The 288,358-nt window shown below is 46.4% G+C and overlaps 1 protein-coding gene across 1 annotated transcript; it reads right to left on the minus strand.

The window, feature by feature from the left end:
• Positions 1 to 44,477: 44,477 nt before the first annotated feature.
• Positions 44,478 to 208,483, minus strand: LOC146797305 (uncharacterized). Its single transcript, XM_085624295.1, has 7 exons — positions 208,402 to 208,483; positions 184,882 to 184,932; positions 142,093 to 143,298; positions 92,495 to 92,703; positions 86,686 to 87,053; positions 57,614 to 57,870; positions 44,478 to 44,927 (listed from the first exon to the last, which is right to left on the minus strand). The coding sequence occupies exons 1-7, from the start codon at positions 208,463 to 208,465 to the stop codon at positions 44,752 to 44,754; spliced, it is 2,331 nt and encodes a 776-aa protein (XP_085480421.1). The 5' UTR covers positions 208,466 to 208,483; the 3' UTR covers positions 44,478 to 44,751.
• Between the last annotated feature and the right edge of the window lie 79,875 nt (positions 208,484 to 288,358).

A 288,358-nucleotide genomic window follows, 5' to 3' on the forward strand; every position in this document is an offset into this window, starting at 1 on the left:
TCCGCAGGTGAGTTGTCTTCTCCACCTTTTCCCAAGGGGAGCTCTCCAAATCGTTACCTAGGAGACAATCAACAGGCATGGCCTCTCTCACAGCCACTTGCAGAGTACCAGAGACCCCCCCCCACTCAAAGGGAACCTGAGCCATTGGACACTGACTCTCTGTGTTGTCAGCGTTGACAACACGGCAGAATGCGTGTGGGACAACTTGCTCTTGAGACACCAGGTGTTGCTTGACAGCAGTCACACTGGCTCCAGTATCTCTAAGAGCCCCCACCCTCTTGCCATTTATGGTCACCCACTGCCCATACTTTTGAGTATTGGGGGGCAGCTGGGCCTCAGCGACCATCTCACTGTCTCCTAATGAGACTAGGGTCATCTGTACGGGATCCCCCGCCCCTTGGACGTCTATCTCCCTCCCCAAGGCTACACTATTCACCTGCTTGGGGGGGGGAGCACCAGAGGGTGCTGTTTTACCATACAGTGGGCACTTGGGATCCACGGAAATGTGCCCCAGGTTGTTACACTTGTAACATCTGAGGGGCCCTCTTTGAACAGGGTTACCTGTCGGGGCCCCGGTCTGCTTCGGGGGTGGGGGTGGCTGAGAACCTTTCCCTTGGTTCCCTTGGGAATTACGTTGGGGCCCTTGGTAGAACTCCCTCTGTTTACCCCTGTCCCCCCCACTCTTCTGCTGGGGACCCTGAACACCTTTGGCGGGGCCTCCCACGGGACCCTTGTGGACCCTGGTGCTGATCCAGCGGTCCGCCTCCTCAGCAAGCTTCCTCGGGTTGGACAGCTTGCTATCGATCAGGTGTTGGCGTAGCTCAGGAAAACAATTATCCGACAAGTGCTCCCATGCGATTAAATCAAACAGCCCTTGGTAATCATCCACCTTGCTACCCTTCACCCAACCATCCAGCGCTCTGCAAAAAAAGGTCACATATTCTACATAAGTGGTACCAGGTTTCTTGGTGCAATCCCTAAATCTCTGCCTGTACAATTCAGGAGTCAACCCATACCTTGTCATAAGAGCCTCCTTCATGTGTGGATAGGATGTGTGGACATCAGAGGGGAGGTCTAGCAGTGTGTCCCGCCCCTCACTCAGGAACCTTCCCCACAACCCCGCTCCCCAATCCTTCTCAGGGACCCGGTGGGAGGACATGGCTACTTCATAGGCCCTAAACCACTGCCCAATATCATCCTGCTTATAATATTCTTTGACTACATCTTTAGGAATGTGCACCCTTGACTCTGTTAAATTGCTGCCACCAGAGGGTGAGTTGTCTAAACTCCTGGCCTTGAGATCCAACTCCCTCATTTTTACCTCATGCTCCATGGCCAGTTTCTGCCTTTCTCTCTCCATTTGCAGTTTTGCCATCTCCACCTCATGTGCTCGGGCGGCACTCCTGTCGGCCAACTCCTCTGGCGACAGGCCTCTGCTAGGCTCAGAAACACCTTCTGGGGGTATCACCTCCCGGGCATTCTCTGGGAACTTTGATTCGTGCCAGGCTCTCAGCGCCTTTACGTACTGATCCTTAGTGGTTAGTCCGCTTTGTTTAATTCGGTACTTGGAGAGATATCCTTTCAAGATATCATTGTTGCACTTCCGCAGTGCGCCTTCCTCCCAATCGATGTCATCAACTCCAGAGAATACGGAGGACGCTCTGCTCCCACTGACTGAGCTAGGCATGGTTTCTTAAGGTGGAGATTCTTCTTTAGCAACAACTGTCAATCAATCTGTGGCTGCGTTATAGGTCTGCTCTACGTGGTGATCAATAATTCACTGTATGTAAATCATAAATGCAAATTCGAAATCCCACCGCTGCCACCAATGTTAGAATGGGGAACCCCTGGTTGGCACAGGTAGGTACTTGTGACAAGCAGTGGTCCCTTCTTCTATTCAGGGCGAGAGAGTTACCCCTTCAGAACAACCCCTGCTCACCCTATAGGTAGTGTGGCGCGAGCAGTCAGGGCTAAACTTCAGGGCGCTAGTCAGTTAAGCATTTATGATCACACACAGTAAACCACAATGATCCCCCACAAACGGACACCAGGCGTAAGTTGTATCAAAAATACGGATGCTTTATATAAAAGATTCTTTGTTACGCAGGCATGTACAAGACCATCAATAACGGTTGCGAAATGGAAGCCACAAGATGATAATTAGGCACTGTTCTTGTCTTTGGTAACTTATTCGATCACGAGCGCTTCACAGGGCTCGGTTGAGTCGGTCCAGTCACGATGATGCGCAGGGCACCCAGGGTACAGTGATACGGGGAAATCAGAACGTTGCGGACCCCGAGTCCGATAGAGAGTTCACTGTACCTGGGAACGTGCGATGTGCTTGGACGAGACTTCAGGAGAGATGCAGGTTCTGCACCTCGTGGGTCTTCCGGATCAAGAATTCAGCGGGCGGCTCTCGGTAGACAGGTGCGGCCCAGGGCCTCCGACACGGACTGTGCGGGAGGTCACTGCGGAGGGCGGCACGGTCAGACTCAGGCTGGGAGGTGAAGCGGGGCGGCCGGATACGTTACGACGTACGGGCGGCCGTCCGAGGCTGGATTTCACTTCCCCACTAGAAATCCGGCGGGAGGGCGAAAGGGCACCAAGCGCGCTCCAGTAGCAGGCAGGTGACAGGGAAGCGGGACGGCCAGACTCGATGGGTCCAGAGCGACTCAGGTAGAGCGGGGCTCTCGGCGAGTGGAGGCGGCCAGGCTTCTGGGTGTCACGGCCCTAGGAGGGATGCGAAGGTGCGCAGGGCACTCCGGCGGGAGAAAGCACACGGCTCGAATTCTCAGACGAGCGGAGACACGGTGAACCCACTGGTCCTGGGGTTCAGTTCAGGGGGCAAGCTCTTCTTCCAAGCCCTTGGAGATAGTTGAAGAACAAAGTGCAAAAGTCTCTTTCAGTCTTTTTCCTCTCCTTCCTTAGCAAGGCACCTACTGCAGGCCAGTCCCTCAGGTCAGGGAAAGTTACTCCTCCTTCAGCTTCTTCCAGGTCCTTCTAGTCGGGCAGAGTTCCTTCGTGGTTCAATCTGGATCTGATTTCTTAGGAGCCAGGCTCCTACCTTTATACAGGGATTCTTTTGTTCTTTAGCGCCAGGGGGCCTGGGCCTGGCTCAGTCCAGGTTTGGAGCACTCTGTTGTGGTGACTCAGCTTGTTCCTTTCAGCAGCAGGGCAGAGACATCAGCCGCTCCACAGGGGGCGGCGCCGGCTTTGTGGTGGCAGAGCACAGGTCTATTCAAGAGTCAGGGTGCACTCCTCCCACCCATCCTGGGGTAATCGCTCTACCCACCACCTGGCAGCCAACCTGTCTCCTGGAATCCCCCAGCCCTGCTCCTGTACTGTTGCTAGGCAGAACACACACACACAGCAGAGGCGGACTGAGATGGTTAGGCACGCAAAGGCTAACTTTCTAAAAGTAGCATTTGCAAACCCAGGATATTAAAATAACCTTTACTAAAAGACGTATTTTATTATCCTGAGTTCAGGCATACTAAACATGACTTTCTACCATGCTCTCTGAGTCCACTGGGGTCACAGCGTGTAGCGATTCCAGCAGCCCATTCTGGCCTATGGAGAGCAGGTAGCCTTCAATAGTGAAAAACGAAAATGGCTGTAATTCACTACTAAGACATGCCACACACATCAGGGCATGTCCTACCTTATACCTACAAGGCACCCTGCGCTTAGGCCTACCAGAGGGGTGACTAACATGTAGTTAAGGGAAGGTTTAGGGACTGGTAAGTGGGGACACTTGCTCAGTCAGCGCGACGGTACCAGACCGCGCGCAGGGTCTGCAGTGGCAGACCCTAGACACATTTTACCCCGCTGCTTCGGTGGGTGGCACAACCAGTGCTGCAAGCCCACTAGCAGCATTTGGATATACAAGCCATTGGCACCCCTGGTGCACTCTACTAGGGACTGATAGTAAACCAAATAAACCAAACGTGGAAGTCAATTCACATAATACATTTTACCATAGGGAGCACTTGCACTGTGGCACTGGATGGCAGTGGCACAGCGCCCTGAGCAGCTAACACCAACACAAAAACACATTGAGGCACAGACAAAAATGGAAGGGTGACCCACGCCAATGGTGCCAGGTCTAACAGAGGGGACACGTGTTAGACCTGGCACCTTGGCGTGAGTCTCCCTTCCACTTTTTTGTCGCTGTGCCTCATGTGTTTTGCTGGTGTTAGCTGCTCAGAGCACTGTGCCACTGCCAACCAGTGCCACAGTGCAAGTGCTCCCTGTTTAAAATGTATATGTTGGTTGGATTCCATGATTGGCTTATTTGGTTTAATGTCAGACCCCAGTAAAGTGCACCAGGAGTGCCAGGGCTTGTAAATACAAATGCTGCTGGTGGGCTTGCAGCACTGGTTGTGCCACCCACAGAAGCGGCCTGGTAAAATGTTTCTAGGGTCTGCCATTGCAGAACATGCGTGCAGTCTGGTACTGTCATGCTGACTGGGCAAGTGCACACACTTGCCAGTCCCTAAACCTTCTCTTAACTTCATATTAGTCACCCCTATGGTAGGCCCAAGGGCAGGGTGCATTGTAAGCATAAGGTAGAGATTGACAGCCAGATGGGTGGGAGGAGTACCCCTGGACTCTGAATAGGGTTGTGCTCTGCCACCGCAATGCTGGCTCCACCTCCTGTGGAGCAGCTGATGTCTCTGCCCTGCATCCTGAATAGAAAGGCAGAGTCATGTCAACAGAGTGCTCAAGAACTGGTTTGGACTGGGCAAAGGCCCCTCAACCCCAGAGGAACAAAGGAATTAGGGGTATAAGTATTGGGACCCTGCTCCCAAGAAATTAGATCCTGCTGAAACAAGAAGAACCTCTGCCAGAGGAGAAGGAACTGGAAAAGCTGTAGGAGGAGTACTGTCCCTGACCTGGGGGATTGGCCTGCAGTGGTTGCCTTGCTGCTGAAGGAGAGGAGAAAGACTGCTAAAGACTGCTAAAGACTTTGCTTCAACTTGTGCTTTGAAAAGATCTCCAAGGACTTGAACTGAGCTTGCCCCCTGAACGAAGTCCCAGGACCAGTGGACTTCGCCCTCCAGCTCCCCAAAGTCTTTTGGAAGTGCCTGCTGCTGTTGTTGGGCCTTCTGAGGGACTGCGTGTCGCAAGGAGCTGGAAGCGCGACTCAAGGGAGAGAAGCGTGCTGCCGTCAGAGCCGCTGTCGTCGCATCTCGCAGAGAGTGTCGCCGCTGCAGCATCGCATCGAGCGGAAGCGTCTCGCATCATTCCGGAAGTGTCTCGCAACGCCGAAGAAGCGGGTCGCCATCGCAGCCTTCGTAGCTGTCGCATTGCACCGCATCGAGAGAAGAGTCTCGCATCGAGGCGAAAGCGTGTCGCCATCGCAGCCATCGTAGTTGTCGCATTGCACCGCATCCAGAAAAGCGCCTCGCATCCACGGAGAAGCGTGCCGCCGTCGGAGCCGCTGTCGTCGCCTCTCGCAGAAGGGGTGTCGCCGCTGCAGCATCACATCGAGCGGAAGCGTCTCGCAAAGTCGGAGAAGAGTGCCGCTGCCAAGGCCGCTGTCATCGCATCTCGTCAAAGGTGACGCCGCTGTAGCTGACGCATCGAGTCGAGCCTTCTCGCAACATCGGAGAAGCGTAACGCATCTGGAAGATCCCGTCATTATTTCTTTTGCACTTCAACGCATCTGCATCGCTGCAACACTTTCGTTGCCCTGCGTGTCGCATCTAAGGTACATTGACTTACAGTGTCGCATTTAAGAACTTAAGAGAAACTAAGCAATCTTCTACCAACTAAGCAACCGTATTGTGTATTTTTAACCGTTTAATGGTCTTGTGATGATCCTATATAAAGAGTCCTTATTTTTCATATAAACCTGTGTGGTGTCCATTTGTAGTGTTGTCACTTGGTTACTGTATGTGTTCACAAATGCTTAACCTATAACGCCCTGAGATAAGCCTTGTCTGCTCGCGCCAATACCTAGAGGGTGAGCAGGGGTTATTGTAGTAGTGTGACCCCTTACCGTCACTAGAGGAAAGGTTCCCTGCTTGTCACAAGTACCTACCTGTGCCAACCAAAGAACCCGGATTCTAACATTGGTGGTCAGCGGTGAGGATTCTGGACTTGCATTTGTGACTCATGTGCAGTGATTGGTGAACACTACTTATTGAGTGCAGACCTTAAACGCAACCAATACTTGTTGGTAGATTTCTTTTTGGACTGTCTATTTTTTAGCACTGCCAAGCTTAACCATGGTGGAGAAATCAGCATCCATAGTCTCTGTGAATACTGAATTAGAATGGGAAGAAGAGAAATTGGATAGTTACACTGGAAAGCAGCTGAAAGCATTTTGCAGAAGGTTTAAGGTTTCTACAACTGGATGTAAAAACAAGGCAGAGTTCTACAAGGCGCTGAGGGCCTGGGTAGAGGCAAGGAATGCCACTGGTAATGCTAATGCAGATGAGCAGCTGGATGGGCCAGTGGGCTCAAGAGGAGGGAGAAGCCCTTCCCCTGCAGGTAGCAGTGTCTCTAGTAAAAGCTTATCCCCAGAGGAGTTGGCAGACAGGAAGGAAACCAGAGATCATGAAGTAGAGATGGCCAAACGTAATGGACAACTGGCAATGGAACAAAAAAGGCTTGAAATGGAACAAAAAAGGCTTGAAATGGAAGAGAGAAAAATCCAAATGGATCATGAGATGAAAATGAGGGAGCTGGAGTTGAAAGCCCAGGGCTTGGGAAGCACTCCCTCTGGTGGCAGCACACCCCCAGTGCAGGTAGAGTCCAGAGTGTACATACCCAAAGATGTAGTGAAGGAATTCTTTAAAAATGATGACATAGGGCAGTGGTTAAGAGCCTACGAAGTAGCCATGTCCTTCCACCGGGTCCCTGAGAAGGATTGGGGAGCGGGGTTGTGGGGGCGGTTCTTGAGTGAATGGCGGGACACCCTGCTAGATTTGCCATCAGATGTGTATAACTCTTACCCCCATATGAAGGATGCTTTAATGGTTAGGTATGGGTTGACTCCTGAAATGTATAGACAGAGGTTCAGGGGTTGCACTAAGATTCCCAATAGTACGTATGTGGAGTATGTGACTTTTTTTTGCAGAGCACTGGATGATTGGGTGAAGGGTAGCAAAGTTGATCATTTTCAAGGGCTTCTTGATTTTATGGCATGGGAGCACTTGTCTAGTAATTGTTTTCCTGAGCTACGCCAGCTCCTGATTGATAGTAAGCTGACTAACCCTAGGAAGCTTGCTGAGGAGGCGGACCGCTGGGTCAGTACCAGGGTCCACAAGGGTCAAATGGGAGATTCCGCCAAAGGTGGGCAGGGTCCCCAGCAGAAGAGTGGGGGGGACAAGGATAAACAGAGGGAGTTCCAGAAGAGGCCCCAAAGTAATCCCCAAGGGAACCAAGGGAAAGGTTCTCAGCCTCCCCCACCCCAGAAACCGACCGGGGCCCCGACAGGTACTCTTGTTCAGAAGGGGCCCATCCGATGTTACAAGTGTGGTAACCTAGGGCATTTTGCACCTGATGTGAAGTGTCCTTCCTTTGGTAAACCAGCACCCCCTGGTGCTCCATCCCGGCAGGTGACTAGTGTAGCCCTGGGGGAGGAGATGGGTGTCCAAGGTGGGTGTGGTTCCACAGAGATGTCCCTTGTCTCATTAGAAGACTGTGAAGTGGTCCCCCAAACCCAGCTGCCTGAGAACACTAAAAAATACAGGCAGTGGGTGACCATAAATGGCCATAGGGTTGAAGCTCTCAGAGACACAGGAGCCAGTGTGACGGCTGTCAAGCGCCACCTGGTGTCTCAGGAGCAGGTTGTCCCAGGAGCATTCTATCCGGTTGTTGCCGCCGACAACACCGAGAGTCACTGCCCAGTGGCTCAGGTTCCCTTTCAGTGGGGGGGTGTCTGGTACTCTTCAGGTAGCTGTGAGGCCCGCCATGCCTGTAGACTGTCTGCTAGGGAACGATCTGGAGAGCTCACCTTGGGCTAAGGTGGAGCGGAGTGCTCACCTGGAGATGTTGGGTATGCCGGATTGGGCGTGTGTCACCACACGGTCCATGGCAGCCAGTAGAGGTGCTCAAGAGGTCCTGGAGCCTGAGAGGGAGGCCCAGGGACCAGCCTTGAAGAGAAGAGGCAGGGGGCGCGGGAAACTGGCCCCTGAAGTTCCCACGGTCCAGGAGGAAGCAGACCTTGAGGGGGATGCCCTGGAACCTATAGGGGAACAAATAGCTAAACTGGGGGACCTGCCTGAGCTGACCCATTGGCAGCAAGAAGGAGGACCCTCCAGGGAAGAGTTCTGCAGGGAGCAGAAAGAATGCCCTTCTCTTGTGGGTATGCGGCAGCAGGCTGCAGACCAGGCCAACAGTGATCAGTCTGGAACACATTTCATTTACTGGGAGCCAGGCACGTTGCATCTTTCTAATTTGATGTTTTATCGCTTTTATCTCTATTTCACCAAGGTGCTTGTTTTCTTTTGTACTGTTGTGTGGTTTTTAGTGGTATCAGGATTTCAAAAGCTTCCTGTAGCCACTCAAATAGTTTTTTGTCAGAATTTATTGTGTCTAGATCTGCACTGGATGTTAGTTGTATTCCTAAGTGTTCCAAATTGAGTTTGTTTCATGGTCGATAGATGGATGCACGTACGGTGGGTTTAGGTGCATCGCTTAGTGTTGTTTTATGTTTGAAAGCAAGAAAATGGTGGTCTGACCATGTGACCTGACTCATTGTTTGAAAGGTAACTAGTTCTGCATTTGCAGAAATGACATCTAGGATGTATCCAGCGATGTGTGTGGGTTTGTGGGTGATCTGATGCAGGTTCAGTGCGTCTAGGCCAGCGATGATTGTTTTCACATGAGGGATATTGGATTTGTCAAACCAAAGGTTGAGGTCACCCAGAATGCATAGGCTGAAGTGTAGTGTTATCAGGTTTGAAACCGTGTCTAGAAGTGTATCTGGGAATGTTGCATTGCTAGGTAGAGGTCTGTAAAGTAGCAGGAAGTTACTACAGGAAGATGGTGTAGGATTGCATCTGGTGAAAAGGGCCTCACAATATTTTATGGACGTTGTCAGCTTTAGTAATATGCAATGTTTGTCTGAACACAGCAGCTAGGTCACCTCCTCTTATGCCTATACGATTTTGGGTGATAGCCTAGAAGAACGGCTTCATGCAGGACTAGAGCCATATTATCTCCAACCAATCCCGCACACCAAGTGCTGGAGGGACTTTCTATTTGCTATTTAAATACACGCTCAAATGGTGAAACACCAGCTCGTGATCTTTCACCTTCTAGATGCTGACAATCCTGACATCCTCCTCCTCTCAGAAACGTGGCTGACAACGGAATCTGCTCCTGACATTCTTGCAGCAATTCCAGACAATTACTATATCCTCCAGGCTAATAGAGCTGCGGGTAAAATAATTCAACAGAAGCACAAATTTATATCATCAGTATCTGTAGGTATCCCCTTAGTCGACAGTCATCTGTTAAAATGTGAATCTCGCCATTCTCCTTTCATGTGTGTACTTTGTTATAGACCCCACTCCACCTCCCTACATTCCCTCAGTTGTTAGGTGATATGATCGCCAAATTGGTGGTTAACCTTTCCCGAATTCTGATTTTTGGCAATTTTAACTTCTGGCCCTACGACGCATGAGAAAGTCCCTGCTCTATCGAATTCACGGAACTCTTAGTGGACCTGAATTACACTCAGCATGTAAAGGTAGCCACCCATATCAAGGGGCACATTTTGGACCAGGTCTGGACCGCCAACCTAGAAATTTCTCACCTGCAGGTTTCCCCTTGTATATGGTCGGATCATCACTTTATTACCTTTGTCATCCCCAATGTCCGCCCTAGCAATACTCCTTCGCCAGGTAATTTTATGGCCAGAAACAGGGGTCGGTGGACATCAAATAATTTTGTTCCTTGTTAACAGCCTCAGCGCCCACCGACTTAGATGAGTCTATTCACACTCAAGCGGAAAACATTAATACTTGGCTGTACTCGACTAGAGATAGCATAGCCCCCTTGAGGAAAATTAAAACTAGGAGGCCCCATGATGCACAACGTTGGTTTTCCGCCGATCTAAAATTAAAGAAACTTGCACTGAGACAAGCTGCACGCCCGTGGTGCTGCGACTACTGCCCCACCAAAAAGGCTGTTTTTGTGTCTCTTCTGAGAGACTATAAAACCGCTATCCTTAAGACTAAAGCTGAATACTTCCCTTTTAAAATGTTAAAGTCGGCAAATAAAGCTCAGGACATTTTCTCTATTGTGGATGAACTTGCTTCATTGGATCGGGTCATGGCAAAACCTGTTCCATCACAAACCCTATGTGAGTCTCTCAACTCTTTCTTCATTGAGACAATTGCCACCATTAAGGCCAGTATTCCTAAACCTTCCTCACCCCTGGTCCTTTGATGCTCTTATACAAACCCCGCTCATCAAGATCAAATCCCTTGTATTACTCAAGACATTTTTTTGTCTTACTTAAAAAGGTCTGCTCCGGCTCCCCCATGGACAGTTGCCCCCCTCTCATCCTTCGGGAAGCATTCCTACGCTGCCTGGACCCTCCCTTTCTGCTTCTTAACAACTCCCTTGCTCAAGGGACTGTTCCAGATCTATTAAAAAAAGCAGAAGTTGTCCCCACCCTTAAGAAACCTAGTTTAGATCCTTTGGTTGCTGGTAATTACCGCCCCATTTCTTTGTTGCCGTACTTAAGTAAGATTTTGGAAGTCCACGTTGCCAATTGTCTCAGTTCTCTTGTAGAGCAATCTTATTATCTGGACTCTCATCAAGCAGGGATTAGACCTGAACATTCAACTGAGTCTGTAATCTTGGCAGTCCTGGATGAACTGAGGGGGGGGGGGGGGCTGATCAGGGCACTACTCAGGCCCTGGTGCTCCTGCATTTGTCGGCTGCTTTTGACACAGTCGACCACCATCTTTTGATCGACCGTGTCGGCTGCGCCGGGATCCAGGGTCTGTCGTTGAAGTGGATCACTTCCTTTCACGAGAACCTCTCCCAATCAGTCCACCTCGCTAATTTTTGTGCAGAACAAAGAAAACTGACCTGCGGGGTCCCACAGGGCTCTTCCCTCTCACCCCTTCTTTTTAATTTGTACATTTTACCTTTGATCCTGGCTTTGCGTCAAAGAAAGGTTATAGTTTTTAATTATGCCGACGATCTTCAGTTGGTGTTCAACATTGATTCATCTGCATCATCTGTTGAGAGCTTCCAACCCACAATGAATTTCATTAGTGATTGCATGAATATAAATCAGCTCAAATTGAACCCTGACAAAACCAAGCTGATCCTCACCGGTGGGTCGGCCAACCCTTGGAATTCCAACTTCTGGCCTCCGTTACTGGGAGCCCCCACTCCCAGCTAGTTTTGTTAAAAGTCTAGGAATTGTGATCAGTAATGATCTAACAATGAAGGCTCAGATCTGCTCAGTGGACTCCGGATGTTTTTTTCACCTGCGACGAATTCGAAAAATCAGTAGGGGTGGGCGACAATTTCCGTTCTGCTCCCGGAAATTGCGACAATTCGACATTTCCGCGTTCCGACCGGAATGCGGAAATGCCGAATTGTCGCAATTTCCGGGAGGGAACGGAAATTGTTGCCTGGCCAACCACAACAGGAAGCACTTACAGATATAAATAAAGCAGGGGCCCGAGTGGAAGCTCAAATTCAGTAACGCTTTAATCAGCACAAAACATTCGGGAGCTAGGTCGAGGCTGGGCAGGTGTGCTTTTCCCCCAGGTCGTCGTCACTTACCCGATCCGTGATGGAGCTCTGTGCATCCATGACTCTCGACTCGAGCGCAATCCCCGCGTAGTCTCCAGCAGGTTCAGTCTCCTCATCTGCTGCTATGCTCGGTCTCTGGCCAATAAACAGAAGGCATGTGAACTGCATGGAAGCCCCGCCCCACACACCAGCGGTGGGCAACGTCTTCCGCCCTTTCCCCCACTGATGGACAGCTGACTCGAGGGACCCCAGGAACGTCGGCGCCGTGTCAACGTTACAGACAGACATGGTCACTGTAACGGCAGCGGCAGGCCGGAAGCACCAATTTCCGCGATCACGGAAATATCGCGTGATCACGGAAATTGCGTGCATTCTCGCGAGAATTGGCGGAAGTGCCTTCCGCCAATTCCGCGCACCCCTAAAAATCAGTACATTCTTGTCCACAGAGGCCCTGACTCAAGTCGTCCTTGCCCTTGTAATCTTGCGCATTGACTACGCAAAATCTCTGTGTGCCGGTATACCAACATACCAATTGTCTCGCCTCCTTGTCAACATTGTGAGGGAGTTTTGGCACTTCTGCCTCTCCCAGAAGATCAGAGTAGTGGCAGAATACATTCCGGGCAAGAGCAATCTTGTGGCGGATTCGAACTCCACGTTCCTCAGGGAATTCAGCGATTGGAGGTTGCATCCTTCAGATTTCTTGCAGATAATGACTATTAAAGGCCTGTATCAGATAGACCTCTTTGCCTCTCACCTCAGCACTCAGCTTCCCCTGTTTTACAGCTGTAGGCCAGACCCGATGGCGATGGGCATGGATGCCTTCTTACATCATTGGGGTCCTCTGCGGAATTATATGTTTCCTCCATTTGCAATGATCCCCAGAGTAGCTGCTCAGATCAGGCGCCAGGGAGCCTAGGTGATTCTAGTCACGCCAGTGTGGAAGACGCAGTCTTGGTTTCCAACGCTTCTGGAACTATCAGTGGATCTTCAGTTTCAGTTGCCCTCATTGTCGATGATTCTCCAGGACCCAGTGGACTCTCCACATCCGCTGGTCCTTCTGCAGCGGTTCACTCTCATGGTCTGGACGCTCTCCGGCGACATGACCGCGTTGAAGGCCTTTCATCGGCGGCTGCTGATTTTATCCAGCAGGCTTGGGCTCCATCCACCCGCAAACGATATTCTGCATAATGGAAGTGATGGGTGGATCCTGTGGGATCAGATTTAAAAGATATTCTTAATTTCTTGTCAGAGTGTGCAGGTCAGGGTTTGTCCTATTGGACGGTGAATAACTTCAGATCCGCACTCTCAGCGGGCATGATCATATTAATGGGAAACCTGTTGGTGTTCGTCCTTTAGTGTGCAAACTATTCAATCAATCAATCATAGTATTTGTAAAGCGCGCTACTCACCCGTGAGGGTCTCAAGGCGCTGAGAGGGGTGGGGAGTTTCGCTAGTATTGAAAGGTATTAGGGTGTCTCGACCTCCGAAGCCCAGATACACTTCTTAATGGAAGGTTTCCAAGGTTCTGAGCTTATTGGAGGCATGGGCTGACAATAAAGATTTGTCACTGAAACAGTTATTAGTCAAGCTTACTATGTTGTTATGCCTCATTTCATGTCGCAGAGTCTCAGATGTTCATGCTCTTGATTTGGGTGGCAGGATTTTTTCTCCCCATGGTGTTTCTTTTGTCATTTCCAGGAGGACGAAAACTATATCACATTCAGTTGAGTATCCTGCTTTTCCTCATAATAAAAAGTTATGTGTTTTGAGATGTTTAAAGATGTATGAAGAACGTACTTTGAGTCACAGGGCCGATCCATTAGGGCCCTTGCTTTTAGCTATTCCGAAACCATTCAAACCTGTTTCGTCAGCCACGTTGGCCCGATGGGTTATGGCAGAAGCCGGTACTGATGTTGCTGTGTTTGGCGCTCATTCAGCCAGAGGTGGTATGGCGTCTAAAGCTTTTATCATGGGTTCTCGCCTAGAAGACATTCTAAAAACTACGGATTGGTCTTCCGACTCAGTATTTAAAGTGTTTTATTATAAACCGATACCTCATGTTTCTTCTGTTGTTGTTGGTCAGCTTTGAACCAGCATAATCTGAGCCTCCGGTCCTGCCATAGAATACAACATTTTCCAGCATTCGTGACAAGAACTTTTGATTCTATTAAGGACACGGACGCGAGGATTATCCCACCCATTGGGACAGGTAAGATTACAACTGTAAAGTTGGTTATTATGCATTATCTGTATGTTTTCCCTCCCTTTTATTCTAGGGTTTGGTGTACACTGTGCTCAAACTTGTTTCTAATTTCAGGTGCTGATTCTAAGCAGATTTAATTCTGTGCTGCGGCAGGACTAGGAGGTCTTCGCCTTGGCTGTTGGTTTCCTGTTGGAACCTTGTTGGAGATACTCTCCGTTGAGAGGTGGACTGTTATTTACCCATTTAACTTTGGACTTTTCAGCTGCGTTTCGCAAAGAAAGAGGCAGTCAAGTTGGAGCCTTGTTAATTTGTATACTATGGACGATGTTCATTGGTTGATAATGGAGGCGTGGTTCAAAGCCTCATGGGATATGTAGTGTGTTTACATGTTTTTTCGCTTTTACTGTGTTTTCATTAGCTGCTGTTTGGGGTAGTAAAGAAAAGAGAAGCATAATCCTCGCCTCCATGTCCTTAATAGAATCAAAAATTCTTGGCGCGAATGCTGGAAAATGTTGTATTCCCAATATTATCAACTCTCCTTTCGCAGTCATTTTTTATCAAGCACCTATCTTAAGATTCTTTTCTATTCCTCCCTATTATTAAGTCCATAAATATATGTCTTAAATTTACTCAAGAAGAATTATTCTCTGCACTTTTGTTTTTTATCAAGGTCGCCTCCTCTAGCGGTTCCTGTAATTTTTTCCAATATACACCACTTGATGTCTCCCACTTTATGGTTACAGGCAGCCCAATGTTCTGTTAAGGGCGCTTTCATTTTGCCTGAACGCAATGCAGACCTGTGCTCGTTAGTCCTTATCCGTACTTCTCTGGAGGTTTCACTCACGTATTCTTTATTACAGGGGCATAAGATTAGATACATTAAATTTGTTGTCCTACAATTAGGCATGCAATTGAAGGTATGTTTAATACCATCCAATATAATTTCCTTGCCTTTTATGATGAAGCTACAATTCGTACAGTTGCAACAGGGAAAAGTTCCCACCACTTTTTTGTTTACATCTATACTTCTCTGTTGGGCCTGTTTATGTTCTCTATATGTCTGCACTACAATGTTTCTTATGGTTTTATTCCTGCAATAGGAAAAACGTGGTTTTTCTAGTTCTTCTTGATCTTTTTCTGACAGTAGTCACCAGTTTCTATTAATTGCATTTTTTATTTTGTTACTAATATTAGAACAATTTATTACACACACTATTTTGTGACTATTTCCATTCTCTGTCAGTAGTAAAAAGGAGTTCCCTATTAAAATATTTCTCTCTTTTATAAGTCTGTTTAATTTTTTTTGGGGGGGTAGCCTCGATCACTTAATTTATCTTTCAGCATTTTAGCGTGGACCTCGAAGTCACCTCTATTGGTACAGTTCCTCCTCAAACAGAGAATCTGGCCATAGGGTATATATAGTCTTTTTGGCATCTTGGATAATGATTACTTTCATAGTGAAGGATCGTATTTCTGTCCGTGGGTATGGTATACAGTTCTACCTCCAAACCGCTATAATTTTAATATCCAAGAAGTCACAGAACTCCTGACTCATGGTGGATGTATATTTTAAATTTGGATCTCCACAATTCAACCAACTTATGAAGCTATCTAGACTGTCTTTGTCGTCTTCCTAAATGAATAACACGTCATCTATGAAGCACAACCAGTTTTATATATTCTCATAGAAGGGTTCTACTTAAAAATATGTTTCTCTTCGAACGCTCTTACATATAGACATGCCAGACTGGGAGCGCATGTGGCTCCCATGCTAGTCCCCTTAATTTGACAAAATAAATCCTGGGTAAAAAAAAATATTATGTTTTAAAATCAATTCAGTAAATTCAATGATTAGAAGGGCTCTGTCAGTTAGATCCCCATTCTCATCATGAAATAAATCCTTGATTGTTTCCACAGTGGCAGTGTGCAGAATATTTTCGTATAGTGCCTCTGATGTCTCATGACACCAGCCACAGGCAGTTAGGATCAAACCTAATTCCTTCCACTTTTCTAATCATGTCTGTAGTGTCTTTTATATAAGACTTTTGCTGGGATACCATAGGTCTTAAAAAGCTATATACGTATTTACTGAGTGGCTCTCTGAGTGGATTAATACTAGATATTATGGGACGCATCAGAGGGTCATATATATTCTTGTTCACTTTTGGTAGCCCTTACAGAGCTGGTAACACTGGGTGTTGGTTATATAGGGATTCATACTCCTCTTGGCAGATTATTTCATCCATTTTAGCTGGGCACAAACATTGTTTTATTATAGATTGTAACTCCCTCCAATCATTCTGGCGGGATGGTCTCTAATGTTCCCTTACTGGCAAAAGGGCCATCATCCTCTTGGTATAATCACACTTGTCCATTATAACAATGCTACCTACCGCCTTTGTCACCCGGTTTTATCCTGATACTATCACATCTTTCTAAGTTCTTTAAGGTGGTGCGCAGATCCTGTGATAGATTGTTACTGTGATGAAGCCCTTTCTTAATGAGTAAATCTTCTAGGCCCTTCTCTACAACTCTTTCAAAAATCTCAACCCCTTTATCTACCATATGACGGGAGGGAGTCCAGGTTGAGGTTGGTTTTAGACCTGAACAGTTTTCTTTTTGGTTAGGGTCTTTATTAGAAAAAAATGCTTCCTCAATCCATTTTCCTAAACAGACTTTTTACCTCCTTTTTTATTTCAAAACTATTTGGAGGGGCTGTAGGGGCAAAACCTAACCTTTTTTCCAGCACTAAAGTTTCTTCCTTAGATAAAATTCTAGTGGACAAATTTATTATAGGCGCTTTTTTACTCATTGTTCCCACATTTTTTACTCCTGGTTCTCATATATTGATTTCTGCATGGTGCTTGTCGTTGGGAGTTCCTATGACCTATGTCATCTAAATGGAAAAAGCTCTTTAAAAATGGGCTTGAAGCCCGCCCATTACTTATCATTGCTGGCATCCTTATCACTCTTCTGTGCCGCCTTCTGATTCTGCAGCACTTACATAACTTCCTTATGTTTGAATAGAGCATGGACGACGTACAAATTGATTTAATTTAATCAGTGTCTGCCCACTGCTTCCGCTACAAATTGAGGTACTATTTTCTTTTTTTGCATTTTTATATACTGCGATTTGACCAGAAGGTTTTGGGTGCTTTATACAACCACCAGTTATGTAACACAAGCTCACAATCATTTCCTTACTTTATTTCTTTATTTCGGCCTATTAGGCCATAAAAGATACAATAAAATAATGTAATTCAACATAAAAACATCCACTTGTATTAAGACCACTTGTATTAAGATTAAGCCATCAAGACCTGGCTCTTCTGCCAGTAATTTGCTCCAGCCTCTCCTCTAAGTTTCTAGTTCTCCTAAGTGGTCAATATCTCTTAGCGCCGGGAAACCCTTTTGGGTAGCTGTCGCGCTTTAAAAACCTAATAAATAATAAATAAAATAAATAAATTCCATAAAAATCGTAAAAATCCATTTGCATGAGGGTTCTAATCACGGGAGGGAATTACAGTTCATATCATCAATATTCAGTCTTTTAGTAATTTTCTCCTTATCTGCCACATGGCCATTATGAATTTGGCAACTGCAAAAACTATATGGGGGAGGGTACTTGTTTTCAATATTCTGTACGAGTACAAGTGGCTCCTTATACCCAGGTTTCTGCATAGTGGCGCTAGCCAATATTTCCTTGGTCTGTTCTAAGCTGGGCAGAAGAACAGTACATGGATTTCCTCCTCATCATGATTACTACACCCTGGACAGATTTTATCATCCCTCTTTGTCCATTTGCAGGTAAAAGTTTTAATAGGGAAAGTGCCTAACCTCCATTGAATGAACAATTTTCTTGCTAAAATGGGGAAAATAATGTCCATAAAACCTTCAAAATGATAGGAGTTTTTGGAATCCAGGAATCGATCAGTTAAAATACCATTGTTGGATGCAGAGACCAGAGAAGCTAAACTTTTCTCCTTGTATATCTCCACAAGTCTTTTTCGAGGGAGCCTTTGGCAGCCTTGTTCAGGAAGCTCCCATAGCTCAGGGAGTCTCAACCGATACAGTTCTTTCTTTATAAAGGCCAACCACGGGATTCTATCACGCTGGTTCAAGTTCATTACATGGATGAGCTCTTGCCTATAGTGTACAAGCTCGCCAGTGGACCAGAGCCTGTGCCAAAATCTTAATGGCATTAGTTCCAAATCCTCTCCTATAGAGGGAAGACCCATATCCAATCTTAAGGGGAACAGGGGTGTGCCACGAGGAAGGACCAGGAGACGTCTGAGGAAATTGTTTTCTACAGTGACAACTTCTGCCCCTGCTTTATACCCCCATAGCTCACCACCATAAGATGCAGCCGCTTTAGCTTGGGTTTTGTACACTTCTACTGCTGGACTGATAGGTTTAAAAGTAGAAGTGTTTACAACCTTCAAAATTGCCCCAGACAATTGGGACAACTTAAGCCGACATCTTGCTATTTGGGGTTCCCAAGATAGGTTCTCATGTAGGGTTACCCCCAAGTACTGGAAAGTTTTTACCCTCTCCAGTCTTACCGAACTCAGTGATGGGTTAGGTCTGGTTTTGGGTGAGGGGTTAAATATCATGAACTTGGTCTTCTCTGTATTGATCTCTAGACCATATTGTCTACAGAAAAGACCAAATCCATCTAGAATCCGTTGAATCCCCATCGGGGATTTTGAGAGCAGGAGGGTATCGTCCGCAAACATGATGGCCGGCACCCTCCTGCCCGCCAAAAAGGGAGCGCCATTGTCCCGAACATTGTCAAGATGAGATATGACACTGTTAACATAGAGGCAAAACAGGGTTGGCGCCAAAACGCAACCCTGTCTTACCCCTCTAAGGACTGGAAACCTAGATGACAGCGCTCCATCCCTCCCACACCTAACCTGAGCAAAGTTGTTGTCATGAAGCCTAATTATGGCGTGTAATAGATGGGTAGGAAGACCCAGCTCCTTTAGGACCTCCCATAATTTCTTGCGGGGGACCAGGTCAAAGGCTGACCTCAGGTCCACGAACACCAGGTACAGCCTCCCCCCCTCGATCCTCACAGTTTTCCAGTAGAGGAGAACGAGGCGGAAAATCTGATCCATGGTGGACGTGTTTTTCCTGAAGCCAGCCTGGAGGGGGCTAAGGATTTCATTTTCCTCCATCCAATCTAAGAGGTGGTCCAGGAGGAGGCGAGAGAATAGTTTTTGGGGAACGTCTATGAGGTTGATCGGCCTGTAGTTGGCTGGGAGAAGAGGAGAGCCTTTTTAAAAATAGGTACTATCTCCGCCCCCAGCCAAGTACAGGGGATCTCCATACCTCCCGCGATGGAATTAAAAAGAATGAGGAGGTAAGGGCCCCAGATCTCTGAGTGATGTCGAAAGAGGTCACCGGGCAATCTATCGAGTCCCAGGGCCTTCCCCATCGCCAGACCCTCTATTGCACTGACCACCTCGCCGAGGGTAAATTCCAATCCAGCTACAGGATTGAATAAAGCATCGGAAGCCACATCATTAGCAAATTCAGAGGTTTCTTGGTACAATTTGCCAATGTGGGCCTCCCAAACAAAAGCTGCAATGTTTGGCTCCACTGCAGCTTTAGGTTCTCCTGTGCCAGTATTTACCAAAGACCAGAATCTTCTCGAATCCCTCGCTTCTAATGCTAGGGAGAGGTCCTGCCATCTATTCCAATCCCATTCCGATCTTGCTAATGCCATGGCTTTCCCGTATTTCCGCCTGAGCTCAATGACCTTGCCCTTGTCAGAACCTATTTTTATTGTGTTTATTATATCTGTCTTGATCTTTTTACAGGAGGAGTTGTACCAAGTTGGAGTTCGAGTCTTTTTCTTCCGTGGCGGTACCACTGGGTAGAAAACTTCACCTAAGGCTCCCACTAAGTCTTCGTGGATTTGGGCTAGCTTCTCCTTAAATTCTAAGGGTCTGGGCTGGTTAATTAATACATCCAATTCTTTTAGCTTAGGGAGTGCTAGCTGATAAATTTTGCTTATACTCTCCTCTGAATTTACCTATTTCCCCCATTTTACCCTGCGTCTGTTGGAACTAAGAACCAAATTCCCTGGGTCCTCACTGGACTCAGCGGGGAGTGATCCAACAGCACATGCGGGGTGCACCATATCCAGTAGGAGTGCGTTGTGGTCACTGTCCGTTCTTACAATTACTCTAAAATCCTGGACCTTGGACCACAGACCAATGTCTACAAAAATGTAGTCCAGCCGCGATTCATGATCCTTCCTATTGAAGGTACATAATGAAGGAATGTCAGAAGGAGTGCGTCCATTACAGGCCCTTAGCGCAAAGTTTAGTGTCAGGGACATAATTTGTACTGCGAGAGGGGACCAAGATTTGGGGTGGGGGGATTGACATGGCGGAACACCCCAAAAGTCATCTTCAGCAGTAAGGGCACCTTCCTTTAGACCTTCCAGGGGTTCGAAGTGACAATTAAAATCACCGCCCATCACTATCTTACAATCGTTTGGAAGTTGGCCCAGAAAAGACGAGAGATCCTCTAGTGTGGGTGATTCCATAGCCGCACTGACTGGGCGAAAGTACACATTAATGATTGCCAGATTTAAGGCATTGGGCCACTTGAGTAGAACACACTGTATGTCCTGCGAGAGCGTAAGTACATTCTCCGCATTACACCCAATGTGACTAGCTACCCAAACCGCCAAACCACCTGAAGGCCTCCCTTTACCAGTCCAACTGGCTTTAATTTCGAAAACTGCATATCCTACTCTACACAGCGGTTCCCAGGCCCAGGTCTCTTGAAAAAGGCAGATGTCACTGTTGCCTACTAGGGAGTCCCAGTCATTTGTATATAATTTATTGGCAATACCCGCCACATTCCAAGAGAGAACCTTCAGGATTTCAACTGGAGGTTTTAATCCCAATCCCCCAGTTTTCTCAGGTGCGATGTCCAGTGATGAGACTAAGGGCCCTTGCAGTGATATTTCCAAAATGGATGGGGCAGTAGATGTTGCATTGGGACCAGGCGGGACTATCGATGTTAAGTTGTGACCAGGTGGACTCTGAAGTAAATTGGTTACTTGGCCCCGGGAGCTAATAAGAGTAAAGCTCTCCCGACGGGGTGCATCAAATTCTCGGGTGATAGTATCTATATCACCTCTCACGGTCCCCTGTCCTACAGGTTTACTAGTGATACCTTGGGTATGCCGTGAGGATGCACCCTTATATAGTCAATCAACCTGGTCAAGACAACTATACCTATTAGGGTGTATATAGTTGCCGTGAGCAGTGATAACATTACGGGTGGGCCTGTATCTAGACCCATCAACAGCAGATCCCACCCTTGTCCAGCCATCGTCCCTCATCGTAGTCAAGTCACGTGCGTTGGGGTAAAAATATGACAGATGGACCAATTCGATGGATGTGGCTCCTACACTCCCAAGCCAATTACAAATATAAGGCGCAACCTGCGGACTCTTAAAGCTTACAATTATACAATCCCCCACACTTTTCTTGACGGTGTCCCCGACCCATGGAACCATTCTAACCATAAGAATTTCTCCTCTTAGATTAGGTGGTAGAGGCCTTTGGATGTTTAACCAGCTAGTAACCTTATTACGTAGGGAATCATAGGATTCCACCACGTTGCCGGAGAGCTCTGGTACCCCCTTCAAAATCACAGTGTAGGCTGCCGCCTCTGGGAGCAAGTTAACTGTTTTTCGCCAGTTATGAGGGCTAACTGCCCGGAATGGGCAGTTAACTGTGTCATTTGCTGGTCTCTCCTGGCCTGGTGTAGAGGCCGGAGCAGACGGCGTCGACCTCCTGGCAGTTGGTGCCGGAGGCAGTTGCCTAGGGAGAGGTACAGGGGCAAGTTGTGGCAAGGGGACTATAGTGGTGTTTTCCCGGGAGGTAGCTGTTGGTAAAATAGGAGCCACAGTGATTGAATCAGTTGAGGTGTGAGGAGTCCCAGCATTTGTCCCATGGGCTCCGTGTGTACTTGCTCTTGGCCCTAGCTGATCACTACCCCCACTACCCCCACTACCTAATCTTTCTATAGCTAGAAGTCTGGCCTCTATAGAGTCTAATTTGAGGGAGAGAGACTCCAGCAGGCTTTTGAGGATACCAGTAAATGAGCGGATAATGTGCTCTGAGATGTTGGGGGCAGCACCACCAAAAATAAATGGGCCGGTGTGCATGGGTATGGAGGTGGGGGTCCTCACCGTTTCCGTGTCATTCCCCATGGTGGATGTTACGGGGGTATCCGGGCTATCTACAGTAACATTCATTATGGGATCAACTTTAGCCCTTTTGGCGCCTTTGGACTTCCTAGATCTCTTCCTTTTCGGGGAAGCGTCTTCTCTATGTCCCATACATTCCACTGGTGTGGCACCGAACCCCAGAGCCCTAGATGGCACTAACTCAGCAATGGGGGGGGGGGGGTTCCACCTCATCAATAATACGTACTGAGTCTCTGTCCCTGTGAGAATTAGATGGTGACCTTATTTGGTGTAGGACCGACTCTATGGTTTGATCAATGCTGTCCATGAGCGATAAGTGCGTGGCATCAAGTAGTAGCGATGATCCAACAGTCGACGGTGTCCCTGATAAAGCCAGATGCGAGTTTTCCAAACCCTCCGCAATTTGCTTTCCCAACACAGGGAGTCTCTTATTGACCACTGTATTAGCCTTAACCAGAAAATTATCCAAAGTACCTGAAACCATGGAAACAGTCTTACTTCTAGTTTCTCTAGTGGCCATTTTATTGAATCCAAACTTCTTGACAACCAAGCGGAACTGTAGAGGCAACCTTGAAGGTAGGGCTTTTAGGAAAGTGACCCAATCCGACCCAGCCTCCAACGGCCTTTGCCCGGGCTTGGTCCTGCGCGCGTCCCGCGTGAGCGGCTGATGGATTAAATAGGAGATGTGGGCGGGAAGAGGGCGTGTAGCAGGCCAGATGCGTCAATGTTCCTCGCACTGGCCTGTGGTCCTCGCAGTCCCTATGCCCACCGGAACTCCTTCGGCGTTTCCCTCAGCGGTAAAATAAATAAGAGATGTGGGCGGGAAGAGGGCGTGTAGCAGGCCAGATGCGTCAGGAGCTCCTCGCACTGGCCTGTGGTCCTCGCAGTCCCTATATCCTCTGGAACTCCTTCGGTGCTTGCCTCAGCGGTAAAATAATCCTTCCTTTGGCCCCCCCCTCAAGTTACTCAGGCTGCGTGGGTGCGTGGGTATCAACGCACCGTGCTGCCCCCTCTCGGCACCGATGGCGCCCCCAGCACGGCTTTGTTACCCCGGTTCCCCCTCAGCTGGCAGGTCTGGTGTGTGGGGAGGAGTTTGTCTGCCTGACTCAGTGTGCACAGAAGTCCGATTTTACAAAGAGGGGGTCCATAGGTCGGGCTAGGGAGCAGGGAGCAGCGCATAGGCCACAACACAGCCGGGGACTCACTTGATACCGTCCCCGGGGCTCAATCCCTCACAGGCCAGTCCAACAGGGCACCAACAGGGCACCCGGAGCACCGCTGACAATTCCACAGGTCCAGCAAAACCACTCTCGGGGGCCGGCGACACCACAAGCCGTTCCCCAGTGGCCAATACAGGGCTCCTCAGGATACAGGAAGCGGGCGGACCCTCCAATACGTAGAGTGAAAGATGTACTGAGGGACCTTGTGTAACCACCAGTTATGTAACACAAGCTCACAATCATTTGTCTATGCCGGGAGATTACGTGATTTCCTCAGAATCACAGATTGTAGAGGCGACACCGCTTGTTCTTTCCAGCCGAAGCCCTTCAATGTTGCAATTGTTGATCCATTAATGCACCACTGTGGGTGGGATTCAGGGGGGGCTTTTTACAGCCAGCATCAGTAAACAAGCTACCTGTGTACTTTCACTGTTCCTTTTACCAGGTTCGAATTGGGACAAAAAATAGGCCCAGCCACAAAAATAAAAGTGTCCCTGATTAGGGATCCAGGTAGCAAAAAAAGTGGCCCATGTTTGCAATTTAGGCCAGTTTTGAACATGTAAAGACACCCTGTATGGGTATATTGCAAGGTACGAAAGACTGCATGCATTTGTGTTTGTTGCAGGCAATGCTGTGGTAATATCAGGGAAGTCAACACAAAAACCCGGCCCACCAGGCCCTAAAACAGGCCCATAATTAGCCAAAAAGCATCCCCTCACTCACCTATAACACCACTATCGGGCATGCCTGACTGCCCTGCAGGTCAGTCCGACCATTCCCATTTCAAAACCCATCATAGAGATTGCGTTGCACTGGCTGGAAACAACAATGCTGTTGGAAAGCGCCCTGTTGTAGGACCAACTGCATCTATGGGACATGGACATTTCATGTGGTTCAAACTATAATCAAGAATGCTGTCACAGTGCATGTTCTGGGGGGGGCGTTGCTGCTTAGTAATCTACCCTGATCCAATCAACCCCACTCCCCTACTGTCATATGGTTACAGGGGCCCTGTTGCCATCTTTAGGTCAGCATGAGCCCAGGTGCCATGATGCTGCTTTTGAGCACGTTACTAGGTGCGTACTCTTATGCAAGACTGTTTTCGCTGTGCCCATGAGAACTGCTCGCCGCGTTCATTCTCTGCTTATTCCTGGAGTTTAGCCTGAACATTGTAAGCAAGGTCGATCAACAATGCCCCTTGTTATTCTGCTCCGGTCAGGTCCTAGCACATAGACGAAATATAGTCTGCAGCGGCTGTTTGTGGAACACGCACATCTGTGATATTATGAGAATGCATGTTACACACAAACACACTTGGAGAGTGACCTTTTGAGAGAGAGGAGCAACACGAAGCTGTGATGTACAAATGGTATCTATGTCCTAAAGGTATGGGGTCTGTTGATAAAACTCAGAGACCTTCTATAATTTAATCATCATATTTCAGTCCGCGGGGAGAGAGGATCGGTGTTATAATCCTGCCTCCAATGTCTTTATTAAATGACTTCTCCTTTTATAATGTATGAACTTGCTGCAATCCTGACGATATTTGTATTATGCATTATTAGTTCAGTAGGGGCTCGTGTACTGCATGTTAGATCACGTTAGTTGAAATAAATATTTTAAACTAACTCAGTGACTCTGTCAATATCTTGCTGTGGACAGGAACGAGAATGTGAGCGAAAAGGTGCGGTCTTGTTACCCTGATTCCTGTGAGATCAGGGGAGTGTTGTGTTCTGGGTTGTCTTATCACTTGTTTCTCCATTTGTGTGTAGGAGAGCAAGTGGGTCACTATAGCTTGCCGGACTTGGGCTCGTGGGTACTAAGGCTGTAGGAAGGCATAGCCCCTGTATACCGAGGTCCCACATTCCTGTGCATAGTTCTGTGTATGTGCAGAATTCCTACAACACTACAATCTACCTCAATCCACTCCAGTCTACCCTAATCTACCCCACCCCACTCTACCCCAATGAATCCCACTCCAATGCAATCTACCCAACTTTAGTTCAATCCAACCCACTCTAATCTACACCACTCCATCCTACCCCAATCTACCACACCTCAATCTATCCCACTCTCTCCCACTCCACCCTACCAGAATCTACCCCACTCCAACCCAATCTTCCCCGCTCCAATACACCCCGTCTTCAGCATCCTGTATCCTCAGCATCAAGGCTTTAGCACTCTGCACTACTCCTCTGTTAACCAATATGCTCCCCCTTTAACCATGTTTCAACGTGCCTAGAAGTCGCTGGTGTATGGTGCAGAAAGTTGCACCCAGAGCCTGGAAGTTAAATGTAATATGTGAACAGCAGCACCCATCGTACCATCCACCAAAGTAGCAGTGCAAACATAGTTACAGGCCCATCCCCAGCCTCAGGGCCCAGGTTTAGGGAGCCTGAGGCCTTTGGCATGTCAAAAATGCCTTGACACATTACATTTTGGTCCTGTTTACAGTGAGGCAAACAGGAAATATTGAAAAAGGGGGTGGGAATGGTGCGGGAAACATATCAAGACAAAGATTTTAGTTTCCTTGTTCTTTGTTTAATGCAAATCTCAATAACACCCCAACAGTGTACTATGTTTCAGTACCAGAGCAAACGTGGTCATGCAAGTGTAGAACATTCTTCATTCATCTCTACTTACCCTCACATTAAGAGTAACAAAGTAGTTTCACACTAGTGAAAACAAAGTAATAATAATGTCATTTATAGATCTCAATCTGGTATGGTAATATTGGACAAGATACAAAATAAACTTTGTAGGAGGCTGGCTTAGTATATGGTACACATTTATCTAAGTGAAGCACCTTGCTCTAATCCAGACAACCCTTATGGTGATTTTAGGGGTCTGAGACTACCATAGAAAGCACTCTAAGTGGTAGCTGTGGAGAGAAGCCTTCAGGCTTAGTCCAGAAGGAGTGTAAGCAGCTTGTTTTAACAGAACTAATCATGTAGCGTAGGTTAAACGAAAAAGAATGGCACAGTGTAGTTATAGAAATTGGTATTCATTATAAACACTCACTAACACATTGGTATATCTCCTACCCGCAGATATGAACACAATACACACAATATTTAAATAATAGAACAGGTAAGTAGCACAAATACACAGTGGTCTCCAGGGGGAGACCAAATCATATACTAAGAAAGTGGAATGCGAACCGCGACCGAAGTCGAGACTGGACCCAAAAAACTTAGAAGAGTTGGGGACCCAAGGACCCACCTCAAGTAAGTACCCAGGAAACACGACCGCGTACTCAATGCAAGTCAATGGTAAAGTCGCAGTTGCGAAGCAGAAGGAGCCTTCCCAGAGGACCCTGAAGAAACCCCTTGGAAGATAGAAGTTTGGAGAGTCACCCCCTTCCGTGGATACCCCAGGAACCAGTATACCTATACCCGGGAAGCCGGGTGCATAGGTGTGAATTGACGTCAGAAACCGCCGTAGACCACAATTGAGGGCTTCAGTGAAGACGCCGCTGGTGAAGAAGGCGAAAGAGTCCCGTGGAATCCAAGGTTGGATTCCTTAAGAGGAGTACCTGCAAGCAGAGGGGACAGAGCCTATGTCACGCTGGAGTGCCAGGAAGGACAGAAGAGCAATGACCACCGATGCATGAAGAGGCAGGAGAGTTGATGGTGACGTTGTCGCTGCAGCTGTGAGGACCAGGCATCACTGTGGAAGACCAGGAGCCCTTCACGAGCTGTCCCACATCGGAAGTTGAGAACCAGGGGGTCAGTGTCCAGCAGGAGCACCAAGAAGCCTTGGCAGCAGCAACAGATGAGGAAAGCGAAGAAGGTGCAGTGTCGGGACTAGCAAGGTCCACGGGCCTCATCAATTGCAGGAGAGTCAGAGCAGGCCCTGAGCAAGCATCAGGCCTTGAGCAAGCAGGGGAGCCCACTGGAGTCAAAAAAGACCCTCTAGAGGACACACAGGCCAAAGGCACAGGAGTCATAAGAGGACCTCGAGCAGCTCACCAAGAAGGCAAGCCCACGGTGCAGAGAATGTGGTGAGGATGAAGGTCTTGGTGGCAGGCGATGCTGGAGGCTGGAGATTCTTGGAGCCCCAAGATCTCTGGAGATGAGAGTCAACAAGTCTTGGCAAATGCAACACAATGTGTTGCACACGGGTATTGCTCCAGCGGTTCTGACGGAGGATACTGGCTTCTAACTTGCTGAGAAGACAGTGTAGGCCTCAAGGGAGTTGCAGAACCGCTCCTGTGTTGCTAAACCTTTCAGAGTCCGTGGAAGCTCAGGAGCAGCAGACCGGTCAGCTTTGTTGCGGTGCCTGCAGATGCAGAGGAGTGACTGCTTCACTCCAAGGAAGAGTCCTTCTGGTGTCTTTGATGCGCAGAGGCCTGGAGAAGAACCAAAAAGAAGAAGCACAGGCACAGATGATGCAGAAGACAGGCAGGATGGCAAGACCAGGAGCAGCAGGCGTCTTCCAGATGCAGTCTCGGTTCCCAAGGCAAAGTCAAACGAAGGCCAAAGTGCCCAGACGGTTGAAGGTGAAGTGGTTTCGAATCTGAATCTTGTCCCATGATCAATCTGAAGAGCCACCCACAGGTGAGCCCTTACATACCCCAAGGAAAGGGTGGGGATGATCCAGGGATCCCTCCCAGGGGAGGGGCTAGACAGAGGGGAGGATACTCCCATGTCCTTTGTCCAGTTTCGCACCAGAGCGGGACCCAACGGCTGCCTGAGCTGGTTTCAACTGGAGTAAGTAAGTAAGTAGTTTATTTTGTATAAGTTAATACAAACCTTTACAATATTCGCTAAATTGGCATGATAGATCAGAAATCCTTGTTTACAAGTTTAAAAGCATAACTTGAAAAAAAACATCTGATTCTTAGTCAATGTCATACTTAAATAGTTTTTAAAAAACAAGTTTCGCTGTTGCACGTTAAAGACAGAAATAATGCAAAATCCATAATTGCAGGATCGAAATACATAGCTTAAAACAACTGATTCCTGGTTAATGCCAGGCAATTTAAAAAAAAAATGGAAAAAGCCGGGGCATCAATATTACAATCAAGCGTAAAAAATTCCACTCGAGCTGAACAATCTCAAAATTTCTGTCGAATGGCAGTTGTAAACATATTACTTAGTTTCGAAGACTTGAATCCTGAGTGCTTTCTTGGTTTAAGTTAACAGGCAGAGTTGTTGAACTTGAACGACTTTTGACAAGTCAGCATATTACGGTCTCATTAAGTGCCTGGTACATTGTGCATGAAGATAGATGCATTAGGGCTCTTGAATTTTTAAACGGCTGTACCGATTAATTTAAAAATATAACGTTGTATATGTGCCTTGTCATTATTAAGCTTAAACAGGTTTTCGGCAAGTTTGCGTGTTGCAGACTCATAAAGTGCCTGTTGCCATGTACTTGGCAATGAGTGCCTTTAAGGGGCATATGTATCAAACGATTTTGTATTCGCAAACGCTGCGATTTGCAAAAAAAACAGCGTTTGCGAATACAAAATCGCAAAACGCGGTGTATGAGCCATTTTCGCATCGCATTATTAAGGAATCGCTAATTTTGCGATTCCTTAATTTTGCGTAAGCATTTAAGGAATCACAAATTGCGATTCCTTAAATGCTATGTAACAAGCACCCAAGTTGTGCGATTTCTCTTTAAGAAATCGCAAATTACCACCAACTTCAAGTTGGTGGTAATTTGCGATTACTTTGAAAAATTCACTTTTTGGCATTTTTCAAAGTGCTATGTGGCGCACATACATGCCCATAGGGCATGTATTTGCGCCATATGCGCACACATGCTCATTTCAGGGGTGCATCAGGGTGTCCTTATGACACCCTTGCACCCTTGAAATTATTCATAATATGCGATTCTCTATCTGCGACTCGCAAATTGAGAATTACTTCCCATTCATTCCTATGGGCCTCCTGGCCCATAGGAATGAATGGGAAGGTATTCCTTAATGGCGATTTCGCAATTTGCTAATTGCAATTAAGGAATAACAAGAAATCGCAAAATATTTGCGAATTTTTAAATACATCCCGTTTTGCGATTCTCAATAACGGATTTTGGTACATATGTCCCCAAGTCTCTCATTTTGGTAAACAGTCATGCTGCTGAAATCTAAGCTGTTTCAAAGTGTGGTTACTGTAAAGGAGTATAAATGCAATATTGGAGTAAAAACAATATTGTTGGCGGGGGCGGTCACGGGAAGTGACAAAACCAGGTTTAGCACTCTGGTAATTGTATGCCATATCTCTGAATTTGTTCCCCTGCCACCGCCATGAATCGTATGAAGCGACACGCCAGATGTTCATCTCCATCCCCAAGGCACGCCTTCACTGCTTGTCTATGGGATCTTATCCTCTTATTTTTAAAATGGGTTTCAGAGACATCCTTCCAGCTCTCCGCAAATACATAATAGATGTAGAAGACTGTCTTCTGCTATCCCACATAGGTCGCACTTGGACGCTGTCGATAGACGCTTCCAAGGAGGAAGAGGAGGCAGGATTGGTAAAATGCCCATTCGGGAGCGTAAGTATTTTTCCTTCATTATCCTGTTGAAGCCAGCCCCTAAATAGGATTGAGGATGAGGCCTTGTATAGCTCTGCAGCACAAACCAAACATGGGCCCTTTCTTTGAGCGCTGCCTTGTCCTCAACTATTGAAAACTGCTTCACTGTCTTGTTCACAAGTTGTTTAAAGCTATTATGTGTTCCTGAGGCCGCCCAGTGGTCCTCCAGGCCTAGACGATTAATTGATGCTGTCAGGTAGACCATGGCCGCGCAGGCCTTGTTTGAGTTTATTTCCTTCCATAGGTGGGTGTGTTCCTGGTTCAGACTTCTTCTACTGCTTCTAGGGCTGCACCTGCTAAAGGCCAACAGTAACTTGATGTTTTCTTCTTCAGGTTTAATCGCATTACCTTCGATTTATCTTGATTAATCGTTAAACCATTGGCAGCTCCATGTCTGCTGGTTGTGTCGAGCAGGTGTTGGAGACCAATGGGGGTTCAGCTGATCAACACGACATTGTCTGCACACAACAGGTTGGAGAGTGGTATTTCGCCCATCCTGGAAGCGTGTGATGCGCGTATGTTTAATTCCGACTAAAAGTTTGCCATATACAGATTGAAAAGCGTCAGAGCCAGTGTGCACCCCTGTTTCAGACCCTTCATTGTTGGTATTTTTCTGGACAGGAAGTTACTAGTTCCTAACTTAACTTGGACCCACGTGTTGAATTGAAAAGAATTATCTGGTTTAAAAGAGCAGATGATATTTTCAATTTCTCAAGTTTGGCCCAAAGTTTATTCCTGTCGATGTTGTCAAAAGCAGCGGAGCAGTCGATAAAACACAGAAAGAGGGGGAATTTTGCTGCTTTAGCGCCATCTATTAGTAACGAAAGTGCAAGTATGTTTGTCATGGTTCCCATGCCCCTTTCAATAGCCCGTCTGATTAATAGGGATGGTCGATTTTTCATTTGCCCAAACTGTATGGTCGTCCAGGAGGAAACCAGCCTAGTATTTGGCCACAATATCGATTAATGCTACAAGCCGGTAGCTGGTTGCTTTGTTCTTATCGCCTTTCTTGAATATTGGGGATATTATGGAGCCTTTCCAGGAATTGGGTATGATATCTCCTCCTATTTGTGTGAACAGTGATCCGTGTCAGTTTTGAATAAGATTGGTGGGATCCCGTTGGGGCCTGGTGCACCCTCCCGCTGCCTTTAGCTATCCGGATCTTAATCTGGTGGGTCGAGAATAGAAGATGATCATTTTGTGCTGCGATGGTTTTGACACAGGGAGTTGTCTCAACAGTTTGACAAGGCCCACACCTCCGCATCATAAACCTTTCCTCGTCTGAGTTAAAATGATCCAAGAGATGAGATGCCCGGTTGCCTCCGTTAAGTGCCAGTTAATTCTTTGTACATTTGGGTTTTCTAAGCTGTTTAGTGTGAGCCTGAATCTTGCTCTGCTGTTTGTCTTTCATCGTGTAACGGTTTGGCCCACAGGTTGTCTTCCAATTTCCTTTCTGCTTGCCAAATTACTTTTTTCTTTTTTTGTTTTAACAACACTTTTTATTGATCAAGAAGGCAAGGGCTGCAGGCCCCTGTAAACCCAGGGGATCTGCCACATAGTAAATAGCAACAACTCTTGACATTTTTGCCATATAGAGGAACAATGGAGAGCTATTCATACATCATCTTTCAAGAAACCCCCACCCCCCAACACCCACCCCCCTCCCCTGGACCACACCACCGCCAGACACCACCCGAACCATCTTTATACAATTAGAGCTCAGCACCACGCTTGACATTCAAATAGGCCCCAAGTCTCCATCCGCAGGAACCGGTGCAAGGAAAATGCCCCTATATTCAGCCCACCGCTTCCAGATCTTGAAGTGTTTCGAGGACACCCACGCGCCCTAAAGATCAGCAACTCCAGGCCCATATTGAAATCTAAACCTCGTTTCCAAACATTGAAAGAGGGAGCCGCCGGGGCCTTCCACGCCCGTGCCAGATCCCGCTTGGCTGTCGTTAGGCCCAGAAGCAGCAACTTTTTTCTTTTTTGCTTTTCGCTGTGCTAGTTCATTCTGAATTGTTGGGTCGAATCCCGTTTGTCTCAGCCTATGTAATGTTTTGCTTTCTTAAGCACCTGAAGGTTTAGTATCTTAGGCCTGGAGAGATGGTTAGTCTGGTTATCTAACAGGCGACGTGCAATCTGTGTATGAGACGTTTCCCTAGGTGTAAAGCCACCACCTGCTCTGATGGTTTGTGGGTCTCCTAATTTTTGGATGAGACATTCCCAGCGAGTTATCATGTTTGTGAGTCCCTCATCCTGGTTGTCCCAGATTGTCTTTAGTAGCACTTGCAGTTTTTCCAGGTGGCTGGCTTTACATTTGCACCTCCTCGGTGTAGATGGAATCTGGATCCTCCAATGGCTGGTCCGGAGGTAAACTGGCTATTGTCATGGCGATTTCCTGTGGCAAATGATCGCTTTGATCTTGTGTCCCAATCTGGAAACCTGCAATCTTACTAAAGAGTGGTAAGGAGACAAAGGTGTAATCTATTAATGTACTGGCCGCAGCATTATGAAATGTTGCCACAGATGGTTGGTCCCCCGTGAAATGTCCGTTTAATGCCACGAGACTTAAGTGTTCCATATCTTGTATGAAGTTCCTGGTGAGTGCTGATGGATGTAATGTTTTGCTCTGTTCCTGGCTAAGAATGTTATTAGGCCATGAATTGTTCCTCCAGTATCTCATCCCTTTTTTGCGGCGCTAGTAGATACATGTTAAAGTCCCCTGTCAGGAGTAGGTTGGACGTTGATTCTTCTGAGAGTAATCGAGTTATTTCTGAGCCCACCAGTTTGACTCCTTTAATTTTGTCACATGGATGAATGTATACGTTTAACACTATTATTTGTTGTTTTGTGTTGCCATCCCGTGTATTCACTCTAAGAGCCTTGATTCCATGTGTGGGGTTGTGGTGGTATCTACGTCTTTGGTCCCCATTATGGTCCTGATTGATGAATATGTTATTAGTCCGCCCTTTAGGTGCCCAAATGTGGCTCCTTTTGCTGCTGGTGTGTGGTGAGTTTTGAAGCAGAGTAAGTGCATAGGTTCTACAAGCCATGCCTCCTGCAGTAAGATAAGGTTGAAGCCTTGGAGATAGCCAAGAAATTCTCTGTCGGATGCCTTATTTCCTAAACCATTTATGTTCGAAGAGCAGATTTGGAGTTGTTGGCCGCCTACGGGAAGTAGTGTAGGGGCATATCAGCAAGCTAGCAATAAAAAATTATCGCCGCTTTAGCGTCCGTTTTTGGATGAAAAGCGGCGATAATTTTATCGCTTAATCAGCAAGGTCACGCTAACGCATGATTCCTTGCTTTAGCTCCCTTTCCCATAACGCCCACCTTTGCATCTCTAATGAGATGCAAAGTGGGCGTTCCGTCCCATAATAACTGGAGACATGTCGCTAAGCGACATTTCTCCAATTATCAAGGGAATCGCTAACAGGCATAGCGATAAGAAAAGTAGCGCTAACCACAGTTAACGCTACTTTCCTTACACCTGCTGTCACCCTGACTTAGCCATTATATCCAATGTAAGGTGGATATAATGGCTAAGTATGTCCTGCCTTATCAGCAAGCTAACGCCAAAATGTGTGAGATTATCACTGGATTTCCAGCGATACTCTCACTTTTGGCTGTTAGCGCGAGGAATTTTATCGCTTTTGAGATAAGCGTTGCTGATGGCTCCGGGGCTGATGGCTCCGGGGACGCCCCCGCCAATAATTCTACCGCCGCATACCGCTTGCTGCTTACTGCCCCGCTGTCCTACTTCGCTGCACTTCATGGCTCCCGCGGCTTTCCGCGGCTTCCCAGCAGCAGCAGCAGGGGTTGCTCCAGTGCTCCGTGGCACATCCTAGTTCCCGCAGCTCCCACAGCTTCCGCAGCTTCCACGGCTTCCTAGCAGCAGCAGTGGGTGCTCCGGTGGCACATTGGATCAGGATCGCAGGGTCACGGAGCATCAGACTCGAGCAATCATCAATCGCCTTGTTGGCTTCAACTGGAGTATGCAAGGAGGGCACCAAATGTGCCCTTCAAAGCAGTCTGGGGGCACTGGCAAGCACCCCCACCCCAGCCTAATACACGATGTCCTGTCTGGGAGGACATTACAATGACAGGAAACCTATTGTTCTGCCTTCCCCTGCTCGAGCCTGACTCAGCAGCAAAAGGGCACATTCGTGTCTGTGGTCGGCATCAGCACTAGCTTGCTATTAGACCATGAAATGCAGGTACCCGGGAATACAGGACAAGGCTCCCTATGAGAGCCCCCAGTACATGAGATCCTTCATCCAACACTGGAATCAGTGTTGGGGTAGGATTCCAACATGTTTGATACCAGACATGACCATTTTTGGTGCAGGCAGTATATAGTTAGACATCTCATAATTGACTTGTTGTCCACTATATGTATAAAATGGTTGACCATCTTTACAAAGCCAGGAGAATACACTCCTGAGTCTGTAGGGGGTGTCCTCCACCTGCAGGGCCCCTCACACTTACAACCAAGCACCCTGCCTTCAGCATTGAAAGGGCTGCTCTAGGGGTGACTTATAGGTCTTAAGACCAGTGACCTCAGATGTAAGGAAACATATCTGTGGTGAGTGGTGCTAACACCAGTTCGCACAGGCTGCAATGGCAGGCCTGTAGTCACAGTTTGAGGGGTCTCTCATGGGCGGCATAATACATGCTGCTGCCCATGGGAGACCCCTTGTGTACCAATGCCCTGGGTACCTTAGTACCAGATACTAGGGACTTAGAATGGTACACCAATAGCCAATTAGGAAGGCGCCAGAGTTCTTACCATAGTCCAGTTGAGGGAGAGAGCACAGTGACTGGGGTCCGTATTAGCAGGATCCCAGTCAGACTAGTCACACCACCGAGAACACGTGGGGCTACGGTTTTTACCGATTCTAATTCATAATTGTAACCTCACATTTGTGCCCCCTTTTGCCCCCATGCTCCCTGCAACCCTTCCCCGCCCTAATCCTCTATATTTTTCTCCGCTTGAGACTTTTCTGCTTTTCTATTGTTTTCCTCTGTTAACCATGTAAAGCGCTCTGAGACCCTCACGGGTCAAGTTCGCGCTCTATAAAACATTAAAATAAATAAATACAGAATGACACCTGCAAAAGCAGGGTAACCATAAGAGCAGAGCCTACTTTCCTACAAAGATAATGGCATGCACCATGGTTGACAACCTATAGTGGTGATAAACATAACCTACAGGTGGATTTTCCATTTCAAATCCTGTGGATTGACTCACAGGTACCACAGGGAATAACCTGTAACACTAGCCCTCTTTATAGGCCAAGCTTTCAGGCAGGGCACGCGCACGGTCGCTTGGCAATAACCTATTTTAGGTCAAACCTGCGCGCATGCGCTGGTGCTTGGCAGTGACTTATTGTATCTAGAAAATGGACTTACATTCATTGTCATCCTTCTCACTCTTCTTTGCTGCCTTCTAATTCGCAACTCTTGTGAGGCGTCTCTTACTGCTTGACTTCCTTGTGTTTGTGTGGATCATGGTCGAACTACGAATTGAATTAGTGTCCGTCCGCTGCTCCCATTGTACATTGAGGTACTACTTTTTATTTATTTTTTAACTTTTATATAGCGCAACCTGACCAGAAAATATTGGGCGCTTTACATGAGCAATACTTACATTAAAAAACTTCACATTAATTTTTTGATGCTAGGAAATGTAAGTGATTTGCCTAAAATCAGAGGATGGTCAGGCGACGGCGCGTGTTTTTTCAAGCCTAAACCCTTGAATGTTGCAACTGTTTTGCCACTGTGAGTGGGCTTCAGGCTACTCGTGTACTTTCACTGTTCTCATTACTACGGTCGAACTGGGACCAAAAATAGGTCTGGTAACAAAAATAAAAGTGGCCCTAATTACTGATCCAGGTAGCTAAGAAGTTGGCCCACATTTGCAATGTAGGGCAGTTTAGATCTGGTAAAGACAGCCTGTAATGGTATTTTGCAAGGTAAGGGAGACTGCATGCATTTGTGGTTGTGCAGTGGCGGCTGGTGACATTTTAAAGTGGTGAGCATAAAATGATTTTCATTCTATACCGTAGCGAGCGCGCGTAGCGAGCATGCCTGAACAAGTGCAAGTGCAACAAAGTATGAGAATGACTTGACAAGCTGGAGACTTGACAAGAACAAGTTCTTTCCTACCCACCGCATGTGTCATTGCTGTCATGCTGATCGCTTGCCCTATTGCTTGTTCAAATCTTTAAAATAACAATAGTGCCAGAACATATTAAATGCTGAGCATCAAAAATCTATCACAGTAAATAGGATGGTTTAGAATATTAAAACCAGGATACAACTGTGATTAAAAATAACCAACGACTGCTCAAAGCTTAGACTGCGGAGCATTAGAGTCTGTCCCAGAATTTTTTATCAAGTTATATGTTAGATCCAAGAATTTAGTAAGCTTAGATGCAAAAGTACCACAATGTAGGGAAAAACATGTTCTATTTATTGGGTTATCCCTGATTATTAGCACTGTGTAAGTCAAGTGAATAAGCTATACAGATTTCCATCCACCATACTTTACAAAAAAATAGTTTGTTTAGCCTTCCAAATCTTCATTTTAGTTCTGTCTATGACTGTGGCATATAGGAATACATATTTCTGTGGTTTATCGTAAGAAGATTATTTTAGACTCCGGGATATGTCATTATTCAACATTTCAATTAGCCTCTTAAAAATATCTCAGCAATAATCTGGCAGTGGACTGGTGGAAATACTTGTGCATTCTCTCTGTGAGTATTGTAGAAGTCATACAGAGTACGGTGTTGGTGCGGCATGTACTTATCTAAGTTGGTCTGTTAAGGTATGGGTTATGCCATCACCAAATAGGAAAATATCCGAGCAACTGGCACATTTATCTCCCCATGATTGCAGACTGACCCCTTTCTCTTGTAGAAAATAACCATAGAATCTAGGCATGGATGGGAGCTCGAAACTGAACATCTTGTAAAGGGTACTGCGTGGAATGCACATCATGGAGGTATTGGAAAAGGAATCCTGGAAAGATTAAACTAGTTTTATCTGTTACATTGTCAATGACTACTAACGAATCATGTAGGTTTGGAGCACAACTAACAACGTTGTTGCATTTGAGTTACTGGACATGCTGGGCGGTTCACACCTTCCTCCCCCACATGAGTCTTAAGGACTTGCTCCATGAGAATTCCTTGCATTGACGGGGAGAGTAGACATCCCTGCTTGTTCCATATTTGAGTGACATTCTATTTAGGCGGCTGCTTTTAAAAGAGATGACAGCTTCCGGTCAATGACATACTGCCTCCACCAATTGAATGAAAAACTAATCAATATTCATAGATTTTATTCCCTCCCTCATAAGCCACCATCAAACCTGCTAAAAGTGTTTTCTATGCCTAATAGCACATCGAAGATAGGCTGATTAAGAGCTTGAGTGTAGCTGCTCGGGTTCTTAGCTAAGTATAAAGCAACACATACTTGACATATGAACAAAAAATGTGTTTAGTAAATGCTCTACATAAGATGTTGTGCTATTTAGAAAAATAAATTCCAAAGAAATGTCACATAAAAAACAGAACACCTCGAAAAAATCTTTTGCATTCTTTTCTTGTCGAGTTCGTTACTTCTTTGTTCCCAAGGTGGATTGGTTGGTTTGTTTTCATTGTGAGTTTGCTCCTCACAAAGACTGCATGTGCCATTGTGGTCTTTCTTCTATGTCACTGGAGGTATACGCCACAGTAGTCCTTCTTCTATGTTGCGGGTTTATGTACTATTGTGTTCCTTCTTAACAGTGGCACTTTTATAGAAACAGATAATCCAGTCTCACTAATGTCAGCTTTTTTGCTTGGCCATTGTAATTAATTATAGCTGCTCTTTTCTTATTTCTGGCCATCTACTAGCAGCCTGTGTCACTGTAGTTTAGTGTGTGCTGCTCACTACTCCACACCTACAAGAAGCCTGTGGTAGAGCAGACTTGTGCTGCTTGCTGCCAGGTGAGTACCAGATTATTTCTAATACAATATCGCCCTAGCATCAATATTGCACCCTAAATATCTTCTATTAATATATCACTCCATTAGAGTTATTAATAAAGTTAATAATCGAAAATCTGCACCCAATGGGAGGATATTTATTTTAACGCGATACATGAAATACATTACTTATGTCAAACAATATTTTTGTATCTGATATTCTGACATACAACGGCTCTCTTGACTCCTCGTAACAGCCTGTGGTCCTGCCGGCTTGTGCTGGCCACTCTCAGTACATATAATATTAGCCTGCATTACTGTAATCTTGTGCTGGTCACTCTTAAGTTTGACTTTAATTGTGCTGATGCATGCAAATAACCTATGTGCATTGTAGAGTTGTGAGGTGGTCTAGTGGTTGGAGGGTGGAGCATCGTGAGGGCCGGAGGAGGAGGACGGCCAAGGGGAAGAGGCGTGGCGAGACAGGGGAACGGCAGTGAGAGTAGGGACGAGGTAGTGACCGGTTGTCAATAAAGAGCACTTGAATGAACCCACAGAGTCTGTCGTCATTGGTCTCAACGAAGACACGACAGCTGGCGACGAGAGTGGGATCGAGCTGAATGCTCTCCCAAACACTCCCAAACACTGAAGTGCAACAGAAATCGCCGGAGGGCAAGACGCGGGAGAAGACGGCGAGAAGACCGCCAAATGCAGAGCGCGCCCCCGAGCGTGAAGAGAGCCCAGCAGTGTGAGGAGATTAAATGAGCGGTGCGCGGACCGGGGGTGAGTGAAGCCTCGCAGCGACAGCAGCACGTGTGAAGCCCTGTGCATGCTACCGGCCCGGCGGCCATCTTGAGGTCAGGCGAAGTGCAGGACGTCCCATTCAAGTGTATCCGGCGGCCATTTTGAAGTCAGGCGCCGTGAAGAATAAACAAGCACGAGCAAAGCAAAGCCTCAAACGAGTGGAAAAGGACAGTTAAATTCGAAAAAAAAGCGGGAAGGCTGGAAATAACAACAAGACAAGCAACAAATAAACAAACCAAGGCAAAGGCAAGTGGACAGAGTAGACATAGCATCACGTGAAACGCGATGTCGACACAGGGATCCCCAGTCCGCCAAGAAGTGAAGCCAATTGTCATGGGGCTATCGCACCTGCGACCTCCGGAACCCCTAGCGCTCGTGGTCGGAAGTAGTATGGGCCCTCGCTGGGAAGAATGGATCGAAGATTTCGACGACTACATCAAAGGTTCCAAGGTACTGGGGGATGAGGACCAACTGATCGCACTTCGAAATCTCGTGGGGAAGGACATCAGCAAGATGATAAAAGAGATCCCCGCCGCAGATGCAGGGACATATGCCAAGGTGCGAGAGGCCCTGGATAAGAAGTTCTTGCACAAGAAGAATGTGGACTACGAACGGTATGTGTTTCAGCGAGCGCGCCAGGAGAAAGATGAGGTAATGGGCTCGTACATAACGCGACTACGGCGATTGGCGCGCCACTGCAACTTTGAAGCATTCTCGACAGATGATGCAATACGGCTGCGCGTGATTGACGGCTGTCAGTCAGAGTCTCTTCGCAGGAAATTACTGAAGAAAAGCCACACCTTAGATGAAATCGAGGAACTCACGAGACTACACGACCAAACAGAGGAACAGGCCAAGACCATGGAGGCAGGGCGTACGGAGCGCAAGGAGCTAGTTTGTCAAGTACACACCGAACGCTCCCACCGGGGATCGAGAGAACGAGAGCGGCACGCCTGACCGCCGTCGAGACACCGCCGCCCTGGACATCGGCGGCCAGACTCGGGAAGGAGGAGCAGACGCCAGGATCACGGGAAGAAGGCGCCAGCGCTAAGGTGCTATAGATGTGGGTATGGCTTCCCACACAGCGGAGCATGCCCCGCCTTAGGGCAGCAGTGCCACAAGTGTGGCCGGAGTAATCATTTTGAGGCCATGTGCGGGGAGTACCGCCGTGAGAAAGACAAAAATACAACAAGGATGCCAAGAGGCGAAACGCGCCGACACCATGCGCGAGCAGTACATGACCGTCGGAAGTCATCGTCCAAATCCTCCCAGTCTAGCAGGGAGTCACGATCCTCAAGGTGGTCGAGAAGGTCACCGTCTAGAGACTCTGGTTCACCGTCAAGCGAACGAGAGTATTCCGTGGAATATGCAAACATGATTGCTGATCCAGACCAGCTGAAGAAATACCCTCGACTGGACATCAGTGTGGGCACACATCACACAAAGTTTGTAATGGACAGTGGGGCATCACTCAATTATATCCCGGTGACAGAGTATAAGAAAATGAACCCTCGGCCCCGACTAAGCCCTGCACATGTCCGTGTCTACACCTGGGTGTCCAGGAAACCGCTCCAATGTCTTGGGAAGTTCTCGACGACGCTGAGGCACCAAACAACATCTGTCCCAGCTGTGGTACACGTCATTGAGGGGCCAGAAGCAGACTGTCTCCTCAGCCTGCCGACAGCTGAACGGTTAAGACTGGTAGAAATACTTTACCGTGTCAGCAGTGACAACGATACCATTCACAAGTTCCCGAAGTTATTCTCCGGGCTCGGCAAAATGAACAGAGGCCAAATTCGCCTCCACATAAATGAACAAATCCGCCCAGTTGCCCAGCATCCACGGAAAGTACCTTTCCACCTCCAGCAAGCTGTGGAAGACGAGCTGCAAGATCTGCTAAAGGCTGACATCATCGAGCGGACAGAAGGCGCCACGCCGTGGGTATCTCCAGTAGTGGTCGTACCAAAGAAAGGAACACCAGGGAAGGTCCGACTATGTGTGGACATGCGGGTGCCCAACACCGCCATCGAGAGGGAGCGCCATCCAGGGCCCCACTTAAGTAACATGATAGCTTCACTAAACGGGGCACGGGTGTTTTCCAAATTAGACCTTAACAAAGGTTACCACCAGTTGGAACTCCACGAAAGCTCCCGATATATTACGACATTTGCAACGCACCTGGGGCTGTTCAGATATAAGAGACTGAATTTTGGCATCTCATCAGCCGCAGAGATATTTCAAGAAGCTATCAGACAAACAATCCATCACATCCCTAACACGCTGAATTACAGCGATGACATCTTAGTCTACGGGGCGAACATCCAGGACCACGACACAGCCTTGGACAGAGTCTGCCATGCCCTCCTAGAAGCCAACCTCACGCTCAACAGAGAGAAGTGTGAGTTCCACCAGTCGAAGCTAAAATTCTTTGGCCACATCTTCTCTGGAGCCGGGATGAAGCCAGACCCTGACAAAGTGAGCACTCTGAACAACACCAGGAGTCCACAAGACGTCAGCGATGTACGGTCCTTCCTGGGCATGGCGAGCTACTGCTCAAGGTACATTAAGGACTACGCCACACTCAGCCACCCCCTTCGAATGCTGACCAAACAGGGACAAGTGTTTGAGTGGACATCGGAGTGCGAGCGAGCGTTTCAAGAAATCAAACAGGCTGTGGGCACGGTGGAGAGCCTGGCATATTTCAGCCCAGACCGCAAGACTGAAATCACCGTGGACGCGAGCCCCGTCGGGCTAGGTGCCATCCTGGCCCAATACGATAAAGACACGGACCAACGCCACATAGTGGCCCACGCCAGCCGAAGCCTCTCCGACACAGAGAAGGCCTACTCTCAACCCGAAAAGGAAAGCCTTGCGGTGGTGTGGGCGTGCGAACACTTCCACGTGTTTATCTATGGTAAACATTTCACAATGGTGACGGACCACCAAGCACTCATCACCATCTACGGAAACCCGCGGTCCAAAATGCCTCCCCGCATCGAGCGCTGGGGACTCCGTTTGCAGGAATACACGTTCACCATTGTGCACAAACCGGGGAAGGCAGCCAACCCAGCTGATTATATGTCGCGACACCCCAAAGCTTCCCAGCGCCCCACACCATCTGTTGCTGACGAATACACCCACTTTGTTGTGGATCAGGCGCGGCCACCAGCGGTCCCCCTAGAAGTCATCCAAGACGCCACCTCGCAGTATACAATGCTGCAACGGGTGATTCGCAGAGTTCAAACAAACCGATGGCGGCATGAAGACACCGAGGATGAAAGCGGCGACCCAACAATGCATCAGGAGTGGCAAGCGTTCCGGAACGTGTGCGAGGAACTATCCGTCACAACAGACGGCCTGCTGCTGAGGGATCACCGAATCGTCATCCCCCAGCAATTGCGGCAAGGAGTCGTCAACCTGGCGCACGAAAGCCATCGAGGGGTGGTCGCAACGAAAAGGGCCCTTCGTGAGCGCATCTGGTTCCCCTTCCTGGACAAAATGGTAGAACACACTCTGAAGGACTGTCTGCAGTGCCAAGTGGTAAGGCAAGGAGATCCGCCAGCCCCACTCCAGATGACGCCCCTACCGCCAGGAGTGTGGCAAGAACTGGCGATGGATTTCTATGGCCCCATGCCGTCGGGCAAATATGTGTTAGTAATAATAGATGAATACTCGAGATTCCCTATCGCCCGGTTTGTGACATCCACTAACGCAGCTGCCACATTTACTATCTTGGGTGAAGTCTTTGCAGCCTGGGGAATACCCAAAGAGGTGAAAACAGACAATGGTCCTCCTTTCAATGGCCGGGAGTTCAGTGACTTCATGAAACTAATGAATGTTCGACACAGACGGATAACACCACTATGGCCACAGGCCAACGGCACAGCTGAGAGGTTCATGGCCACCCTCAAGAAGACATTCCAGCAGGCCGCTCTTGACAAGAGAGACCCACAGGCGGCACTCAACGACGTGCTCCGAGCGTACCGGACGACGCCGCACGCCACCACAGGCAAATGTCAAGCAACGCTCATGCTGGGGCGCCCGGTTAGGACGCGGATACCCACCTGGGAGGGAGCTCTACGACCGATATCCCCCAGCCGCGTCCATCAGGAGGTGGAAGTTACCGACAAAGCTCGCAAAGAAAGCATGAAGACGTATGCGGATGGCAGAAGACGAGCTCGCTCTCTCTCGTTCCACGAAGGAGACTGCGTGGTAGTCAAGCAGGAGCAATGCAAGAAGACAGATAGCAAGTTCAGAGCGGAACCTCTGACAGTCACTCGACAGAAAGGCACCATGCTGACAGCGGAGTCGGACAACAGGCGCGTCACCCGAAACGTGTCTCACTTTCAAAAGTGTAGTCCAGCTCTGCAGGAGGCGCTCGATTCGCGGACGACGCCACCAAGAGTTCAACAGACTGAAATGCAAGGTGAGAATGGCACCCACACGGACCAGGAACCCGGAGACAACGCCACCGTGGTACCCGAAGGTCGGTCACTCAGACCCCGACAGACAATCCGCCAGCCTAAGCGGCTAATTGAAGAGATGTAAACTTTCAGTGACTCAGTTGGTTGCTAACAAAGGGGGAGATGTAGAGTTGTGAGGTGGTCTAGTGGTTGGAGGGTGGAGCATCGTGAGGGCCGGAGGAGGAGGACGGCCAAGGGGAAGAGGCGTGGCGAGACAGGGGAACGGCAGTGAGAGTAGGGACGAGGTAGTGACCGGTTGTCAATAAAGAGCACTTGAATGAACCCACAGAGTCTGTCGTCATTGGTCTCAACGAAGACACGACATGCATGACCGTGCTCGCATGTATTAACACATTTCAGCAAGATTTAAGCTTGCTAAGAAAAATAAGAACTTTGCCTTGTTTCTGGTATCCTGCAGCCGTGAGTGATTTTTCTAACAATTTCCAGATAAAAGGCAGTTCTGAAGAAAATATTTTGTTATATTTATGCCAGGAGCGAATTGGTCCATTTTCTTTCGCATCAGCAAGCTTCTCCATAATCTCAGCTGTTTTTCTGTCTGTCGCCTCATTTTGTCCCTGGTCAAAGTGGTGTTGAATTCTGTGCTTCATTCCTGTTAAATCTGATCCATCCTCCTCTGATTGCAATTTGATGGAACAGTGGCCTGGATGCTATCAATGGGTTTGTTTGAACCTGTCTTGTGGTGTTTCTTATAGCTTTAATAAAGAGTCTTGTGCCATGGCCTTTAGAGCAGTCATTTGCTTGATTTTCATCCTAAGTATTTTAATCATGTGGATAAGGACTTGTTTGGCTATTTTAGCAGATTTAATAGTCTTAAGGTGGAAAGGATATCGAATTGACAGGGAGTTTTTCTTCACATTATTCTAGCATATGATGGTTTTTATTTGTGGAGTTTCTTATGAAGCAAATCTTCTTGCACTGACTCTTCCCTACGAATTCTTACTGCAAATAAGTGTTTTAAATGCTATATGTAAGAAATGTGACACCCTGACAGATGACATTTATGAAGTCCTGGGTGGATTAGTGGATAAAGAAAATTCTCAATAGCAAACACATTCCTCCCTCACACCTGTTTCTGAGCTAGGCAGAGTCATCTTAACAGAGTGTGCAAATGGAAAATGGAATGTGAGCAAACAACTGGATCAGATATTTAGGTACAATTAATACTGTCAACCTACAGGTCTTTTTAGATGAATTTCAATTAAATTATCAGACGTTAGTCTATCCAATTAAATAATCAAAGCAGGTTAAAACATGATCATAGCCATACTCTACAAGTCTATTATATATTTCAAACAAACAGACAGTACATTTGTGGAAATTAAATATTCCAATGGTATTAAATCTTCATTAGTCGCGAGATGCATTAAATCATGCGAAACTGATGCTTTGTTGAATTAAAATATGCATTCAAGTTTTAATATATACCCCCGCATATGATTGATACATCTAGGCTGTGATTTGAGGACTCTGCTCCCTTAAGTCTCGTCAGCTCTGTTTCTTCCTAAAATACATCTTACAGTCGGATCCTTGGAGATTTCAGGAGTCACTCCTCTTCTCCCTGTAGGATCCTGTACCCCTGGCTTTGTGTTCTATAATATCTTCTCTGTATAATCAATGCCATAGCGGCCAGAAGGCAAATGCCACAGATCCCGCCAATGAGGGCTGAGTTGGTAGAAAGCTTCTGTTCTTCTTGAGATCTTGCCTGCTTGAGGATCATTCCTGAAACATGGAACGTAATATCATATTAATAAGCAAATCTGTAGAAACAACCAAATACAGGTGGTCACTGAGTTTAAGAATTATGTTTGCAAAGGAAGCTTCTATGATATCAAATTTGGAATATGGGTTTGATTTGTTATTTTTTCTAAATATTTTTAGTTAAAAGCCCCACAGGACATAGGGAAGGAGGGAATCGATGATTTTGCTTTAGAAAAATTTGCCCATGCACTTGAAACATACCAAGTGTCCGTTTATTAGAGACTAAAATATTCATGATTGTAGAATGAGAGTGAGAAAGCAAAAGCTAATTGTTGGACCTGGCCTTTTTGCAGGGTCATCCCTAAACTTTTTGCCTTTCTCCTAGCCTTTTTTCTGACATGGTGTTGGTGGTTTTAGGACTCTGGGCACTTTAGCACTGCTGTCCAGTGTAAAGTGCATGTGCTCTCTGTGGTAAACATGGTAAGATTGGTCTACACCTGCTTGGCATATTTAATGTACCTGTCAGTCCCTTAACAACCAAATACAGGTGGTCACTGAGTTTACGAAATATGTTTGCAAAGGAATCCTTCATGATATCAAATTGGAATGAGGGCTTTGATTTGTTCTGTTTTCTCAATATTTTTCGTTAAAAGCCCCAAGGGACTTAGGGAAGGAGGGAATCGATGATTTCGCTTTAGAAAAATTCACCCATGCACCTGAAACATACCAAGTCTCCATTTATTAGAGACTAAAATATTCATGATTGTAGAATGAGAGTGAGAAAGCATAAGAGAATGGATTTGATTAAAGATGATTTACAGGAATTTATGAAAAATCAATGGAAGCAGTGAGATAATAAGACATCACCACCCCCACCCACACACACAAGTGGTACTCAGACTGGAAGGTGCCTTTGCAAGAGACGCAATAACTAGAGTGGGTGAAGTTATGTTTGTCTGGAAATATTTGTGTGTGGTTTGAAACTGAATAACACCCAAGCATGACTATTCTTGACAAATAGTTAGAGAAAAATATTTTTTTTGTAAAAATTGTCTTTGCATAAGACTTCTTAATTCAGAAGTATTTTTGTAGGATTTATCCACTTTTTAATTTAAGCTTAGACCTTCTTAAAGGTTGGAAAATTGAAAGATTTTGCAAAAACCTTAATTATGTGTGTGGATTAAAATCAAAAGTAAAAATAACATTATAGTTAGATGAATATGCGTTTTGAACTAAAAAAAACACAGAAATTCACCAGTTATATTTAGCAGACCTAATTATAACTTGCGTCTCCACCATGCATTGCTTGTGACCTCACATATCGCATCACTTATGACATGTTCTATGACTTCATTTATGACATCACTGATGTCATATAAAATGACATCATTGTTTACAACACTGCTGACATCATCCATCATCCAAGCTTCTTTTGTGCACATTACTCTATACACCAGTATGGCATTAGAGGCCTGAAAGTAAGTATAAAATAGCTCCGAATAATATGTAGCATCGTTAATGCCATCACAGATACAGTTCCCTTAGGTGTAGCAAGCATGCGTTATGTGCAACATTGACCCTATACCATGCATTTCACGGGTAACCTAGTTCATGTTGACTAACAACCACAGATAAAAGGGTAACCTCTACTGCACACAGTGTCCAAACTGTATACAACTGTTCAGAGAAAACCAATATTCTCCAGATACTCAATGACTGTAACATAAGTAATGACCTACTGGCGACAGTCTATACCTGTATCAAACCGCTCACAGTCACCAAACCTACAGTGAGAAGTGAAGTGGATATCAATGGAAAAGTGAGTACTCTAAACAGTATTTAGCTATGGAGACAGTTTACTCTGCACCCCACTGTTTGCAGACAGCAAAACTTCATGAGAAATACACCATAAAGTATTAAAAAGTATCTACTGTGCACTTAAAATATCCAAGGCCTCAAGGTGCTAAAGATCATACTCCCTGTAGCCTTCATACTGCGATACAAACTTTACAGATAGGCCATCTTCTGAAGCAAAACAAGCACATGTACACAGGTTAATACCTGGCAGTGGTGGCTGGTCGGGAATTGTTGTGGGGGGGATGCGGCGTTGGGGGTGTTCGAAAGTAAAAAAGAAAGAAAACTTACCTGCTTGTCGTGTCTCCAGTCGCCGCTCCTTGTCGCAGGAAGCACCCGGGCTCCCAGGCTCCCTAAGCTAATGACAACGCTGCAATGCAGCATTGTGATTGGTTCCCCTAAGTTCCACATAGCCAATCACAACGCTGCATGCAGCATTGTGATTAGTCTGAGCACTGTGGTTCGGTGCTCAGATGTGGACAGTGAGCCTGTGCATGTTCCCCACCAGGTTGTGTAATGCAGACTGGTGGGGAACATGCATAGTGCACATGAATGTTTGGCCGGCCCAAGACGGCCAATCAAACATTCATGCGGACTTTGAGTGTGCTCATCACTCCTCCTCTGGCCCCTGCTCTGGCCAGATCCACCCCTTCCCGCACCTTGGAACAGAAAAATAAAATGAGAATAATTATTTTGTTATTATAATTTTATTTTTCCTCTGCACTACTCTGAAAGCAGCGGGGCGACGCTCGTACACCGTAGCGGAGGAGCCGCCCCTGATACCTGGTCCACACAGTCTTGTATATTATGTAGAGATTGTCATGCTAAGATGATTCTGTCCAATGTCTCTTGGCTGCTTACATACTTGGGGGTATCTTATTGGATCTCTCAGCCGCGTTTGACACGGTGGACCATGCGCAGCTGCTGGCCCGTGTCCAACTGCTGGGAGTCACCGGGACGGTTCTTCAGTGGATTACCTCCTTCCTGAAAAATCGGTCTCAAAAAGTCCAACGAGGGGAATGTAGGTCCAGGCAGGGTGTCCTACTTTGGGGGTCACACAAGGCTCCGCGCTGTCCCCCTTACTGTTCAATATTTACCTCCAGCCGCTAGTTGAAGCACTGGCAAATTAGACTGCCAGGTGTTCAACTTCGCCGATGACACTCAGCTAATTGTCCGAGTCAAAAACTGTCCCCAAGCACAGCTCAACGTACAGAACCTCCTCCGGCTCACCATGAACTGGATGACATCTAATTCACTGAAAGTGAACCCGGATAAGACAGAGGTGCTGGCTCTAACCACAGAGGCCTCACCCTGGTCAAAGCTTTTCTGGCCCCAAGAACTCAGCACCACCCCTACACCAGTACCAGTCGTAAAGAGCCTTGGCATTGAACTGGACACCAAAGTAACTTTAACCAATCAGGTGTCAGCGGTAGTGGGGAGCTGCACAGGTCTGTTGCGGCAACTCTGAAAGCTCGGTACCCTGCTGTCATTCTCTACCATGCACACCGTCGTGACGGCCTTAATACTGTCACGATTGGACTACGGCAATGCTGTATACACAGGGCTCCCTGACAAACTCCTGGGGAAACTCCAGGTGGTTTTAAATGATGCAGCAAGGCTGATTTTTAAATTACCAAGAAGAGCACATGCTACCCCCTGCTAAAACAGCTACACTGGCTCCCTATCAAGTAGAGGGTCAGGTTCAAGGGTCTCTGCATCGCGAATAAAGCTAAACATGGAGTGGGGCCCAAATACATCAAAGATCGCCTGACGCCCTATGTGCCTAGACGCCACCTCCGGTCATCTGAGGCCAGCCTGCTGGCCTGCCCGTGCTTTAACAGAACTACGCTGGGGGGACGGGCTTTCTCACTCGTGATCCCCCAGATCTGGAACAAGCTTTCCGGACAATATGCGTAGGGAGCCCATGCTACTTCTGTTTAGGAAAAGACTCAAAACCATCCTATTTACTGAGGCATTCAGGTAAAATCACCTACAGTGCGCTGACTACACTTGGGACCAGGGGGCTCCGGTCCACGCTACTAGCGCCTAGAGACCTTTGGTGATTGGCGCTCTATAAATATAATCTAACATTAACAAGGAATTGGCATAGGGCAGCATCTCAAATCATTTTGCTGTGCTGCCCTACGCCAATTTGAAAGGGCAGATATCCACCACATTTACAAGATACGGTGCATTCCTGTCCTTTGAGCCAGTGCCGGCGCACATTTTGCAGCCGTGCGCCAATGCAGGCACCCTTCCACCATGAGGCCAGGTGACTGTATTATTGGCGTGATCGTTTTTGTGCAGGAAGGGGCACATTCCTCCAAAAACAATCACAAGAGGTGTTTTCCTCTTTCTATGTGTGCTGCCAGATGCATCACACATGGAAAGAGGAAAGAACGAGGAGAAATGTAAACATTTCTCCTCGTTATGCCTGCTCTAGGGAGGAGCAAGGGTTTGGCACTGCCCCAGGTTTACCTGATGTTGTGACTCTGGGGCAGCGTCAAATTTCATGGGTGTTGAGTGGGAACACCCACAGCAACACCCATGGAATGTCTCTTTCACTCAGAGTAAGGCAAGGCAGCGACTTGCGCTGCCTCGCCTTACCCCATATGTAAAAGGCCATGAAACGCCGCTCAGGGTGCTTTTACGTGGCTTTGTAGGTATGGTCAAGCTCTGTACGTCACTGGAACATCACAAAAAGTGACGTTCCAGCGTCACACAGGTCTTGTAAGTATGCCCCTTAGTATGAAGTCCTTAGAATCTTTGCCCTGTTGAAAACTTTTTCTGCAGTACCAAACAACTTGTGTGGAAAATGATATTACATGCACATAGAGGTACTCGTCAATACAAAGATTGAAAACGTGTTCAATACCTCTACTCGTCTATGATGCATTAGGAGCACCTGCGTTTTGCAAACACTTACAGTAATTATCTGGACACAGGTTGTACAAAATTAGGTAGAAATGTAAAATGGTAGTTACCCGCCACTATATAAACTATAAACACACTCTTTTGATGATGTCATCAATGATATGTTTTGAGATGTCATCAGTGATGCCATAAATGATGTCATAGAACATGTCATTAGTGACTAAATATGTGAGGTCATAAGCAGTCAATTACTGAGGCGAACTCTAACTTGTGAATTTCTGTGGTTGTTTCTGTTCCAAACGTTAATGTTGTCACTGACATATTCACCTAACAATAAGGCTACTTTAACCTTTGAGTTTTTTCAGTGAATTTCTAAGGTTTTATTTTAACCAAAAATATCTTTTTATCCCACTTAACTTGAATGTTACTTTAGTCTTTGGTTTTTTTTCAGTGAATTTCTAGGTTTTTTTTTTAAACGTACAGTAATATTTTATTACCATATTTAAAGCCAACCCCCTGCCACGTTCTGCCTTTGACCATGTGTGGTGGGTGGTTGGCTGCAGGGTCTGGCCTGCCGTCGGGTCCTGCACCAAATCCCCTACAGGCAGCCAACCCCCCGCTGCGTACGGCCATGGCAATGCACAGCAGGCAGTTGCCAACCCCCTTACAGTCAGCCAACCCAACGCTGCGCACAGTTTTTTTTATCACACACAGTGTGGGGTTGACCGCAGGGCCTGACTTGCAGCCAGGCCCTGCATCCAGCTACCGCAAGCAGCCACCTGAAGGTAGCCAGCCATACGCAGCACACGGTCCCAGGTAGAGTTGGCATTTGGGGCCCAGGGACCCCACCCCCTGGGGCCAAATCACATGTGTTTTAAGGAAAGTGGGGCATGCAGACCCTCCCCGACCATTAATTGGACCCAAGGACCCCATCCCATGGGGTCAGTTCCAATAAAAAGGAGAGATGAGCCGTGTGGCCTTCCTTGCCAAGCCTTAAAATGCCAGAGGACCCTATCCCCTGTGGTCAATTATAATTAAACAGGGGAGCAGGGCATGAAGTCCCCTCTACAAGCCTTTGTGGGCCCCAGGGGAGCCCATCCCACACGCGGGGCCAATTATAATGAAAAAGAGAAAGGGCAGAGTGGCCCCTCCCCCACCCTTTTCACGCCCTGGGGATAAACCAATAAAGAAGGGGAGTGGGAGCTTGTGAACCCCTTCCCCAGCCATCTTATGCCCGGGCACCCCATTCTCCGGGTTCATTTTATGGCACAGCTCCTCTCCCCTTAGAATTTAGCCCCTGGAGATGAGGTCCCAGGGCCAAAGAAGGCTCTGGGAGGACGGTTGCATGCTCCATCCCCATTCAAAAAACACACACCACTGGGTAATGGGATCACCGGGGCCTAATAAGTTACGGGAGGGGGGCCATGCGGACCTCTCCCCTTTTTTATTGTTTTTTGACCCTGGGGATGTGGCTCTGAGATATTTTAAGGCTCCAGAAGGGGGGCTGCATGCCTTCCATCCCAATTTAATTGTATAAAAAAGGGGAGAGGTCGTGCAGCCACCCTCCCCAAACCTTATTTGGACCCAGGGACAACATCCCATCCCCCAGGGCTGAGTAATTAATTAAAGTGTTGTGCCCCCCTCCCGAGCCTTAATAGGCTCCGGGGACTCCATCGCCCAGGGCCAAAAACCCTGCGTCTTATTAGGTCACGGGGACCCCACTCTCGGTGCTGTGCCCTGGGCAAACTTAATTTTAGAAAGAGTGAATGGGGCATGCAGCCCCCTTCCCCAAGCCTTATTCGGCCCCACAGTCCCCCTCACCTCACGGGGATGGGGTCTCAAGTGCCTTTTAAGGATTGGCAAGGGGGCACACAGAAATAAAGAAGTGGGTTCCGACAAGGAGAGGGTTGATTTAATCTATGAGATTGTGGGATAATACTCAGGAGGAGATGAAAGTGTTACCAAAGTGTGCAACAATGCTCCATGCGGCTTCTGTGAAGTGTCAGTAGTGTGGACCAGGGATGCTCATTTGGGCATCAGATACTATGTCTAAGTGGGGGCGAAATAACACCTCTGAAATCAGTGGGTTCCTGACTCCCCTGTGGCCTCCTACGCGGATGACACCCAACTCATCCTCTCCCTGATGGACAAGACAAACACCACCAGAACCGACTTCACCAAACATATGACCATGGTAACAGACTGGATGTGAAGCTGAACTCCGACAAGACAGAAGTACTGGTCATTGGCATCAAGACCTCCCTATGGGATTCCATCTAGTGGCCGTCGAAGCTAGGACCAACACCCACAGACCACGCAAGAAATCTGGGATTCTAGATGACAAGCTCAACATGAAGCTCACTGCAACGCAGTGTGCACCTTCTGCTTCCACATCCTGTGCATGCTGCAAAAGATCTTCAAATGGCTACTTCAGAACACCAGACGGACCATCACACAAGCTAGACTATGGCAACTCTCTCTGCACTGGAATCTCCACTTAACTCCTACACAGACTACAGACCATCCAGAACGCAGCCGCAAGACTAATACTTGACCTCCCATGCCACATTCACATAACACCACCACAGGAAGCTTCACTGGCTCCCCATTCACAAGGGCAGCCACTTCAAACTTCTCACGCACACATACAAAGCTCTACACATCACAGGACCAGAATATCTGAGCAGCCATGTACACTTTCACCAAGCCACCTCTCTGTCTCACTCTCACTCGCACACATGCCCTGCATTGGCAAAACCAAAACTGAACGTCGCTCATTCTTCTACATCGCACCCAAGACATGGAACGACCTCCCTCAGCACATCACAGCCTCCTGCTCACTTATTGAGTTCTGAAGAGGCTGAAGACCTGGCTCTTCATTAAAGCACTTTGTGACCACACGCCTACATACCTTGCAAAGTGCCTGTATACCCTCTAGGGCAGGGGTATTCAAACTGGCTGGGCAGGCTTCCCTAAGGGGGCCTCAAGTGGTCCAGGTGGAGGGGGAGGGGGTCAGGCTCTGGCCAAAAGAAGCATTATGCTGATAAAGGTGCTTTGTTTTAAGCTGCAAAAACTGAGCGGCAGTAAGCCACTCTATAATGGGCAATCACTAACATGCTTTATATCCTAGCTGAGAAGAAGTGACAAAAGGAAGGGACTCCAAACGTTATTCAAATCCCCCACTCCCACTTCTAATAATAACACTGTGGATACTTGTCCGCATTAGTAAGGCCTGTATGACCGCAATAGTATGTTTGGCAATCATGTATTCAATTGCATTTTTTAAATGGTGTCAGAACTTAAATGCAATGTTTAAATACGTCTAGACATATTTAAATATTGCCAATTTAATAGAATAATTGTGAAAATTCTAAGGGGGCGATGATTTCTTTTTCACTGGGGGCGCGGCATTAAAAAGTTTGAAGATCACTGCTCTAAGTTAATTAGTGCGCTATACAAATCAACATATAACATGATATAACATTAAAAAACTGGAGAACCTCACGAGAAGTAAAATTACACTGATTTGCAATGAACCATATTGGACAAAGAGTGATCCTGGGGCCCATACAGCTTTCAACAAGTGAACAGAACCACAGACATAAGGGGCCCAGTGGCACTAGGCTCCACAGGCAGACGCAGGAGTGTGCCTTTGATGAATCTGCAGGAACAAAACAATTAAGGGTGGAATGCATGGAATGCTTGAAATAATCTCAGCCACTGGTAATTACCCCGGCCACAACTGAGCTCACTGTTTTCTACCCATCATGCCACCTTAGATTAGACCCAGCCTTACACAAATCAGTCTTGACCCTGCTACAGTAGGAACAGTCCAGCCCAACCTGCCAGGGCAGGTCCTCCCTGAACGGGAACCAAGCGATGCAAAACCGATTCCATTCTAGCTGGGGCTCTTCAATCAGGTGCAACTTGGTTCCAGTGGCACAGTGCAAAAAAGGCTGCTTGGTAGAGCTGGAAACTTTTCAGTTTAAAGTATCGGAGTCAATAATAGACCTGAGTAAGAAGGTGTACAGCCCAAAGAAGAAGGTACCAACAACTGTAGAAATCTTAGAAAAATAATGCGACCAGATGCTTGACAGGGTAGAGAAATGGAAATATTATCTTCCTGTCAAACTGGGCAATAAAGACAACTGAGATAATGGGGCTGATTATGATATTGGTTGGAAAGCCTCTGACCGCTAATCGGAAGCCTTCCGACTGCGGTCGGAGGCTTTCCGACCGACACAGTCGGTTTGCGGTCCGACTACCGAATTACGATGTCAGTGGTCAGAGCGTAAACCGGCCGGTCATTCTGACCCGGTTCCGACCGGCTCTCGGAGTCTTCTGGCCGGTCGGAACCGCACCTCCCCTATGGGCAGCGTTTCCGTTGTCGGAATTACAATGTCAGTTTCCCAAAGCCTTTCTGTGCCGGCCTTTCTGACATGAAAAGGCTGTCAGAACGCGACTTTGGGGGCTCCTAACAGAGCCCCTTTGCCCCGGCGGTCTGCGGTTGATGGCCGAGGGGGTACCGAGGATGCCCCGGAAAGGCAATAACGTGAAAGACCATGTGGAGAAATCATTACTTCCTACCAAAACCAGGGACAACCAACTGTAGCTTTGGAAGATCCCACCCGTAAAAGGGCATTTCAAATGTGGACAGTGCAAGGCCTGTCCAATGACAAAGGAGATTAACCATTTTACACATAATAATTACACTCACACATTACAGAGCCACACAAATTGCAATTCTATGGGTGTAATATATGCAATAACCTGCCCAAGGGATTTCCTATATATTGGGCAGACCGTACAGAAAGTAAAAGCCCATATCCTGCAACATTGCAGCAGAATACGCTGTAAGGTCCAGGGTGCACCCCTTGTTGAGCATTCCACCACATTCGGGCACTCAGCTGAGAGTCTTAAGTGGTGGGTTATTGAGAAAGTGAAGATCAACCCGAGGGGGGGCAACTTCGCCAACACCATGAGTGTAAGTGTTGTGTAAATGGATACACATCTTTGATACTGTTCTGAAAGGATTGAATGAATATGAGGAAATTGCCATGGCGGCATTAAACAATGTCTGAGAGTTTGCTAATTATGTTACATCTGCCACATGCATTTCCCAACTGTATGTCTCCTCTCCGTGATGTATATGTTGTTATTTGTTTTTTCTACCACTTCAGTTAACCGGATTCCATCAAATTTGTAAATAATGTTTATATTTTAACTCATGCGGCATTTCATATCTACTTTGTTCATTGTATCATACACTGTATTTGTCTGTGTATTATGAACGATGGGAATGTATATTTACTGTGCCCTTTATTGCATTGTGTCTTGGCATATGTACTGGAATGTACTGCATTCTGTGTCTGTCATTAGCTGTTATATTTTATGCCCTATATGTATTGTATTGTATTTCAAATTACTCCCCAGTCTGTCTTTCAATACCTTCCCCCGGGCTTTTCTTGACGCGTAAGCCCGGAGGTCAGGCAGACGCTCTTCGTCTATCACGGCACTCTTCGCGTCGGACATTCTTGTGCCGTATTTTGATGAGTGAAGTACTAGAATCCCCCGGGCTGATAGAATCAAGGGGCATATTATCAAGACAGGCGATAAAATTATCGCCGCTTTAGCGGCAGAAAACTGCCACTAAAACGGCGATAATGGGCTTGATAATATGCTCTATGGAATTCCAATTGAAGCCCATGTTAGATGTGAAGGACGTCTAACCTGGGCTTCAATTGGAATTCCATAGAGCATATTATCAAGCCCATCATCGCCGCTTTAGCAGCAGTTTTCTGCCGCTAAAGCGGCGATAATTTTATCGCCTGTCTTGATAATATGCTCCCAAGTTCTTTAAGGTATTGATTTTGCACATCTCCACGAGGCGGTGAACTCTCTCAGTGCTTTCTTTCACAATACTGTGCTCGGATTCCTTTTGGCCTCTTTGATTGCAGATAAATTAGGGTGATCGGTTCCCCCTGCTTATGGACTTAGTTTCCTAACTATACAGCACTACGGCTGTTTTCTTAACTGGGCTTTGGATGCGCCCACATTGGATTATCTCAAATACACGGCAATTGTGACGCGGGTGAGTGAGCAATGGGTTTTCTTACTCTCATTGATTGATCCCATTATGGAATGGGTAATCTAATATGCACCTTCATCCCCTTTACAGACTACGCACCCCCGGGAGCTGTGATCAGAGCCAACTACAGTCACCTACAATAGGTCAGTAACCCAGGCACGTTAAGGTCCCATTTATTATCAGTCTAATCCTTTTAGGGTATTTAATTCCCATTTCACGCTTATCCCCATAGGTTGCCTCCCACTCTTCCCCTGTCCTGAGGAAGACCCGCAGCGGAGGGTTAAAATACCCTCAACGCATTAAGTCGAGTCGAAACGTCGACATTCATCCCCATTGAGGCCTGTACCATATGTCACTATTATCCCGTCCAACCAACAGATTATACCTCTCTGCAATATTTGAAAATTGTTTAAATTAATGACGAAAATGATAAATGATGGACAGGCCACAACTGACTGGTGCTGATGTTACTTACAACCAGTTCAAATTAAAATAATTGTAGTAACTACTTTCTTTTGAACTTTCCTCACTCTGCGACCTTTTTTACTTTTCCACACACGAGCACTACTCCTTCACATCCCTTGTTTTGGAGCAACCTCTTGATTACTATGTAACTTGGTAATGTGTTTACCAGAAAAAACTGTTCTGTGAATAAAACAGATACTCTCTTTAAGAATCAGTGGGTGCCTTCTCCTTTCTAAAGGTGCATATTTGAAAGTCTTACATATATTAATTAACATGTGCTGATCTTATGCATGCAGAAAACTGTATTTGAATTATAAATGTCTTTGACTTGATGCATGACAAAAGAGTCTAGGACCATCTGTTTTCTATACTACATGATACCCAGGTCCGCGGACAGTGATTGGGTTACCCCATTGGTTTATAATGGTTCCCCTGTTAATCCATGCACTGTATGACAGGCACCATGGGGTGCCGGCCACAGTGTGCAGGGTTTACATGCACCCCCATTTCTTCATGGCAACCTGTATTATAGCCGGTTTACTGCTGTAGCACAAGCTCCCATCAAGAAATGTGAGTATCCGACTGAACAGTGTTCGGTCGCATCGTAATCAGGAGGTCGGAACCTCCCACCGGAGGTCGGTCGGTCCTGAGACAGTGACTGTGTCGTAACAAGTCCGAAAGTGTTTCCCAAAGTGTTTGGGATGCCAAAAGAAGGAGAGACCCACAAACACATTGAGAGAGTGACCAAGCACAAAGCTAAATGGCCACTGATGATGGGTAGCACACTGGCCTCACTGTAGTTCATGGGGGTGCCAGCGTGTATCCAACCAGGAGAGGTTCATTTAGATTTTGGTAGGATGGGCGCACCTCCATAAACTGGCAGTGCTGCTACATTACCCTCTCAAGCTTCCTCTACCACATTTAGAGGCGGGGCAAAACAGAACCTCAGCTGGCTGCACCACTGGAAACCATTGCCCTGGCGGCATGTTGGCCACAAGGCTACCAGGCTGCTGTGTCACTCGGCCAACCCTATGTGGGCCCTGACATGACCGAGATTATTTGATTATTCACAGCGTTTTAGGGTCATTGTTTTTTTCTTTTATCAAACAAACTCCCTGACATGACCGTTGTGCTCCAGCATCCTCAGTCTGAAGTGATGGGGGTATGGGGATTTCACTAGTCTTTTGTAACAAGTTATTAGCAAATAAATGAATCATTTTCTTGTTACGTCTGTCTGATGTCAGAACATGCCTGTAATAAGAAATATGGAGCAAGACATTGTATAGAGTCACCCACTTACCATAAAACATTATCACCCCCTCCGTTGATATGAATACCTCATGTCACCCATACGTACTTGAGTACCTTTTCTTACTTGTCACCAGTTCTGACATGTAATGCGACCATACTGTGGTGCTGGACTTACCATGGTTAAAAATGATGGGTCCCTGGGAAAGTCTTGCTGACTGGGGATGGCTCCCTGACCCACTGCTGTCCCTCTTATGCCTCTGTCCAGAGCATCCTTGAGTGCAGTGATTTGGGGAAGAGTCATTGTGGCAGACGATGACATCGCAATGGAGGTAGACCTCTGGAGAATCTCCAAATTTGAACACATGGAATTCAAATTGCTGAGCTCTCGGATTGGAAGATTCATAACTGTGCATAGTTGAGTCCATAAAGCATCTGTAAGAAGGGTAAAGAAGGAGACAGACGGACATAACTTCTTTACTAAGCAAAAAAGATGTGGGCCAGCTGTACAAAATGGAGCATCATCAGTAAAACCTACAAACTATTCCTTGAAGTGTTTCACTCATCACAGTAGAAAGAATCGGCCTAAGAAATTGGTTGATATTCTACACAATGTTTGCATCATTACTATGACGCGTGCTCTATTCACCCTGAGACGTTCAAGCAATGCATGTAACGCAATATCAATTTGTAAAGTGCTCTAATACTGAGACAGTGTGGGGGCACTGACACGGTAGCAAACAGAAGATAGCCCAGTTGGGAAACAGACAGGTCTTCAAAGCTCTTAGAAAGGCAGACTGGTAGTCATGCATCCTAAGGTAGCTAAGAGGACACAGAGAGGGCAAGGAGTTCCATAACTTTGCCACAGTAACAGACAAAGCTTGTCCTTCATGCAGATCCAGCAAACCTTGGGAACAAGCACAAGGAGAGCTTCAACGGCTCTCAAGCAATGGTTGAGGATATAATCAAAGAGCAGATATTGAGTGCCCATCCAATGAAATGCCACAAACGCAATGCACTTTGCTTTAAACACAATCCACCTTGGTTCTGGAAACTAATACAATCCTAGAATAGTAGAGGAAAGTTCTGTTTATGTTCCACAGAAATGCTAGTTTTCCATAAGCAAAGGATTCTGCATTTGACATTTTTAACAAGTGCAAAATTACCACTAGTTTCCAAATTTTGGGAGTTGTAACCTCCACTAGGGATGCACTGCAAATCTCAATAAGCCCCTGGTGGCGGAGTCTAAGGGAAAAATTGGGAAGTTCAGAACACCTGAGCATTTACCGGATGGTAGAGGCAGCCTAACTTGAGGGCAATTCAACTTCAAGAAGGATTTAAAAGAACTGCTAGGAGAAAGCAGCAACAACCTAGCAACACATGGTAGTTTTGAGGCATCCGTTTCCTCCTGTTGTCCCTTCTTACTCTGCTCTGGAGATGCTCACCCTTTGCCTTTCTGATGGCCTATCTTCAACCTCTTTAGTATTGTGTGTCTTTTGCAATGATCCAAACATCCCTTCTCCTCGTCAGCTGCCCCAGTCTCCAGGGACCGGTCCTCTAATGTCTCTACCTAACCGGTTTCTGTCTGATTTTTTTCTCATTTTGAGTTGTAGAACTGGTGAGTAGTTCCTGAGCCTATTAATTACCTGAGTCGCGGTTCCTGCCTTGTACAACCTACCCTTGAGTGCAACCTACCCTTGAGTGCAACCTACCCTTGAGTGCAACCTACCCTTAAGTGTAAGCTACCCTTGAGTGGAACCTACCTTTGAGTGCAACCTACCCTTGAGTGCAACCTACTGATCATATCCAGACAAGGAGGAAGTCTGCAGAGTTGGAGATCCAAAATAAATGACAAGATATTAAGAAACTCACTAGAATTAGATGACAGCTGAAGCGTCAATGATTGATCAGGGGGTAATTAATGTTACTTAGACTCAGATAAACAGTTTACTAAAAAGGAAATAAGGCAGGGAAGAATCTTATTAACAGGCTCAAGATAAAACATGGTAAAGGCCATCGCAGGTAGGACATAATTCCATTCACCGTATTCAAGGTGGACGGTGTAAGGCCTATTTTTTCCTGTCTGTCACTTCGAGAAAAACGTGGCAGTGAGGGACAGGACAAATACAATAATAATTCCAGTTTCGGAAAAGTAAAAATGATATCTCGATAATGGAAATCAGGCATAACATGACAGGTCATACATGAACGAGCTGACCTCTGAGGTTATTTTCCGCAAGGATACTGACGTTTTCATTAGAGGGAAAATCGTTCGAAGATTATATTTTAAGGGTATGGACACACACAAAGACCAGTCCAATGTTCCCCAAGAGATTCTGAGGGCCATAGAGGTATTGTTGAGTTACCCACTCTCATTCAACCCAGAGGTGGTGCTGCTGGATATGTGAGATGAGACCTCCTCGCAAAGGTTGCAGGCAGGACTGTCTCTGGCAGCTCATATGCCGGTAAGAGAACCTGGAACAAGTCTAATGCTCTGTCGCATTGTCAGTGGTGCTGCAAGCTGTAGATAGTTCTGACACTGAAGAAACTGACAGTATGGGGAAAACTCCCAGGGCGTCTGGTCATTAGTGTTTTGTTTTTCAGAAACAAGCTCCCACTTTGGAAGTTTGTTTCTCCCCCCCCCCATGCCCCCCCCCCAAAAAAACAAGTCAAATATTTGGTGGCCGTTCACCAAACTTTTAGTACATTGAAAGGAACGGCTGTGTTGCCGGTTCCCTTTAATGTAGTGTAATGTAAAAGTATTTCTAGAGCGCAAACTGTTACTCCAAGGAGTGTCCCGGCGCTGGTGCAGAAAAGGGCTAGTGAGAGGGAATATGGAATGATGTCAGATTTTGGAGAAAAGCCAAGTTTTTAGCTTTTTCTGAAATAGAAGGGTAGCTTTGATGGGTCTAAGTTCCAGTGGAAGTTTATTCCATAGAGAGGGGCCTAGGAGGGAAAAGGATCGGCCACCGAGCCTTGCCTTATTGATAAGCAGAATTTTGAGTAGACAGAGGTTTGCTGAGCACCAATTTCTAGGGGGAGTGTAGATCCCAATTCTTGCTCGTCCGTAGCCAGGGCCTGTCCCACGTAAAGCTCTATGGACGAGGAGTAGGCTCTTGAATGTGATCCTCTTCCTGATCGGAAGCCAATGCAGGTCACGAAGAAGTCGAGGTACGTGAGTATTATGAGGCAGGCAGAATATTGTTCAAGCGGCTGCGTTCTGAACCAGCTGCAGCTTATCAGTCAGGGAGTCAGGCAGGCCCAGATAGAGTGAATTGTCATTGTCCAGTATTGATGGGATTAGAGCCTGGACCACCTGTTGTCTTGTCGTCAGAGACAGGAGATACAGGAACTTTCTCAGTATACTTAGTAATGCAAAACAGGTTCCCACCACTGCATTGACTTGTGTCAAAACAAGAGTTGTCCATCAAAATTAATACCTACATTTTTGACCGAGGTGGTATGGGTAGGTGGTGGAGGGATATCCTTCACCCAAGAGGTCTGCCATGTTTCCTCCGCTCCTAGTTCATAGAAGAGGAGCTCAGTCTTCCCTGCATTTCATTTCAGTTGATGGGAGGAGAGCCAATGGAAAACTATGGTAATACACAGAACTCCGCACTCCCCCCTGGGGCGGGGGAGACTGACTTGAATTGTTGCCATTTTCTCATGAAAGAAGAGAGCCAATAGTTCACACCATTCCATGGTAGGCAGTTTTTGGCCTGTACAGGCTTCTGGGGGGTGAATCATTTAACAATTTTAAAGACCTCTTTGGATTGATTTCCAGCATTTAAGATTCTGGCCTCAAAATAAAGGTTTTTCGCTATCTTAATTTCCTCGTGGTATTTTCTTAATGCTGCGTTATACTCAGGTTTGGTGATAGGACAGTATGCCACCCTCCATTGTCTCGCCCAGTGCTTCCACTCTAGTTTGCTCTCTATGAGGGAGTGAGCATACCATGGAGTGGATGGTTTAATGCAGCATAATTGTTGCCTCCTTTCCGGGGCTCAAGCTTGAGTGGAGGCCTTAATCCAGTTGTCTATAAGACTGACATCCTGGTCAACATCACTTGTCAGAGAGAGCTTTCTTTTTTTAGCATCCTACAGAAAGCCTCAGATTGGACTTTGTGGACGGCTCTTACCGTTCTGGTAGCCTTTATTGGTCGAGGATTTTGTTACCCTGCCCCATCTGAACCTAATCATGTAGTGGTCTGACCAGACTATGGGGATAGTGGCATCTGCTTCAAGGGGTGGATTAGAGCAAATCTGGTCTAATGCGTGACCAGCTAGGTGTGTGGGTGCGAATATTGTCTGGGTCAAGCCCATGGCCGCCATATTCACCTGAAGGGCAGGTATTTCTTTCTCTTTATCATGATCCATGTGAAGGTTAAAATCCCCCAGAAGAGGCATATCTAAGAGAAAAGGGGGCAAGAGCATTACATAGAGAGGATATAAACCCTCCCGTTCCGCCAGAAGGTCTAAATATTAATGCTCCACATATCGATTGATTGGGTGAGAGGGAGAGGCAAAAACCCATGGCCTCTACTCCCTCCAGATGTATTATGTTTAGAAGGGAAAGGGTAACATTTTCCCTCTAAATGATAGCTACCCCCCCTCCTCCGCCCTTACCCCGATTCTTCCTGCAAATTTTAAATCCTTTGGGGATTGCAGAACAAACGTCTGGGCCAGAGGAGTCTATGAGCTATGTTTTAGTAATGAATAGAGCGTCTAGGTCCTCTTTGTAGAGCAGGTCGTATATGTTATCAGCATGTTTGGGTAGGGGCCGTGCTTTAATCAAAGGTGCCACGAAGTTAGGAACCTACCGAGACTGTTTCAAGATAACTTGGTCCCTTGAATTAGTGTGGAATCCACATAGCGTGCACTTGATCTCAGTACAGGCTGGTGTATCTAGACCGAGAGGTGTGCAAGTTTCTATTTGGACCAGCTCGCATAATTGAGAGGAACTATAGGAATATAGTGGATTACCTTTAGAATTTGAACCAGCATAGTGGCTGGCACTGGACGCTTCTGGGACGTTGACGGGCGCAGACGGACTTGCCTTTGGCACGCCACTGGCGCATCCTTCTTTAAATACATCGCGGGCTCAGGGAAGCTAGAGCGCGCTCTCACCATAAAATGACGGCTCTAGCTATCTCAATCGGAGGAAAAATGGTCGCAGTGCCTTGCCTCACTATGTGCTAGTGAAGCCCTTTAAGTTTTTAGCGGCTCCCTCGTCCCGCTGTGTAGAAAAGTTAAGACTGAATCTACTATGTCAGGTCAGATTCAATTCCAATTTTACACCTAAAAATGTCATTAAAAATCAGCAGTACATTTGTGCATAATACCCTCGGTTTCCTTTACTGCCAGATAACTGCTGGGCCGGCAGGCATCTCTAATTTTGAGAGGTACAAAAACCATCAGGACGGTGGAGGTAATGTCCCTCGCCATCCGTACGAACACTGCACCGTCTGCCAAACTCAGACTCAGGCCGGAGTATGTAATGATGTGCTTGAATACTCTCTCCTGCATTTATTTTGAAACCGGGTGTTTATATATCTATATAACACAGAGGCGATTGCCACCTTGTAGTCTTATGTTATGTCACAGTTTCCATCAGAAGATCGCTTTTTGTTTTGATAATAACTTTGGCACCTTTGACAAATCTTCATAAAACTTTTTGTGGTGATTTATCAAGCTGGGGCTGAGAGAAAGGAGGGGACCAAAAACACGTTTTCCCCATGCAAATTCCCATAGAATATTTTACAAATCAATACAGGAAAATTGGCAGAACAAAATTTCAGCAAATTTGGCAGAATGCTAGATCTTTACTTGGAAAGCGTGCTTTTTTATTAGCTGTAAATCTGTTCAGCTCTATAGAGTAAATATAGTGATGTCGGAACGTTTGTCTCACAGGAGTATTATGGTACTCCTGCGGTGCTGCAAAAATTGGCAGAGAAGTCATTTTTCCCATTGGACCTTTTGGTCTCACAGGGCTGAGCAGTCTGATTGGCTGGCTGCGAAAGCAACCGAAATGTTGCCGACACTATTTAAGGACATGGAGACTCGGTCCCGTGTCCTGAGGTTGTTTTAGAAAAACACACAAGTCCTTGTGGTGTGGTACCAGAGAGACACCCCCAGGATACCCCACATGAGGTCCTGTTGTCTTCTGCAAGAGCATGCGCATCTCCCCCACTTGGTCTTGCGGGGAGAATAGTGGGGTACCACGGAACTATGGCAGTGCCAAAAAACATTAAAAAGTGAAGATTGCACTGTCTCTCAGGACCTTGGAGAGCTGCATCTGAGGCAGTACCGTGGGAGTACCACTGTACCGAAAACAAAAATACAAAAATGGGCAATGTGGAATAAGGGTCAGTGGGGAGCTGGTCATTAATGGAAGGGGAGTTGGCTGCCGGTGGGGGTTTGGCGGGGCCCAGCTGACAACCCCATGAGAGGCACGGCCGAAGGCCATACGAGGTGGAGTTTGGCCTCCCATGAAAGAGATAACCACAGAGACTGACCATATGCCAGGCACTGTGGACAACCCAATGTCAGGCACAAATGCATAGCGGGGGTGGCTGTCCAAGGTGCATGCCAGGCCCTCGGTCCAACCTGCGGGGCTCACTGTCAAAAGCTATACACAATGAAGGAGTTGGCTTAATATGAGAAATAAAAAAAGAAAAAAGAAAATCACTGAAAAATAACGAAAGGTTAAAGTGACGTCATAATTTGGCATGGTAATAAGAACTTACCTTACTTTAAAAAAAACTCTAGAAATTCATGAGAAAAAAGCCCAAAGGTTAAAGTGAAGCTATGGATAAGTCTTGTAATATTATTTTACTTTAAAAAAAGAAAAAAAATGAAATTCACTGAAAAAAAAAACTTAAAGTCTTTGTAATCTGGTCTTGAGATGATAGGAACTTTACAAGTTGTACTTTACTAACCTAGCTCTACTTGTGCCTCCACGGTACACTGCTAATTGTAGGAAGGTGGAATCTGACTGCATGGTTACCCCCATTTTTCTTCCTGATGGTTTGCTGGTTTGACTGGGATCCTGCTAATCAGGACCCCAGTCTATCTGCTTTCTCCCTCAATTGATTGCATGTACTTTAGGTACACTCCAGATTGGATTCTGGGGTACCCTTATCAGTCCCTAGTATATGGTATACTATGTACCCAGGGCATAGGTACCCCAGGGGCCTCTCAGGGGCTGCAGCATGTATTATGCCACCCCTGGGAGACCATTCAAAATGACACAACAGGTCTGCTACAGCAGCCTGTGTAAGGTGGTGTATGAACCCCTTACTTAGATATTGGTTCCCTATATCTATCCATATCACTGCACATATAAACCTATCAGTCACCCCTATGGCAGGCCTTAACAATCCTGAAGGTAGGGTGCTGGGTTTTATGTGAGAGGGTGCCCATGCATGAGCAGAGCGCCTCTGAAGCCTTCGGTACCTTTATTCCGGGGTTGTTTGTGATGCAGCCAACCATATATACTTAAGGGCATTATAACCTCACGGTAAATGCTAACTTTAAAACGGCTGCATGGAAACATGTCGTGTTTGGTGTCAAACACCTTGGAATCATACCTCCACACCAGTAACTGGTGTGGGAGGTATGATTCCACCCTACTAGAGGGAGAAACATGGCACCACCGGTACACCCGGTACCAGCTTCACAGAACACTGGCATCACAAAATGGATGATGCCAGTCAAAGACACGAGTCTGCCCTCCTGCTGCTGGATGAAACTCCGGCAGGGGAGGCTGGACAATAGGTTACCTGTCACAGGGAGGTGTGACCACCTCCCAGACAGGCATTAGTGTATTGGGGCTGGGTGGGTGCACTCTGAGAGTGCTTTGATGTCTGCTTTGGGGGCACATTTGGTGTCCCTTTGCATAGTCCAGCTCAAACCGGTTGCAGGGGCTATCAGCTCCTGCTCTGGCGCGAAACTGGACAAAGGACATGGGTGTAGCCACCCCTCTGTCCTGACCCTCCCATAGGTGGGTCCCCAGAGTTCCCCCCCCCCCCCTTCCTTGGGTATAAAGTAGGAACCCCTGACTACAGGACTTTAGATTTTACCTGGACTAAACTCTGCTACAGAATCCAAGTACTTTGACGATCTGCACGACGCTGGATGACTGAAGAATCTCCCTTGGAGTAAAGGAGTTACTCCCCTGCAAGGCAGGCACCTAAAACGCATCTGTCCGGTTTGCATCTGCACAGCTCCTGAAGGACTCCAAAGACTTTGCAACACAGGAGGTGGGTTCCTAAGCTTCCCCGAGGCCGACCAATGGTCTCAGCAAACCTGAGACCCTCAGCCCTCATTGGGACTGTGCAACCCGAACCCCTGGACACCATGCACATTTGCAGCCGCATATGCTTTTTGCGACCCCTGAGGCTGTGCTTTGGGGTACTTATAGACCCAGCGCAGTGATTCCACTGAAGATTACTGGCCTACACTCCTCGAGTGACCCGTGATTCCTCTCGAGGTCCCTTCGCGATCCCTGGTCCGACGACCTGTGGGTCCCTGAGAAGGGAACTGGAACTTTAATTGGGTTTACCTGGTTGCTCCAGACGTGCCCTGACTCTCCATCGCTTGGGGTGTCCCCAGGACCTTGCTGGTCCACACCGAAGCATCTTTTCTCTGACAGTGTGGGTTGCAGTTGCCAAGGCTTGTTGGTCTCCAATCCGGAAACTGACCCCCCCAGCACTCGACATCCTTTGTGGGACAGCTCGTCTGTAGACTTTGGTCATGGTCGACGTCTCCTGGTCCCCGTGGCTGCATGGTCAAGCTCCACCTCTTCTCACCTGAATCACCCGACATCGGTGGGCATTCGTCTATCATGCCCCTGGTCACTGGCTAGTGACCCAGACTCTGTCCCCTCTGCTTTCAGGTTCTTCTCAGCTCCGATCCAGGTTTGGATCATACCGGATACTTCTCATCTTTCTGGCAGCAGCACTTTGCAGCATCTCGCCATTGAAAACATCAAAGCTTCCCGACACCATTTGACACCTATGCACCCGGCTTCCCTGGGTTAGGTAACATGAGTACTCCGGTGCTCACATGGGTGCTGGCCTTAGAACCTTCTAAGTTTGAAAGGGTTTGCTCAAAGTCCTCTCCTAAGTGTCCTTAATCTTCAAAATTCCAACCGCGGCTTTCCCATAGGATTGTACAGAGCTCGCGGCTGTGTTCTCACACTGCACGCGTCCCCCGTGGGTCCCCTGTGTCACTACCTTGGGTGGTTCCTTGGGGTCCCAGCGATTCTACGTGCTCTCTGCATTGTGTCTAGTTAAGTCGGGGTTGTTATACCACCTTCTAAATATATGGTTTGGTCTCCCCCTGGAGCCCACTGTGTATTGTGATATTTACAGTCGTTCTAGTGCTTTAATATTGTGTATCTTGCTCTCTAATATCATAAAGAGGTTAGTAGAGAGTGTTTAGTAATATATACATATATTTTATATATACCTTGTGTGGTTCTCCTTTCATTTTGTCATTCAGGAGGTTATCATCTGGTAAACCAAGCCGCTTTACATTCCTTCGAGACTTAGCCTGAAAGCTGCGCTCCATAGCTACCACTAGGATAGCTTTCAATAAAGGTTGTCTTTAACCTAATCATCATTAAGGGTTGTTTGGACTGGTATAAGGTGCTCACTATAACTAGTGGACAGCATATACCAGGCCAACTTCTCACACTTATGATCTCACCTATTACATCACTTATGATATGTTAAATGACATCATTAATGACATCACTGATGGCGTTTTAGATGACATCATCAGTGATGGTAGCCCGCTGGGGTCAGTAGACCACCATGGTTGTGCCTGTCTTTCAATTAAGTAAACTTGTTTTAATGTGGCTTGTTTTCCCTAAAAAAAATGGGACTGCGTTTAAAGAAATGTTTTACTTTTTTGGGTTGTTTGAGTTGGCAGTGGTCCTGTGGACTACCACAATAAAAATCTGTTATTCAACGCCAAGATGCCCACGGTGGAGGCGCTAGAGGGCGCATGGCGAGATGGCCGCCTGTTAAGACGGCTCCGCCTGGTCAAGCTGTAAATGCGGTAGTAACAGCGTAAGGCGGACTCAGAACGGCCCGCAAATGGAAGCAACGGTCATCGGAAACGTGGGGCTTGGATCGGACCGTGTTATTCAGCGGATGCACGGCTGCAGCGATCCGTAAGCCGAACTTACTCTCCGGCCTGGAGAAGAGAAACGGCGCGAACAAGATGGCGGCGCCCAGGAACCAACACTAAACGCTGGAGCGACGGCGGAGGCGGGCTACCTGGTTGGCACAGAGGAGCAAACGGAGCGCTGCGTGGCCCCCCTGGGACTTGTTATCGCTGTGCGCGGCGCCTAAAGGTGTGGTCGGGGACCCGCGCCGACAAGGGACCGCCTCGCCTGGGACGGCGCTGCATGTGGCGGAGCAGGTGAGCGCGATCGAGGGACCTGCGAGAGACTGCCAGCGGCATGGAACGGAGGAGTGGTGAACATTGCGGTGGGGGCTGCTGACCGCCTGATCGTTGAGTGTAGGCGCCCGGGACACCTGCGGTGCCACTGCGGGGCAATAGAAGACCGCAATTCCTCCCTCACATCGGAGGGCTGGCGAGGGGAACCCGGCCTGAAGGCTAACGGCGGAAGTGTGCTACGTCTGGCGCCGTCGGTTTGCCCTGGCGGTGTCCCCGATGTGGCTCTGCTGGATCGTGAAGCATCGAGGGACGGGCCGTAGTGCTGTGGGGGCTGCAGCTTAATAACGTACTGCGGACGGTCTGGCTGTCGGTGTCCTGTCCCAGTGAAGCGACTGTGACGGCGATGGAGGGTTGAGCAGTGAGCAACAGCGTGTGGTGCTTGATGACCTGGGTGCCAGCCTCATTGCAGTCCCAGGTGCGAACAGACTAGGGCACGGAGTAACACCCTGGCAATAGTGAAGAATTAAACCTGGTGGTGGTACCCGCGTGGCCAGGCTGTGACCCTTACCATTGGCGTGGCGCCGCCCGGCGCGGACGATCACAGTGCCGGATTGGCATCAGCGGGAAGGCGACATGGGAAAGCCGGACAGGGGACAGGCCAAGCTCCAATTTGAGGCAAAAAAAGCGTCCAAGGAGGCGACGACGACGCAGGCCACCGTACCGGACACTGACCCGAGGTTGTAGGAGGGCATGGAGGGGGTACTGCAAGCCATACAACGAAGCCTACAAGATATAAACGGCAAGCTAGACACGATCACTCTACGTGTGGACAACATGGCGGCTACACTGGACAAACATGGGGAGCGGCTGGTGGAGGCGGAAAATCGTATCTCGGCGGTGGAAGATGAATCCCATAGCACGACCAAGAAATGTACTGAGATGGAGCGGCTACTGGACGTTATTAGAGCCAAGTCGGAGGATTTAGAAGCGAGATCCCGACGTAACAACGTTCGTATTGCGGGGATTCCTGAGTCAACAAACACAGGCCGCATGGAGACATATATTGAGGACCTACTACGTGATGTCTTTGGTGTGGAGAATCTATCCAAAATGTTCGTGGTAGAACGTGCCCACAGATCTCTGGCCCCGCGACCGAAACCAGGAGCCACGCCACGTATTATACTGGTCCGTGTTCTTAACTATAGAGACCGAGATACTATAGTGCGGTTGGCCCGGGAAAAGAAGCAGATCAACTACAAAGGTCATCAACTGGAATTTTACCCGGATTTCACGATGGCAGTGCAGCAGGCGAGGAAAGAATTCGGAGCGGTAAAAGAGAGGCTGCGCAATCTTAAAATCGAGTACGCAATGTTGTATCCTGCGCGCCTTAAAGTGAACCATGAAGGCCGCGTCACCATCTTACAGTCACCAAAAGCAGCCCAGGACTTCCTCAAGCAAGTACTAGCCAGGCGCAAAGAAAAACAGCATACAGTGCAAGAGAGTGACCAGGACTAATTGACCATCGTGGGTATGTTGTCACTTGCTAATGAAGCATCATACACTGGTAAGGTCTACCCATATATATACTCCTCTGGGATATTATAGACTGGACTGGGCGAGCCCCAAACTAATGAACGGCTTGAAGTACATTGGGACACTGGTGGACATGGGCTGCGGGGCGGGAAATCAGGCCGCCATTGTTGCTATTAAACTCTGGGTTGGTGATGAGGAGACCAGTAAACGTGATGTATCATGGGTACACTGGGCGCTAAGAGTCTCAGTGAGTGCTCATGCATGCACGGCAGTGAGCATGGAATTGCGGGCTGGGATAGGTCTGCGAAATATCCGTATGCTTGACCACATCCATTTCGGTGGATGACGATGTGCGCTCTAGGTGGATCCCCTGCATGGGAGCTCCCCAAGCAAAGTTTGAGTTATGTGTTTAACTGCAAAGGGGGTATGGCTTTGGCATGGTTGGGGTGCTGAAGTGGGAGGTGGGGGGGTACAAGGGGGTTGGGGTTTGTTGGTTCACAGACTGGGGCGCTTGAGACACGTTGCTGAATCCACTGTGATTTTTTGGACTTCTATGACTATGTGGCTGCGGGGGTATTGGAGCATGGTTGCAAGTTCTCAATTGTTTCAACTTACAAAGTTCATAGATGCATCTACACAACTATGACAGCAAAACTTAAGCCACTGGATCCTCATATTCATCATACGCTAGGGGTGTAATTATATTGGTAAAGAAAGGGGTACAGTTCGATATTGACACCACGCTCACTGATGACACGGGGAGGTCGGTCCTCATCACGGGCAGTGTGCGGGGGCAACGAATAGCCATACTCAACACGTACGGTCCAAATGTGGACGACCCCGAATTCTACCACAAGATCTGGCACATATTGAGTGAACTACCAGACGTGCCAGTGATATGGGGAGGAGACTTCAACCTTGCACTGAATGACACACTAGATAGGTCGGGCACTGCACAGGAGCCACATAAAAAGGCGGTAAGCAAAGTAACGGAACTCATGATCAACAGGTGTCTGTTAGATATTTGGCGGGTCCGGAACCCGGCCGGCAGAGAGGCGACACATGTTTCGGCTGCTCATGGCAGTTGGTCGCGCATAGACTATTGGCTAGGATCGGAGGAGATAATACACTGGGTGGATACCGTTAAGCACCTCCCCAGGACGCTATCGGACCACAGTCCGGTCCTGCTGGCGCTGATGATCCCGCATTATGCACCGCCACCGTATAGCTGGAAATTCAACGCCAGGGCACTGTTAGACCCGAACTATAAGGAAACGTTAACTCAGGCTATAGAGGAATATTTTGCCATTAATGCCCCCACGACGAAGGACAGGGGCCTGTTATGGGAGGCATTTAAGGCGACTGTTCGAGGCGTTTGCATTGGTACAACTGCGGGCATACTAAAGGATATAAGACGACAGCTTACTATACGTGAAGATAAGCTCAGCGACCTAGAACGTGAATATGAAAGCACACATGATCTGCGCCTGCTTGGTGAAATTCGTGTTCTTCTCACGGAATACCAGACATATGCAGACGATGAATTAAAATATATTGGCAGGCGACAGGAAGCGCGACGTTATGGGGAGAGTGGCCGGCCGAGCAGAAGCCTGGCAGCAAAAATCTGTTCCGGCAGGCGACCGCAGGTGGTAAGGGCGGTAAGAGATGACGGGGGCGAACTGCGGTCGGACATGCCAGGCATAATTGCGGCATTCCAGAAAACGTATGAAGCTCTCTATACATCGCAATCTAAGGCAACGTCGGAAGAGGTAATGGAGTATCTGGCAGATGTTGCGATTGCGTGGCTATCAGACGCACAGAGGGAGTACTTATCTGCGCCTATCACTGAGGAGGAGGTGACGGAGGTCATCAAATCTCTCCCAAACGGCAAAGCGCCGGGCCCAGATGGGTTTACAGGCGAGTTCTACAAAACATTCGCAGAACAATTGGTGCCACACTTGGTGGACATGTACGGTGAGGCTCATGAACGACAGCGGCTGCCGCCGTCCCTGCGGGAGGCCATGATTATAACTCTCTTAAAACCAGATAAAGACCCCGAATGCTGTGACTCGTATAGGCCATTGTCCTTAATAAATGTCGATAATAAAATACTAGCTAAACTCATAGCCACGAGGTTACAACCACTTATGACTAAATTGGTGTTGCCGGACCAGTCGGGATTTATCCCGACTAGGTCCACGGTTCATAACACCAGGACACTCTTTGCATTGTCGCACTATCTGAGACCTGATACCAAGGCCGCGGCAGTGCTCCTTGATGCGGCGAAGGCCTTCGATTCCATCGAATGGCCTTACCTGCAAACGATTCTGCTACGCATGGGCTTCCCACAGATTTTCCTCCAGGGGATACAGTTGCTGTACACGGCGCCCACCGCTCGTATTAAGGTCAATAACTACATCTCTGACCCAATACGCATCGCGCGGGGCACGAGGCAGGGCTGCCCGCTGTCGCCCCTGCTTTTTGCGTTGGCGTTGGAGCCCTTGGCATGTCAAATTCGGCAAAAACACCACTACTCGGCGCTGCAGTTTCCACAGCGGCCGCTACACATCTCGGTATATGCAGACGACATGGTACTCTATGTCCGTGACCCTGAGCTCAACCTGAACCCCTTGCTGAGGGAATATATCCGATTCGGACGACATTCGGGCCTAACAATAAACTGGTCTAAATCCCTAATAGTACCGCTAACGGACACCACAAATCCGTGCGACTTGGACTACCCATTGGAGTGGCAGTCGGACCCGGTGAGATACTTGGGTGTTTGGTACCATCGGGATCCGGAAGTGGTGATTCGTACTAACTACGGTAGAGCAATTGCGGCATTAGAAGAAAAAGTAGAGCGATGGATTCAGTTGCCGTTGTCCCTGGCGGACCGCTTAGCTGTGGTAAAGATGGTCATGCTGCCGAAGTTGTTGTATTTATTTAACAATATTCCGATTCAACCCCCACTCGAGGTGTGCCGTAGGATATCCACCCTAGTTCTTCGCCTGGTATGGGCAGGCAGACACGCTAGAATCGGAATGCGCGCTCTTACGCTACCATATGCCAAAGGGGGCTTTAGGGTTCCTGACTTCTTCTTGTATTATTTATGCGCGCAGGCCCAGCATGCCCACGTGTGGTACCACCCAGTTCCCTATTTGACACATGCAGCGATAGAAGAGGGGGATTCATACCCGATACCTTTAGACGCCATCCTACCCCACCAAAGACCCCCATTGCATAATCGTGATATCAACACTATTGACACAACCGTTAAAGCGTGGAAGATCATGGGCAGAAAGGCGGGCAGACTGCCACTGTATGCACCGGCGATGCCGATACACCATCATCCGGAGCTGTCAGTCACTCAAGAGGGGGTGGGTATGGGACTGCTCAGACAGGTGGGGCTTGTCACAATGGGTGACCTCTATGAGCAGGGGGCTTTTAGACCACTCACAGAACTGACATTTATAAGTAATCAAACGTTACTATTCCAATTCACATATCATCGACTACAGGGTGCACTGAAAGAGCTCTACCCGTCACACCCAGAGGAGCCACCAGCGATGGCTACATTGCAACTGCTGATCACGACCGACACGGCCACACATATGGTTTCGAGACTATACACCTCACTGCAAGAGGACATAGCGGGTAATACAGATGATGCGAAGGGTAAATGGAGTAGTGATTTGGAAGAGCCTTTGACGGAGGAAGAGTGGGCTACAGCCTGCTCCCTCACTGGTATGCTAACACCTAATGGAGGCCTACGTATGATACATTACAAATACTTACATCGCACATATTACACCCCAGCAAAACTTTACAAATATGGGCTGCGGGCGGATTCCAGATGTTGCCGCTGTGGGGAGGACAACGCAGATTTCGCACATTTGGCATGGTACTGCAGTGAGATAGCTGGATACTGGGTGGAGGTCACACAGACGGTGGGGAAAATGGTGGAGGCGACAATAAAATGCGACATTAAAACCTGTCTGCTGGGACTGTTACCGGGGATAAGGGCGAATAAGAGAAAATTCTGTACGGTGGCATTGCTAATGGCCAAAAGAAGGGTGTTGTTGTGCTGGGGCGGAAGAAGTGCGCCTCAGACTAGACAATGGTTACAGGATTTGACGTACTGTAAAGAAACGTTACAAACGTACGAGGAGGAGCTACCAATGGGCTCTCGGCCCAAAGACTACTGGCAATACCTGGTGCAATACTTGCAAGCTTACCCGATTGCCTAAATGTAGATATATGCTGGACTTGTGCTTACGGAGATCCACAGCCGTGGGACACTCTCGTTCAAAAGTGGATGACGAATGTCGTTGCGCCGCAGTTTGTATGTTTCCGAGTTGTTGACATTGTATGTCATTGTATTGGTATTAAAATGTCAATAAAAATTTTTTTTTTAAAAAAGATGCCCACCGTGGATGTGCACTTTACAAATACACGTTATGTTACGTTACCTACTCTTCAACAAACCTTATTGACATTGACAAAGGGGAAGGGGTACCCACTCTCATTCAACTCAGAGGTGGTACTGCTGGATGTGAGAAAATGTTGCAGGCAGCATCCTGGCAGATAATTGTCTGTAAGAGGACCTGGAAAAAGCCTAACCATCTGTTGCATTGTCAGTGGTGTTGCAAACTGTGGGAAGTTCTGAAACTTGAGGAATTGACATTTTATATCCATTTACAGAGACATGCGGCCTCACTACGAGTTTGGCGCAGCGGATCCGGGCCAACGCCATTGGAAAAGCACAACTCGTAATGCGATCAGTGATTCTTTGCTATTCCCATGGCGGTGCCTGAAAAAAAGGGCATCACAATGGGAACAGCAAAAAAATTCCAGTGCAGCATTGATGTGGACGTCCATGCCGTGCTGGAACTTTGTGGGGGTACAGACAGGGGCACATTTTGTGCCCCCCTGAATGTATCCCCATCGAAGGGCGGGCATGGAGTCCCTGTAGGGCCCTCTTTGTTCCTGCTCCACCATGAAAAGGCCGGTGGTCCAGGAACTCGTAATATGCTTAGCAGGACTGTGCCAGTGCCCGTTCAGTATATTGTGTTGTAGCACTCCTGCGCCACCACTAGGGAGCAACTGACTATGACTATGGAAGTAGTAATGCGGTGGACGATAGACCGACACTGCAGTGCCACCAGTGGTTCTTCAAAATATTAGGATGACTTCTGCAACAGTTCACCAAAACCAACATCCACTGATCTCTTTGGAGGCTTATGGCTCTGTATTACGTCTGCTGTGAAACCCAGACAGAAAAGACTAGGGAGTCGATTATGATGCCGCTCGGAAAGCATTCCAGCTGAATTGGTCTCGGAATGCTTTCTGACCGAGTTGTATCTGGGGAATCCGAGCTACCGATTACGATGCATGCGGATGCTTCCGGATGCAATTAGGTCAGAATCACATTGAATTCAATGGGAGCCTGTGTTCCAAACAAATACACAGGCTCCCATTGAGGAATGGGGTAGCTGGGGAAAATCGTGGACCCTGTGGCAGGCACCCCTTGGTGCCTGCCACACTGTGCATGGTTGGAAAGGAGGGATCCATGTGTGCCCCCACAGGCCCGATTCGGAAGGCCACGAGTGAAAGGGGGCCTGCTATGGGCCCCCAAATTCAGCTTCTGACAACCGATCCGAGTTGGAACAACAGATTCGGAAGGGTTGTCTGAATCTGCCATCGTAATCACTTGTTTGGAAAGCTTCCGAGTCGTTCGGAAATGCGGCCTGTAGACACACACGTTTCTGCTCCGAATGAGTCGAACTTTCCGAATGCCGTTTTGGTTTGCCTTTGGAACTGATTCAGAAAGTCCGAACATCGTAATTACTCGTTCGGAACGGTTTCCGATTCGGTCGATTTGGAAAACCCGAATCCGATTCAGAGCCCTTCCAAACGGCATCGTAATCGACCCCTAGGTCAGAATTCCAAAGTGTGTTGTATTTTCTACACTCACTAATTACCGGGTGTGTTACCTACTTAATCCCTCGTTAAATTTCAGCAGGTCAAACCTTACAGAATTTACCTGGGGAAACATCCACAGGTGATGCATTTTAATATAATTTGTTTCTTCATGACAATCAATAAAAAATATTTAACTAAAAAAAGAATCTGGGAAAAAACAAAAATGTTGCAAACGTCCTTTGACATCAGAAGACAAATTTTGACATTGCTCTAAGATGAATTCAGGTGTCAATGCCAGACATACATAATCATCACTGGAATATAGAAATGGAATGGGACAACTGTGGGAATCGACAGAAATCGCTGTTAGCATGAGCTGAAGCCATTTTGGCTGTGGCAGCCATTTTTGCTAGCCACGTGTTAGCCATGTGCTTCTTCCGTCTTTACTGTTGCCTGTTTTTCTATTCTGCTTGAGTCATCAACTATAGTTAACTCCTTCAGCACTGAGCTGGAGCAATGTATGCTCAGAAAGGCCTGTAGCTGCCAGAATGCACCTGCCTTAGAGTGTAACTGTCAGGTTATTCCAACTGATGTAAGCAGTTTTGTTTCTGCTCCCACTCTGCTGGCTGAGTGATTTCTATCTGACCATGTTTGTCAATAACTATTCCTGTGTGTGCCTGGACCTTCTATTTGAGTCTCAATGCTTACTCAGCTACAAAATGGGTATAAAAGACCCATGGTTTCTGTATTCTATGTACTACCTCATACAGTTCCTGAGGGTTCTGTATTGATGTAGTCCCACTCATGAGTGATGAATAAACGTGTTATTTGATATTTCAGCTTCAGTGCCAATTTCGTCTTTGGTGGTTTAAGGACCCGTGGACAGATAAGGGTGAACCCTGCACCGGTGGGCCCCTAAAAAGGCTCATTTCCACACAACACGCTGGAAGAGCTATCTCTGCCTCAGTCTATTCAAACTCACAAACAATAAAACGTGGCAAAACAAGGAGTTCTTTCCTCATTGTCCATATGCACTTGGTAAGGGATGACATCACTTCCTGTTACCATTGCTTTAGGGGGTGGCTTGTACCGCCCTAATGCCTCCAGTTGGATCCCTGTAAGATAAAAGTCGTTTTGGACTGGGCTGCACCTAACAGTGAAAAAGGGGTTTAAAGTTTTTGGGCTGATTGGGTCTTGTAACGTCAGCTGGTAAACCATAATGCCCTCCTGAAGGTGCAAACTCTTACAGAAAGAACTGTCCGGGGTTTGCGGGTCAAGGACATGCCCAGTAGTTTTCCTGCGGCTGGGGGCAGTTTCCACTCTTTGCAAAGATAATTCTTCTCCTCTTTTGATAAGGGTCTTTTCACGTTCCCAGTCTGGATAGGTTCCTCTGCCTTTTACTCTGATAATGAAGATAACTATCTTTGAGCAACAAAGGGAGGACCCTTCGTCTTCTTTCATTCTTCCATTGGAGTTCCTGGGCTACAGTCTGAAGGTGAATTCTACGATAGCTTCCGTAGTGTTGGCTATTTATGACTAGTGGCTAAGCATTTTGGTACTAGTCATACTTTTTGAAGGCTTCATCAGTCCACCCCTCTCTGCCTTTAATTGATCAAATTTAGTCGCACAGAAAGGATTTCACGAGTTCCCTGCTTTAACATGAGCTGACGGCAATGTCTGTTTTCGGAAAAAGATACTGAAGACTTGTCCAAGGAAGTCTTTATTGGGACCTCTCCATCTATCAAAGGTGTGGTCCAGGCAGATGCATCTTAGGACAATTGAGAGAGAATGAACATAACTTTAGCCGGGTCGACCCGGAACAGCTGCGGATGACTGAGAAAATGTAGTTTGCACTGAGTGAGAAAAGTATACATTTTCGAGGTTGGTCTGAAACTTTCCCTGGTAATGCCAAAGCGATAAGGGCTATTAACTGGGGTGGACCGTGCCTGGGATATGAATCAACGGCGCTTCTCCAGCCGCCATGACGGAGCTTTCAACCATCACTGAGGATGGATTTGGTACTAGTAGGTTAATGTTGTTTAACAAATAGTTTCACTCTTCGCGAGCCACCTCCTATTCACTCCAAATCTTACTAATGGCTGGTGCCATGGCCGAGGGGTCTCCAAACATTTCAAGATGAGGACCACATCTTATATTTTACAAATATTTGTGGGCTGAAAAAAATCTATTTTATATGGATAAAAATTAAATGAATGAATACGTTTTACTTGGATCTTTTTTGTAATCTGCATGATATGATTCACAAGAAAAGAGAAATGTGACAATTACAAAAAAAAAAGTTTCTAATCTAAAAAATGCTTTATTCAAAAATGTATGTGGCACTCCCTGTGCATGTGTGAGCCTACTACTATGGGTGCTGGCGAGACTTCCTCACTCAGTGCGGTGCCTGCATGTGCTTTTGTAAGAGTAAAACAAAGCATGCACACTGAGGAGCTAGGCTGAATTGGGATAGAGAAAACGATAATCAGAGACCCAATCATGATCGCCCTGCAAAAACCTGGGTGCAAATTGTGCGTCTGCTAACTGGAAATCTTGTGAGGTTTGCAGCTGAGCAATTTGCAACAACCCCTACATGGCTCCTTAGAGTGGGGGAAAACTGGACAATTGTGCATTCCCTGAGTGTAATTTCTATGTAAGAAGACAAAGGTACACCAAAGGAGTCCGTAGCGGAGCCTGTGGAATCATAGATGTGACTTCGGTGTGATTTTGGGCTTAGTAAAGTTGTCCCAGACCCGGCTCTCCCTGTGCTTCTGCATTGCTCTTACTCCTGTCTTCTCATCGCTTTTTTCCCTGTTTTTTTAAATATCTTCTTCTTGGGGGCGATTCACAGACCTAATCTGAGACAAAATCCTGAACGTACTACTTTTGGTATTCACAGAAGGCATTTAGTAGTGCTAAAGTTAGGACTCCTAACTTTACTACTACTAAATGCCTTTTGTGAATACCAAAAGTAGTACATTTAGGATTTTGTCTCAGATTACTTTTCTGAATTGGGCCCCTTGCTTCTCCCTCGTTCTCACTGCTCTCTCCCTCCTTTTTTGAGTGCCTTCTCCTTGCTTCTCCCTAGTTCTCACTGCTTTCTCCTTGCTTTTTCCCTCCTTTTTTGAGTGCCTTCTCCTTGCTTCTCCCTAGTTCTCACTGCTTTCTCCTTGCTTTTTCCCTCCTTTTTTGAGTGCCTTCTCCTTGCTTCTCCCTAGTTCTCACTGATTTCTCCTTGCTTTTTCCCTCCTTTTTTGAGTGCCTTCTCTTTGATTCTCCCTCGTTCTCACTTCTTTCTCCTTGCTTTTTCCCTCCTTTTTTGAGTGCTTTCTCCTTGCTTCTACCTAGTTCTCACTGCTTTCTCCTTGCTTGTTTCCTCATTTTTTGAGTGCCTTCTCCTTGCTTCTCCCTAGTTCTCACTGCTTTCTCCCTCCTTTTTTGAGTGCCTTCTCCTTGCTTCTCCCTAGTTCTCACTGATTTCTCCTTGCTTTTTCCCTCCTTTTTTGAGTGCCTTCTCCTTGATTCTCCCTCGTTCTCACTTCTTTCTCCTTGCTTTTTCCCTCCTTTTTTGAGTGCCTTCTCCTTGCTTCTACCTAGTTCTCACTACTTTCTCCTTGCTTTTTCCCTCCTTTTTTGAGTGCCTTCTCCTTGCTTCTCCCTAGTTCTCACTGCTTTCTCCTTGCTTTTTCCCTCCTTTTTTGTGTGCCTTCTCCTTGCTTTTGCCTCGCTTTACAAAATCCTATGAATTCCAATGCAGCCGGACCCATGAATACAAGATAGGGCAGCTACTACAGACCTACCATTTAGCTTCTTAATGGATTGCTCCTCCGCTCCCACAGATTTCATTCAGCAAACAAGGCGCTTGCAGCTCTCGAGCTTATGACTGGCGTTCTTCTCCAGGCCACGGTACTTTCCTCTGTTCTTCTTCAGTTTCTGGCTTCCTGCAATAGAAAATAAAAACAGACTCTAGGAGTCCGTTTATTTCCTATTGCAGGTGAAGCTGCTGTCGGAGAGCAGCGGCATATTACAGCGAACTTAACTTTGTGGGCTGGATATAATGTTGTAGGGGGCCTTGGGTTGGAGACCTCAACTGTAGCCTGAATTGGATCAACATCTGAATCCATGCTAATATGTGAGTCTGAAAAACTGTCCGGGATACAACAATTCCAGAGAGGGAATGCCAGGCTGTGGGCTCAGATGGTATCTACCAATCTCTCTTTTAGAACTTCCCAAGAGGCGGAAAGGAATTCCAACCTCCTGGATCAGTCCAGAATGGGAAATCGGGGCATAGGTGTAAGGGAAGGCGAGAGAGAGACACATCACACTAGCAAACTGTGAATCGCACTAGAGTCTATCTGCGTGCCTGGACTTCAGGAGGAGATGATGGGAAAAAGGCTTCTGTGGCACTGGGAAACATTCAGAGGCCTGGAAGCATCTGTGGGCCTTCAGACAAAGCAACGGCCGCAATGGGACTAAAACCACCAAGGGTAAGGATAGTAGGAAAGGAGGTAGGACAACCAAGGAAAAGAGAAACTTGAACCAGAAAAAGAATAACACAGCAAAAGTGGAGGTAATGACATTTGGTGTTGAAATAAGTGAGAACAGGAGCCATACAACAAGTAGAAAGTTGGCAAGCACCATCTTGCCAGTTTGTAGCCTTTTTATTGTGGCCAGGAGCTGCTGTGCTCTCTCTACTGGCCCTGACCTTGAACAGTCTGTTCTTAACCCTCTGTGTGAGCCAGCCACCAAGAGCTGGTAGTCCAGCCTCCAACCCTTCATGGTCTTTTGTGACTCTCTTGGACAGATACGAACAGACTTGCACTCACGTCTCTTTTCCAGCATGTTCCTAGATGAAATCCTGGCAGCTGGATATACATTGAAGAAAAGAGGCCTGAGGAGTCACTCGCCCATGATGCGAATGGTGAAAAGCAGAACTGTGGAAACAGGACAATCCGGGCTCCATGCCGTAAGATTTGATCCAATCGAAGATCCCTGGAATCCTGTCTCGTTTAGTCTTTGGATCAACAGCTGCTGGTCTTCAGTGTCAAAGTCTTATTAAAGGTCCAGTAGGTGTAATATGGACCCTCCCCAGAGTCTCTGCGTCCAGGAGATCATCCCACATGGAAATGAATAGTCATTTAGTACTTTTAACTGGGCTCAATCCAATCTGTCTGCATGAGAGGAGACCTGTGCAAAGGGTCTTTGTCAATGAGTTTTCCTAGGAGCAATCCGGCAGATATTGGTCTGTAATTTGCCTGGCCAGTCTGCTCAAGTCCCTGCTTCTTTAGGACGGGGTTAATGTGCTATGTGTTCATGCAGGTCTTTACCTCTCCAGTTGTAGAGACAAGTGAATAACCTCTTTGGCCAGTATGGCAACAGAGCAGTCTAGCACAATGCTTTTGAATACATATGGAGGACGGTCTGCCGGCTACGCTGCTATCTTTATAAGTTTCTTTTGGTTTGATGTTATTAGTTTATTTTGCTAGTTGAAGGAGCACTGTTAACATGGTTTGCAGTAGAGCGTGTTTCACGCCATCTAAGCTACTGTTTGCCTTTGCGAACTCGGAGGCCGTTTTAAGAAGCTCATGTGTGGGCATGTAGCACGTGAAATGCAATGAGACTATTGAGCTCTCTTGCTTTTGTGATGGATGTTGTGTATATGTTGTAGAGCTGTTATAGCTGGTTGTCTCTCACAGCTTCTGGTTTAGGTTCTAAGTAGATTTACATCTGAGTTGATGAGGTTGTTGCTGAGTTGTTATGACAGGAGCTTTTATGTTGAAAGCATGTCATCGCAATTTATAACATTATTATGCGAACATTGCTGGGTCCAGATGCACACTAGCAGTGAGTTCTTCTTCAAAGGAGTTTTACGTTGACGTTCTTCCTGGTGCAGCGTCATCTCCTAGCCATATGAGGAAGAGAAGATCAGGGTTGTGGTCAGCTAGCTGGTCATGCTCAAACATCTGGCATTGATTAGCTTGAATGATAGTTTATCAATAGTTTGGCCTGCCTCGGATGTATTAACTTATTGGTTACATGATCATGAAAGGAGTTTTTACTGGGGAAGCAGGACACTGTGATGAAATGCCGTTAAATTCAACTCTGCAGCTGGTGTTATTGAAGAAGATGCCGGTGATTCCTCTGCTGATTCTTCGTGCTGGTGTAACAAGTGGAAAGGAGGCTATAGATTCCCTTGGCTCCCTTTGCATCATACATTAAAGACACCCTAGGATCTAGCACGTTAGTTGAGGGAAGGTTAGTAGACCCAGGATGTGTTCTGTTGGCTGCTATGGCTGGAACGGCAGCAGTGGAAGAACTGTTGTTTCCTCATGTCTGGTTGGAAGACTTGAATAAGAAGGTGTCTCCAAATCTATGGCATCGGTGAGCAGGAGTCAGCGGGTTGCTTTAGTGAGTGGACGCGCTGCTGACCACACTGGACCTCATTGTGTGCCGTGGGGCAGAGGCTAAACCTGAACCTCTGTATGCTGTACCATGCCTTGACTCAAACGTATTTATTGGTGGGATAACACACCTCACTTTTTATTTCATCTTTCACCACAAACACTGCAATATTTAAAAATGGATGATTTACGAGGAAAACAATGATATTTCTGTTAGCATCATGATGTATTGCTTAATTCGGGACTACATAAATATATTTTTGTTCTGGTGACTATTTACTACTGATCAGTAAGCTTCAACTATAAAGTTGTATTAACCAGTCCTTGTGCATTATACATGGATATAGTACCCACTGCTGTAGATTATAAGGCTATTACAAGTTATGATGGCGTTCGTAACCATTTAGAGGAAGTTGGCCGTAAGAAAAGGAGAGGATATTTTATTATTTTTACTTCATCGGAACACATCCCCTTCCCAAAAACTGCTTCAATGATTACTGTCTTGCTCTTTTGTATGAGAGAGATAGTATGGTTGTGGACATGAAGAATTAATATTGTGAAATGTACCTATCAAAAACAGTATTTTGTTGCACAAAGATATTAGAATCTGAATAATGTAAGTCAGATTTAAAAAAAACACTATTGCTCAGAACGTATAAAAACATGCTGAGAGATCACATCTTTTCTGCAAAGACTCCAGGGTGCAGAAATAAACATTTTGACATAAATATCTCTTTTCTGCTGATCACTGTTCATTTTAGAAAAACAGATCATAAGATCAACAAGCCAGTTCTTTTCACTGTTTAATCTACACATGCAATGATACTCTGAGATCTGCATTTCACCATAACTGCCAGCTCTGGCAAGAAGTACTATAACATCAAAACTCATCTGTGATAACTTATTACACTTGAGCAGTAACACCATATGCATATTGCAGGTTATCAGAGACATCACAAATTGACTGTAATATAGCCTTATAGCCCACTGTAGCGGGATATACCGGCTATTAAAGGCCTGCTGCAGCGTTAAAGGCCCGAGCTGAAGGCGAGGGACTTTAATAAAGCAGCAGGACTTAATAGCTGGTATAGCCCTGCTACGAAGGGCTATAAGGCTATTAGAATATTCTGCCACTAGAGGGCAGAATTCAAATCCCCTCAGGCTCCCTGAAGCCTTTGTTCACAGCCACAGCTGTGAACAAAGAAACATTGGAATGTTTGAGCTCCGAGCTTATACCAGCCATTATAAGCCCGGAGCACTCCATTGTTTTCAATGGAGCTTCCAACATTCCAATGTTCTAATAAGGGTTTTCTGTTCTTATGTGTGCATGTATGTATACAATGCTACTTCTATAGTGTAAACCAACCTGAAAGGCAGGTGCTGTTCAGGTTGTATATTGAAATTTCATTACTAAAAAAACATCTGACAGAAATATAGTGTCCAAATTTCTTTTACAAACATATTGTCCATGTTGGAAAGTCATCCTGTGCCCTGGGCACCCCCCAACTTTTTTGCTAACTGGTACTGGTGGTAAATGACTCTTACTGACCCTGGGCTCTGCCTAACCAGGCCCAGGGCCAGTGCTATGCTGAAAGACACAGTGAAAACACCTACGATACAATAGGATTCACTAAGGGGTCCAGGGTACACATGTGATTGGCATGACCTACCCTATAAGGCCCAGTACATAATAGGGCAGGGGGGTTGAAATTACCTCTCAGTCCCTAGTCCCTAGGGCATGGCAGTTTAGAGGCCAGCAGCCCTTTCTGCACTTGCATGTATGCACTGCTGGAGCCTGAGGTCAGTTTAAATGTAACTCTGTGTTGCAGAACTGATTTTAAAAAGTATATTGTGCCCAAATTCGACTTTGGTGTTTGGGGTACTTAAAAATGGATAACCTACAATGTTTGGGCATATATAGGGTACCCCCGGGGTCTCGCCTAGGCGTCCCAGGGGCGGGAGGTCAGGTATATATAAGGAGGACCTTTATAAAATGTGTTTCATATGCCTTGGGTTAAGTGAAATTGAACATTTCACTCCCCACATTGTGATAAAGTGCTGCACAAAATCGAGGAGCACTGTGGAGGGAGGATCTGCAATATTTTTACATATTCAGAACCCCTAAAGTCTCCCCTAGGTGTGCCAGGGGTGGGGGGTCTGTAGATATAGGCAGAGTACTTATAAAATATGTTTTTGTAAGCCCTGGTGCTGGAAAAATGGCCCAAGTCATTTTTCCCATTGCAAATATCCTGCTGCATAGGTTAACATGGCAAGAAGTTATTAACTAACTAATAACTCTTGATAGGAGAAGGCTAAATATACCATTCAAAGACTTCGCATGATGGTATTAATAAACTGAACAATATGATATTGTTGAATTTCTCCTACAATGTACAGACAAGAAGTTATAATACTTTCTTGTTTGTAAGCCCAGATTCAGCCTTCCAGTTGTCTGTCCTGATTGGTCAGAGTTAAGTGGATTAGCCAGGCTTCTTTGAAGAGGTGATAAAGAACCCCTGGGGTTGACCAGCTCCACTGGGAGGGCAGTGTTCTGTTACACAGGAATGCCAGAGCAGGGGTGGGGTGGAGTCGCAAACAATTGACTTCAAGGGAAGGGGAAGACACCAGTGTCATTTACAACTGTACTCTTTTGAGCACAGCAAGATGCTAGGCTTAAGGAAGGAATGATCAGATGCAAGGGGGAGAGCCTATGGAGATTAGCCATCCTAGGGGTGCGTTTAACCAGCTCTTCTCTGTCTGCTGGAAAATCAGCCATTACGAATTTGAAAGAATTGGTGCCTCTGGGACAAAATAGTGCCACACTCTACAGGAAGTGGTCATACCTTGGGGTGGTACCCTACATCCCATTGGACAGGAGTGACCTCCTGCTTGACCCAGAGAACTTGGAATAAGTATCTGAGCGTGGCGGAGCCTCTCAGATCTGCTGCTTGAAACTTAAGAAAGCAAGTCGGGCCAACCTGAGAAGTTTGATGTGCATTTCCTAAGGCCTGCACTCTGAAGATTGCACCTTCTGCACCATCTGGAACTACAGCCCTGTGGACTACCTTGCTGTAAAAGGACTAAAGAGTCGACTCCCTGCAAGCTACAGGTTCACAGAGCTCACCTGGAACATCACCACCAAGAATCCTCAACCTGGATCATGACCAGTAGATTTGTAAGGGTTTTGTACAAGTGGATTGTGAGAACTTAAGTCCTCAACTTTCAAGGACCCTCTTGGAGCTTCCAGACCCTTGGAGTGAATTTGAGGCACTTTGGGGAACTTCAGGAAGAAGTTCCAGAAGTTTGGATATCTTTGGGGCAACTTTGGAAAAAAGCTCCATAAGGGAACCGACTCAACCTGGGCAGCCAAGCTGCCTGCCTTCCAAGTTCAACCAGCTGAAAAGCCCCTTAGGTCCTACTTCCAGAGTTTGACCGGGAGTAGGCGAAATCCGAGTCCGGCGAACCCTCACCGAATCCGGCCTGATGAAGAGCATCGAGGGACCCAGCGAGAAAAAGCGCCAGAAATGTTTCTAAGTCTGAAGGTAAAAACTGTGACCGAGACCTACTGCGAGGGGTAGCCGAGCAGGGCTCAATCACGGACGGCCTGAAACTTTTTCTTTGACCCGGTCTATCGCGACCAGATGTCCCGATAAGGCGCTATAGTTTTCTATGTGCTAGATAATGCTAAATCTTTGAAAATTCATATTTCCGGTTCCCTGTATTGGATGTTTGTCGTTTTGGTGTAATTTTAAAGATAAACATATTTTCTATTTTAATAAATCGGTGTTGGATTTTTATTTTGCATTGTGTCTCAATTATTTACTGAATTGGTCTTTATACATTCTTTACATACCTGTCTTTGAAGTTAAGCCTGCTTGCTCGCAGCCAAGCTACCAAGGGTTGAGCATAGGAATAAATTTATAAAACCTATTCTGAGCCCTATACTGTGTTAGTGGCCTTATTGCCAGTGGCAAATATACATTTGCCTCTATTAATAATCCACTTTCCAACTGTCCTATTTTGTGCAGATATTGAATTATTAACACTAATGGGTGATAGCTTTGTAATGTATATTTAGGACACAATATTTCTGCAAGACGAGATTTTGGTTACGATATTCTGAGATCATACAGCTGGTTGTTCTAGCTTTGTAGATGATACAACTGGATTTGAAGATGGTGTTGGCCGGCAATTGGAGGCAGTGGAATTACATCAGAGTGGGGGGTAATATGGTTATATTTATTACGGCCCTATATAAGGCATGCTGTGATGTATAGGTTACAATTACAAATGTACAGTGTGATGTCTGAGAAGATATGGAACAGGGCAATGCCACCACCTAAATGTGAGCGGGTGAAGACTTGAACACCTAGCAGTTTTTAGGTTGCTTTCTGGCAGGAATGGTTTAACTTTCTTCAGTAGATAGAAATGGTGTAAGCCTGTTTTATTTTCTTCGCAATGTGCCTTTTGGGAGAGTAAGGCTGGTGTCCAGCATGAATCTAGGTGAAATGGGTTTTTGAACTTATGTTCTTGCCATTGAGCCAAGTTTGGATCTGGAAAATAGTATTCATTCTGTTTGTGGAGGGGATAAGCTTCAGGTATGAGCTGGATACTGGGTCTGAATGAGGTGCATGCATTGTCAGAGGCATTGGATGTCCAGAGCAAAAGACACTTTCATGTGGACCTGTGTGTCCTTGGCATTTTGGTGAACTGTGGTGCTGTTGCTGGTGAGTGGTTCCATGTAGGGATTGAAGATGCTGGTGACAGCATGAAACAGGGAGATTGGCAGATAAGAGGAAGCTTCTTGGACCCGAAGGTCCCTTTGTGAATGGATACCTGCAGCCACACCAACATCTGCTTCTACATGTAGGAAAATATTACTATGTGTATTTATATCCAAGTTAAGCTACTTAATAATGAAGGGTTTTGTCATTTCACAGTTCTTTGCTGTATTCGCAGAGAAATGCATTTGTCTGATGTCTCACCCGTTCTTCAGGAGACTGTAGGATTCTTCGTCTGGAGACAAGGATGGGGAGGAGTTACAGTTTTCGGTATGTATCTGGAGGTTGTCATCATCAGACTCCACCTTAAATTCAACGTATATCCTCCCATGAAGGTCAATCTCATAAGGAAACGCTGTGATTGGGTCATTGAAGGCGCTGCTCTGGTAGAAACCCATAGAGACGTTGTGATGCCCAAGAGCCACGTTGGAGGTGACCATGGGATGGAACTGAATGATCAAGGTCTCGTTATCCACCATCTCACACCTCAGCGGTATCTCAATCCTGTGCACTGCGGTATTCGGGACGCTGCCGTAGACTGTATTCACATAAGCAGTTTTACCATCTTCAGTCTTAAAGAAGAAAAAAACACAAGCTGTGAACAGAGCCATTCAAACTATTTTCAGTGAGACAATAAAATGGTACAATTTATCCATGGCTGGAACGTGAAGAATAACTTGTCCCTTTGAACTTCAAGAAATGGTGGCGCCGCCAATCAAGAGGTTGGTTCTGGATTTGGTTTGACACACCAGCCCCTAACAGACTACTTTGTCTGAGGACTTGGAAGCAGTCCTGGGAGTGCGAATCACTGAATTAGGTTTGAGACTTTCCTGTAGGGAAAGCAGTGCGTTTTCCAGCATATCAGTCTCTCGCAGGAATTTTAAAGGGGAGGCATTCCCAGCTTTTTAGACCTATGTATGTACCAGGATTAGTGTCCTTCATAAGTCTTTCTTCCAAGACTCAACAGAGGAGAGTCATCTTTATATCTATCCAATGTACAAAGTTATGCTTACTAAAACACACTGCAGGCCACGGAGGTCTTTCAGTAGCGTAAAACATGAGGGGGCCCCCTGCAAGCTATGCTGAAGGGGCCCCTCACACTCACATCAATAGGGGCTGAGGAGGCCCCCTTCTGTATGGGTAACCCTGGGGACTCCCCGCACTGTGTGGGCTGCAGGGCCTTTGTTACACCCCTGTGGTCTTTAGGCCTTCCATGAACCTCAAAATTGCTTCTGCAGAATTCAATCAATGACCTTATAACCTCTAGTGGGTCACTGTTTTTCTTACATTGAGACCCAATTAATTTGTTGTGTTTTTTAGGTCTCGCCAAGGCAGCACTTGCGCTGTCTCTTCGAGACACGCTGTATTCAGGATATAGGCATAAAGCTCCGCCCACATTCCGCCCATCTTTTTATTTGGCTCCTGTCATTGTCCTTTGTAAGTGGTGGCTTTTCATTAGTCAATAGGCTTAGTAGTCCCTCCTTCTACCGCCTATTCTCTTCTACTAACCTCCCATGAGGACACCTCCTTTTATATGTGTTGTTACTCGGTATGTTTTAATTACTGCCACGGAGCACAATTTTCTTAAATGACTTTTGCATAAAATAAATATTTAGAAAAAAAGCATGAGGCCGCCATTCTTTTCAATTGGTTTAATTTTGTTGCAATTGCGGCACCCGAGCTTTAGCTTTAAACATCTTAAGCTAAAGCGCGGGTGCTGCGATTGCTTCAAAAGTAAAGAAATAGAAACAAAATGTTTTTGTCTATTTCTTTTCTTTTGAAGCAATTGCAGCTCCCGCACTTTAGCTTAAGATGTTTAAAGCTAAAGTGCAAGTGCCGCAGTTGCAATTACTGAAAGTTGGAGCTATTGGTGTTGCATTATTATTAGCAACGCCAATATCTCAAACTTTCAGTAATACGAGACCTATTGCATTGCAAATGCTTGTGTATTTTGCTTTTGAGGCTGGGTGGCGTAAATATAATCACCCGCCCCATTGGTTACGCTTAAGCCGTAGAAGCCTGTGGCCACAGTGGAGCAGGCTGATCCACGTGAAGCGCCCTATTGTTTACTTACAACAGCTGAACAATCTGCTTGTTGCCGTCATTTGTGTCCATGATTACGGAACTAGTAGCTGCCCAGCTGCACACTATGATAGCGATGGCCATTTTGGAATGTGTGCCTTTTATCAAAATAGAACCTCTGAGCAAATGTTGTCATCTTTCTACTGCAATTCTGTTGTTAGTATTAGAAAGGGAGTATTTTGTCGTCTTTGTTAAGTAAAAGAATGCTAATAATAATTTATAGAATATTCTATAAAATTTCAAACATAAATAGCAGCGGCACGCCCTTTACTTAGTGACTGGAAAGATATATAATGATGTATTTTTCAGACCTACATGTTCGCTTTACATTTTTGAAACCCTCCACTCTTGTGTAATTCATGATGGCCGCCTCGTTAGGGTACGGCCGCCTAGTTGCCGTATGCTCATACTCATTGCGGGTTGTCTGCCTGTCCTTAGTGATCCTTGCTCTTCCATAGCGAGCAGGGCCAGGAGGGTGGTTCTCTGCTACTGCCAGGAAGTGTACTACGGATGTGACTGGTAAGTCAAGGAACAGAACCTTTAGTACTCTGAACCGAGGACAGCGGAGCAGTTTCAGGTGGGTATCGGGTCCTTAGAGGACAGGGTGATAAGGGGCAATAGAGTCATGTTCACAGAAGTATGCTTGAGACCCAGGGATATGCATAACTCTATAAGATTCATGCCCGGCCTGCCAAAACAAGCCTCTGCCACCAGTGCCAATCAACCTTTGCTCATTTCCCACCAGTCATTGCTCTTTTTTCTTTTAAGTCTATCCTAGTCCTCTCTCTTCACTATTCATTCTCCCGGTTCTCCTGTCTTTCTGTAGGCAACCAAACTCCCTACCTTGATGTCTTTTCAGCTGTCTCTCCTCCCTCAATGCACTGCCTGCTTTCACCCCGCTTTTTACCCCTGCTCTTCTCTCCCTATTTCCCGCTCCCCACTCATTCTACAGTCCCCCATACCAATACCGACCCTCTCCCTCTTCTGTAACCTTTCATCTCTTCCTTTATAAAATATCATCATGGTAGTCAGGTATTCTTTTATTCACAACCAAGCACATTAGCGCCACAAAGTTTGCCAGTGAAGCGCTACTTTTGTTTTCTCTACTTTCTGTGAACAACAGTGTTCGCTTCTCCTGCGCTGCTGCTGCCCCTCCCCCTCTCTCTTTCTTTCTCTTATTCCCTCTCTTTGTCTCTGCCTTGCTCCTCCTCACTTGCTAAAAACCATAAAATTGGAAAACATTTAATATGATCCTTATCAGCAGTTTTCCTTATTTTAGTTTATAAAATGTGTACCGCGGCTCTGTGTCCAGGGATGTGGTCTTTTTAAACCATACTACTTACCTTTTTTAAGGATATAAGCAATGGACAATCAAACAGGTCCCTTCCGGCCCTGTAGACATGTTCTTAACTTTTCAGGCAAAAACACATAAATATTTTTTAATAATAAGTGTAATAGTATTAAAGTAACTATCTTGTTCCTGTTTACATTTCACATGCTTTACTTAATCTTGAATTTGTGGTTACTTTATTTTTCAGCCAGCATATAACTCTTATCTCCTCTCCCTCATAACCTATGTCCCATTTTCTGGTTATCCAGTGGAGCGACGACATACAAGTGGTAATAGTGCTATGTAAATATCGTCACTCCACTGCATACAAAAAAAATAAAAAACATTGTCATTTTCAACGCCAAGAGCTCTAACTTTAACAAATGCAAAACCAATTGCATTTCAAATACTTGTTTATACGTCCCCTCCACTCCACTTCAAACCAAAACACATGGGTAAAAAACGCAATTTACAATGCCAATAGCTCTAACTCTCGCAAATGTGAGACCTATTGCATTGCAAATGCTTGTTTGTACATACTGTGGAGCGGGTGCATAGGTTCCTATCTGAGATTGCAGTACAGAGTCACTGGGTCATATTGCTTATATTTTCACTGCAGGGTTTCTCCGCATTGGTTCCTTTATTAGTTAGGTCTCGACTGAGACAGCACGACAATCTATTGTTTAAAAAAATAAAATGTTATACAGGGGTCATTACTTCATTGTCAACCTTATTTTCTTCCTTTCCACTTGTGAGCGTGTCTATGTATGTTGGTCTTACTTTTTCTCTATGTTTTTTTCTTTCCTCTGGAGCATGGACCAATCAATTTCTAGATTAGTGTTCTTCCACACGGTTTGCACTTTGATTGTGAGCATGTATTGTTTCTTTCTATGTTCGATTTACACGCTCCTATGCTGCTCTTGCGTTTTTTGCTGCTTTTTCTCTCTACGCTTTTGTTTTTTTGTCTTGGGGGCACTACTCCCCTCGCTCGTTGTTTGCTTTCCCGAATTTTCAAAACTTCTCTTTTCCAGTAAACTGTTTTTCTTCGGTCAGTCTTTTCCGAGACGCATAACAAAACAATTTAGTACATATAATAAAGTTACATGTTGCAGTATTCACTAATGTTGTGTCTGTTTATGTCGCCAACTTGTTTTGGTCGTATTCAGTGTATTGCTGCCTTCCTACCCAATTTGGGAAATCTGACGTGTTTTTAAATTATACCAACTGGTGATGTTGGCGCTTGCCTAAAAGTATGTGTATGCCTGCCGGTAGCAGTTCAAAGTTGGTGCATCTTTATAACACAACATACCATCATACACTATACAATAACAGGCCTTGGTGTACCATACCATAAGCATAGCATGCAATGACAGGTTGTACCATACCATACCGTACCATACCATACCATACCATAGCAAAGCATGTAATGACAGGTTGTACCATACCATACCATACCATACCATAGCATGCAATGACAGGATGTACCATACCCTGCCATACATAGCATAGCATAGCATAGCATGCAATGAAAGGTTGCACCTTACCATACCATAACATACTATTCCATGCTATACCACCATACTTACCATACCATTAACATACCGTACAATGACAGGTCATACCATATCATACTATCCAATCCAGTTACCCTCACCTTCATTTTACCTCTGCCCGCCCCTCAAGACACCCTTCCCTCCCTTTACATTTACCCACCCCTGAGCGCTCAAGTCACCCTCACCTCATTTACATTTACCAACCCATGAGCATGGAAGTCACCCTTACCTCCCTTTATCTTTACCCACCCCTAAATCCTACAGTCAGTGTCCTTCCACTACTCACCACTTCCAGAAGTCCATTTGTTCCTTTTTACCTGCAGCCACTTCCCCTCCCCTTCTGCATTCCTGCTTTTCAGGTCTGTCCCTTCCCTATTGGTGCTTGCCCCATCCACCCCACACCCCCCTCACTCTTCGTTGCTGCCCCCATCCCATCATAAAAAAGTCACACCAACGAGTGTCGAGATGCCACAAAGATGCAAACTGCACCTCGCTCGCTGCTCTGCATGGCCTTTTTTGTGCTGTCCTCATGCAGAGCCAAAACGACAAAGTTCAAGTCAGATAATTAAACTTTTTCGGGAAGACACAGAATAATCCCATACTGGAAAAATAGATCACTGCCCCTCGCAGTCAGAGCTGTCAGCGTTATAGCATTTTTTCTTTGATAACTTTCAGACATGCTGCCCAGCTGTACAATATGACTAAAAGAAATTGACATAGCAAATAGCTCTACCACAGGCAAGATCTATTGGCTTTGCCAATGCTTATTTAAATTCCTTCTAAATTTGGATATGCCTCACAATGTCCAATAGGAAGTCTTTGTGCTTGACTATTAACAGTGACATATGAGGTAGATTAGGCCCAATTTAAAAAAATGAATTGGATGTCTGTCACAAAAGTATATATTTTTTGTTTTGCGGAATTGACGGGTGCAATTCACAGGTGTAAAAGTAGAAATTTTTAAGAATTCTAAATTAATGTACTCTGTTATTTAACCACTCAAGCTGCCGATATTCTGCAGACAATATTTAATAACAGAATTACTTACAAGCACTTGGGTGCCACACTTATCGAACGGCATGGTGATGACGGCCCACTGACCCTCCTGTCGAGCTTGGCACTCTGGGCTGTTGAGGTGGACATCGTGAATCGATAGTTCGGCATCTGTGACCATGCGGAGGGGGAGGCGGTATTCGGCGTGGTGGGAGAGGCAGGTCAGTTCCGACTCTTCTTTAGGATCCTCAGGCTCTTCTGGTCCTGGAAGAGAAGAACACAACACCCTGGTGAAATATCTCTATGATAGATGTGTTTGAGATACAAGTGAATAGTGAAAGCAGAATGTATTAAATGTATTTCCTTCTATACCAATGGTATAAGTAGTAGGCAGAGATAGGCAAGTCTTCTCCAACTTTGTCCTCAAAGTTTGAATGACATTACCTTCTCCATCACGGCTGCCGTCTTATAGTCGACTATCGTGGTTGGTCCCTCTTGTTTATTTCATGACTCCTGCACTTACCTCCTTTTACCCTCTTTCCTTTTTATTTTGTCACTTCTCTCATCATCCCTTCCCGCTTCTAACTGCTACAGTTATGTTTCTTCTCTGATATGTTTCATTTTCTCATCATTTTAATTACTACATAATCTTGATCTAGCTCTTTTTCCCCCATTGTTGTCTCTTTGTCTTGTCTCTACAATATTGCAAAATAGTTCTCCTTGCTATCAGTTGTTTTTGTGTCCCTCATCTCTGTTCTATTTACCAGTATTTTCCTGTGCTCACCTCATGTGCACGTTTTTTCTATATTTCTTTTTAAGGAACCTGTCCCTGCACTCCTCTCTCACTTGTTTAGTTTTTCTTTTTATATTGTCATCCGATCATTTTAAGTAAACTATCAAGCAATAAACAAAATGCCCAAAAGCCATCTCTTTGAGGAATATCTACCAAACCAGGTATGAAGACCTGAACATTTAACCTCAACCCAATCATGGAATGAAGACCTGAACATTTAACATCAACACACATGGAATGAAGACCTGAACACTTAACATCAACACACATGGAATGAAGACCTGAACACTTAACATCAACACACATGGAATGAAGACCTGAACACTTAACATCAACACACACGGAATGAAGACCTGAACATTCAACATCAACACACATGGAATGAAGACCTGAACACTTAACATCAACACACATGGAATGAAGACCTGAACACTTAACATCAACACACATGGAATGAAGACCTGAACATTTAACATCAACCCGCATGGAATGAAGACCTGAGCATCTAACATCTACACATATGGAATGAAGACCTGAACACTTAACATCAACACACATGGAATGAAGACCTGAACATTTAACATCAACCCAAACTGCCAGGAATTGGCCTGTAAGTTCATTTTGGGAGTGCTTACCAAGGCACGCTGTTGGAGGTGGGCCAAACTATTAATGAGTAGAGGCAGCAAAGTGGCACATGTGTTTTCTTTCGTAAAAAAGGTCTGACATTCAGATCGCTTATGGTAAAGGTGGAAAGGATAGGTACCCGTCGAGGATACTGGTGGGTTCTCCAACTTTTGGAGAATCTTGAGAGCAGAGGGGACTCAAGTAAGCCAGGAATTAAAAGCCTGGGACTTCATGGATTGGCCGGTGTTTGGCAACATTGTCATCAATTAGGTCAGGCTCGCCAAGTAATCCTCTACCTCTGTCCAAACTCAGTACATTAGATCCAGAGATTCTTCAATTGCTGGTGGAACTCCTAAATTCCTTGTAAATGGAGGGGCAGGTCCCACAGGCACGGGGATCATGCCTTGGTTCGGCCTTTCTTGAAGAAATCAATTATGGACCCCGACAACTTGGGCAACTTTAGACCAGTTTTGAAGCTTCCTATAACGCAAAGGTCATGGAGAAGCATGTTAACAACCAAGTTTCCAGTTTTATTGAAGCCCAGGGTTCTCTACACTCTACCACATTCAGGGATGAGAAAGGGACACGTTACCGAAGCCGCCCTTCTAGGAGACACAGAACATCTAAGATACCTCCTGGATAGGGTGAGACAGCTGAGCTGATTCTTCTTGATCTCAGCGCAGCGTTCAATACTGTGTCTCATGAGATGCCTTTGTTGAGATTGGCAGCTGGCCTGACCCTGACCTGGATGACATCCTTTTTAAAGGAGCGTTCATTCTAGGTGATCCCAGCTAGTGCCTCCTCCGGCTGACACACCCTTACTGCAGTGATTCCCCAAGGCGCATCCCTAAGTCCGGCACTATTTAACATCGATGTGCGGCCATTGGTGGACTTACTGGAAAGCTGAGGACTCACCTTAATTTCATATGCAGATGAACCACAGATCATCTTTTCCTTGTCATCTGCGCAGAGTTATGACTCTGAGGCACTGAATGCATGTTTGGGCACGGTCCCAGGGTGGATGAACAACTATTCACTCAAATTAAATGGAGATAAGACCGAGGTACTGGTGTTGGGAAAGGATCCGTCATTGTGCAGTCCCCAACACTGGCCAGCCATCCTGGGTTCAGTACCGGAACCAGCTGCCTTGTCTGTTGGACAATGAGCTTTCCATGAGACCTCAGGTGATGAAGTGGGAGGCAAACTGTTCGCTGTTTTTAAATGGTTGCAGAATATTCTCTGAAGGTTACCATTCTCCCCCCAAAGGACGGTAATTCAGGTCCTCATCATATCAACACTTGACTATGGTAACATGCTTTATCTAGGGACAGATGAAGCCTCTGTCAGACGGATAACAGTGGTCCAGATCTCAGCAGCCAGAATGTTAAATAGACTTCCAAAAAGTGTTTCAACCTCAAAACTTCTCCTCGAAGTCGATTGACTCAGGGTGGAGAAAAGAATTCATTATAAAACCCTGTGCTTTCTGTATAAGACAAGATCAAAGGCTAGCCCTAGATAGCTTCATGATGTTGCCAGACCTTACTACTCTGCATGTTCCTTACGCTCCAGCGGTTTTACCTAGAGTGAAAAGTACTCTGATCGGAGGCCGATCATTTGTGTATCAAGGCACCAAGTTATGGAATGCCCGTCCAGCAGCATAGCGAGGTTGTTCTTCACAAATGACTTTCCGCAAGCAACTGAAGACCTGGTTCTTTTAAGCCAAAGCGACTCGGTATAGACTCTACCAAGCGTTTAAGCGCTAGGAAATCCCTAGCAGGTAGCTGCACACTATAGGAATGCAATAATAACAATAATGCCACTTCCAACTCTCCCTAAATCATATGACCATCTTCCACCTCAAACACAGGCCTACTTAATTAAACAATATGAACTTTACAGCTAACTTCGCAGACCTTCTCACCTAAGTGACTTTCACCTCCCAGACAACTCAAGAATTAAAAAACACAAAGGACACCCCCCTCAACTTCATCAGCACTCTCCATGCACAGCTGTCCGTCAACCAACACAGTCTCCAACGGTTAAAACCTCACCCCCATTTTTTGATATTACAAACTATTGAATCCACAGCTCCCAAACCACTAGACTAGGCCAACCACCCCGACATCCCCTTCAACCTGCTCATCATCCAACAAACACACTGAGATCAGCCCAGAAGAGAGCAAAAGATCTTTAGATTCTTGAACGATTTCTCCATCCCAAACTAAAGCTCAAAATCATCTCTCACTCTCCCTCCTCTGTATCTGAGGTCAACTCTCTTCTGAATGATTTCATAACTACCTTTCTGGAAAATCACCCACACTTCAACTATACCATGGAAGTTCAAACTGAGCCCTTCATCACCCTGGTAATCCAAAGGCCTTGCCAGAAACAACCTATCCATCCATAGGTAGGAAAGAATCCAGGGACTTCACACAACTGAAGTCCATCCCTGCAACATGTAGACAACTCACTACATTAGCCAAAGCCAAGTGCAATAGTAACAACACCAATGAAGCTACTGACAGAAGCGGAACCAAAAAACTTTGCACGTACCCCTTTGCCTGCCCTCTAATTCCACACTCCACAGACAAGTGCATTGCCATCAACCTCTTCTCCAGTGAAAAAATAGAAGATTCCACCACACATCGATGACACCAATCCTGCTTCTACTCTGACACTCACCCCTTTGAGCTGGATCCTACAATGACCATACTTCAAGCCCCTGTCTCTCCCAGACCTCGCAGACCTCTTGAACTTCCTCAAAGCCACCACCTATGAAGATGATGTCTTAATCTAGTCTTTTATCAAAGCCCTCTCAACCATTCTCACCATTGTCAATGAGTCCCTCACTCAACGCATCTCCCGAGAAGCTTTCACGGCAGTCCTAAGAAAACAAATGCTAGGACTTGATGACTTCACAAACTATCGACATCCTTCCTTCATCAGCAAGCTCATCGAGAAAGAAGTTTATGCACAAATCCAAGATTACATCACCTACAGTAGCCATTGCTTGCAAGAGTACCAATTTTCCTTCAGACCACTCTAAAGGACACAGACGGATATATTTTAAAACCCATGTAATACGCTCCTATGCACCAATAATCATGGCCTCTGCCGCCTAGTACTACTACACCTCTCAGCCACCTTCAACATTGATCATCCCATCCTCATCTGCATGTTGAATTCTCACATGGGGTTCACTGGCAACATCCTTCACTGGTTCTGCTCCTAACTATCCAACCAGACCAGTTTGTTCACATGAGCACCTCCAAATCCCCGGAGTTTCCTAACATCTGTGGAATCTGTCATGGTTCCATCACGTCCTCTGCCCTCTTCAGCCGCAACAAAGCCTGTTGGGACTATTCTCGATGAAACCAGATTCAATATTCACCAACACGCTGACCAAACACAACACTACTTGAAAATCTCCTAATCCAATGCCTCATCCAGGGTTTTATGATATTGATGTCCGAATATTGCGATACACAAATATTGTGGAAAAAAACATGATGCTAAATATAGAGTTTTCATACTCATAATGTAAAGTACAAAAATATTGTCTACAAAATAGTGTCCTACTTAATACTGAGATTATATAGGTACTTAAATGCGTTTCAAAATATAATTTAAAATAAATAATTACCTTAAATAGTAAAAAGGTAATTATTTTATAAAAGATACTACTTACAAATCTATCTGAATAAACAAATATAAATGTTATAATATAACTGATCAAAACTATTTTCTCAAACCTAATGTTAATAAAAGTGTAAAAATATAAGGAAACAGTATACATTTAGAATGAAAAAATATAAAAATAAAAGTAAATATAATTTTGAAATAATTGCAATTATTTTCTAGAAACACGATTAAAATATTTATTACTCAAATAAACTTCCTAAATAAAATGAAAAAAATAAAATACAATAAAAATATAATGCAAAACAAATTACTAAAATATATTAACAACCCAAAAAATAACAAAGCACCAACAATTAAAATAAAAACTAAAGCAACATTTTAAAAATCTCGTACTTAAAACTACAACATTTAATAAAAATAAATACATCCCCAACAAAAACAGAAACAATATGTTAATGCTACATCTATAGTAATAAACATGAACAATGGTAATTAATATCAAACAATTATCTTCAGTTTAAATAAAAATGAAACCAAAAACATAAATGAAACAAAGTTGACATTCCAAGTTCAACATCAAAACGTTTAAACAAAAATAGAATTGTGAAAAATAAAATGTACCACTCCCTCTTGAACCTAAAAAATAGTAGGAAACACATTTTACTGTAGAAAGATACAAATTACTATCCCTACTCCAAACTAAGCCTCAAAAGGGAACGCATGGGACTTTGGAGGGGCCAGATTCCAATTCCTGTATAAACAACAGGAGAAAAAGTGTTGGAGTTTGGGAAGGGGTCAGATTTGCGATTCCCAATGTGAGGTAAGCAACACTGGTGAAATTATTGGACTTTGTAGGGATCTGATTTACTATTTGCACCGCAACCTAAGCAGTAGTAAACAACAAGTTTGACCTTGGTGGGGTCAGATTTAATATTACCACTCTAACCTGAGCAACAGTGGAGAAAGGATTGTACTTTGGAGCAGGATTGCAACTACAAACATAGCAAAGGTAGAGAAATCATTGATATTTGGGTGCTGATCATATTTCCTATTCCCACTCCAACTTAAGTAACATTGGTGAAAATACTGGGCTTTGGAGGGATGAGATTTATTATTTCCATTTGAACTAATCTACAGTAGAGAAAGTGCGGGACGTTGGAGGGGTCAGATTTGCTTAAGCCACAGTAGGGAAAGTGTTGGACTCTTGTGGGGGGCAATTTTTTAAAAACTAATTTCTATAAGCAACCAAAAACACCACTCAATAAATAAAAAATAGACATACCTTTTTTATCAACTTCAATATTATTTCCAAAATAAAAACGCTAAAAGGTTTGCAATAAAACACTCCCCCCCACTCCCCTACTGTTCCAACAACTGACAATAATGAGAAATAATACTCAAATAAATAAATCACAACAAAAAAATTGAAAAGAAAGTTAATGGTAACGAAGCAAAAACATAACACATCAACAAATAAATATCTTGCTCAAGTAAATAATTTACATTATAATTATAAATTATTAATTTACATCTTTCCATCCTTACTTGTAAAAAATACTAATCCACTGCTCCACCAACCACCATCTGCTTCTCTATATTAGTGTAGAGTTGTGTATCTCCTTACCAGTTTACCCTCTACCACACTCTTAGCCATCAATGTTGTCTAAAACAATAATGCAGTTACAAGAATATTGTGGTATAGATAACTTTTTGCATATTATAGGTAGTTTGTTGGGTTTATAGAGAAGTAAGATGGGAAGATGTTTAAATATAAATTTAAATGTGTTTTACACATTTTCTTTTTACAATTTGTAACGTAATTGGCTTATTAAATTGATGATCATCTAAATAATTTGTTAGTTATTTACTTTATATTATTCAAAATTATATATTTTTAATTGGTTAATGATATTACTTGTGTACATTTTTAAATTGTAATTTTTTTTTAATTGTTAATCACTGTTTTAACTTTAATTGTAAATAATTTACATTATAATTATAAATTATTAATTTACATAAGTAATTACATAATTGTACAATCAAAACGTTTCCTCCCTTCTAATGGCCGTCCCTTCAGCCCTCGCCCAGGCATAGATCGAGTGTTTCCACGCCTGTACAGGGGGGGGGTTCCTGCTCTTTCCACCTTTTGATGAGCAACCGTTTGGCAACCGCTATTCCCAGGTCTAAGAACCGGGATGTCACCTTCATGGCCGGCGTTCTACGGAATTGATGCAATAGGTATACCTCCCATTCGAATGGCAAGCTACGGCCAGTACTTATACGTAGCAGCTCGCTTATCCTACTCCAATAAGTATATATCCTCTGGCAGCTCCATAGCATGTGGATCAGCCCCTCCCCAGGGTCCAGACATCTGGGGCACACCTCCTATACGGTGAAAGTACATGTTGATGGCCTCCGGTGTAAGGTATGCCCTGTGTAGTATGAACAACTGGATCTGTTGGAGCCTCATATTGCGTCGGAGTGGTTCTAATGTGACCGCTGCATGCGTGCGTAAAGACCCTGCGAACCAACGTACCAGGTGCCTGCCTCGTCCCATAACATGGAGGTACTGTATAGTGAGATGTTGCTTTGGTTCTGTAGACATGTCCCCCCATATGGCCGTCAGCGTTGCAACTAAAGAGCGGTGCACAAGGAATTGTCCTGATGGCAGCCCCCCTCCTCCACCAACGAGTCATATGGTGCTAACTCGCCTTCCCAATACAGGTCTCCCAGAGTCTGTATATCCGCGTCCCTCCAACTCTCCAATGTCGACGGAGTAAGTGTTCGCACCCCGCTGGGGGAGCCCTCTAAGGGTAATAGAGGCGCGTAGGGTATCAGGGTTCTAGTAATAAATAAACGTCTGCGATAGCATTTATACGCCACTTTTGGGAGGAGTGGTGTCAGTGTCGCGTGTTTGACCGCTGGGTGGAAGAGCACGAGGAGCCATTCCAGAGAGTAGGGGGCCTGCAACGTCGCCGTGTCATCCCGACCTCTGTCTGCAAACCAGCGGGCTAACCACTGCAGTTGTGCTGCCAAGTAGTAATGCTCGAAGCAGGGCACTGCTAGTCCCCCTTGATCCGTGGGTAGGTGTAATTTTGCCAGTGACAGCCTGTGACGGCTACTCCCCCAGATGAAATTGCGGAGCAACTTAGAGAACGCAGCAAAGAAGGCCGCTGGTATGTATATTGGCAGATATAGCCTGGGATATAGCCTGGGAAGGATCACCATTTTGGCCAATGCCACCCTAGCCGTGACTGTCAACGGCAGCGTACCCCAGAAGCGCATCTGCGACTTGAGTGCCGTAACCGCTCGACCCACAATCCCGTCCAATATATCCTGCGGGTGACGGTATATCTGGATACCTAAGTATCTGAAGGTATCCTCTTTCCACACCACTCGTGTTCCGTTGAGAGTGTATCCCGGATCGTGCCTTCCCCCTTCAAACGCATATATGCAGGATTTGCTAGCATTTACCCGAAGCCCCGAGACAGCTGCAAAGTCTCACAATATAAGGGCCATATAAGGGCCAGCTGGGCCGGGATATTCTGTATGTCTCTCACGTACACCAGCAAGTCATCTGCATATAATGACACTTGATGTGTTGTATCTCCCAACGGTACACCCTCCCCCTCCAGTGTGTGGAGTGCCGCCGCCAGAGGCTCAATTGCCAACGCTAATAGTAATGGCGACAGCGGACACCCCTGCCTGGTGCCCCTGCACACCGGCACCGCCTCCGATATGTACGGACCCAGCCTGACCCGTACTGTGGGGTTTCTATATAATAGGCCTATCATTTGCAAAAATTCCTCCTCCAAATCATAGCGCCGCAGCAGCATCGATAAGTACCTCCATTCCAGACAATCGCCTTTTCTAGATGTAGCATTAAGCAGCCCGCATTTGGCCAATCAGTGACACTTTCCGCCGCGACGCTAAATAATCTCCGCAGGTTCAGGGACGTACTCCGCTTAGGCACAAACGCTGTGAATGAGGGCTGAGACCACCGGTGCCAAATGCTCCGCCAGGACTTTGGCAAATATTTTATAATCGGCATTCAAAAGCGCCAGCGGTCTATAAGACCCCAAAGCTGTCGGGTCGCGGTCGGGCTTCAGCAGGGATATCAGGTACGCTTCATGCATTGAAGGGGGAAACGTGCCTTCCTCCAGTGCCTTTGAATAGACGGAGTGTAAGTGCGGCACCAAGGACTCCCAATAGGCTTTATAGAATTCGGCCGGAAGGCCGTCTGGCCCTGGAGTTATCCCGGATGCCAGGGATGCAACTGCCTCACCTATCTCTTCTAAGGTGAGGGGGCTATTAAGCGCCTCCTGGTGCTCAGCCGAAGCCACAGGCAAGTGGACCCTACCCAGGAATCTCCCTATTTCGAGATCAGTACAGCGGACCTGAGACCGGTACAGCTGCGTATAGTGGTCCTCCATTACCTTATGGATCTCTTGTTGCGTGTATACCAGATCTCCCTGCGATGTGCATATCGCAGCTATCGGGGCACGGTTAGTATCTGGCCTCATAAGCCATGCAAGTAAGCGACCCGCCCTGTCTGCTGCGGCATGCGTGCGGGCCGTGTGTGCTGCATAGTTGTGGCAGTGCAGTCGCTCTAACAGCTCCGCTAGTTGCGTCCGGAGGTCCTCCAGGCGACCCGCCTGCCTACCTCCCCCTTCTCCCCTCCTTTCAAACTGCAGCAGCTGGGATTCGATTCGGGAGATAGCCGACGACAGTTGCCTGCGGACATTCCAGGAGGCACCCAAGCAATGGCCTCCGATTGTTGACTTGAAGGCGTCCCATTCCACCAGCACATCCCTAGCCGTGCCTTCGTTAATTTCGAACTATGTCAGGATTGCCGTCCCTAGTGACGAGCGGAACTCAGGATCTTCCAGCGCGTTAGGCTGTAGGTGCCATGTGGGAATAGGGGGCTTGTCAGCTTCCCAGCTGATACAAACCCACAGGGGGGTTATGATCGGATTGTGTCCGACCTAAATATTCCGAGGCTTCCAGCAGCAGCAAGAGAGACCGTGACCACACCACCCTGTCCAGTCGGACGTGCAGGTTGTGCAGGGCGGAGTAGTAGGAGTAAACACGGTCTACTGGGTGGAGGGCCCGCCACATATCTAGTAGCGCCCAGTGTGAGAGCCAGTCTGCCAGTGCCTGTGCATTGGACCTCGCCGACGTGACCCTGAGGGGGGGGAAGGATCTATCCAGGTGAAGATCGAGGACGGAGATGAAGTCCCCGCCCAATAGCCAGGGGAGACCAGCATACGGAGTCAACACTCACGACAGTCGCTCCAGGAATGCCCCTTGTCCTGTATTTGGGGCATAAACAGACGTCAATAATATGTGCTGTCCGTTAAGCACTTCGAGCACTAGTGTATATCTACCTTCCAGATCCACTACCGTATCCATGCTGACGAATGGGACACCTGCTCTCACCCATAGCAGCATGCCCCTAGCATGCGCAGAGTGGTGCCATACACCTGGCCTCTCCAGTGCCTGCGTAGGCGGTCTAGCTCCGGCTGTATTAAGTGTGTCTCCTGCAGTAAGGCTATACCAATTGAATGTCTCTGAAGATAAGCAAATATGGAGTACCTCCGTGTGGGTGTGTGCATGCCACGGATGCTCCATGTGATTACGTTAACACTCGTCATCGCTAAAGTGTGTAAACTGCTGCGAGGTCAGGAATGGGGCGCCATTTCGTAAATACCGGGTATGCCCGGATACATGTAAGCCGGACTATAGTAACCAAAACAACTGGAGAACTTAGAAAAACACAGAACGTACAGGGCGGACATCGCAAAGTTATCCATCCAAACTATGTACCCATGCATGTGGCAAAGTAGGGAACTAGGTCAATGTGTGGCCTTGTGGGGCGTGTGTGCAGTAACCAATCCGCCATACTCAACCCCCGTGTTTCCCCAACATACAGTGCGCCACTCGGGAATCCGACACCTCCTCTCGCCATGGCTGCAGATTCCCATCACCCATGCGAAGTAGTAGCATGCAGGTAAGGGCCACCCCTTAAGGACCCCCCATTCTTATGGCCTAAGCGGAACAATGCCCGAGCCTCTGCCCATCAAGGAACCCACACAGAATCCCTCCAGTCCCCCTCCCACCCCCTCCACATCCCACACAACCCAAACCAGTCCTCAGTATTGTACTTGCGTGAGGCAGACATCTCCAATGTGTATTTCATCAGGCAGCTCAACCAATGATATCGTCCGCCGTCTGCGGCGTCACAACCGGCATACAAAGTTCTTCAGATAGTTCAATTGAGGGCGTCGAAGTTCCACTGGACACCTCCGCACGCTGCGCAGAAGACTCCCAACAAGTCGCTTGCTCGGGGTACCAAGCGTAGTGACCGTCTCCAGTACCTCTTGCCGCTCCTTTCGCATCCTCCCCGGACTTGGGACCCCGGTTCTGGCCACTTCTCCGCAGGGCGCCCTGTGGCGTGGCCGGCGCCTGCGCCTCCTGCCAGCTGCCTCTCCAGACTCCGGTTCTGATGGCCGTTTCCGGGTCCATAACCCGGACTCCTCCAGCCAGTCCCACGTCTCCGCAGGCGTGTCGAAGAAGTGTGTTTTACCCTTTGCTACCACTCGTAGTCGTGCGGGAAACAGCAGGAAATAGGGGAGCTCCAGTTCTCTGAGTTGACGTTTCACCATCATGTAATTGCTTCTGCGACGTTGTACCAGGGCAGTATAATCGGGGAATAGCATAATGCGACTGCCTCCTACGGATAGTTCTTCCATTTTCCGAGTTTTGCGCAGTACCGCTTCCCTGGCCCTGTAATTGAGGAGCTTAAACAGGAACGGACGCGGCAGGGCTCCTGGTTGAGGCTTTTGGGCTGGCACTCGATGGGCCCTCTCCACTGCAAAGTGGTTGGACAGTGTTCCCGTCGGGAGTAGATCCCGCAGCCAGGTCTCTATGTACTGTTCAGGGCGCTTGCCTTCTTCTCCTTCCGGCAGCTCCACCACTCTGATGTTATTGTGGCGCGAGCGCCCCTCCGCATCCTCTGCCCTATCTTCTAAAGCATGTATCCGTTCCATCATATCTTGCAATGTGGCTGCATGACTACGGGTGACCGGTTGGAGATCTTGGAGCACTTGTTCTTGAGCAACCACCTTGTCGGTGAGCTTTCAGTGATCTGCGTGCAGGAGTGTAAAGTCAAAGGGGACCTTGTCAATCTGCGTTTCCAGCGATGTTCTGGTGTGCTCCAGCGCGGTCCCAATTCTCTCCACAGCTGCGAGGACGGAATTCATCTTGGCTGCCAATGTAGCAGATGCGGGCTCCGTGTCAGCGTCTTCCCTCGGATTCGGAGAGTCCAGCGTGCCGGTTCGCGGCTGTCCCTGCTTCATTTTTGCTCTCATGCGCTCCATCACGTGTTGCTGCACCGAGGGCATTTGCGGCGTCCCCTTGGCCAAGTTACACGATGAACCGAGCGCTCGACGGGAGGGCGCGCAGCGGGGGAACCAACCGCTCTGCAAGCGCGCACCTCCGGCACTACTCGCCACATGATTGCCGCGTATCGCAGCCTCTAGCTACGAACTCCCCGCTGCCTCTGCTTCTCGTTCTCCGTGCCCTCCGCCTGCCCAGGCCTCAGCAGTCAAGGTTCTGATTCCGTACAGGGGCGCCCCGCACCGGCGTCGGCCACAAAGAGTAGCGTTCACTAAATGAGATCTGCTTCAGAGGCGTCTCAGGCCGGCACCAGTCTCTCCAGCAGAGCCTTTACAGCTAGCGTTCCTCTGCTTCAGTAGGTCCAGCAATTCGCTGCCGACCGTATCTCTCTGCCAGCTCCCTACACCTCCGCATCTCCTGCCAGATGCGTGTCTCCGGGGTTCTGGCTTCCTGTTCAGCGGGGTCTGGGTGGGCTCCAGGCAGCGGGGGACGGACAGCCCATTAGGTCGTTCCTGCTTCCGACGTATATATGGCCGAGCATACAGTTCCTCCGCGAGGCCCCTTTGAGGGCTTACACGCCACAAACCGGTTCAGGCCTCGTCACCTGTCTTCAGGCGAACTTCCTTCCATCCGCACTGCCGAACAACAGGCCAGTCAATGTCCCTCACCGCGCGCAGGGTCTAGGCACACCAGAGGCACCGTCGTTAGTTGCCAGCTCTCCCTGTCCACCTCATGTAGAGACTCCGATGCTGGCTTCAGTTAGGAGTGCCCCTCCCACACGTGTTCTCCGTCCTTGTGAGTCGCCCCTCGGGGTTCTGTGACCGGCCTCTCCCCCGTGTTCATGAGCAGTGTCCGTGAAGCATGCGGACTCCCAGACTCTTGCAGCCCCTACTCTCCATCCCCCACTGTATCCACTGCAGCCTTTGGTAGTCATGTGTGTCCCTACGCCAAGTTCCTGTGCCCCAGCTTGGGCCGCTCGCCCGTGAAGCGACACTTCCTCAGCAACCCCACCTGGGCACTGGCGCGTGTCACCTGCCACCTGCAGTACCTGGCGCCTCAAGGAGTCTTTATCGCACCTTCTTCCTTAGCCAACTGGACCTCTGCTGCGCCGAGGCCCCGACGGGCTCCCCCTGGATCCAGGCCAGTTCCTGTTGATTATGTCGCTGCTCAGTGGGTCGGGCACCCCTTTCACACAGTGCCTGACTCCCCAGGCCAGATGCCGCACGCTCCCGGGGCCCCATTCTCTTGCCGGACTACCCGCACCTACTGCTGCTCCGTTTCCTGCTCCCGGGCCGCTGGACGCTCCTCCGGGTTTCCGATAGTTCAATCCAATGCTAGAGCCCGCAGGGGGTCGCACCGCTGCTCCTGCCGCGCTCGCTCCGGGTACCCACCCTGCGAGCTGGCCGGCAATGCAATCGTCTGTCGGTCGCTAGGGGCCTCTGCCACGCGGCTCTGCCTCCTGTAGGCCGTAAGCCGCTCCCGTCGGCGACACCTCGCCCAGCCTCCGCTGTGCCGCAACTCAGGGAGAGCACACAGTCCCGGTGAGTCTCACGGCCCTCTGGGGATCGAGCTCTCTGCCTACCGCGACTCAATAACCACTGGGCAGGCCTGTGCAGTACGTCGGGGCCTCCCGCTCTCTTCACTGGCATAGGGGTCGCAGGCCTTCTTTCCTCCAGGGGCAGCGGCTCACGCGCCGCACCCCATCTCCTTCCCGGGTCTCTGCACAACTGGTTGAGGCACTCCTCCAGTCCGGGCAGGCCGCTCCACCAAGTATGCCGCCACTCCCGCTGTCTCGGATCCAGTCACTCCACTGCACTCCGCTCAGCGGCGTGGATCGCCACCTCCTGACTGAGCTCTTCGCCTCTCCTCAGCACCTACCGCAGGTCGCGTTTACTTCCCGCCTGCAGCTGCGACCGTTACTTTCGAGACGGCGCCAGGAGGGGTTCTCCAGGGTACACCACACCTCTGCCGGTAGATTCCCTCGGTGGCGGTCCCAGATGGCGCACTTCAAGGGGAATTATGTCAGATTACTGGGGCCTTCAGTCGGAGCCTTACAAGCTCGCGTCCGCCATGATGGCCAGCTAGCCACGCCCCAAAGGCATAGTGGAACTCTTATTGCAAATATCCAGACTGAGGAGAGAAGGGGATGGGCTGGAGGGAATGTGGAAACGAGAGATCGAACCATTAGGCTCTGAAGGTGGGTGGTAGGGGAAGGGTTCAAAATAGGTGATGATGCCTGTTCATGGTAAAAGGCCACATGTGCACAGCTATGCAAAAGAAATCTCAGGGATTTAGCTGTGGGGGAGGGGGTGCAGGCAGCTGGATTATGCTTGAATATCATCAAAAGTTCCATATCACTATTTTAATTTAGCGGCAGGATTAGGGTAGCATGGAGTGGCTTTGGGTAATTGGCAGGGGCAGTGGGGACCACGGCTTAATTTGAGCCAGTGGTTGAAAGTGGGGTTCACAGGCACTCATTTATGGGGACAAGCACTTATTTCTCCTCAACAAACTTTGATCCACAGCAAGAGAGAGAAAAACACACAACGGGGAAAGAAGGGAGAACAGAAAGACGGAAAACAGTGAAAATGAGAGACAGCAGTGTTAAAAATAAAAGGAAGGAGACAGTGAGTGTCAGGTGGTAAATTAAAGAGGCATGAGGTGGAATTAAGACCACACAGCCTGGGTAGTGGGCATCTCGACCTTCAATAGCGCAGTCCAGGGGCTTCTGAACAAATCTTTAGGCCCTGGCAGTTATTATTATAATTTTCAAATTAAGCACTGGTGTGGCCATCAGATGGGAGGAGCCAAGAAGACTGTGGGACGCCTTAGGTGCACTTTTAGGGTAACCAAATTAATGGACAAGGAGAGTAGGCAAGGGTGAGAAGTTCCTATTAGGGAGGTGCTGATGGTAGGTGCAGTAAAATTGATCTCCCAGCTCTAGCCGATGCATCCTGGTAAAGGGAGAGATATGCAGGGAGCGGGGCAGAGCCTGGACCCACCCTAGAGGTTATCACGGCTGCAGTGGAGTGTGTGATACTTTCAGCAGGTTGTCTGAGGAACATTGTGGATAAATGTGGGGTCTGTGCATTTGCTGCCTCAGAGTCTGTCTTTCGTACCCAGGGATGTTGAGTTGGGGGGGGGGGGGTATTATAAGGCTGGTGGTGTAATTAGGAGAGTTGAGGGGAGATGTCAAGATGAGTTGAAATGTGGAACAGAAAGAACACCCCTGTAGAAGATTTATCTGGAACAGAAAGAAGTCACTGGAGTTGGATTGATGTTTTCAGCTTTTGTTAGTTTAATGAAAGGGGGTAGAAAGACAAAAGTGTACAGGGGAGAGAGCAAGCCCTGGTCAGGGTGCAGGCAGGCTGACCAGGAGATTTATGTCCCGTTTATGGAGGACCAGTAATGTGAATTGGGAGTCAGAAGTCCTAGAACTGGATATGTACACCTCAGGAAAGTAAAAGTTATGATTAAGGAATTCGGAAATTTGGAAGAGGTGAGAGGGCTTTAATTCAAACAGGGTTGATTTGTGCAGAAGAATGCTTTGTTTAGAAGGTGGGGCAGTTCTAATTCTCTGACGTATTAGTCTGATGGCAAGGACATGTTAGTGTGTGGCCAACATGGCAGCGGATGCAAATATTCAGCAATAAAGTGCCCTTTTTTGCAACCTTAACAGTATGTCAATATATCCTTTACCATTTCCCTACTGGGGCCCTGAGTGCTGGGTTGAGGGGAAGGCACATTTTGGATTTTGGGGGCAGTGCAGGAGGGACCACTGGTGCTTGCAGCGATGATGTGATGGATGTAAGTCTGGTGTACCGCTTTGCATGCTAGCCAGACCCACGAAACAGGCGTGCATAGAGCAAAAAAGGGGCTGATTTAAATTTTAGTGGTGAGGATCCTTACCGCCAAGATGATGGTCTGTCTGCCGAATTTATATGCGGTGTAGCCATTGCAGACATTAATCACTATACCCCTTCAATGGCCTGATGGAGTAAGGGCCGTCGAATGCTGACCTCTGTGTCCTCCTTCCGACTTTAGATGGAGAGACATAGAGGTAAATTTTCACTGCTCATCACCATCAAGAAAACCCTGGCGGTAAGGAGCAGTGAAAACTGGCTAATGCCCCACTTAGCATGGGAGAAAACTCTTTTGGCGATAGGGGAATTTTTTTATTTTAAAAAAGAAAATCCTGCTTTTTGAAAATAAAAAAATAAAAATTTGTTTGACGGATGGCTCTGTCATGTTGATGGAGCCGTGCACCAAACTTTGATGGCGGTTCCTGCCAATGCTTCAGAAATGACAGCCGACTTGGCAGTCATTTCTAAATTCGGCAAGTTGAGTAGTCTCGGCCTGGCAGATGTTAATTCCTCCATCAAGCCAGCAGAGGTTAATCCGTCCGTTGAATCTGAACTCAAATGGGGGTAATATTTGCGGATTATGCAAGTTTAATGAAGGTGGCACAAGAAAAAGAGGGTACAGGAAATTTGATCAGTCATGGTCAAGATTAGAGGTTGGCAGAAATTGCAGAGTTTCACTCTGCTGAATTCCATGGAGTTACAGAAAAACTCTGTGAGATTCTGTGGAATTCCGCAAAAGGCGGACAATATGCAGCTTGCGCTGCTTGCGCTACAATTTAACGCCAGTATTACTAGAAGCACTGCAAATCAGAGCGAACTGCACCATGCGTTGTGCAAGAGCGCGCTTCCATTCGAGTTGATTTTGATGTTGCTTGAGTAGATAATCTAATCGAGCTGCAGCAAATCTTCGTGAAAGGCAGCCCTCTGACCTTGAATACTTATGAATGCCGGCCACTGCCCACGCAAGATTATCGCACTAGGGGACGACAAATTATGCTCGTGCTCACCAGCTCACTTATTCTAGAGCATTATGGGAGACAAATTCCCCCACGTGGTGAATGGCGGTATTTGGCCAGAACTCCGTGATAAAGAGTAACGCAAAGGTGCCATAATTGCACCAATTCTGCAGGCAGAACAGAACATTTGGCCCACCCCTAGTCAAGATTGAGGCAAGCTGGATGGATGACCAGTAGTTCCAGGTTATTGAGGACTGGTAGATTGAATTAAAAAATGAGAGGACCCAGCCAATTATCGACCCATCAGCCTAATTGACGCTGGCCGGAAGGTTGCTGGCAGGGTTCTGCTAGAAAGAATCCTGCTGTTGGTCAATGAGAATAATATTCTCTCCCACTATCAAGCGGGATTTAGACCAAACATTAGCACAGTCGACCAGGTCTTCAGACTCCTCCTTTCATACTGGAAGGTCGTTTTGATTGGCAAGGGCAGCCTCCACTTGGCGTTTATCGATTTGAAGCCTTCGATCTGGTTCCTCGAGACCGTCTATGGCAGGTCTTGAGGGATATGGGTCTGCCCTCCCCTGTCCTCGACCTTTTGGTTCGATTACACGAAGGCAATTACGCCCAGGTGAGGTGGGGCTCTCAGTCCCAGAAGACTGCAAAGATCCCTGTAAACAGGAGAGTCCGACAGGGCTGTGTATTGGCCCCCACCCTTTTTTCTTTGTTCGTAAATGGGGTGGTGAAGTTGCTACAAGATACCCCTGCTGATGCCCCGGCATTGGCTGGTGAACGAGTCCCCACACTATTATTTGCCGACAACACCTTGCTAATTTCTAAAACCCCGGTAGGGCTGCAAAAGCTCTTGGACAGATTTCACTTGTTTTGCAACCAGAGAGGCCTGAGTATCAATACCCTAAAAACCAAGCTCCTCTCATTTAACTCACGAAAACCTTCTAAAGCTAATCTCAAGCTTGATGGTGCATCCTTGGAGTTTGTCAAAACATTTGACTACCTAGGTATAAGAATTTCCGATAGATTGAGCTGGAGACCCCACATCGACAAAATGCTGCTAAATCACAAACGGGTGGCAGGATCAATTATTAAAGAACATCGTATCTCGCATAGCAGACCAATCGCTCCCGCGCTGGTGATTTTTCAGCCAAAAGCCGTTGGTTCGGCACTGTATGGTGCCGAACTTTGGGGCTTCGACAATCTCGAGGACATCTCCAAGTCTGAAAACAAATTTTTGAGAGAGTTGGTTTCACTCCCAAGGGGAACCCCACTCAAGCCCCTTTTTAGTGATATGGGTAGACGCACGAGAAAAGACATGGCAAGATTACGACCCCTGCTCTTTTGGGCTCGATTATGGCGCACCCCAGAACTAGTGAAATACACTGAGGGCCTAAGAGAAGTAATGAATTCACCGGGGTCCCATAAAATTACTTGGCAATGCTGCATTAAGAAGTCCCTTCTGTCGTTAGGTCTTAGAGAAGTTTGGGAGCAAGGCGCACCCCTGAGCAAGGCGGGCCTGAAAAAAGCTTACTGGGCATGAATAGACACACAAGAATTAAGTAGCTCCAATTTAGGCTGCCTGACTGAAGCTTTCTATATACATAAACAGGCTGTCAGCCTCGAGCCGTACTTGGACTTTGTCCAGAACCCTAGAGATAGATTGCTGTACATTCAATTTAGACTCGACACACTGCCAACCCGTGAGCGTACTAGCAAATGGAAGCCACCCCACCAAACCCCGCCCACTTGTCTGAGTTGCAGTGGGTTGGTGGAAAACACGGCGCACGTCATGTTCGAATGCCCACCTTACAAAAAACCTAGAAGTCGTTGGTTGGGACCCGTATGTCGATTGCTGGGCACGTCGAACTACCGGGTCGCACTAAGAATATTACGCTCTGACACCAGTCCAGTGCTAGTTTGTGGTGTGGCTAAATTCCTCGGGTGGTCTTGGAATATTAGGGCTAAATGTTTACACTTACAATAATGAATTCTCTTTTAAACATGTTTTTATTGTATAAATGTATTAGTGAAATTGTTCTTTTTACTATGAAATGTAAACATTCCCCACTTTTTAATGGATACATTTTAAATTTATTTTTAACGTACATCTCCCAAATTGCTATAATTTGCACGTCGGTGTCAAGAAGCTATGCCCCTCTTTTCGATATATTGCACTTTATATGCCTGTACACAAATGCTTTTATGATATAATTTTATCGAAATAAAGGTTTTTGACTGACTGACAAAAATGAGAGCAGGTAGGCCTATTACTGGATGATTAGTCCTCTTTCAAACCTTGGAAAAGTAAGTAGGGGTGGGCATTACTCAGGTAATTTGCTGCATCTGAACTGCGCAAATTTACAGCAATTACGCAAGCTTATCCAGGATTGCGTGTAGAGTGTAACCCAGCATTTAGCGCAAAGTTGTTACCGCAAAATGCACCCCTGGTGTCCAAAATGGACCCAAGCATGTATTTTGATCCAAGCAATAGGAAACAAACAGCAGCATCCAGCAGCCACTCGTCCTCGCTAGGGCCCATTACGATGGCGGGTGGACAATGTCCGCCCACCACCGTAACGGTAAACGGGACCGAACGCAAGAGGTACGGCGATCCTGCTGTGCCTATTAGGATGCGACCGCCACCATGGCAGTCGCATCCTGTATATTTAACATTGTGGCGGGCGGTGCTGTATTCAGCACCCGCCACAATGTTAAAAAGGCATGTTGTGCATTTGCATGCACAACGTGACAGGCACCGCGTGGTGCCTGCCACTTTGTGCATGGAAATGTCAGGGGGTACCATGGGTACCCCCCAAATGCAGCCACCGGCCCCCCCCCCCCCCGCCCCCAGGGAGCCTGCAACAGGCCCCCAAAGAAAAGACTGCATGCCTTCCCATGGCGGAGTCTCCGTCATGGAAAGGCATGAGACCGCCATCATCATAATATGGATGGCGGTGCCTGCAAGGCACCGCCACCATATTGCTGGCCTTTTCCGCCCGGTAGGCAATCGGGTGGATTGCCTACCGGCGAAAAAAACTGGCATACGGTCTTTCCGTCCGCCTGGGTCCCCACCTCCATCGTAATATGGTGGGGGGGAATGTTAGGTAGGCAGACGAGAATGGCGGGCGGATCGCCACCACCATACAGGCGGTGGCGATCCGCCCGCCATCTTAATGGGCCCCTAAGTTTGTTCTTCTTGCGCTTCTGTAGAAGGACTTTTGTGTCAAATTCCACATAGTTACCGGGCGTAAGTGCATAATTTTCAGTTTTTTCACATCAAAAGAGGAATGGAAATTACCGAAATTAATATGATTACTCCGGGGTAGTTAATATTTTGCACAGGCCTAAAAGTAAGAAGTAATATTCAATGAAGTTGGAGATTTAGGAAAGAGGAGGAGGTGTTAAGTCAAAGAGGGGATGAGTTGATTTTTTAAGAGGGTGGGGGTAATTTTAGTTCTTTGACATATTCATTTAATGCCAAGGTCTTATTTGTGTATTTGTCCCAATGTGCAGAGGATTCATATAGTACGTTTTGTACTGCCTTCACAATATAGCTACCTTTATAAAGCCTTAAGATCATGGGGGCTTTCTTTGACTACATGTTTGTGAAAAATAGCTTTATGAGACTATGGTCATGAGGGCATAGGCATAATTCTGATTTGGGATCTCACTCTGTCTCCTTCATTCTTCTCCACAGCTAGTCTCAAAGGTTTATTTCCTGTGCCACCCTACAGTCTTTTTATGGAATCACTATCCCCCCTTCCCTCTCAAATAACTAAACACCTCTGACCGGGTTTAAAAAGATGCATGCTCACAAATACAGTATTTTTGTTTTCTACATTTTTAGATTTCTGCATTTTTGGACATTCAGTTCTAGTACACTTCGTTTTTTAAATTTCAACATTTTGACCACCATCTCAGAAAGACAGGAAGGTAGCCACAGCTGCATGGGAAGAGAGCTCTGGACATGCTAAATAGCTTTGTTGATTGGTCAGCGGTGGCTCCTCCGCTAAGACTGACTTCGTCTCGCTCTCCGTTCCACCGCGCCTTTCTCCGTTTGGTGTAAAGAGAGCTGGCAAATCTCCTCACTTCTGGTTTCTGGCTTGGGACCACGGGGGTTAGCAATCTAGCTGAGCTCTCTGGCTCCTATTTAAGGCAGATGTTGGCACTGTTGTGCAGCTGGCGGAGAACGACCTTTACAACGCGGTCATTACACCGCGATACCCTAACAACATGGTCATTACAACGGAAGTTGTTACAACGACTTGCGCTGGATGGCGCTTTACACTAAGGAATAGTATGATTTGCTATTCTAACACCTTCCCTACTGTTCCACACACTGGAGTTGGAATAGTAAATCATACTATTCCTAAGTCCAGCGCCCCTAGTGCAAGTCGTTGTAACAACTTGCGTTGTAATGACCACGTTGTTAGGGTATTGCGGTGTGAGGACCGTGTTGTAACGTCATACATTCACAGTGGGCATGCCAACGTCAAGCCTGTCTGCGCCCATCGGGCCCGACCATCGGCAGGAGCCAGGACCCCTGCTCCTCTCACCCCAAAAACTGGCAGTATTTCTAAAAATCACATATTCGGCAGAGGAACTCATTCATATAGATAACCAAGCTAAGAGCTCTACTACTTATGAACCCTGCCACATATGTAGCTTTCCATCTCTCCCTGAAGGCCCTCTGACTTGTTTAAATTGTCATTTTTAAAGCCTCATGCTGAACTATGGAGGAACACACCTCCTTACCCTAACTAATGAGTCCCTAACCCCTGTATATGACCAATCTCTATTGGCCCCTGCTGACCCTCCCCCTCTGCCATCAGAGGTCTGGAAGGGCTTCCTAAGCAATGTTAGACCCTTACCTAAACACGCAATTGAAATCTGGTACGCTGTTACCTCCACATCACCTGATCTGGGATTTCTTACAGAGACCTGGCTAAAACCCACCACTGTTCCCTCCATGGTGAGCGCACTTCCAAATAATTACCGGATTCTGAGATTGGAGTGGGAAGGCAGAATGGGTGGGAGTTTTGCAATTATTTGTAAAGACTTTAAAAATCTCCTTCATTGAGACCTTCTCTGAGGATTTGGCAGAGATATGTGTCCTTAAGGTAGAATTTTCCCCCAAGGTCAGCTGGAAAGGAGCCATTGTATATCGCCCCCTGGGTCCTACATAAAATTGTTGTCATAAACTCATGGAACTTATTGCTATTTATGAGCTGGCATCAAAAAACTTTATTTTACTAGGAGACTTCAATGTTCGTATGGAAGACCCCTTAAATACAGAGGAAGTGCAACTCCTTGCTGACCTGTCCACATTAGGTCTTACACAAATTGTCAAAGGTCCCACACCTTGGATTTGATTTTTACTAACTCCAGCCTGATGTCCTGTGAGTCCCTCTGCCCCCTCGTATGGACTGATCATTCACTAATTGGTTTTCGATTGCATCAGCTTATTTACCTGAACATCCCAAAAATAAACCTAAGCTAAATGTTAGGGGACAATGGCGTAAAGTCACACCAGATGTTTTCACCAAAGAATTTGCTACTCCCAACATAGAGGAGGCTGTAGATGTGGAAGAGTCACTTGTGGAGTATCATGCATCTTAAAATACAGCTATTATCAATCTAGCCCGATGAAAAACCAAAGTTCGTTTAGATATGGTTCACATGCCCCCTGGTATACTCGAGAATTGTGCATGGAAAAAGCCCAGTGTAAAAAGCTAGAGAGACGATGGCGACAAGCCCAAACCCCTGTGATAGAGAGGCTTATAAAAAAAACCTTAGCACAGTACCATGGCAATATTATCAAAGCATGCAACGCATATACTTCACGGCACCTTGGACAGGCTTGGAACTACTCCAAGGAGTTATATAAAATCCTTAATACTTTCATCAACCCACAGGCCTGCTCAACAGATACCTTACCTTCACAAGGTTTGTTCGATGCCATTGCAGATCACTTGGAAGTCAAAGTAAATCAGATTTATAATAATTTGCAGAACTCGATTAACCTTGTAAGTTCGGAATGCGTATGCTCTCATTCGAAAGCCTCTAACACTTGCACCTTAGAGAAACCGGTTCTTCTCAGGCCTGATTCCATTTGTAAAGCCTTGAAGGCTGCGAAAGCCGGGTCCCCACTAGATATTATTCTAGCTAAGATAATAGCTACTCTGTCTAATCAGCTTGCTCCGGCCATCTGCTCGTTACTAAATCTTTCGATAAGCTCGGGTATGATTCCGGAAGACTGGAAAGCTGCTCAGGTCATTCCTATTCGTAAGAAGACAAATCTTCCAGCATCAGCCCTATGAAATTATCACCTAATTTTGCTTCTCCCTTTGTTGAGTAAACTATTGGAAGGACACATCAATAGACAACTTTGGAGTACCTTGAGTCCAACATGATCCTAGATTCCTCCTAGTACGGGTTTAGACCTATACACAGCACTGAAACTGCACTTATGGCGGTCACAGACTATATTAGATGCTCTCAGGATGAAAAGCAGCCATCAGTGCTAGTGCTGCTTGACTTATCAGCAGCCTTGGATATGGTACCTCAACCCAGACTGATCCAGAGACTGGAGGAGATAGGCATCCGTGGCTCAGCTCTACAATGGTTCACGAGTGTCCTGTCGCAATGAACCCAGACCATCAATCTGGGTCCATTCAGATCGTGCACCGTGGAGATCAACAAGGGAGTGCCTCAGGGCTCTTGTCTCAGCCCTACATTATTTAACATATATGTAGCCTTCCTTGCACAAACTATTCTAGCCTACGGGCTTACACCTCTTTCATATGCGGATGATACACAACTTCTGATCTCTTTTAATAGAGACCTTTCCGCTATGAGAGAACACTTTGATGACGGGATGAAAGCCATCTCGGCTTGGATGGCTGACAATGTTCTTCTGCTAAATGCCAGCAAAACGCAGATCATGCTGTTCAGTAAAGCTCAACTGCTCTGGTCCCCAGACTGGTGGGCACAGGATCTGGGCGCTGCACCTACCCCCAAATCCTCAGCAAAGATCTGGGTGTTCTTTTGGACCAGACTCTTGATATGAAAGACCGGGTAGTGGCTACCACTGGCACCTGCTTTTTTACGATGAGTCTGTTGCTCAGAGTCTTTCCTTTACTCCCTCTTTCGGTGCACAAAATCTTAGTTCAGGCTTTGGTGATCAGTCGCCTGGACTATTGTAATGCTCATTTAGCCGCAGTTAACGAATCTCTACTGGATGAATTCCAAGTGGCTCAAAATACGGAGGCCCGTCTAATCCAAAATGTGCCGGCCAGATCTACCTCAACTCCCCTATTGGGAAAGGCGGCGGCTGGCGACTGGTGCGACACCTTCTCAAAACTCTTCTTATTATCCTAACATCTAGCAACATGTCACCAAACCTACTCACTCAAAAGGCAACAATTTTCACATAGCTAACAAAGTACTCCTGATCACCAAAAAGAATAACCCCTGCCTCCAGATCCTTCATGACCTCTCCACTGTCTTTAACACACTCAGCAACGTACCTCAGTCTGTCTGAACAGGATGTCTTTCCCATACCTAAAAGTGAACCTGACCAACAAAGAATTTCTCCTTGTTATCAACAGGAACCAACCACAGAAAATTCATCCCTGGCTGTCTGAAATCAACCTGCAAAGCTACATCCTCCAGCTAACATCCTTTTTTTCTTTTTTTTTTCTTTTATTAAGTCATTGACAATTGACAAATGGTCATGGCACATGAAAATACAAAGTAATACATAAGTAAACATCAGCAAAATCAAAAACCGCGAATCCCTCGGCTTGCATTACCCCTGATAGGGAAACCTAGATACTATGCGAATATGCAAAGCGCCAGGTTCAAAGATGTTTACCCCATCCAACTAGTGATTGGCGACCAGATTTTCCTCCCCATTTCCCTTCTCCTACGCCCTTTCATTCTGTATACAGCTGATTCCATATTATAAGTGACTAACAACTTAGCCCGCCAAATTATGAATGTAAGAGGATCAGGACTAATCGACTGGGAAGTAATGTACGTTCTAGCAATAGCCATTGCAACAAATACAAATCCACTTTCAAATCTAGACCGGGCCATACTGCCTGGCTCCCTTCTACCCCCAAGATAATCAAATCGGATATTAACAAAACCGGTGTGGCGAGTATCTGGTGCAAGAAGAATTCGATGTCTTGAAGGAATTTGGCAAGATTGGGGCAGGAAAAGAACATGTGAATCGTGTCGGCAGCCCATGCCCCACACCCACTGCATGAATTACCCCGTGGGCCAGCCCATTTAGAGACCTTCCCCGCAGTGTAATACAAGTCAAAAACCAACATAAAATGCTGGGTCCTCAGGCTGCCGGTAATTAGAATCTGCTTGGCAAGTTCCAGAGACAGCTCTTAGTCAATACCTTCTTTACCGAACTTCCTACCCCATCAATCTGGATAGACAAGTCATCAGGGAGACCAGCCAGCAGCGTTTGATATATTGTCCCAATGCAAAATCAATTCCCTATTATGTGAACCAGGGGTATTTTTCCCAAGTTTACGTCTGTTTGTGCCATAGTTTTACCCAGAAAACTCCTGATCTGCAAGAATTTTAAAAATGTCTCATAGAGAGACCAAAGTTCTCTTGTAGATTAGAGAATGAGGTGATTTGTCCCCCACAACAGAAATCCCCCAGGACATTAATTCCTAAGTTTTCCCAGCTAGACATGGCTAGATCTTGGAAGATTGAGGGTAAGAGTCTATATGACGAGAACGGGGTGTAAGCATTAATATTCGAAATGCCAAACTTCTGTTTTATCTTTTTCCAGATAGAATAGGCTGATTGAATGATTTCAAATTTGGTCTTTTTGTAATAACTCGGCTCTAAGATTTTTACTAAACATTGACCAGCAGCCTTTCCAAGTGCTTCTTTACAAATAGTAGGTCTGTCAGCATCGGGAACTACTTCATTAGCCCCGACCAACAATATCCCCATGCGTTGTAATAGTGCAGCCCAGTAATAACGGAGAAGGCTGGGCAACCCCCATCCCCTCCCCCAAGTCTAGATGAAATCATCCATTTAACTGCCCTTCTGGCTCTACGATACCACCCTAGAAATCGAACACATGCCCTTTCGGCCTTAGTGATACAAGATGCCGGAAATTCTAAAGGTATGGTCCGAAATAAGTATAAAATTTTAGGAAGAACCATCATTTTGATGACATTGCATCGACCGTGCATTGATAGATGTAGATGGTTTAGCCTCTCAAGTGTCTTATTAATATTCCTTATTATTGGCAGAATATTTATCTCGGGTATATGCTCCACTGATGCCATAATCTTCACTCTCAGATATGTTGCTATAGATACAATTGGGATATCTTCCGGGAGCGAAGTAGCTGAATGTAAAATCTGTGTTTTGTCGATATTTAATTTATATCCCGAGACGGAACCAAATATCTCTGCTGACTCCTTTAGTGCCGGAAGAGCTGATCTTATATTGGACGTAAAAACAGCGATGTCATCGGCATACGCTAATGTTTTATAAGCGATACCATTGACCATGAAAGCTTTAATCAATGTATTTGCGTCCAGTTTATTCAGAAAAGGATCAATATAAATTGCAAATAATAACGGGGAGCAGGGACATTCCTGCAGGGTTCCTCTGCTTATGGTAAATGATTTAGATACCTGATCAGTTATACGGATGCAGGCCTCAGGAAGTACGTAAAGTGCCTGCACTGCATGAATTAAATACTTAGGTAGACCTTTTGCATGCAGGGCTGACCAAAGAAACCCCCAGGAGACCCTGTCTAACGCTTTTTCTGCGACCAACAAGATGATCCCAAAAGGTGTTTAGCCTGAGCCCAATCAAACAGAGCTATGGCACGCCTAACGTGGTCCGATGTGTCTCGACCCGGGATAAACCTGTGTTGGCGGATGTTAACCAATGGAGTAATAACCTTGCCCAACCATAGAGCAATTATTTTAGAATAGATCAGCACATATCAGAGAGATGGGTCTGTATGATGGTGGGTTGAGCTCAAGTTAACTACTATGGTGTTTTTACACCAGGAGTCGGGAATCTGGCCCTTCTGGGCAAGGTGGAATAAAGATTCAAGATCGCCTCGAAGAGTTTGCCGGAACGTGCGTGAAAACTCTAGCAGTTATGCATCGGGACCGACAGCCTTACCGGCTGCCAACGAAGTTAAAGCAAGCTCAACCTCATCCCCGGTAATTGAGGCAGACAACATCTCGCTTTGTTCAGAAGTGACCTTTGGAGTTTCATGGTCCCGCAGAAATTCCTCTCCAGACATCGCTTCTACATGCCTATCAGCAGTATATAGCTCCTCATAGAAATCCAGAAAAACCTTCAGGACCTCCACCGGTGAGTTCTTAATCTGGCCCAATTGATCCTCAATATGGCAGATTCAATTAAAAACTCCCCTTTGTTGCATACGTTTAGCCAACAATCTGCCTGAATTCTCCCCAAATTCATATATGTCTGCCCGATGCTGTGTGAATTTAATAGCTAATTCATCCCCATAAAATTGGTGTATTCTGGCCTTTACAACTGCTATCTGCTGCAGACATTCATCCGATTTTTGCAGGTCCCTGATTACCCGCATAAGCTCTTCCTCGGCCTTCCGCAGCTGTTCTAACCAGCCATTGATCTTCTCTTTTACCATCCTCTGCCGGTAACGGGAGAAGCTGAGAGTCTCACCCAGTACAGCCGCTTTAAAAGCATCCCAAACTATTATTTCAGATGCAGTGCCCTTATTTAAGTTGAAAAACTCGGTAATCCATTTGGCCATATGTTGACAGTATGCTTGATCTAACAATAACTTCCTTTCAAACGTCCAAGTCATAGGAAGTTGTAAAGAGCAGCTCATTGTAAGCTCGATCACTAACGGATTGTGGTCTGATATTATCTTTGGAAAAGCTCAATATTAGCCTTTTCCACGACTTGATCAGATACGAAGAAATAGTCCAATCGGACACATTTAAAATAAGTGTACCCCGGCTCCGTCTGTCTGTGTCTATGCCAGACATCGTCCAGTCCATGTTCCCTGATAAGTCACTGTAGAGCCCTAAAAGTCTTGCCCTTTCTTCCCTGATAAAGAATATTACTGAAAAGGTTGAAGCTGCCATTCAAATGGATATTAAAATCACCACAAAGGACTACCAGAGCAGGCCATAAAGCCAGTTCTCTACTCAAAAGATTCAGAATTTCAGGATCATCCAGATTTGATCCATACAAAGAGCAAATAGTAAAAGGGATGCCCAGAATTACAGCTTCAGCAATTACCCATCGTCCTAGATTATCCTCCTTGATTCGTTTGCTAATTGAGATACCATGCCTAGCTAAAATAGCTACCCCCGTGTAGTTGTGGCTTGACGAGAGCATGCAAGGAGATCAAAGCCCAGATCCTTTACCACCCACAATTGTTCCAGGGAATATGGGTTTCTTGTAGGCACAGTAAATCTATGAAGAGAAGAGAAAGTGTAGAGGGAGGGAGGGAGGTAGAAGGGAGATGAAAAGAGGCAGAGAGAAATTTCCCCAGTCTCAAGGATCCAATCCCGAAGGGGAGTACTCTATGTAGCCTCTAGTTAGCCCTCACACACCCCGAAGGATGTCTTGCTTCATCATTGGGCTTGTTGTTGCTCCTCGTCGGGCCGGCGCTGCAATGCCCGACGGTCCCCCGAAGGGTCTCTTTATCGGAGGTCTTTTAAAGAGAAAAGCCGTGAGGTGAATGCGGGTATGTGGGCAAAAAAACAATAATGGTGGATCCGAGAGGTAAGTGATTGCGTGCGTGCAGGGTGTGTGAATAAAAATGCCTAGGGGTGTCCAAAAAGTATTAATTTTAATATTATGGGGCCCCTGGAAAAGTAAAAAGACCAAAAGGTCACTGGGTCACTAATAAGCGCAAGGTGCTAATGTGACTTTAGTAAAAGGTCGACATGTTTCACGCCTAATATGCCCGAGCGGGTCAGTGGCGTTTCATCAGGACCAAACTAGAGTGAGAGGTTGTGCACGGTGAAGACGAGGGTTCCAGAGATTGGAAAGGTAACCTACGTCTAGGAAAGGTAAAGAGAGGTACGGGGCTGCGGGGTACAGTGACCTAGTCAGCAGAAATAAAGAGAGCGTACCAAGCTAGTGTTACCTGTAAGGGGAAATAAACGGGGAGGGGGGGAAAAGAGAGGGAGGAAAAAGGGAAAAAAATGGGGTTTGGAAGAAAAGGGGAATAGAGGGAGGAGGGAGGGGTGACAGACACACATGGATGGTTTAGACAGAACTGGTACAAAATTAAGTCACAGTTTATCGAGAGAACACAGCAAGGGACTGTCTGTGCCCCCGAATGCCATTCACATTTAAGTTGTGCAGTCACACCAGTGATCATGTCCAAAGGAACATACAAAGATGTCATGTCAGTCGTACAGCATCGGTGTCAGACACACACTTCTAACCCGATGGTAAATTGTCGCCCATGGGTTGTGGGGCGGTGTAGGAGAGAAACCAGACCTGTTTAAAAGTAAATCGAGATAAATGCCAAAATGAAGGAACACATTGTGAAGGGGCGGTATCAATGCCAGAGTGAACGGCACGTTGTGCGTAAACAGTAAAAGAGCATAGCCAGTGAAAATGTTAAAAATAGGATCATAGCACAGTGGTCAATAAGCGTAGAGAGTCCACAGAACAAGGTTACGGACCCACTTAACTCGAGGGTAACTCATAGTGAAGAAACTGACAGCTCAGAGCAAAAGCGAACAATATGTCCGTATCCAGATGGTGGGTGTAAAGTAAGCATTCAAGACTACACAAATGCATCCGGGACTTGAAAAAACGCATACCAAGATCCTTACCCTCGTGTAAGTGAACGGGGGCTTCCTAGGTATTGCCGTGGCTGCCTGCGCCCTATTTGCTGAAGAAACCAAACAGAGTATAGGTGGATTAAAAACAGGGGTCCCTAAGTAAGGGTGGGCTGCGCATACAGGATCGACAGGCGTCTCCCATGCAGAACCTGCATGAGTGAGTACTTACGGTTGAGTCGGGGGCCGGCTCGGTCAGCACCTACCCTCTGCCAGCGGCTGCCTGGAGATAGTGCCGGTAGCATACAGAGTTCCATATAAGGCGTTGAAAAGGGAGTGAACCACTTCCTGCTTGAGAGGAAAGACAAGGGGGAAGTGCGTGTCTTGGTTCTGACGCATGCGTGGGCGAATGTGTCCCGAAGGGCGCGCATGCTCAGACGAAAGGAACTAGCAGGCGGAGTGCGCATGCGTTCTAAATTAACCGCAGTGCCCTACTCAGAGGTGGTCTGCGCATGTGCTACTGGTAGGGCTCGTGAGTCCTAATGGTGCCCCGGGTCTGGCAAAGGTTAACAGAGTGGCGTGCCCCAGTCAGCTAGACAGGACGTGTCCTAGTGTGTAGTGCACAATAAAATGTGGATACCCCTCTACAGCTGGTCTGTGTTAAAAAAGGGGAAAGAATAAATAATAAAAAATAAAAAATAAATCATAAGGGGAGAGCCAGAGATCATCCTCCCCTTGGAAAGCCCCTTAATAAAGAGCCAGAGAGTCCATGTAGAGACACAGATGGAGAGATATGTGCCCAACGGAGAGAAGGTACGTGTAAGTGGCTGGTTACAGTTCCACCCAAGGTATCTCATCATTGAGTCCTTTCATGTCAGTGCGGAGACGGAACACCCAACGTTCTTGGCGTAAGAGGGCTCGGGCATTCCAGAAAGGTCTGGATTCTAGTATAGTCCATGTTAGTTGTTCACAGTTATGCCCAAGGTCAAGAAAATGGTTAGTCAGTTTGGTGGCTGTTCGTCCCCGTCGGATGGTGCTCTTGTGTTCGCTTATACGTACTTTGATGGGACGTGAGGTCATGCCGACATACCTAAGACTACATGGGCATGTGATAAGGTAGACGCAGTTCTTTGTGTTACAATTGGAGTGTCCTCGTTGTTCCCATATAAAGTTCTCCAGGGTGAGTTGTTTGCTGTGAGTTGTGGTAGAGCAAGCGTGGCCGTTCCCACACGGATAGTGGCCTGTCACAGGGGCTAGGTTCCACAATGTGTTGGTAGGTGGATCCTGTCTACGTTGTAATGGTCGCGTGTTGACCAGTCTGTCACGTAGGTTAGCTGTTCTTTTGAATGCGAATCGTGGTAGTTCCAGATCCAGTGTGTCGGTGTTCAAAATCTTCCAATTCCGTTTTAGGATTTGTTTGATTTTATTGGACTGGGGTGTAAAAGTGGTGACGCATGTGATGGACTCACTGGGTGTCTTGATTCTCGTTTCCAAAAGTGTGTCCCTATGGTTATTACGGGCTCTTTTTCTTGCGTGTCTGACTACCCTCTTGGGGTAGTGTCTGTCCAAGAGGTTTTTTTCAAGGTGATTTGCTTCGGTCTCATAATCCTGACTGGTTGTGCAGTTGCGTCGTATGCGCAGGAATTGGCCGTACAGGAGATTCTCCCGAAGGGCCTTCGGGTGGTGACTGTTAAAGTCAAGGAGACTATTACAGTCCGTCGGTTTCTTGTGTAGTGTGGTCCTCAGGGCGCCATCCTCTAGGATGATCTTAAGATCCAGAAAAGGGATGGAGGTGTCACTCATAGTCCCCGTGAACCGAAGGTGTGGGTTCAGTCCGTTAACCCATTCCAGAAAGGTCTCGCAGGATGATCTGGTACCCTTCCAGAAGATCAAGATGTCATCTATGTACCGCTTCCATGTAATGATGTTGTCCTTGTATGGGTTTGTCTCTGGGAAGACGTGGCTATTCTCAAAAGAAGCCATGTACAGACCCGCCAAGCTCGGCGCGAAGGTACTACCCATGCTGGTACCTTGTACCTGATGGAAGATTGAGGTTTTGTACATAAAGAAATTTTCTTTCAGGGCTAATGTGATTAGATCCATGATAAAGGCCACTGGTGTGTTGGTTGGAGGTTCTGTCCTCTGGAGTAGATCGTTGACAACCTCGATGGTGGCGTCTTGAGGGATGTTGGTATACAGCGCCTCTACGTCCATGGTTAGAAGGAGGTCAATGGGTTCCGTATTCTCTTGGTTGATGATTTCTATGAGGTTGAGGACGTCTCGTGTGTCCTTGAGATACGCAGTGGTGTTCTGAACCAATGGACGGAGGAAATAGTCGCTGAATTGGCTCAGTGGTTCCAGGAGGGAGTTGATGCCCGAGACAATGGACCTTCCAGGAGGCGGGATGATCCCCTTGTGTATCTTGGGGAGGATATAGAAGTATGGTGTTTTGGGGTCATTGTTGATCAGGAATGCTGCTTCCTGGGGGGAGATCCACCCCTCCGTGCTGGCCTCGTTGACCAATATCTTGATCTTTTTGGACAAATCATCTGTAGGGTCTTTATTCAATCTGTGATAATATTTGGTGTTCCTGAGTTGTTTCTCACATTCAGCTTCGTAGTCAGAGATGTCCAGGAGGACAGTGGCACCGCCTTTGTCTGCAGGCTTTATGATGATCGTCTCATCTCTTCTGAGTGACTCCAAAGCCTGGCGTATCTTGTTAGGAAGGTTGTTATACGTTGGCCCTTTGATTAGTTGAGTCGTCTCTTTAAGTACGGCCTTCTCAAAGGTAAGGACCTCTGGTGGAACCATGGAGGTGGTGGGTGTAAACTTGGATGGGGGTCTAAGACCAGAGTCATCTCTGTCTTGGGGTGGTTTCCCCTGAAAGAATGCCTGTAGTCGAATTTTTCTGAATAGTTGGTGTAGTTCCTGATTCATCCTGAAGTCATCCTCCTTGGGGGTAGGAACAAAGCCGAGGCCCAGTTCAAGGGTCGTGGTTTCCTCTGCATTCAGCCGTTTCTTGGAGAGGTTGACGATCAGGGTCTTTGATTTGTCATGCTCCTGGTCTGCCTCTGCTGTTGCTGTTGTTGGAGTTGTCCGGCGTCTTGCCATTGAACCTGCTTCTGACCTCTTCTTCTCCCTCTGCCTCGCCCCCTGCCTCTGTACTGAAAAGGAGGTGGTGGGTTAGGGAAAAATGGTTGAGGGTAGCCGGGCTGTACATAGCCTGGTTGTGGTCCGTTGAATGCAGGGTACCACATTGGGCCTTGTGGAGGATAAGAGGGATGGTGAAAGCCAAATGGGTTAGGTGGCATATGTTGGGGCGGTGGGAGAAGTCCCGGTTGTTTCATAGCTCTTCCCCAGCTCCTATCACTTGAATTACTGTAGGACGACTGTCCCGAGTGATTAGATGAAGTAGAGCCATCTTCCGAGAGGGCATCGTTGTCTGTGGTTTGGTAGTCCTCTTTGATATACGGGTAAACTTTTTCCCTGTCAAATTTTTTGACATCTTTCTGGAGTTTTGTGATCTTTTGTTGTAACAGGTAGTCACGGTGTTCATTCATCTCGCTATTGATCTCTGCGAGACGTGTTTTGAACGATGATATGTTGATTCCTGTTTTCAACCCATCTTCAGAGATTTTGATCTTGATGATCAGGGCTTCTGATAAGCGTTTGGCTGTGCTAATAATCAGTATAAGCCAGTCACGAGTGCACTTCCAAGCAATCTGGCTCCATTCCCTTTTGAATACCGGATCGTCTAAAAAGATGCGAGGGGCTGTCCGTACAATGAGGCCATTGGGGGCCGCATTAGCCCTGAAATATTCGGTCATTATTTGGCCGTGGAGTGTAACCTTGACCAGTGTTTTCTTAAGAGTGGTTAGCGAATTCCAGTCTCCTTGGGAGCTGGAATGGGCCATGTTCCCGTCTGTATCAAGTATAGACGGTGTTCTAAGGATTTCAGAGACGATGTCTTCGCCGAACGCGAGACCCAAGGTGTCCCCCATGTTGGGTGTTGACATGTTCACAGTGGTGTAGTGTCGGGCCTAAAAAGGAGGGTGAGAGAGAGAAACAGGAGATAGAAGATAGAGGGGTCCCTCGGCTGAGCCGCCGTGCTAATACGGAGTCCAAAAAAGGGAGAGGGGGACCAGGAGCTGGTTGTGGTCCAATGTCCGTGCTCCACCAATGACAGTTAAATCAATGAGGACATTGTTCCATGTTGGCGGTGAAACAAAAATAGCGATCACCTGCTCAACACAAGTAGAAAGAGAAGAGAAAGTGTAGAGGGAGGGAGGGAGGTAGAAGGGAGATGAAAAGAGGCAGAGAGAAATTTCCCCAGTCTCAAAGATCCAATCCCGAAGGGGAGGACTCTATGTAGCCTCTAGTTAGCCCTCACACACCCCGAAGGATGTCTTGCTTCATCATTGGGCTTGTTGTTGCTCCTCATCGGGCCGGCGCTGCAATGCCAGACGGTCCCCCGAAGGGTCTCTTTATCGGAGGTCTTTTAAAGAGAAAAGCCGTGAGGTGAATGCGGGTATGTGGGCAAAAAAACAATAATGGTGGATCCGAGAGGTAAGTGATTGCGTGCGTGCAGGGTGTGTGAATAAAAATGCCTAGGGGTGTCCAAAAAGTATTAATTTTAATATTATGGGGCCCCTGGCAAAGTAAAAAGACCAAAAGGTCACTGAGTCACTAATAAGCGCAAGGTGCTAATGTGACTTTAGTAAAAGGTCGACATGTTTCACGCCTAATATGCCCGAGCGGGTCAGTGGCGTTTCATCAGGACCAAACTAGAGTGAGAGGTTGTGCACGGTGAAGACGAGGGTTCCAGAGATTGGAAAGGTAACCTACGTCTAGGAAAGGTAAAGAGAGGTACGGGGCTGCGGGGTACAGTGACCTAGTCAGCAGAAATAAAGAGAGCGTACCAAGCTAGTGTTACCTGTAAGGGGAAATAAACTGGAGAACTTTATATGGGAACAACGAGGACACTCCAATTGTAACACCAAGAACTGCGTCTACCTTATCACATGCCCATGTTGTCTTAGGTATGTCTGCATGACCTCACGTCCCATCAAAGTACGTATAAGCGAACACAAGAGCACCATCCGACGGGGACGAACAGCCACCAAACTGACTAACCATTTTCTTGACCTTGGGCATAACTGTGAACAACTAACATGGACTATACTAGAATCCAGACCTTTCTGGAATGCCCGAGCCCTCTTACGCCAAGAACAACGTTGGGTGTTCCGTCTCCGCACTGACATGAAAGGACTCAATGATGAGATACCTTGGGTGGAACTGTAACCAGCCACTTACACGTACCTTCTCTCCGTTGGGCACATATCTCTCCATCTGTGTCTCTACATGGACTCTCTGGCTCTTTATTAAGGGGCTTTCCAAGGGGAGGATGATCTCTGGCTCTCCCCTTATGATTTATTTTTTATTTTTTATTATTTATTCTTTCCCCTTTTTTAACACAGACCAGCTGTATAGGGGTATCCAGATTTTATTGTGCACTACACACTAGGACACGTCCTGTCCAGCTGACTGGGGCACGCCACTCTGTTAACCTTTGCCAGACCCGGGGCACCATTAGGACTCACGAGCCCTACCAGTAGCACAAGCGCAGACCACCTCTGAGTAGGGCACTGCGGTTAATTTAGAACGCATGCGCACTCCGTCTGCTAGTTCCTTTCGTCTGAGCATGCGCGCCCTTCGGGACACATTCGCCCACGCATGCGTCAGAACCGACACACGCACTTCCCCCTTTACTTTCCTCTCGAGCAGGAAGTGGTTCACTCCCTTTTCAACGCCTTATATGGAACTCTGTATGCTACCGGCACTATCTCCAGGCAGCCGCTGGCAGAGGGTAGGTGCTGACTGAGCCGGCCCCCGACGCAACCGTAAGTACTCACTCATGCAGGTTCTGCATGGGAAACGCCTGTCAATCCTGTATGCGCAGCCCACCCTTACTTAGGGACCCCTGTTTTTAATCCACCTATACTCTGTTTGGTTTCTTCAGCAAATAGGGCGCAGGCAGCCACGGCAATACCTAGGAAGCCCCCGTTCACTTACACGAGGGTAAGGATCTTGGTATGCGTTTTTTCAAGTCCCGGATGCATTTGTGTAGTCTTGAATGCTTACTTTACACCCACCATCTGGATACGGACATATTGTTCGCTTTTGCTCTGAGCTGTCAGTTTCTTCACTATGAGTTACCCTCGAGTTAAGTGGGTCCGTAACCTTGTTCTGTGGACTCTCTACGCTTATTGACCACTGTGCTATGATCCTATTTTTAACATTTTCACTGGCTATGCTCTTTTACTGTTTACGCACAACGTGCCGTTCACTCTGGCATTGATACCGCCCCTTCACAATGTGTTCCTTCATTTTGGCATTTATCTCGATTTACTTTTAAACAGGTCTGGTTTCTCTCCTACACCGCCCCACAACCCATGGGCGACACTTTACCATCGGGTTAGAAGTGTGTGTCTGACACCGATGCTGTACGACTGACATGACATCTTTGTATGTTCCTTTGGACATGATCACTGGTGTGACTGCACAACTTAAATGTGAATGGCATTCGGGGGCACAGACAGTCCCTTGCTGTGTTCTCTCAATAAACTGTGACTTAATTTTGTACCAGTTCTGTCTAAACCATCCATGTGTGTCTGTCACCCCTCCCTCCTCCCTCTATTCCCCTTTTCTTCCAAACCCCATTTTTTTCCCTTTTTCCTCCCTCTCTTTTCCCCCCCTCCCCGTTTATTTCCCCTTACAGGTAACACTAGCTTGGTACGCTCTCTTTATTTCTGCTGACTAGGTCACTGTACCCCGCAGCCCCGTTCCTCTCTTTACCTTTCCTAGACGTAGGTTACCTTTCCAATCTCTGGAACCCTCGTCTTCACCGTGCACAACCTCTCACTCTAGTTTGGTCCTGATGAAACGCCACTGACCCGCTCGGGCATATTAGGCGTGAAACATGTCGACCTTTTACTAAAGTCACATTAGCACCTTGCGGTTATTAGTGACCCAGTGACCTTTTGGTCTTTTTACTTTGCCAGGGGCCCCATAATATTAAAATTAATACTTTTTGGACACCCCTAGGCATTTTTATTCACACACCCTGCACGCACGCAATCACTTACCTCTCGGATCCACCATTATTGTTTTTTTGCCCACATACCCGCATTCACCTCACGGCTTTTCTCTTTAAAAGACCTCCGATAAAGAGACCCTTCGGGGGACCGTCGGGCATTGCAGCGCCGGCCCGACGAGGAGCAACAACAAGCCCAATGATGAAGCAAGACATCCTTCGGGGTGTGTGAGGGCTAACTAGAGGCTACATAGAGTCCCTCCCCTTCGGGATTGGATCCTTGAGACTGTGGAAATTTCTCTCTGCCTCTTTTCATCTCCCTTCTACCTCCCTCCCTCCCTCTACACTTTCTCTTCTCTTTCTACTTGTGTTGAGCAGGTGATCGCTATTTTTGTTTCACCGCCAACATGGAACAATGTCCTCATTGATTTAACTGTCATTGGTGGAGCACGGACATTGGACCACAACCAGCTCCTGGTCCCCCTCTCCCTTTTTTTGACTCAGTATTAGCACGGCGGCTCAGCCGAGGGACCCCTCTATCTTCTATCTCCTGTTTCTCTCTCTCACCCTCCTTTTTAGGCCCGACACTACACCACTGTGAACATGTCAACACCCAACATGGGGGACACCTTGGGTCTCGCGTTCGGCGAAGACATCGTCTCTGAAATCCTTAGAACACCGTCTATACTTGATACAGACGGGAACATGGCCTGTTCCAGCTCCCAAGGAGACTGGAATTCGCTAACCACTCTTAAGAAAACACTGGTCAAGGTTACACTCCACGGCCAAATAATGACCGAATATCTCAGGGCTAATGCGGCCCCCAATGGCCTCATTGTACGGACAGGCCCTCGCATCTTTTTAGACGATCCGGTATTCAAAAGGGAATGGAGCCAGATTGCTTGGAAGTGCACTCGTGACTGGCTTATACTGATTATTAGCACAGCCAAACGCTTATCAGAAGCCCTGATCATCAAGATCAAAATCTCTGAAGATGGGTTGAAAACAGGAATCAACATATCATTGTTCAAAACACGTCTCGCAGAGATCAATAGCGAGATGAATGAACACCGTGACTACCTGTTACAACAAAAGATCACAAAACTCCAGAAAGATGTCAAAAAATTTGACAGGGAAAAAGTTTACCCGTATATCAAAGAGGACTACCAAACCACAGACAACGATGCCCTCTCGGAAGATGGCTCTACTTCATCTAATCACTCGGGACAGTCGTCCTACAGTAATTCAAGTGATAGGAGCTGGGGAAGAGCTATGAAACAACCGGGACTTCTCCCACCGCCCCAACATATGCCACCTAACCCATTTGGCTTTCACCATCCCCCCTATCCACCTCAAGGCCCAATGTGGTACCCTGCATTCAACGGACCACAACCAGGCTATGTACAGCCCGGCTACCCTCAACCATTTTTCCCTAACCCACCACCTCCTTTTCAGTACAGAGGTAGGTGGCGAGGCAGAGGGAGAAGAAGAGGTCAGAAACAGGTTCAATGGCAAGACGCCGGACAACTCCAACAACAGCAACAGCAGAGGCAGACCAGGAGCATGACAAATCAAAGACCCTGATCGTCAACCTCTCCAAGAAACGGCTGAATGCAGAGGAAACCACGACCCTTGAACTGGGCCTCGGCTTTGTTCCTACCCCCAAGGAGGATGACTTCAGGATGAATCAGGAACTACACCAACTATTCAGAAAAATTCGACTACAGGCATTCTTTCAGGGGAAACCACCCCAAGACAGAGATGACTCTGGTCTTAGACCCCCATCCAAGTTTACACCCACCACCTCCATGGTTCCACCAGAGGTCCTTACCTTTGAGAAGGCCGTACTTAAAGAGACGACTCAACTAATCAAAGGGCCAACGTATAACAACCTTCCTAACAAGATATGCCAGGCTTTGGAGTCACTAAGAAGAGATGAGACGATCATCATAAAGCCTGCAGACAAAGGCGGTGCCACTGTCCTCCTGGACATCTCTGACTACGAAGCTGAATGTGAGAAACAACTCAGGAACACCAAATATTATCACAGATTGAATAAAGACCCTACAGATGATTTGTCCAAAAAGATCAAGATATTGGTCAACGAGGCCAGCACGGAGGGGTGGATCTCCCCCCAGGAAGCAGCATTCCTGATCAACAATGACCCCAAAACACCATACTTCTATATCCTCCCCAAGATACACAAGGGGATCATCCCGCCTCCTGGAAGACCCATTGTCTCGGGCATCAACTCCCTCCTGGAACCACTGAGCCAATTCAGCGACTATTTCCTCCGTCCATTGGTTCAGAACACCACTGCGTATCTCAAGGACACACGAGACGTCCTCAACCTCATAGAAATCATCAACCAAGAGAATACGGAACCCATTGACCTCCTTCTAACCATGGACGTAGAAGCGCTGTATACCAACATCCCTCAAGACGCCACCATCGAGGTTGTCAACGATCTACTCCAGAGGACAGAACCTCCAACCAACACACCAGTGGCCTTTATCATGGATCTAATCACATTAGCCCTGAAAGAAAATTTCTTTATGTACAAAACCTCAATCTTCCATCAGGTACAAGGTACCAGCATGGGTAGTACCTTCGCGCCGAGCTTGGCGGGTCTGTACATGGCTTCTTTTGAGAATAGCCACGTCTTCCCAGATTCAAACCCATACAAGGACAACATCATTACATGGAAGCGGTACATAGATGACATCTTGATCTTCTGGAAGGGTACCAGATCATCCTGCGAGACCTTTCTGGAATGGGTTAACGGACTGAACCCACACCTTCGGTTCACGGGGACTATGAGTGACACCTCCATCCCTTTTCTGGATCTTAAGATCATCCTAGAGGACGGCGCCCTGAGGACCACACTACACAAGAAACCGAAGGACTGTAATAGTCTCCTTGACTTTAACAGTCACCACCCGAAGGCCCTTCGGGAGAATCTCCCGTACGGCCAATTCCTGCGCATACGACGCAACTGCACAACCAGTCAGGATTATGAGACCGAAGCAAATCACCTTGAAAAAAACCTCTTGGACAGACACTACCCCAAGAGGGTAGTCAGACACGCAAGAAAAAGAGCCCGTAATAACCATAGGGACACACTTTTGGAAACGAGAATCAAGACACCCAGTGAGTCCATCACATGCGTCACCACTTTTACACCCCAGTCCAATAAAATCAAACAAATCATAAAACGGAATTGGAAGATTTTGAACACCGACACACTGGATCTGGAACTACCACGATTCGCATTCAAAAGAACAGCTAACCTACGTGACAGACTGGTCAACACGCGACCATTACAACGTAGACAGGATCCACCTACCAACACATTGTGGAACCTAGCCCCTGTGACAGGCCACTATCCGTGTGGGAACTGCCACGCTTGCTCTACCACAACTCACAGCAAACAACTCACCCTGGAGAACTTTATATGGGAACAACGAGGACACTCCAATTGTAACACCAAGAACTGCGTCTACCTTATCACATGCCCATGTGGTCTTAGGTATGTCGGCATGACCTCACGTCCCATCAAAGTACGTATAAGCGAACACAAGAGCACCATCCGACGGGGACGAACAGCCACCAAACTGACTAACCATTTTCTTGACCTTGGGCATAACTGTGAACAACTAACATGGACTATACTAGAATCCAGACCTTTCTGGAATGCCCGAGCCCTCTTACGCCAAGAACAACGTTGGGTGTTCCGTCTCCGCACTGACATGAAAGGACTCCATGATGAGATACCTTGGGTGGAACTGTAACCAGCCACTTACACGTACCTTCTCTCCGTTGGGCACATATCTCTCCATCTGTGTCTCTACATGGACTCTCTGGCTCTTTATTAAGGGGCTTTCCAAGGGGAGGATGATCTCTGGCTCTCCCCTTATGATTTATTTTTTATTTTTTATTCTTTCCCCTTTTTTAACACAGACCAGCTGTATAGGGGTATCCAGATTTTATTGTGCACTACACACTAGGACACGTCCTGTCCAGCTGACTGGGGCACGCCACTCTGTTAACCTTTGCCAGACCCGGGGCACCATTAGGACTCACGAGCCCTACCAGTAGCACAAGCGCAGACCACCTCTGAGTAGGGCACTGCGGTTAATTTAGAACGCATGCGCACTCCGCCTGCTAGTTCCTTTCGTCTGAGCATGCGCGCCCTTCGGGACACATTCGCCCACGCATGCGTCAGAACCAACACACGCACTTCCCCCTTGTCTTTCCTCTCGAGCAGGAAGTGGTTCACTCCCTTTTCAACGCCTTATATGGAACTCTGTATGCTACCGGCACTATCTCCAGGCAGCCGCTGGCAGAGGGTAGGTGCTGACTGAGCCGGCCCCCGACGCAACCGTAAGAACTCACTCATGCAGGTTCTGCATGGGAGACGCCTGTCGATCCTGTATGCGCAGCCCACCCTTACTTAGGGACCCCTGTTTTTAATCCACCTATACTCTGTTTGGTTTCTTCAGCAAATAGGGCGCAGGCAGCCACGGCAATACCTAGGAAGCCCCCGTTCACTTACACGAGGGTAAGGATCTTGGTATGCGTTTTTTCAAGTCCCGGATGCATTTGTGTAGTCTTGAATGCTTACTTTACACCCACCATCTGGATACGGACATATTGTTCGCTTTTGCTCTGAGCTGTCAGTTTCTTCACTATGAGTTACCCTCGAGTTAAGTGTGTCCGTAACCTTGTTCTGTGGACTCTCTACGCTTATTGACCACTGTGCTATGATCCTATTTTTAACATTTTCACTGGCTATGCTCTTTTACTGTTTACGCACAACGTGCCGTTCACTCTGGCATTGATACCGCCCCTTCACAATGTGTTCCTTCATTTTGGCATTTATCTCGATTTACTTTTAAACAGGTCTGGTTTCTCTCCTACACCGCCCCACAACCCATGGGCGACACTTTACCATCGGGTTAGAAGTGTGTGTCTGACACCGATGCTGTACGACTGACATGACATATTTGTATGTTCCTTTGGACATGATCACTGGTGTGACTGCACAACTTAAATGTGAATGGCATTCGGGGGCACAGACAGTCCCTTGCTGTGTTCTCTCGATAAACTGTGACTTAATTTTGTACCAGTTCTGTCTAAACCATCCATGTGTGTCTGTCACCCCTCCCTCCTCCCTCTATTCCCCTTTTCTTCCAAACCCCATTTTTTTCCCCTTTTTCCTCCCTCTCTTTTCCCCCCCTCCCCGTTTATTTCCCCTTACAGGTAACACTAGCTTGGTACGCTCTCTTTATTTCTGCTGACTAGGTCACTGTACCCCGCAGCCCCGTACCTCTCTTTACCTTTCCTAGACGTAGGTTACCTTTCCAATCTCTGGAACCCTCGTCTTCACCGTGCACAACCTCTCACTCTAGTTTGGTCCTGATGAAACGCCACTGACCCGCTCGGGCATATTAGGCGTGAAACATGTCGACCTTTTACTAAAGTCACATTAGCACCTTGCGCTTATTAGTGACCCAGTGACCTTTTGGTCTTTTTACTTTGCCAGGGGCCCCATAATATTAAAATTAATACTTTTTGGACACCCCTAGGCATTTTTATTCACACACCCTGCATGCACGCAATCACTTACCTCTCAGATCCACCATTATTGTTTTTTTGCCCACATACCCGCATTCACCTCACGGCTTTTCCCTTTAAAAGACCTCCGATAAAGAGACCCTTCGGGGGACCGTTGGGCATTGCAGCGCCGGCCCGACGAGGAGCAACAACAAGCCCAATGATGAAGCAAGACATCCTTTGGGGTGTGTGAGGGCTAACTAGAGGCTACATAGAGTCCTCCCCTTCGGGATTGGATCCTTGAGACTGGGGAAATTTCTCTCTGCCTCTTTTCATCTCCCTTCTACCTCCCTCCCTCCCTCTACACTTTCTCTTCTCTTTCTACTTGTGTTGAGCAGGTGATCGCTATTTTTGTTTCACCGCCAACATGGAACAATGTCCTCATTGATTTAACTATCATTGGTGGAGCACGGACATTGGACCACAACCAGCTCCTGGTCCCCCTCTCCCTGTTTTTGACACAGTAAATCTATGTTCATATGTTTTATAAGCTATGCAAGCAAACCTCTTTTTTTTCTATCATTAAGGCCACAACTGTTTAAGGAACAAATTCGGATTTTACTTTTTCCAGCCATCGTCCATATAAGATATAGGTATTTCAAAATAATTATAAAATTATTTTTTTAAAGGGAATTCCGCAACATTATATGCTTATGAAAGCTTTACTGTCTCAATACAGTCTGTAGCCATGACTATTCATATAGGATAATGACTGTGCACCCCCCACCTTTCAACCCCCGCCATCCGCTCACATCCCACACTGCTTCTACCAGAAGCCCTCCCCCCCTCCACCCACCCACCATCACACCACATGAGGCATGGGGACCGACGGTCCCTGGTGATGCAAAGCTGACCCACCGCCCCTCCCACTAAGCTAGACCCCCCTTCCAAAAGTGCGTACCATGCTGTGAGTAGAAACAAAAAAGCTAAGGAAAAAACCATACATAGAATATCGTGCAAGAAGGGACGCCCCCAAGGTCAGACAAATACGATACAATACAGAACATATTCAAACCACAAATCCCTGTAATGAAAGCATGAATTCCTTTGGTTGAGTTTCAGACTGGAAATAATGTGTTTGCCCCTGAAAGACCACCTTCAATTTGGCCGGGTTAAAGAAAAAGAAATGCGCCCCCTTTGCCTGGAATAATGGAAATAATTGATGCAAAAACCATCTCTTTTCAACAGTCTGCTGACAGAAGTCGGACCTCACAAAGAAATCGCACCCCTTACCAGCCCTTTTCCGATCTGGCCTGGCTAGATCATACAGGGCCTCCCTGCCCAAAAAATTATTAAGACAGATCAGGATAGCACGTGGTCGGCTATCAACTTGGCCTCCTTTTATCTGCTGATTAAAAGGGAAAAGATCGGCCCTTTGCAGTTGCGTTTTCCAGTCCCAATGTCGGAGTTTGGGGAAAGCCACCTCAAAAAGTTCAATCACGAAGTGGCGGACATCTGCCCCCTCCTTGCCCTCCGGAATGCCCAGAATTTGCAGATTGTTCCTCCTTGATCGATTTTCCAAGTCAGTCAATTTCAGAAGTGTATAATCCTTCATTGCTTGCATGGACTCGGTCAGAATCTTCTGTGCGGCCAGCTCATCTTCCAACTGGGAAATTCTGGTCACTGCCTCTCCAATTCTTGCCGCAAAATCGAAACATATCTTTGCAATCCTGCGTATAGCATTCTGAAGTTTCCGAGAACTCTCAGCTCTTGTTTCCTCACGATGAGCCATGATAGACTGATAAACTGTAGAGAGAGTGATTTCTTCAGGTTCTTTGGGGTTGAAGCTGGCTACTCCAGGTAATGTGGCTCCATCCGGTGCCTCTTTTCCTTCCTCATTTGGTGAGAAAGAGTAATCCCAGGTCATTGAGCCGGTCACAGCCCCGGGCTGCACAGATAAGGCAGATTGATCTTTCAATTTTTTAACTGTTCCAGGATTTATCAGAGATTTGTCACTCTCTTCCTCCCAGTGCAGGCTGCTGGTGTCACTTTCTTCCCCCACCTAGTCTTTACCACAACTGTCATCACCAGAGGAGTAAGAATGGTCTGACAGGGAGTACAATTTATCAGCTAGATCCTCCTCCCTATATGTTGGTAAATTATCAGCCTCCCTGTCTGGGTGAACCCGGTTCAAAGCCCCTTTTGCGTGTCCATTGCTTAAAGAAACTCCATGTACCAGAATGCGCTGGGCTTGTTGTTCAAGCGATGTACCGGCTACTGGCTCAAGAGGGAGCACACCTATCACACCTGTCATGCTGCCAGCTTCCCCGCTCTCACCTGGGAGGCTGTCTGAGCTAGAGTGATCAAGCCCTCAGTCCAATGTCCCCCCATCAGTTTCCCCTTCTGCTGACTCAACCCGAGTCAGCTCTGTCAGAGTTGATGTAGCATCCGGAACCACGAGGGCAGTTTCAGAGACGAGCGGAGGGGTGCTGACTTTTGTATTGGTTTTGGCTCCTGCTGCCGGCTGCTTTTTCGAAGTTTGCGCCTTGAACAGAGCAGGAACCGTCTGCTTTGCACGGGTGCCGGTGCCGTTCTTGCCCTTGAGTTGTACACCAACGCCCGGCAAACCGAATGTCGTTTCCATAACAGAGCGGGGTCTTCCAGCATCAGGACTTCCTCTTTGGTCCAGTGCCGATTTCCCCGGATTACCAGAGCCCAGCGGTGGCCCCCGCGCCTTGAGGCTCCTAGAAGTTGACTTCGCCGGCATGGGTAGAACTGCGCCGGTAACCAAAGCAGGAGAGGCTTTCGGAGCATAGGTTTTGCGAGTCATTAGCCTACAGTGCAGCGGGACCCCCCACAGCCAAAGCCACGAGTGCCAAATAATTAACAGCGGGCATAGGTAAGTTTTCACCACTACGTTACCGCTACATCTGTCTCTTGCCCGAAAATTCAGATCGAAGTCAGGAAGGAGGGGGTCTAGCAGGGAAGGAGTGTGTGGTCAGCTCACTCGGCCGCTAGTGCAGCCGCCATCTTGCCTCGCTACCCCTTTGCTGTAATCCTCCAGCTAACATCCAATGCAAAATGTCTTGGATGCACCCTCCACAACACACTTTATTTGCAAAGAAAACTAAGACAACATCATTGCACCTCCCCCTCCTGATGAATTGAAAGATTTCCACCCTGAACCTGACTTCAGTTCAAGATCAGATCCAGAATTACCTTGACAATACACACCAGAGTACGTCTCATCAAAGGCCTATAGAAGTTCGACCACAGCACCATAATCCTGAAGGTACTACATTGGATCCCAGCCCCCAAAAGCCTTCATAGTCATTAACACCAGGAAATCGATCATCCAAGCCCTCATCAGCAGCACACTAGACTATGGGAACATCCTGTATGCAGGGATAACCACCCAGCTCACAGTGTGGCTGCAGACTGCCTAAAATGCAGCTGCCAGACTAGCCCTCAACCTCCCATGTTGAGCCCACATCACACCTTAGGGAACTCCACTGGCTCCCAGTACACAAGCACACACATTGCAGACTCTTCACCCACACCCACAATGCTCTCCACAACACAGGCCGTGCCTACCTGAATAACTGCTTTCATTTCCACCAACAACCCAGACACCTCTGCTCCACTCATCTCTCACTAGCACACTCCTCATGCATACATCCTAGAAGACATCAGAGCCTCCTCCTCCCTTGACTTTCAAAAGCAGCTAAATGTAGAAAAGTGCCTCTTTTTTCATGGTTACCCCCCACTTGTTGCCTGACCTCTGATGCAGCCATACTTGATGTTCCCTGGGTCCCTGCCGATTAGGTTTCCAGGGCCTGCATTCTTTCCCAAAACTGTACCTTTGTACCCACAATTTGCACAAATGCCTCCTCCCCCAGGATGGGATAGGTCACAAAGGGAGAGCTTCAAAGGCCTGCTGCCTTTGGAAGCTGTCCCTGCCTTTTGCTGCCCCCAGCAACTGGCTCCCACTGGTTCTGCCCCCTACTTTGGGTTGGAGAATCGGTGGGAAAACCAAGCTAGGAAGAGAGGAGTGCCCAACTTTGCCAACCCCACCCCTCATGTGGGGGAGGCGAGGTGAATCACACATCTCAGTCCTCTCCATCTTGAAGATGAGAGACAGCCAACTAGGGAGAAGCTTATGCCCCCTCTCACTGGAGCGTGGCAAAGTGGGGTGTGTACCCACCAGCCGCAGCCCGTGCAGGTAAGAGCAGTGGGGCCGGTTGGGGGGAATTTCGAGAGACGACCACGAGGGAAAATTAAATAATTAATATTCCCTTGTGGTCCTCTCTCGAAATCCCCCACAACCTGGCCCCACAGCCCCAATACTCTTACCTGCACGGGCCGCGGCTGGTACCCACCAAAAGTAAGGGACCCATTGGTCCCGACTTGCACACCCCCTTTAACGCTTCTAAATCTAGTATTTAGGGGCCACCCTGAACCTTGCCTCCTCAGATTTGAGGAAGTAAGAAGAAGCACCGAGGAGTTGTGCTGCCCTGCAACCATCTTACAGACTCTGTCTCCCATGAGCACCGGATTTGATCAAGCCAATACTCACCCACAGAATCCGGATTCCGGTGACTACGCGATTCTGTACCACTCTGCACCTAATGCCCACGGCTCGAGTGGCCAAACACCATGAGAAAGTCTCCCCAGCGAACCTGACCTGGGATCTGGTGATCCCTGACCTCTCTCGAACTTTGAGACGACAAATACAGCCTCAACCTGAAGGGTCACCCTGACCGCGACCAGAGCTGGTAAGAAAACCCGGCGCCAGAAGACACCCCTGCACCCGACGCCCCACTGCCTTGGGTGGCCCAACTCATGGTGTCCAGGCATCCCTCAAGAACCTAACTTACCTCTCCAGCCAGTGGTCACCTTCAGGAAGCCTCCCTGTCCGAACCTGCAGCCATTTTGCTGAACCTTAGGTCTCCATTGAAAGTCACAGGGTCCCCGACGTCTCATTTGCACACTGCACCCGTCTGCCCCTGGTGGTGCAGCTCCTGTGCAGATTGTTGGCCCTTGCAGTGCTGACCTTAACCCCAGGAGCTTTGCTCCCACACCCGAGTGGCCTGCTCGTCAGCAGTCCCTAACCAAAGGCCCCCTTAGCCCCATTGGCTAACATTGGGCCTCTGCACTCTGCACCCGGCTGCCCCAGTGCTGATGGTGATGCAACTCGAGTGCCTATCTAGACCTTGGGGAACTTTGGTCCTAACCCCCAAAACTCCCTCTTGTAAGGCACTTACTTACCTGTGAACCCGATAACCATTTCTTCCCATAGGAACCCATGTTAAGAGATTTTGGGCCTATAATGTTAGACAGTTGTTTTGTACAGGGAAAAAAGTAACTTAAACTAAAACAAGAAAAGTCTTACTTACCTTGTATTGTGAGATCCTCAGCTGTCGTATCTGGACATACCACCCTCAGTACTCAATGTAATCTAAAAGTAATCAAAAAGTACTCTAAAAGTAATTACTGTGTAATTTCAACTGCTTTTTGAAACCATACTAACTTGTAACTGTTCCAAATCCATTCCCAATTGTGTTTCAGGGTAAAGGTTTACAAGTGAAAGTATATTTTACTTGCCTGTACCAAGTCCTGCCTGGTTCTAGTGATAAAATACAAGTATATTTTTTTTATACTTACCCAATTGGTCTGGATTCTGTCTCTGAGTGTGTGTAATCAGTCATTAAGTGAGTGAATACAATACAGGCTTAACACACCCTGTGGATAAGCCTAACTGCTCACCCGCACTCCCACAAAGTGCTTACCTAATTTAGCCTCTGCTATACCTCATGGGTCGCACTGGACTCTGTGCACTCTATGGGCCCAATTCACAGAACTAACTTAAGACAATATCCTAAACTTACTACCATTTTGGTATTCACAGAAGGCACTTACTCATTTCGGTATTCACAGAAGGCACTTACTCATTTCGGTATTCACAGAAGTTAGGAGTCCTAACTTTAGGACTCCTAAATACCTTCTGTGAATACCGAAAGTCTTACAGTTAGGATTTTTCTCAGATTAGGGGTCCTAACTTTACTACTCTTAAACTGAGAAAAATCCTAACTTTAAGACTTTCGGTATTCACAGAAGGCATTTAGGAGTCTTAAAGTTAGGACTCCTAACTTCTGTGAATATCGAAATGAGTAAGTGCCTTCTGTGAATACCAAAATGAGTAAGTGCCTTCTGTGAATACCAAAATGGTAGTAAGTTTAGGATTTTGTCCTAAATTAGTTCTGTGAATCAGGCCCTATATCTTACTTTGGTATAGTACATACAGAGCCAGCTTCCTACACTAAAGACCTTGCTTTTCGAATAAACCCTCTATGGCTGGCCTCACACACCTGCTACGGATCTCCAGGATACCCTTACGGGTAATTAATGTGCTGTAAAAACACTGTTGAAATAAAAAAACATAAGATCAAGACCAGGCAATCCCATAGGAAGTGCTCCTGTTTGCCTGGCTGAAACTTCATCACATCAGGCTGACAGGCAGAAGACAAGACATCATCAGTTAGAATCAAAATACTGTAAAATGAGAAAAACAAATAATTTGCCTTCTCTTCTATGTTCTCAGGATCTGCAATAGCTTATCTGTCAACATCAAAATAGCCCCAACCCTCCTAAATAAAGAACCTGAAGTCATATCTCTTCAAAGAACATTACGTCTTGAAGTGATGGCAACAATTCCCTGCTACATTCTGCTTCTTGTAAAAGATGCTGAATCATATTGTGTGCTCTGACCAAAGTTCAGTACTCTTTTGTTTCCTCAATAGCTCTGTGCTTTACAAATGCAAATACATACATGAATACAAACACAATATTTTCACAGATCAACCTTTAGCAGACATAAAAAAAAACCTGACAATGTAAAAATAAAATAGTTCCGTACCTGAAAAAGAATCCGCTTGGCCAAGAGAATATCCATAAGATATAATACGTTCAACTCCATATACGTAAATTGCAAATGTCTCCGACTGATGAGAAATTTCATGTTGCCCACCGATTTTTCCCAAATTCACTTCCCAACCAGTGAATCCTTCCAGGTGCCGCACGGTCTGTACATAATCACTCAGTGGTCTGTGGTTGAGCAGAAAATCGGATGGCGAGGAGGATGAGTGAGACACGATAAATAGGTAGTTGTAATAAAAGTCTTGGGTAACAAACTTGTAGTATCGTCTGGAGAAGCTGTTGGGTGGAACGGTTGTTATGAAAGGATCGAATATGGATACTAATGGACTGGTGCCCCCCTGGAAGAGATATCCGACCATGATTGGCTCGGTCGCATTCACAAGCATCCCGGTTTGTAAGTCCAGTCGCACCTGAGACCCAGGCTGAAGGAGGTACTGTAGAGTGGTGCCTTCAGTAAGAAGATCCACTGTGGTGTTTGGTCTTGCAGCGATGATAATAACGCGGTCTTTCATATCTTTAGTCATCAGGGGGAACACAGCAAACTGTTGCCCCCAACTTTTCACAGGATATAGCTGTTCGATTACAATGTCACAATTGCTGACCGGTGATGTGTAACATTTGTTACCACTAAAAACAGCCACAGGTGCTGATGAAACAACTCTGGTGCCAGTCAGGTCATTAGGGTCATTGAGCAGAATGACCTCTTGTGGAGCCAGGGTGATGGTGACCATCTGTTTGTCTTGATACCTGATTCCATCCACGACTAAGGAGCCGGAAACTGTAATGTTGACCTGAGTCTCAACATCTTGGCCATTTCCAACAGCAAAATGGTTTCCTTGACCACTTGAGGATGTGAAAACGAAGTACTCCGTGCCAAGCTCTTGTTGGGAGAGGCAGGTGAAAGCATCAGCAGTTTCAAAAGCTGTGTTAAATGCAATGACGGACATATCTGCATCTGAGCTCACCATCACTAGCTTCCTTGATTTTTCACCCGCCCTGAGCATGTAGTCTATAGGTAGGACCACCTCCGTTGTGCTGTCCTTCGTCAAGAGCACAGTCTCATTGTAGTGTGGAGAGGGGACTGTGACCTGAACCATGCACGGCTCATCATAACTGCTCAGCTGTAGTGCAAGGTTGATAGAAGGAGTGTCATAATTTTCGGTGAAGGCTACAATAAAACTTTTACCTGTGAATTCAGAAAGAAAGCAAGAAAATGAAAAACAATTTATAATGTGAGCGCCATGTATAGGAAATATTTGTTTCTTGAGAAAAAGATGCATAATGATAACATGAGCATAACTGCAAGTAGATCATTGGTTTTAGGCACAGTTCGTCTTCTCGCTTTCCGTGTGTCCAGTGGTCCATTATCAGCCCTACTATTGCACAATTGAAGACTATAGGGTATGTTTACTAAAGGCTCAGGCAACACAGCTCAGCAACCAAGAATGCTGCGTTGCACAGCATGGAGAGAGAAGGACAGCGCCATATCTACAGAAATTGGAAACTATCCTGCTCTCTCCCTAGTGCTGCCGCGCACACCTTTTCATCATAGTGCAAGGTGTCTGCCTGAGTCTAGCATAGGTTTTGAACTGAAAGGGTTCCCTTCCAGTATTAAATACTAATCTTAGACTAACTTTAAAACTTTTCCTACTTTGTGTCTGTGTTGTACATTGTAGCACACATGCAAAGTGAGAATTCAAAGGGGAAACAAAAGCATTTTACATTTATAGCGCCAATTTTAAAAAAAAGTGTTAATTGTTGCTGCAAAATCCTGCCTGTTTTTTTTTGGAAGTTTTGCGCTGTATGTCAATTGGAAAAAACATTTTGTTAGTGGTTAAAGAAGGTTCACGCACTATTGACACCACAGAAAGAAGAATGTGAAACCCAGAGGTTGGATGATATAAGTCTAAGTTGTACTGCTCAATGTGCGCACAGAGTAATCAAATAATAACCCTGGCCCAAAAAAGTGATATATGAACAATGGCCCATGTATCAATGTGCATAATGTATGCAGCACTCAAGCACAACAGATGCATTACTTTTAGCACTATAACATGGTGATGTGTCTCAACACCACCACACAACTGTTCTTAAAAGTAGACATCATCCCCAATTCTGAACTTGGAGCTGATGACTGGGATCTAACATGCCTTGGGAGCTGTGCCCTGGCAGCTTGAGCATGACCAGCAGAAACATGTGCTTGAAAGAAGCAGTAGTCATGTGGTATAGTTGTATGAGTGGTGTAGAGCTAAATGTGGTCTGTGTTTTTACTTAGTTAGGCTGGTGACATGCTTAAGGTTCTCCTGTGACATAGAAGTGTTCTGAAAGAGAACTCACTAATGGGACAGCCAGAGAAGTGGTTGGGGACTGATTGTGTCTTCTGGGCTCTTTGTACTTATAACTTGTATTCCTGCTTTGTTTTAATAAACCTTAAATGGTTTTACATCGTAGATGTTGGTGTCTGTCTCACTACATATTTGGCAACGAGTGGTTATGAAGAACCCTGCGTGGCAGCATCTGCATTGTGAAGATCTGTCTGTTAAGGAGATTGAGCCCAGGAGATTCTTTACAGAGGAAGGAGCACGATATTTTATTAGTTTTGGGTGATCTGGCTAATATGCGAGGCCTTCAAGTGTTGATTCCTGTCAAACGGTAATGGTAATTACTCATATGCTTACTGTGTGGCAGTTGGTCCTTACTGGCTTGAGCACATTGTGCTGTGCTCTGTTAGCGAGCCTTGTCTATGCTGGAATCTCATGCACATTTATCCGCTTGTCCCTGCTGCCCTTGCGAACCTAAGCGCCTCTCTCTGCCTGGGCCAGATCGTATCTCTTAGCTCATGTGACCATTGCCTTAGCGAGCCGCTTACACGTGTCACGCCTCCTAGGATCTGGCAAACTACGCCTATGTATTGATTTGAAGAGTGTGAATGATGCCATACGGGTGGAGAATTTTGATATTCCACGGATTGAGGACCTTATCGCAACAGTGGGTCAGGCCAAGTGGTTTACAAAATTGGATTTAAAGGCAACATATCATCAGGTGATCTTGGCTAAGGATTCACGCCATTTGACTGCTTTCATGACTCCAGCTGGTACCTTTCAATTTTGTAGAATGCGGCTTGGTCTGGCCTCCGCTGCACCTGTGGTTCAAAAGATCACAACACAATTCTCCATGGTATATAAAACCTGGTGGTGTTCCACGTAGACATCTTAGTGTTCGCAAATTCCCTGAATGAACATGACATTTTTTCATGGCATCCACTGAATGTTTCCAGCAGTAACCTTGTTACCATGTGATAAGACAAGTGCGTGTTTGCTGTAAATTAAATTTATTATCTGGATCACATGTTCTCGTCAGGGGGTGTCAAACCTAAACCTGTTTTGGTTGATGGCATTATGAAAACTCCACAGCCCAAGGACAGGAATCAACGTAGGTCTTTTTTGGCAATGTGTGAGTTTTATTCTAAATTCATGTGTAATGTTTCCGATATGACGGAATGTTTTAGAAATCTGTTGCAGAAAAATTCTGAATTTGTTTGGTCCACTGAATGTCAGCAAAATTTTGAACTCACCAAAAAGAGTATAGTCTCAACTCCAGCGCTACAATCTTATGGGAAAGGGCTTAGGACAGTGATCACAGTGGATAGCTGTGGACCGTTTTTTAGAGCAGCGCAGGCAAACCGTTAATCTGGGTCCCTTTTGATCTGGTGCCAAATCCCTCACAAAGGGGTTTCCCCAGGGCTCGTGCCCCAGTCCAACTCTATTTAACATATATGTGGCCCCTTTGCAAATATCATCAGAGATCATGGCTTTGTTCCTTTTTCATATGCGGACAATACGCAACTTCTTCTTTCATATGATAATAACACAGTGGCGACAAAACAGCTCATTTGCAGACGGTATGCGAGCTATCTTTGACTGGATGGCGAAGAATTCTCTCCAGTTGAATGCTGGGAGTGTATATGGACCTCTCTTTATCTATGAAACATCAAGTGGCTGCCATTTCAGGCACCTATTTTTACATGCTGAAGCACCTTCGGAGAGTGTTCTACCTACTCCCTCTATCTGTCCGTAAGACCCTGATCCAAGCTCTGGTACTCAGTCCATTTGTCTACTGCAATGCACTTTTGGGAGCTGCAAGCGAGGCTGTGTTCAACAGGTTGCAAGTAGTCCAGAATAAGGCAGTGCAGTTAGTTCTTAATATGCCTCCCAGATCAGTATCTCAGCCGTTATTGAAATGCCTTCACTGGCTCCTCATCCGTGACAGAATTAAGTTTAAAATCTGCTGCTTGGTCCATAAAACAATCAATGATAGGGGGCCCAGATATCTAGCGGAAAAACTCGTTCATTACCCTCGTAGCAAATCTCTGCGCTCTAGAGAAAATGCCCTGCTAGTTGTACCCCGGTTTAATAAACTTCGAACCGGTGGCAAATCTTTTGCCTTTCTTGCCCCGCGTCTTTGGAACTCGCTCCCCATCTCCCTAAAAAGGTGCTCTAATCTTCTTAAATTTAGGAAACTATTGAAAACTGAACTTTTTGATAACTGAGTGTCCCATTATCCTCTGTTGCTTCCAATTTTGTAGAATGCCGCTTGGTCTGGCCTCCGCTGTGTCTGCGGTTCAAAAAAATCACAACACAATTCTCCATGGTATAAAAAACCTGGTGATGTTCCATGAAGACATCTTAGTGCTCACAAATTTCCTGGATGAACATAACATTGTTTTACAGCATGTACTGATTGTCTTCAGAAGTAACGGTGTTACCTTGTGATAGGACAAATTTGTTTGTTGTAAATTAAATTAAGTATCTGGGTCACATGTACTTGTCGGACGGTGTCAAAACTAAGCCTGGTTCAGTTGATGGCATTGTGAAAACTCCACATTCCAAGGAAAGCAATCAACTTAGGTCTTTTTTGGGAATGTGTGAGTTTTATTCTAAGTTCATGTGTAATTTTTCCGATATGACAGATTGTTTTAGAAATCATTTGCAGAAAAATTCTGAATTTGTTTGGTCTACCGAATGTCAGCAAAATTTTGAACTCACCTAAAAGAGTATTGTCTCAACTCCATCACTACAACCTTATGTGAAAGGGCGTAGGATAGTGATCACAGTGGGAGCCAGTGTTCGTGGTCTGGGAGCTGTATTCTCTCAACCTGAAGGTGACAAAGAGTCAACAACTGGATTTGCTTCCAGAAAACTAAGTGATATTGAAACCAGATACTCTTTCATTGAAAACAAATGCTGGCCTGTACGTGGAAAGTAGAAAAGTTTAAACCATATGTTTGTGGTAGACCGTTCTGCTTGCAAACTGACCACAGACCATTAGTGGATATTTTTCAAGGGATCAAGATCAAGAAATCTAGTGCTATTTTAGCACGTCTTGCTGAGAAACTCTTAGAATTCAATTTTGAAGTAATTTATGTACCAGGGTAAAGAATTGTAAGGGTGATTGCTTGTCAAGATTAATGGTTGTTAACAACTCAGATCAGCTTATGGAGGATGATTTGGAAGAATGTTTGATTGCAAAAGTTGAGGATCAAGTGGTGTGTGTGAATCTAGGTGAATGGCACAATGCTTTAGGGTCTGATAACGTGCTTGAGAAGGTCATGGAGTTTGTATTGAATGGTTGGCCTAAAGAGAAGAGTCTGGTATTGAATGTATAACTTTTTCGGAAGATTGCAGATGAATTCTCCCTAGTGAGTGGCAATTTAGTGAGAGGAGACAAGTTAATTCCTCCTAGGTTTTACAGGCACAGGATTTTTGAAACGGCACATTCAGGACATTTGGGCATGACGGCCACTAAAAGAAGAATAAGGGCCATGTAATGGTGCCTTCCATGGATGGTGACAGAGTTGCGCGAATGTGTCTTCAATGTTGTTTGAGTGATAAACATCTCGTGACATCAGTCCCAGAGCCTAGAATGTCTTTTAGTCCTGCTAAAGTATGGAAAAAGTGTCTATTGACTTCTTAGGGCCTATCATGTTTTACCTGTCCACTCGAGATATTTGATTGTGTTAATTGACCACTTCTCCAGATGGGTGGGGGTGAAAGGTGTTGTACAGCCGAAAGTGTGATCAAATGTTTTAAGGATTTTTTTTTTATAAAGAAGGCATTCCAACTGAAGTGGTGTCTGACAACGGAGGGAAGTTCAAGTCTACAGTTATGCAGGAGTTTTTCAAGAAATATGGGATTAAACACACTCCTAATCCACTTTATTGCCTGCAATTTAATGGAAAACTGGATAGGTTCAATAAGGTGCTAGTAGAAAGTATTCTAGGTGCATTGAAGTCTCAGGTTGATTGTGAAGAAGCAGTCAGGGGTACCACATGAGAGTATCGCACCACTTCACATTTCGTTACAGGTCAGATTCCCTTTGAAGTGATGAGGGGAAAAGTGTGAGATCTAGCCTTTTGCCTGGATTGGTTTCAGATGTCCTGGATGTGGATGTTAATGTACAGGAGGTATCTAAAAAAGGTGAAGGTAGCTAGCGATAAAGTAGCAAGGATGAGAGTTGGTGATGGGTTGGCTTGAATGGAAATGCACAAGAATGAGATAAGGGTAAGTGCAGGTGAGTGGAATCACACCTCTTTATTGTTGAGAAAGGGGTTGTCACCCGTACAGGTGAGGAGAGCGTGTATCAATTGTGTTCAAGTTTCCAATGGCCAGTGGTGGAATTTGTCACGTTTGCCAAAGTGAATAAGGGTACAGATGTGCCTTCGGAGTTTAATGTGGTTGATACTGAAGGAGAATCTGTGTTGGATACATAATCCAGTAGCAGTGACGGATTGTTAAGAAGGAGTTCATGTGTAAGGAAATTTACCTAAGAAATGTTTGGACTGTTTTTTTGTTTGTTTAGCTTTTCTTGTTGTGTTTCCATGTGTATTTGTTGCGCTGTTTTTTTTTGGGGGGGGGGGGTGTAGAATAGGTGACAGCGTCACATGGATATATGTGTATTTTTTTGTATGTGCTATAAATAAAAAAGGGGGAGATGTGTGGTGCAGTTGTATGAGTGGTGTAGAGCTAAATGTGGTGTGTGTCTTTACTTTGTTAGGCTTGTGACATACTTACTGTTCCCTTGTGACATGCAAGTGTTCTGAAAGAGAACTCACTAATGAGACAGCCAGAGACGTGGTAGTGGACTGGTTATGTCTTCTGGGCTCATTGCACTTATAACTTGAATTTGTGCTTTGTTTCAATAATCCTTAAATGGTTTTACATTGTGCATGTTGGTGTCTGCCTCACTTCAAGTCACAGAGGACTTAGACGTTCGTGACCTTGGGGAGATCTTTGGGTCTCACATGTCCCTAAATCATTGTCCTTTACTTTTTTCCCACTTTAGTGATGATGGAAACGCTGGTAAGATCGAAGATCATTTGGAGTTATAAATCAGCATCTACACAACCCTACTGTTGTGTCGTGCTAATGACCCATGCTGAGACTGGTAAGCGTTCAGTGTATTCTTTATTCTCTTGGTTCCTCGTGCCCACATGCACGTCTGTTCCCTCTGCCCTCGTCCAGTCAAGTGTCCGCCTCACTCCCTGACCGGAAGTGGTGTCCGGTCTCTGTACCCTCCCCTAGGACGGAGTGCAGGGTCCTAGTGCCCCTGACCCCACCACATCTCCCCCCTTGTCACAAAAGACTGTGAAGAGAGATAGAGATAGAGATAGAGATAGAGATAGAGATAGAGATATGGAAAATGGAAAGAATGGAGAGACATGTGGTCAACCCCATCGCTACGTTTCTTCAATCAGTCTTTTTGTCCTTTTGCTCACTCTTTTCGGACAAGTCTCTTCCTCTTCTTTTTATGAGTCCTCTTCTTGTCCTTCACTCTTGTCCATCCATCTTCCTTCCTTGTCTGTTGCACTGTTTCTCTTCTGTGCTCCTGTGGTCTATACCACAGCGTCCTTGTTGGACTTGGCCCTTCTGGCAGGTTCACCCCCAAAACTTTTTGCATTTGTCCTAGCCTTTCCCTATGTTGTGTAAGTGGTTTTAGACCTCTAGGTGCTTTTACACTGTGTCCCAGTGGAAAGTGCGTGCGCGCTGTGTATGTCTTTAGTGAGACTGACCTGCCCTCCTATAGGAATGCATGGGGAATGTGTGTGTCCATGGTAGTTCCTGATTCGTGGGGAGTGCAGGGTCGAGTTTGGTATGTGCGAACTCGTGAGATTGAATGCTGCGTGATGATGCGTGCGGCGTTACTGTGTCTAGTGAAGAAGTGCCACTTCTAGAAGCTGGCATGTCTGTGTAATAAATGTGAAGTGACTGTCTGGCTTGTGATTGGCTGGTGTGCCTGGCTCCAGGAGTCAGGATGGGTCTGCCCCAGTGGTGAATAGGGAGATTTACATCCAGATGGGTGTGAGGAGTGCACCTGGGACCTGAATAGGGCTGGGCCTTCCCTACACAATGCTGGCTCCGCCCCCTGTGGTGCGACTGATGTCCCTAGCCTGTCCAGTGAATGGGGAGAGGGGCTGAGCACAACAGAGTGCTCCAAAACCAGTTGCATCTGGTTTTTCCTTAACCCTGCAGCCTGAGACAAAGGAAATGTTTATATAAAAAGGGGCCGTGACCCCATATAAAATGTTCTTCTGATCCTAACTGGAGGGGGGCCTGCTGCTGCTGCTGGGCGCCAGGATGTCCGCCACTGGGGACTGCCTCCCTGCCTGGAGGGCCCTGTGAGCTGGCCCCTGGGCACGGCCCTTGCCCCCCTGCCTTCCTAAGGACTTTGTTCCTGAACTTTGCCCTAGCGCTTGGGAGCGCTGGATTGTGATGCTTGTGCCTACTTTGGAAGGGCACTCTGCCAGCAGGAACCGCTGCGGGACCCATCTGCTGCTTCCTGGGGGTCCCTGCGTGCTGGCCTGCCTGACTGCCCTTTGCTGGGGTCTCCCCAGCCCCAAGGACTCTCTTATTTTGGCCTTTTGGAGGACTTTGGCGGCCTAGCGCCTCGTGAGCGCTGTATTGGTGTGCCTAAGGGGAAGGAGCGAGCTCTGCTGCAGCGAAAGGCTGCGAGGGAATCCCAGCGTGTGGGATTCCCCCCCCCCTGAGCTTTTTATCCCTAGCGGGTGCCAACCCCACCTGGGACTTTTCTTTTGAACGGGTGCCTACCCCGTACCGTGCTGCATCACCGCCGCAGCCCGTGGTGACCCGGAAGTGCCTCCGCAAAGACCGGAAGCGGACGGGAGCCCACCCTACGCTCCTATCCCGAGACGTGAGGCCGGAAGCAGCATGTGAGGCCGCAGGGCTCCGGTGCTAGGGGAGAGCCCCACCTGTGGCAGAGTCCGGCCCGCTACTGTGAGGGGCCGGGAGGAAGCCGAGGGGAGAGAGCTTCCCCTACCGCCGCAGAGAGGAGACGCCGCCTCCCAAGCAGACGGTGAGTGCAGGCATCCACGCAGGTCACTCCTCTGCTACGTGCAGTGTTTTCTCTGTTTTAGAGCCTCTGAGATGCTCCAAGGTGATTTGGGGCACATTTTGTTTTAGGGCTCACGAGTCCCCCGAGCGGGACTCCAACGTCTGGGGCATTCCTTTTGCGGTAGAGCGGCCCCGGATGACAGCAGGCCGCCCCCACGTTGTCCAGCAGTCCTTGATGATTTAGAGCCCACGAGGCTCCTGAGAACACAGTTGCTTTATTCTTAGAGCCTACAAGGTTCCCACGTTGTTTTGGGCCTGTCCGCGCCTGGACCGTGCCCAGTGCCAGGACCCCTGGCCCCCACCGATGCAAGACGACCCGACAGACCTACGACGCCGCTGCCCTCAACGCACTCAATGCCGGCCGGAACCCCACCTGCTGCCAGGCCGCCCCGAAACGCATTCACGGACCCTTCACCTGCAGAACCTGCAAGTTCACCTGCCTCCGAACCTGCACCGCGCCCGCCAAGCCAAGCTCCAGCAGCGACCTCAAGTGCATCCTGCTCAACACCCGCTCCGTCCACAGACACGCCGTGGAACTCTGGAACCTCCTCGACACAACATCACCAGACATCGCCTTCCTCACGGAAACATGGATGAACGCCTCCTCAGCCCACGACATCGCCATCCTGGACGGGTACAAGATCATCAGGAGGGACCGCGTCAACCAGACCGGAGGAGGCATCGCCATCGTCCACAAGAACACTATCCGCATCACGACCGACTCCAACGACACCTTCGCCGCCGCCGAGCACCTCAACTTCCAGATTCACACCGACCCAAAGACGACCCTCAGAGGCACCCTCATCTACAGACCCCCGGGACCACGCACAGAATTCAGCGAAGACATCACGGACTTCATCAGCCAACACGCCCTCCCCTCCGCCGACTACATCCTCCTAGGGGACCTCAACTTCCACCTGGAGAACAACAAGGACCGCAACACCGTCACCCTGCTGGACAACCTCGCCAACCTCGGACTCAAGCAACTGGTCAACACCCCCACCCACTACGCCGGCCACACGCTTGATCCCGTCTTCTCATCCAGCAAGCACATCACCTTCAGCCACTCCACCGGACTCCACTGGACCGACCACAGCTGCGTCCACTTCAGCTTCAGAAAAACCACAACCCACCACCACCCGCAACAGGTTCCTCACAGGAGCTGGAGCAAGATCACCGCGACCAGCTCACTACCTCCCTCAGCCAGAACCCACCTGCCAGCACAACGGATCCCAACGAAGCAGCCCGCAACTTCACGCAGTGGCTGACCGCCTGCGCCGACGACCTCGCACCACTGATCAACCCTCCCAGCAGACCCAGAAGCAAGAAGGCCCCCTGGTTCACCGACGAACTCAAGGACTCCAAGAAGACCTGCCGCACCCTCGAGAAAGCCTGGCTCCTCGACCAGACCACTGACAACATGACCGCCCTCAAACACGCCACCCGCAAGCACCACCAGCTCATCCGCACCACCAAGAAGAAATCACTGAAGGAGCGACTGGACAACAACGCCCACGACAGCAAGGAACTCTTCAGCATCGTCAAGGAGTTCTCCAACCCCAGCACCGGCAACAACGACATCACCCCTTCACAAGATCTCTGCGACTCCCTCGCCTCGTTCTTCCACCGCAAGATTGCCGACATCCACAACAGTTTCGGCACACCATCCACGCACCCACCCGTCGAACCAACGCACCCCACCGCCACCCTCCGCACCTGGACCACGGTGACCACCGAAGACACAGCCCGCACGATGAACACCATCCACTCCGGATCTCCAACCGACCCCTGCCCCCACCACGTCTTCAACAAGGCCGACTCCACCATCGCACCCCAACTCCGGGACGTCATCAACACCTCCTTCAACACTGCCACCTTCCCGGAGAGCTGGAAGCATGCTGAGCTCAGCGCCCTACTGAAGAAACCAACAGCGGACCCCACCGATCTCAAGAACTTCCGACCCATCTCGCTCCTCCCTTTTCCTGCCAAAGTCATCGAGAAGATCGGCAACAGACAGCTTGCCGCCTTCCTCGAGACGAACGGATCCCTCGACCCCTCGCAGTCCGGTTTCAGAGCCAACCACAGCACCGAGACCGCCCTCATCGCAGCCACCGACGACATCCGAGCCCTGCTCAACAACGGGGAAACAGCGGCACTCATCCTCCTGGACCTCTCCGCAGCGTTCGACACTGTCTGCCACCGCACCCTAGTCCAACGCCTCAGCAACACCGGCATCCAAGAGAAGGCACTGGAGTGGATCATATCGTTCCTCGCCGGAAGAACACAGAGAGTCCGCCTCCCCCCGTTTCGATCCGAGGCCACCGAAGTCATCTGCGGCGTCCCGCAAGGATCATCACTCAGCCCCACCCTCTTCAACGTCTACATGAGACCTCTTGCTGCCATCGCACGCCAACACAACCTCAACATCATCTCCTACGCCAACGACACCCAGCTGATCCTCTCCCTCACCAGAGACCCCGACACCGCCAGAACCAGCCTACACGAAGGGATGAAAGATGTCGCCGAGTGGATGAAGAACAGCCGCCTGAAACTGAACTCAGACAAGACGGAAGTCCTCATCCTGGGGCCATCACCCTCCGCCTGGGACGACTCCTGGTGGCCCCCAGCCCTGGGCACCGCCCCCAAGCCAACAGACCACGCACGCAACCTGGGCTTCATCCTGGACTCCTCCCTCTCGATGACCAGACAAGTCAACGCCGTCTCCTCATCATGCTTTCACACCCTTCGCATGCTTCGCAAGATCTTCCGATGGATCCCGACCGAAACCAGAGAGATGGTCACCCAGGCCCTCGTCACCAGCCGACTGGACTACGGAAACACCCTCTACGCCGGAACCACAGCCAAGCTACAGAAAAGACTCCAACGCATCCAGAACGCCTCCGCCCGACATCCCCCGACGCAGCCACATCTCCGGCCACCTGAGGGACCTGCACTGGCTCCCCGTCAACAAGAGGATCACGTTCAGACTCCTCAACCACGCACACAAGTCTCTCCGCGACCTGGGCCCCAAGTACCTCAATGACCGCCTGACCTTCTACACACCCACCCGCCAGCTACGGTCTACCAGCCTCGCCCTCGCCGCCGTACCACGCATCCGAAGAGCCACCGCCGGAGGCAGATCCTTCTCCTACCTGGCGGCCAAGACATGGAACTCCCTCCCCATCCACCTTCGGCTGACCCAGGACCACCTCGCCTTCAGGAGACAACTCAAGACCTGGCTGTTCGAGCAGTAGCGGACCCCTTCCCCCAAGCGCCTTGAGACCCTTCCGGGTGAGTAGCGCGCTATACAAGTGATATGATTGATTGATTGATTGATTGTTTATTAAGAGCCCTGAGGAGAGCCAGGAGGCACGCTGGTGCCAGGCTCAGGTTCCCAGCTGCCCAGCACTTAGTGGGCAGCTGCATCAATAGGCCCTCAAAATCCTTGCGCATTCTTCCTTGGCTGCCTGCGCAGCCCAGCCCTGACATTTTGGACAAAGGGCGTTTGAGCCCCTGAGAGGCCAAGTTGGAATGGGGACAGCTTTTCTGTGTTGTGCCCTCACCTAGGGTACATGGTTATTTCTACATGTGTACTTTTGCGTAATGTGCATTGCCTTTATGCTTATTTCTAAATGTGTCTATTTATTTATTTAGAAAGTTTTATAGAGCGCGAACAAGATCCTAAACGGATATCAGAGCGCTATACAATCAGTAACGTTGCAATACAACAAATAGATGTTACACATAGCGCATAAACAGAGCATCTTGTGTAGGCAAAGCAATAATCAACCTGAGGAAAAACACAAAGTCTAGTTGCTAGGGACACGGATGAGATTGGAACCCAGGTGTCTATAATCCATAGTTAAGTGAATTTGGCCATGAGGATCGATTTTACCTCCATTTTGAAAGAAGCAGTGGAGGGGTTAAGTCTGGTATCAGGAGGTAAGGCATTCCAGATTCTGGGAGCCATCCCGGAGAAGGATCTGTTATATGTTTTCTTCTTGTGGAACCTTTTTGGTTTCAGTAGTAGGTTATCCGCACTTCTTGAGGATCTGATCCCGCCAGAGATCGTCAGTTTCTGTGCCAGATAAGAGGGTGCATTGTGGTGAAGGGCTTTGTGTGTCATACACGCTATTTTCAGATGAATTCTGGCTTCAAGGGGTAGCCAGTTCAAGGATTGTAGATCCGGGGTGATGTGGGAGTTTCTTTTGGAGCCGGTGATGAGTCTGGCTGCCGAATTGATGGAGGCTCTTAATGGTGCAGTTGAAACTTTGGGTAGGCCACAAAGAGAGATGATACCGTATTCCAGTCTTGGTATGACTAGTGCTTGTACTGCCTGTTTGAAGTCACTGGGTGGTAGGAAAGGTTTAAGTTTCCTTAGTGTATTTATCTGGAAGTTTGCTCCCTTTGTAACACTGCTGATGTGTTTTTGCATATTGAGGTTACTGTCAAGAATAATTCCGAGTGATTTTGCTGAGTTCACAATGGTCGGTTGAACTTTGAATGCTGTAAGATGTTTAATCCACTCTCGCATTTTAGGGACTTGGGCGGGTGGAGCTATAAGGAGGAATTCTGTTTTTAGGGCATTCAGTTTGAGATGGTTTTCTGCTAGCCAAGTTTGTGTATTCCTAAGCGATAGGTTAAGTGATTTGATGTCATCTAAGGAGTGGATCTTGAGGTATAGTTGTGTGTCGTCAGCGTACATGTGATATTGTACGTTAGATGCTTGTAGAACTTCGGTGAGTGGTTCCATGAAGAGATTAAACAGCGTTGGGGAAGGTGAGGACCCTTGTGGGACACCTAGAGTAACTAGTACTGGTTTGGAGAGGGAGTTATTGACCTTGAATTGTTGTGTCCGATTATGGAGAAATGAGGTAAACCAGTTTAGCACTGCACCTGAGAATCCCATTCTGTGTTCCAGGAGGTCTAATAGATTCTCGTGTTTTATCGTATCAAAAGTAAGGGTGGGCGTAGTTCGCGAAGTAGCACTTCGCGAAGCTACGCAAAGTGAAGTTCGCACTACGCGAGCTACGCGTAGCACTTCGCGAACTGCGTAGTAACATGTTCGCACTGTGCAAGATGTTGTTTTCAATGATTGCACAGTGCGGACAAGCAACCGGCACTGTGCAATCATTGAAAATGGCATCTTGCACAGTGCGAGCTGTAGTTTTCTGCTGCTCGAGTAGATTTTTACTCGAGCGGCAGCTTTCTCAACGCGAACTGGTAGTTTCTCATCGCGAGCGGTCGCGAGCATACGCGACCCCTCGCAATGAGAAACCTGACCTCCTCGCGTTGGAAATCTCGCCGGGAGGTTTATTTTCCATGCTCGCGATCGCCAACTTGATGTTCCTGATCGCGAACAAGGAAAAAGTCTCGCCGGGATGTCATTTTGCTTGCTTGCGGTCGCCAACTTGACGTTGTGGACCGCGAGCAAGCAAAAAATGACCGCAGCACTACGCTACGCGTGTTCGCACTGTGCTACGTGCAGTTCGCGTAGTGCGAAGTAGCGCAAACTTCGCAAACTACGCGAGCGTAGCGTAGTGCTTCGCCCAGGCTTAATCAAAAGCTGAGGATAGGTCTAGTAGAATGAGTAAGCAGGCTCCATTTTGATCCAGGATTTGTAGCGCATCATCAATTATGTGTGTCATGGCTGATTCAGTGCTATGACCTGCTCGGAAGCCTGATTGATGCTTGTTAAGGAGGTCAAAGTGATCAATATGCCTCGTCAGTTGGAGGTGAACACATTTTTCCAATAATTTGGCCAAGGTAGGAATGTTGGTAATAGGGCGGTAGTTGTTTAAGTCCGTAGGGTCGGGCGTGGGCTTCTTTAGGATGGGTGATACCTGCCCAGCTTTTAGGGTGTCTGGGATGCAGCCTTGTTGAAGTGAGCTGTTTATGATCTTGGTCCAGATCGGCAGAAGCAGAGGAGTAAGGTCTTTGACGGCATTAGCAGGGAGGGGATCGGCGAAGTGGTTGGCAGGGTTCAGGGTACTGAGTATTTTGCCTATGTTTTCTTCAGAATAGGTGGTAAAGGAAGACCAGGATGCGTCATTTTTCAGGTCAGGCTTTGAAGGGCTAAGGTATGAAGCAGTTGGTAATGCTGGGGTATTTGTGTGTGGTCTCGCGTGTAGGGTTAGGTCACTTAGGAGGTACTTTTTGATGGTGTCAGTCTTCTGGGTGAAGAAGACGGCAAAATCTTCACAGTTTGGTTGCGGGCGTGATAAGTCTTGTGGACGTTGTGGTGCCTCCTTGGATTGGGTTTTGATTAATTCAAAAAGTTTTTTGGGGCGGTTTCTTGCTTGGTCTAGTTGGAAGCTGAAGAAGTCAGCTTTGATGCGCTTGATTTTTCGGTAATATGCATTTCTCTTTGTCCTAAGGATCTTGAGGTGGTTTGCGGATGGAACAGATCTCCAGGTTCGCTCAGATGTCCGGAGTGACCGTCTGTCTTCATTAAGTGTTCCATTGTACCAGGGCTTTGAGTCTTTTATGGATACTCTCTTTAGTTGAAGAGGTGCGACCTCATCTATTATCGAGGTCATGGCGTAGAGGTAGTGATTGGTGAGATCATGGACTTCGGAGGCTCCTGCGGGGGGGCGAAGTAGGTTGTAGGTGGTGGGTGGCAAAGTGTTAGGCTTGATCTTTTTCAGGTCTCTTTTCCATATTTTAGTTCGTGTGGGTTGCGCCGAGTTAAATTTCACCATTTCCTTGATGTAGAAAGTAATAATATGATGATCTGACCAGTCGCAGGGTTCGATCGACTGGATCTGAATGGAATCGGTTTTAGAGATTATTAAGTCCAGAATAGATCCTTTGTTGTGTGTAGAGCTGTTACATATTTGGGTCAGGTTTAGGTCTTCTAGGAAGATTTTGAGACTATTCACCACAGTGTCATTGTGATCGTTCCAATGTAGATTGAAGTCTCCAAGGAATATTTGGGTGTTTAGTCGCCCCATATTTGTTGTTACCATATCCATGAAATGTTCAGTGAAGGCTAGTTCGTCACCCGGTGGATGATAGATGATGTGTATGGAACATAATGGTTTACCATAGTTGGTGATGTCAAGGCATAAGTATTCGCAAGAGGTGAATACAGGGGATATGGCTCTGTTCACAGAGATATTACTACGATGTATGCACGCGATACCTCCCCCTGTTTTATCAGTTCTGTCTAATCTAATGATATCGTAGTTTGGGGGTACTAATATGTCCATGATTGGTGTGGAGAAATCTTTTAGCCAGGTTTCCGTTAGCAGTAACAGGTCCAGTTCCTGTGTGAGAATGAGGTCAGCTATGTCCGCTGCGTGTCTAGATGCAGATCTACAGTTTAGGAGTATACATTTTAGCCGGGGCGTGATAGTGGATGAGGAAGGTTCCTGAGTGAAGGGGATTCTTCTTAGGTTGTTGCTGGTAATGCCTCTAGTGATGGGTTTAGTAGATCTGTGAGGGTTGGAAGGGATAGTAGGGATCATCATTGAGGCGGGGGTGAGCTTGTTCACGGGAGTGGATGCATATGAGTTTAGCAGGGTGAGTAGGTCAATCTCTGATAGCGGATTAATGGTTCTAAGTGGACGGGTTGAATTGTTACAGGAGGGGACTGAAATCCATCTGGGCGGAATGAGATTCGACAAACCTGTTGAATGGTTCTGATGCCCGCTGAGTTTGGACTGTCTTGAGGGTCTGGTGAACCACGGGTTTCTCGATATCCGATCGTTGAGTTTGTGTAGTTCAGTTTTGATTAGAGTTAGTGGAATCATGATCTCATCAAGTCTAAAGTTAGGTACGGATACGAGTTGGGTCAAAGGTTGTGTGAAGGGTGAGTCTGCCTGCAATGTAGTTTGGTCGGGTTTATGGTCTGGCACTGGTGTGGATGGCGTTGGGAGGGGCATTGCGGGTGTGGGTGGGCGTGTTGTAGATATGGATGACAGGGCTGTGATGGTGGATGGTTGGGTAGTGGGTGTGGGAAGAATACTAGATGAGGGTGAGTGGGCTTTGGGGGTAGAAGGATGGGCTGTGAAAGTATGTAGTGTGAATGTGTGCAGAGTGTTAATGGAGGGTAGCCTGTCTTCTGTGTGGTAGTGGGGTGTCCTATTGTGTTCTAGCCCTTGAGGTGTGGGCGGTGTTCTGGAGAGTTGGATGTGCATGTTAGTGGAGTCGGTGTTCAACAAGGATGAGGTGCCGTGAGTGTTAATGTGGGGAGGGGTGGTATCTGCCGCGGGGGCATCTGTGAATATGGTTAAGGGGTGTACGTTACCTGTTGTATCTGTGTAGGTGATTGCTGTTATCTCGGGAAGAAGGGGTATGTGAGTGTCTGGTGGTCAATGCTTAGGAGATTGTTTTCCTATTATAGGTTATGCTAGTGACTTCATGGTTCCCTGCGGGATATATGCCTAAGGTGTTTAGGATTGCGTAGGGTGTACTTACCTTTTACCCGTGGTTACTGGTTGTGTTCTACAATGATTATTTGGTGCTACAATTATTCTATGTTCTAAAAGTGCTATTTCTACAAAGTGCTAGTTCTACCAAGTGCTTATTTCTGACAGTGGTCCATGTAGCCCTGTCCTGTGTAAATAGTCCACTGTAAATTCTGCCCAGTGCCAGTTGGCACAGTGTACATTGTGTGAATATTATCTAATGTGTTTTGGTATAATACAAAGGCTATTTTTATACATAACCTTGTGTGGAGTTTCTTTTGTGGTGGGCCTTGGGTGTTGTTGCTGGGTGCGCGTGCAAACGCTTTACACCTTGCCTCCGGGATAAGCCTGACTGCTCGTGCCAAGCTACCAAGGGGGTGAGCAGGGGTTATCTTGGCGTGTAACTTCCTTGCCCTAACTAGAGTGGTGGTTTCTGCCTGGCTTTGGCGCAAGCCTTAGCCAACCAGGAATCTCATTTCTAACATTAGTGGCAGCGGTTTGCACCGTACTGCAGCAGCAACTGGCTGCACTACAAAACTCTGCATTTTAGATAATCACGTATTTGGGGATTATTGTTTTGAGTTCCATTATTTCTTCTCCTAAAGGTGTCCTTTGTGAATTGTGTACTCCTGTTTTAGCTCAGACACCTAGGTTCCTTGTGTTGAACTTTTCTCGAGAACGCCCACCAAAATGGAGCCTGCTTTTAATTTCTGTGGTCTGTTTAGATACAGTATGTTAGAGTTGGCCAGATTCTGTGAAGAGAGAGACATAGAGGTGGGTGAGTCAGACACCCAGTCCAAACTGAGGGACAACCTGATCCTATGGCAAAAGGATCAATGGGATCTTGAGCGCAGTGAGGAGGAAAGGGCCCGGGCCGCACGCCAATAGGGTGGTGGGTCTGAGGGGAGCCCTGAGGAACCTGAAGAGGAGGAAGAAGATGACCTGACAGGGACGCCAGTAGATAGTGAAGACCCCATAGATAGGGAGACCCTTGCTGGGTCCAGTGTCAGGAGCAGCACCCCACCCCTTTTCCTGTCCCCAGAGGAGTGGGTAGATAGGAGGGAAGAGAGGGAGCATCAGCTGGTCATGGAGAAGCTCAGGATAGAGCATGCCAAGCTGGAGACCGAGAGGGTCCTAGCGCAGGAGAGGATGGCAGAGGCAGAGAGGGCCTTTGCCAGAGCGAAACTAGCTCTGGAGGGTAGTTTGTCCCCTGAGCGCAGTTGTAGTTGTCTGGATTCCCCAGGGAGGGTAGAGTCCAGTGGTGGCAGCGATATAGACTTCAGTGCAGGAAGTCCCATTCCCAGTTCCCAGAGTATGGTACCTGTTTCCCAAGAAGAGGAGTATAGGTTGAAATTCAGGGGCAGTAGGAAACTGTCTCACCAGTCTTGGGAGGAGTTTGTGGAGGGATGTAATGATGCACTGGTCAATTGGGTAAAGCTTGACCCAGAACATGACTTTGGTGAACTGCTCAATATGATTCTCAAAGAGAAAATGCTCAGTATCGGTTGATGGCTGGAGTAGCGCCAACACCTGTTGAGGTTGGAGACCTGTGATCCTTGGGAGCTTGCAGAAGAAGCAGCCCGTTGGGAAAGTTCCCAAGGTTCTGATGAGGCATGGGAGAGTACTTCCAACAGTAGTGGCTCAGGTATCTTCCCGTCCAGTATTGGGGAAGAGGCTCAGAGTAGCCCAGCTAGGTCCCAGAGTAGTGAGAGGGGTGTAGGGGCTCACAACCTATCTCAGTGGAGTAGGAGTGAGTGTGTGACTTCGAGTCCCCAGATGTCCGAAACCCAGTCTCAGAGCCTGGATGGTTTCTTCAGGGAACACCAGGTTGGGGGCTTAGGCTGTCCTGTTAGTCCATTTGAGGAGGATCACCTAGTGTATGGAGAACCTGGAGCATCCGTAAGTAGAGCTCCAGTGGTTCTGGTGCCTGGCAGTGCCGCTCCAGTAGGGAGAGTACAGAAGTCCAGCGAGAGGGGTGGCATGGGGCTGTGTTCCCCAGTGGAGACGCCAGTGGGTCAGGGACCAGCCGGGAGGGCTGAGTCTCCTAGAGGTGACCATGGTGACCACACGTCTGTCCTGGGGGATCTTCACGCACTGTCAGGTGGACAGGGGACGGGAGATCTGCGCCAGGCAGACTGTCACGCAACATATGAGGCATATGTTACCCTCGGGGGATGGTGTGTAAGTCCCCAGAAGTCCTGGAGTGCCAGGCAAGTACTCAGCCAAAGGGTTTAGACCAATGGTTGGGAGGCCAGGTTCAGGATCAGCCTGACCTGGAGGGAAGGACGTCGGTAAACAGTGTCCTGACCGGTTCATCTTCCAGGGGTACCAATCCAGCTTGGAGGGTGCAGAACTCTGGAAGGGGGTGCGGAGGGAGGGAGTCCGCACCTCTGACCCCGGTGCAACCTGAGGGGTTAAACCCTAGGTTGGGAGACCAGTTCTCAGGGAGAGGTCCTGAGCTGGTGGGTGAATTGTGCTACGAGGTCGCCTCTCAGAGGAAGAAAGGGCAGAACCCTAGAAGAAGAGGTAGGAGGAGAAGATCCTCGCCTGTGATTGTTGATCCGCCTGAGGGTACAGACCCTAGGCTGGAGGATCAGTGGCAGTCTAGAACTGCCCTGAGGAAGAGTAGAGTGGAGAAGGGTCACTATGTGCCTGGGGTTACTACCCCCCACTCTTTGAATGGGCAAGGACCAGTGGCATCTGGATGGCCTAGGGCCTGGTCCTGGTCGCAGACAGCTAGGAACTACCAGTGGGATAGCCCAGCTGGTCCAGAGAGTTATTACAGAGGAAACCACATGGGTTTAGAGTGGCGTAAAACCGGAGAGTGTACCTGCCGTTGCGGGCCTGCGTCCGTGTTTTATCGCCCCAAGCAGGGAAGACCATCACGGTGGTGATTGGTCTGCCCTGTGTTTTGGCTGGAAGGGGGTAGTGTTGGACTTGGCCCTTCTGGCAGGTTCACCCCCAAAAATGTTTTGCATTTGTCCTAGCCTTTCCCTATGTTGTGCAAGTGGTTTTAGGCCTCTAGGCGCTTTTACACTGTGTCCCAGTGGAAAGTGCGTGCGCGCTGTGTATGTCTTTAGTGAGACTGACCTGCCCTCCCATAGGAATGCATGGGGAATGTGAGTGTCCATGGTAGTTCCTGATTCGTGGGGAGTGCAGGGTCGAGTTTGGTATGTGCGAACTCGTGAGATTGAATGCTGCGTGATGATGTGTGCGGCGTTACTGTGTCTAGTGAAGAAGTGCCACTTCTAGAAGCTGGCATGTCTGTGTAATAAATGTGAAGTGACTGTCTGGCTTGTGATTGGCTGGTTTGCCTGGCTCCAGGAGTCAGGATGGGTCTGCCCCAGTGGTGAATAGGGAGATTTACATCCAGATGGGTGGGAGGAGTGCACCTGGGACCTGAATAGGGCTGGGCCTTCCCTACACAATGCTGGCTCCTCCCCCTGTGGTGCGACTGATGTCCCAAGCCTGTCCAGTGAATGGGGAGAGGGGCTGAGCACAACAGTGCTCCAAAACCATTAGCATCTGGTTGTTCCTTAACCCTGCAGCCTGAGACAAAGGAAATGTGTATATAAAAAGGGGCTGTGACCCCATGTAAAATGTTCTTCTGATCCTAACTGGAGGGGGGCCTGCTGCTGCTGCTGGGCGCCAGGAGGACCGCCACTGGGGACTGCCTCCCTGCCTGGAGGGCCCTGTGAGCTGGCCCCTGGGCCCAGCTCTTGCCCCCTGCCTTCCTAAGGACTTTGTTCCTGAACTTTGCCCTAGCGCTTGGGAGCGCTGGATTGTGGTGCTTGTGCTTACTTTGGAAGGGCACTCTGCCCGCAGGAACCGCCGCAGGACCCATCTGCTGCTTCCTGGGGGTCCCTGCGTGCCGGCTTGCCTGACTGCCCTTTGCTGGGGTCTCCCCAGCCCCAAGGACTCTCTTATTTTGGCCTTTTGGAGGACTTTGGCGGCCTAGAGCCTCGTGAGCGCTGTATTGGTGTGCCTAAGGGGAAGGAGCGAGCTCTGCTGCAGCGCGAGGCTGCGAGGGAATCCCAGCGTGTGGAATTCCCCCCCTGAGCTTTTTATCCCTAGCGGGTGCCCACCCGCCTGGGGCTTTTCTTTTGAACGGGTGCCTACCCCGTACCGTGCTGCATCACCGCCGCAGCCCGTGGTGACCCGGAAGTGCCTCCGCGAAGACCGGAAGCGGACGGGAGCCCACACCGCGCTCCTATCCCGAGACGTGAGGCCGGAAGCAGCGTGTGAGGCCGCTGGGCTCCCGTGCTAGGGGAGAGCCCCGCCTGTGGCAGAGTCCGGCCCGCTACTGTGAGGGGCCGGGAGGAAGCAGAGGGGAGAGAGCTTCCCCTACCGCCGCAGAGAGGAGACGCCGCAGAGAGGAGATGCCGCCTCCCAAGCAGACGGTGAGTGCGGGCATCCCCGCGGGTCACTCCTCTGCTACGTGCAGCGTGTTCTCTGTTTTAGAGCCCCTGAGAGGCTCCAACGTGATTTGGGGCACATTTTGTTTCTGGGGCATTCCTTTTGCGGTAGAGCGGCCCCGGATGACAGCGGGCCGTCCCCACGGTGTCCAGCAGTCCTTGAGGATTTAGAACCCTCGAGGCTCCTGAGGACACAGTTGTTTTATTCTTAGAGCCTACAAGGCTCCCACGTTGTTTTGGGCCCTATTGTTTATTAAGAGCCCAGAGGAGAGCCAGGAGGCACGCTGGTGCCAGGCTCAGGTTTCCAGCTGCCCAGCACTTAGTGGGCAGCTGCATCGTTAGGCCCTCAAAATCCTTGCGCATTCTTCCTTGGCTGCCTGCACAGCCCAGCCCTGACATTTTGGACAAAGGGCGTTTGAGCCCTTGAGAGGCCAAGTTGGCCTGGGGACAGTTTTTCTGTGTTGTGCCCTCACCTAGGGTACATGGTTATTTCTACATGTGTACTTTTGCGCAATTTGCATTGACTCTATGCTTATTTCTATTTCTAAATGTGTCTATGCTTAGGAAATTGTTTTCCTAGTATAGGTTATGCTAGTGAGTTCATGGTTCCCTGCGTGATATATGCCTAAGGTGTTTAGGATTGCGTAGGGTGTACTTACCTTTTAACCATGGTTACTGGTTGTGTTCTACAATGATTATTTGGTGCTACAATTATTCTATGTTCTAAAAGTGCTATTTCTACAAAGTGCTAGTTCTACCAAGTGCTTATTTCTGACAGTGGTCCATGTAGCCCTGTCCTGTGTAAATACTAGTCCCCTGTAAATTCTGCCCAGTGCCAGTTGGCACAGTGTAAATTGTGTGAATATTATCTAATGTGTTTTGGTATAATACAAAGGCTATTTTTATACATAACCTTGTGTGGAGTTTCTTTTGTGGTGGGCCTTGTGTGTTGCTGCTGGGTGCGCGCGCATTACACCTTGCCTCCGGGATAAGCCTGACTGCTCGTGCCAAGCTACCAAGGGGGTGAGTGGCGTGTAACTTCCTTGCCCTGACTAGAGTGGTGGTTTCTGCCTGGCTTTGGCGCAAGCCTTAGCCAACCAGGAATCCCATTTCTAACAGTCCGCTCCGTCTTCATTGATGGTCTTCACTCCTTTGAAGTGAGAACTGTGTCTTGTTATTCGGTATGGGCCTGCCTCCGCCGTGATCATAGGCCCCTTGACCTCCATTACTATTAGCTAGTCCTTGGAGAATGGACTGTCAGATTTTCTCCTTTGCCGCTGATGCACTATCACTTGGTCTCCCTGCTTGAGGTGCACTGTAGTGGCATGTCTCCTGGCGTCCGCGTATGTTTTTATTTTCTCCTTTGCCTCCTGGTCCCTGACAGCAATGCTGCTTTGTTCTGATGGCCTCTCTGCTTCTAGCTGTTGTAGCCATGTTCTGCTTGTCCTTCCCAGCACTAATTCAGCTGGACATCTCCCTGTGGAGCTGTGGGGGGTGTTTCTATAGTCTCGTAACACTTGACAGAGCGCCTGTCCTATGGAGATCTGTGCCAGCTTTGCTCATTGGGCAGCTTTCTTTATGTTGCCCATGAACCTCTCCACCATACCATTCGCTTGTGGCCATAGAGGCGTTATCTTAATGTGATGAACGCCTAGGTAGTTCATGAATTTTTTGAACTCCTCCCCTGAGAATGGAGGTGTCTGTCTTTAGTGTCTCTGGTGATCCCCAGGCTGCAAATATGTCATCTAGTATCGGTAAGGTCGCAGTGGCTGGTGTTGAGGAGACGTGACGTACTATGGGAAACCTCAAGTATTCGTCAATGAAAACGAGCAAGTAGTTGCCCGTGTCTAGCTGCCCATAGAAGTCTGCGGCCAACGTTGTCCATACTGCCTTTGGAAGTTCAGACATTTGTAGTGGTTCCGGCTTCGTTGGCTGGCCTGATGTTTGACAGATGTGACAGCTCATGGTGGTGTCTACCACCATCATGTCTAGACCAGGGAACCATACTTTCTCCCGTAGCATCTTCTTTGTCGCTACTATGCCTCTGTGCGCCTCGTGTGCCAAACTGACAGTCCGTCGACGTAGCCCTCTTGGCATTACTATCCTTGTTCCTCGCATTAGTATGCCATTTTCAGTCTCTGATAGTTCGTCGTGTATCTTTTTGAATGCTATAGGTTCCTCCTTGTTGACTCCGTCCCCCATTGCTCAGTTGTTGTTGATGTGTCTCTATCTTTGCTGTCTTGTTGTTGCTTTCACCGCTTGCATCGTGTCATCCTTTTTGTCTCTTGTTCTAGTTCAGCCAGTGTTATCGGCGCCGGCGTGTAATGCCTTAGTATGAAGTTGAGATATTCTTCTGCCATTGAGCTCTTCTCTGGTGCCTGTGGCAAGGGGTGTCGAGACATGTAGTCAGCCGGGTTGTGCTCTTTGCCTGGCTTGTGCACTAACTTGAAATCGTAGTCCATCAGTCTTACGTCCCAGCGCTCAATGCGAAGCGGCATCTTTGCATTCGGATTGCCATATATGGTCACCAGAGCCTGATGGTCAGTGACGATGGTAAATGGTTTTCTGTAAATGACCATGTGCTAGTGTTTGCACATCCAGACCACTCATAAGCTCTCCATTTCAGGTTGGGAGAATGCTCTTTCAACGTCAGACAGACCTTTGCTTGCGTACACAACAATTTTTCCTGGCAGGTGCTGTGCTAAGATTGCCCCTAGTCCTACCGGGCTGGTGTCTACAGTCAGCTCGGTGCATAGCAGCGGATCGAAGTAGGCAACGTAGTCTACGGCCATCACGGCTTGTCTGATGGCTTCAAACACCCAGCCACACTCTTGTGACCAGATGAACTTCTGACCTTGCTTTGTTAGGTCCCGCAGTGGTGTGCTCACCATGGCAAAGTCTTTTATGTAGCGGGCACAGTAACTAGAAAGACCAAGAAATGACCTCACTTCTGCAACATCTATTGGAAGATTCACTTTTTTCAATGTCTCTACCTTGCTGGGGTCTGGCCTCATTCCTTTTTTAGAGAAGATATGCCCAAAGAACACCAGTTCACTTCTTCCCAGCTCGCATTTGTCAGCGTTTAATGTTAATCCTGCTTGTTCCAGCTGCAGGCATAATTCACGTATGGCATTGTCATGTGCTCTATCAGACTGACCAAACACCAAGATGTCGTCGCTGTAGTTTAGACTGTTTTTTACCGGCCTGATCACCTGCCTTATTGTTTCCTGAAATATCTACGCAGCTGATGATATGCTGAAACTCAGTCGCTTGTAGTGGAACAGGCCCATGTGCGTGGAGAACGTGGTGATGTATCTCGATTGTTCGTCGAGCTCCAGTTGATGGTACCCTTTGCACAGGTTCAGCTTCGAGAATCGGCATGCTCCAGTGAGACAGCTTATCATGTCGTTTAGATGTGGTCCTGGGTGTCGTTCTCTTTCAATAGCTGTGTTTGGTATCCTCATGTCCACGCATATGCGGATCTTTGAGGTGTTCTTTTTTGGAACCGCCACTATGGGAGACAACCAGGGAGTTGGCCCTTCCGCAGGCTCAATGATGTCTTGTGACAGCAGACTCTGTATTTCCTCTTCAACCTCAGGTTGTAGGTGTATGGGCACTCGTCAGTGATGCTGCGCCACAGGTTTGACTGCCTTGTTGATATGCAATGTTATTTGTTTCCCTTTTAGCCTCCCTAGGCCTTGTTGTATGGCTGGATGTTCATGTAGAATATTCCGTTTCTCTGACATGTGGTATGTCATAGCGAGGAGGCCCATTACCTGCACCGTAACATTGCTCAGTAGGCATGGTGCTGGGATGTCTACCCATAGCACATGTATTTCTTCTCTGCATGATCGATCCTTGTATGTTAGTGTTTCTATGAACTTTCCCATGTTTTCCACCGGCTTCTTCGAGCCCCAGGTGAAAACATCGGCGGTCGATGGTGATAATGGCGGTCTTATCTTCATCTTCTCGTAGTGCACATGATGTTGCACGTGGCCCCACTATCAAGCATGAAGCGTGTGCTGTGGCATCCTACTTCAATCTCCACTGTTGCTGTTTTCTTTATTTGTTGTTTCTAAGCCTGGGCAAAGCACTACGCTACGCTCGCGTACTTTGCGAAGTTCGCGCTACTTCGCACTACGCGAACTGCACGTAGCACAGTGCGAACACGCGTAGCGTAGTGTTGCGTAGTGCTGCGGTCATTTTCTGCTTGCTCGCGGTCCTCAATGTCAAGTTGGCGACCGAGAGCAAGCAAAATGACATCCCGGCGAGAATTTTTCCTTTACATACACAAAGGTTCAGCACTATATAATGTACATTTGTTTGTCAAAGTTCAAGATTCACACCAAAGAATGAATTATCCCAAGTCTTCATTTCTTGAAAAAATATATTTTCTTCTTTATTTCTCTTTAAAATGTTTTCTTTATTTTCAAGAAGTCAAAAGATCATAGCCAACGCGTTTCGTCTCACATCGAGACTTCTTCAGGGCTATTCAAAATACAATACAAAAAATATATATTACAAAACCAAATTTTAACATCCTTCACATACAAAGACAAATACAACACATTTAGGATCACAAATAATACATATTTCTAGTGCGAGGGTCATAATTTGATAGTTACACTTTGAATCATAAGTTATCTTAAACATCATCTAATGTGTTACCAGAAACAGAAACAGATAAAAAATATGTACATATGGTTAATGGCATACCTTGGCAGTAAAATATTGCGTGATCTCATCAAATCCTAAGTGTTTCAAGTTTTCTAGACTTCTTCAGAATTCCAGAGCCTCTATGTGGTACACAGTGTCTAAAATGATCAATATATATAGTCGAATAAAAAAACTCTTATCTAGTATTTATATACGTATTAGAGACATAAGCAACCATCAACCATTTCTAATATCTATTTAAATATATTGTCATGTCAATAAAACGTTATATATTATCTTGATTTCAAAGAGCATTAATCTCGGAGAGCCTATACCAGAATAATAATCAAGAAGGAAATTGATATTCATTCATTGTCTCTATAGGAAAAGCAGAAAACCCAAGAGACCTTGATCAAAGAAAGGTTCATTAAAATTTTTTTGTAATGAGAATGTTATTACATGGTGAAATAATTTGCCCACTCAGTATATTCGTACTGTACAAGTGCAGGAGATTTTCAAGAATAATAGAAAAATGCTCATTTCATAAGGAGCATAGCCATATATTTAGAAAACGATATGAAATATACACTGAACGCTAATTAGATGCTCGCAAGAATATCTCTATGCATCCATTAATCTTATTGTATGCAAATATTCACCTTCATACTTATGTTTAAGAACATCATGAAATGCCATGAACTGAACATTATTTTTTTCAAAATGAATCGCATTTCAGTCAAGAGCGATTATATTTATAGAAGACTATAATCAATGCATTACAAATTGGCGCATTAACTATATGTAAAGGTGAATCAAAGATGCTCAGATGTGTAATTAAATCGTGGTTACTAAATGAGTAAACAATCTCATAGACAGGCAAAGTTAAGCCCATAATTCAAGTGCGCAAAACAAGCCATGTTTTTTTATATATTTAGAAAAAGAGTAGTACCTACATATCGTGTCAACCATCTTTGACACATCGCTTATTAACTTCCGTACTAGACATTATTATATTATATGACCTCTGATCTTGGTGCTTGAAGACATTAACCCATGAGGGCATTGGTTAATACCATGATGTTCATAGTGAAATATAACACGTCTTCCTCCATAAGAGAGAAGGGGAGGTAACATGTTTATTCATACAATCTACAATTATACCTTGTCTTTGTAAAAATCAAATGTTGAACATGTGTCCCCTTCTTTTACATTCATAAATTGATGTAATGGCTGTATATCCTTTGATCCTTGCATGAGTTCGTACTTTCCACATATAGATTATGTACGGGTTTAATAAATCGCGATTATCTTTAATATAAAATTCTTTCAAAAAACGGCTTTAAAATACTCACATATAAAGGATATTATCATTGATAACAAACTGTACTAGCAAAGACAAATTATAATGTTAAAATTATGTGGCCTCTTTTAGGGAAAACACCATCCACATATATACTCAAAGATGGCCGCCGTTTTGACTCAAATAAACTAAGACATATACGACGCGTTCTCAAATGCGTCCACTCTTGTATTGATAATGCCATAGGAATATTGTTGCCTTTAGATACGTTGAACACTGAAAAGTATATTGACCTATCTATATTGGGCCCTTCTACAAAGTCTTATTACATTTGGTATCGGGCACTTGTCCTGATTTACTACACATTCGATTCTGTGCGCATATGCCTAGAAGATGGCTGCCACTATGTTATAAATCTGGTTCCCTTGATAGTTTGATCGCGGGAATTAACCAAACTAATCAGGCTTTATCTTGATTCTCTAGCAATAGAGAATTATTAACGTTACATGGAGAATGTGTTGCTCTACTTGTAATGTCCTAGTCATATATATAATGAACCATGCACATTAAGACAAGTAATATAAAATTGTCAATCCTTATACACTGGTGTTAAGACACAACTTCGGGAATATGTAAATAATGATATACGCATATAAAATTGCGTTGTATCTATCCATATACATTCGCGTTAAAGATGGCCGCGACACTGGTGTTAGTTTGCGGTGTCTTGATGATTTCAATTTTCCTATTTGTCCGTTTTTTACATACTGGCGATTGACATTTCCGGGCGGGGAGTTTAAAAAGACGCGATTGCAAGCGCGCGTCTTCTCATCCAAAACACGAAGAACGAACATCATAGGCCACCATGCCATTTCGGGTGAGTTTAATCCGTATGCGGTTGCAATCGCGCTATATAATGGACAACAATGTCCATACAATTTGTGTTTTGACTTTTTTGTAACTTTGGTCCATTCAGATATCCTTCGTAATTCTGGTCTATGGAAACATCTTTTGGAGAACCGTATCGAAATATAGAAGATATTGAATACATGTGCGCCACGAGGCTATAATTGTAGTGGGCTTTATATATTTTTAATGGTACTCGTATGTTTAACATTGATGTGTCATAAATTCGCGTTATTTAAAGATGTCCTCCGCAACCACACAGAATCTACATAGAGCGGCGCTTAACCAGTTTATTTCCGTTATGGTCAAGTTTTATGTTTGAGCAACACTGTTTTCCTTGCTTAGCTAAATTGTTACACCACAATGAACTGATTGTCTTGAATAGTGCTTAGACATATAATAATGTCTAGTACGGAAGTTAATAAGCGATGTGTCAAAGATGGTTGACACGATATGTAGGTACTACTCTTTTTCTAAATATATAAAAAAACATGGCTTGTTTTGCGCACTTGAATTATGGGCTTAACTTTGCCTGTCTATGAGATTGTTTACTCATTTAGTAACCACGATTTAATTACACATCTGAGCATCTTTGATTCACCTTTACATATAGTTAATGCGCCAATTTGTAATGCATTGATTATAGTCTTCTATAAATATAATCGCTCTTGACTGAAATGCGATTCATTTTGAAAAAAATAATGTTCAGTTCATGGCATTTCATGATGTTCTTAAACATAAGTATGAAGGTGAATATTTGCATACAATAAGATTAATGGATGCATAGAGATATACTTGCGAGCATCTAATTGGCGTTCAGTGTATATTTCATATCGTTTTCTAAATATATGGCTATGCTCCTTATGAAATGAGCATTTTTCTATTATTCTTGAAAATCTCCTGCACTTGTACAGTACGAATATACTGAGTGGGCAAATTATTTCACCATGTAATAACATTCTCATTACAAAAAAATTTTAATGAACCTTTCTTTGATCAAGGTCTCTTGGGTTTTCTGCTTTTCCTATAGAGACAATGAATGAATATCAATTTCCTTCTTGATTATTATTCTGGTATAGGCTCTCCGAGATTAATGCTCTTTGAAATCAAGATAATATATAACGTTTTATTGACATGACAATATATTTAAATAGATATTAGAAATGGTTGATGGTTGCTTATGTCTCTAATATGTATATAAATACTAGATAAGAGTTTTTTATTCGACTATATATATTGATCATTTTAGACACTGTGTACCACATAGAGGCTCTGGAATTCTGAAGAAGTCTAGAAAACTTGAAACACTTAGGATTTGATGAGATCATGCAATATTTTACTGCCAAGGTATGCCATGAACCATATGTACATATTTTTTATCTGTTTCTGTTTCTGGTAACACATTAGATGATGTTTAAGATAACTTATGATTCAAAGTGTAACTATCAAATTATGACCCTCGCACTAGAAATATGTATTATTTGTGATCCTAAATGTGTTGTATTTGTCTTTGTATGTGAAGGATGTTAAAATTTGGTTTTGTAATATATATTTTTTGTATTGTATTTTGAATAGCCCTGAAGAAGTCTCGATGTGAGACGAAACGCGTTGGCTATGATCTTTTGACTTCTTGAAAATAAAGAAAACATTTTAAAGAGAAATAAAGAAGAAAATATATTTTTTCAAGAAATGAAGACTTGGGATAATTCATTCTTTGGTGTGAATCTTGAACTTTGACAAACAAATGTACATTATATAGTGCTGAACCTTTGTGTATTTGATGTAAAGTAGGACTTGTTCCTAAATAAGGAGTATAGAGGGGAGTACTCCTTGGTTCTTTGCGCTATCGTGTGGACCTAAAGACACTCGTCATCTGTTGGGTGCGGATTCTTATAGCCTCTACCCTCTTTCTTTGGGTTGTCGAGAATTTTTCCTTGTTCGCGATCAGCAACATCAAGTTGGCGATCGCGAGCATGGAAAATAAACCTCCCGGAGAGATTCCCAACGCGAGGAGGTCAGGTTTCTCATTGCGAGTGGTCGCGTATGCTCGCGACAGCTCGCGATGAGAAACTACCAGTTCGCGTTGAGAAAGCTGCCGCTCGAGTAAAAATCTACTCGAGCAGCAGAAAACTACAGCTCGCACTGTGCAAGATGCCATTTTCAATGATTGCACAGTGCCGGTTGCTTGTCCGCACTGTGCAATCATTGAAAACGACATCTGGCACAGTGCGAACAAGGTACTACGCAGTTCGCGAAGTGCTACGCGTAGCTCGCGTAGGGCGAACTGCACTTTGCGTAGCTTTGCGAAGTGCTACTTCGCGAACTACGCCCAGGGTTAGTTGTTTCTCCACAGCATTGATGTGCTCTGGCCTTCATTCTTCCTTGGGTGCATCTGTCATCAAATATAGTCGTTCCGCCCTTTACGACACAACTGTTCCTCCCAATTCACCTGAGGAGCTGCGATTTGCCGTCTCCATGTGCCTGGCATGCCTGCTCGTTGCTGCTCGCGGTCTTGCCAGTTTTCCCCGCTCATTTTGAAACTGTCTACTCATGCAGACACTCCAAAAGTTATTGTTTCTGTTGCACTTTCTGCACTTCTGGCCCATTGCCGGGCATGCACCGACGTGTTTGAAGTCAAGGCCGCACCGGTAGCACGTTCTTTCTTGTCTCTTCGTTGGCGGTGTGCTGTCCTTTTTCTTGCTGCTTCCCATTATGCGATTCGCTTGTTCTGCCCTTCTATCTTTGCCCTGCTCCATCTCTTTGGCGTTTGTTGTTGCTCTTGCTTCTGCTCGGGCCATTGTCAGTATTTTCTCCAGCGTCGTTGGTTCCTTAAGAATGCGTACGCGGAACTTCACGGACTGGCAACCTTCGATGATGTGCAGTCATATCTCTTGTTCATTGTTGAACTTGTCAAATTCACAATACATTACTAGCTTTCGCAGTCTTGTCGCGAAATTGTCTAGGGACTCTGCTCGTTGACACGCAGTATTGAATGTGTATCTCTTGAAGTCGATGTGTCTTTGCGGGTCAAACTTCTCTGTGAGACACTGTATCAGACGTATGAGGCGCGCATGTAGCACTCAAATTGCCGAATCCAGCGTTCCCATCTGATGCCAGTCTGGGGTTCCGATATGCTGAATGGTAGTGGTCTGCGAAATATTGTCTGTGCGCTCGGTTTTTCACTTTTGTTGGACATTGCTCTTCCTTTCCTTTGTCTTCCTTTTGTCCTGCTTTGTCACTTCTTTTCTTTTCTTGCTGCAATTTCTTTTTAGTTCTTTATTTTCACCTTTTTTTCTGCGATTTCTTAATGCCTGACTTCAAAATGGCTGCTTGACCCTCTTCAGCCTCTCATTCGCCGACCAGCCTAACTCTAAGATGGCCGCCGGTACTTCGATGGGCAAGATTTGCTATCTATTGCATTGCCTGACTTCAAAATGGCTGCCGCCCTTCCTCAGCTCTTCATTGGCTGTCCTGCCTGACTTCAAAATAGCTGCCGAGCTCCCACGAGATTTCCAGTTGAATCTCAACGCGGGACGTTCTGGCTCTCGTTTCGTTGGCGGGCGGCTTTTTCACGATCGGACGCTTAATTTGCACTTCCCTCACCTCACTCTCCTTGGTGCGGCTGGGGTGGGCTTCCGTTGTTGCCCTGGAGGCCGTACACCGACCAGGGTGGGCTCCTGGCTCTGATTTCGCGTCTTCTCTTCTTTGGGGCTCGACGCTCCTGGTTTTCGTCTTCTTCTGTGCTCCCGACGTCGTCTTGTCAATCCTTGGACCAGGGTGGGCTCCTGGCTTCACGTGGATGTTTTGTCGAGGTTGTTTCGTGTGGTGGCTCTGGATCCCACCTGCTCATCGCCAGTTGTCGTGTCGTGCTAATGACCCACTCTGAGACTTGTAAGCGTTCAGTGTATTCTTTATTCTCTTGGTTCCTCGTACCCACAGCACGTCTGTTCCCTCTGCCCTCGTCCAGTCAAGTGCTCGCCCCACTCACTGACCAGAAGTGGTGTCCGGTCTCTGTTCCCTCCCCTAGGACGAAGTGCAGGGTCCTAGTTAGGCCTGGGCTAAAATTCCGTTCCGATCGCAGAAATTGCGATAATTTGACATTTTCGCGTTCCGCGGAGAGCGTGAAAATGTCAAAATTTCCGCAATCCGCATTTTACCGGAAAATTTTTGCTTGCTCGTGCTGTAAAATAATACATTCTCGCGATCGCCTTACCTGAATTCCCGCGTTCGCCGACAAGTTTTCCCGATCCGGTCGCGTTCTCCACGAGATGTTGGATTGTTGGTAGCCATTTGCGCTGTCTCGCGCCCGCAGTAACGTCATGCGTCGCGCGATCACGTCTATCTTCTCGCGATCATGCACCGCGAGACAAGTGAAAACAAGATGGCCGCGCCCGCGAGCAACCGCATAGGTAAGTTGGCGAGCCGCGACCACGTAGAAAATACCGCGAACGGGCGGAAAAAAACTTCTGCATCTTCGCGATATTTCCACGTGTTTGCGGAGATTTTTAACATTTTCGCGATAATTTGCTAAAGTGAATTTCGCAAATTCTGCCCACCCCTAGTCCTAGTGCCCCTGACCCCTGTCACTACACCTACTACTCCCAGTAAAACGCATGGGCCTGCATCACAAACATTTTTACGTGCGTTGGTGTGAGTTGAGGACAGGTCACAACTACTGATGGAAACCAGATGCTTGAATCGTTCTCTGGGCATGTGATACCAATACAAGTTCAACTATCATTGGAAAGTTTGAGTCTGTCTGTGCTAGAATTCCCAGCAAGTCCTACCACCACTTCTTACCACTGTGGAGCACTGGCGCCTTATTTAAAGTGTGGTGGATGGGACCATCAGAAGTGTGACCGGTATTTCATCTGCCTTTTCACAAGTGCAATAGGATGCAATGCACTTGTAATAAGGGGACGGGATCAGTCATGTCTGTGAAGGAGTAAGCTGCAACGCTCTACATCAGGCCTGTAATTACTTTTCCAAACAATAATTCAGATGCATTGGGCCCTGAAGGGTTTTTCGCTATTATTGCAGCTTTCTCTGCAACCACCCAAGTGCATCAGTCCCGTGTGAAAAACCAAAAGCGTGCATGTTTGACCTCACTTCTACACACTAACGTGGCAAAGAATCTAGACCAGTAGACAGCTCTCATATAGATGAAGGGCACCACCCCAGATGTTGCAAGAACTTAATATCCAGGAACGACCCTCAACTACTTTGAAATTAGTGGAAGTACAATTAATGATACACCCTAGAGTGAGATAGCACATTGAAGCCTGATGACTTCTCTCCCAGCTGTAACCCTCCCAACCTTAACACCCCTCTTAAAACCATTTGAGAAATCCATCCTTTTTGCTCATAATCATCATTTATTTGCTGGGGACATCTGTTATTTCATCTCTGGAGTATTTGAGGCCTGTTGACTAGATCTAAACTAGATACATGTGCTCTGATTTAAAAAAAAAAAAAAAAAAAAAGAAAGAAAAAAAACAATATCAGTTAAAAAGTTGCTATATTAGATACATTGGTGAAAAAATGTATTTTGTTTGTAAATGTTTTCTGAAATTGCATAGTTTAATTATAGGACATAAGCTTGAAGGGAATATATAATCCATTTGTTACTAGAAAGATAACATACTTAACAAGCATTTGCAATGCAATAGGTCTCGCAGTTACACGAGTTAAAGCTATTGGCATTGTAAATGACAATGCCTTTTATTTATGTTTTTAAAACGAAAACAAAAATAAAAGGCATTGTTATTTGCAATGTCAATAGCTCAAACTCACGTAAATGTGAGACCTATTGCATTGCAAATGCTTGTTTATAGGGTAGTCAAAGAATCTATTTAGTTGCCCATAAATAGTGATTTACAGTTAAGGGCCACCTTATTGACATCCAGAACGTCACCTAATTTGGTCACAAGGTTGTCCCCGTTTGAGATGTTACGGGGTAGGAAGCCAGGGGCTAAACTTATGCAGTGGTGGTTGACTAAATGGTATGATCCAGTGAAGTTGGTTGAAATTTTAAGTAGAGCGGTAAGAGTAGACCGAGGTAGAATATGGAACTTCAGTCCAATTTCTGTGTGTAAGGTGTTTCGGTGAAAGGAAATTGATTGACAGACGTGGTGAATGGCATCACGTGCGTATGACGATTATGGCAAAGTGGTGGATGACAGTAGTACCAGGTAGGGAATATAGGTGGGGTGAGTCTAGGGATGCTGGTGAGCTAGTTGCAGACTCCAGTGGTGTGAGTGATGGTTTAGGACTACAAGTAGTGTTGAACTTGAAGGAGTGCGAGATGCCTAGAACACATGGTACGATTCAAAGTACTAGTGTCGAGGAAACCAGTTGATCACTATACAATCAAGGAAAAACAAGATGTGGAGGTGTGGAAAAGTACCCAAGTAAAGAACAATCCCAAGAAATTGAAGGATTGTGTGCAGTATTAAGGAATCCTTTATATGCATATTAATTTCTTTAGATTTTATTTATAAATAGTCATATTCAGAATTCTTTTTGTTTCTACAGGGGAAGGCGTGTAGTGTTCCTAAAGGAATGTTGGTGGATGGCAGCGGTTTGGGGGTTACGTGAGGCTTCTCGGCAGGGACAGTTATCAGCTGTTGGGAGCTAGCCGGGTGAGCGTCAAACAGAACCTAGTGTGAACGGGGGTCAGCGTGCTCATTTTGAAATTGCACTCTAGCTGTTGAGCTAGGCTATGTGAAGCAGGAGATTTTACGACAAACTACGTGTTTATCCCATCACAACACTTCCATCCCACCTACTGGGGTTGGCTCAGATTGTTAGTCTGTTATATTTAAGGAACTCAGGGGCATATTATCAAGATAGGCGATAAAATTATCGCCGCTTTAGGTTAGATGTCCTTCACATCTAACATGGGCTTCAATTGGAATTCCATAGAGCATATTATCAAGCCCATTATCGCCGTTTTAGCAGCAGTTTTCTGCCGCTAAAGCGGCGATAATTTTATCGCCTGTCTTGATAATATGCCCCTAAATATGTTGCCCCTCTACCTCTAGAATATCCTCTGTCCGTGTTTTCTGTCAACATAACACATACTTGAGATTCCTGCGCACTCTTGGGACTCATCTTAAATACTCACTCACAAGAAGTGTAGTCTTAGGCCAGGCAATCTCAACACGAGCTTGTCTCCATATTGGGACTCAGAAGAGCCAACCTGCCTTGTTGTCACTTCAAATAGAAACCCCATGTGGGGCCGCTGTTAAATTGCTCTATCACACCTTTCTCGCAGCTAAAGATTTTTCTTTGAGCTATTTAACTTAGGAAACCGCAAACCTTGTCTCGCACCGCCTATACTTGGCTTTATCAGTCACCGGGGCCTTCTTGGATTCCTGTTCTTTAGGTTTTAGGGGCTCCCCCCTCATGAGCTGGCCTCGCTCTAAACTGAAGAGTCTGCAGTCACAAAACAAGGAGTCTTTCACTTTACATTCTAGTTAAAGCAGTATCTATTTTGAAAATGTTGTTCAAAACAGGCACACTGAAGACCTATACCCTTCCGCTCCGTTTAAAAGCAACCTATGCGGATTCCTGGAAACACTTAAGGTTGCTATCATATTGCGAATTTGGAGACACTTTAAATATGTCCCCAAATTACCTATCGGTCTCTCGGCACCTATGAAATTCTCAGGTTAACGCACAAGCTGCTGGACAGTTTATTGTCCCCTCGGGAAACAGTTCAAGGCCTCGCAAACGTGCAATTTTCTTGACTGTAAATAATAAACACCACTCGTCACTAGCAGCCGGCTTTCTCTAGTCTCTTAGTTGGAAAGATTAATCCGTATGTGCTGCGTTTAGTATGCCCTCAAAATGGCATGCTTACTGTTTATTAGGCAATTCACCAACGACCCCTTTGAAAAGTTTGACTTGCTCACGAAAGGGACCCCGAAATACTAATCAGCTGATGAAACGGTGATAACCACCGGTTAAGAGAGGTTGAATCACTGCTCAGCCTTTCGTTTTCAAAAGAAGTTTACACTTCGAAAACTGGTTCACAAGCGTAGTATGCATTTGATCTGTTTTTAAAATGTTTCCCTACGTTTGAGAGTATCAGATTTTGAGACTGTCAGATATTAAGTAAAATTAAATTACAAACGCTTGATCTATATTAAAAAAATAATAATAATTAAAACAAGAAATCCTAAATTGAGGCAATAATTCTCCCTAGAAAATAACACACAAATAACTACACACAGCTCCCCTTAAATTCAATAAAGCGAACACCACTAGAACTCAGTTTAGCATTAACTGGAAGTACTAAATATCGTAACAAGACAAAAACATTAAACAGTTCAATTTTCTTGCAAAATTAGGAAAGGCACAGCAGGCTCCTTCATAGGGACACAAAGAATTAACAGTAGGCGTCCATAAAAATATATATTATATATATAATTTTTTTTTTTGTAGCCAAATGCACGATATATCCTCCCAATTCAGTTAGAGGTTCACAAACAAGTGCCTTACCTCCTGCCCGGAGGTCGTAAAACCCGAATTCCTCTGCTTTTCTTTGAACTTCAACCAATTTCAACAAGCGAAGACAAAGAAAACGGAAAATAAACGCGAATTTTATAGTGATTGACAGACTTGGGGACCAAACTAGAAGTTTCTTAGTGTTTGTGCTTCCCCGCGAATCCTGCGATTGGTTACAATAAATGCCCGTCCAGGAAAATAAATCCCACCCGTGCTGAAAGAGACCGCCCCCTCTCCCGGAAATGATTGTTCGGCCTTGCGTGGGCTGTCGCTCTAGGCAGGGGCGTGTTTAAATACTCACTCCCGTGCTGTAAATCTAGATAATTTCCGTCGCCAAGAACCTCTGCTCTATGGGTTGGATAATAAGATTACGAGGCCAACGCAGTCTACAGAGGAGACCTGTGACTGGTTGTCAAATAGAGGTCTCCACGTTTTCTTTCGGGCCTTCGTCGTTTTTAGGTGTCGGACCGTGGGTAAGTGGACAAAAAGGGGGACGTTTCAGTTTGCTTCACGAGGTCCCTTGATTATACGCTGCTCACTGTGCAATGGGAGGCATTACAATTATTTTAATAAAAGTCAAGACCCCCAATGCTTTTTTTATGTTAATGTGTAAACAGTGGGGTTTGCGGATCCATATGGCCTCTGCTGCAACTGATTAGACGCACTGATGCTGCAGGAGTTTTTAATGGTTTTCTCATACATGGGATTTTGCAATCTCTGTATAAAACAAGCGCGTCCACAGGCCCCGATCGCTGCGCGTGCCCCGGTCTGTCTCCCTTGAGAGGCATCACGGCAAAACAAGCGCGTCTCAGAAGCGCGTCCACAGACCCCGATCGCTGCGCGTGCCCCGGTCTGTCTCCCTTGAGAGGCATCACGGCAACAATAGTTCTCGTTGGCGGCAGCGCTTCGCGCTGCAACGCCAGCGAGACCTAAAAAGCCACTTTTAAAAGTGTAACATTAATAAAATACGTCTCACACCTTTTACGAACAAACCACAAACTTCAAACATTTTCAAGCCATGGGCCATCTAGTAGGAGAAAATCATTGGCCACTTGGAGAAAAAAAACACTGGTAAGTTACAACTGCACATTGCTACATCCTGCCTTTGTAAAACTTTAACCCTGTGTCCAGGGAGTGAAGAACACACTTGACAATGAAAGAGAGAGCTGTAGTAAACTATTGTTAGAAATGGCTGTAACTGGATGTTTGTTGTGGACCTCAACTGGAGTGGTAAGGAGTCGACCAGCTATTCCCTGCATATTAGGGACATTTGGACACTCAGGAAACAAGTTACAGAATATTTTCTAAAAGTTGGAACTTAAAAAAATTAATCTATGCTGAACTGGGACACGTTTGCAAGACACTCAGAAAAGGCAACCTCCTTACGGACACAGTATACGGCTATCATAGGACTATGGACAGGACATTGCTGCCCTTGTAGGATCCTATGAATCTTCAGCTTCCAGTCCTGGAATCACGAAGTCAAGAGATTCAAAACAAGGAGTAAGAAAGGAGAGGTTCTCACAAAGATACTGTTACAAAGGCGAAATGGGGCGGAATGAGTGAACTCTAGAGAAGGTGGTAGGGTGTGTTTGTGTCAGGTGGGGCTGGACAGGAGAGACTGCCATGTCAACCTGAGATTAAGAACCAATCAGGGCTGCTCTTCCAGGCCACAGGATAAGGCGGGTGCTTCCGGCTGACTTTAAATAGCGGCAGCAGGAATCAGTTGGTGCCTCGCAACTTGCTTTCTCCGCCGGTTTGTTCATTGTTAGCACTCCCGCACCTTTGTTGTGTTTCCCTTCCCCTACATGTTTTCTATCTCTAGGTTTTGTGTCGTGTCTGACATCCCTTCATCTGGTGATTACCTCTTGCCATCTACCCAGCTGCCTCCTGTGCTCCAGAGCTCAGAGAGGGTCTCCTGGTGCTGTCTGTGGTCTGGAGCACGGGGTAAGCCTCATACTGCATGAGAATACTCTGTTGTGGCTGCCCTAACTTCAGTGACTGAAGTACACCTATTTCCTTAAGACTTCACCCTACTTCTGTGAATTGGGCCACTACTCGCTTCTCCCTTACCCTTTACCCCATACTGAGGTCCTGTTTATGTGCTTTCCAGATCAACATCCACTGACTCCCTCTCAGGGATGTGATTGATCAAATATTGATAGAAGCCTATCTCGAATAAGCTGCCCAATGCTGACTCTCCACATGGCCTCAGAGAAGATTCAAGATCACCCTCTTGACCTGGACACACACAAACTCTTACTGAGTTGCACTTCATAGTTTGGCCATAAATGGTGCCTGGGTTCTAGTCTATCGACCCAAGCGATAGCATTTATTTACCAGGGCTTTCTAAAGGCACAGTTTTGGTTTTACCAATAATATTTGAACCCAATATTTTCTTTTCTTTATTTATGTGTGATTTTAATAACCTGCTTTTCTAATTTTTATATTTATTTTATTTGTTAACTGTATTATAGTTTTTGCACCACATGCCTTTCTCTAAGTAAATTAAAGCTGCTTATTTCAAGCTAACAAGACTTTGACATGTACACGATGTCATATTGCAGATTAGATTGTTCTCTGCATTTGACTCTTCATAGCACTCGAATCCCTAAAAGCAACTAATGCTCATAGTAGTTTTTTGGGTCTTTGGCCTGTGATTTACTAGTTTTTGTAGTAATGTTGGGGCTCCAGAACTCCCTTCCCTGTCTTCATTTGGACTTACTCTTTTATTTCATACACATTAGTGTATTGTTGTTTCAACCTGAGTTTTAGTAAGTGGTTGGTTTTAGTTTATTAGTTTATTTTGGTGTGATTTTCTACTAGGCTGCTCAGCACGTAGGGCATACTGGGCTGTGTTCTTCCTTCTGGGGTTGTCAGTAATCATGACCTGTGTCGCTGACAATTGATTCCACCCACTGAACCGCGCAAAAAACGCTACTTCGAGCTGATGCAAGCGTGACCCGGCAGTGGAAGTACCCTGACCAGGCACTGAGTGAGAAACAGTGCTCCACCTCAACTGTCAACCACCCCCTTTTTTCACCAGTATGCGGCTCTCCGCGCATAGTTAGCTGGTAAAGACTCATGAACATCCTATCCACACTCCTGCGGCTTCAAAAACATGACCTGTACGCTATAACCTGTAATAACATCACATAACTCTCAGCATCAAATATGGATTTTTATTTACTAGGCTGACCCCATGTATTACCAAAATCACACCAGCCCTGCCCCCAATCAACTAAAAGATTTATTCCAAATTATGGACAGCCTCTTCAGTCTGGCAGCAGGATCTAAGTCTATTGAGCTGCTTTCAACATGCAATTAACACCAATCCTCAAATATTCCAGTCCTCAGTCTCCTCGGGTCCCACCTCCTTTTTGCTGCTCCTGATAGTATGTTACTAGCTCGTCTCACTCCCGCTCTTCCTAATCCCCACCATCTTCTCATATTCTTGGGTGCAGCTTCCAAATCTGCTATTTACTGGGATTCTCCTTCTGATCTGGGCCCCATGAGGATAATTAAGACCCTTTGAGACATCATCAGCTCTGACCTCACTGGACTCTGCAGCCAGTCTCTTCTGGAAGGCAAAGACTTGACAGTACAGATAAAGCTTTGCTAAAAATATAAAACACACAGACGCACACACACACTCACATACTCTCTCTCTCTCTCTCTCTATTGCTTTTGACCTTTCACCCTGTCTTGCATTCCTGCATGTTCTCTACAGACTTACAGAGGGTCCTTAGATCCTGATGTTGCTCAGATAGGTTTGAAACCATCTCAGGGTATGGCAGCCGGCCTGGCCCCTGCCTTGAAAGCACCGCCTCACCTCAGATTGGGTGAACATGTTGTACTCGTCTTACAGGACCCGCATGAGGCTCTCAATTCAGTATCTCGGTCCTTCCTCCTGGAGAACCTACCAGCTCCTTCAGTCTCACATTTCTGAAAAGGCTAAAGGATATTCAGCTTAAGGAGTGCCAGGTGTTGCTTTAAAGACTTTCTATCATCCATCGCTAGGCGAGTGGATGACAACTCCTTAAAACTTATCGGCAAGCAAGATGGAAGTTATTGTTCTGGGAACCTTCTCAGATCCTAATGGCCAACATATCTGGGCCCAACCCCATATTGATTCAACTCAGCTCAGAACTTGGTGTTATTTTTGGTATGAGCTTCTCCTTTAATTAGACACAATCTCGAAATGTACATCTACTTGATTTTACTTTTTCAAAGAACTCTTTTTTACAAAGCTACCATCCAGACAATGATCTTATCTTGAAGAACTACTGAGTGTACTGAACACTTTAGTGATGACTACTGCTCAAAAAAAGACTGACAGCACCATCACCTGGAAGGCTGTCTTTAATAAGTGACAGGATTTAGGAACAAGAGCCGGTGCCAAGCACCACCAAACACCGTCACAAATTAAACACAGGGGATCATGCTGGTAGCTGAGTGAGAGCATGGAGACTCCCTGCAGGCAGTGTAGTGGTGAAAAGTAGATGTACATGCTCCGCCCACACATAAGGAAAGTGAACATGTGCACTAGACAGAAAGGAAAAACGAACAGCCATTCCCAAATGTTGGTAAAGCATGGAAAATGAACCCTAAACATACAAAATAGAATAGGACAACAGCAAAATGTATGACATCAAACCACGCGTGTATTCAAGCAATGGGTTTCTGAAGAATTTTAGCAAATTGAATAAGTCACTATTTAAATAGAGAATAAAATGACTTACAGTAAGGAACACAAGTGTGTTTGTGCTGCTGCCCTTCAACAAGATGGCTGTGAAGGGGCTACAGAGTATTAACAAGGAAAATGGCGCCACAGCAGTCACACTTATGGAAAAGCAGAAGAGACACCTACTGGCCAAACTGAGCAAAGCATTTCAGGCTTTAGGCGGATGATTTGAGGTCAAATCAATACTGAAAATTTGATTTTATACGGAATTTTTGCAGAAGAAGAAATGTGCAAATCTCGTTGAGAACTAGACTATTTGTTTTCAGTCCATCTACTTGTTTTCTCTTTCAAAATAAAGTTGGATTTAATTCTTGTGGAAATCAATCTGCACAGAACAAAGACATCACATAGGAAAGGATGGCAAGCGATTCCTTTCTTAGAAGTCACGCGTAATGCAAGTTATGGTTTCATTAGCTCACCCTTCGAGGACGCGGTGCTAGAATTTTCTTTTCTGGTGGTTATTCTGTGTCCTGCAAAACAAGAGGAAAAATGGACTTCTCAATTAAATGTTATTCAACCTTTTCGAGATTTGCATTTTAGGCACGGGAATACACAATTTCAATGCATTCAGAAAAGTATATAAATCAATGTGGAACATACTGAAGGTATTCGGGCATCCTACACACCGCAGCATGTCTGTTCCAGGGTCTGAAGAAATTGACCACATCACCCCCATCCTGATAAAACTCCATTGGTTCTTTACCAGCCCGCACCATCTTCGAAACCAGCAGCATCATTTACAAACTCATCGCGACAAGCATCCTGCGTATCTTCCAGATACGCTCGCCATCGTTGACGGTTCTTGGCACACCCCAGCCAGGAACCCATCAAACTGTGAGCTGAGCAGTGTAAAAAGAAAAAAACAAGGCAGGAGGCCTTTTCCATCCATGTGCCCAGGATCTGGAACAACATCCCAATATCCGTCAGGACCGCCCCAAAGCTTACCCAGTTTAGGAAAGAGTTGATGACAGACATCTTTAAAGAGCACGGCATCACAGTGCATTTAATGTCTACCACCCAGCTCCCTCTACTATTACTTTATGCCTGTCTTTCACCACGTACATCGCTCCTCTGCCTTTTCAATAGGTTTTAGATATAGAAATGGCATAAACATACATACATATATACATACATACATATATACATACATACATACATACATACATACATACATACATACTTGCATACATAGACAGAGTTAGGGACTGATTTAGATGTTTGCGGACGGGTTACTCCGTCAGAACGGTGATGGATATCCCGTCTGCCGAAATATAAATCCCATGGGATATAATTGATTCAATGGCAAATGAGCCCATACTAGGGCTGTGGTTCAAGCATTAACTAATACTAAAAATCCCTACCGCCTACCGCTTACATTTTAGAACCTTTATTCCTTGGTGGAGGAGGAATGGTTAAAAAGCAGATGGACAATAATATCCCTGTTATGGTGCTAATTGTCCGATTATAAGCAAACAGGTCTGTTTAGACAATCAGGTTGAGCCCTAGCATGGGCTTGTTTGCCATTAGAGGATCCTTTGGCGAACTTGAGTAAGGGTGGACGAAGCTGGCGTAGTTCCTCTACGCGGAGCTCCAAGGAGTTTGAAAAAAACTCTGTTCCGCACCCTCCTCCCTCCCAAATTAATTAAAAAAGAAGGCACTAACTTACGTGGCTGCCTCCTCCTCTGCCTGGCCGCTCTCTTTCCTGGTCCTCGTTATCTTTCTTCTATGAAAAAACTCCTATGTTGTACGTCTTGCGCGTGCTCATGTGCACGCTCAAGACCTATAAGGTAGGGTTTGTTCATAGAAGAAGGACGGCGAGGAGCAGGCAGGAGAGCGGCCAGGCAGAGGAGGAGGCAGCCATGCAGGTAAGTGCCTTCTTTTTTAATTTTTAATTAATTTGGGAGGGTGGAGGGAGCGGCTAACTCCACTTTGCCACGGAGGGGAGTTTTGCATAAACTCTGCGTTCACAACGGAGTGCGGAAAAGGCAGAAATACGCAAACTGCTGGCGGAGCGGAGTTACCGGACCGGGGTTAAACGTGAGATGGCCGATGATGAAGCCTGACACCTGGATGGTGTGTGAGGCCATCCTGTACATTTTCTCGCACAATTGTGTGGGTCCATAAATATCGGATATACAGAGTAGCTAGAGTTTTTCCTCGGAGAAGGAACACTTATATCATAAGGTGTGTAAAGGCCCCCGTAAGAGACTGGACTAGAAAACAAGGAAGCGTTCATTTCTGTGGTGGAAGTTATATTGATAGTGAGTACATGAACGATGGCCCCTGGCCTTTAGGCAAATCCTTTCAAATGGAAAAGGGCAATGGTAAAAGCGCTGTTAAAAAAACCCAACCTGGACCTGGCCGACTTGGGCAACTATCGCCCTATTTCGGTCCTTCCTGGAATCAGCAAGATAGTGGAGAAATATGCCAACCACACTCTCTCCATGTTTCTCGAAACCAACGATGTTCTCCACCCCTCCCAAACGGGCTTCTGCCCCTGCCAAGGGACGGAAACTGCCATACTATCAGTGGTGGAAGAAACTAGAGAAATTCTTGATGCAGGAGGGTCATCAGCCATAATCGTCCTCGACCTGAGTGCGGCCTTCGATACGGTGAACCACCGTGTCTTGGTTCACCGCCTCAGGAGCGCAGGAGTGACTGGACCAGCTCTTTTATGGCTACAATCCTTCCTAGAAGAACGATTCTTCCAGGTCTTTGAAGGCGATGCCAGCTCACAGCCCATCCCCTTAGTGTGGAGTCCCTCAGGGCTCTTCCCTGAGCCCCACTCTTTTTAATGTCAATATGGGCCCGCTGGCAGACGTAGTATCCCTCTTTGGGATTCATATGGCAACATACGCCGATGACACACAGCTGGTCGTAGCACTGAACCACCCCAATGAGCAAACCAATGACCTCCTTTCCTACCTCGAGGAAGTCTCCAAGTGGATGAGTCTTTCCCACTTGAAACTTAATGGCGAAAAGACCGAACTTATGATCCTCGGCAACTCTCTAAGGGGCATATCAGCAAGGGCCGGCGATAATTATCGCTCAGCGCTCTTAGCGTGAGGATAATTATTGCCGGCCAACTCTGAATTTTATCGCGGAGAAAGCGTGCTATTATTAACGCTTATCTCCGAAGCGATAAAATTCAGAGCGCAAGCTGCCAAATGTGCGATTATCACTGGAAACCCAGCGATAATCACACAACTTTTGGCGATAGCTTGCTGATAGGGCAGGGCAGACTCAGCCATGATATCCACCTTCCATAGGATATCATGGCTAAGTCAGTTTCAAAGAAGGCGTAAGGAAAGTAGCGATAACAGAGGTTATCGCTACTTTTCTTGTCGTTATCCTGCTTTGCGTGAGGCTTGATAATAGGAGAAATGTCGCTTAGTGACATTTCTCCCGTTATCCTGGGGAGGAACGCCCACTTTGCATCTCATTAGAGATGCAAAGATGGGCGTTAAGGGAAATGGCGATAAGGCAAGGTTTCACGCGATAGCGTGACCTTGCTGATCAGGCGATAAAATTATCGCCGCTTTTCGTCCAAAAACGGACGCAAAAGCGGCGATAATTTTTTATCGCCTGCTTGCTGATATGCCCCTAAGCTCTCTATCAAGCACCATGTGGCCAACCTCTATGAGCCCGGTGCCGGTCCACAAGACAGAGATTAAAAGTCTGGGAATCTGGCGAGACCAAGACCTCACTTTTAAAGTACAGGCGAGGAAGACTGCTGCTTCATGTTATGTCCTGCTTAGAATGACTCGCAAAACCCTCCCCCTCCTACCTTTCCAAGCAAAAGAATTACTGATCCAGGCATTAATTTGTCCAGAATAGACTATGGAAATGCCCTTTACCTAGGGGCCCCAAATTCAGTGGCCGTGAAACTGCAGGTCGTACAAAATTGTGCAGCAAGGCTGCTTACTGAGACCACCAATCGAAGTTCAGCAAGGCCTGCGCTACGCTCTCTCCACTGGCTCCCGGTGCAAGAGAGAATCAGCTTTAAGGCCCTCTGCATTGCCCATAAGTCACTGGATGGGAGTGGTCCTCCCATCAACAAAGCCATGATTCGCCCCTACAGGGATAACAGAAAACTCCACTAGATGAACTTCACCTTGCTGTGGTCCCTAGGATCAGGAAGGCCAGAAGTGGCGGCCGGCTTTTCTCATTCAATGCCTCCAGACTCTGGAATGCCCTTCTGCTTCACCTCCGTAGGGAACCCAATCACCTTACTTTCCGGAAACAGCTAAAGACCTGGCTTTTCCCTTAGGGTATCTGTCCTCTAGTTACGGCTTCAGCGCTGGGATGCTTCCGGGTAGCCATGCGCTGTATAAATGCCAATTCAATTCAATTCAATTCAACTCTCCCTCTGACCCAGCAGTGGTCTGATCCACTGTGTTAAATAGTTTTCTCTTATGCCTGCGCAGTCTCACATCATTTGGGGAATTTCGTGTTACGCTTTTTATGTGAAATTGCTCAATGTAAGGGGAGCACAGGAATAACGCAAGAAAGATAATGCGAGCAGCTGTTGTTCGCTGCACTTGTATTCTTTGCTCAATTATTTAGTACAAAATACCAGCAGGTTTTGAACTCCCAGGGCCCCTGCTGGTGCCTGGTCACTTGCAGCAGCCATAGAGAGGCTTTGAGAGAGAGGGGAGAGGGGTGAGGGGAAGGTAGAGGAAAGGAGAGAGAGCAGACAAGGGGAGAGAATGGATGGATGGAAAGGGAGACACAGCGCCAGGAAGAGGGGGAGAGGGGTGAGGGGAAGGTAGAGGAAAGGAGAGAGAACAGACAAGGGGAGAGAATGGAGGGATGGAAAGGGAGTCACAGCGCCAGGAAAAGGGGGAGAGGGGTGAGGGGAAGGTAGAGGAAAGGAGAGAGAACAGACAAGGGGAGAGAATGGATGGATGGAAAGGGAGTCACCGCGCCAGGAAAAGGGGGAGAGGGGTGAGGGGAAGGTAGAGGAACGGAGAGAGAACAGACAAGGGGAGAGAATGCATGGATGGAAAGGGAGACACAGCGCCAGGAAGAGGGGGAGAGGGGTGAGGGGAAGGTAGAGAAAAGGAGAGAGAACAGACAAGGGGAGAGAATGGATGGATGGAGGGAGACACAGCGCCAGGAAGAGGGGGAGAGGGGTGAGGGGAAGGTAGAGGAAAGGAGAGAGAACAGACAAGGGGAGAGAATGGATGGATGGAAAGGGAGACACAGCGCCAGGGAGAGGGGGAGAGGGGTGAGGGGAAGGTAGAGGAAAGGAGAGAGAACAGACAAGGGGAGAGAATGGATGGATGGAAAGGGAGACACAGCGCCAGGAAGAGGGGGAGAGGGGTGAGGGGAAGGTAGAGGAAAGGAGAGAGAACAGACAAGGGGAGAGAATGGAGGGATGGAAAGGGAGTCACAGTGATAGAGATCAGGGTGTGTATAATATTCCCACTACCACAGATAGAGTAATCTCACAGTTACACGCACATACATTCATCATACGCTAGGGCCCATTTCACTAACATACGCTCAAATACTCTACCAGCAAATAACCTGTGGAAAGAAAACTCCTAGACACCCTGCATCTATATCGAGGTCGATAAGACCTGGTTATTGTGACTGTCCATAAACATAATCTATACAACCTATACGGCAATAAACAAAATATAGAACTCAATAATTGACAAAAATAATATCCAACACCATGTTCAAAATTATAATGCTTTATCTAAAATTAGTCAAAAGGAAATCAATCCGAGTAAATCATTTTTCTCATAGTTACCTATTCTAGCTAAATGTCAGAACGGGTCAGGACAAGTCTCTCGGTAAAGTCTCTCAAGACGAAGTCCTTTCAGCATCGATCCTCACCAACGCAGATTCGGTACGCGGCAAAGGCAAATGGCAAGTGGCAAAAACCCTCTCTAGGCTAACAATTCTTATAGCAAATTAAACAAAGGAAAGATACATAGAAAAGTTGTAACGTCCGCTGGACCGCTGAGCAGAGCGAGAAGGAAAGGATGTAACATCGCTACATTTGAAAATCTCCGCTCAGGAAAAATCACAAAATAAAGACAACGGAACAGGAACCAAGAAACACAATTGTATCTTGTAGATTCCACGTTTCCTCGGCAATGAGACCTTAGTTCAGAGTCTTTCTCTAAGGCTCCTTTGTTTCCCAAGGCTGCCAAGGACGTTTCATTTCACTTGGAGATCGCCCAAACTGCTGCTGTCCTCACGGAAATTTTCAACAAGGCAAGCAAGGACTGTGGTCAGCTGACTTCAGGACCATATTCAGCAGGGCTCTCTCCCATCACGGTTTTCTATTTTCTAATCGAGGCCAGGCTTACAAATCGGCCATCTTTATTTAGGCCACCATAGGCCACAATAGACCATCTTAATTAAAAGAAACAAAAACAACATTACCACAGCATAGTGATTAAACAGTGTTAACCCCACTAATACCCTTATGTGTATGTATTTATCTAGCTCTTGCAACATAGAAAAGCATTAATTCGAAAAGCGTTTTGTGCTCAAAAATAAACAGCACATAGCAACGTTTAAACATGAAAACACGCACGTTATTATTAAACAGCACATTTATGCGTACCCACGTGTAACTCTCTCTTATTAAAACAAACGGATTGATTAGTATAAACACACTTGCACAAGACAAATAATTAATAATTAGTTATTAATAAATTAGTATGACAAATAGACATGCCAGAGCTTCAAAAACCAACGAATTTTCAAACAGAAAACTCTGCTCCAGCAATCCCCCCTTTGGTGATTTTATCACCAAATAAACCCAAAAAAAAATTAGTGAAAATTTAGTCCCATTTTAGGAGAAATCGGAAATGTCTTTTTCTCCTTACACAACATTACACACCAGTCACTCTTTCATCATCCTTCTTTGTCTCTAAGTAAACACTCTCCCTCAATTCTTCTAATTCAATTTCTTGTGGTTCTCTTTTCAACCTCTTGTTCTTCTTCTCTTTATTCAATTTCTTTTCCCCTCTCCTGTTTTTACAACACACACACACTAATCTCAGTATCAATATAGCAACAATTATACAAGTTAAAGGAAACAATATTCTACCTATAATAGTACTACCTATTTTTGCAATAAAATCCTTAACAGCTATCATCTTATTAGCTATTTTAGTCCATAAACTCTCAGCTTCAAGTGGTACTAATTCTTCATGCAAATCAGTAATATTTTTGATATAGACCTTCAGGTCTTTGCTTTCGTCTGGAATGTAAGTGCAACAATGTTGAACTTTCAGCATTCCACAGACTCCACCCTCCTTGGCCAATAGAATATCAAGGGCAAGTCGATTTTGCATAGACATGGCACGTACGGCACTTAATTCCGTATTCACCAAAAGAAACCCTCCAGCGGTATTTGTCGATAAACGATCAACCACTGTCGACAGTTTCCGAATCCCATAAGCATTCAAAGAAATTCCCACTGCTGGAATCAAAACCCCAAAAATATCACCCACTATTTCAGACCAAGTTTCTCTCTTAAAACGCATTAGTAAATTAATATGTTCTACATCTCTTATCTTATCTATATGAAAAATCTTTGGAAAGACCAGGCCCACATAACACGTGCCATACCAATGGTCAGGCAACTTGTAATAAGCCTTGTTCCCACAAACATAATACACTCCTGGAAAAATTGTATCTTCTCCACCTCTGAAACCCCAACCTGTTGCAATGAAGTATGTATCATGGCACTCACTAGTCCCAACAAAATATGTATCATATTGGGATTTCCTTCTGGTAATGCACAACTTACCCTTCTGTGGTGCATCTAGAGCTAAAGTTGGACTAGCCCCATTTTTCAACTCTTTTCCCATCTCAATGTCCCAAATTGTCTCACTCACTTTATATTTCCCTGCTTTCTCATGCATGTTTAATGTCCTTTCCTCTACCATATCCAGGAAAGCTTTCTCCTCTTCTTTCAGACTGCAAGTTAAATTATTCTTAAAAATGTAATCTAATGTTAATCCTTCTTTCTCAATAAAAATCTCACCAAACATGTTAGCTTCTTTAGCTGGATTCAGCTCTTTGTTCATTGGCAAGTGCCCAAAAATACTATCTCTGTTAGACATCTTATAATCTATTTTCCCTAACAAATAAAAAACACTACTTAAAATACTACAAGAAATACCATATGTAGCTGGTAAATGGTGATAAGTAACACCCTCTGAAACGGATGCAGGTAATTGCATACAAACGTAGCAATCCCTCACTTCCATTGTTTTCACATATTCATATAACAATTTTGAAAAAACATTACTAGAAAAATTATTAATTGACCTATCTTTGTGTATGTAAGTATTACTAATTCTAATCGGAACTACTTTTTGCGAATTCTTCTCTACATTTGTCACATTCTCTGTATGCATCTCAAATTCAACTTTAAAAGTCACTAATAAAACTAAAACACCCCATAGAAGCATTAATAATCCAGTACAGCAGCAGCACATTCTACACCATCTTTTAAAGAAGGCACATCTATTTTGATTATCCTCTATGTTAGCCATTTTACTACTTAGACTTAGTCTCTACTACTCCACTACTGAAATTGAAACTTCAACAATTCTTTTCAAATTCTTTCTTTCCAGTTTCTTCCAATGACTCTTTTGTTCACTTAATCCAAGTGAATCCTTCTTTTATTCAGTTTGGATACTTGTCATTCTTCACTTCAATTTCTTCAACATCAAATTGTATTAGATCTCCAACATCAAAATCCTCAGTATTTGACTCTTCTCCAATGTCAGTCAAGAGTACTTTCAGGATTTCACCAGTATCTTCCTCAACCACTTCTCGTACGGTCTCCTCTGGATTTCTTTGACTTTCCACCTCTTCACTTTCAGGCAGTGTCACATACATCCATTCCGGCGACCTATACTTCTGGTTAGGTTTTCTTATCCTTTTGATCTCTTCCGGTTCTTTTGATTCTTTTGATTCTTCTCCTTTTGCCTTTAAATTTTGACTCGATATTTCATTCACTTGTTCTGCTTTTGATGTATTTGCTCTTATTATTCTGTATCTCAGCCTCTTAACTCTGTTGTTAGGCCAACGATCTCCTTTCACAACCTTTTTCGGCTTTATCTCTTTATTATTTCTCTCTCCAATCCAAGTTCTCTTTCTCAGAACTCGACCCTCTGTTTGTTCATTCTCACTCTCATCCAATTCTGCTTCAAGTGCCTTCTGTTTTCGTTTTCTAGCAGCTTTCTTTTTCTCCACAGATTCTTTCACCACTGTTCGAGACTTCCCTACTTCTGTCCCTCCTCGGGTCTCCGACACGCAATCTTCTTGCTGTCTACTTGTCCCTTCACCTAGCTCATCAAGAATGTTCCCTACACCTCCTCGGGGGTCTTCCGCAATCTGTCCCTCTCTATCTTCTTCTGACCCTGCTTCTTCAAGTATAATCTCAAGTGGTTCTTCAATCTCCTCCTCTTCTGATTCAGGAGTAATCTCTGTGAAATTTCTCTTTTCTTTTCTTTTTCCTTCACTGCTTTTTGAAACTTCAGGCTCTCTTACAGAATCTGATCTCTTCTCTGATACTCGCAGCGGTTCACTTGAAGCCTTTTCTGCTTCTTTCCTCACTGATTCTGTATCTTCATCATCACTGGAATCTGACTCTTCAAAATACTCTTTACCAGTCCCTTCTTTTGGGTTTGGAACTCTCAGAGTATGACTTGCATGTACCCAGTGTTGCACTCCAGCACACTTTACTGCAGTTGTCGTAGTCAGAATGACTTGTCTCGGCCTTCCCCACCTTGGAACCAAGCAATTTCTTCTTCTGTGTACCTTAATCCTCACCCAGTCTCCTGGACTCAGATCATGGGCTTGCTTCTTCTCAAGTGTGGTAGCTTCTTCTCCAATCTGGTGAAACACAGAATGAACTGCGTCAGCCAGGCCTTTACAGTAATCCAAAATCATGTCATCAGTTATTGTCATCAATTTATTGACAGGTACAAAGGCATGGCGCATTGCACGTCCCATGATTATTTCGTGCGGACTCAAGCCAGTAGTTCTATCTGGAGTAGATCTAATAGTCATCAGCACTAGAGGTAAAACATCTGGCCATTTCATGCCAGTGGCTAAGCACATTTTTCCAATCCTTTTCTTGATTGTGCCATTAATCTGCTCAACCACACCAGAAGCCTCTGGTCGGTATGCACAATGTAGCTTCTGCTGTATTTTTAATGCTTCACAAATCAAACCCATTAGTTCATTTTGAAAGTGTCCACCTCTATCAGACTCAATCGTTACTGGAAACCCGTACCTAGGAATCAACTCCCTTAACGGTAACTTTGCCACCGTTATTCCATCATTTCTTCTAGTCGGGTAAGCTTCCACCCACCTTGAAAACAAACAGACTACCACTAGAACATACCTCAGTCTGTTTACTTGGGGCATTTCAATGAAATCAATTTGCATTCTTGTAAAAGGACCTCCTTCTCTGCCTATTGTTCCCAGACTCACCACTGTCTTTTTCCCAGTGTTAAATTGCTGACAATGTCATCTCACTTTTTGTCAGTTTAATCAGTGGCTTTGCTATCAGCGAAAAATTAATTATCCACTGACGACAATAACCCACCATACCCAGGAACATTCTCACTTCCCTCTGGGTTTTTGGGGGTTTCATTCCCCTGATGATTTTAATTCTGTCATCAGTCACTTTTCTCAGACCTTTTCAAATATTATGTCCAAGATAATGCACCTCTTTCTTGCAAAATTGCAATTTGGCTGGAGATACCTTTAACCCTCCATCTGCCAGATGATTCAGTAAAGCTATGGTATCTACTCCACAAGCTTCACGTGTCTTTGATGCCACAAGTAGGTCATCAATATACTGCACTAGTACTGAGTTTTCAGGCATGATCAAGCTCTCTAATGAGCTTTTCAATAACTGATTGAATATCGAAGGACTCTCTGTATACCCCTGTGGGATACGACACCATGCTAAAATACGCTGGCCAAACCTAAATGCAAAAATCGGCTGGCTGTCATGATGCAATGGAATTGAAAAGAACGCATGACACAAATCAATCACTGTATACCACTCAGCATCATGTGGAATTTGATACAGGATCACTGATGGATTTGGCACGATAGGACAACATGCCACCACAATTTGATTAACTTTTCTCAGATCCTGCACAATTCTAAATTTCCCATTAGGCTTTTTTAGTCCCATTATCGGTGAATTACACGGACTACTCAGTAGTTCTCTCAGGACTCCCTGCTGAATCATTTTCTCAATTATAGGAGTTATCCCTTCAATTATTTCTGGTGTCATTTTATACTGAGGAATGTTAGGATATGTAATTCCCTCCTTCACTGCAATTTTCACTGGATCTACATTATTCATCAATCCCACATCCTCTCCAGTAAAATCCCAAACTGTCCTTTTCACTGTGTCTCTCAGTTCTCGAGGCAAATCCTCCGGATTAAACACAGCAAATGCACCAATTAACTCACTTTCTCTACTCTCTAGAGTCACTCGGTACAAAACATCCTCATCTGGTGTCTCAAAGGCTATTCCATCCGGTGTACAGAAAATTGTACAATTCATCTTGCACAATAGGTCCCTACCTAACAGGTTCACTGGACTTGTGTCACAGACAATGAATCTGTGCATGTCTGAAAATTTCCCTATCTGTATTCTTACTGGTTCAGTAAGACGTGTTCTGATTTGTGTATTGGCTACACCAACTACTTGGATTGCTTCATCCGAGAGAGGAAGATTTCTAACATCTGTTGACCTGACAGTTGATCTTGTCGCACCTGTGTCTACCAAGAAAGTAACACTTTCCTCATTTATTTTCCCATCCACAAATGGTCCTGCCTGGTCTATTTCTAGAGTTGCACCAAGTATGCACTCTTCCTCCTCTCTTCGGCACCGTCAATAATCACCCTCAGACTCACTCCCTTCACTCTTTAACAAGTACTGTTGTACCTTGTTAGAACGTTTTGGTTTGTTTACCTGTTCATCATTGTAGAATCCTGAATCCTGATTATACTTTTGTGACCCTCTATTCTGCGGCAAGGGCGGTTTTGGCTCTTGGCTCTGCTGTCTCACAACTTTCTGTTGTTGCTGCTGTTGATTATTTCCTTCGTTCTGCACCTGTTGATTTAAGGGTTTATTCTCATTACTCGCTAATGGTGGATTAGGACACTCCGATCTCCAGTGCCCCAATTGGCCACAGTTGTGACAAGGAAACTTTTTCTTTGCTTCCTCAAGATTCCCCTTTCCTTTCCCTGCATATCTAGGTCTATTCCCTGCATTGTTTCCTGGATTATTCGCCTGTTCCACCAACTGTGCTTCCTGTCTTTCCGCAACTTTCACTTGTGCCCACATTGCTTTCTCTTTCAGCTTTCTTTGTTTTGCTTCAATTTCATCACTGAAGTATTTTGCATGTCTCAGAATCTCATCTACTTTCTTACTCTGCCAATCCACTGTATGCTCACGAATTCTCTCACCAATTTCAGGTCTAAGGCCATATACAAATCTGTATACAAAATGACTCAAATCTTTGTCACCCAGGTGTTCATCTCCACTGAATTGTTTAAATGCCAGTATCAGCCTCTCGTAAAAAGCATGAACTGATTCTTTTGCTTCCTGTTGTGTTCGATCTATTTTTACCCAGTCTGTCTCTTTTGCAGGTACTTTACTCTTCAGGTATACCATCACCTGATCATACTTTCTCATTACCTCTGGATCTGGTGCCCCTGTTCTTGGGTCTCTTGGATATTCCTCAGTAGGCCAACTTACAACTATTTTACACTCAGTCCACAAGTCTGCTGGAACAATTATATCAAACAGACTATTCAGGTCAACCCACAGCACTTTTGACAATTTCACAAACCTATCTACCTGCCTATACCACTCGACGGGCTTTTCTCTCAATCGAGGGAAATCATTCGTAAATGATAAAATATCCTGTCTGGTCCATGGAACATGTACATATCCTCCTCCAGGTATTTCTCTCATAGGATAATTATCCACTGGTTTCTCTTTTTCTCTCACTGGAAATGCTGAATAAGTTGTTCTATCTTCAGATTCCTCTCTTTTCTTATACCACCTATCCTTCCACTTTTCTACATCACCCCATCTTCGCAATAATGCTACCATTTCCTTAATCTGTCCTGTCCTACCAGTAGCATTCAAATTTTCAATATCTTTCTCTGTAAAGTCCATCCTGTAGGTCTTTTGTAAAGCTTTCACTTTATCAATGTCAACTCCCTGCTCATTCGCTATTGCTCTTAGCCTTTCATGTGTATTTCTTGCTCTCCAGGTAATGTTCTTACACATAAACATTAGCTCACCATCATGATGACTCTTCAGAATTTCTGTTGGAACTGTTCCCGTAACAAGCTCTTCTAATTCTACACGTAACCTAGCCACATCAATTGCTTGTGAATCTTTGTCTTTTTTCTGAAGAACTTTCATCCAATCATTCAAATCTTCAACTGTTATTTCAGCAGTTTTTCTCACTGGAACCACTCTCTTCTGCGGTTCTCAAATTGGCATCCCTGAACAACTAGCTTCACTAGCATCCAGTATTTCACTACATATGTCATGTCTGGATTGTCTCAGGTCACTTCTTTCTGCTCTTTTTCCTGAATCTCCTGAAGGACCAACTGAATTTGTCAAATTATTCCCAACATATGGAATCACCAGTCCATTTTCACCTGTCCTCTGTTTGTCAAACACAGGCATAACCGGACCTATAGTTACAGGCACCGTAACAGCTTCTAGATTCTTCGTTAACTCCCTAATCTTCTCAGTCAGTTCTGTTGTGGTTCTGGCTAATTGTCTGGCATTTTCGTCACTACCTCGATTCTCTCTCTCCCTGAAAGAATTACTACCTCTTGATTCAGGTGTCACTTTTTCTTTCTCAATAATACAAACTGTATCTCTTATCGGAGAAACAACTGGTGTACTCTCATCTGGTTCTGGTCTATATGGAGGTGGTCTTTTGTAAATCATGTCATTCAAGACCTCATCCTCATTAACTTCATATCTTCTCATTTCTGATTCAGGAACCCTTTCTGCTCCTCCTTCAACTGTTCTCATCGGATATAATCCCTCTGACATACTAACATCTCGCCACCTTTTCATTCGATCATGATGAGTCTCACGATCATGTCTCCTCCCAAACATGTACCTGTAATAACCTCCAGATCTTTGTTTTTCTCGCTCATGTACTTCCTCTTCCCATTCCACTAAAGCCTCAAACTGTGTAGGTCTTGGTTTCGGGTCTAGACATAACATCTTTTCCCGTAAATTTCTCAACACGGCCAGATTAAATGAACCATGTTCTGGAAATGCTAGAACACCATTTTCTTTAGTATACCTAACCCAATTCTCCAACCATATACAGGTATGAAACCCATATTTCGCAGCCATGAAGGATGCAGGTGTTTTCGCTGGAGGTAACAACTCACCCTCTCTCGTCTTAACATCTTTATCCTTGTTAAACCACTTTTTAATTTTTCCAAAGAATGTTTTCTTCTTTTTCTCTTCTTGGTAATACATTTTAGCGTTTACCAAAAACTCTCTACTCTTTTCCGTATTATAAATATACAATACAAATTTTCAACCAATAACAGCGCGACTCACACTAACGCACCAATCCTGGAGCGTCTACGTCACTAGAATAGCTCTTCCAATCCTTGCGCGGCTCACACCAACGCACCAATCCCAGCGCGAACACTATTCTGATCCACTATCCAATCAGAGCGCGATCTTTCTGACGTCAACCGTCGCTGCAGTCGCTTGTCTCCTGTCTTCTGTCACTCGTCTACCCCTCCTTTACAAAATCTCAGTAGACTTCGTGTTAATTTTCTACAAAATCTATTAGTTACAACATAAAAACATCTCCATTGTCTGCTTCGCTAACCACAGAATAGTAAAGAAAATCTATTTCACAAGAATCAACAAACTTTCATACATCCCTTAACTGTTTCCTCCAGGACTTATCCAAAGAGTCTTACAATCAATTAAATGTATATGCATCCACGCACATTCATACAAGAAAATATAGTACATACACACAGAATCCTGCTTCCCGAGAACAGCGAACAATCTGTCCCACTACAGAATTATAACTCATATCAACTAAGCAGCTTACCTCTGCCCAGTTCCTCAAACAAGCTCAGAGAATACCTATTACTCCTCCCGCAATAAGCTTTAACGGCAAACCTTACGGATCCCTGGGACTTAAGACCAGAGTTTCACAGATAACCTTCACTACCATACGCACTCCTTATATACCAGAAATATCTAACAGTAACATACAACAATGTCACTAATTCCGAACCCAGACAATGTGACGCGCAACTTCAATTGTCACACGTTTTTTCCTTACAATCCCGTCTTTCCCGAGAGCAGCATATACTTCCCTCTGCCCTACTACGGAACTGCTACTAGCTCCCAAGTTCCAGAAGCACTACATATAACTCAACATGACGACTCCAACATATAGTATTAGTACATATTCCAACATCAATCAATAATCAATAAGCTAATGTACAAGCAATCTTATCAGATCAAGACAATCATCAATAACCATCCTCTGCTACCAGGAAATTGATAGAGATCAGGGTGTGTATAATATTCCCACTACCACAGATAGAGTAATCTCACAGTTACACGCACATACATTCATCATACGCTAGGGCCCATTTCACTAACATACGCTCAAATAGTCTACCAGCAAATAACCTGTGGAAAGAAAACTCCTAGACACCCTGCATCTATATCGAGGTCGATAAGACCTGGTTATTGTGACTGTCCATAAACATAATCTATACAACCTATACGGCAATAAACAAAATATAGAACTCAATAATTGACAAAAATAATATCCAACACCATGTTCAAAATTATATTGCTTTATCTAAAATTAGTCAAAAGGAAATCAATCAGAGTAAATCATTTTTCTCATAGTTACCTATTCTAGCTAAATGTCAGAACGGGTCAGGACAAGTCTCTCAGTAAAGTCTCTCAAGACGAAGTCCTTTCAGCATCGATCCTCACCAACGCAGATTCGGTACGCGGCAAAGGCAAATGGCAAGTGGCAAAAACCCTCTCTAGGCTAACAATTCTTATAGCAAAACAAAGGAAAGATACATAGAAAAGTTGTAACGTCCGCTGGACCGCTGAGCAGAGCGAGAAGGAAAGGATGTAACATCGCTACATTTGAAAATCTCCGCTCAGGAAAAATCACAAAATAAAGACAACGGAACAGGAACCAAGAAACACAATTGTATCTTGTAGATTCCACGTTTCCTCGGCAATGAGACCTTAGTTCAGAGTCTTTCTCTAAGGCTCCTTTGTTTCCCAAGGCTGCCAAGGACGTTTCATTTCACTTGGAGATCGCCCAAACTGCTGCTGTCCTCACGGAAATTTTCAACAAGGCAAGCAAGGACTGTGGTCAGCTGACTTCAGGACCATATTCAGCAGGGCTCTCTCCCATCACGGTTTTCTATTTTCTAATCGAGGCCAGGCTTACAAATCGGCCATCTTTATTTAGGCCACCATAGGCCACAATAGACCATCTTAATTAAAAGAAACAAAAACAACATTACCACAGCATAGTGATTAAACAGTGTTAACCCCACTAATACCCTTATGTGTATGTATTTATCTAGCTCTTGCAACATAGAAAAGCATTAATTCGAAAAGCGTTTTGTGCTCAAAAATAAACAGCACATAGCAACGTTTAAACATGAAAACACGCACGTTATTATTAAACAGCACATTTATGCGTACCCACGTGTAACTCTCTCTTATTAAAACAAACGGATTGATTAGTATAAACACACTTGCACAAGACAAATAATTAATAATTAGTTATTAATAAATTAGTATGACAAATAGACATGCCAGAGCTTCAAAAACCAACGAATTTTCAAACAGAAAACTCTGCTCCAGCAACAGCGCCAGGAAGAGGGGGAGAGGGGTGAGGGGAAGGTTGAGGAAAGGAGAGAGAACAGACAAGGGGAGAGAATGGATGGATGGAAAGGGAGTCACCGCGCCAGGAAGAGGGGGAGAGGGGTGAGGGGAAGGTAGAGGAACGGAGAGAGAACAGACAAGGGCAGAGAATGGATGGATGGAAAGGGAGTCACAGCGCCAGGAAGAGGGGGAGAGGGGTGAGGGGAAGGTAGAGGAAAGGAGAGAGAACAGACAAGGGGAGAGAATGGATGGATGGAAAGGGAGTCACAGCGCCAGGAAGAGGGGGAGAGGGGTGAGGGGAAGGTAGAGGAAAGGAGAGAGAACAGACAAGCGGAGAGAATGGATGGATGGAAAGGGAGTCACAGCGCCAGGAGACAGATGGAGCATGGTTGGTTTGAGCATTTCTACCAGGGTTGCCTTTGGTCCCCAGTCTGGCTCTGACCTTGTTACACTACGAAGGTCTTTGTGAGCCAAAATCCATAGACCTTTCTGAGGCTAATTGGATGTTGTTTTTGGGCTGCAAATGTGATTCAGACAAAATCAGATGCAACGAGTGTTCAGCGGAAAACACAGATTTCCGAATTGTCAACTGAGTTTGGTTACTTTGTATGTTTATATAGATCTTACAAATTAGGGAATTTTATTGCAGATATTTGCATACTTTTAAAAGTTCAAGAGCGATGTAATTTTCAGTCGACAGGAGTCTATAAAGCATCAGACTGGAAGCTGAAATGCCTGGGGCCATGGAGCTGGTCACCAGCAAGCCATCAGCCTCGCTGGCACCATCAGCCTCACAGGCACCATCAGCCTCACAGGCACCATCAGCCTCGCAGGCACCATCAGTCTCGCTGGCACCATCAGCCTGGCTGGCACCATCAGCCTCGCTGGCACCATCAGCCTCGCTGGCACCATCCGCCTGGCTGGCACCATCAGCCTCACTGGCACCATCAGCCTCGTTGGCAACATCAGCATCAGCCTCGCTGGCACCAACAGCCTCGCTGGCGACACAGGGTGTGAGTGATGCACTCCCTGCAGCAGCAGCTGAGCCCAGAGCCACCCGCAGAGTAGATCTGTACAAGGAGGTCACCCAGACACAGCCACGCGGACACCCAGAGCAGGCTTGTGGCTATCACCTGTGCCTGGACATGGCAAGCACGCGATGGCCCAGAGCCACCCGCAGAGTAGATCCGTACAAGGAGGTCACCCAGGTACAGCCACGCGGCCACCCAGAGCAGGCTTGTGGCTATCACCTGTGCCTGGACGTGGCAAGCACACGATGGCCCAGAGCCACCCGCAGAGTAGATCCGTACAAGGAGGTCACCCAGGTACAGCCACGCGGACACCCAGAGCAGGCTTGTGGCTATCACCTGTGCCTGGACGTGGCAAGCACGCGATGGCCCAGAGCCACCCGCAGAGTAGATCTGTACAAGGTCGTCACCCAGGTACAGCCACGCGGCCACCCAGAGCAGGCTTGTGGCTATCACCTGTGCCTGGACGTGGCAAGCACGCGATGGCCCAGAGCCACCCGCGGAGTAGAGCCGTATAAGGAGGTCACCCAGACACAGCCACGCGGCCACCCAGAGCAGGCTTGTGGCTATCACCTGTGCCTGGACGTGGCAAGCACGCGATGGCCCAGAGCCACCCGCAGAGTAGATCCGTACAAGGAGGTCACCCAGACACAGCCACGCGGACACCCAGAGCAGGCTTGTGGCTATCACGTGTGCCTGGACGTGGCAAGCACGCGATGGCCCAGAGCCACCCGCAGAGTAGATCTGTACAAGGAGGTCACCCAGGTACAGCCACGCGGCCACCCAGAGCAGGCTTGTGGCTATCACCTGTGCCTGGACGGGGCAAGCACGCGAGGCTCCTTAGAGCACAAACCTACAAGGCGAGGCTGGGGCAGAGTGTGGTTGGGGCTTCCTGCACTGGCACGAGGGTACCAAGACTGATACCACGGGAGAGAGGGGAGTGAGTGCGTGTGTGAGTGAGTGACAGAGACCCTCCATGTTTCAGCTTTGTTTCTCTCCCAACACTCAGGTCGCTGTGAGTGAATAACTACACTGAGGACGCAGCTAGTTTAATTAATTCTGGTCTTCAAATCAAAAACATTTATTTGCATTGTTCTGGTCAACTCTGCAGGTATCGTAGGTTTTCTGTGCCGATTTGACCTTTTCCCGCATAAATTGTTTCATTTTCCCAGATTTTCATTAAGACTTCTGTTTGGCCTTTTCCTGCCTGAGGCTGACTCACAGGTGAGTGGTTCTTGTAGTCTGCTGCTTTTCCCAGGATGCTCACGTCCCTCGTCCTCTCCTTACCCTTTGTTTTCGGTATAGTATAGATTCCTCCTTGAATTCCATGCCATTCCTGGCCCTCTGGGGTGATATGTAGTTTCATAATGGTCTGTATAACTATGTAGACCTTATAACCGACATAACCAAAATAACTCTTAATTGAAAAAGAAGAACTCGCCTGCGGTTTCAGATGCTCCTGAATTAGTGAGAGCGGGGGCTGAACTGAAGCTAGTTGGCAACCCTGGCAGAGATGCCCATTTCAGACCCTCATTGCAATCATGACTTGTCCAGGGGGGCTGTTTGGGTGGGAGGGTTCTCTCCCCAAGAGCCACCAGGAAACAGCGTGGCAATGATTCTAACGTTTACTTAGATCACCACTTCCAAGTATACTGGCTAAAATGTCACTTGATTTGCATTCTGTTATGAAAGGTACATAAATAAATATTAAGGTCCCCACCAGCAATATTTCTCCGTCACAGAAATAAATTATGCACCTATACCAAGATTGTGCGCCCACTACCTAAAAAACTGACTAGACAGCAGGAAACTACTTTAGCGCCACAGGAAAAAGAGTGACCATCTGATAAATGATGCCCCTCGGGAAAAAATGTACATGAAAAATGCAATGAGTACAAGTGAGTGGAGTAACAATAGTCATTTGTTATTCAGCGCCAAGATACCCTTCTGCGTGAACGTGCGCTTTACAAATACACGTTATGTTATGTTAATGCCAGGACTAATACATTCCATAATAGATTTTAGTGGTATATCTTTGACTTCAACGCATTATTTTTAGGTTTCCTCTTTTGTACTCCTAGTACGAGTTGCTACTCTCTCCACCTACCTCACTGTCCTCTCTCTCTGTCTCCCCGTCCTCACTCCACTTCACCCTGTTCTCCCATCCACCTCTCCCTGCACTTCCTCCTGCCTCCACTCTTCTCTCTCTTCACCTTACCCTCCCCAAACTTTGCTTCACCTTCCCCTCTCTCCGCCTTACCTTCGACTCTTGTCTCCACTTTACTTCGACTCTCTTCTCCGCCTTACCTTTGACTCTCTCTGCCTTACCTTCGACTCTCGTCTCCACTTTACTTCGACTCTCTTCTCCGCCTTACCTTTGACTCTCTCTGCCTTACCTTCGACTCTCGTCTCCACTTTACTTCGACTCTCTTCTCTGCCTTACCTTTAACTCTCTCCGCCTTACCTTAGATTCTCTCTGCCTTACCTTCGACTCTCCCCACCTCTCCCTTAAATGTCACCCTCCCCTCACTGTGATTCTGTCGGTTGGGCAATGGCTTTGAGCAGGGGGGACTCCTCTATGTGGGCGGAGGAGCACCGCCCCACTGCTTCCTCACAGTGCGAGAAGCAGAAACATAAAATGGCATTACAAATACCATTTTATGTTTCTGCTTCTCGCACTGCGAGAAAGCAGAAGGGTTTGTTTGGGGGCGGGCGGCTGGGCGTTCCTGCTTAAGGACAGGGGAGGAGTGGCTTGCCCACTGTTGTGGGTGCTGACTGGTCAGCAATCAGGGGCCGACCAAACCAGTCATGCGCACTCTGCCATTTTCACAGCCTACATGGAGAAAATGGCATCCCCATAGGTACCTGGCTGGGTGCTATCCTGACCAATCACAACACTGCCTTTGCAGCGTTGTGACTGGCTTAGGGGAAAAGGGAGGGAGGTTGCCTGCTGCTGCTTCCTGTTGCAGAAAAGACGACGCGGGACCGGGCCGGCAAAGGTAAGTTGATTTTTATTTTAAATTAAACCTTCTCCTCACTCGCGAGTCATGCTGGCCGCGACTGGTTTTGTGTATGTGAAGGGAGCAGTGCTTAATTTGTAAAAATGTAAGTGCCAGGGCCCTTCTCGGAAGACCACTGCAGCCTACACCACACATTGCCTCTGCCATTGTTGCCACTCACAGTACCAACAAAACACCTCGCCATCTCACTCCTACAAGTGTGGCAATTCAGACTATTTTAGGTCACACAAACCTATAATAATGGCGTGAGGGCTAGTACTATTCATTTTCACTGTAAATTGTCTTAAAAAACACCGTTGTTGTGCTCAGCCTCATTTCAAAATTATAGACCACGCCACCATGTGGTGGACTGTCACTAGAGCCGGTGCTGACATTTAAGTGCAGGTGCCAAGCACCGGAATCCACCGGCTTAAATGAGGCACTGGAAGGGAGCTTGAACGCTACAAGTGTGCATGTGCTGGAAAATCAGTCAATCAATCGCTATCAGTAAAGCGTGGCTAATCAACCACAAGAGTATCCAGGCACCAGGTTCTTGCTGGGGTCAGTTGAAAAGTCAGATTTTGAGTCCTTTTTGAATTCCTGGAGAATGGCTGATGTTCGGAGATGAAGGGAAAGGTTATTCCAGGACTTAGCAGTGAGGTAGGAGAAGGAACGTCCTCTGCTGTGGCTTTGGCAGATGCGGGAAGTGTGTGTGAGTGTGACGGAGTTGGAGTGCAGGTGTTTGATGGGGTTTGGAATTTCAGGCAGTGATTGATGTATGCTGGTGGTGGAGGGCCTCGTAGGTGTGTATCAGCATCTTGAATTGGCATCTTTTCTGGATGGGGAGCCAGTGGGGGCTACTGTGGGTCCGTTTGGGGAGGTCGAGGATGAGTCTGCAGATGAGTTCTGTATCATATGGAGTCTCTTCAGGAGTTGGAAGGTGAGTCCTGCATAAAGTGTGTTGCCATAGTCCCGATGTCTGGTGACTAGGGCTTGAGTGACGGCTTACCTGGTGTTGACGTAGAGCCACCTGAAGATCTTTCGGAGCATGTGGAGGGTGTTGAAGGAGGCGGAGGAGACTGCGTTGATCTGGCATTTCATGGTGAGTTTGCGCTCCTGGATGATTCTGAGGTCGCTGGTATAGTCTGTAGGTGTGGGCCAGAGTTCGGAGGGCCATCAGGTGTCATTCCATGGGGAGGTATTGTTCCCAAAAATCATCACTTCCATCTTCTCTGTGTTGAGTTCCAGGCAGTTGGTTATTATCCAGTTGGTGATACTCGTCATGCAGCTGTGGAAGGTTGTCCTGGTGGTGGATGGGTCTACTGAGAGTGAGAGAATGAGCTGGGATTTATCTACGTAGGATATAATGTTGAGGCCTTGGGTGCTGAGGATTTTGGACAGGGACATGTAGGTGTTGAACACTGTGGGGCTGAGGGATTAATCTTGTGGGACGCCGCAGATGAGGTTCTTGGGTTCCGTGGTGAAAGGTGGTAGGCTGCTTCTCTGGGTTTGTCCTGTGAGGAAAGATGCGATCCATTTAAGGGCCTCTTCCTGGATCCCGATGAGGTGAAGTCTCTTGATGAGGGTGTGGTGGTATACAGTGTTGAAGCTGCTGAGAGGTTGAGAAGGATCAGGACAGTTGTTTCTACTCGGTTGAAAAGGATTCTGATGTCGGTGGCAGTGATCAAGGAGTTCTCTGTTATGTGGTTGGTGCAGAAAACGGATTTGGAGGTGTCCAGCAGGTTGCTTCTCTACAGGTGTTCGGTGAGTTGGTGGTTGATGGCCTTTGGTGGGGAAATAGAGCAGAGAGAGGGTGCGGTAGTTCTTGAGATCGCTGGGGTCCGCGAGGGTTTCTTGCGGAGGGGATCTGATCTCTGTGTGTTTCCATCCATCGGGGGAAGCGGCTGTGGTGATGGATGCGTTGTTAATGGAGGTTAGTTTGCCGCTCATTTCCTTGCTCCCGACGTTGAAGAAGTGGTGGGAGCATGGGTCCATGGGGACTCTAGTGTGGATGGAGTTCATGATGGCTGTGGTGCTCTGTGTGGTAAGCTGTTCCCGTGCGATGAATGGGTGGTTGTGGGTGGCGTCCGTTGGTCTGAAGAGGTGAAGCGGTTGTAGTGGTCAGTGGGTTGGATACCTTGTAGTGGAAGTAGTCGACCAGGGAGTCGCAGAGTTCCTGGGAAGGGGAGATAGTGTTCTTGGTGGCTGCCTGGCAGAACTCTGTGACGATGCTGAAGCATTCTTTGCTGTGGTTGGGGCTGGCTCCATTGCTGTCTGCCAGGGAGGCTCTTTTCACGTCTGGGTGTGTAATCCGACTTTGCACTCTTCACTTCGTTGTACAATGTGAACTTGCACTGCTCCTGCCATGCTGAGTCTTTGCTGCGTTAGGGAAACTTTGCAAAACTCTTTTCACTCCAGGAAAGTCAAGACGTTTGGCATTGACAGTGGGTTTTTCCTACAGCTCCACAAGTCAGCAAGAGCATCAGAGCAGGAAGAAAATAAAACAAACCTCTCCTAAGATATGTGTCATGATTGTAGGCGCATTTTTAGTTACTTATCTTTCTGAGTTGCCAACAAAATACAGAAAGTGTGCCAACCCCGCTGGCATCAGCCAGAATCATGGTACAAATGGACTCATGTCTATCCGCCATTCCAGGATCTGAAATGAGCGTCAGCGACACTGCGATAAACTCGAAATCAAGAGCGTCCTCAAAACTATGGGGCAAGTGCCAAGACTTATTTTACTTTACTCTATGTGGCTGTTATGGAATGTATGTGCTTAAAAGAGTACAAATCATTAAAAAAAATAACCTGCCGTTGTTTTCCCCCCTTTACCGCACACATACATTTGTGATAATAAAATATTGGCATTGCTCCCTGCAAGAGGATGGATATTTAGAAAGAAACCCCCTCTGTAGGTTGGATACTCAATTTAATAGCACTACTCACCAGAAGAAGTCAACGTTGCTATCAGGAGTACCAGGAGTGCACGTGTCACATTCCATTCCATCATTTTGGCAGTATTACTATCCTCTTGAAATCCCCCCTGTATATGATCAGGGCTCTTATTTATACTGTGATTCGCATAGCACCGCTGACGTCTTGTTTCATTGAACTTCAAAACAAACAGCATTTTAATGTAACAAATTAACACGTTTAATAGAATCGACCGATTTATCACGAGCCTCGGATTACATTTAGCATGTGAACTTTGCAGCTGCTCCACGGGTGTGAGGGTTTGTTGAAGGGGTGTTTTTCAACTCCAGATCAAATGAACAAACATTGAAACATTAACCCATATGTTGTGTTCCATCGGGCATATTTGGGTTACAGGCGAGTGCCAGGCTGCCTGCAGTCACCCAGGTAACACTCAAGCAGGCAGGACCTCTTCATTTCTTAATAATACCTTCAGAAGCCATGAAATAAGGAATTAAGTGTGCCCCTCGCACATGCACAACTCCAAACCATACAACCATTCAGAAGTATCTAGTGGTCAGAAGAGGCGAGACCACACAAAACAAACCACTAAAGATTGAACATAAAAACAAAGAGAACCTCTACCAGGATTGAAAGTAACTCCCTGCCTCCATCAGATCAATGAGGACCAGAGACCTCCTGATTCATAATGCAAAGAAGCACCCCCACTGCTGAGGAACCCCGAATCACCACAGGTCTCACCAGCAACCAAACTCCACCCTGTGTGCTTTGTGAGTCCCCTCCCTCCAAGTCATCACTACAGGTCACTGCAGCAACCAAACTCCACCCTGTGTGCTTTGTGAGTCCCCCCTCCAAGTCACCACCACAGGTCACTGCAGCAACCAAACTCCTCCCTGTATCCTTTGTGAGTCCCCTCCCTCCAAGGCAATACCACAGGTCACTGCAGCAACCAAACTCCTCCCTGTATCCTTTGTGAGCCCCTCCCCCTCCAAGTCATCACCACAGGTCACTGCACCAACCAAACTCCTCCCTGTATCCTTTGTGAGCCCCTCCCCCTCCAAGTCACCACCACAGGTCACTGCACCAACCAAACTCCTCCCTGTATCCATTGTGAGCCCCCCCTCCAAGGCACCACCACAGATCACCGCAGCAACCAAACTCCTCTCTTTATCTTTTGCGAGTCCCTCCCCCTCCAAGTCATCACCACAGGTCAATGAAGCAACCAAACTCCTCCTAGCATCCCTTGTGAGTCCCCCCCCCCAAGCCATCACCACAGGTCACTGCAGCAACCAAACTCCTCCCAGTATCCGTTGTGAGCCCCCCTCGAAGTCATCACCACAGGTCATTGCAGCAACCAAACTCCACCCTGTATCCTTTGTTAGTCCCCCCTCCAAGGCACCGCCACAGGTTAATGAAGCAACCAAACTCCTCCCACCATCCTTTGTTAGTCCCCCCCTCCAAGTCATCACCACAGGTCACTGCAGCAACCAAACTCCACCCTGTATCCTTTGTGAGTCCCCTCCCTCCAAGGCACCACCACAGATCACTGCAGCAACCAAACTCCTCCCAGTATCCTTTGTTAGTCCCCCCTCCAAGTCATCACTACAGATCACTGCAGCAACCAAACTCCTCCCAGTATCCTTTGTTAGTCCCCCCTCCAAGTCATCACCACAGGTCAAAGAAGCAACCAAACTCCTCCCATCATCCTTTGTTAGTCCCCCCTCCAAGTCATCACCACAGGTCAATAAAGCAACCAAACTCCTCCCATCATCCTTTGTTAGTCCCCCCTCCAAGTCATCACCACAGGTCACTGCAGCAACCAAACTCCTCCCTGTATCCATTGTGAGCCCCCCCCCCCCTCCAAGGCACCACCACAGATCACTGCAGCAACCAAACTCCTCCCTGTATCCATTGTGAGCCCCCCCTCCAAGGCACCACCACAGATCACTGCAGCAACCAAACTCCTCCCTGTATCCTTTGTTAGTCCCCCCTCCAAGTCATCACCACAGGTCAATGAAGCAACCAAACTCCTCCCTGTATCCTTTGTTAGTCCCCCCTCCAAGTCATCACCACAGGTCAATGAAGCAACCAAACTCCTCCCATCATCCTTTGTTAGTCCCCCCTCCAAGTCATCACCACAGGTCAATGAAGCAACCAAACTCCTCCCATCATCCTTTGTTAGTCCCCCCTCAAAGTTATCACCACAGACTGAAGTCCTAGATTAATTCTCCTCTCTGTCAATTAACTAAAGATGTCATTGATTAGCACAAGTTACCTACAAATATATAAAATTAAAGAAAGTTGAAACCTACTAAAATACACATTTCCTCCAGTATGTCAAGCTTTTATCATGATTATTATTAATACAATGTATATCTGTAATGCGCTCAGTTACCCCGAGGGCCTTCCTGGAGCAAAGCAGGAAGGGGAGAGATTCTAAGTGAAAAGAACCACGTCTTCAAGCCTTTGTGAAAAGCGTGGAGGGATGTGCAAATTCTCTGTGACTCTGGGAGAGAATTCCAGAGTTTCGGATCCAAATATGAAAAGGACCAAGCTTTCATACGAGTCGAGCGGAACCTAGGCACACTAAACAAGGAGTGATTCATAGTATGTGAGGATCGAGCAGGATGGTAAAGCGACACAAAATCCTGAATATACTGAGGTCCAGTTCCGGCTTTAGCCTTGAACATGAAGCATAAGGCTTTGAACTTGATACAGTTCGGCATTGTCAGCCAATGTAGCTCATGAAGAAGGTTGGAGACTGAGGATGTCTTTGGAAGTCGGTAAAGCAACCTCTCAGCTGCATTCGGTACTAATTGCAGCCGGCAGGTAGTAGCTTTATCGGCTCCCAAATCAGCACATTGCCATAGTCCAGACTGGCTATAATCAAAGCCTGGCTCACAGTCCTTTGAGTGGGAGCAGGGATCATCCACATTATATTTTTTAGCCATTTGAGGACAGCAAAACATGTGGCAGTCACCTTAGCCACCAGAGGCTGCGTAAACAAATTATCATCCAGACGGATTCCCAGATTTTTAATTCTCTGAGATGAAATGGGCAGTGCCCCTAGAGAGTTGAGGCATTGAAGAGGACCCCAGAGAGAGGAGTTTTTCCCTTGAATCATGACCTCAGTTTTATCTCCCTTGAGCCTGAGAGTTTTTGTTCATCCATAAGGAGATGCGACTCAGGCCCAAGCTTAATTCTGAGGGCCCATGGTTCTGTTCAGAAGACAAAGTAAAGATGATCTGTGTCATCTGCATAAGAAACAAGCATTGGCATAGCCAATAGGTCTCGCCTATGGGACCTTATAAGTGTTTAGTTATCCAGCACAATATCCTTAGTGCAACAACATCAAGTGTTGCATGGTTAAACACGTATAAGGTCCCAAAGTTGAGACCTATTGGCTATGCCAATGCTTGTTTTGAGTGAGTGGCTCGAGCAGGTATGCCACTGTGAGGTAGAAATGCTGCAAGTGCTTTTACAGGAGTTCCTGTGACATTGCGCCTCTTCAAAATGTATCTTGGCTCTGGTGTAATACTTCTAGCCCCTATTCCCGTCTTCTCGCACCCAATGCATCCTTAAATGTCCCATGTACAGCTGGGGTTGACACTCCTATTACCCCTGCCCTCCAATGACACTTTACCTGTCACGGGTGGTAGTGGTGGTGGTGGTGGTGGATGTGGTGTTGGTGGACGTGGTGGTGGTGGACGTGGTGGTGGTGGACGTGGTGGTGGTGGACATGGTGGTGGTGGACGTGGTGGTGGTGGTGGATGTGGTGGTGGTGAACGTGGTGGTGGTGGTGGTGGACGTTATGGTGGTGGTGATGGAATTGGTGGTGGACGTGGTGGACATGGTGGTGGTGGTGGAGGTGGTGGTGGTGGAGGTGGTGGTGGTGGACATGGTGGTGGTGGTGGACATGGTGGTGGTGGACATGGTTGTGGACATAGTGGTGGTTGACGTGGTAGTTGTGGACGTGGTGTTGGGGTGGACATGGTGGTGGTTGTGGACGTGGTGGTGGATGTGGTGGTGATGGTGGTGGTGATGGTGGTGGATGTGGTGAACATGGTGGTGGACGTGGTGGTGGTGGACGTGGTGGAGGTGGTGGACGTGGTGGTGATGGACGTGGTGGTAGTGTTGGTGGTGGATGTGGTGGTGGTGAACGTGGTGGTGGTGGATGTGGTGGTGGACATGATGGTGGTGGACGTGGTGGTGGTGGACATGGTGGTGGTGGTGGATGTGGTGGTGGTGGATGTGGTGGTGGTGGACGTGGTGGTGGAGGACGTGGTGGTGATGGACGTGGTGGTGGTGTTGGCAGTGGACGTGGTAGTGCTGAACGTGGTGGTGGTGGTGGATGTGGACGTGGACGTGATGGTGGACGTGGTGGTGGACATGGTGGTGGTGGTGGATGTGGTGGTGGTGGACATGATGGTGGTGCACATGGTGGTGGATGTGGTGGACGTGGTGGTGGTGGTGGACGTGATGGTTGATATGGTGGTGGACATGGTGGTGGACATGGTGGTGGTGGTGGACATGATGGTGGTGGACATGGTGGTGGTGGTGGATGTGGTGGTGGTGGACATGGTCGTGATGTTGGACGTGTTGGTGGTGGTGGACGACTATAGGGTAGGAGGGTACTGGCAGAATGCGGATGGAGAGGAGGATCTCGAAGGGGGCACATGGGAGAGCAGAAAGAGGCCAAATATTGGATACAAAAAACAGTGAGTAGATAGAACACAAAACAGATTTAACGGGGTGGTCCTTCTTATAGCACATGTGAATGTTCCTTAGCACCCCGTTTTTAGTAAACAGGGGGACCATGGGGAGATTAATTGATTAATCTCGCATGATGATCGCGTGCGATTAATCACGCATGATGATCGCGTGTGGAAGCTGGTGTTGTTCGAGCCACAGCTTTGGCTTACAATGTGTGATTCTCTGCAAATTAGTTAACCTCCCGTGCCTTCTAAAAGGCAATGTGTTCTTGTGTGAATGTGCTCTTGTGTAATGTAACTGTGTGTCTTGTAATGGTCTCTACTACTCTTGAGTTCAGTTTGGGCTGTATGAATTTGCAAAACAAACAACCAGCAGACCGTGTAGAGCAAGAGCCTATTATATCCATTCATGTAGCGCACGCACAGCAATGAGGGCTCTGTACAGCCCAGTACTGCATACTACACAACAAACAAATATCCGTTCATGTATCTCACGCACAGCAATGAGCTCTCTGTACAGCCCAGTAGTGCATTTAAAATTTAAAGTGCATTAAATCACAATGCTCCGTTAATAAAAAAAAATAAGTCGTGCCTGCAGTGAGAGTGGCTCACAAAGAAAAGAAACAAGCCGCGGCCTCGCTCTGGTTGATGTTTGGGAGGGGTGTTCTGTGCACAAAGGCATTACGGCACTTTAGTAAATAAATAAATAAAACATGCGCGATATGCGAAAGTGAAAGCGACCGCGTTTGGAGCTGAAAGTGCATGCTGTGCTTAATGAGCCATGACGAGGGAGGAAAGGCGCGCTCGCTCCCGCGGACCCTAGGCCAGGGCAGAGAGAAGGCGTGATGGCACCCGACTTTGGCCAATTGCGTCATGTCTTTCTTAGAAAGACGCATGCAAAGGCCAATAGCGGGTGAAGAAAACAAAAGCACACGAACGAGCCTGTGTTCCAAAATTTAAAGCCCTTACTAAATGTCTCACAGAGCAGCGCATGCGCGCTGGCTCAGGCGATACCTAAAAAGGGTCAGCCTTCACCTTCCCACTTCATCCGCCAAAGGGCAGACGTAGATGTTAAACAATAGAGGGTTCAACACCGAGCCCTGGTGGACTCCTGACCACAGAGTATGAGTTTGAGATCTGGCAGTGGAGGAAAAGACTTGAAACGTATGATAACTTAGAGATGATCTAAGCCAAGTCAGGGCTGGGACATCGAAGGTCCAGGGAACGAGTCTTAGCTTCAAAATGGAGTGAGACACATAACGAAGGCTGCGCTAAGGTCCAACAAAATGGGCGCAGTCGTTCCGCCCTCATCAAGGTGCTGCCTCAAGCACTCGGTAACACCCAAAAGGGCTGATTTAAAGCTTTTTTTTGCAAATCGCATTACCTTCAGCCTAATTCTTCACATATATTACCTGTATTTGTTGCTGAAAACATCACTCACATGGTGAAGTCTGGTGCTATTTTTGGTTCAAAATGTTGCACTAGACCAGCTGATGGACGCAGGAGAGATGCTCTATTTATTGGGACAGTTGCACCACCTTCCGACTCACTACTGCATTGCCATTTTTTAGGCTTAGTTTGACTGCTCAGCTGTCGCCTGTTCTTATGTGACCAATACTAAAAGAGCTTTTAGAAGTACTACACACAGGGGCTCTGGCTCCACATACATGTGGGTTCTTTTGAGAATAGTATTTGAGTACTTGAGTATTGTATTAGATTGGGCAGAAGTCTTGTGCTTGCACTGAAAAATAGAGCGTGTGTTGCACTTTTTGTCGTGTGGGCAAAGTTATGCTCAATTCTACGTGGCTGATTTGATTATGGTGGCATGCCGATTATCAAGGGTTTAGGCCTAGTCTGTTTATTGAAATGTTGGAATAAAAGCAGCAGGCCTGACATATTTATTGTGAACAGCATATGTTAAAGTCAGTTGGCATTTGAGGGTGGATTGTTGCGTTGTCTATTAAAGACTGAAGATATATATTTATTTTACCTAGAATCTAACAGATTGTAGCAATCGGCACAGGTTTTGGTGTTGTTTAACTCCTTTGACAAACCGTGGGGTTAGACGATTTGCACTGTGATAATTCTTTGGTTCCAGTGACAAGCCAGTGATAAAGTCTTTAGGCCTGATTAGTTCAATGTGAAAAATGATGCCGGATACCATAGGCCAGATCTGTTTTTTTTAATGAAATGTTATGACAAAGGCAGTAGGCCTGGGTTATTATTCTGAAAAGCATTTGTGAAAGCCGATAGGCCTCTAACAGTGGTTGTTAGCACACGGAGTTACAGGCTGTAGACAGGTCTACCGTTGCATGGAGTTTCACAGAGGATCATATTCGGCAAAGGGTTCGGCGTTGGTCACCATTTTTGATTTATCAAAGCAATTATCTTATTATGTTCATATACACTTACTAGGGTATTGGCGCTTGGCCAGATAACCTGCCAATTCAATGGCTTGTTCTTTGTAGTTGCTAACATCACTACAATTGTGACGTAATCTTACAAATTACCCGTATGGTAGGTTCTCCCATAAGGATTTGAGATGACGGCTTCCATACAAAAGTAAGCTATGGCTGTCAGTGGGTTTTGTGAATGTTTTTGTGTTCAGTTTGCCTCTTCTAGATGGATCAGTAGATCTAGGAAAGGAAGTTCTGTTGTGGAGATACGGCAGTAAAGTGTAAGAAGGGGTTCAGGTCGGTGACCCAACTTACAAAACCCCATTCTTATCTTCTGTCCAGAAGCCAAGGATATCATCAATGTATCTATGCCTCATCACAGTGTTAGTCTGGAATGGATTTGTGGTGCAAAAATATGTTTCCTTTCAAAATCAAACATGTACAAACATGCCATACTTGGGGCAAAGGTACTCCCCATAGAGGTCCCTTGGGTCTGATGAAAAAGTTTGTCTTCATATTGAAAGAAGTTTTCTGTGAGGGCTAGTGTATATGCCATAGAAGATGTCAGATGAAATGTAACATGCTGGGTAATTAGCAGGGTATGGCGAGGGTGCGGGTATAGTTACCTTCAGGCACAAGTTATATTTACTTGAGATAAACTTGGATCCTCATTCACTCATAAATAAAGTTTTTGGGCAATTTCTTGCCTATGAGGCGTCCATCACAGACCCCTCTATCAGTCCCATTTAAGTCCAATGTAACGTTTACTTTTTCCCTCAGGATCAAGACACGATACACAAAATGGGGGCCTCAACTTTCCTTTCAGGTTGTGGCCAGACAATCACGGCATTGCTAGTGACGTATGTATCTGCGGATCCACCACCCTGGATCTGCGTCTTTATATATTCATAACATTTTTTTCTTCAATAGCTCCAAAACTACTGAGCTGATCTACACCAAACTACACAAAGCACTCTTTCTTGGCCAAGATCTAGCTTTCTGCAAAATGTGGTGTAATTCGGTTCAGCAGTTCAGGTTGTAGTTGGGTCTAATATCGCTCTGGGAAATTGCATGAGGAAAAACCTTTTGGGACCTGCTTTTTTCTCAACCCCTGCTTGATGGTTGACCTCAAAACTTTCCAGATAGCAGCTGAAGTGACTGGCAAACTAGGTTTGAAAAGTTTGTGAAGATACACCAAACAGCACCAAAGTTATTAGCAAAAAAATGCTCTGTCTATGGTTACTAAGTCCTAACCATAACTACCCACTGGCAACCACCAGTAGGCAATATATTTATATATATCGAGATACATATTCCATCAATCAAAGGAGAAACCTGCACTCCAGAAGTCATTTAGAGGGTTTATTTTGGTTTGAGTGCAGTTTGGTTCAAACAACAATTAGTTTCGGCTTCTGCAAGCCTTGTTCACACTACATCTCGTGTATTTACAATCTGATGCATTTGCCTCCTGTGTGGGAATGTGACAAGCATAGAAGACAGACTTCCCCTCTTTTACAAATGCTTTTTTCAAATACATGCTCTCTTAAAGACATAAAACAATTATTTATTAATAATAATTATAAGTAGGAATTAGGTATAATTATAAATTAGTGCAATAACAGTTAACATTATTTGAAGAACCTGCCTCCATTATTTTCTACGGGAGGGTGTTTTAGTGTCAGTCTTTGGCCATGTGTAGAGCTGGAGTTGTGGGAGTTTGTGAATGCTGAAAAGTATTAAAATGATTGAAAAATGTAAATGTACTCAAAGCTTAAGTTGCCTTTATGAATCAGGCCCTTTGTGAGGGGGAAATGGCCCCAATTTGAAGGGATTCAAGAACTCTCAACCGTAAGTAGCAGACCAAGGTGGAGTGATTCCAAGAGTTTACTGAAAGTAGAGCACGTGTTTTGCTCAAGGTTACTTAGCCACGCCTTACGGTCCAAGCGAGTATTTTGCATTACTGCACCTGGTAGCAGCAAACTGTTGTATGGATCTTCAAGTAGCTCATGTGTATGACATTTCCATTAAACGAAAATAAATCCTGGAGTCTGATGGAGCAGGTAAAACAACATTTTGTATACAGCCACTATTTTGCATGAAACTAATTACATAATCATTCTAAGAATTAACTCGTACTAATTAATTTGAAGTGAAAAAGTATTAACCAACCCTTACACCTTGATAAACACAAGACACACGTGGGATTAAATTGCTAATTGCATGGCAGAACAACTCATTAATTAACTGTGGTACGCAAACTAACTTTAGATTGTGGTGGAATAGAGAATTGCATGATTCATGTTGCTTTTGTGACGGTTTGTGCTTTCGATACTGCAGAATGGTGAGTATTATTGCCTTAAATGTTGCTACAAGCTAGGAAAATACTAATATACATTGGGATTAGAGTGGGATTAAACATTAGGGGGCATATGTATCAAACCGTTTTCCCGTTTGCAAACGGGCCGATTCTCAGAATCGGGCCGTTTGCGAACGGGAAAAGGCCTTTTGGGATGTATCATCCCAAAAGGGCATCGCAAATTAGAGAATCGCAAAATTTGTGATTCTCTATTTTGCGATTGCATTTAAGGAATCGCAAATTGCGATTCCTTAAATGCAATGTATGAAGCCTAGAAAAATTGCAATTTGGCCGTAAGAAATCGCAAATTACCACCAACTTCAAGTTGGTGTTAATTTGCGATTTCATTGAAAAATGCACTTATTGGCATTTTTCAAAGTGCCATGTGACGCACAGACATGCTCTTAGGGCATGTATGTGCGCCACATGTGCATACATACATATTTCAGGGGTGCAACAGGGTGTCCTTTTGACACCCTAGCACCCTTGAAATTGCATTCTCATTTTGCGATTTTCAAATTGCGAATCGCAAAATGAGAATGTCTTCCCATTCATTCCTATGGGCCTCCTAGCCCATAGGAATGAATGGGAAGGTTTTCCTTAATTGCGATTAGCAATTTGCTAATCGCAATTAAGGAATGCCAAGGAATCGCAAAACATTTGCAAATTTTTTATTACATCCCGTTTTGCAATTCTCAATTAGCAATTCCCTAAAAATCGCTATTTGAGAATTGCAAAAACGGAACTTGATACATATGCCCCTAGAATCTTTGTTTCTATATTCTAATTACTGCATGTCTGTTTTTGCTTAAATTGGCATTCGGGCCTGCTAGGCCGCAGTACTTAAGATGGAGCTCCTGTGAAGCCGCTGTCATGTGAGCGCGATAACTTCTGTGCAGAATCGGATGGCTCTGGAGATCTCCAAGTGACCTCAGCCCCTGTACCATCGTGTTCCTTGTGAAGGATAGGAGCATGGAGGGTTGCCAAGTGATGAGCGGTGTGAACTACCAAGGGGACAATAAAAGAGCTGTACAAGGGGACTTGCTTGTTGTTATTTTGGAACTTTTGCCTGTGAACCGGAGGAGAAGAAATACATTTTGCACTTTGCTATGCCAAGTCTCTTGGAAAACCAGTGGGTCATGTGAAACTTTTAAGAAATTAAAAGTTGACCCGGACTGGCCAATCCAAACAGTTTCTACCCCTAAATTGTTGCATGTTGATCTGAAGTAAGAGGGAAAAAGCGTATAAAAACCCTCATCCGCCCAAGGGGTGTGGTTCACTGGGCTGATCTTCTGTGGTGTTGGGTCTACGTTGAGCTGATAAAGATTTCCATGGTTTACCTTGGGTTTCTTTGATTTTCGGGAAGTTATTTCATCTGATGGTTTGATCATTACTGTGGGTTGGACAGTTTATACCGGAGATTGTCGCAGAGACTTTGAATAATCCTCTGTGTGATCGGAGGGTCGTCAACTTTTGTTACCTGGTAACTATCAATTGCAATTTTAAATCTATGCTATGTTCCAAAGATTTGATTTTTATTCTTGAAATAAACCGAATTATGTTATAATCTGTAGCGCCTAAATGCTAATGCAGAGCAAATTAATATTAGATAAACAAATTTGGATTAACAAGAAATGAGTTTGTAATTCTTTAATGGAGTACTGAAAATTAATCAAATGTTTCCTAGGCTTTAATTGTGTTTTAGCTGGTTCTAAATCACCATCAACCAGTCCAACTAATTGGTCCGTCGACCAAGTGGTGGAGTGCCTTGATGTTAAGGTCAGGATTCCATAGTTGCAGATGTATATAATGTAAAGAAATTTAATCCTGATCGTTAATAAGGTACCCACATGTCCAGCGCTTTTTCTCCTGTGTACTGATTCAAGTGAGACGAGTGCGTGTTGGTGTTATGGGCCCCACCAATGAATGAGTGTATGGATGAGTGTTTGTGATGATGAGTCTGTGACATAGGGAGAACATGTAAATTTGCCTTTTCCGCTGGAGCAAGTCTTTAAGGGAATAGACTGCACACCATTGCTTCATGAGAAGTGTGTGATGAGACTTTGGAGCTTATAATGGCTACTGTTATAGCACATTTTAAAAAGATTTGCTTTGATTTCATTGATAGCCCCAGTTTCCAGATCATTTTGGATGCCTCTTTGTTATGATAACACAAACAGGCAGTTCATTGGTTGGCAACCATCCGAAGTACAGTACACTTCATATTATTGCAAAAGACACTGTTTTCCCAAACGTTGGAGCTTACCACTACATCCCTTATTTGAATGTTCGATTTTAAACACAATTAAAGATACAAATAATATTCCCATAACCTACACAGAGGCTCAAGATGTGTTCAGCGAGAAGGGTGCGGATTCCATACGGTGCCATTGAATTGTTTGCAGATGTTGAGATTTTACATGGTTGGATCCTCTGAGCATTAAAGAAGAACACTTCAAGAAATACACAGAGGAAAACTTAGTGAAAGGCATCAGTAGGTATTCTGCATCTCCTGCAGGGACTCCAATATTTTTCTTCCAAATATCCATTGGGCAGCTGAAGCCATGTCTGGAATATAGAGACCTGAGTGCAGCACAGTGAAGAATCATTACCGGTTAACATTGATTTCACTTTAGTAACACCACACTGCCAAGATTTTTACTAAAGAAGATTTTAGGGGAGTTTATCATCTCTGTAAGGCATGTGACGAATGGAAAACTGCCTATAATACTAGATACATCACTTCAAGTATTTGGTCATGCATTTTGGCTTGTGCAATGCCTCCGCTTCTTTTCAACATTTAGTGAACAAAATAGTTATTCTGCACACTTTCATTATTATCTACTTAGATGACGTTCTAATTGTCTCTCAAGTTCTTAAAGCTTATCAACAAAATGTCCAAGAGGAATTGAGACATCCATGAGCCCATCCTTATATATCAAACTAGATAAATGCATCTTTGAAGTTCAGTAAGTACATTACTTGAGCTTCGTCATTTCAGATAAAGGCACCTGTATGGATCTCAAAAAAGTGGCTGGAGTGACAGAATGATCTAAAGCAGGGTTCTTCAATGTCAGCCCTGGAGGGCCAGATCCAGGCCAGATCTTTAAAATTACTAAATTTATGTAAATGGGGATATACTTAAAATCTGGCATGGATCCGTCCCTCCAGGACCGACATTGGAGAACCCTGATCTAAAGCACATAATATCTAGGAGGACTCCAAATCAGGGGGCAGATTTATGAGCCCCTTGCGCCACTTTTGCGTCACTTTTAACATGGGAAAAGTGACGCAAAAGTGGCGCAAGGGGCTCATAAATCTGCCCCCAGGTTCTTAGGGGTTGTTAAGTGTTATCCTCACTTCATGAAATCCTGATTTACAGTGGCAGCCAATGTTGTACACATAACTAGAAAAGGAACTTCATTTTAGTGGAAGTGTTTGATCAATCCACACTAATCTTCATTACAACTGCCATCCTCACCTACTCTGATCAAACTCTCCCCCTGCATGCATCCCTCTTCACCGTGGGAGCCATACCGTCTCAAGGAGACCCGACGACCGAAGCTGTACACCCTGGAGTCTTCTTGTCAAGAACCTTAATGGCGGCGGAGCATAATCATAAATTATACGGAAATTAATTATTGGCAATCAAAGATACCTTTGCACACTGGTGACAGCACATAGAAGAAGCTCTGGATTGCGATTAAGTATTGTTTGCTGACCAGTTGCCTGAACTCTGAGTTGCCCCTTGGATTATGATTTGGTTGGGTTTGGTGAGCAGCTGCTGAACAGTTATTTGAACTCTGACTTGCTTCTGGTTTACATTTTGATGTTGGTTGCTGTGCTTGTGCTCCTGCTTCCTTCATGAATTCCTGGTTCGCTTTCAACACAACAGTTATTTAATGGTCCAAAGTGTATTGGAAAAATAATTCACAGTTCAATCACGTTTCCATAGTACAGACAGCACAGGAGTACATTTATTGCCTTGCACACATTGCTGCCTGGTTGACCCAAAGCGCTGTTCATCTCTTGTTCATCCCTAGTGTCCCTCCTCTTTACATATGAGGCTCTGAGAATTCCAGGTGCATGTATGAGTCTCTTGGCCCCAAATTTTGGAGAGGGCTGATACTAATGATGGACAGTCAACAAAAGTAGCCACAGGGGGCAGCTCAAAACATCTCAGCTTACTTGTGGAAATTCAGTCCACATACCTATGCAGATGAATATCCATCTATCCATCTGTCCATCCATCTGTCCATCCATCCGTCCATCCCTCCCTCGCTCCCTATGAAGATCCATGTCTTAAGGAATGAGGTAAAGTGGGTAAAAATTGTGATCAATTGTAACTAACCATGGAACTAGACATTGTCTTTCACCAGAGGAATATCCTGGTTAGTTGTATTATTCATTCACATTCTGCCTTTGCACATCTCACCTTCTGTTTCGGTCTCTGTTGGTTCCCATGTCTCCAGGGCATATTAATACTTGATGGTTGCCTCACCTTATCTCCCTTTAATGTTTTCTGCTCCTACAGATATCACAAACTTGTTATTTTAACCTTCAAGCTTTATATCCTGGCTCAGACCTACATGCATATACAAACACTCATAGATTTGGGGTGCAGCCAACTGGCAGAAAATGTAAGGTCTGGCCATCTCTAAACGATTCAGGCAAACAGAGGGTTTGGTGGGCCCGGGGATACATCATGTTTGTGACGTTGTACCCTGTGCACCAAACTCTAAATCAGGCCATTATTTTTTAAAAGACCAATAGGGATCAATAATGAGAAAGGTTAAAATCACAGGCACAAATTACGCGGTTTGCAAGCAGAAACATAGGTGCTGAAATCGCTTTCTCCGACTACTGCAAACCACCAGCGACATCATGGTTGCATCATTGAAGTTCTTTACATCTAACCTATTAAGAGAAGAGGCAAGACACACATCTGTGAAGGCTCCCACCCTTTCCACATGCAGGCGAGGTAGTAGTCAATAAGGGCCTGCAGGATGCTGGCTGCCCTCTCGCTCTCCGCTGTTTAATGCTGGTGCCTAGAGAGAGTGTTTGGTGATGCTAAAGAGTGTGTTTCTATCATTGCTTTCATGTGATGAGACAGCAATCCTTAAGCCAACATTGCAAATCAACGTTTTTTTTCGAAGGTATCCGGTATCAGAGCGCTTTACACGAGCAGCAGTTGTGTTACACAAGCACACATTCATTTTTTCTTAGGCATGTGGAGATTAAGTGATTTGTCCAGAATCACAGGATATTGAGCGTCATTGACGAGACTCGAACCTCGTTCCCCAGATTTGAGATCGACCACCCTAGCCTTAAGGCCACATCCTCTCTGCTTTTGATCTTTGTGTATGTTAGACCTGGTCATTTTTGCAGGTTTATCCCCAAACATTTTGCCTTTTGCCTCCTATTTTTCTGACCCTGTTTTTGTTGGCTATGGGACTCTGTGCACTTTACCACTGTTTATCAGTGCTAAAGTGCATATGCTCTCTGTGTAAATTGTGATTATGATTGGTTATCCATGATTGGCATATATGATTTACTTCTAAGTCCCTAGTAAAGTGCACTGAGTGTGCCTGGGCCTGTATATCAAATCCTACTAGTTGGACTGTAGCACTGGTTGTGCCACCCACATGAGTTGTCCTGTAAACGTGTCTCAGATCTTCCCCTGCAGTGTCTGCACGCACAGTTGTAACCTGCCATGTTGACCTGGCAAGTGCACCCACTTGCCAGGCCCAAATCTTCCCTTTTGTTATATGTAAGGCACCCCTCAAGTAGGCCTAAGGTATCCCCATGGGCAGGGTGCAGTATATGTGAAAGGTAGGACATGTACTGGTGTGTTTTACATGTCCTGATAGTGAAGTAGTGTGTATTTCGTTTTTCACTATTGAAAGGCTGTCTGCCCTATAGTTTTACATTGGAGCTAACATTAACATTTTACATGTGTAATTTTCAATTGGTATAAAATGCAGAAATGGTGTTTAGGCTCTCTGAACTCAGAATTTAATGACACACCTTTTAGTAAAGGTGACATTTAAATTGTGTTGGAAAATCCCACTTTTAGAAAGTGAACACACAGAGATGATGGATGGAGCGTTGAAACTTTTCAGACACTCACCCCCAGTCACAGATCTGGGTGAATCCATCATTGTTCTTTAGCCCACTCTGCCACCCCAGTTCAGACCCAGCCATATGCAAATCAGTCTTGACCCTGTTCCTCAAGGGAACAGTCCAGCCCAAACTGGATCCTGCAGCACACATAGAAGTAACAAATCACTATTAATAATTGTTTGTGAAGGAACGGACACCTTCCTGTACATAAACAATCATTCCCTGCAATACAGGCTCCCTTGCGTTAATGTGCAACCGTGCCTGCGTTGGCTCTAGGCAGCTATTTGTAGCACCAGCACTAGGAAAAAACACAGTGGTGTGCTGTATTGTTGTAAATACAATTTATCCATGCAGTTTGGAAATTTCGGAGCACAGCACTGCCAAATTTGGCACATCTCCACGCTCTGACATTTCATTGTACATATGCACCTTAATTTTCTTGCAAAAAGTCAGGTTCAGCGTCTCCTGCTGCCACGGAATGTTTCCTTGAGGAGGGATGGAGGTAACTGGTAATTTACAATATCCTAGGGTGCAGACCTCATGGTATGGGCTCTCGCTGTTGAGGGTGATGTGTTTGAGCCTTCACTATTGTTTTGAAGGAGAGCCAATGGCTGCCTCTGAGCACTGGGATGAAAGAGATTGCGCTTATTACCCATGAGGAGTGGTAGCAAGCTCTATATAAACACAACAAGGGGAGGATTTGTTTTCTTTTCTTCTTTTTCAATGGGTTTGCGTTGTTCAATGTCCACCAGACAGTCCAGACTTTTCTATCAATAGCATTGCATCTAGCCTTCTTTTGGGGCAGAGGGGGTTCGTGGTTTCTATTCCCCAAAAGTCTAAGTAGTGGCTAAAAACACAAGAACCTGCAGAGTGGGTTTGGCAAATAGGGTTATGGGCAGTACTTTGTTTTGGTGGTTGCTGCTGGATGGCAGCAACACATATAAACAGGGCCACTGAAATTATGCAAAAGAGAATGACCAAATTATGCGGCAGGGTTGACTAAATTATTAAGCAAGAATAGGGATACTGCGCTGTGTAATGTGGCACATTTTGTGATAGTATTACTTCATTATTTCGTGGTTTTTATGCATCTCAGTTAAGGTTTGAGTTCACTCATGCTAGTTTAACACCCAAATACAGGAGAAAGCAACTGATGGTGGCCAGTCAACCTTTGCATAAGGCCTTCCTCTGCGCATCAACACATGTCGCTGCATTTGCAGTATATTTTGATTCATTTGAGCTGGAAACATTTTTCTGCTGAAATCTGCACTATATGGCAAATGCAATTAATCTCAAAAGTATACAAAAAGGCTGGGGCAGCAGAATGTCATAATTCCAGTTGACTACTTATTAGTAGGGTCAGGGTCTTTTAAAACATTGTCCCGCAGGCAGCAGTCCAGATCCTCTGAGTTAAATATCCCTGGCGGCCTGTTCTAAGGCCCAAGTACTGACGTTGCCTGTGAGCCTGTCATGCAGTATAGGCTTCAGGGTGATGGCTTGATGATAACATCATGTCCCATAGTTACTCTAGGAGCCAATAGCCAGGCAGTAGTGCAGAGCAGCCTGTCACAGTGTTCCTCTACCTCATACTTGCTCTGTGGCTCAGTTTGCCAAGAGCAGGACATGCACACTACAGAAGTGACACACACGAGGTGTAATAATCCCCATGCCTTTGTTGAGGCCTACTGGGCTCTAACCTCTCATAGTCTACTTCACAGGAGGCCCTTTTGTGCCTGTCGCCTACTGTGTTTAGTGGACGGACACATAATCGTCTAAAGAGAAGGATCAGCTTGGCACTGTGCATGGATAGAACCTGGCACTGTGCCTACTGAAGCTTTCTGCTATAGCAGCATGACATGCCCCAGACAGCTCAGCAATTTGCAGGGTCTACCTCTTGGTCATCTTTCCCATCTCTGCAATCGACAGATGGTGCTTGGAAAACCTTGAGATGAAGGGAGAAAGGGGCCTGAGAAACGCATACATTTCAAAGATTCACTTGAAATGCTGTTTGACTTCTCAGCCTTGCTGCTGTTCCTCAAGCTGATCTGTTTTTGCAATCAGCTGGTGCTTGCGTCACCTTCTACAACTCGTTGCCAATCTCATACCAGCAAGTGTCGTCCTGTGGGTTAACACACCTGCTGCTGTGACAGTCCAGGTGCCTTACCTTGTTTAATGTGTGTTTTTTTTACTAAAATATTATTTTATTCAGAATTACATAATTCTTTTGCGTTAACTTCTTTAGATTCATCTCTTCTATTTCTAGCTCCAATTTCTCTATCTGTTCTTTCAGAGTCACCACCTTTCTATCATAGGGGCATATCAACAAGGGTTTTATCTCTGCTTTTTTGTCTTTAAAAGCCAAAAAAGGAGAGATAAAACTAGCGCCCTATCAACAACAGGGTGCTAACATGCAAATTTGCATGTTAGCACCCTTTTACTCTACGCTTCCCCTTGCATCACTAATGAGATGCAAAGGGGGCGTTTCAGAGTAAAATAATAGGAGAAATGTCGTAAGCGACATTTCTCCTATTATCAAGAATGTCGCTAACCCTGTTAGAGACAAAAAAAGCAGCGCTAACCGCGGTTAACGCTGCTTTTTTACGTCTGTTATTTTTCAGACTTAGCCATGATATCCTATGGAAGGAGGATATCATGGCTAAGTTTGCCTGTCTCTATCAACAAGGTAACATGAGATTATCGCTGGGTTTCCAGCGATAATCTCACGTTAGCCTGTTAGCGTGAGGATTTTTATCGCTATTGAGATAAGCGTTGCTAATAGCACGCTATCTCAGCAATAAAAATTCACGCTAGCCGGCGATAATTATCCTAGCGCTAAGTGCGCTTAGAGATAATTATCGCCGGTTGTTGTTGATATGCCCCATAGTTTTTTATCCAAGCGTTCATCATATTAAACGATCCGTTGTACAAATTGTCCTCCCAATCAGTCTAAATCATCAAATGTGGGAAATATAAGGATTCTCAAACCCCTTAGTATTCTTTTATTCTCTAAGTAACTTTTCAATGTTACCCCATCCCACCATTTGGAAAGTTAATACTTTGCCAATTTCTCTAGCCGTAGGAATTTTTCCTTCACTCTGTCTTTTGTCGCGAGTGTCTTTTTATATGTTCCACCTTTGTGCCTAGCACATTTGAATAGGTCTTCAGTCATTTTTTTCCGATTATCTTCACTCTTTGCGTAAATTCAAAAATTTGTTGTCGTGACCGTGCATGTTTCCTCACTCAATGATACAAATTCCAAAGGGGCAGCAGTAATGTTTTCTGGACAGCACAGGTCAGGAATCCCATCTGCTACTTTTCATGTGCCCACTCCTTGGGGCAGATTTATAATAATTGGCGCATCCCTGCATATCAGCAGGGATGCACCAGTTATTGTGCGCCACAGCTCCGCCACCATGGATGCGCCGCAATTACAATGCGGCGCGCCATGGGGCAAAAACGGCACAGGTGTGTGACGCATCTGTGCCGTAAAAGTGGCGCATTGCTGGAGTTGCATCGCAAGCGCGACGCAGCTCCAGCAATGCTTTGGGGGGACCTATCTTCACAATGCTGCGTCAATCCTTACGCCTGCTTCAAGCAGGCGCAGGGTTTTGACGAAGCATGGGCTCAAAAGTGACTGAGTGAAATCTTGTAGAAATCTTGTAGACTTTTAGGAGGCGTTCCTGCGACGGAACGCCCTCCCCTGCGCAGGAACGCCTACTGCTGGCGCAGGGCTTTACAACGTGACGCATCTCAAAGATGTAAATACCCCGCAGCATGGCGCAGGATTCGCGCCGCCGATGCGTCACAAAAGTGATGCAACGGCAGCCTAAAAGAGGCGCAAGGGCCTCATAAATCTGCCCCCTAGAGTTTTGACCACTCACAAAACTCAATCTGTAGCGAAATATTCTCTCACTCGTGGAGGGGCAACAATGTGTCCTTGTTCTCATTGCTGTGGAACCAGCATTAAGATGTCTATGGAGGGTGTTAATGAAGTGCAGATGCTAATGTCAATAGATGACAATGATTTACAGATGACTGAAATGAGTGACCAATTGAACATTATGACAGATCAATCTAGGGACAGTGGTCTGAGACCAAATTCCAATCACACCAAAAGGGAAACAGTTTTCAGGAACAGATCTTTTTTCTTCTAGAGGACTTTAATAAATTGGAGGACATTGGTTTGCAAAGGAACCTGAATGGAAGAAATGCCCAATCCAGTTTCACAAAGACGAGTAATTGACAGTCTGGAAAGTGATGAGAGTTTGGTGATAAGGGAGGCGGGCAAAGGTGGCAATATCATTGTCATGAACCGGATGGATAACGATGGGGAGATTGCCAGACAACTCGGGGTGACTGAGTGCTACCGAGATGTGAGGGTCATTCCATTGGAGAGTGTTAATAGATTTCTCTTTTCAAAACTAAAGGGTATATTATCAAGCCCCTATCGCCACCACAACGTCACTTTTTGTGACCTTGTGGTGGCGATAGGGTCAGCGCCCTATTATCAAGACAGCGTTCAGCCACTTAACGTGGCTTAAAGCCACATTAAGTGGCTTAACGCTGCCTTGATAATAGGGCCCCTTTCAAGCTAAACTTAGCGTGAAAGGGGGCCTGCAGAGGGTGTTGCGGTGGGTGTTCCACCGCACACCCATTGAAGCCGACGCTGCCACCTATTATCATGTTTGGCAATAATAGGTGGCAGCGCCAAACTTAAGACCAGAAAACTCCTGGTGTTAAGGTGGCGAAACGAGGAGAATTGCTTTATTTCTCTTCTTTTTTGCTTTTCCCATGTGCTGCCTTGTGCAGCACACATGGAAAAAGCAAAAAGCCATGGTTTGTTCATGTACAGGAAGGTGTCCCTTCCTGTACATGAACAAACTTTCTGTACATAAACAAACCGTTTTTCAAAATGCCATTTTGTAACTTCCATGTGTGCTGCACGGAGCAGCGCACATGAAAGTTACAAAATGGTATTTTAGGTTTGTTTATGTCCAGGAAGGTACTCCTTCCTACACATAAACAAACCTCCCTGCTCGCAGACACCCTTGCACTCTGGTGCAAGGGTGCCTGCGCAGGCGCTACGTTGTGTAACTTAGAGCCATCGCAGGGAGAAAGGCCAGGCTACACCATATCCTTTTTAATATGGTGCAGCCTGGCGTTTCCGAAGTGTCGGAGAGAGGCGTTAAGCCAAGACGGCTAACGCCTCTCTCCGCCACTTCCTTGGTAATATGCCCCTAAGCGAGTGGAAAGATCAAGAACTGATTGATGATTCTGAATACAGATATTTGAAAGTGACTTACCCCTCTAGCCCCTTTATATATATTCCACCTAAAGTGAATAGGGGGGTGACTTCCTTCCTGGGAGATCAATAGGATCAGGGATAAGGGCCTCAGGGGAAGGCTTCTCTAAATATGTTGATCAATATCTAAAACCACTGGTGATCAACCTTCCATCATATCTCAGAAATACAATGGACATATGTAATAATTTGGAGGAAGTAACCTGGGATGAGACAATGTCATTTTTAGGTTGAGCGTGAGCCAGCGCGCTAGCTGTGGTAGTTGAGTACGGAGAGAAGCTTCGCCCACTCCCCCCACCCTTATTTTACATTGGCTTGTGTGTTTGTCCTTTGCAAATTCTGGCTTCTGATTCATTTTGAGGCTTGTCAGTCCCTCCTTAGTTCAGCTATGTTGTCATTTGTATCCTCCCATGGCTACTGGCCCCTTTACTTGGTTGTTACACAGGGCATGTACTATTTCCTTCGTGCACACGTAGTGTCACGCAGCTTTGTCTGTGCCTTCTCCTCTCCTCCCCCACCCTCTCCGAATTCTATTTCCCAGAGGTTCTTTGTGTCGGCGAACAGACCAAGTGTTCGAGGGCACTGCTCTTAGGAAGAACTGGCAAAACACTGCAGAGAGGTGAAGAGTAAGGGCACCTTTACAGTCATAAAAAAATTAAACAGAAAAAGTACAGATGCAAGACCAAGTCACAGGTGGCGTGGGCTGACTGCCCTTAGGGAAAGGGCAGCGTGTCACATTCTAGGCAGGGAACAAAGTAAGCAGAGGGAGGGGGGTAGTACTGCTGGTGTGATTTAGGCTCTCTGGAGGTATGGGCGGGTTGTCACAGAACACGTGTTCCCTATTTTTCACAAGTCTTAAGAGAGCGCTCCGAGACTCTTTGGTTACTTTGGAGCCCTAAGTGAGAGACAGGGTAGTGATCCGGTGATGTGCTCTGCGAATACCTCACATGGCGGGCAGGCTGTGGAGTGGTGGACGCCATTTCCTTTGAAAATCCATTGTCGTAGTGGGTACCACAATAATAAAGGACACACCTTTTATACCTGAAGCACACAACCCTAGTGATGCTGAGTGTTCCTCCTAAAAACAGGAGGCTCCATGCCAGAACAACCCCGCTAGAAGACACATTTAACCATGCCCCTTTCGAGCGTTAGGGCCTTAGCCTCCACTTTGAAACTGGGGAACCGGGTTCGAGTTTTGGCATCGGTTCAACGTCCTATGATTCTGGCAAATTATTTGATAACCCCGTGCCTGCATAAGAGAAAACCAGAATGTGCCCTTGCGTAATGTAATCTGCTTCTGACTACAAGAGTTTGACAAGAAATGTCTGGAAACGACCTGTTTGTTCTCTACCATTGCTGCCAGTAAACGCCATTTTCTGGAGTTAGTGTTGAACTATGTGTCATAATTGAGCGCCAAGAGACCTTTAGGTGTGTGCTGCAATGTACAGAGAGAAATAAAGTAAAACCATAATAAACAAGTGAATAAATATGAAAGGCGCTCAATCCGCCAGCGGTGTATGCTAGGGAACCAGTGTGTATTATTACATTTCCAAGGGTCTCTTTGTGGGGCAAACACAAGGAGATGATGGACGCAGCACGAAGGCAACTCCTCTTCTAAGTGGGCTTTCCTGGTTGCTCCAGACGTGCCCTGACTTACCCTCAATGGGTGAGTCCCTCAGTCCTTGCTGGTCTGCACCGCAGTCTTTTCTCTGAATTCATGTGACTTGCCATTGCCAAGGCTTGTTGGGTCCAATCTGGTCACCGACACCGCAGCACTCGACAAAGTTCGTGGGACAGCTTGAATCCAGCTCGTGGACTTCGTCGACACCTCCTGGACCTCGTGGCTGAAGAGTCAAGACACCCGTCAACTCACCTGAAGCACCCGACATCTGTGGGCATTGGTCCATCCTGCCCTCGGTCACTGGCTGGGTGATAAGGGATCAAGGTAGCCTTGTACAGATTTCCTTAAGGCGCAGGAAAAGCAACATGGCACCTTTATATACTACCCGTTTCTGATATATAGTGCTTGTCTTAAACACTTGGGCATGGTGGTTTTGGCCCATTATGTTGAGAAATTGGTTCATGTGGCAGGAAGGTTTCGAGTATTGTTCATTCACAGAACTACTGACTATGCTATACTTGGTGTAGAGAGAGACATATAATGGCTCCACAAGGGTAGTTACACATCATTTATAACATAACGGATCTATGTACTGTCATTTAAGTCTGTCTTAGATGTCTAGGGATATACATTTGTACTATTTGAGCATGAAGCTGCTACTTTTGTGCATGGGTTTCCACGATTGATTTCACATTACAAATTTCGACATGCGGAATGATTTGAGAATTCCACGCAAGTCGCCAGGGTGATGCATATATCCTTATGAGCTACTATGCTATAGCAAAATGTTTTGTTATATATGATTTCTTAGCCCTGAAGAAGTCACAGAGGGGTTTGAACCCAGTTATAACGGGAGAGGTCAGGGAGGCTGGCGGCGGGCGGACCTCAGAGAATGTTATTATTGCCACAGAATGAACCACATGGATGACCTGTGCCGCCTGAAAGCAAATCACGAGCAGAGATTGATAAATCTGGGCCAATCACTGCAAAATCCCCATCCTGAAAACCAAGCCCAAGGTAATCCAAATGCACCATACGCTCAGCCGCAGGGAGGTCGGACAGCCATTGCACCATCGCAGCAGGGAACAGGTGGCTGGTCAAATATTTGGCAATAGCAGCAACAGACAGGGACCCCAGAACAATAGGGACTGCAGCAACTGTCTGGGGAGGCAATGCCTTTACACAATCGTTAAACCCACCTACGCAAACCCCAAAAGCAGAACATACTTCACGCACACCTCAAAACACAGTTCAAAGTTAAAGACTAGTAAGACAACATTAGGAATTCCAAGTCTTTACTGCATTCAGGAAACTCAGTGCTGCTGTACGTTGTGTCGATCAGGAATCCCCACTAGAGTGTGTCGGGGTGCCCGCAGGAGCCTAGGCCCCACTCTGCTGCTGATCCCCCATGGCTGGGCTGGCTGACCATGCCCCGGGGATGGGCACTCTGATGAGGAGGCAAGGTGACTCCCTATCCAGTACATAAAAACAGGCACCCAGGTTCAATTGGCATGGGTTCCAATAACCAGATCAAATGGACCCCAAATTCCCTTGCAAGAGACTCACGTCTGAGCATACCCTGCCAACTTATGGCGAACAAAGCGGTACAAAAGGGGGTGGTGATGGACGGAGCATCAGAACCAATCAAACACTCACACCCAGTCAACAGATCTGGGTTTGATCCTTGCTCACTTTGCCACTGGATTCAAGCAAGCCTGGCTGAAGACGGCTGAAATGCCTGAAACCGGTCCTAGGAAGCTTGTTTCCGGTCCAGGGAAGACATGGCTTGGCAGTTCGGGCTGGACTGTTCCCATGTGGCACAGGGTCAGACTGATTTGCATATGGCCATGTCTGAACTGGGGTGGCAGAGTGGGCTAAAGAACGGTGATGGATTAAACCCAGATCAGTTGACTGGGGGTGAGTGTTTGCAATGTTCAACACTCCGTCCAGCATTTCCTTTGGTTTTTGCTTTGTTCGCCATAAGTTGGCAGGGTATGCTCAGACGTGAGTCCCTTGCTCACTTTGCCACTGGATTCAAGCAAGCCTGGCTGAAGACGGCTGGAATGCCAGAAACCGGTCCTAGGAAGCTTGTTTCCGGTCCAGGGAAGACATGGCTTGGCAGTTCGGGCTGGACTGTTCCCATGAGGCACAGGGTCAGACTGATTTGCATATGGCCATGTCTGAACTGGGGTGGCAGAGTGGGCTAAAGAACGGTGATGGATTAAACCCAGATCAGTTGACTGGGGGTGAGTGCTTGCAATGTTCAATACTCCGTCCATCATTTCCTTTGGTTTTTGCTTTGTTCGCCATAAAATACCAGTACAATCAATCTGAATGATAGTCTCTGGGGTCAGTGTGTATTTACAAGCAAAATCTTTGGATCTTAACAAGATACATAGTGTGTTTAGTACATTCAACAATCCAGGCCTTCCAGAGACTTCAGAGGTAGGGTGTCGACATGTTTAGGCCTTTAGATTATAGGTCTCTTCAGGAAAAAATGAAAGAAGGAGCACACAAGCATTTAAACCTTGCACCAGGTATAGTGAAATCCACAGCTGCAGTGGGGCTGGAATAGATCCCTGGGCCTGTCTGGTGCACAACAATGAAGTTCTAGTATCGCAGTATGTCCGATATACCAGGTTCCACCCTGAGATGTGGAAAAACCTATCACGGCCCGTTGTTTACTGATTCGGCCATAGTCCGTAGCATTAGATGCGGTGCGGGCCTGAGACGTACACACAGTGTATGCCCCTGAAGATACGGAGCTCCGCTCCTTCTGCAGCCGTCCGTGGGTCAACTGGCTGTCAGAGATATAGGCAAAAAGGTTCGGTCGCAGCAGATTAGGTGCGGTCAGGCACCTCCGATTCTATAATGTCCTTCGCACAGCGCAGGCCAGGCTCTGTGGTGACATTATGATTAAAAACCATAGAATTATACTTCTCCCATATTTCAAGCGAGATGTGCAAAAACAGAGGGCTTCATTTAGTGAAGCAAAAACAAAGCCTTTGCATGCTTGGGATCTCAAATGCTATGTTGTACCCTGGCAAACTGAAGGTGATCATGGACAAGGAGGTAGAGTTCTTCACATTTCTGCAATCTACTTGGGAATGGATAGATGGTCTCACCCAACGGAAAGGGGAGCCCAGGCTGAAGAGAAGTCAGCATAACTGACCAGCTCTTTAGAAGTTTGCAAAGGGTCACCAGGGTGCTGCTCCATCACAATTTCAAGTGCATTATGAACAGCTGCAAGTTGTGGAAGCAGTGGCTGCTTTGAGTTGTGGGAAATCTGCTCCCCCGTCTGTTAATGGCGGGAGCTATCTGTGCAACTCAGATGTGATTAATCATCTGAATCATCGCGAGATTCGGCAGAATCATTACAAAAAATTACTCCTGACATATCAGATGAGATAATCTCACACTGGTGAAATATTGATATATTTGTTGTAATGAAGAGTTATTTGATATGTTGACCTTATATTTGAGGTGGATATTGTGAGATGTTGGCCTGGTATATGCTGTCCACTAATTAAAGTGGGCACCTTGTACCAGTCCAAATGACCCTTATGGTATTCAAGTCAAGTCAAGTCAAATACACTTTATTTCGGAGAATATCTCCATAAAAGATGCATAGAATTATACTATTATAAAAATATTTAAAAACATGCATAGAATTAGTTAAAAAGTGGTTTAAAATATTTAAAACATTTAGAACACCAGGACATCTGTATGGCCGCTCGTTACAACAGTCATATACAGTTTAAACCAGTACAAATTGAATCAGGTGAGCGTTTTCAGGTACCGTCTCCTTGTATGCCAGAAAGCCCCCAGAAATTTGGCCACAGCAAACACAATATGGGCAGCCATTTCACTCTTGAGGATTCTAAAGGCTTCATGACACCTAGTAAAACCCAAGTTCCTGCAAATGGGGATGATCCATTTTCTCCGCGCCTCACTATAGCCCGGACAAAAGAATATTATATGCAGTTCAGTTTCATCACTTGCTCTGCATGCCGGGCACGTGCTAGGTGCGGACTCAATCCAGTGACTAGTGAGTGCACGGATTGGCAGGGACCCATGCCTCCATTGCAGATACAGCTTCCTTATTAGTACTGGGTGTATATTGTCCAGGGCTGGTTCCAGGCTATAAGCATTTTTAATACAAATAAATTGCTCCGTGAGGGTCCCAGGGGTTGTGCAGGGGTGCAATGTGGGAGCCTTGGAGTCATAGTACATTTTAGTGAGGGCCTTTTTTGGAAGCCTGGGGCAAGCATCTAGAGGATCATTCCATAGGGTGTCAAGGCCTAGACCCACCAGACTACTCCTTACAAATTTGAGCCAACCAATGTTCCCCGAATTTGGAAGGCTAAGGACTTCCTGCAAGCCCTGCCTATAATGGATCAATTCGGGCACCGCCCACAATCTATGCCAGTAGATCAGAGGGCGGAGTGCCAGATCTTCTTCCAGGGGTCTAATACCTAAGTCAAGTCTTAGTGGCACTAAAGGTGTACTTGGAGGGAGGGCTACTAAGCACCTGAGAAACCTGTTCTCCTCCTTTGCCAAGCAAGACGAGACTTTGTGGCCCCATAATTCACTGCCATAAATAACGGCTCCTCTGGCTTGCGCCCTATAAATGTGGAGCGGAGGGCCTATAGGTTTAAGAGTTGACCTATTCTTCCCCAACAGCCTTAATATCCCACCCGCATGTTGTACTAGTTTTAGCTTTGCTTTCTCCTGATGCGGACCCCAACCCATTTTCTCATTGAGGGTTACACCAAGATATTCAAAGGTGTTAACCCGTTCTAGCGTATTGTTCCCTATACGGGGAATGCAGTGGAACCTAGGCGGGGGATTGAAGGCCATAAATTTGGTCTTCGTGGTATTGATCTCTAATCCGTGGTCTCTACAGAAGTCCACAAAGCCATCCAGAACACGCTGGATTCCCATCGGCGACTTGGAGAGGAGGAGGGTATCATCCGCAAACATAATTGCCGGAACCCTCCTTCCTGCCAGCTTTGGGACGTCAGAATTAGGGACCCCGTTGAGGTGGTCAATGACCCCATTGACAAAGAGGCAGAACAGGGTCGGTGCAAGTACGCACCCCTGTCTTACCCCTCTGCCAACGGGAAACTTGTTGGATAGGGCGCCCTGCTTACCACACCTCACTTGAGCATAGGTGTTGGTGTGAAGTCGAATAATCATCGACAATAGATCACTTGTTACCCCCACTCTAGCCAGCACTTCCCACAGCTTACCACGTGGAACCAGGTCAAAGGCCGCCCTCAGGTCCACAAATACAGTATAGAGGCTGCCACCCTCCAATTGTATTGTTTTCCAATATATGAGGGACAGCCTGAAGACCTGGTCTATGGTAGAGACCTTTTGTCGAAACCCAGCCTGGAGGGGGCTCAAGATTTCCCTATCTTCGATCCAGTCCGAAAGTCGATCCAACAGAAGCCTCGCGAAAAGCTTCTGGGGGACGTCTATCAGACTGATCGGTCTGTAGTTGCCTGGAAGCAGAGGTGAACCCCTTTTAAATATAGGGACAATCTCTGCCCCCAGCCAAGTAGAGGGAACCGCCATACCGTGGACAATGGCATTAAAAAGTACGAGGAAGTAGGGGGCCCAGATTCTAACCTCATGTTTTAAGAGGTCGCCGGGGAGCTTGTCAAGTCCTGGCGCTTTTCCCGAGGAAAGGCGAGCAATCGCCATTTCCAAATCCTCCAAGTTAAAATCTTCCATCATGGAAGAATTACCAGTGGTTAGGGACACTATCTCTCCAGCCTCGGTTCCCAGGTGATCCAGCCCAGCTACACTATAGAGGGATGAAAAATGTTCCTCCCACGATTCGGGCGCAATATTTGCCTCTATAACCAGAGCAGGCTCAGCAGAGCCATGTTTCACTATTTGCCAGAACTTCCTGGGATCTCTGACTTTGAGAGCAGATGTCATTTCTGACCAGTTCTCCCAGTCCCAATCTATTTTGGCATTTTCAAGGAGGAGCTTATAAGCGGCCCGCTTTTCCCTAATAACCAGATGGGCCTCCCTGTTTTTGAGTGTCTGGAGAAGGTCTGCCTTGGCTTTCCTGCAGCTGGCATTGAACCAGGAGGCTCTTTCTCTCCTCGCTTTCCTCTCCCGAACCACCGGGTTCAATACCTCATTCAAGGTCAAAGATATCCTTTAGAAAGCTATCCTAGTGGTAGCTGTGGAGAGCAGCCTTCAGGCTTAATCTTGAAGGAATGTAAAGCAGCTTGTTTGACCAGAATATCACCTCCTGAATGGCCAAATGAAAAGAGAACCACACAGTAGTTATATAAAAATATGTATTTATTAATATAAACCTCTCTACTACCCTCTACACAAGGACAGAACAATAGGCACACAATATAATAACAATAGAACAGTTGTAAGTAGCACAATACACAGCGGGCTCCAGGGGGAGACCGGATCATATACAAAGAAAATGGTATAACAATCACGACTTGAATAGACACAGTGCCTATAGCACGTAGAATCGTTGGGACCCTAAGGAACCACCCAAGGTAGTGACACAGGGAGCCCGCAGAGGACGGGTGCAGTGAGGAACCACGACTGCGTGCTCCGTACATCTCTATGAGAAATTCGGGTCTGGTGGCTCAGTGGACTAATGCATCCACTACAGGAGCCTGTGTTCGACCGTATGATCACAGATTTAAATCCCGGCGGGTCCACTCAGCCTTTCATCAATCTGAGGTCGATAAAATTAGTACCATTGAGTTGGGTAAAAATAAACATCTGTTATTCAGCGCCAAGATGCCTCCGGATGAACGTGCGCTTTACAAATACACATGTTATGTTATGTTTAAAGTTACATTTTAAGGACACTTCTAGGAGGACTTCGGGCAAACCCTTTGGAACTTAAGAGGTTCTAGAGCCAACCCACTCGCGGATACTGGGATACCCGAGTTACCTATCCCAGAGGAGCCGGGTGCATAGGGGTCAAGTGGTGTCAGAAACCTCTGTCTTTTTCAATGGAGTGCTGGGAGGAAGTACTGCTGCCTTGAAGGTAAAGAGTGTCCGGTGGAACTCAAGCCTGGATTCTAGATGGGAGGAACCTGAAAGCAGAAGGAACAGATTCTGGGTCACTTCAGGTGACTAGGGGCTCAGTAGTCAAATGCCCACTGATGTCGGGTGCTTCAGGTGCGAAGAGGGGATGTTTGACTCTACTGCCACGAGGACCAGGAGATGTCGATGATGACCAGGAGCTGGACGTGAGCTGTCCCACAAAGAATGTCTAGTGCTGAGGGGTCAGCGTCCGGCTGGAGCACCAACAAGCCTTGGCAACTGCAACCCACACAGGAATTTAAAGCAGGTTACGCTGAGAAGCAGCAAGGGCCAGGGGACTCCCCAAGCAATGGAGAGTCTGGGCACATCTAGCCAACCAGGGAATCCCAAGAACAAACAAGGTGACCCTCGACAGGACCCACAGGAAAACAGACCAGGAGTCGCGAGGAGACCTCAAGCAAGTTTACAAAGTACCAGCCCACGGAGCACTCGGTGCGAGGAGGCCAGATTTCTTTGGTGTAAATACTGCTCCGGGTCGGGACTACACGGAGTCCAATGCACAAGCTAAGGAATCAACAACAAGCATATGCACTTGCAAATAGACCCGGTGCACAGGGGTTCGGGTCACGCAGTCCCCACGATGGATACTGGCTTCAGAATTGCTAAGAGGACAGATCGACCTTAGGGACCTTCGGAAACCCACCTCCTGTGTTGCAGAAATCTTCAGATTCTTCAGGAGCTCAGGAGATGCAAGGCGGTCAGATGCGCTTAAGGTGCCTGCTAGGGCAGGGGAGTAACTCCTTTACTCCAAGGGAGATTCTTCAATTAACCAGAGTGTCTGGAAGGTTGAAGTATGTGGAATCTTCTTAGTAGAATCTTGTCCAGGTAAAATCCAAAGTCCTGTAGCCAGGTAGCCCATTTTATACCCATGGGAGAGGGTAGGACAGATTAAGGGTTCCCTCCTATGGGAGGGGCAGGACAGAGGGGTGGCTACACCCATGTCCTTTGTCCAGTTTCACGCCAGAGCAGGAGGCAATGGCTCCCAGAACTGGTTTGAGCTGGACTATGCACAGGGACACCAAATCTACCCCCAGTGCAGACTTTCTGGCATTCTCACTATTCTCACACTAGTCGAGAAATCTGGTACCGGGTAGACCGGTGACCCACACATGTCCCCTCAGAAGGGTGGAATCATTTCTCCCACACTCTAGTTACTGGTGTGTAGGTATGATTCCAAGGTGTTTGACACCAAACACAACATGTTTCTAAGCAGCCGTTCTAAAGATAGCATTTACCGCGAGGTCATAATGCACCTTAACCTATATGTCTGGCTGCATCACAGACAACCCAGGAGAAGGGTCTGCGACGGCTGCACAGCGGCCCTACTCATGCAGGGGCACCTTCTCACTTAAAACCCAGCACTCTGCCTTCAAGATTGATAAGGCCTGCTATAGGGGTGACAGAAAGGTTTTAAGTGTAGTGATATATAGATAGATATAGTGAACCTATATCTAATGTAAGTGGTGCAAGCACCAGCTTACACAGGTTGCAGTAGCAATCATGTTATGTCATTTTTAATGGCCTCTCATGGGTGGCATAATACATGTTTCAGCCCATGGGAGGCCTCTGGGGTACCTATGCCCTGGGTACATGTGTACCATATACTAGGGACTGATATGGGTACCCCAGTATTCAATCTGGAGTGTACCAAAGTACATGTACATCAATTTAAAAGAGAAAGCAGATAGACTGGGGTCCTGATTAGCAGGATCCCAGTCAGACTAATCAAAAACAGTGCGACATCTAACAAAAAGTGGGGTTAACCATAAGAAGCAGATCCTACTTTCCTACACAAACCCCCCCAAACGAAAGGACATGAGACTAACTTTGACCAGTTGAGTCTTCCTTTTCTAAGTGAAAATATCTGGAGAGTCCATCTGCATTGGCATGGTTACTCCCAGGTCTATGTTCCACTGTATTGTCCATCCCCTGTAGGGAAATGGACCACCTCAAAAGTTTGGGGGTTTCACCCTTCATCTGTTTTAGCCATAAGAGGGGCTTATGGTCTGTCTGAACAATGAAGTGAGTGACCAACGTTTCTCTCTGGGGGTCAGCCTTCTGCGTATAAAAGCTACTGGCCGATCCTGGCCCTCTTCATTCAGTTGTAACAACACAGCACAGCCCCTACCCCCAACTCAGATGCATCAGTTTGAACAATGAATTGTTTGGAATAGTCAGGACTTTGCAGAATGGGAGCAGTGCACATGGCCTGCTTCAGGTAATCAAATGCCTTTTGACAGCTAACTGTCCACTGAACTTTCTTAGGCATTTTCTTAGAGGTCAGATCATTTAAGGGGGGCACTATAGATCCACAACCCTTAACAAACCTACTGTAGTACCCAGTCAGGCCCAAGAAAGCTCTGACCTGAGTCTGGGTAGTGGGAGCAACCCAGTCCATTATGGTCTCGATTTTGCTCTCCAATGGTTGAACCTGACCTCCACCCACAAGGTGGCCCAGGTACACAACCTTACTCTGCCCTATCTGGCACTTGGTGGCCTTGATAGTGACGCCTGCCTTTTGCAGGGCCTCCAGAACATTTCTCAGGTAGACCTGGTGATCCTCCCAGGTGGAAATAAAGAAAGCAATATCATCAAGATAAGCTGCACTATGGTCTTCCAGGCCTGTAAGGTCTTAGTTCACTAACCTTTGAAATGTGGCAGGTGCATTCTTCCAACCAAAAGGTATCACCACAAATTGGTAATGCCCACTAGGGGTTGAGAATGCTGTTTTTGGTTTAGCTTCCTCAGCTAATCTGATTTGCCAGTAACCAGCTGGCAGGTCAAATGTACTTAAGAATTTGGCTGAGGCCAAAGTGTCAATAAGTTCATCTGCTCTTGGGATTGGATGGGCATCAGTCCTAGTGACTGCATTGAGACCCCTGTAGTCAACACAGAACCTCATCTCTCTCTTACTGCCATGGGTGTGAGGGTTTGGTACCAAGACCACTGGACTAGCCCAAGGGCTATCTGAGGATTCAATAACTCCCAAATCCAACATCTTCTGGACTTCAGTCCTGATACACTCCCTGACATGGTCAATTTGCCTGTAAATCTTATGTTTAACAGGCAGACTGTCACCTGTGTCCACCTCATGTGCACACCAGGTAGTCTGACTTGGAGTCAGTGAAAACTTCATTTTGCGAATAAGAAAGTCATGAATCTGTATATATTTAAAGCGTGATGTTTCAGGCAGTTTGTAAAGTCTGCTAAGAGTCTCGAAGGTCAAAAGACCATCATTGCCATATAAGTCACCAAGTGTTCTAATTCCAGCTTTTTCCCAGATTTTAAATGACCCATCGTGGAATATTCCTGGGAGACCTGGGTTTACCCATAAAGATAATTGAGGATGATATATCGTCGTGTTGCATTTAGTCAAAATAAGTTGCCAGATTTTGTAACTGTCTTTGGAAGTCTTAAATTTAACTCGTTTAAAGTAGTTTGGATCGTTCATTTTGGCTAAGAACATATTAGAATCCTCACCTAACGATAGTTGATAACAAAAATAAGTGTTCTTATTGCGAATAAACAAACTACGAAGACGACTAAGAAAAGCTGAAAAAAAGTATAATCTAAAATCAGGGCAATTAAGACCGCCTTTGTCACAGGGCAATTTAAGTAGGTTAATTGACCTACGAGCCCTTTTATATCCCCAAATGTATCTGCTAAGAATCCCATCCAATCGCTCAAAGTAGGAATTATTTACATAAAGAGGTATGGATCTAAATAAATATAGAAATTTGGGTAGTATGTTCATTTTAATTAAGTTAATTCGACCTATGATATTAAGAGGTACCTTATGCCATCTTTTTAATGTTATAGCTGTTTCTTTAAGAAGATCATCATAATTGAAAGTAACTATATCATTGATATTAGAAGAGATTTTAATACCAAGATAAGTAGCTACTTGAGAGGTACCTAAGATCGGAGTAGGCGGTTTGTAGTTCAAGATAACCTGTGTCTTATGCGTGTTAAGTTTATAGCCGGACACAGACCCGAATTTATTAGCCTCATCGATAATGCCCAATAGAGCTTCAGATGCATTAGAGGAATAGACCGCTATATCATCGGCATATGCCGTAATTTTTAGCATAGTCTGGCCATATGTAAAAGGAATTATTTTGGGGTGAACTTGTAAAGCTGTTAAAAAAGGTTCCAAAGAAAAGCAAGGGTGAAAGTGGACACCCTTGCCGTGTTCCACGAGAGATTGGAAAGCTAAGCGAAGTTAACCCCGCATAGCTAAGCTTAGCCTTTGGGGAATCGTATAAATCCTGTAGCCATTTAAGGTATTATCCAGTAAAACCCATAGTAGTCAGTGTGGACCACAGGTAGTCCCACCCCACTCGGTCAAACGCTTTTTCAGCGTCCAAAAGTATCGTACCGAGTGGGGTTGAGCTAATCCCGGCCACGTCAAATGCCGTAATAGCTGTATTGATATGGGAAGTAGTATCTCTTCCCATAACAAAACCATGTTGAAAAGGAGTCACCAAATGCGGTATGAATGGAGCTAATCGTGTAGCCAATACCTTGGCAAAGATTTTTGCGTCTGCGTTAATTAAAGAAATGGGTCGGTATGACCCACATTGATCTCCTGGTTTACCTTTTTTTAGAAAAAAAACAATCCTATTAGTGTTCCAAGATTCAGGAGCTTTCCCAGTACTACCTATAAGATTTACCACGGTAGATAGTAAGGGTATGAGTTCCTCTGAACATAGTTTATATATTTCAAGTGGAATAGTGTCCTCCCCAGTAGCTTTACCAGGGGGGAGAGAATTAATGGCCAGACTGATTTCTAGCTCGGAGATATTAGCAGAGAGCGACTCGAATCCTTCATACCGTTGGTCGTTACCTAAGTTCGTATCTAGATATTCTTGAATCTGATTCGTAGTCGGACAGTCCTCTGGGGTGTATAGTGCTCGATAAAATATAACAAATTGTTCAAGGACCTGCTCTGGTTGAGTATATACTATATTATTTTGGCCCTTGATTTCTTTTACGAGAGTTCTAGACTTGCCATCTGCTACTTTATACGCAAGGATTTTACCTACCCTGTCACCGCTCTCATACTGAGAGAGATGGTACTTATGTAAGCTAACCGCATTTTTTTCCATAAGCCTTGTTTTAATATTAAGTTTAGAACTGGCTAATTTTTGGCATATATCTACTATGTTTGATGAGCCTTGAGTCAGAGCCAATGAAAGTTGTTTTTCTAATGTACTTACTGCATTAACCAGAACATCCAAGCTACGTTTATTTTGTGAGTTCTGGTTGAGGACATAATGCTGTGTAAAACCTCGAATACTTGCTTTAACCGTGTCCCACACTGTACTGGATGTAGCAGAGTTTATATTAAATGAAATAAACTCCACTAAATGCGCTTTTAACTGTAAAATAAAGTCCTTATTAGACAAAAGATGCCGTGGGAATGTAAATGGCCTTGGTTTTTGATAACTCTGTGGGTTAGTAAATTTTAATATTATAGGATTATGATCCGAAGCGACTCTCGGGCAGATTTCCATAGAGCAGTTTGATAGTATATTATCTGAAACCCAGGCCATATCTATTCTTGAGCAGAGTTGGTGTGGTGCTGAATAGTAAGTGAAACCTGCCACAAAAGGGTACAGTGTTCGCCACGCGTCTTTAATGTTATGAATGCGCCCAAGTTCCATAATAGCCGCTCTAGATCGACGCATTCTTCGAAATGATTGATGGCGAGTTGTATCAATATTATAATCCATAATAAGATTGAAGTCACCCATTAAAATAAGTTCTCCTCTACTTTCAAGTAGTTCAATATTTAACCTATCTATGATAGAGGGATCATCTATGTTTGAGCCATATAATACACAAAAGGTATATGTATTGCCATGCCACTCTATTTGGGCACTAGCCCATCGTCCAGCTTTATCCACCTTGGTGTTAATTATTACTAAATTTAAGCCCTTCTGTTTTAAGATTGCCACCCCTCTAATAGGAGTGCTACATTCTGAGCAAACTACCACTTCATACCCTAGTTGTTGAAGAAGCTTGCGGTCAGCATAAGTAATATGAGTCTCAGATAACAAAGCCAACTGTGGTTTATACATTTTTAATTCTTCAGTAACTAGTCGTCTTTTATTCCTGCTGTTGAGACCTGCAGCGTTCCATGCCAAACATCTAATTATATCCATTATATGTACATACTGCAGCTCCCTGCATATTCTTTTGCAAACCCATATATCTTTGATTCTGATATCTGGGAATGTCTCTATTCCAGCAAGGATAGGTCATGTATTAGCGTTGGATACGGTGTCTTAATCCTATATAAACCTGATGATTGTGGGAAAATAGCAGCGAAATGGAGCTCTCGACTAGGCTTAATTATTACAGCTAATCAAATCTCTACATCTATCTGTAACACAAATCGTATAATTCACTCTTCCAGCTTGAGGTTACAGTATTATAGAACTATCTGTCAGTTATATTATACTCCTGAAAGACTTTTTAAGTGGTATAGTAATAGTACTGATAACCAACGGACTAGCTGCCCTAAGTGTGACCTTTCTGCTGCAAGTTTAGAACATATGCTGTTCACTTGTCCTAGACTTGTGGAATTCTGGACTAAGGTTAAACAAGGAATGGTTTCGATTTTATCTAGACCAGTAATACTTAACTTAACTAATGTACTGCTTGGTATCCAGAATTACAATAATTCACCAGTAGATTCACATTCAGATCTCTTCAATATCTTAATTGGTTGTGCTAGACTGACTCTAGCTCGAACTTGGACCGTAAGTAACTCACCACAAGTGATGGACTGGTGGATTTTGGTTAAAGAAATATATATCATGGAATCCTCTCTAGCTAAAATCAGAGGAGCAAAATCCTTACAGAAGCTAGAAAGTATCTGGGGGTCCTCATTTATCTGAACTCCTCTGAAAGCTATATATATACATATATTTATATATATAGGTATATAGGTATATATATAATAATTGTTTTTTTTTTTTTTTTTTTTGTCTTGTTTTTTTTCTTTTTTCTTTCTTTTTGGCTTTACTCTCTCCTGCTGTCTGCTATACCTGCTATCTGAATTAAAATGAATTAAAATGATCTTTCCATTTTTTGAAATCTACTTCGACATTTATATTTATGTCCTGCAAGTTACACTGATATGAATATGTAAAACAATTTTTTTTGTTTGTTTTTTTTTCTCTGTTTGTACTTCTAAATGTACTGTTGATTTGACCTCTTATCCTGATCTCAATAAAAAAGATTTAAACAAAAAATAAAAAAAAGGAGTCAGTGAAAACATGTGTCTAAACTGATTGAGGACCTTCCTGCAATCAGTCTGCTGCTGACCAGTGAGGCTGCCTGCCAAGGCTACACCATCCAATAAACTATTATCAGGGTTCTGTGAGAGGAGGTCAGGGAGTGGGTCACTCTCTTCCTCCTGTCCCTCATCAGTAGCCATGAGCAAGCCCATGTCTGCCCTGTCCGTCCACATATGGCTTGAGCCTGTTCACATGGAGCACCCTGTGGGGGCTCCTGGGAGTTCCAAGGTCCACCAGGTAAGTAACCTCTCCCTTCTGCTCAAGAATGTTATGGAGCCCACTACACTTATCCTGGAGACCTGCTGGGGCCACAGGCTCCAACACCCACACCTTCTGCCCTGACTGGTACACAGTCAGAACAGCCTTTTGGTCATGCCAGGCTTTTTGTAAATCCTGGCTAGCCTCAAGGTTTTGGATGCCTTCTTCATGTATTCAGCCATCCTGGAGCGGAGACCAAGTACATAGTCCACAATGTCTTGCTTAGGTGGTTTGAGAGGTAACTCCCATCCCTCCTTCACTAAACATTAGGGACCCCTAACTGGATGTCCAAACAGAATTTCAAAAGGGCTGTAGCCAACCCCCTTCTGAGGAACCTCTCTGTAGGCAAAGAGAAGTCTGGGCAAAAGGACATCCCATTCTCGCCTAAGATTTTCTGGGAGGCCTTTGATCATGCCCTTTAGAGTTTTGTTGAATCTCTCAACTAACCCATTGCATTGTGGGTGGTAGGGTGTAGTGAATTTGTAATTCACTCCAGACTCCTTCCACATAACAGTCAAGTAACCAGACATAAAGTTCGTATCTCGGTCTGATACTACCTCCTTTGGGAAACCCACTCTGGAAAAGATTCCCAGGAGGGCCCTAGCCACAGCAGGAGCTGTGGTAGTCCTAAGGGGTATTGCCTCTGGATACCTAGTGGCATGGTCCACCACCACTAATATGAATCTGTGCCCAGATGCAGTTGGAGGCTCCATGGGACCAACAATGTCAATCCCAACCCTCTCACGGGGAACCCCCACCACAGGTAGTGGTATCAGGGGGGCCTTTGTAGTACCACCTGCCTTACCACTGGCTTGACAGGTAGTACAGGAGCGACAAAACACCTTTGTGTCCTCTGACATATGAGACCAGTGAAAGTGAGGGACAAGCCTGTTCCAGGTCTTGCTTTGACCTAGGTGTCCTGCTAATGGGATATCATGTGCCAGTGTTGATAGGAAGCCCTTACATTTCAGAGGGATAACCAACTTCCTGGTAGCACCGGGCTTGGGGTCTCTACCCTCTGAATAAAGAAGTCAATCATCCCAATAGACCCTGTGGGATACCTGGCACTCCCAGCAGCCTCATCATCAGCTTGCTGTCTTAGGGGTTCAAAAGAGGGGCAGCTATGCTGCTCCTGACTCAGATCTGCCCTGGAAAGGCCCCCTGTCCACAAGAACTCAACCTAATCAGGCTCAAGTTCATCTGGGACAGTTCCTTCACAGGGACTGGGATCATCTCCCTCTGGAGACTGATCCTCACTCTGAGCCTGGGGGGAAGACACAGCCTTACCCCTACTGCTCCTTCTCTTGGAAGGCACCTGGTCCATTATTCCAGGATCCAGGGCCTGTTCAGTGGAAGACATTTTATGCCTGTGACCTGGTCACAGCAAACACATCTGCAGAGATGTCCAACATTGCTGCATGTATCCTGAGTTCCACTTCAGCCCATGCTGAAGTTTCCAAATCATTGCCCAACAAGCATTCCACGGGAAGGTCTGAGCTAACCACAACCTTCTTAGGGCCAATTACCCCTCCCCAGCTGAAATTAACAACTGCCAAGGAATGGCCTGTGCTGATATTGTTAGCATTGGTCACTTGGTACATCTCACCAAGTATGATCTGGTCAGGGCCCACAAGATCTTTTGTCACCATTGTGACACTTGCTCCTGTGTCCCTGAATGCTTATGGCCTCCTTTCCATTTATCAAAGGCTGTTGTCTGTACTTGCCCAGGTTACTGGGACTGACAAATAAGGAGGCAATGTCCATGCCTCCGTCACAGACCAAAACAGCCTGAGTTGGAGTTCTGACTAAGTCAGAATCCATCTCATATCCCAGGGTTAACCCTACCATACCCTTGTTCCCAGTGCCACCACTTGGAGCTGAACTAGGGAGAACAGTTGCCTTAGGGGCAGTGGTGGTGTTGGTAGGAGGATGCTTGGCCCTTGGACAATTGGCATCTCTTGTCCAATTGGTTTTCTCCTTACACAGGAAGCACCAAGGTTTCTTTTTGCCTTTACCCTTGTTAGAGTGTGACCCCCCCCCCCCCCCCAGATGTAGGTTTTTAGGGCCCTTGTGAAGACTTCTGGTCTTTACCCTTCTTCCCACCCTTATCTGGAGTTTTAGCATGATGCTTCTTTTGGTCACCACCTTGGTTCTGAGTGTTCTGCTTCACCCTGACCAACTTATCTGCCTTCTTTCCCAATTCTTGGGGAGAAGTCAGATCAGAATCAACCAGGTACTGATGCAACAACTGATTTTGGCAATTATTAAAGATCTGCTCCCTCATAATTAAATTGTACAATCCTTTAAAATCATTCACTTTACTGCCAAGTAACTAGCCTTCCAAAGCCTTAGCAGCACAATCTATAAAGTCAACCCAGTCCTGAGTCTGTGTCTTCGGGGTGTCTCTGAACTTAATCGTGTACTGTTCAGTGGTTAAGCCAAACCCATCAATCAGAGCACTCTTCAGGACTGAATAATTGTCAGCATCCTCTTCTCTAACAGTGAGGAGCTTATCTCTACCTTTGTTAGCAACAGAGAGCCACAAGATAGCTGCCCACTGCTCCTGGGGGATCTTCTGTACTTTACAGGCCCTCTCTAGTGCAGCTATCCATTCGTGGATGTCATCCCCACTCTGGTAGGGAGGGACTATCTTGTTCAGGTACCTATGATCATGGGCGTACTCCTTAACCCTAGTGACACTGTTGCTGCCACCATGGGACTTTAGTCCCAATATCTTCCTAGACGTCTGAAGTTCTAGGGATTCCCTATCCAGTACCAATTGCTCTTCCTTGAACCTAAGTCTAGCTTTCTCAAGATCTAGCATTTGGCACTCCCTCTCATAAGAGTTGCTTCTCTTCTGAGATACGGAAGTATCTGAATGTCGAGATTCTCCAGAGGGAGACCTGGGTCTCCAAGGCAAACTCTGTACTATCAGGGTTCAATGAGCCCCTCAGGTCTCTGGTCCCCGGTGCCACTGCACCTGCTGCACCATTGATAGCTATATTAGTGTAGGAAGGATGCCATGGGACCCAGTGCAGCAAGGATAATGTCCCTTTTGACTGTTGTTGCGGTAGTATAATAGAGGAACTATGAGGGTTCCATGAGCCCCTCTGGTCCACAGTGCCACTGCACCTGCTGCGCCAACAGTAGCTGCACCCCTGCTCAGGACAATTAAACCCCAGAATGGACATTCCTGTGTGCACCCAGCTTAGTAGTCTGTGCTGTTGAGCTCGCGGCCCGCAGGCGGAAGAAGAGCGTCCCCAGCTCAGACTGTGCAACGCGTCTACACCGGAGCCAGCGTGGGTGTGCCTCTCTTGTTCCGGTGCGTTCTTCTCCCGCCCGGTTGGCTCGTCAGTGCCAGCACTAGCCCCTGCACGTGGTGTCACGCTAACATTACATCATGAGCGTGCAGATCGCAGATGGAGGTGGTAATGCACCCGTGCCGGTGCCGCCACCACAGCTTCAGCAAGCTGCCGCACCGGATCACCCCCGACCTGGTCAGGCCATGGCTGCCCCCCTACCCCCATTTAGTGAGCTGTCTGATCCTGCCACCGCTGCGGCCCGCAGGAAGTCCTGGATCGGCTGCCAGGACCACTACTTTGTGGGTCTGGACCACTACTTTGTGGGTGTGCGGGAGACCGACGGAAGAGTAAAGAGGTCGCTCCTCATGTGCTATGGAGGGGGTGAATTGTACGAGCTGTTTGAGACACTGTCCAGCACCGGACCAGATGATAATAACAATGCAGCAGTGGCGGCCCTAAACCGACATTTTGATCCTCAAATAAACCCCGAATTTGAGCGTTTCAAGCTCCGACAAACGCGTCAAGGGAGGCGGAGACCATTGTCGTTTTCTACGCTCGTCAACGAAAGCTGGCGAGCTCCTGCACACTGCCCAACCAGAGGGAAAAAATTAGGGCGCAGGTTGTCCAGGCATGCCATTCCGTGACACTGCGCCGTCTGATACTGCGCCAGCCAGGCATCAGTCTTGATGAGATCCTCGTGCTCACCAGGTCCCACAAACTGTTCAATGCGCATGCGGACGAGATGGAAGCGTCTCTCAACCGGCCCACACCCCAAGGCACAACTCCACGACCCCTGGTGGTCAAAGAAGAGAAAGTGGACGAGATTCAGAGATGGCCCACTCAAACACGAGGGTCCTCTTGGCCTCCGCAGAAGAGCACATGCGGCAATTGTGGTCTGGATCACCCTCCGGCAGGAAGATGCTTTGCGAGGGGAAAAACGTGCTCCCAGTGCGGAAAACTTAACCATTTTGCAAAAGTCTGCAGGAGCGGAAGAGGAAAGGACAGTGCCCCAGGCTCATGCGGCCTCTCAACGGCAGCGAGGCAACTGACGCTAGAGAACCCAGCGGAACAAACGGACAATACCCCACCAGGGTTTGGCGTGGGTGCTGATGGCGATGAGGTGTTTTTCGTATACTTTGTTGGCCGGGAAGGAACACGGCGTCGACTGCCGCCCATGTGTATAAAGGGGCTCTCGACCGCTCGGGTCTTGGCCCAGTGACGAACTAACGTGTCTGTGTCAGTCATTGCCAATCACAAGTGCCTGTGGCCTACCTGTTGTATCCTGACATAGCAGGATACCACAAAACCCTATTTCGAAACGCACTGTAATCTCCATCACGAACATCGACAGCACCCTGTTTTCTAAATTCAAGACAATAATTACACAAAACAAACATTAAAGCACATTTTAAACATTTATTTCTTTGTCAGAAAATTGTGAGAGAATGAGAAGCAATAGTCTAAAATGAGCTTGAGTTTGGGAAGTAACAAGGTCTTTAAGGGCCTGATTTTTATCTGTTATTTCGTCACTTCCATGGAAGGGTGAGTGTGATTGAATGACATAGTATGTGAGTGAGTATAACATTGATAGGCGACTCAGGATACACAGGGAGAAAGATGTCGAGTGGGTGTGGAGTGAGCGAATCAAAGACACTGGCGGAGATAGTGCGGGTGAAAGCAGTAGAGTAATGAAAGAGAGAAAGAGAAGAGTTACAGAGCCAGTATGAGGAGGGAGATATTGCATGGGGAATGCGAGAGACTTTTGTGAAGGGAGAGATAAAGACATAATTACAGGAGCAGAAGAAAAAGATAACATGAACGAGATGTAAAGAGAGGAAAACAGTAGGAAGTGTGTAGGGTAGTTGTAAGGAGAAAGACAAAGGGGGGGTACGGCAGATGATCTGACCGCACTATATTAACCCTCTGGATCCAAGGCTGATGCTCACCAATTGCGATTACCTTGCTTGTTTGCATTTTAAATCTAAACGTCGTATTCTCCCGTAGCTTCTATTCGGAGCGACATATTTTCAATGAATTTGACTGTTATTTATGCACCTGATAAAAGGGTTATGATCGATGACATTTCTTCGGGCATATACATTCCATTTGTCACCATTGGCGCTGCGGTGATGCTCCCCTTTTCAAGTTTCGCATTAAAAACCGTTCCAAGAGAGGGCCGTGGCGCGAGCAGTATTCCAAATTGGTCCACGAGTAACAGCCCTGGCAAGTGTTATTGTCCTCTGAGGCCAACCAGGAACTGACCCCTGCGTGGAGGACTGAAATCCAGATGAAAAACCACAGAGTTGAAAACTACCGCACGTGCAAGCATGCTTCCAGAGGTAATTTACGGGTAGCTTTACCCTTGCGACCCCTGGTCTAGTCTTTGCGACACCTAAAATACTTAGGGGCATATCAACAAGGGCTTTATCTCTGCTTTTTTGGCTTTAAAAGCCAAAAAAGGAGAGATAAAACTAGCGCCCTATCAACAACAGGGTGCTAACACGCAAATTTGCATGTTAGCACCCTTTTACTCTACGCTTCCCCTTGCATCTCTAATGAGATGCAAAGGGGGCGTTCCAGAGTAAAATAATAGGAGAAATGTCGCTAAGCGACATTTCTCCTATTATCAAGAATGTCGCTAACCCTGTTAGAGACAAAAAAAGCAGCGCTAACCGCGGTTAACGCTGCTTTTTTACGTCTGGTATTTTTCTGACTTAGCCATGATATCCTATGGAAGGAGGATATCATGGCTAAGTTTGTCTGTCCCTATCGACAAGGTAACTTGAGATTATCGCTGGGTTTCCAGCGATAATCTCACGTTAGCCTGTTAGCGTGAGGATTTTTATCGCTGATGAGATAAGCATTGCTAATAGCACGCTATCTCAGCGATAACAATTCACGCTAGCCGGCGATAATTATCCTAGCGCTAAGTGCGCTTAGAGATAATTATCGCCGGTTGTTGTTGATTTGCCCCATAGAGGCATATTATCAAGAAAGGCGATACAATTATCGCCGCTTTAGCGGCAGAAAACTGCCGCTAAAGCGGCGATAATGGGCTTGATAATATGCTCTATGGAATTCCAATTGAAGCCCATGTTAGACGTCCTTCACATTTAACATGGGCTTCAATTGGAATTCCATAGAGCATATTATCAAGCCCATTATCGCCGCTTTAGCGGCAGTTTTCTGCCGCTAAAGCGGCGATAATTTTATCGCCTGGCTTGATAATATGCCCCTTGGTACCTCATACATTTTTATTTTACATCGATGAAATGCTTTTTACATGGATGTCTGAAATGTTTAGTGTTCAGGGGGACTCTTGTGCCCCAACACTGCGCACGAGGAGTGTTCCTGCAGGAACAAACCAGCTCTGGAAAGAGAAAACTGGATGCGCAGGATTATAAAAGCAACGGAATCATCTCCATCCACAGCGGACATACAAGCCCAGCTGTGTCAATCAACGCTCTTTGTAAATAAAATATTATAGGGCTTTCCAGGGACAAGCTATGGGATTCCAGAACTGTCCCTCCCCGTCCTATGCACCGCCTCCCAAATAGTGTGTGTGTATCTCGGAATGGTTCAGCCCAATGCCTTCCCTGCAGGTAAGATTGATGCTGATGGTAGTAACTTGTCTTGCAATTGTATCATCGTTATTAGCGATAAGTTATTGTAGAACCAGTGACTGCTTTGGAAATGTTAATACGCATCTGCCCCATGTGGTATTTTGTCAATATTGAGTGTTCTGATTGAGTTTACTGGACAAGGGAGGTCACGTGCCCTGCTATAGGGTTTGGGTGCACTCCATGACCGGTGCTTCTTATTGATTGAAGGGAGCTCACTTGCTAATGTCTGGTATTAAAACATGATTTGACCTTGTGATGCCACCTTAACCTTCGCTGTAGTCTGTAGGCGGGAATCATTCATGCTGTTAGGTGGGCACGAAGCAGTCTAAAGAACAGGCCACTTGTCACTTATTTTATCTTTACATTCCGCCTTGCAATCAGTTTACTGTTTACCCCTTTGTCCGTTCGAAGACTTAATCTTTCCCAGAATCCAGCCAGAGATGCTGTTTTCATAGTTGGGGTGCTGCCATCAATGTTTCATCACGCAAGTCACTCACGCGAGCAGGAGAGTGGGAAAGGTGTGGTATGTGGCCAGCTGCTGTGGAGTTTGGAGCACAAAGTCACAAATATATTAGTAAACCATGGTGTGATAGCACACTGTCATTTACAGACCGCACATTTTTGGGGAAATGGACGCTAAATGTGCTAGTAAACTTATATAGCACAGGAATGGCCATGTAAGGAAATCGGCTTCAGCGAATAATGATCATGCGCCCATCATGAGGTAAAGTGCCTTGATTTGTTTTGATCCTATTAACATGTTTGTTGCTATTACACTTCATAATTACAAAGCATGCTTTGTCATGTGATTGCTACACTTGGTGGTACTGTTTGGGTAAAGGTTTCACCAAGAGAGAAAGTAGAACCCCGCAAGAGTGAAATGCCGAGTCCAGGGATGTCTGGAGGGAGATTCAAGAGACCTTGGTATATACATAGTAGAGACAGCTGTGGGCTTATAGCAGAGCTTTGCCCTGGCACTCTTTCTTTAACAAGTTAAGCCCTGGGTTGGGCCAGTTTGAAATGTTTGGTTTCATCGGGTTTGTGACTAGCAGCCTTTAGAAAGTATTTCAGATGGGGCTGCTGTTAATTAAAAGAGGGCCACCTTAATCAAGTAGCTGTCGGGCCTGCTCCCTAGTCTTTCAACATAGCACGCCCCACAGTTACGTATGCTCAGGGCCAGTAGAATTACGCTTTTCAATGGCCGTGGCTTTCTTTCACCGCATAATTATGATAGCAGCATTTACCAATTAATCCTTCATCTGCTGCATAATCTGCAGATTTTAACAAAAAATGTGTTTCTAGCTCAACCGTATCAAAAGTTACTTAAAACGTGGTGATGTGTTCCTACCTAGTGCAAGACACTTCACAAAGGTTATCTGGGTGTGCATGGATGGGTTGTCGGACGGACTGGTTCCTGCATGTAAAGGCTGAGGGGCACTGTCTCATCTGTGAGAGGACCGTCTGTGTTTAGTTGACTAAATTGTTATATATTTTTATTTTCAGCAACTGGTAAAGCCTGACAAGCATTACCTAATTTTGGGGCGAAAAACAAGAGGCCCCAACCTCCTTTGCTGCTCTTTCACCCCTACAACACAGCAACCACCAGTGTTAAAGGTAAGGAAACTGATGCTATATTTTTTTAGATTGGAGTTAGGGCTATGTATGTGGCATTCCACATGGTGGCTGGGGTGGGTGCACATTTTGAACATTGTACCCTCAGTGGATGGAATTACTAATAGCCTTAGCCCTGTGCTTTGGGCTATAACGGTTGTTAGAGGCACTATCTATCCCTTGCCTTGTTAAAGGCCCTCAAGCAGTGTCTGTTTCAGTGCCTTCAGCAACCAGTATGGCACACAGAGACAGAGACAGCGAGCAGCGGTAAGGCTGTATTTTTAGCAGTCATGTTGTGCACAGGGGAGCTATTGGAGATATATTGTGATCATGCACAAGATATATGTATTTATACTGAAATTTGATATAATTGCACCAAACCTTATATGTTGTACTTTGATTATTGACAGGTTTCTTTAATATTAGTAAGGCCAGCATCAGCATGAATGCAGTAGAACAGCTACTTGCAAGGTCATTCTTTGGATGGACACTTGAAGAGAAACTACATATAAAGCGATTAGGACCTGATCGGCCTGACCTGTAACTACAACAAAGTACCCAGGACAGAGGAAAGACTTACAAACGTGCATTCTCAAACACCTGCTACACAAAACTTGATTGGCTTATAGGGTGCGCGTAAAACAATTCTCTGTCCTGCTTCCCCTGCATGCTGTTTGGTGGTGAATTGCCTTGGACAAAACAAGAAGTAACAGACTTGAAGCATCTGTTTGACAAAATCAAGAAGCACGCACACAAGAATCCATATGGAAAACCTGACGAGACTGGGAATGTTGGGAGACACACCGATTGAGCACCACATAAACGACGCATACCGGAAAACAATACAGAAACACAATGAAGCAGTTGATAGGAATAGACACATACTATCAAAAATAATTGATTGTATTCGTTTCTGTGGTGCTTTCGAACTGCGAGACCATGATGAATCGGAAAGTTCTGCAAATCCTGGGATATTCAGAGGCCTTGTGGATTTAATAGCAAGCAGAGACCATGACATGGAAGCACATTTAGCAAGTGCTACAGTCTTTAAGGGCACCTCTAAAACAATACAAAATGAACTCCTTGAGTGTATGCTGCAAATATTGAGAAGCCATATTGTCCAAGAGGTGCTAAACATAGACTTTGTGACTATTCAGGCTGATGACACCACTGATGTGGCCACAAAAACACAGTCCGTATTAGTCTTTCGGTACCTTGACAATGACAGTAAAGTTGTGGAGAGGTTCTATGGTTTCACACATTTAAGAGACTCTAATGCACAAACATTACGTCAGCTATACTGCGTGAACTGAACTTCATTTTTCCAGAGCAGCCTCAAAAACAAAAACTTATCGCACAAAGCTATGATGGTGCGTCAGTAATGAGTGGAAGCCTTGGTGGAGTACAGAAAATAATTTGAGATGTGTACCCTTATGCTCATTATGTGCACTGTTACGCCCACCAACTTAATCTTATTATGCAACAGGCAGTATCAAGGATCTCCGAGACACACATTTTCTTTCAGGATGTAGGAGGCATGGCAGCATTCTTCTTACGTTCCCCCAAAAGAACAGAAGCACTTCAGGAGATTGTGGAGAAAAGGCTTCCAAGGGGATCCTCGACTCGTTGGAACTTTAACATCCGTACAGTCAACCTAATCTATCAACATAGGGTGGACCTTGAGAAATGTTTTGACGCCACAGAAGCCAATGATGACTTTGATTACAAAAGTCAGATTGAAGCCCGTGGCTTTGCTAGAACACTAAAAGACAGAGAGTTTCAGATCTTTATGTTTTTATTTCAAGAAATAATGTATTTTGTCGACATTTTATACAACCAGTTACAAGCATGAGCCATAGACACTGTCTCTGTGCAAAGAGATACCAGTCTGTTTGTCACCAACATGAGTAAAGTGAAAGATGGGGTTGACAGTTTAGACAGCAGACTGCCAGAGGATTCTACCTTTTCAAACTGCAGGAAAAACCTCAGCAGTCTGGTGCGAAGTGCAAAGGAGATATGTGACATTATAATTGTGCATGCACAAGAACATTCTTCTTTCAATAAACATTTGGTGAGTGCTGCATTATTGTAAAGTGAACACTTTGCAAAATATGATCAATCCTTCCCTGAGCAAGCTCTGAATGAGGCTGTGGAAGCTCATCCGATGCTCAACAAAGAGGACCTGAAAACGGAGTTGACTGTACTGTACGGAATGAGTGTATACTGGAAGGACAAAGGTGCTGTGTCTAATGTAATAACTGCACTTTCACAATTGCTTTATTAACATTCCTGCTTTCTCAAATTTGCTTGAAAATGCACAATTTCTCCACTGTTTTTTCAAAATTTTCTCGGTGGGAGAACCCCCCCGAACCCCTCTTAGATTGTTCAGGCATGCTCGATACGCTCGCTCGCTACGGTATAGTATAAAAATCATTTTATGCCCACCACTTTCAAATGTCATCAAATGTCACCAGCCGCCACTGCACAACCACAAATGCATGCAGTCTCTCTTACCTTGCAAAACACCCATACAGGGTGTCTTTACCAGATCTAAACTGCCCTACGTTGCAAATGTAGGCCAATTTCTTAGCTACCTGGATCACTAATTAGGGCGACTTTTATTTTTGTTACCAGGCCTATTTTTGGTCCCAGTCCGACCCTAGTAATGAGAACAGTGAAAGTACACGAGTAGCCTGAAGCCCACTCACAGTGGCAAAACAGTTGCAACATTCAAGGGTTTCGGCTGGAAAAAACACGCGCCGTCGCCTTAAATTTCCTAGCATAAAAAAATGAATGTGAGGTTTTTTAATGTAAGTATTGCTCATGTAAAGCGCCCAATATTTTCTGGTCAGGTTGCGCTATATAAAAGTTAAAAAATAAATAAAAAGTAGTACCTCAATTTACAATGGGAGCAGCGGACGGACACTAATTCAATTTGTAGTTCACCCATGATCCACACAAACACAAGGAAGTCAAGCAGTAAGAGACGCTTCACAAGAGTTGCGAATTAGAAGGCAGCAAAGAAGAGAGATAAGGATGACAATGAATGTACGTCAATTTTTTAGATGCAATAAGTCACTGCCAAGCAACAGCGCATGCGCGCAGGTTTGACCTAAAATAGGTTATTGCCAAGCGATCGTGCGTATGCCCTGCCTGAAAGCTTGGCCTATAAAGAGGGCTAGTGTTACAGGTTATTCCCTATGGTACCTGTGGGTCAATCCACAGGATTTGATATGGAAAATCCACCTGTAGGTTATGTTTCTCACCACTATAGGTTGTCAACCATGGTGCATGCCATTATCTTTGTAGGAAAGTAGGCTCTGCTCTTATGGTTACCCTGCTTTTTGCGGGTGTCATTCTGTATTTATGACTAGTCTGACTGGGATCCTGCTAATACGGACCCCAGTCACTGTGCTCTCTCCCTAAATTGGACTATGGTAAGAACTCTGGCGCCTTCCTGATTGGATACTGGTGTACCATTCTAAGTCCCTAGTATCTGGTACTAAGGTACCCAGGGCATTGGTACACAAGGGGTCTCCCATGGGTACCAGCATGTATTATGCCGCCCATGAGAGACCCCTCAAACTCTGCCTACAGACCTGCCATTGCGGCCTGTGCGAACTGGTGCTAGCACCACTCACCACAGATATGTTTCCTTACATCTGAGGTCACTGGACTTAAGGCCTATAAGTCACCCCTAGAGCAGCCCTTTCAATGCTGAAGGCAGGGTGCTTGGTTGTAAGTGTGAGGGGCCCTGCAGGTGGAGGACACCCCCTACAGACACAGGAGTGTATTCTCCTGGCTTTGTAAACGTGGTCAACCATTTTATACATATAGTGGACAACAAGTCAATTATGAGATGGCTAACTATATACTGGCTGCTCCGAAAATGGTCATGTCTGGTATCAAACATGTTGGAATCCTACCCCAACACTGATTCCAGTGTTGGATGAAGGATGTCATGTACTGCGGGCTCCCATAGGGAGCCTTGTCCTGTATTCCCGGGTACCCGCATTTCAGGGTCTAACAGCAAGCTAGTGCTGATGCCGACCAGAGACACGATTCTGCCCTTTTGCTGCTGAGCCAGGCTCGAGCAGGGGAAGGTATAACAATAGGTTTCCTGTTGGTGTAATGTCCTCCCAGACAGGACATAGTGTATTAGGCTGGGGTGGGGTGGGGATGCTTGCCAGTGCCCCCAGACTGTTTTGAAGGGCACGTTAGGTACCCTCCTTGCATACTCCAGTTGAAACCAACAAGGCGATTGGTGATTGCTCGAGTCTGATGCTCCGTGACTCTGCGATCCTGATCCAATGTGCCACCGAAGCACCCACTGCTGCTGCTAGGAAGCCGTGGAATCTGCGGAAGCTGTGGGACTGCGGGAACTGGGATATGCCACGGAGCACTGGAGCAACCCCTGCTGCTGCTGCTGGGAAGCCGCGGAAAGCCTCGGGAGCCGTGATGTGCAGCGAAGTAGGAAAGCGGGGCAGTAAGCGGCAAGCGGTATGCGGCAGTAGAATTATTGGCGATGGCGTCCCAGTGGGGCGCCACGCCGAGCCCCGGAGCCTCCAGCATAGGGGCGGAATCCGGGCGCAGCTCTTGGAGAAGTAAGGGAGCGACCAGCTCTCACCTCTGTACCCTGCCCAGCTGACATTTCCTTCCATCTTTCACCCAGCCCAAGCAGAAGTTACGCAGGCTGGTGTATCAAACCAGGACCCTACCGGGACAAACCGGTCACATGCCTAAACTATCACTGGGGCAGTGAGGGCAACAAGGCACAAAGCCAGCAGTTCAGTGCGGTGACCAAGGCACTTTCAGGGCGTCTCCAGGCACCAGCAGCAGCCATCCACCATCATCATCAGCAGCTTGCTACCAGCACAACAAGCTCAGTGAGCGCTTAAGCCGTGCTCTGCTCTCTCAGAGAGTGAGCTCCGGCAAGCAGCAGAGGCGGCACGGTCAGGCCCGAGTGAGGCCTGCAGCTTGGCCGGTAGTGCCCCGCTTGCCAGTGCTTCCACCTGCAACTCATCTGCGTAGAGTATTCACAGGCAGCTATCACCATCACTCCACCAGACTGCCTGCTGAAGATAAAAGGGCCAGGAGGGGCTATCATCTGCCAGGCAACAGGGGCTGCGAGGGGCTGGAACAAGCACAACTAAGTACCATCAACAAGCCGCAGTCACAGTGCAACAGCCCTGCGTGTAAAACCCCCAGCATCCCAGCTCTCCAATACCTCAGAAAGCTGTAAAAATGTGTGAAACTCGCATAACCCCTCAAGTCGCAGAAAGGAATCTAGATAATCTAGACAATTTCTTGGAAAACAACAGTGAGGACCAGAGAGGGTGGAACAAACAAGTCAAACTGTACAAACACCGAGATAGGAAGAGGATAAAAGGGAAAATGGGAAAAGGGTAAACTGTCAGTAATCAGTAGCTAAAATCCGTGAGAGGCGAGTAGAGGTAGATGAGAGCACAAGTCTCTACCCCTAAAGTGGCGCAACACAGCTCCGGCACATCACATCTTAGTCTTTATTGCGATAGGAGGCCGGCAAGACAAATAAAATCAATCCCAACAACAGGGAAAAGGAGGGAGAAAACAAGCAAAGACCAGGTGCACCTATCAAAAAACACAAGCGCCATCAAAAACCTCAAAGAGTCACACAGGCTCCAAAAGAGATGAGATCCGGAAAGGAGAGACGGTCAGTCACATCTATGTTTTTTTTTTTTTTTAAACATTTTTTATTATTTTCAAAGCAATCACACAACACAATTGCTCAACGCCCTCCATCCCCCAGCGGAGAGTATATATTGAACCGTGACACCAATTGTACAACAGAAAAGTCACCCAACCCGCGCGGGGCTCCCCCTCACCCCCTCCCTCCCCCACCCCCTGTCAGTGTGCCCCCCTCTGCCAGCCCTTGTCCTGATGCGCCCCACCCAGCTCCATGAATCATGTATGAGTGCTCAAACCTCCTCCAGGCAACTAATGCTTCCCCACACATCTAACCACACCCCACGTGACCTGTGACGGTCAGTCACATCTATACTTAACAAAAGCAAAAAGAAGACCAAAGGCTTCAATGAGATCGCCAAAACAACAATTGATGGACAGAATGCAGAACAATGTCATACATTCACCCCAGTACAGAGATCTGGGACTAAATCCATCGTTTTTTTGCTCACCATGCCATTCCAGTTTGAACCCAGCCATATGCAAATCAGTCTTGACCCTGTGCCCCATGGGAACAGTCCAGCCCGAACTGCCAAGCCAGGTCCTCCCTGGACTGGAAACAAGCATCCTAGGACCGGTTTCGGGCTTTCAGCCCTCGTCAGCCAGGATAGCTTGATTCCAGTGGCATGGAGAGCAAGGGACTCACGTCTGAGCATACCCTTCCCACTCGGGGTGACAAATGCAAAAACAACAATTGATGGACAGAATGCAGAACAATGTCATACATTCACCCCAGTACAGAGATCTGGGCCTAAATCCATCGTTTTTTCACTCACCATGCCATTCCAGTTTGAACCCAGCCATATGCAAATCAGTCTTGACCCTGTGCCCCATGGGAACAGTCCAGCCCGAACTGCCAAGCCAGGTCCTCCCTGGACTGGAAACAAGCATCCTAGGACCGGTTTCGGGCTTTCAGCCCTCGTCAGCCAGGATAGCTTGATTCCAGTGGCATGGAGAGCAAGGGACTCACGTCTGAGCATACCCTTCCCACTCGGGGTGACAAATGCAAAAACAACAATTGATGGACAGAATGCAGAACAATGTCATACATTCACCCCAGTACAGAGATCTGGGCCTAAATCCATCGTTTTTTTGCTCACCATGCCATTCCAGTTTGAACCCAGCCATATGCAAATCAGTCTTGACCCTGTGCCCCATGGGAACAGTCCAGCCCGAACTGCCAAGCCAGGTCCTCCCTGGACTGGAAACAAGCATCCTAGGACCGGTTTCTGGCTATCAGCCGTCATCAGCCAGGATAGCTTGACTCCAGTGGCGTAGTGAGCACGGGTCCCACGTCTGGGAATACCCATCCCATTTAGGGCGAAAAGCGTTACAACAAACAATTGATGGACGGAATGCTGACAATGCAGACATTCTCCCCCAGTCAAGAGATCTGGGTTAAATCCATCGTTCTTTTGCCCACTACACCACCCCAGTTTAGACATGGCCATATGCAAATCAGTCTTGACCCTGTGCCTCATGGGAACAGTCCAGCCCGAACTGCCAAGCCATGTCTTCCCTGGACCGGAATCAAGCATCCTAGGACCGGTTTCTGGCTATCAGCCGTCATCAGCCAGGATAGCTTGACTCCAGTGGCGTAGTGAGCACGGGTCTCACGTCTGGGAATACCCATCCCATTTAGGGCGAAAAGCGTTACAACAAACAATTGATGGACGGAATGCTGACAATGCAGACATTCTCCCCCAGTCAAGAGATCTGGGTTAAATCCATCGTTCTTTTGCCCACTACACCACCCCAGTTTAGACATGGCCATATGCAAATCAGTCTTGACCCTGTGCCTCATGGGAATAGTCCAGCCCGAACTGCCAAGCCATGTCTTCCCTGGACTGGAAATCCTAGGACCGGTTTCGGGGTTTCACCCCTCTTCAGCCAGGATAGCTTGATTCCAGTGGCATGGAGAGCAAGGGACCCACGTCTGGGCATACCCTTCCCTTCTTTTTAGGAAGAGGATAAAAGGGAAAATGGGAAAAGGATAAACTGTCAGTAATCAGTAGCTAAAATCTGTGAGAGGCGCGTAGAGGTAGGGAGAGCACAAGTCTCTACCCCTAAAGTGGCGCAACACAGCTCCGGCACATCACATCTTAGTCTTTATTGCGATAGGAGGCCGGCAAGACAAATAAAATCAATCCCAACAACAGGGAAAAGGAGGGAGAAAACAAGCAAAGACCAGGTGCACCTATCAAAAAACACAAGCGCCATCAAAAACCTCAAAGAGTCACACAGGCTCCAAAAGAGATGAGAGCCGGAAAGGAGAGACGGTCAGTCACATCTATTTTTTTTTATTTTTTTTTTTTATTTTTTTTTATTATTTTCAAAGCAATCACACAACACAATTGCTCAACGCCCTCCATCCCCCAGCGGAGAGTATCTATTGAACCGTGACACCAATTGTACAACAGAAAAGTCACCCATCCCGCGCGGGGCTCCCCCCCACCCCCTCCCTCCCCCACCCCCTGTCAGTGTGCCCCCCTCTGCCAGCCCTTGTCCTGATGCGCCCCACCCAGCTCTATGAATCATGTATGAGTGCTCAAACCTCCTCCAGGCAACTAATGCTTCCCCACACATCTAACCACACCCCATGTGACCTGTGACGGTCAGTCACATCTATACTAAACAAAAGCAAAAAGAAGACCAAAGGCTTCAATGAGATCGCCAACAACGACGGAAGACAGCATACATCATCAACAGAGGCTGGTAGACGTTGACTGTATTCAGCTCACTAGAAGGGCAAGGAGCAGCCACCAGCCTAAGATCTACACTAAATTGTCATTTTTGAAGGCTGCGGGGGCAGCACTTTGCCCAGGCAACGAAAGCTTAAACAGACTTCCTTCTCCTTTATGTCCAGTGACAGCAGGCCAACTTAGTCTTAGAGACAAAAGAATCAGGACAGGGGCATGCCCACCCGACGCTCAGATGGTCAGCAAGGAGGGGCAGCCCCAAAGACACCGAATGATTGCCCAACAAGGGGAGTCTGCACATGTCTTCAAGTATCCCCCATAGGGGACGCACAATCCGGAATAAATCTGGCAACAACAAGAGACCTCTTCAACTTTTGAGAGTACCCAAGCACACGTAAAAGTACAGTTGCCAAAGATTATAATGCAAATAAGCATGTGACACAAGTGAATCTTCTTCTTTCTTTTGTCAGTTTCTTCGGTTTTAATATTCTTTCTTCCAAAGAATGATTTCACAATCTTCACAGTGGTTCCCAAGCCAACACGTGTTTCCTTCCTTCTACAATCAACAACAGGGTTTTTACAGCCCCACCGGAAAGCATTGTACAAGGCTCAAATATAGAAAGTATTGAAACTCCCCTCAAAGACGAACAAGAACAAACCACTAATGAGGCTGCTCAGCCACAAGAGGCACAAGCCCCACAGGAATCACGTCATTTAAATCGGGAGACAGATCCGGACATTCCGAGCACCCCAAGCCGTCCATACGGGGCAGGGAAATCACGAGGTGAAGACAACAGAGCAGCACAGACGAAATATTTAATTTTTGGAACAATCGGAAAAGCATTCAATTTATCCCCCAATTTTCCAGTAGGAATCACAAGGGGGCAAGAAATGGAAGGCACAGAGGATTCCAACAAAGAAACAGCCAGCATCGCGGGTTACTTAACTGCCAAACAACAGAGGCATGATCTTGCACTCACCTCAAACTCAAGGCAGGCTGAGGCCACCCCCACGAATCAAAGCCATCTTCAAGATGTGAACCGGTTAGATACAGAAAGGCTCTGGTCTTCTTTATTGGACACTATGCAGCTATCTATCAAATCAATGCAGTACCATTCTGACAAGATGGATTTTCAACTATCCATCCTTAATTCGGTGGCCATCCATGTAGCAAACTTGGACAATAGACCATCAGACATGACCAACTTGATCCAAAGGGCTCAGGAAGAAACACAATTGACGCAAACACACTGTACCTGTTTTCCATAATAGACAAACTGTCTACTCTCCCAGTGGTGATGGGGGAGCTTCTACGAGACATCAAGAAATTATCGATTACACCAAGTCCAACTTCTCAAGAGGCCCAAACACACGGCAACACAGAAGGATCAACCGGCGAACCGGTGACAACCACAAACAAGTGATGAGGAAAAGACCCTCCTAAGGATTACCATAAGATCACGAGGACCCCCATTGGCTCAAATCCAAGAGGGACAAGCAAAGTTAAAACAACAGAAGATCGACAAAACGAGAAATCCAATGCTGAACATCTTAGCAAAAACTACAACACAAATTAACCAAATAGAGACCTAGAATAAATTCACCAACTCCAGGAAACGGAAGGAGTTCGACCAACACCACATGACACCAAACCACAAGACCTAAACACCGGTCTATGAATGGAGGACCTGAAGCATAGACCTAAATAGAGGATGAAAGGAAGAAAGAGGAAGAAGAATATAACGGACAAAAAACTCAGTCGCTAATCAAACACCCGTCCAACTGTCTCCAGAGGTAGACATTATATCAAGCCAACGTGCCATGACTACATCCCTGGGGGGTCCAGAATTTGAGTCGGAGAGGATTGAGGGAGAGTTGTCCAAGGTAACTCAAAACATAGTAGTTAAAAGGACGAAGACTGTGAGTAGCAGTAGCCCGGCCATTTCAATCAACAAAACACAGGCACACTCACCCTCCTCAAACAGAGCTCCTCCGGTGGCCAGGGAAGCCCTTGGAGCAGAAGATAGCCCTCCCAATCTCCACCTTCAATAGGGTCTGGCCATTCAGGCAAAACGTGCAACCACCAATAACACCCAAGTAAAAAGTCGCTCCATCTTATTAATTCCCGAATTCAAGTCCAGAGGCCGCGGGGACACCCTCAATAGAGGGAACATTTTGTGATTACTTCAATCAATCAGCAACTTGGAGGATATAAGCTCATCGGACCTAGAAAGAATAGAGTTTAAAACCAACAAAGTACTAACAAGCAAAGAAGTAACCAGGGCAACTTGGCTCTCAGAGGCAACAGCGAGTAGGATGCTGGAGGAAGAGGCCCAACTAAAAGCCTGGGAATTAAAATACTTCCACATCAAAGGCCGAGCTAACCAGATCCCTTGATATCAAATAGTCTCGACCTAGCAACTTCTTCAATGGGCACGCACCCTCAATCTGTCCTAAAAGGGGCACGTCGCACGGATGTACTACTGACAGAACAAAATGAACAGGTCCGAGCAACTCTACAGGAAGACTGGACCTGGTTAGCGAGAACAATAAACACACATGGCGAGAGTGCTCGACTCATTACTATGGGGCATATCAGCAAGGGCCGGCGATAATTATCGCTAAGCGCACTTAGCGCTAGGATAATTATCGCCGGCTATCGTGGAATTTTATCGCTGAGATAGCGTGCTATCAGCAACGCTTATCTCAAAAGCGATAAAAATTCCTCGCGCTAACAGCCAAAAGTGAGATTATCGCTGGATATCCAGCGATAATCTCACACATTTTGGCATTAGCTTGCTTATAAGGCAGGACGTACTTAACCATTATATCCACCTTACATTGGATATAATAGCTAAGTCAGGGTGACAGTAGGCGTAAGGAAAGTAGCGTTAACTGTGGTTAGCGCTACTTTTCTTATCGCTATGCCTGTTAGCGATTCCCTTGATAATTGGAGAAATGTTGCTTAGCGCCATTTCTCCAGTTATTTTGGGACGAAACGCCCACTTTGCATCTCATTAGAGATGCAAAGGTGGGCGTAATGGGAAAGGGAGCTAAAGCAAGGAATCACGCGTTAGCGTGACCTTGCTGATTAAGCGATAAAATTATCGCCGCTTTTCGACCGAAAACGGATGCTAAAGCGGCGATAATTTTTTACTGCTAGCTTGCTGATATGCCCCTACACTACTCCCCGTAGGCGGCCAACAACTCCAAATCTGCTCTTAGAACATAAATGGCTTAGGAAATAAGGCATCCGCCAGAGAATTTCTTGGCTATCTCCAAGGCTTCAACCTTATCTTACTGCAGGAGGCCTGGCTTGTAGAACCTATGCACTTACTCTGCTTCAAAACTCACCACACACCAGCAGCAAAAGGAGCCACATTTGGGCACCTAAAGGGCGGACTAATAACATACTCATCAATCAGGACCATAATAGGGACCAAAGACGTAGATACCACCACAACCCCACAAATGGAATCAAGGCTCCTAGAGTGAATACATGGGATGGCAACACAAAACAACAAATAAAAGTGTTAAACGTATACATACATCCACGTGACAAAATTAAAGGAGTCAAACTGGTGGGCTCAGAAATATCCCAATTACTCTCAGAAGAATCAACGTCCAACCTACTCCTGACAGGGGACTTTAACATGCATCTACTAGAGCCGCAAAAAAGGGGTGAGATACTGGAGGAACAATTCACGGCCTAATAACATTCTTAGCCAGGAACAGAGCAAAAAAGTACATCCATCAGCACTCACCAGGAACTTCATACAAGTTATGGAACACTTAAGTCTCGTGGCATTAAACAGACATTTCCCGGGGGACCAACCACCCGTGGCAACATTTCATAATGCTGCGGCTAGTACATTAGTAGATTACACCTTTGTCTCCTTACCACTCTTTAGTAAGATTGCAGATTTCCAGATTGGGACACAAGATCAAAGCGATCATTTGCCACAGGAAATCACCATGACAATAGCCAGTTTACCTCCGGACCAGCCATTGGAGGATCCAGATTCCATCTACACCGAGGAGGTGCAAATGTAAAACCAGCCAACTGGAAAAACTGCAAGTGCTACTAAAGACAATCTGGGACAACCATGATGAGGGACTCAAACATGATAACTCGCTGGGAATGTCTCATCAAAAAATTATGAGACCCACAAATCATCAGAGAAGGTGGCGGCTTAACACCTAGGGAAACGTCTAATACACAGATTGCACGTCGCCTGTTAGATAACCAGACTAACCATCTCTCCAGGCCTAAGATACTAAACCTTCAGGTGCTTAAGAAAGCAAAACATTACATAGGCTGAGACAAACGGGATTCGACCCAACAATTCAGAATGACCTAGCACAGCTAAAAGCAAAAAAGAAAAAAGTAATTTGGCAAGCAGAAAGGGAATTGGAAGACAACCTGTGGGCCAAACCATTGCACGATGCAAAGACAAACAGCAGAGCAAGATTCAGGCTCACACTAAACAGCTTAGAAAACCCAAATGTACAAAGAATTAACTCGCACTTAACGGAGGCAACTGGGCATCTCATCTCTTGGATCATTTTAACTCAGACGAGGAAAGGTTTAGGATGCTGAGGTTTGGGCCTTGTCAAACTGTTGAGACAACTCCCTGTGTCAAAACCATCGCAGCACAAAATGATCCTCTTCTATTCTCGACCCACCAGATTAAGATCCGGATAGCCAAAGGCAGCGGGAGGGGGCACCAGGCCCCAACGGGATCCCACCAATCTTATTCAAACCTGACACGGATTACTGGGCGGCTGTTCAAACAAATAGGAGGAGATATCATACCCAATTCCTGGAAAGGCTCCATAATATCCCCAATATTCAAGAAAGGCGATAAGAACAAAGCAACCAGCTACCGGCTTGTAGCATTAATCAATATTGTGGCCAAATACTAGGCTGGTTTCCTCCTGGACGACCATACAGCTTGGGTAAATGAAAAATCGACCATCCCTATTAATCAGACGGGCTATTGAAAGGGGCGTGGGAACCATGACAAACATACTTGCACTTTTGCTACTAATAGATGGTGCTAAAGCAGCAAAATTCCCCCTCTTTCTGTGTTTTATCGACTGCTCCGCTGCTTTTGACAACATCGACAAGAATAAACTTTGGGCCAAACTTGAGAAAATGAAAGTATCATCTGCTCTTTTAAACCAGATAATTCTTTCCAATTCAACACGTGGGTCCAAGTTAAGTTAGGAACTGGTAACTTCCTGTCCAGAAAAATACCAACAATGAAGGGTCTGAAACAGGGGTGCATACTGGCTCTGACGCTTTTCAATCTGTATATGGCAAACCTTTTGTCGGAATTAAACATCCGCGCATCACACGCTTCCAGGATGGGAGAAATACCACTGTCCAACCTGTTGTGTGCAGACAATGTCGTGTTGATCAGCTGAACCCCCATTGGTCTCCAACACCTGCTCGACACAACCAGCAGACATGGAGCTGCCAATGGTTTAACGATTAATCAAGATAAATCAAAGGTAATGCGATTAAGCCTGAAAAAGAAAACATCAAGTTACTGTTGGCCTTTAGCAGGTGCAGCCCTAGAAGCAGTAGAAGAAGTCTGAACCAGGATCATTGAATGCCCACCTATGGAAGGAAATAAACTCAAACAAGGCCTGCGCGGCCATGGTCTACCTGACAGCATCAATTAATCGTCTAGGCCTGGAGGACCTCTGGGCGGCCTCAGGAACACATAATAGCTTTAAACAACTTGTGAACAAGACAGTGAAGCAGTTTTCAATAGTCGAGGACAAGGCAGCGCTCAAAGAAAGGGCCCATGTTTGGTTTGTGCTGCAAAGCTATACGAGGCCTCATCCTCAATCCTATTTAGGGGCTGGCTTCAATAGGATAATGAAGGAAAAATACTTACGCTCCCGAATGGGCATTTTACCAATCCTGTCTCATCTTCCTCCTTGGAAGCGTCTATCGACAGCGTCCAAGCTCGGCCTATGTGGGATAGCAGAAGACAGTCTTCTACATCTATTATGTATTTGCGGAGAGCTGGAAGGATGTCTGTTTCTGAAACCCATTTAAAAATAAGAGGATAAGATCCCGTAGACAAGCAGTGAAGGCGTGCCTTGGGGATGGAGATGAACATCTGGCGTGTCGCTTCGTACGATTCATGGCGGTTGCAGGGGAACAAATTCAGAGATATGGCATACAATTACCAGAGTGCTAAACCTGACGGCCCCCGCCAACAATATTGTTTTTACTCCAATATTGCATTTATACTCCTTTACAGTAACCACACTTTGAAACAGCTTAGATTTCAGCAGCATGACTGCTTACCAAAATAAGAGACTTGGGGGCATATGTATCAAAATCCGTTATTTAGAATCGCAAAACGGGATGTATTTATAAATTCGCAAATATCTTGCGATTTCTTGTTATTCCTTAATTGCGATTAGCAAATTGCGAAATCGCAATTAAGGAATACCTTCCCATTCATTCCTATGGGCCAGGAGGCCTATAGGAATGAATGGGAAGTCATTCTCAATTTGTGATTCGCAAATAGAGAATCGCATATTATGAATAATTTCAAGGGTGCAAGGGTGTCATAAGGACACCCTGATGCACCCCTGAAATGAGCATGTGTGCACATATGGCGCACATACATGCCCTATGGGCATGTATGTGAGCCACATGGCACTTTGAAAAATGCCAAAAAGTGAATTTTTCAAAGAAATCGCAAATTACCACCAACTTGAAGTTGGTAGTAATTTGCGATTTCTTAAGGAGAAATCGCACAACTTGGGTGCTTGCTACATAGCATTTAAGGAATCGCAATTTGCGATTCCTTAAATGCTTACGCAAAATTAAGGAATCGCAAAATTAACGATTCCTTAATAATGTGATGCGAAAATGGCTCATACACCGCGTTTTGTGATTTTGTATTCGCAAACGCTGTTTTATTTGCAAATCGCAGCGTTTGCGAATACAAAATCGTTTGATACATATGCCCCTTAAAGGCACTCATTGCCAAGTATATGGCAACAGGCAACACGCAAACTTGCCGAAAACCTGTTTAAGCTTAATAATGACAAGGCACATATACAACGTTACATTTTTAACTTCATCGGTACACCTGTTTAAAAATTCAAGAGCCCTAATGCATTTATCTTCATGCACAATGTACCAGGCACTTAATGAGACCGTAATATGCTGACTTGTCAAAAGTCGATGAAGGCGATGAAGGCAGGACCACGTCCTGAAAGAGCTTTATAGATGGTGCAGCCTAGCTTAAATAGACAGCGTTGGGACACAGGGAGCCAATGGAGGCTTTTCAGCAGTGGTCTCACATGTTGGTGTTTCGGCTGACCACAGATTAGCCTAGCCACTTGATTCTGGACCAGTTGCAGCCGATACAATTGGTATGCTGGTATACCGGCATACAGAGAATTTGCGTAGTCAATACGCGAGATTACAAGGGCAAGGACGACTTGAGTCAGGGCCTTTGTGGACAAGAATGTACTGATTTTTCGAATTCGTCCCAGGTGAAAAAAACAGCCGGAGTCCACTGAGCAGATCTGAGCCTTCATTGTTAGATCATTACTGATCACAATTCCCAGACTTTTAACAGAACTAGCTGGGAGTGGGGGCTCCCCAGTAACGGAGGCCAGAAGTTGGAATTCCAAGGGTTGGCCGACTCACCGGTGAGGATCAGCTCGGTTTTGTCAGGGTTCAATTTGAGCTGATTTATATTCATGCAGTCACTAATGAAATTCATTGTGGATTGGAAGCTCACAACAGATGATGCAGATGAATCAATGTTGAACACCAACTGAAGATCGTCGGCATAATTAAAAACTATAACCTTTCTTTGACGCAAAGCCAGGATCAAAGGTAAAATGTACAAATTAAAAAGAAGGGGTGAGAGGGGAGAGCCCTGTGGGACCCTGCAGGTCAGTTTTCTTTGTTCTGCACAAAAATTAGCGAGGTGATCAGATTGGGAGAGGTTGTCGAGAAAGGAAGTGATCCACTTCAACAACAGACCCTGACACGGTCGATCAAAAGATGGTGGTCGACCGTGTCAAAAGCAGCCGACAAATGCAGGAGCACCAGGGCCTGAGTAGTGCCCTGATCAGCCCCCCCCCCCCGCTCAGTTCATCCAGGACTGCCAAGATTACAGACTCAGTTGAATGTTCAGGTCTAATCCCTGCTTGATGAGAGTCCAGATAATGAGATTGCTCTACAAGAGAACTGAGACAATTGGCAACGTGGACTTCCAAAATCTTGCTTAAGTACGGCAACAAAGAAATGGGGCGGTAATTACCAGGAACCAAAGGATCTAAACTAGGTTTCTTAAGGGTGGGGACAACTTCTGCTTTTTTTAATAGATCTGGAACAGTCCCTTGAGCAAGGGAGTTGTTAAGAAGCAGAAAGGGAGGGTCCGGGCAGCGTAGGAATGCTTCCCGAAGGTTTGAGAGGGGGGCAACTGTCCATGGGGGAGCCGGAGCAGACCTTTTTAAGTAAGACAAAAAATGTCTTGAGTAATACAAGGGATTTGATCTTGATGAGCGGGGTTTGTGTAACAGCATGAAAGGACCAGGGGTGAGGAAGGTTTAGGAATACTGGCCTTAATGGTGGCAATTTTCTCAATGAAGAAAGAGTTGAGAGACTCACATAGGGTTTGTGATGGAACAGGTTTTGCCATGACCCGATCCAATGAAGCAAGTTCATCCACACAATAGAGAAAATGTCCTGAGCTTTATTTGCTGACTTTAACATTTTAAAAGAGAAGTATTCAGCTTTAGTCTTAAGGATAGCGGTTTTATAGTCTCTCAGTAGAGACACAAAAACAGCCTTTTTGGTGGGGCAGTAGTCGCAGCACCACTGGCGTGCAGCTTGTCTCAGTGCAAGTTTCTTTAATTTTAGATCGGCGGAAAACCAACGTTGTGCATCATGGGGCCTCCTAGTTTTAATTTTCCTCAAGGGGGCTATGCTGTCTCTAGTCGAGTCCAGCCAAGTATTATTGTTTTCCGCTTGAGTGTGAATAGACTCATCTAAGGCGGTGGGGGCTGAGGCAGTTAACAAGGAACAAAATTCTTTGATGTCCACCCGACCCCTGTTTCTGGCCATAAAATTACCTGGCGAAGGAGTATTGCTAGGGCGGACATAGGGGATGACAAAGGTAATAAAGTGATGATCCGACCATATACAAGGGGAAACCTGCAGGTGAGAAATTTCTAGGTTGGCGGTCCAGACCTGGTCCAAAATGTGCCCCTTGATATGGGTGGCTACCTTTACATGCTGAGTGTAATTCAGGTCCACTAAGAGTTCCGTGAATTCGATAGAGCAGGGACTTTCTCGTGCGTCGTAGGGCCAGAAGTTAAAATTGCCAAAAATCAGAATTCGGGAAAGGTTAACCACCAATTTGGCGGTCATATCACCTAACAACTGAGGGAATGTAGGGAAGTGGAGTGGGAGTCTATAACAAAGTACACACATGAAAGGAGAATGGCGAGATTCACATTTTAACAGATGACTGTCGACTAAGGGGATACCTACAGATACTGATGATATAAATTTGTGCTTCTGTTGAATTATTGCTGCGACCCCTCCTCCAATTTTACCCGCAGCTATATTAGCCTGGAGGATATAGTAATTGTCTGGAATTGCTGCAAGAATGTCAGGAGCAGATTCCGTTGTCAACCACGTTTCTGAGAGGAGGAGGGTTTCAGGATTGTCAGCATCTAGAAGGTGAAAGATCACGAGCTGGTGTTTCACCATTGAGCGTGTATTTAAATAGCAAATAGAAAGTCCCTCCAGCACTTGGTGTGCGGGATTGGTTGGAGATAATATGGCTCTAGTCCTGCATGAAGCCGTTCTTCTAGGCTATCACCCAAAATCGTATAGGCATAAGAGGAGGTGACCTAGCTGCTGTGTTCAGACAAACATTGCATATTACTAAAGCTGACGACGTCTCCATAAAATATTGTGAGGCCCTTTTCACCAGATGCAATCCTACACCATCTTCCTGCAGTAACTTCCTGCTACTTTACAGACCTCCACCTAGCAATGCAACATTCCCAGATACACTTCTAGACAGGGTTTCAAACCTGATAACACTACACTCCAGCCTATGCATTCTGGGTGACCTCAACCTTTGGTTTGACAAATCCAATATCCCCCATGTGAAAACAATCATCGCTGGCCTAGACGCACTGAACCTGCATCAGATCACCCACAAACCCACACACATCGCTGGATACATCCTAGATGTCATTTCTGCAAATGCAGAACTAGTTACCTTTCAAACAATGAGTCAGGTCACATGGTCAGACCACCATTTTCTTGCTTTCAAACATAAAACAACACTAAGCGATGCACCTAAACCCACCGTACGTGCATCCATCTATCGACCATGAAACAAACTCAATTTGGAACACTTAGGAATACAACTAACATCCAGTGCAGATCTAGACACAATAAATTCTGACAAAAAACTATTTGAGTGGCTACAGGAAGCTTTTGAAATCCTGATACCACTAAAAACCACACAACAGTACAAAAGAAAACAAGCACCTTGGTGAAATAGAGATAAAAGCGATAAAACATCAAATTAGAAAGATGCAACGTGCCTGGCTCAAAACAAACACCAATCAAGACAAAGTTTGCCTACTGAAATTTAACAGTTTATACAAGTCAGCCTTCAAAAAAGCCAAGAAAAGATACTATTCAGACAGAATTCAAAATGCTAAATGTGCAAATAAAGAATTCTATAAAAATTCTCAAAGAATTCCGCAAACCATATTGCCTAGAAGGAGCTCATCCTATTACTCAAGATTTCACAGACAAACTAGCAAATCATTACACAGCTAAAGCTGACACGTTGGAATCATACTTAAAACAAAGGCAAAGCACCAGCGCGGACCCTTTCCCAAAACAACAGTCCAAGAATACTCTAACACAGCCTCCATATTCCTTCTAACACATTTCACACGATGAATTTATGTACCTGGTCAAAGCATGCAGGCATGCCGGCAGCCCTTCTGACCCGTGTCCAACGCAAAATTTCAAGACAATTCTTCTAAAAACCTCTGCCGCCACTCCAGTAAGAAAAATCCTCAACAATTCCTTAACTATCGAATTATTTCCAGAAGAACTCAAAAAGTCATACATACGCCCATTACTGAAGAAAACAAACTTTGACCCGCTGAATAGTGACAAATACAGACCGATTACAAATGGACCTTTCCTGGGAAAACTGATAGAAAGAGCAGCATTCGCCCAGATGTCACAGTTCATTGAAGATAATGCCATACTTTCAGAATTCCAAAGGGGATTCCGTCCAGAAAAAGGAGCAGAATTTGCCCTCCTTACCATCTGGGATGACCTGAAGAACACAGTTGACCGAAACAGGGTTGCTACGCTACTTCCCTTGGACCTCTCGGCTGCCTTTGAGACAGTTGACCATGACACTCTGATACAAAGACCTAACGAAGCCGGCATAGAGACTGGTTCGCATCCTACCTCCGCAACAGAACTAATGTTATCCATACCCCACCTTCCTCGTCCAAACCGTACTTCATGAAAGCAGGGGGCCCTCAAGGCTCTATCATCCCACCCATGCTTTTTAACCTCCACATGAAGTTATTATCGGCACTGAGCAATAAATTTCACCTCATGTGCTATAACTATGCAGATGACATGCAAATACTTCTTCAACTGGAATGCCCGAAAGACACTGGAAACTCACCAGTTTTCAGTTGTTTCAGAGCCATGGATCAATGGATGTCGTGAAGCCATTTCAAATTGGGAATGCTTCAAAAACAGAAATACTCACGTGTGACGATGGGAAACATTATGACCCACTCGCCGCGTGGCCTGATGATCTGGGAACACCATCTAAAGTATCAAAGAAAGTAAGAAACCTCGGAATGACCATGGACTCCAAGCTATCAATGAATGCCCAAATGGGCAAACTAGCAAGATCAAGCTTTGTTAGTCTAGAAACTCTGCGACAAATCTTCCCATATTTGGGATTTTCGACACAAGGTCCAGGCTACCATCTCCCTTGTTCTGTCCACACTCCATTATGCCAAGAAACTGTACCATGGATCCCCTTTAACGACCATGAAAAGACTACAACGGATTCTGGACTCGGCTGCCAGACTACTCTTACACGTAAAACCTCAAGACCACATCTCCCCTGCATTGAAAGCCCTGCATTGGTTACCTGGATGCCAGAAGATCCACGTTCAAGCTGCTTTGTATCATCCACAGAGCGATACATGGAACGGGACGGCTCTTCATCAGGATGGGGCGGTTGGACAATGGTCAGTCAGGTGAGACTACAGGATCATTTGATAGTTGTGAGTGAGCTCCAAACCTCTTTCTCTCTTTGATGCACACAAACACACACACACAAATCCAAGCTAAATATATATTATAAAGCTTTAATAAAATAAATGCCCCACACAAGGACAGATTATAGAAAAATGTGCTATTACAAAGAATGTAATGGTTAAAAAAATTAATATTGTAGATGAGAATGGTAACAAATCTTTTTCCCTTGTAGCCTGTAGCTAAATCTTCTTAGAACCAAAGTGAGAGCACAAGTTTCAAGTGGTGATCCACATATCTCTCTGCATGATAAAGTTGTTTTGATCAGCCTGCTGCTGTACAGTGAGGCTGGAGCTTGTCTATGTTTTGACATTCTGTACTTTGAAAATGCAGATAAGCTTGTGAATGCCAACCAATGGCCTTCTGATCAATACGTCTGCATTATATAGTGTGCTCTGCTTGAAGCTCCCAGGAAACTCTAAAGGTGCCATCGGTATCCAAGGATGCTTTCACATCGAATTTAAGTAAACATTTCTTATGATAAATCAGAACCAAGGATTAGTGACGTAAAATAGAGAAATCCGCGGAAACACTGAAGGTGTCTATCTGCATCCAAGGACACTTTCACATCAAACTGAAGTAAACATTTCTTATGATAAGTCAGAGCCTGGGATTAGTGACGTAAAATAGAGGAATCCGCGAAAACGCTGAAGGTATCTATCTGCATCCAAGGACACTTTCACATCGAACTTAAGTAAACATTTCTTATGATAAGTCAGATCCCGGGATTAGTGACGTAAAATAGAAGAATCCGCGGAAACGCTGAAGGTGTCTATCTGCATCCAAGGACACTTTCACATCAAACTGAAGTAAACATTTCATATGATGAATCAGAGCCCGGGATTAGTGACGTAAAATAGAAGAATCCATGGAAACGCTGAAGGTGTCTAGCTGCATCCGAGCACACTTTCACATCGAACTTAAGTAAACATTTCTTATGATAAGTCACAGGCCGGGATTAGTGACGTAAAATAGAAGAATTCGCGGAAACGCTTAAGGTGTCTGTTAGAATCCGGGTTCTCTGGTTGGCACAGGTAGGTACTTGTGACAAGCAGGGAACCTTTCCTCTAGTCAGGGTAAGGGGTCACACTACTAAAATAACCCCTGCTCACCCTCTAGGTAGCTTGGCGCGAGCAGACAAGGCTTATCTCAGGGCGTTATAGGTTAAGCATTTGTGAACACATACAGTAACCAAGTGACAACACTACAAATGGACACCACAAATAAGGTCTCTTAATATAGGATTATCACAAGACCATTAAACGATTAAAAATACACAATACGGTTGCTTAGTTGGTAGAAGATTGCTTAGTTTCTCTTAAGTTCTTAAATGCGACACTTTAAGTCAATGTACCTTTGATGCGACACTAAGGGCAACGAAAGTGTTGCAGCGATGCAGAAGCGTTGAAGTTCTTGGTGCAAAATAAATAAAGACGGGATCGTCCAGATGTGTTACGCTTCTCCGATGTTGCGAGAAGGCTCGACTCGATGCGTCAGCTACAGCGGCGTCACCTTTGACGAGATGCGACGACAGCGGCCTTGGCAGCGGCACTCTTCTCTGACGTTGCGAGACGCTTCCGCCCGATGCGATGCTGCAGCGGCGACACCCCTTCTGCGAGAGGCGACGACGGCGGCTCCGACGGCGGCACGCTTCTCCGTGGATGCGAGGCGCTTTTCTGGATGCGGTGCAATGCGACAACTACGATGGCTGCGATGGCGACACGCTTCCTCCTCGATGCGAGACTCTTCTCTCGATGCGGTGCAATGCGACAGCTACGAAGGTTGCGATGGCGACCCGCTTCTTCGGCGTTACGAGACACTTCCGCTCGATGCGATGCTGCAGCGGCGACACTCTCTGCAAGATGCGACGACAGCGGCTCCACGGCGGCACGCTTCTCTCCCTTGAGTCGCACTTCCAGCTCCTTGAGACACGCAGTCCATCAGAAGGCCCAACAACAGCAGCAGGCACTTCCAAAAGACTTTGGGGAGCTGGAGGGTGAAGTCCACTGGTCCTGGGACTTCGTTCAGGGGGCAAGCTCAGTTCAAGCCCTTGGAGATCTTTTCAAAGCACAAGTTGAAGCAAAGTCTTTAGCAGTCTTTCTCCTCTCCTTCAGCAGCAAGGCAACCACTGCAGGCCAATCCCCCAGGTCAGGGACAGTACTCCTCCTACAGCTTTTCCAGTTCCTTCTCCTCTGGCAGAGGTTCTTCTTGTTTCAGCAGGATCTAATTTCTTGGGAGCAGGGTCCCAATACTTATACCCCTAATTCCTTTGTTCCTCTGGGGTTGAGGGGCCTTTGCCCAGTCCAAACCAGTTCTTGAGCACTCTATTGACATGACTCTACCTTTCTATTCAGGGTGCAGGGCAGAGACATCAGCCGCTCCACAGGAGGTGGAGCCAGCATTGTGGTGGCAGAGCACAACCCTATTCAGAGTCCAGGGGTATTCCTCCCACCCATCTGGCTGTCAATCTCTCTATTCACCACCAGGCTACCTAGCCCTGCCCATCTGGGTTTCCCCAGCCCTGTCACTCACACATCCAGACAGGCAGATACACATCCTAGCAGAGGCGGACTGAAATGGTCAGGCAAGCAAATACCAACTTTCTAAAAGTGGTATTTGCAAACACAGAATATTAAAATAAACTTTACTAAAAGATGTATTTTATTATTCTGAGTTCAGGCATACTAAACTCGAATTTCTACCATGTTCCCTGGGTCTGTTAGGATCATAGAATGTAACAATTCTGACAACCCATTCTGGCCTATGGAGAACAGGTAGCCTTACAATAGTGAAAAACGAAAATGGCTGTAATTCACTATTAGGAGTAGACATACCACACACATTAGGGCTTGTCCTACCTTATGCTTACAATGCACCCTGCCCTTGGGCCTACCATAGGGGTGACTAATATGAAGTTAAGGGAAGGTTTAGGGACTGGCAAGTGTGTGCACTTGCCCAGTCAGCATGACAGTACCAGACTGCACGCAGGTTCTGCAATGGCAGACCCTAGATACATTTTACCAGGCCGCTTCTGTGTGTGGCACAACCAGCGCTGCAAGCCCACCAGCAGCATTTGTATTTACAAGCCCTGGCACTCCTGGTGCACTTTACTGGGGTCTGACAGTAAACCAAATAAGCCCATCATGGAATCCAACCAACATATACATTTTAAACAGGGAGCACTTGCACTGTGGCACTGGTTGGCAGTGGCACAGTACTCTGAGCAGCTAACACCAGCAAAACACATGAGGCACAGCGACAAAAAAGTGGAAGGGAGACTCACGCCAAGGTGCCAGGTCTAACACGTGTCCCCTCCAGCTGAAAAGTGGGGAGAACTACCCTACCCCAGGGAGTTCCTCATCGCTAAGGCGGAAACATCTGGACAGACCGTCAGCATTGGCGTGATCTGTACCAGGGCGATGTTCCACCGTGAAATCCATACCCTGTAGGGAAATGGACCACCTCAACAGCTTTGGATTCTCACCCCTCATATGCATCAACCATCTGAGGGGCCTGTGGTCTGTCTGAACCAGGAAGTGAGACCCAAACAGGTAGGGTCTTAGCTTCTTCAATGCCCAGACCACAGCAAATGCCTCACGCTCAATAGCACTCCATCTCTGTTCCCGTGGTAGTAACCTCCTGCTAATAAAGGCTACTGGTTGATCTAGGCCCTCCTCATTAATCTGTGAAAGAACAGCCCCCACACCATGCTCTGAAGCGTCTGTCTACACGATAAACTCTTTGGAGAAGTTGGGAGCCAAAAGCACGGGCGCCGTGCAAATATCGGATTTCAGGGCCTCAAAAGATTTCTGACAGGTGTCAGTCCAGATCACCTTCCTGGGCTGCTTCCTGGAAGTCAGCGCTGTCAAGGGGGCAACAATGTTGCCATACCCCTTGACAAACCTCCTGTAGTACCCGGTGAGACCTAGGAAGGCTCTCACCTCTGTCTGGTTTTGGGCGACTCCCAATTCAGGATGGTTTCTATCCTGGGTTGGAGGGGTGCCACTTGGCCACTCCCAACTTGGTGTCCCAAGGTCACCACTGAACCCTGCCCGATCTGGCACTTACTCGCCTTGATCGTGAGGCCTGCCCTCCGCAGCACCATCAACACTTCCCAGAGGTGGTGCAGGTGTTCCTCCCACGTGGAGCTGAACACTGCGATGTCATCCAGGTAGGCTGCACTGAACGAATCCAGCCCAGCTGATGAATACAAGCCCCAGCTAGGCCCGCAAGAGACAAGGGTTCGCTCTTCTGTAACGAAATCTATAAGGAAGTTGGCACGGAAACTGCAAAGTACAAAAACAACGTTTATTAACCCTTAAGGGTGGTCCTACAATCCACACAACACTCTTCAGTATTGCAAGGAGTAGCACAAAGAACTTGCGTACATTGTCCCCTTTTATACACAACAGTGGGGCTCATGAGTGGGTGGTTACCACAGAGTTGAAGAACATTACCATTTAGGGTCATTCTCGATACCAAATCAATACATGGGCGGAGCTAACACACTCCTTGGGCCCGCGAAAACACATGGTCAAGCAAAGCTAATTATAACAGATGTAGTCAAGTCTGGGCATGCGCCAGACGGACAAGAGAGAGCTATTTATAACTGTTGCTAGGCAGATTACAAGAGCAACTAACACAGAGGTCGGACTCTCCTCGTGGTGAACACGTGGCAGCATGTCAATACAAAATGGAGTCCGGACTTCGGCCAACATAATGAGGAAAACACGATAAAAGGGAAACACTAATGTTTTCAGTAAATGCTTAATCACATTCTGCCTTAATTTACAACAGACGACCCTTTCAGCATTTACTGAAGACATCTGGCTTCCAAGAATAATCATCGTATATGTCAATTATCATCATTCCTTTAACCTCTTTAGCTAGACCCTTCTGGCGGGCAACATCGGCAATAGCTTTCTTATCTGGAATGCAGAATGAAATGCATACGGAACAGCACAATGGTCCACATTGAATACACATACAGAAAAGGAACAGAATTGCTACAATAACACAGAGACCAGTTAGAACCTTCCAACCCCAGGCAGTAACCAACGCCCAAAACCATCCAGAAAAGGACCAAGTGCCGTTTTCTGTGTGGACTTCAGCTGCTATTTTGTGCAGTTTATTAATGGCATTATAAACGGATGGCGTATGATCAGGGATGAACACACAGCAGCTACTTCCAATAATTTTACAGGCTCCTCCTCGATCAGCTAGCATCACATCCAATACCATACGATTCTGTAATGCAACAATCCTGGTAATCTGTAATTCTTCCGTAAGATTCCCAAGAGCGGCAGCAGTCTGATTAGTCACAGCTTCTACCACTCTTGTTAATCTTCGGATCTTCCTACTATTCAGAGCGGCTCCAACAAAGAAAAACAGTCCTAAATTAAAATCAATATACTGTTGCAAGCTGGTATCTGTTTGATCCACCTCATCAATAGATAGAGTACGTTTATATCTATTTACAGTCACATTATTCAGCAATTTCAAATCCTTATGATATGACGCAGGTGCTAAGAATACAGGAGGTAATAGGAATGATACATAGCATACCCCAGACCACCCAGCCGGCAAACGGTAATAACCTTTATTTCCGCATACAAAATAGGTATTATGGGATGCTAGGAAGGTGCTGTTATTTAACCCATCAATATTTAACACAGTTATACAATCACTGACGCCGACAGGGATAAAACCCACACTCTGGACGCACAGGTCCGCTTGGGCTTGTGCTACTTGGATTACAAATTTATCCTTCCCCACAGTGTCTCTGGTGTTCGTGAAGATATAGGGGATGGATTCATTGTCCGGTCGGTACTCTTCCCATTCCCAAATTGTCCCATTCGCTTGTGGATATCCATTCTTGTCCTGATGGCATTCTTTATTAAGTCTGAAAAGCAATCGTCCCACTGTCGGTTTTCGAGTGGCAAACAACAGAGTGTACCATGCTCTACAAGAGCCATTGTGAGAGAAAGGAAGTGGTATGAATGGCGTGCCTCCTTTCTTCTGATGGGCTGGCATCATCCCACATATCCAACAGTTCGTAGCATTTGTAGCAACGTGGGTGTGATGCAGCATCTGAATGAAAGTGTTATTCAAATAGGATTGTCGATGCTTCAACTCTTGATATGGCAATGTATAAAAGTAGTGCTCCGCAGGCACTGGAGTCGTCAACACAAGTGTCTCTCGGGCAGGAGTTGCCTCCTCCACAAACCATGTGGTTATACCGACGATAGCTACTGTTAGCATGAACCCCAACGCACAAAAAATTTTCTTCTTCTCCATGTCAAAGGAAACAATACCCTGATATCTTCCTGAAACTAAAAAGTCTGTCAGAACTCTTCCCCTTGGGCAGCGGTTGATTTCTTCACCAGCGGGCCAAGACGGGTGTCGCTACACTAATGCAGGGCTGATCCCCCCCCCTTGCCTCATTGGCTCTCCGTTTCACTAACCCAAGGGCCGTTCTGACAGTATGTCCCGGTACTGGAAACCTCACTTCCTTGGTCGCAGATGATATCGCCTTCCTCCAGAAGTCGTATGGTCCGGAAAGAGCTCCTCAGTCTCGTTTGGCTCTGCAGCACGGCCTGTCTCTGCTGCTAGGATGTCTCGTTGATCGGTCAGCACGGCAGACTCCACCAATCCGGGCGGTACCTTTCGACAGTGCAAGGAATGGATCCAATTCTTCCTGTTCGAGACTCGCACTGCCGTCCTCGTTGCAAGAAGGACTTGCTCAGGTCCGACCCATCTCGGCTCCAAACTGTTCGATCTGTCGAAAACCTTTATCATCACATGATCTCCAGGCCGGAGACCATGTCCTTCGCCAGTAGACCGATCAGGGAGCGCCTCTCGGACCTGTTGATGAATAGAAACCAAGTTATCCGTTAACTGTGCCAGATAATCACTCATCATCACACAAGGTACATCATACACAGCCTTAGGCCTTGGTGGACCCCAAATGTTCATTGGGCGTCCAAATACAATTTCATAGGGTGTAAGGCCGGTTCGAGAGTGTGGCACCGACCTAATTGACAATAACGCCAGTGGCAAAGCGTCTGGCCAAGTCAAAGACGTTGAAGCTTGAATTTTGGCGATCTTAAGCTTCAGTGTACCATTATACTTCTCGACTAGTCCTGCAGACTGAGGGTGGAACACGGCGTGGAACTTCTGGGTGATGCCTAGGCCCTTCAAGACATACTTTATAACATCTGCTACAAAGTGAGGGCCATTATCACTCCACAGAAGTCTACAGACGCCGTATCGGGGGAAAAACTCTTTCAGCAATAGCTTCGCTGTAGTCATTGCAGTATTGTCTTTCGCAGGGTACGCCTCGACCCATTTACTGAAGGCGCAAACCACTACTAGAACATATTTCAAATTGTTACAGCGCTCAAGCTGGATGTAATCCATCTGCAGAACCTCAAAGGGTGCAGTGGGTGTCGCAAATCCTCCTGCTGGGGTTCGCGTGCCTTTCCCTGGGTTATACTTCAGACAGATCATACAGGTCTGCACCACCCTCTTTGCCGTGCTAGCAATCTCTGGATGCTCCCAGACTTGGGTAAGCAATTTCACAATTGCGGAAGCTCCAACATGTGCTAGCCCATGTGCCATCTGGACCATAGGTTGTACAAAAGCCGTGGGTAATTTCCATCTATCCATCTGCTTATTTCTCCAGCAACCCTCGTCATCCAGTTCTCCTTCGCTAGCCCATTGTTCCCGCTCTTTGTCAGAAGCGGTCTTTTGTATTTCTCGCACTTCCTCCTTCGCATCATGCCATCTCTCCACCTGTGACTTCACTACATACATGGCAGTAGTACCGGGCTGCATCGCAGTCTCCCGTGCTACTCGATCCGCTAGCGCATTCCCTTCTCCAACCTTATCAACCACTTTCCTATGGGCGCTACACTTAACAATGGCGATTTTCTTTGGGTATGTCAATGCAGTTAAAAGGTTGTGGACTAACTCCCCATGCATTATCTGCACCCCATGTGACGTTAGAAACCCTCTCTCCTTCCAGAGTAGGCCGAAATCGTGCGCTACTCCGAAGGCATAGCGGCTGTCTGTGTAAACATTCACGCACAATCCTGTACTGAGCTCACACGCTCGTGTTAACGCTATCAGTTCCGCTGCTTGAGCCGATTTCTGTGGTATGCGTGCTGTCTCCACTATCGTGTGTAATGTGGTAATTGCATACGCTGCTGAAGTCGTACCATCTGGTAGCTTCAGGCATGATCCATCTACCCACAACTCTCCATCTACATCTGAAAAGGGCGTATCCTGGAGATCAATACGACCCTTTGTTTGTTCCTCAGTCACAAGAATACAATCATGCGCTTTCTGTGCCTCAGGCTGGGTCTCGGGGTATGGCAACAATGTGGCCGGGTTTAATGTCACGCACCTCTTTAACGTAATATGAGGAGCCAAAAGCGTCAGCTCATATCCCGTTAAACGGGCACTGGTCAAATGCTGCGTCTTTGTTTGATTAAGCAGGGCATCCACAGCATGGGGAACTAACACCAACAATTTATGGGACAACACAATTCCTTCACTTTGGCGTATTGACACAGCTGTCGCCGCTACCGAGCGAAAACACCCTGGTAATGCTCGGGCGACAGGATCAAGCACAGCCGAAAAGTATGCACAAGGGCGCTGCTTGTCGCCGTGCATCTGCACTAAAACTGACAATGCACATCCATCTTTCTCATGCACATACAACGAAAAGGGTTTTGCATAATCAGGGGTCCCTAACACTGGTGCTGAACAAAGGGCCTGTCTCAATTGCTGAAAAGCAGCGTCACACTCATCTGACCAGGGGATCGGGATGGGCGTGTCTTTTGTCAAGAGCGCTAGTAATGGCTTAGCTATGTGTGAAAACCCCAATATCCATTGTCTACAAAAAGAAACAAGACCCAAAAATGCACGCACATCCTTCTGCGTGGATGGCCTTGGTGTGTCCAAAATTACTTGGATACGATCTGGTGTGAGTGCACGCCCCTCCTTAGACAAAAGGTGACCCAAATAAGTCACCTTTGGTCTACAGAATTGCAATTTCTTCCTAGAGACCTTGTGATTGTGGGATGCTAAAAAGGAAAGTAAGGCTATCGTGCTGTTCTCGCACAACTCCAGGGTGTCAGCCGCCAACAGGATGTCATCGACATATTGAATGAGGGCGACCCCCTCGAGTAAAACAAAGGAATCCAACTGTCGCTTCAAAGCCTGACTATAAATACTAGGGCTTTCTGTATAGCCTTGGGGAATTCTACAAAAACGATAAGATCTATTGTTTAATGTGAACCCAAAAAGAAATCGGCTATCAGGGTGAATGGGAATAGAAAAGAAGGCATTTTTCAAATCAATCACTGAGAACATGGTCGCCGTAGGCGGGACCAAGGTAAGCAACGTCGTGATATCGGAAACCACCGGGTACTGAGGTATCACGATCTTGTTTACCTCCCTCAAATCAATTATGAACCGATAGACCTTTGCATCCGTGTCCTTTTTCAAAATTGGGAGAATCGGACTGTTACAGATATTATAGGGAACTTCTTCCACTACCCCCACTGCGATCAGGTCTTGCACAATCTGTATGAGAGCCTCCTCGCCCTCCTGGGAAATACGATACTGTGGGAGGCGTGGTAGTACCGCCCCCTCCTGGACACTAATGTGGACCGGAGGAATCACCATTTGTCCGACATCTGTGTCCGAAGTCGCCCATAAAGCTTGGGGGAGGGTAGCCAACAACGCATCCTCTGAGATTGTACACATCCGCCCAGATCGGGGGTAGTTGTCATTTAAAATCACCCTCACACCCTCAGGGGAACAACGAATTGTAGCCCTAAAGTACTTTAACATATCAAGGCCCATAATGTTATCCGGTGTGTACGGAGCAAGCAGAAACGGACAAGGCGCAGAAAAACAATCAACTTTAAATGCAAGGGGCTGTGAAAGAGGGCTTCGGGAGAGTGTACCGTCAAACCCTACCGATGTAACTATTGAGCCGGATGGGGGAGCCCCCGGAACCAAGTACCTAGACAATGCACTACGTGTCGCTCCTGTATCCACTAGGAACTGATCAGTAGAACCTAAAACCTCAGCCGATACATAAGGACCCGTCTGATCGACCGGCACCTCAACTGATTCGGACCCCCATCCTACGCATTCCTATGCATGCTGAGAATCATGATATCCCGATCGATCGGTGTCCGATACATGATACTGGTGCTGGCGATCGAAAACGTTTGAGCTATCTCGGTGCTGTCCGGCAGTATCGAAACGGGCATTATCGTTGGAATTTCCTCTAAAGTTCGAGAAGCCCCCTCTACCTCTCGGGCCACCCGGAGCGTGCCCCTGACGCGAAGCACGCAACGCTGGGCAATCCCTGGCCCAATGGCCCAACTGCTTGCAATACGCACACTGGTTCCTATTCAAATCCGATCGGCCCGAAGGGGGACCATAAGATCCGCCCCTTCCCCTACTATTATTACCCCGGCGGGGCGGGCCATATACTTGTGCTAACATCACTTTGGTTTTAAGATCTTTCGATTTCTTCTCCTCCTGGCCCTTCGCCTCGTGCTCCTGACGCTCATAATACTGAGCAATGGTCAGAAGGGCCGTCGGTGTCGCGGAGGACCAAGAACTCTCACTCGCTTTCAACCGGGCTGCAACTGCCGGCAGCAGATTAGCCACATATTTGTCCGCGAAAAGGTGGCGGCCCGTGTCGTCAGTAAGCGACTGGCCACTAAAATCATGAAACGTCTCCTCAAAGCGCGTAAAAAAGTCCGCGACTGACTCGTCAACTTTCTGTTTACATGCAGCTAACATATTCCAGTCAATCTTTTTAGGGGGGATAATCGTCTTCAACTTAGCCACAATAGCCGCAGGGAGATCTAAAATATTCTGGGGTGGTTTCTGTGCGGGCTTCCGTTCCCTATCCTCATCCTCAAGGTCAGACCACCGGGCCTTGAAGGCAACCGCATCATCTACCTTCCGAACAGAGCGCCACGTATCCGGCGGTAGGATAAGGCCAAAGAATAGGTCTATATCCGCTAAGGTCATAATGCAAGAATTCAAGGCCCCCTCTACTTCTTCATAGAAGGCCGCTGGATTCTTGCGGGGGTCAGGCAGCGCATTCTTTAATGCCATAACATCGGCCCTATGCCATGGAGTATAAACCCAATTATACACAAAATATCCCCTAGCATCGACAGAATTAATATCCGAGCTAGTCCCTGCTCCCTTGGGAGGAACATACAAAGGCGCCGCCTCTCGCATTGGTTTAACATGCACTATGTCATCCTTATCTGACTGGGAGGCGGATGGGTGGCCCCCTGCTGCAGACGAATCCGACTGCTTCTCCTCCTCCGTTTGTTGACGTGCTTTCTCTCTAAGGGCCAGCACTTCGTCCCGCAAAGCGAACAGCCGCCGAGCCGCCTCAGAAGCCTTAGGGGGAGAAAAAACACCATTACGTAATGCTCCGGCATCCGAAGACACGTCGGCAGGCTCAAGGACACTAGAATATTTTCGGAAAGCAGCAATTACTTCTTCTGAAAAATAAGACAGAAAATACACCCTCTCTCTATCTTGCCACGACCCCCAAGCATGGAACAACTCATCCATAGACATCTTGCCCTTAAGTGCACGGAGGGAAAGTTTCCGAAGCTCAGCCATATGCTCGGCCGATAACATGGACCGTGTGTCGACCTTACCCGGAGCCGGGCCAGAATCTTGCGGCCGTGGAGCGGATGCGCCAACATAAGGGGGCGGAGAGCGATCTAGTAAATAAAAATCGTCATCAGGATTATTAAGGACAGGATAAAGCGGCTGACGAACAACATATTGACCCGAAACTTGTAGCCTACGCTCTTTCTCTTGTCTGTCCGTTTGCTCTTTGTCCTCCCGACGCTTCGCTTCCTGCGCTCGCATATGATCATTCTTTCGTTGCTCCTTATCAAACAGCGCTTTCTCACGTTTCTCTCGCTCACGCACTTCCTTCACCCATAATCGCACACACTCAAACATATCCTGACAAGCACGTCGCTTACACATACACTGTTCCACATACTCAATCTTACGTATATCAAACGATCCATACAAAGGCCATCGCAACTCAGGATCCTTCCTAGTATATTTCCTCCATAACGTGCTGTACATTATGGAAGAAAGACCATGTTTCACGTACATATCCCTATTAGGAGTCCCCTCTGGGGGAGCTGGAGCAGATTCCTCGAGGTTCAACCGGTTCCCAAGACAGCAGCACCACTTACGAAGTGCGCTAAAAGCAGGCATGCTAGGAATAATGCAAAATATGCAGTATTATCAAGAAAAATGGCACTTAATCGTTGCGCCGTTCAAAGTTTACACAGCTCCGGAGAAATTTCTCCACATTACCTGCCTATATGTGTTGCAACGCATATATTTTCACAAAGACAAATTCAAAATATGACTAGTCACCATCAATCAAACTCAAATAGCCAGACCAGGCTTCAAAACTCGGAGCAAGTACCGTACAACGGTTCTTACCAATCAAGAGTCCAGGTTCCAACTGCCAAGCTCCACAATCGCCCAAACGGCTCTCACGGCAGGACCGACAGAAGAGGTCTCAGTCGATGACCGGCGCCACCCAGACGGTCAGCTCGGAAGGGAAGGAAGAAAAACCTCGGGATGCCAGGGCTAAGACGCCGCTGGCAGTGATCACGTCCCCGGCCAAACTCCTCACCTTCGTCGCGACCAATCCTTCGAGCATCCGAGTCGCCGATGAGCCCCACGTGACGGGCGCCAATTGATGAATACAAGCCCCAGCTAGGCCCGCAAGAGACAAGGGTTCGCTCTTCTGTAACGAAATCTATAAGGAAGTTGGCACGGAAACTGCAAAGTACAAAAACAACGTTTATTAACCCTTAAGGGTGGTCCTACAATCCACACAACACTCTTCAGTATTGCAAGGAGTAGCACAAAGAACTTGCGTACATTGTCCCCTTTTATACACAACAGTGGGGCTCATGAGTGGGTGGTTACCACAGAGTTGAAGAACATTACCATTTAGGGTCATTCTCGATACCAAATCAATACATGGGCGGAGCTAACACACTCCTTGGGCCCGCGAAAACACATGGTCAAGCAAAGCTAATTATAACAGATGTAGTCAAGTCTGGGCATGCGCCAGACGGACAAGAGAGAGCTATTTATAACTGTTGCTAGGCAGATTACAAGAGCAACTAACACAGAGGTCGGACTCTCCTCGTGGTGAACACGTGGCAGCATGTCAATACAAAATGGAGTCCGGACTTCGGCCAACATAATGAGGAAAACACGATAAAAGGGAAACACTAATGTTTTCAGTAAATGCTTAATCACATTCTGCCTTAATTTACAACACAGCCAACACCTGGTTGACCAACCTCTGGAAGGTGGCAGGGGCATTCTTCATCCCAAAGGGCATGA

The sequence above is a fragment of the Triturus cristatus genome, chromosome 9 (genome assembly GCF_964204655.1).
Source record: "Triturus cristatus chromosome 9, aTriCri1.1, whole genome shotgun sequence".
NCBI lineage: Eukaryota > Metazoa > Chordata > Amphibia > Caudata > Salamandridae > Triturus > Triturus cristatus.

Coding starts and splice junctions, on each gene's coding strand:
- LOC146797305 (XM_085624295.1), bottom strand. CDS start 208,465: ATGATGGAATGGAATGTGACACGTGCACTCCTGGTACTCCTGATAGCA. Junction 184,933..208,401: donor AGCAACGTTGACTTCTTCTG/GTGAGTAGTGCT, acceptor CTTGTTTTGCAG/GACACAGAATAACCACCAGA. Junction 57,871..86,685: donor TACAGTCTCCTGAAGAACGG/GTGAGACATCAG, acceptor CCCTTCTTACAG/ATGCTTTATGGACTCAACTA.